The 288,358-nt window shown below is 39.4% G+C and overlaps 2 protein-coding genes, 3 long non-coding RNA genes and 1 pseudogene across 5 annotated transcripts; 3 read left to right on the forward strand and 3 right to left on the reverse strand.

Moving 5' to 3' along the window:
* Positions 1-14,327: 14,327 nt before the first annotated feature.
* On the reverse strand, positions 14,328-24,671 carry LOC147823001 (uncharacterized). Its single transcript, XR_015444840.1, has 2 exons — positions 15,200-24,671; positions 14,328-14,684 (listed from the first exon to the last, which is right to left on the reverse strand). It is a non-coding gene; the product is annotated as an uncharacterized LOC147823001 (long non-coding RNA).
* A 7,019-nt stretch (positions 24,672-31,690) lies between these two features.
* Positions 31,691-203,758, reverse strand: LOC110345035 (uncharacterized). The gene is made up of 3 exons (XR_015444842.1): positions 202,720-203,758; positions 49,696-49,827; positions 31,691-43,479 (listed from the first exon to the last, which is right to left on the reverse strand). It is a non-coding gene; the product is annotated as an uncharacterized LOC110345035 (long non-coding RNA).
* LOC147823002 (cytoplasmic polyadenylated homeobox-like protein) lies at positions 128,167-128,890 on the forward strand (annotated as a pseudogene).
* On the forward strand, positions 179,271-202,725 carry LOC147823003 (uncharacterized). The gene is made up of 3 exons (XR_015444841.1): positions 179,271-179,549; positions 199,229-199,401; positions 201,965-202,725. It is a non-coding gene; the product is annotated as an uncharacterized LOC147823003 (long non-coding RNA).
* Positions 203,759-257,943: 54,185 nt separating the features above from the next.
* On the forward strand, positions 257,944-273,482 carry Nmur2 (neuromedin U receptor 2). Its single transcript, XM_087194921.1, has 4 exons — positions 257,944-258,807; positions 264,865-264,949; positions 268,651-268,776; positions 271,706-273,482. Exons 1-4 carry the CDS (start codon positions 258,091-258,093, stop codon positions 272,077-272,079), a joined length of 1,302 nt encoding a protein of 433 aa, XP_087051047.1. The 5' UTR covers positions 257,944-258,090; the 3' UTR covers positions 272,080-273,482.
* On the reverse strand, positions 265,877-268,525 carry LOC110345405 (coiled-coil domain-containing protein 7-like). The gene is given in 4 exon segments (XM_087195031.1): positions 265,877-266,980; positions 266,982-267,055; positions 267,109-267,437; positions 268,522-268,525. Coding segments are annotated over 4 exon segments (1,053 nt in total). The 3' UTR covers positions 265,877-266,334.
* Positions 273,483-288,358: the final 14,876 nt, after the last annotated feature.

Below are 288,358 nucleotides of genomic sequence, written 5' to 3' on the forward strand. Positions count from 1 at the left end.
TACTGGGAAACTCCTGACTCAGGAAGACTGGCTAATCTGCTCGGTACAGCTCATGGATTTTAGCTGCCTCCATCCAGGTCTGTTCCTTCTCCTCCACATACTGTGGTGATGCTTAATCCTTAGTTGAATGGTGAGGTTCCTGCCACCTTCCAGCAGCTCTGCTGATGAGCTGTCAAACTAAAAAACACCAGGAACAAAACGTTGCCACCAAGGAAAATACAAGAGGCTCCTGGTAATCCAATTGCTTCACAGTATCTCTGTGCTCTCAAGAGTCAGCTTTTGGAGGCAAAGATAGTTGGGCCAGGAATGGAATCTGCATTCTGAAAGCCTCCTTGCCACAAAAGCATTTAGCTAGGAAAGTGCTGGGAAAGATACTCAAGTCTCCAACCTTCTGGAAGTTATCAAGAGACAGCAGTAGACCACGCACTTAACATAAGTGTGGTAGAATGTATAAAAGGCTCAGGAGACCTGAATTAAAATCTGGAATGAAGCAAGGTGTATGGCTCATTAGTTGGCCCAGAGAACCACCAAGTATAATCCCTGGGTCAATCCCTATAGACGGTAATTCAAAATATCTTGACTTAGCCCCAATTTGTATTTTTAAAAAGCACATCTCCAAGTAATTGTAATGCAAGTGGTCCACAGACCACACCTGGAAAGACTGGGCTGTGGACTTGGGCAAGTCAGATACTGTCTGAGCCTTACTTTCTTCAGTTGCAAAACGGAGCTGATAACTCCAGTATGACTTACTTCCCAGGGTGTTTTTGTTTTTTAGGAAATCGTCAATTTTGTGACAACTACAGGATGTGACAAATATGTAGAGATTTTGTCACTAGAATTGTTGATAATACAGTTAAGAAGTATTTTTCAGAAATGTATAAATTGTAGTAGATGCATTCTAACATAACCCAAAGGAATAGTTAAAGATCTACGTCCTTTACGAGGGGTGAAACAGGTATGTCTTATTTTTGTTGTATCCCTGGTGCCAGACATAGTTATGATGCTCAAAACTAATGTTGGATGGAAAAGAAAAATGCTAGCCACTTGATAGGAGATGATTTCCAGCCCCTACATGACTCGTGAAGTTTATTCTGTTCATCTCCCTCCACCAGTATCAGGCATAACTATACCAGAGCATTAGGGCCTCTGGGTGCTAACACTGCTAACTCAGAGCCCCTCTTTCCTAATCTCTCCCCTCCTGCTGAAGCCCTGTGCCTGAAGTGTGCAGTCGCCTCTAGACTTCTCTATGGAAACATTTGGGACAAAGAACCACATATTTGATGCTGAGAAGGGTTTCCTTGGACAGTGGCTCATTGGAAATGTCCACGTAGGAAAGACACAATGAGATCTGTAGCTGAGTAGCAGTGACAGTCTCCCCTGATTCTCTGAGGTAACAGGCTCTGCTCCAGACCATTCTCTCATGCTTCCCTATTCTCTGGCATTTGAGAGCCCAGAGCAGTGACACAGTTTCCAGCCCTGCTTTGGTTTCTGTGTGTGCGAGAGGCCCAGGTAGAAAACAGAGAAAGAATAGGTGGGTGGCTCTAGTCTACAGGCTGAGCTGGGGCCCAGCTGACCGCATCAGGGGTGGCTGCATTTCCATGGCAATGATCAAGATCACATTTTAATTGTCACCCACTCCACAGCCCAACCTTTATGGGGACAAAGGGACAACGTATCCCCCCTAGGTCCTTTGATATTAATGCAAGGACTGCCTTCTCTACAAGGTGCCTACATTTCTGGTCTATTTTAGCTCTATTAGTCTTTTAGGTTTCACTGAAATCTCAAGGAATTGATTACACTGCGGATCACTGTGTTGTTAGAAAAAGCAGTCTTTTCCATTTTACACTCTACAGAACTACTTATATTTCTTTGTAAGTGTAACTAATTTTATAGAGACATAGTATGTCGTCATGTCCTTTCGGTTCAGAAAGAAAGTGGACAGAGCAGAGATTACCACAATTAAAATGCTTTCTGGGAACTCTTTTGTAGACACTTTACATTAGCAGATTTGATATTCATAATTTCAATAATCAAAAAGTGGTCCCTGGCAGGACAGAATCGGGACTACTGTGAGGTAACACTAGTCTGTGGGAATGAATGCCTCACTGCTAAATGAACCAAGCTGCCATCTAGTAGTTCTACCTAAAGATTACTTTGCTTCCTATTCTCTGGCATCAACACACGACTGACAATATGCATATAAATATTGACAAATATTTTAATCTTAGAATACTGACCTCGTGTGGCAATGCTATCATGGTCGCTTCCAAATATTGGGGATTTTAGTGATAAAGGAATTTAGAAATACCAAGAAGGAAAAAGTTCATTTGGTTATGAAGGGGGATGTTTGGAGAGAAACATTCTGATAGGAGTGGGTTAAATTGGCCTTGAAGGATTTAGACATGGCAATGTGTGGACATACAACTATACCTATTGTGAGGAAGGGCATAGAAACTTATACGCGACTGAAACAATGATGAACTACAAATAAACATTACTAGAATGTCTAAAATTGAAAAATAAACAAATAGACGATATTAAATGCCAGCAAGGATGTGGAACTCTTCCTCACTGTTGGTGAGAATAAAAAAAAAATGGTTCTGTGACTGTGGAAAACAGTTTAACCATTTTTCCTGGGATTAAATACACTATTCAATATGTTAGGATTTTTCTAACTGATTAAAAAATGTATGTGCATGATACATAAACACAGATCTTTAAAACATTTTTTTCATAAAAGCCAATCCATAGAAATGAACAAACCGTCCTTCAGTAGCTGAGTGGATAGGCACACAGGATATCCATACAGTACAATATAATTTAATGTTAAAAAAAGAGATGCAGCCCATGAGTCACAAAAGACCAGGAGGATCCGGAAGAACTGCTACAGTGAAAGAAAGCATATGAAATACCTGTATTGTGTACGCTTGCGCTTACACAACATTCTGGAAACAGCAAATCTATAGAGGCGGTGAACAGAGCAGTGGTTCCCAGGGATTGGTAGGGAGGGAAGGAGGGCTGAAGAAGTGAGATACAGGCAGCAGAAAATGTTTGCCCAAACTCGTGTAATACGACTGCATGAAAAAGTAAGCCTTCATGTATGCACATTTTTAAAACATCCTTTAGTAGGTATGGAGCCCGGGAAGAAAGACAAACTGTGTGATAAGAGAATGTGTCTGTATTTCCAACATGTGAAGAACATAACTGGATGAAGGGAGTGGTCCAGAAAAAAATGCCAACCTTAGTAACTTGGGAAATGGACAGAATCTATAGGTCTAAAGACCAAGGCACCACACATAATCACTGCACTTGATGAAGCTGGGCCTCACAGGCATATAGGCTAACGATTCTGTTTCTGTTGTATATGTAAATCCAGTTGAACAATTACGCATATTGTGGCCACTGACAGGACCAGGTCTTTTTCACTGTTAGAGTGAGAATCTATAGGTAAACTATAATGATTCACGTGGTGATCAGAGTTAAAGACATCAGTTTGAACTAATATGTACTTTAATATAGATACACATGGTTACATGTAACAATATTTGTATATTTGTGTATATTCACGGGTTACTCCATACACACATCCATTTCCTTGCTCTGTCTCCTAAGAGTTTCTAGCAGTAATGACACCCCAGTAGCAATGAGCCTATCTATTTGCAAGATCTTGGTTTCTAATACTGTCTTTCAGTAAGTAAGGGTCCTTGAAGAAGTGACTCACTGGAGGATTGGAGCAGGAAATAGGAAGATAAACTTTCGGCATTTTGTAGCGCTCAACAGTGAGAGAGCTCCGAGAATGGAAACTCATGTTGGTGGGGGTAGGTCAGGAGGTCTCAGAATCTAACTGCAAAACCACCAAAGGTTAATGATGCAAAGTATGTGTAAATACTGATGACTCCACACTTATAAAAATAAATGATAGACTGAGTGGAGAAGAGATAAATATTGCTGGTAGAAGAATTACTGTGGATCGTTCACCCTCCTGGCAGGGAAATTGAAGTCTCTTTTCATATATGGGCTGCACATAGTGACTTTCTTCCACAAGAATGCAACAGGAAAAGTTCTTTAAAAAACGAAATATTACAATAACTGTAAAAAAGAGGTAGAAGTGTCGGGGGAAATAGTGAATAGTTGAGTTAAGCTGGAGCAGGAGTGGTGAGAAATTACACTGGGGTCATATCATGGAAAACATTCGGTAGAGACCAAATCTATTCAAAAGCGCTTCTTTGCCATCTTCACCACAGATGCTGTAAAAATGAAAAAAAAATACCCTTTGCCTCAACAGTGGTATGCATTACAGAGTTAAAGTGAAACACATTCTGGGAAAATTCATCCAGAAAAGCTGTTTTCTGAATGAGTTAAATGTTGTTCTTACTACTTTTTCTACTTTTCATTCCTTCAGTATGTATGTACATGCCACCTGATTGTATAGCTATATTCTATGACCATGGGGGTGTAAGTCAACATAATAAGGACAGTGAGTGTAAAGATAGTAAAAGATGTATCAAAGACAGAACTTCTTCCTATGTCCTAGATCAGGACTGCCTCCCTCTACTTCTCTTATTGTATGACTGTCATAGTCAGTCAGCTTTCTTATCACCAGGACACAATACCTGACACACACAAATGAAAGGAAGAAAGGTTTATTTTGACTCATGGTGTCAGGGGATTCAGTCCATGGTTGGCTGGCTCCAAGGCAGAGCCATCAGTTTGGAAAGGCATGGTAGAGCAAGGCTGCCTAGTTTTTGGCATCAACAAGAAGAGCAGGAGAACAGCACCAGAGAGAAGGGGCCCTGGGACCAAATACAGACCCCCAGATCATGCCTCCGTGACCCACACAGAAGTGTACTTCACTAATCCCCCAGGTGGCTCCCAAGCCAGTCAGTTTAACTCTCATGATGACCTAATTGAGTGGTTTTATTGCTTCGATTATTAAGTATTTTAGTAGTAAAATCTGAAAGTATTTCTCATGGAATAACTTGAAGATCAAAATAAAGAGACAGGATTTCATTTACCTGACAATAAGGCGCTCATCTTGGCATTGTGTTCATTCATTTATTCAGTCATTTGTGTTTTGTCATTGTAGCATTTAGCTTTTCTGGTCAGCAGACTTGTCGGCAGTGTACTCTGGGCCCGTCTAAGTGCCAGGGTTCTTAGTTGTATCATTGAGCTATGACACAGGGACCTTGTTTCCATTAAGTTTATGTGGTTTGGGGTAAAGGATAAATCAAATGAGTGCTTTCAAATGGTGCTGAGTGCAATTCTGAAGGGCTGGCCACAAGTCCAACATTTGACAAGAAACCTACGGAAAATAAGGACAACCCCATACTGCCTCGCGAACACCATGCCCAAGGGAAAATCATTCCAGGCAGAGGAAAGAGCAAGAGCAAAAGCCTGAAGATGCATGAGTGATGACTGTGTTCGAAAATCAGCCAAGGGGGTGCAAGGTTAAAGCCAAGTAAGAGGACAAACAGCAGGAAGTAAGGACAAAAAAATTGAGGCCCGGTTAGGGAAAGCCTTACAAGTAAGGGTGAGGATTTTGGTTTTTACTCTGGATGAGAATCAGAACCATTAGGAAATTTATGGAAACAAATTGATATGACCTGAGTGGTATTTTAACAAAAATGGATAGAGGGAAATATAGCAGTGGGACATTCAAAGAATAATTGTAAGGGCCGGGAATCTAGCTCAGTGGCACCAAGCCTGTTTCACAAATGCAAGGTCCTGAGTGCGATCCCTGGTACCAGAAAAAAAAAAAATTGTAATTTCCACAAGAGAAGTATAGTAGATTTTACTAAGATGTTGTTAAATCGGGCATGGCAGTGCACACCTTAATCCCAGCAGTCTGGCAGGCTGAGACAGAAGGACAGCAATTTTGTGCCCCGCATGGGCAATGTGGTGATTGAGCAAGACCCTATCTCAAAGAAAAAAACATTTCAGAAAGGCTTGTGGCAGTATGAAGACTCTGGGTTCACTCATTGGTACAATTTAAAAAAGAATAATTTCAAGGTCAGCAAGAGGAAGGAACATATCTTTAAAGTTCCTTGTCATCTTCCCAAGTCCTGGCACATGAAGTATGTTCACTAAATATAGGCAGAATAAAGGAAATGAAAGCATTTTATCATGGAGAAAATTGGGGAGGAGGAAGAGGAAGTGGAACTTGGACTGAAGGATGGTCAGGATAGCAGATACAGCCCTTCCTAGACCTCACACTTGCTATGAGCCCATCTGGCCAGGCATTCAGAAAGAATCCTGTACTCTGAGGCCAGCTCAATCAGCATGGACCCTGCATGATCTACAAAGCTATGCCTGCAGGGGTGGGTACCAATTCTAAGGCTAAGTGGAAGCAGCTTGGAAAAATCTGGTTTGAGAAGTGTCAGCAGATACAATCTCCCAGCACTTAGTGACTCAAAATTGCTTAAAAATGTGGCTGGGAAAACGTATGATCAATTTCTCCTAAGTGTGATTTGTGAGGGTTATTTGGGGCAATCAGCATGTTATTCTGCAAGGCTTCCTTCTCAGGCACAACTCGAATTTTGTCTGATGAGAGCTTCTCTGAAGGCCCTCAGAACATGATCTCTTATTATGTGGATAATCAGCAAAACCTGCTCATCTCTTAATGCAAGCAACTGAGACCAATAGCTGTAACAGCTGAGATACAATCAAAGCTTTGGTGCAGAGCCCATTAACTGGGTAGAAACTGTTTCCTGGGGTCATAAATAGTTATTAGCCAGTTAATGACAGCTATAGTCAAATCATTACATTTACATCTGATGAATAGGGATGAAGCCTTCTTTGGGATTTTAGCACTCAGGCAATTTATTATAGTATTTGAATATTCTGGAGCAAATTTCCAAAATTAAAAAGCCAAATCCTTGTTTCTACCTTGAAGAATCACAATAAATATAAATAAATAATTATGTACATTTTCCTAGACTATTCCACCTTACATTGGTATCTGTCATCTTTATATTCCTGAAGTGCTTAGGTTCCAGCAGAAGCAGAATTGTGGCTAGAAACAAGTTTCCTGACCAGCCAATGCTGTGTCTCTGACAATATCATTCAAAGCTTCCCAGCCTCACTTTTCTGCCTAGGAACTTTCATGCTCTTCGATGCTATGCACCAAGACATGAGGCTGAATGACAACCACAAATTGAGGTGTAGCCTTTTCATATCCTCTCTTATGCTATTTTTAAAACCAGCATTTTGCATATTATCCTATTCCCTTTAATGGTTCCTACAACTGAGAAATTTAAAACACTTGTTAAATCTAGCAATAACCCTTCGCCAGCGGGAGACACAAATTAATCAACAATATATTGCTTTTGGTTGATTTGTCATCCAAGGATATGTGCTTTCCAGTTTGTTTAACTAAGTGCTTCTGATTTGATTGGAACCATTTGGACTAGGGCATAATATTTGGTCAGGCTCTCTGGTAAGTGTAAAGAACAAGATGTGATCCACAAGTAGCACTGAAAGGTGTAAGTATTCAGAAATCTTAGTGTTGACAAAGAAACTGTTTCTGCAAATGTTAGCTTTGCGAATAGAAGGTTAAACACTATTACTTTATTGATAATGAACTTGCAAATTATTTGGCCTCACTATTAGTTATTAGCCCACATTTGAACCTGAAAGAGATGTACAACTGTAGAATAAGGCTTTACATATATACCACAATTAATAGGTAATTGTTCAAGCCTACTTAGCACTCTTTGTATACACAGGCCTCCAAAAGAAACAAATGCCATAAGATACATTATGACGAGGATGGCAGTGCACTGAAGTCAAGACTATCCTACTAAATAATTAGAAAATTAATGAAAGTACCAACAACCAATCGGTTGAGTTCTGACCATAAATGCTAGTGGGGTCTTACGAATGAGTGAAAGAGTTGAATTTTCTGGTACTGGGAGCCCTTGAGTAATGAATGAATGAGTTCTGCTTGGATAACAAGGAAAGAAAACAAATACAAGAAGAAAAAAAAAAGAAGCACCAGGGAATCTCACCCTCAAATGTATATTTGAATCTCTTTAAAGAATTGTCTCATTACATGCCAAAGAGTTATGAATAATGACAATCAGTCTCCCAGTTTGCTTCTGGCTCTGCCTTCTAGAATAAAAAGAAGCAGGGCTCAGTGGTGCTGCCCAGCCCTGCGGACTTCATGGCCTCCGTTCAGGCCGCCAGGATGGTACAGCGCCTCCCGCTCCAGGTTCCTCTCAGCCCCACCTCACGCACAGTGCCAGGAGAGACGGCAGCAGGGCCGTGACCCAGTCCTTTTCCCCTTCCTATCTCCCTTCTCCTGCCTCTTGGAGAAGGAGTTAACGGTTTAGAACCCAAGGGGCCTTTCAAGTAATAGAAGGGTTCAACTCCGGACCACCAAGTCAGTGAGACACACAAAATACAATCATCTGTGTGTTCCCCCTTTCTTGCTAAGATTGTCACTGCCCCTCAAAGTCTGTAACATTGCCACCTTGGGAGATTAAGGAGACAATGGTAGAGGATGGGCTAGGCGGATAAGAAGAGTAAGAATAGTATTCGCTTTAGTGTAGAAAGATTCCTGCTGTGTTGCTAACTTTTGTTGACTATGCTACTCAAGAGGAACTGTAACTATGTTTCCACCTTACTTCATCATGTTCTCAGCCTTCTAAGGAGGATCTCCTAGGAGCTGCTGATGATGTGGGATATGAGAACATCCCGAAGTTCTGTAATGTTCATAGGGAGAGAAGTGAGAAATTAGACGTGTGGATTAATCCAATTTCTCAGCGATTAAGGAGCTTTAGTTGCAGAGCTGAAGGCCTGCGTGTGAAAGTGCCACCTCCCAGAAGCAGATAACCTTCTGAGGGACAATCTTCCAGAGCTCCGAGGTGCCCCAGGGGGAGATGTCAGGACCATTTCAGGGGCAGGGCGCCTGTGAGGGTGACAGGGAGCAGCGCTGCACAGAAAATCTGGCCCAAGATACTTTGAGCAAATGTCAGCCGCAGCTGTTAGGGATGGCGGTGGGTGTGGAGCCTTGTGCCAGAAAATGCCACCAACATGAGATTTGGAGTTACACAACTCTGCTTTGATTCGCAGCTTTGCCAATCACTGCTCGGAACTGACTAACAACTGTCGATGTGAATGCTTTTTTGGAGAAACGGGAAAATAGATAATAGAATATCTCCTTTCAGTCTTCCCAGAAGTTTTTAAACCCTCAAATGAAACAATGAGCTTAAATGTGCTCTGTAAACTGTGAAATCTTAGAAATTGTGCTTGCTTTGCCCTCCACCACACATCTGGCCCACACTGCCTTGGCTGCTTCTCCAGGAGCAGTTCTGTTGCTTCCTTCCTGGAAGGCTGCCACTGCCCACGGCCCCAGGAATTTCTCCATGAAATGACTGATTAAAAGTGCCCAGTGACTTGCTCAGCAGATTGCATGCAGCATTGCATTTGGAAGGCATGAAAATGAAATCATGTTTTCTGATTCCTGAAAGGGTCTCCCGCTATGATTTGCCTAAGACTCTAGCGCAGCGGATGGGTGTAGACAGGGCCAGCCTAATGTCCAGAGCCAGTGGGCATGGTCACGTGGGTCAGCCATGGAGTAAGCTATGGCCAGCACAGGAAGGGGGCCTCACTGTGACCTGCTGACTGTGTTTATAGTTTCCAAAGGTGTGTGATTCCAGCCTGTGAAATGAGACACATTCTGGAGTAATCACCATAAAGCAAAGAAAGAAATTTAAATTCTCAAAAATACACTATAAAGTTCATCAAATAATTTAATGTATCACACAGTACAGGGTTCCAGCCCCTTTAGTGAGTGGAGAGCTGATAACCTGCTCTGAGAGAAAGGAAAAGGATCGGGAAGTGGAGACAGCTTTGTCTTGTGACTGACACGCAGCTGTTCCCCCAGAGTAAAAGGACATTTCCTTCTGTATAAGATTAGCAGTGGAAGCAAATGTCTCAAGTTTGGCCTAAGCCTCATGGATACTTTCAAATCAGTGGCTGCTGTGATGTTTTCCCTTACAGCATAGAAAGAACATCCCAGGAGATCAAAGCTTTCGACTTCTGACTCTCTAGGTTTCAAGGACGGGAGTGGCCTTTCAAAGACGACAGTGTTCTGTTCAGCAGCTGGAATAAGCAGTCTGCTCTCGGTATAGCTAACCAGCCCACTGACAATGTGGAAAATGGCCATGTGGTTCTCTTGATGAACAAATTCCTCTTTCTTAAATCATGTCAGTCAGAGGCCAAGAGTTCTACTGACGTGTACAAGGATGTCCACCAAGTGAGAGTGGAGAAAGGAAGGCCACAGAGTGCGGAAAGCCTCTAACCCTAACATTCACTCTCAAACTGGGTCCAGGACAGATCAACTGGTTTTTATATTATGAACTTTATTGGCACATTTTAGGTGTACAATATAATGAAATTCATCATTGGGAATTTGCACCTTTACATAGTCTCTCTTGGTTCTTTTCCCCCTTCCTCTGCCCTCCCTTCAACCCCACCATCCCTATTTACAAAAATTTGGTTCATATTTTTCCATTTTCTCATATTAATCCCATTCCCTTCTTTCCTTTCCCCTACCCCCCCACTTCCCCTTCCCCTTTGCCCCCTTTATTCCTATTTCACATTATCTATTATACCTTTTAGTCCTTATTTACACTTTCAGTTTCTCACACCAGAGAAACTATTTGATATTTACAGATGTGTGTCCTATTTATTTTACTTAAGAGTATCACCTCAATGTGCATCCATTTACTTGTAAATATCTCTAATTTCTCATCCTTTATGGCTGAGTAGTACTCCATTTTATAGAAAAACCACATTTTCTTTATCCAGTCTCCAGCTGATGGGCAAATGGGCTGCTTCCAAGTTTTAGCTATCACAAACTGTGCTGCTATAAACATGGGCGCACACATATCACTGTGTATGATTCTTTTAATTCTTTGGCGAAGATCCCCAGCAGGGGAATAGCGGGGTCAAATGGGACTTCCAGTCCTAGTTCTTTGAGGTATCTCCATACTGATTTCCACAGTGGTTGCACCAGTCCGCACTCCCACCAGCAGTGGAGCAGGGTTCCTCTTTCCCCACAGCCCCGCCAGCATTTGTTATTGGTTGATTTCATGATACCAGCCATTCTTTCTGGGGTGAGGTGGAATCTCAGTGATGTTTTCATTAGCATCTCTCAAATGACCAGTGATGCTGAACATTTTTCATATGTTTATTTGCTATTTCTACTTCTTTGTCTGAGATATGTCTGCTCAGCTCAACTTTCATTCCATTGCTAAGTTATGGCTCCAAGCAAAGATTTCTGTAAAAAGGATTCCACTCCAAGCTGGACAAGATGTTTTTTGTGGATGCTAATGATGTCTGACAGTTTTCCAGGAGCATCCATTGTACTTCCTCTTTCCTCTGTGTATAGATCAAGTACAGGAGGGTCTTGGCAGAGCAAAAGAGCAAGGAGGTGGGAGACTGGAGCTTTGTTCCTATCTCTGCTCCCAGCTTTCATGTGGCTGGGAGCGAATCCCTTGCCCCTCTCCAGCCTGGTTCCCACAATGCTCTCTAGTGCCCCTCTTCCCAGATGTGGGACTGCAGCATAGACTAGACTGACTTGGGGTTATATGTCATTCCTAGTACACACCCTCAAACTCTGAGACTCTGAACAGTTATAAACTGCTGGTTGTCCCTCCTGGTACTCAGAATCTGAGATGCTGCACAATAGCAAAGGATTTTAAAGCTCTTTTTTTGTTAGTAGTAAACGTTTTAAATGCCATACTACATGGAAGCCCATTCATCCAGTACAAGAAGGTCAAGCCACTGTATGTGAAGGGAGATTACAGGATTCACAGTTGTTGCTGCTCTCTCTTCCCTCTTGATCCTCTCATTTTTTGTGGGGAAATTGGGTGCCATTGTTTGAGTGTGGCCTGAGGGCCCATAGGAAAAGCTTGATCCTAAGGGTAGTGGTGCTGTGGATGCCTTGGAGGGAGAGCTTAGTGGGAGAGAGTTTCTTAGGTCACTGGGCATTCCCTTCAAGGGCCATCTTCACACTTCCTCTGCTCAGGTTCAAGGTGTAAATCCTTTTACACCGGTACTGTACCTTACTTCACAAACTTAATTCATTCCATGACTCTGGAAAAGATGGCCACATTCCTGTCCGAGCGGGAAAGTTGGCTGTGGTTGTGTTTGTTACCCGATGCAGAGTTCACAAAGAAAAGCAACATTTTGCCCAGTGCTTCTGTTTGCAAACCAAACTGTTCACAACCAAAAACATCTGCGAACAGAGGAACCACTATACTTTTAACATATTTGTGTTTGATGTGAAGTGTGTCTTGTAGATAACATGTAGTGGCGTCATGGTTACTTCTCATCCATTTTCTTTATCTCTACCTCTTAATTTGAGAATTATAGACTTACTGAAAGGCAGCATTTACATCTTTCATTTCGCCATTCATTTTCAAGTTGTCTTTTTTATTCTGTTTTTCCCCATCACCATTTTTTTAAAAGTTCAATGGGTATTTTCTAGTGGACATTTCAATTCCCCTTTTTTACTTTACTATATTTTAATAGCTATTATCTCATTGTTTGCCTGATTACAGCTATCATCTTGTAGTTTAAATTTATTAAATTTAGTTTCAATAGTATATAAATATTGGGTCCTATGTAGTCCATTTCACTCCTCCTCCTCTGGGTTTTTGATTGTCATACAGTGACTACCTATCATGTGGGAATCAACACAGACTTATACCTGCTGTTTTATGCATTTTTCTTCTCAATCCGATAGGTAAAAGACATAATATAGAGACTGTCTTTTATATTTACCTACGTAGTTACTCTTAACAGTTCTCTTTATCTATATGCGGTTTAGAGTTATTTTCTAGAGTCCTTTTCCTTCAGCTTAAAGGAAATCTTTGGTATTTCTTAAAATATAGATCTGCTTAGTGATAACTTCTCTTGGTTTTTGTTCACTGGGAATATTTACGCTCATTTTTGAAGGGTAATTTAGCTAAATACAGAGTTACTATTTGACAGTCCTTTTCTTGCAGCACTTGGAATGTCATCCTCTGTCTTCCTCTGTGTTTGCTGATGACAAATCACCTGTTACTCTTCTTGAACCCCCACCACTTGTACAGGGTCAGTTTTTTCTCTTTGGATCCCTTTGACTTTCAACCACTCATTCATTGTATGTCAGAGCATCTACCTATGAGTCGGTGCTACTTGGTGCTCGTTGAATGTGTCAGCCATTATTCTTGAAATATTCTCTTTCCTATCCTTTCCCTTCTCTTTTCCACTCCCCTGTACCCCTTCCCTCTGCCTGTCTCAGTCTCTCTGATGTGTGTACACGGGTGGGATTTCCATTACATGTATTTTAGTATGCTTGGCAGATCTCTAACATCATTTTTCTCTCCATTCCCTCTCTGTTTCTTAGATAAGTTAACCTTTTGTTTTGAGATCGGGCCTTATGATGTTGCTCAGGCTGCTTCCAGAATTCTGGGCTCCAGTGAGCCCCCTGCCCCACATACCCAGGTAGCTAGGACTACCAGGTACATGCAGCTGTCGGAAGGGATGACTTGATCGATTTATCTTCATATTCACTTAGTCTGTCTTTGCCTGCTCATATCTAAAGTCCCTGTAGTGATTTTTAAAATTTCAGTTAGTTTTTACTTCCAGAATTTCTATTTGTGTGTGTGTGTGTATGTATGTAGGTACTAAGATACTGTTCTACTATTTTCCTTTATGTTCATTAATTTTTAAATGTAAGTAGCAGCTTTAAAGTCTTTGTCTAGTGATCGATCAATATTTGGGGTTCCTCAGGGATGATTTTGTTGAATGCCTTTTCCATGGCTCAAACATTTTTTGTTCAGAACTGGATATTTAAAATCATATGTCACCTCTGGAAATGAGATTCTTTCTCCTTTCTCTGGGTTTAAGTGACTTTTATGAGCTATTTCTCTGTTGTGGAACCACTGAAATCTCTAACAGAGGAATGAAGATATCCTTAAATACCTAGAGCCACCAAGCCTTCTGGGCATTGCCAAGGAGCTTCACGTGTGTATTGGACACACTGTAATTGGCAGCTCCCAACTGACACCACCTCTGCTCCCAGAGAGCCGGAAACAGGGAGGGGTTTCCTGTACCTGAGCCTGCAAGTGGCCCTATGTGCAGCTGGGTTACCTTCTGGAGGCCAATAATATGTCAGTGCTTTTCGAACCCCCCTTATCCCCCTTATAAAATCTCATTTCCAAGATTTCTTTTTTAAAATTTCAGATATTATAATTTTTAATTCCAGAATTTCTATTTTTTATTTGTCTCAATATGCACTGCCTCAGACAGAAAATATAGACAGGAACCACCACACCGGTCAATAATAACTCCCAACAATGAAACTGTGAAGGACTCCAGTCCCATTCTGCTCCCCAGCCTAGTGTTTTTTGCCATGATTGCAGATGGTTGTTTTCCAGTTATTGTGTTGCTAGAGAGAGGAGGGTGTGTGAATCAACAAGGTGAAATGCCATACTGCTTAGTATTCATATCGAGATTCAGCTGCCTTTGTAAATAATCATTCCTAGGATTTCTGTAAGCCTTCAGCTAATTTCCACAGTTCTGAAAATGTTGATTCTGACCATTTATCCCAATATTCTTGTTCTTTTCATGGAGGAGAGGACTTTCAGCCGTCTTTTTGCTGTCCTTTTCGTTGATGACTTCAGCGTGTCCTGTGGTACCAGTGAAGCAAGGTACAATCTTTATTACTAACAGGAAGAATGTCTCATCACCTGGATCTACAGAATGTGGGAGTCAGCTCCGTAAATAGAAGAAGCTGGAGAGATAGGGGATCATGGTTTGGAAATGAAATGCATGACAATGAGCATGCAGGAGTTGTGGTTATTGCATATGATAAGATCTAGGGAATGAGTAGGAGAAAAAAGATTGGAGAAGGATAAGTTTTAGAATTATTAAAAGGTTTATTTAGAATTAAAAGGTCAGCATGGTGGAAAATCTCTTTGCCTAAATTTTGACTTCACTAAAAATTATTCCAGAAGGAAGAGTTTAAAAGGGAAACAGAGTGAACCAAAATCTTTAAGGAATGCGTAGTGATACAGGGGTCATCTGACAGCTGTACTGAGGAGGAAGTAGTATGTCTGTGAGCTCATTAATATGTGATTCAACTGGAGTTTCAGAACATAAAGACAGAAGTCTGGAAGGCACAATGAATAAAAAGGACACTTACCACCTCAAGCCAGATAGGTGCGTGTGGGGGAGGAGGAAGAGCAATATCCTCAGGGGACATCCCAGATTCTGTTACCAGAGGAAGGTGATGAGCACTTCCTGAAGACGCTGAAGGTGTAGAACATTTGTGCACAGTGAGATAGATGCAGGATGCTGCAGAGCAGGTGGAGTCGGCAACAGTGAAACACTGAGTTTTGCTAGGTGTTAGTGTCTGGAAGATGACAGCTTCCCAAGGAATCCCAGTGGGGTTCCTGCCAGTCCTGTATGTATTTCCTAGGGCTGGGAGTGATGGTGCTTTCCCAGAACCATGAAGGGCTCTAGAGCTTGGGCTTGACTCTTACTGAAGGCTGCGATCCAGGGGAGGTAGCTCTGTTACAAATGAGCAGCTCTGACCTAAGATGATAGAGGCACCCAGCCTCCCTTTGCCTGTCAGGTTCTATTCTGGTCACTGGTTTAGTACAAAGCTTATAAACTTTATTAACCACCACCTGGCAACTTTTTCTCTGAAATGGCCGGAGAGTAAATATTTTTATGTTCATTATCTGCATATAAGACCTAATCTCTTCAATTAAATATCAAACTTCTGCAGATCAGAGGGTAGCTTTCTAAGCAATTTCTTACTCATTTACGCCTCACCATTTGCTCCAAGAGGTCCCAATCCCTTCTCTTGTTATAATATATACAGCACATGCTGTTCCAAGGAGGAATAGATCCCCCTCTGTACACCAGACTGTGAGGAAACCTCAAAAACTGCTGCAACTATGATCATGTCCTGTAAGTGTTCCAGTGCTTAGTCATACACCAGTAATTATTCTGTTAAGGATCTTTGTATTTGAAATGCAGTTTATTAGATGTGATTCTTAAATTCCTAGATGTCACTTCAACTTTTTTGTATCCCTGCTTAAAAAGCATATTACTATGGGATGTGTGGCATAATTTCAGTGTTAATCTTGTATCCGCTCTAATACTTAAATAAGTTTCAAATGACAGTACTTTACCAAGAGCGAGGTTGTTAAGACCATCTTAACACTGACAGCATCATTGAGGTAGCCTCACTCTGACAACTGGAAAACTGGGAGCGCACATCCAACTGCCTACAGGTAAGGAGGTCCGGTTAAGACCAGATCTGAGTGTTTTTAGAAAGGTAAATCCTTTAGGCAATGAATTAAATATATTCCTTTTTACTGTAGGAGTCACTAAGAAAAACCCTTTTCTTCTATTACAGTAGCTATGTAAGTTCATCCAGTTTGTATTATGGCTTCATTTAATAGCTTTATGATGTTGGTCAAATTAATTAATTTCTCTGTCCTCAATTGCCAGATCTTTAAATATATGTAAAGCTCTTAAAACAGTGCCTAACACTTGACAAGTGCTTAACAAATATTTGTTCCTGATATAAAATACTATGTTTTGTGATATAGATGCTATCTCCTTTCATGTAATGTCACCAAGATGTATTTCTACAGCATACTAGACATTTAGTCTGCTTTATTTAAAAATGGAATGGATTCACAGTCTTCTACAATGTCTAAGCTCTCCTGTTAAATATAAATGCTATCATTACCTTCTTCATCATTATCATTTTTATTAATGCCATTTATACAATGCTATCCTAAACCCCATGACAGGCACTAAGTCCTGTACTTTATATGTGTTAATTTACTAAATCCTTAACACAACACTCTTAGTTAAGTAATACTATTACTACCATTTTGCAGGTGAGGGGAAAAAAATGAGGTACAAAAAGGTTTAGATTATTATTCAAAGTGCTAGTAAATTCCAGAGATGGAAGCCATATCCAAGTCTTCTGCCTTCAGGAATGTGCACATAATCTATGCACACTACTGCATCTCACAAGTAAATGTAAACATCCTAACTGATGGAGTTACAACTGCAGTCCCTAATACCAATCCAGGGCAGAACATCAACCTACTTGAATATTGAACTTGTGATTATGATGTCATCTCCACAACTCTTTGGGCAATGACTATTAAGATTCACTCATTCATTGGTTTATTCATTCATTTGAGAACCAGTCTCTTTAGCCAAAGTACTCAGCACTACATAAGTCCCATGATGCATCAGTAAAGAAAACAGTCCTCTTTCCAAGGAATATGTATCCTAGTGGAGGGAGCAGATTTTAAACAAAATACACAATAAAATTTTAGAGTATGTTAAAGGACAATATACGATGTGGAGCAAACAGTGTACAGAAGGAGACTGAGTAGCGCATGAATATGTGAGGGATGGTTGAATTGTAAATGAAGTAGTTAGGCAAAGAGACATATGTGGAGAAATCTGGAGGAAATGGGAGTAAACAATATGTGTATGTGGACAATGAGGATTCCAAGCAGAGAGAACAGCCAAAAGGCCTAGCGAGAGGGCTGCTGTGTCCCAAACAGAGTGGGTGAGAGGTAAGTTCAGAGTTGTGGAGGAAAATGGTACACATCATGGAGGGCTTTATCCATCTTCATAAGGAGTTTGTGTTTCTGAGTTAGATGGACAGTCGCTACAGTGTTTTAAACAGAGCTGTTGACATCATTTGATTGGCAAATTTAAAGTATCACTGATATTTTGAACCTAGGATGTAAAAAACGAGCATAGAAGCAGACTGGCCTGTAGGAGGCAACTGTAACAACCCGGGCAAGATATGATGCTGACAGGGATTAGGCCGGGATCAGGAGAGGTGGTGCATAGTAGCAAGTGTCTAGCTATATGCTGAAAATGGAGCCGATATGATTTTTTGGAAGATTAGATGTCAAATATGGGAGAAACAGGAGAACCAAAAATGACTTTATGGATTTGTCTTAACCAAGTGAAAGGACAGAGTTGCCATCAACTGAGATGTGGACAATTATAGACGGGTCAGATATGGCCGAGAAGGGAAGGGTATACTAGATCCGTTTGATGTATGTGTCTGATAAAACTATTGGCAGTCCAAAGAAATACGTTAATGTCATAAAAAATGAGTGCAGATAGAAAAGAGAAATAGAGAAGTAAACTGTGTATTGCTTCATCAGAAAGAAGATGTCAAGAAGACAATAAACCATACAGGGATAATGTGACAAAGTGGACAATGAAGAAGGGTTATTTATATCAGCCAAGGGTAGGCAATATTTCAAGAGAAAGGGAGTATCTATATCATCTGCTATGCTGCACTGCAGAAAGTGATTGTGAGAAGAATAACATTCAAGATGGTGGGTGAGAACCTAATCAGGGTGGGTCCTGCAGAGAATCAGAGGGCAGCAGGGAGAAGGACTGGAGACAGTGAGAGGTTCTTCAAGATGAGTGAAACAGCAGCATTGTCCCTGCTAAGGGAAAATACCTAACAGACAAAAGGAAATGAATGTTTCAGGACAGATGGGAAGAACTACTGGACTTGCATGCTTCTTAGGCAAGAGGGAAGGGTCTCAGGTACTGGAGAAGGGGCAGGTCTTGGATAAAACTGCAGAAGTTTCCTATCAAGAAAGGAGATCTGAGCTAAGACTCAAGGTTGACTCTCAGCCTGCTGCACATCTGTGGGTGAGTTATTCAACCTCTCTAAACTTCCGGGGTCCTTGAAAAGAACTTGCTATAGTACCTAACACAGGATGAAGGCTCAATTAGCTGCTGCTGTTGTTCAAAGACAAAACAGTTTAACAGTTTTGCTAACAACATAAAAGAAACTTTCAGCCCATATCCTGAATTCATTGTCTACAGCATGTTTTTCTAAAATTTGAGTTAATCCCCCATCCTCTGCCGTGTTTTCAAACAGGGCACACAGATCTGTGTATTTTGCACACACTTTGCCTGGAACATGGGATGGGACAGTCATGAAGGTAATTATCCTGGAAAACTAAGATGCATGAAAAGATAAACTGCTTAGTGGATTACAAATGTATATTTCATATAACCCGATGGCATAAACATCATAGTTATGCTCGTTGCGTGTCTCATAACCCTCTCCAAGATATCTACTGCCTTTGCGCTTTTCTGTTGTCATCTTCTTTTCTCCAACGGTGGTGACAGAGACACAAAAATTATGTCCTCTGGCATCACTGTTCCTGGTCTCCAGGAGATGAGCAAAAATGACATCGCCTCTCACTGAGACACAGGGATTGTGACAATTTAATAGACTGGAAAAATAATTGAAAGAGAAAACCAACAATTCTTCCCTCCCTCTAGGGAAGAGGAGGGGCCTTCATCAAGGGCTCAGATGCACGGGAGCAGTTGGCTTGGCTGTGTTACTACAGGGGCTTTCTACTGGCAGCCTTCAGAGACCAGTGCTAACGGAAGAGCTGAGTCGGGGCATGAGTAAGTCACGGCCATTTGTACCATTGCAGCAGGCTCTGGCTCCTCCTGGCAGTGTCACAGTCAGCTTGGGAAACAGTGCGTCAGGCAAGTGGTCTGTCTGATGGGTGGACACAGTAGGAGAATATGGACTTAAGTGAGGCAAGAGACTTCACAGAAAGAGAGACGCATGGACCTGACCAAGAGAGGCACAGCAGATACTGTGTCCCCAGACATCATTAGTAAGACACCATGCATTCCTCATTTCTAAAGCGTGTACTCTTTCACTTTCTTAAAGGCTAAAAGTGGACATGAGATGGGACACAAACTGCCTTTCAGTTCTAGGATTCTACAGTCTCCAGCTTTGACAACTGCATGAAGCCCAGCCCGGCCTTGTCCATCTCTGTCCCCAGCCCAGTGCGACGGTTTGGAACACCTGAAGGCTAGTGCTCAGAATTGCTTATTTTTAACTCTTATTTGAGTTGGTTATATTGCCCTGCCTTCTTGCTTCCTATTTCATTTCAGTTGCTATAGTGATCGATCAGCAGTTAATAAGCTTTGTAGACCGGAAGATTCCATGACTCTGGGCTCCATCAGTGTAGAATGTCTCTGTCCCCTGCATTCCAAAAAGAACCTTGCACGTGTCAGGCACTGAATGACGACTGTCTGAGTTCTATAAATGTTGTAGCGGGAGAAGGATGTATGAATGAGAGGGAGGAATTCAGAGAAGTCTTCTTAGGGAAGAGCATGTCCTCAGCCTGGTTCAACATGCTTGCGTTCCACACGTGTGTTACCCATCGTAAGGCTTTGCTTTCCACCATGTCTCCTCATGATGGCAGTCGTGTTTTCTGAGAACCACTGGTTGGACACTTGCCTGTGATCCTCACTGGGCTCCGTGAAAGGGATATTTACCCCCATGTGGCACAGAGAAGAGAACACCTGAGATCAGTGCCAATCTGAAAGCTGACTGACCAGTGAGGACAAGAGACCTTGGGCTGAGCTGCAGGCAAGCCAACTCCAAGGCAGGCACAGCTGCCATCTGGAAAAGAGAAGTGGAGGGGTTTTTTATTTCTACAAGGAAAAGTTGAAGAGTCTTTAATGTAAAAAGTCTACAGAAACTGAGGGAGACTTTATAACTTAGTGAATTCTTCCAAGAAAATATTTACAGAAGGTCTGAGTAGTTGGTAGTAATATCAGTGAAAGGGTATTTGAGTCAAGGAAGTGATGAGTTAAGATCTTTCAGATACTGCAATGTGAAAAGATCAAGTCTTCAAAACACATGCAAATAAATCTGTAGGATAGTAAATTACCAGGAGAATTATAATCAGAGCTATTATTTATTAATTTCTGAAAACACATGAGGCATAATAGGAAGTCCTGAACATTAACTAACATCATTTTTATAACAACTTTATGAGGGAGGTACTGTCCTTATACTCATTTTAAAGATAAGGAAAATGAGTTCAGGTAGCTCCCTCAAGGCATCTGTCAAGTCCCTCTTGAAGCTGGGATTCAAACCGAGGCACTCTGGCTCCAGGGTCTGCACTATTAATCATGAAACATATTGCCTCCTCCTCTGAAAGAAAATAATTAGTTCCTAAGAGTACCAAAGCTCTTACTTTTAAATTGGAAAGATCAAAAGGCCTCTCTGTGAGGAGGTATTTTGGATAGGACTTGCAGAGTAGGAACTAGAGAGGCCTCTACATCCACTATACAACTACCAGAAAAGGAAACATCTTGGGACACTGAGTGAGTGGTGGTCTCACCAAAAGCCAGAGCAGGTAGCTGTAGTGAGAGGAAACTGAAAGAAAAGGAATGCGATGCACAATCAGGACAGAGCTCTGGGCTGGGGTCAGGTGGAGGAGGGTGATAACCAAAGTGCAGTGAGAAGGTCTATGACAGATGTGTCGCAATTGTGTCCTGCAGGCTTCATGGGGCCCTGGACAGCTGGTGATGTGACCCCCTCTCAATGTAATGTTTTAACACTATGATGTGATTTCCAGGACATTTTTCAGGACTCCCTTGCAGAGGCTGAGAGGGTGGAGCTATAGAGAATGCACTGCAGCGCTGACTCTGCCTCCCAGGCATGCCACCATATGCAGTCAGTTGAAATGAAACCCGCGTGTGTCAGACATCACAGAGGCCTGTGTGAACTGGTGAGGAAAACACAGTGACTACTGCATGTAGTATTTCAACCTACCTATATACTTCTGTACAGTACCTGTAGTACATGTTTTATGTGTGGCACGAGACAATTCCTATTCACTCAGTGCTGCCCAGCAAACCAAAAGATTAGACACCTGTGTTCTACGAGATAGAAAGGATGAATATCATTACCCCATGTTACCAATGAATGAGCGAGCTAGCTGAAGATAATCCATTTCTCCGGGTCTTTTCAGAAGGCTCTTGTGAGAGTTGATGAAAGATGAAGAAAGTAACCTTTACTACCAGCAGCCACTGAAGTTGGAAGTGGGGTGCTACTGTGACATAACCAAGGCAAAGCTGAGTGGTATTACACGTAGGAGTTACAGGAGGACTCTGCAAATGGATTGGAAAGACTGCTGTAGGCTGAAAACGAATGACATTTGCGAAGATGCTGAAGAGGCAAATAGTATGGTAGGTTGGAGACCTCAAAGGCTGATGTGACCAGACCAAGAAGAAAGAATAACCCTAGAGGGAAGTGAAGAAGTAAGATAAGGCCACATCACAGAGGGCCTTGTAGCATTTTAAAATTTTTAGATTTAATCTTCAATGCGTTATGAAAGCCAAGGGTCAATAAGAAACTCTCTGTGAAAGTGATAGTTTTACTTAAAAATCAGTAAAGCAATCACAGATATATTTTTTGTTAAAAACAGAAAATATTTAAAACCTGGAACATTGAAAGTTACAGTCATCCTATCTCTCTACATCTAAGTTCCACATCACATCTTTCTTAAGTAAAAAGCTATTCCCCTAAGTAGTCATAACATTATTATGACAGCTTACAAAATTCTTAAAAAGTGAGATAGTGTTTCAAATTTTAAAATAGTTATATGTGAATACATTTTCTCCAAAAAAGCTATTCTTACAGAAAAGACAGCTGCAAATATAACAAAGATTTATTTAAAACCCTGTGTTTAATAAGCAATAGTTTGATTTAACCCTAGCTTACTGGGACTCTGAGTTTCCACCCAAATCAGGTAATTTTAGGACTCTAATGTTTTTTTTTTTTTTTTTGGTACCTGGGTACCGGGGATCAAAATCGGTTCCTTCAGTTTGCAAAGCAGGCGGTGGAACCACTGAGCTAAATCCCAAGCCCAGGACTCTAATTCTTGCTGGAATGTTTTACTCTAGAGAGAGGGGACTGAAAGTGACATTTTTAGTGTCCATTTTAACTCTGTCCCATTGGGAAAGCTTAAGGATTTGCCCTTGTTTCCAGTGGCAACAAAGGAGTCAAGTTGCCATTTCTCTTGCTCATCCATTTTAATAGACCACAGCAAGTAGCACTCCATCAACCTGTTTTATCTCTGTCAACCTTCCAGAGGTCTTCAGTTGGCATGGTTAATGTCCAGATATCCATCTTACTGATGTAAAAAGTGGCTAAACCTAGACATAATTTAGGGTCCTGGCCCTAGTCATGAGACCCCATTTAAAGCCAGCATTGTATCCATAGGCCCAGTGGGAATACTGCATATGATAGTTTAATACAGCTGCTGTCTTAGAGCAATTTATTTTCAGATATTTGTATCGATGCTTTCCCTTTCTACTCTCTGAAATGCTGTGGTGACATATGTTTACATGAGGCCTGAGAAAGTCCCAGAACACAGGAGAAAGAAGGATAAGAAATCAACCATTATTCTATTACCTACCAGGTTTAATAAATGTCAGTCCAAGATAATAATTCAATAAATGCATATGCATTTAAAATTCACATTTGACTTAGAAGTTCACCTTTTATCCTGCAGTCCAGGGAATATACTCAAAGCAATTTCATCAGGAATTCTAGACCCTCCACTGTCTGTTCTCACCTCCTCTCTGTCATGTAGCTCCTCTGGTATGCAGATGGATATTTCCAATGCCTCGTGGGCCAACACCTGACACTTACATCAGAAACTGTTAATTCGACAATTCCTCTATGCATTCCACTACAGCATCAAACCATGATGTGGTTTTGACTGCTATAATTATCCCTGTCTCTTCCTCGAATTCAGAAATGGGGAAGAACACAGGATCCAAAATACTAGCATTATTTTTGGTGAAGTTTTAGTAGAAGAATGAATCCTGGGACCAATTCCAAATTGAGATTACGAACCGCCTCATACATCCCAAATTCCATCTAACTGCCATTTTCTTTTTCTTGTCTCAAGAAATAAAATTTTTTTTTGAAGTGAGAAAATACTGGCAGGAAAAAAGGATAGAAACAAATCACTTAAGTTCTTGTTTTAAAAGTTAGCAGTCTTGCATGAAAATACAGAAAACTGTCCTGGGAGATAGTTTCATTGAATTTAGAACCTGCTCCAAACTGGACCCAAGTCACCCTCTCTCCCCGTGGCCGGTGCCATCCTTCATGCAGACGTGGGGACTGGGAGCTGAGAGTCAGCTCCACAATCCAGTGAGTTGCTGAACCTTAGAGATTGTTACTTCTGAAATTGTCTTTGTGACCTTTTACTCTTTGTGACCTTTTACTCTTTGTGACCTCCCTTGCTGCAAAAGCACTTGCAGTTCTTATCCCCTCCTATCTGACCAACTGTGAAAAGTAGTTTAAAGCTGAGCCAGGAATCATGAATTCTGACCGGCTCTGTCATTTAGTTGGCTGACTTGATCTTAGGAAACATATACCATCCCAGTCATAGTCTCCTTGCAAAATGGAGATAACAGTAGTACTTTTATAAGTCACCAGTGAACATTAAATGAGATCATGCAAATACAGTCAATACAGTCTCTAGCGGAAATGAACAGACCCTTCTCAGACAGAGAAGTAAAAGCAGCAAATAAATATATGAAAAAATGTTCAACATCACTGGTCATTCAAGAGATGCAGATGAAAACAACACTGAGATTCCACCTCACCCCAGAAAGAATGGCTGCTATCATGAAATCAACCAATAACAAATGCTGGCAGGGCTGTGGAAAAGAGGACACTGCTCCACTGCTGGTGGGAGTGCAGACTGGTGCAACCACTGTGGAAATCAATATGGAGATGCCTCAAACAACTAGAATTAGAAGTTCCATTTGCTGGGTATCTTCCCAAAAGAATGAAAAGAATCATACCACAGTGATATAGCCTCACCCATGGTTACAGCGGCACAGTTTGTAATAGCTAAAACTTGGAAACAGCCCAAATGCCCATCACCTGGAAACTGGATAAAGAAGATATGATTTTTATATAATATGGAGTACTACTCAGCCGTAAAGAATAAGAAACTAGAGACATTTATAGCTAAGTAAATGCCCATTGAGGGCATACTCGTAAGCGAAATAAATAGGACACGTGTAAATATTGAATAGTTTCTCTAGTGTGAAAACTAAGAGAGTAAATAAGGGTCAAAATGTAGAATTGATATTGTGAAATAAGAAAAGGTCTAAAGGAGTAGGGGAAGTGGGAGGGGTAGGGGAAAGAAAAGGAAAAAAATGGAAATAAAGTCTTTGTAAATAGGGAAGGGAGGGCAGGGGAATGGGGAAAAAATAAGAACCAAGATACATCATGTCAAGGTACAAGATCCCAATGATGAATGTAACTGTATTGTATACCTAAAATGTACCAATAAACTTAATGGGGAAAAAAAGGAAAAACATCAGATATTATCAGTATTTAGGGTTATTTTAACTTACAAAGCATGATATTGGACACTGCCCATTGTATGATCCATTTATTCACAGAATAAATTCTATGTGTGTATTTTGATATGTTTTGAGTGTAGATTAAAGGAAACACCCTAGCCTGTTAATGTAGATAATCCAAGTACACAGCTAGATGTGATGGTGAATATCCTTTACTTTTCTTTGCTTGTTAATATCCTTCTTGATTTTTCATCATAAGCATTCATTATTTTTAGCCAATTAGAGTCAAGTAAGGTCTCAGTAGTGATCTGGTGGCATCTACTTAGTTTGCTGTTTTTGTTTATAGAGTTATCGGACTGTGTGGTTTACATATATTAAACCCTCTGCTCAAAAATCATACCTACAGAATGAAGTTGAAAGGGATATCCAAAGCCTTGCTAATTCAGAATTTCCATTTGCTCTTCTAATCTCAGCTACCACTGACTACCATATCCCCCTCCTCCGTCACCATTTTTTTCCCTTCACAAGGTGGAACACTGCCTTTCTCCAGCAATTCGTGCCCCTTCATGCCACAGATGCTGCCTGAGATTATAGGTCTTGTGGTGATTTGTATTTACCCCTGCACTTGAGGAAATGAGATTTCCTGCCCCTCCCTTCGGCTTCCTCCTGCTACCTCTCTTCCCAGTCCCTTACCTTTTTGAATTAATTCATCGCCCTAAGTCTTGGTTTGTGGCTTGCATCCTACCTTATATTCCAGGCCTAAACTGATTCCTATACACTCATTGTACAACTCCTAAGCCCTTACTCACTTACTAGCTTTGAGTTCCTCACTGCTACTGCAACTCAAGCTAGTTGGTTACCTGGAAATGTCTGAGATGGTTGATGAATTGGAGCAAATTGTAATTCAGTTTTCTTTTAATACTTTTACTCTTTAGTAACTTTGGTTAGTAATGTGGGTACACACATGCACACAGTGTGGCCTGATCAAAGCGAAACTCCCTTTACCCACCCTTTCCAAACTCTACTAATCTCTAATTTAAATCCAGGTTGAGTATTTTTAAATCCACATATGAGAAAGAACTGTCTTTCTGCAACCACCTTATTTTGCTTAACATAATGTTCTCCAGTCCCATTCATTTTGCTGTGCCCATGATAGGTATTGATTATTCTTAACAGCTGAATAGTATTCCATTGTGCATGTGTCCCATGTTCTCTTTATCCAGTCATCTAGGATGAGCACTTAGGCTAATTCCATATCCTAGATTTAGGGTCAAGAATGTCACCATAAATGTGGGCTTGCAGATACTTCTTTTGTGTGCTGATTTCATTTCCTTTGGATATATCCCTGGAAGTGAAACAGCTGGATGGCTTCGTGTACAAAATATTCCCAAGCCATATTTAATGAAGGGCCAGTATGATTATGAAATAGACGTTTTTCTGGGCAATCAGGGTGTGTGTGTGTTATACTAAAAACTCACTGCCATTTTTCCAAGGGTTGGTTTCAAATTCCATTTTTTCCTTTATAATAGACAATAGCTGCTCATGAATAAAGTCCCATTTATAATGTTTGAAATACATTTCCATTGCACAATGCCCAAATCAAGCTAATTAACATATAAAATTATTTAAAACATTATTTCTTGTTATGATACCTAAAATCTTTTCTCTTAAGGAAGTACAAAATTACAATACACTGTTACTAACTGCAGTTTGGATGTTTTACTACAACCCTCAAACTTATTCCTGCTAATTAAAATTTTATCTGCTCTGAAAAATCTCTCACCAGCCCCACGTAACTACCATTTTATCCTGTGTTTTCATGAGATTAACTTTTTGGATTACATGTATAAACCATGTGGTCCGTTACTTCTCTTTCCATGCCTGCCTTATTTCACTTAACATAATGCGTGCCAGTTCATCCCTGGGGTCAAAAATATTAAGAGTTCTTTCTTTTTATGTATCTATGTCACATTTTCCCTTTCCTCTCCCTTTTTATTGAGTAATAGTATTTGGACTTCTTTATGGTGTATAATAATCAAATCAGTTTAATAAGCATTTCTATGTCTTCAAACAATAGTAATTTTTATGTGTTGGGAATTTGATAGTCTTCTAGTCACTTTGAAATATTCATAGATTGTTTGCACCTATAGTTATCCTGCCATGCTATAAAAAACCAGAAGAGATCCCTCCTTTCTAGCTGTGCCTTGGTGAACTTTAATGTCTAAATGTGTCCCCTCCCTACCCGCCTCCCTAGTCTCATTCCTAGTCCACCAATGAGTATGAACAGGTAATATATATCTATGTGTGTGTGGCTTATTTTGCCTAACATAGCATCTTTCAATTCCATCTATATTGCAGCTGACAGAATTTCAGTCTTTTTCATGGCTGAATAATAGTCCATTGTTTGTATGGGTATATATGTAGCATTTTCTTTATTCATTCATCTACTGATGGGTCATATGTAGGTTGATTCTATGTTTTAGCCTTTGGGAATAGTGCAGCAATAAACATAAAAATGCAAGTATCTTATTGATATAATGATTTCATCTTTTTTTGGAATAGAACCAGTTACAGAATTGCTGGATCATATAGTACTTTTCAGTTTTTTGAGGAATCGGTATGCTGCTTTCTATAATGGCCATATTAATTCACTTTTCTATCAACAGTGTATAAGAATCCCTTTCTCTAAATCTTTCCCAAATTTTGTTATTTTTCTTTTTAATAACAGCCTTTCTAAATGAATTTGATAACTCCATCTAGTTTGATTTGAATTTCCTTGATGATTAATGAGATTCAGCATTTTTTCACACAATGATGGCCATTTGTATGTATTCTTTTGAAAAATGTCTATTTCCTTAGCTCATTTTAAATTGGACTATTATTTTTATGCTACGACTTTCCAGTGCCATTTAATTTCTAGATATCAATCCTTTCTCAGATGAATAGTATGTAAATTTTCTTTCCCATCCTATAGACTGTCTTTATCTTGTTGATTAGTTCCTTGGATGTGCAGAAGCTTTTTAGCTTGATATAATCCCACTTGCACCATGAAACTTCCCTTTAACATTCCCCTTAAGACAGGTCTGGAGGAGATGAACTCGTAACTTTAGTCTCTGAGAAAGAGTCTCTGAATTACTGAAGAACAGTCTTCCGGGGTAAAGTCTTCCTTGTTGGCAGTATGTTTTTCCTTTATTACTTGGAATACTTCCTTTGAAAATCACTTCAAATTCTTTTTTAAGAACTTTATAAGTCTTCATTTCTTTGGGGTCAGATCCTGGGACATTCTTTTTGTGTTCAAAATGATACATGTATTATGTCCAAGTTTTTAACCTAGTAGTTATGACTTACGTTTCACTATTTGTATGTCTTTTATTTTTAACTGGTATGTAAAAGTTGTGTAATTAGTGGAATACCCTATGTTTTCATACATGTATACCTTGAATAATGCTAACATCAACTTAACCATATATATCTCTTATATTTTCTACCAATGGTTTCATACTTTCTGCCCTCACATTTAAATTTCTAATTCATTTTTAGTTGATTAAAACAAGTGGGAGAGAGAGAAGTCTAGTTTCACTTTTCTGTATGTATCTAATTTTCCCAGAACCACATATTGAAATTATCGTCTTTTCTCCACCATATGTTCTTAGCGCCTAAGATTGCTTTGCAATATTTTTTAAGGTCAAATAGTTCAATGACTCCAGCTTTGTTCTCATTGCTCAAGACTCACTTGGTCATTTGGAGTATTTATAGCTTCATATCAGTTTCAGGAAATTGGAATGGGCAAATGTTATTTTGAAAAGAGTCCAAAAGCACTGGGGAAAAAAGCAAAGTTGAAAATTGGGATTATATCAAATGGAAAAGTTTCTTCACAGCAAAGGAAATAATCAAATGAAATGTATAAAATCAGAAAATAATTTCAAGCTATACTTCTGACAAGCTATTGATATCCAGAATATATAAGGAACTCCAAGACTCAACAGTAGAAAGCAAGCAGCCCAATTAAAATACCAGCAATATATGTAAGTAGACACTTAAAAGAAGACATACGAATGGTCAACAGGTCCATGAAGTGCTCAACATCACTAAAGTGCTAATCAAAGTAATATCTATTCACCCCAGTAGTAATATCTATTAAAATGATTTTAAAAAAAAACACTGAGGACAAGGTCTAGTGGGGATGTGGAGAAAACAGAATCCTTGCACATTGTTAGTAGACATGTAAATTAGTTTAGCCATTATAGAAGTTAGTACAGAGACTTAGAAAACTAAAGAGAGAACTACTATATGATCATACAATCCCACTTCAGAAGGAAACAAAAGCAATGTATCAAAGAAACATCTATACTTCCATGTTCATTACAGTAGTATTCATATTAGCACAAAAATGAAAACCACCACAGAGTTCATCAACTGATAAAGCAAATACGGCACATATGGTGGAACACTATTCAGCCATAAGGAGAATACAGTTCTGTCATTGCTGTTAACGTGTGTAGAACTGGAGGTCATTATCCTAAGTGAAATAACCCAGCATATGTTCTCACATGTGAAATCTCAAAAGCATGATCACTGTAGGACTGAGAATAAAGAGTGACTGCTAGGAACAGAGAAGAGTAGGGTTGAGTGAGGGGCAGTATTAACGGGTACTGAGTTACAATTCAATATGAACAAAGGATGGCAGTGTGCTACCACACAGTAGGGTAGCTAGTGATAACAGATTCTGAAGGGTTTTACCATAAATGAGTGACCAGTACTTGAGGAAGTAGATATGTCTGCTCAGTGTAGACATATATTGAAACATATGGTACCCTACTAATGCTGTATATTTTTATGTATCTGTTAATAATTTTTCTAAATGTAAAGAAGGAAAAATTGAAACTGTCTTTCTCTAAAGACATATGATCCTGTATATAAAAAAGAGGAGTCTACATAAAAAAAGAGGAATCTACAAAAAGTACTAGAACTGAAACAGCTTAAAAGGGTAACAAGACACTACATTAATTTATAAAAATAATTGTATTACTATATTATAAATAACAACAAATTAATCAATTTTATTCCCAATGTATCCCAAAACAATAAAATATTCAAGAATACAATAAAAGTAGAAGATCTATAACAGAAAGTGAAACATTGCCAAGAAAAATTAAATACTTACGTAGAGAAACATGGTAGTTCTTCTCAAATATTCCAGCAGGTTTTTTAAAATAAAAAATGCCCTAACAAGTAGATGAAAAGGCATAAGGCCTAGAAGAGTCCAAACAATTGTGAAAAACAAATTGAAGGGCTATTCTATTGGATTTTAAAGCTTACTGTAAAACTACAGAAATAAGGACAATGTAGTATTGATAGAAAATAAGCAAACAGATAAAATTGACAGTAGGGAAAAGTCAAGTATTTTAAACCCTCCTATTTATGATGATGTCCCTGGAATTCAAAATAGGAAAAAAGCCATTTTAGCAAATGGTGCTGGGACAATTGAATACTCATATACAAATAAAAACAGACCTTGAGTTCGTGGGTTGCATGGCTGTATGTAAGGCCTGTAGACATAAAACTTTTAGAACAAAACAGAAAAATTTTACGACCTGAGACTAGGCAAGGATTTCTCAGATATGACCCTAAAAAGAATGAATTTGTTTTATAAAAATTAAAATATTTTCCACTTCAAAATACATCATTATATAAATGAAAGAAAAGTCAGAGTAGAATACTGCAGACTCTTTGCAAATCATACACATGATACATCACTTTTATCCAAAATCCATACAAAAATACTTATATTTAAATAATAAAAAGTCAAATGTTTCTAAATAAGCAGAAGTTTAGAGTAAATATTTCATTAAAGGAAGCATAAAAATTGCTAATGGGTACAGAAAAATGCTGCAGTAGCATTAGTCATTAGAAAAATACAAAGTAAGCCAAAACAAGATAGCCCTATACATTTACTACTATAGCTATCATCAAAGAGAATGATACCCAAAACCAATTATTGGTAAATATATGGAGAAGCAAGAATACATTCATACATTATTGTAAAAGGACACAATGGCTGTTGTATACAAACCAGTACTTTCTAAAATATTAACTATATACTTACAATATGAATCAATTCTTGAAGTAGGGTTCTTACCCAAGATAAAGGCTTATATTTCCACAAAGACTTGTAAAGGAATATTCATTGCACTATTAAAATGGCCTGAAGTTTTAGTAAAACAAATGTGTGTCCGCTGATGGATAACAATCTACACAATGGAACAATATTCATCCATTAAAAGAAACTACCGATTCATGCCAGACATGGATGAACCTCAGAAATATCACGCTAAGTGAAAGAAGCCAGAGAATAACATATATTGGACACTTGCATTTTATAAAATTTCTGGATAAGGTAAACCTATCTAGACAGAAAACAGAGGAGGGCTTCGCAAGATTAAAGAAGTATTCTGAAACTGGATTAGGGTGATAGTTTCACAAGTTTGTATGTTTAATATAATCCATTCAGTATACAATTATAATGGCTAAGTTTTATGTTAGATCAATTATATCTAAAGAAATCTGTAAACAAAAAAATCAAATGAGACAACCAGTCATATCCATCTACTCAAAATAATAATTCATTTATGAAAACAGAATCAGAATAGAAAAGGTGTTAACTAGGAGCAGAACAGGTTTCTGGGATGCTGATAACACTCCATTTGTTGATCTAAGTGGTGACTGTATGGGTGCAGTTGCATGACAAACATTAAAACAAAGGACTTAAAATGTGTAGACTCCCCCCTAATGGTGCTGTAATTTAATTAATATTTCACATCATTAAAACAAAAAAAAAATACCCTTTTTTGAACCAGGAATCTTACCATGATTTATTAACTCTAATTATTTTAGGATCTCCATTAATGAAGCTGATGATGATGACAAATAAATGTAGACATAGAAAACAAAGAAAAAAAGCTGATCAGCTCGTTCTCCAATGCTATTTTAGAAATCTGTATTCTACATTCGCCTTCACACTGTGAAGTGAACAGTGGGCAAGGTATGGCAGCAGCCACTGGGACAGTGGGGCACCACCACACTAAGGTTCACAAGAACTAGCCTGAGTTTCGAGCTCACACAATGTCCATGCTGCTACCATTTCCCACACACCAAAAGTTGTCCCATCAACTTTACCTACATAACCAAATTGTCGTGAAGGTCGCATGGGATGAAGTTTTCCAGGATGATTTCCCAGCAATTCAGTGTCATCCAAGGCCACTTCCTGGTTTTATTAACAGCAGCAAAATATCCAAGTTAGAAAAATTAACTAGCTCTCAGTGGTATGGCTTTTAAAATTGAGGTTATAATGAGTTTCTTGGAAAATGTCTTATCTGCAAATGCTGTATTTCTCCATTTGGTACAGAAATGGGTTCTCTCCTAATCTGCAAACCAAGTTAGAATTTGATATGACCCCAGTGGTAGTATAATTCTGCAGAGGGAGAGTAGGTATTCTCAACATAAGTTCCAGCCTCAACATACCTGAGATGGATAATCCATATCCTGCCATGGATGATACTCCACAGGGTGAGGGGGCAATAAAGGAAGCATGGCAAAAGCATTTCCCTACTGTGCTTCAGTAGATGATTTGAGAGGTGAGGAATTAGTGGTTGGAAGCCCAGCCCCTTCTCCTGGAAATTTCCGGCATGCCTTCTTAGGGAGTGTGCTCCTTCACTGAGAATAACAATAATGATGGTGGCAGCTGACATTTCTCAAATACTAGGAGCCATGCATTGTACTAAACTTGCACTCATGTTTTCTTGTAATTGATCTTCCACAGTGAAACTGCAAAGATATGATGTTATTTAAACAAGATCAGATCATTCCAATGTTTATGCATCTCATGAGTCTTTGTTGCATTTCAGAGTAAAGCTGTCCTGCTCTTCTGTTTGTCTGCAGGCCCGTACATGTCTGCCTATGTCTGTCTTGAGCTTGGCATGGACCACACTTCCCCTATCTTACCTCACTCCAGCCAGGCTGCCTTTTCTGTTTTTTTACAGGGACACTCTCACTTTTAATTATCATAGAATGGACTCCTTTTGCTTCTAATTTCTTCAGAAAGAAGCATTTCCTGACTGACTTCTCTGAAATGTATTCACAACTATGAAATCACTTGCCCAAGACACTTCCAAACATGACAATACTTTGAAAATAAAGCTTTCCGAAATGGGGGTTGAAAGAAAGTGTCATTGAAGGATCGCGGTATGGCTTTATCTTTATCCTAACAACTGAAATGGAAAAATCTCAGTTTTCAGTTCAAGCTTTCTGACTAAGGTTTCTTTCTTTTTTGAGTCCAGAAAGAACTAAAATTCATATAATTAAATAAGGCTATATTACAAAGTGAGAGAAGAGAGAATGATAAGAGATGAAAGTGAAGAAAATTTTATATCTTGCACCTACTGTCAGGACAGTTTCATTATTTCTTATCATTAAATTAATTGTTGGTCTAATGCCACATCTCTCCATCAAACGGGCCCACTGAGCCATCGGAAACCACATCTGCATAGCCCTTAATAACAAATGATAGAGGCAAAAGTGAAATTTCCACTTAGAAACAGCTCTTCCTTGCCCACATTTTCCAGCAGCCAAGGGTCACCCAGCTGAGATAATTGCTCATTAAGACTGGCGAGTCCAGCAAAGAAGCCTCACCTGTACTCCCATGTTATGGCGGGCCAGCCATTGACTAGATTAGTGAATCTTGATTAAATGTCAGCAAATCATTAACCGATTATTCCTCAGACCTTTCTAGAAGAGATCCCACTTCAGCATACTAAGCTACAGCCCGTGAACTTCATGATTCTTTTTGGCATAAAACCCTCTTGGAGAAAGTTTCCTGACTACTTTTTACTTCTGTTCTAGCAGCCTCCTTCAGCTTCCGGTCAACTAGGTTCTAACGAGTGCTCATGTTCTTGTGCTAAAGACAGAACTTAGTTGATGCAATACCCCCTCGGTCTCCTTAGCTATCTGTAAGAATATTCAAGTAACAGTGCTTTCGACAGATAATGTATACTGCAAATTAAGAGAAATGTGGGAGACAAAAGTCAGGCTGCATGGATCACAGTGCAGCTCTTACAGCAGGGTCACCTGGGGCAAGGACTTAACCGCCCTAACTCTCATATCCCTCATCTATAAATGCAGAACAGTAACAGTATCTGTCTTTAAATGAAATTACAGACATTCCCCCTATCTTAAATAACTATTTCTAAAATGAGCCCAATAAAGAAGATTACAGACAACACCCTCTTCCCACACTTGGCTTCTCCCAGTAAAGTGCCTAGGAATATCTACATTTTCCTCCTAAAGAGAGTTCTGAAAAAGCAGAGATCTTCCTAGCCTGGCGTAAACAATCTCTGGTAGGTCACCCTTTGTTAATCCTGGAAAGTGAGTTTCATCAAATGGAGGCAGAATAGTAGGAACTGCTCATGATTAAGCTTTAACTAACGCACTGGTCTATATCCTCTCTGTAAACTCATTTCATCCCCCTAAGTCCCAATGGAATCACTCCTAAGACTGGCAGGGCAGCAGGCAAACCCAGGCCATGGCAATGTGTCCCCGGAGCGAGTCAATGAGGCCCTCTCCCTGAGTTCTCTATGTTCCCATCCATCCAGTTAACCCCTGTACTTCAGCAATTTTCTAAAAATGTTATTTTCCTCTTCTTCCTGGGTCTCTACCAGCAGGTCATAAACATGACATTATTATTTCCATATTTAAAAAAACAAAAACTAAAGGACAACAATAAAACAACTCACTTTAACCCACTTTCCTCTACCAGCTACCACTTCTGGAAGGATTTTCTACAATGGTTCCTCCTCTCAAACCTCTCCTCCGCTTCTCTCCTCAGCCCACTGTATCAGTCAGCTTTCCTGTAGCTGGGACAAAATACTCCGCACCCCCACGTTAAGGAGGAGAGGTTTAATTTGGCTCGCAGTTTCAGCCCCTAGTTGTCTAGTTTCGAGGCCAAGATAACATGGAAGAAGGGCACAGTGGAACAAAGCTGCCTAGTTCCTGGCAGCTGGGAAGCAGTGCAGGGGAAAAGTGGCACGGCAGATGAGGCCAGTGAGCGAGGACCCCAGCCATACCTCTGCCCTCCATCACCCCTGGAAGTGTGCTCCACCAATCCCCAGTGCCGCTCCCAAAGCCAGTCACGGTGGCTTCACCAGAACTGCCATCTCGTTCCAGTCAGGCCCCTCCAGACCTTGTAACAAAACTACTATGGTTCTGTACAGACTGCTAACCAGCGTTTCATACCCCTCTCTCATCTTGTATCATCAGTAGCCTTTGATACATACAGGGACCCCGTGGTTTTGCTTCTACTCTTCCCAGTGGAATCCCCTGTGCTGCTTCTCCCTCTTCTCCCACCCTCAAAATGTGGGTGTGAGCCAAGCCCCCATTCGTGGTCCTCATTCTTCGGTGCTCTGTACCCATTCTCCTGCAGATTTCATCTATTTTAGTGCATACATGTCACCTCACCTACGTGCTAATAAATGTCTGCCTCTTGCCCAACCTCCTTTCCAACTCTTAGAATGTGTCCTGCTATTTCTTTGTGTCCCAAAACTCTTCCAGTTTTTCCTGAGCACCCCGTGTGGACTGCCCCAGTGGAGCTCCTGCGCAGCTCACCATTTTATTAGGAAAGCTCATACGGCATTTTTCGGGGGTCCTGGGTGTTCACTGAAGACCATTCATGAATTAAGAGATCAGAGTCCCCGGCCTAGAAAAGGGAACTCTTCTACACAGTTGATGAGAATGAAAAGTAGCACAGCCATTACAGAAAACGGTACAGGGGTTACTCAAACAATGAATCGTGGGCTGGGTATTTACCTCAGTGGTTCTACCGCCTGCCTTGCAAATGCAGGGTCCCAAATTCGATCCCTGGTATCAAAAAAAAAAAAAAAACGAATAGAACTGCCATACGCTCCTAGCTATCTCTCTATGCATCCAAAGGAACTAAAATCAGTATATCCATGAAATCTGCACTCCCATGTTTATTGTGGCACTGTCCACAATAGCCAAGACTTCACTGGCAAGTGGATTAAAAAAGGGTAGTACAGTAGAATAATATTCACCCATAAAATTAAGTCCTGTCATTTATGGCAACAGGGAAGGAACTAGAAAACATTATGTTAAGTGAAATAGGGCAGTGCAGAAAGACAAATACCACATATGCTTACTCATACGTGTTGATGTCATAGAAGTGGAGAGCACACATTGCACATATATCTTGCATTATCACAGTATGTGTCATAAATATGTACAACCATCAGGTGTCAATTATAAAGGAGAGATCCTAGCCTCGGGAAAAGAAGGCGAGAACCCAAGACTTCAGCTAAGACAGATGGGTTTGGTCATGATCACATGTAAAAATATCTTTTCTCACTTTTCTTATATAATTGCTCCATAATGTGTATTATTAATGGTGAAGGATCAAAAGAATGGTTAGGAGCAAGGAATCCTCACAAAGCTGACACACAAGCTCTTACATCTCAGGCAACATCGAGAGTATTTGGTTCCAGCAGGCAACCTCCTCACTCGAATTGTGTTGACTATACAGGGCCCTACAGTATGTTCCCCATCTCTTTCTGCTGGAAGTTTATATGCCTTCAAATCGGTGAGGTCAAAGAATGAATATCAAGGCAACTACTAGAGTCGCTTGAACCTCAACGGGATGAAGAAGGGTGAAGTATTGTTAAACTAAGTTTATTTCCAGAGATGGATACACACATGTGTTTTCCTAGGAATGAAACAGGAGGAAATGAGGCTGAATGATTAGATAAAAAGCACTGCCAGGACATGTAGTTTCAGAGAAAAGAAAAATGGTTTACTTGAAGAGGTGTAGATTTTAATTCTCTGAGAGTTACCACGTACTATCATTATTGTACAGTTCTTTAAGTTTCCTCCTTGATCATTATCTAGCTGCTTGCTAGGTCTTAGCATTATGTTTATTTTATATAATAGCTAAGGAAGTTGGTGTACCTTGTCCAACAGAACAGATTCTCAACTTTTTTCACGGTATGAAAATTTTCTTTATCAAGAGGACAAAGTATTTTTCTTGCTGGAAACACATGCACACACACACACATGCATGGTATCTCTGGGGAAAATGCAGATAAATAATGGAAAATATATGTATGATGTAAAATATTAAAATGTGAATAGTGTACTCCGGGGAAGTGGGTGATTTCAGCGATGTGACCGGCCAGGAGGAGCTGTGACAAATGAAGGTTGTAACAATCTGCCTTGCAGTAGAGATTGTGAGAGTATAAAGTGTAGAATTCTGATTACAATTTGTAATCTGTATGTCACTTTCCTGGTGCAATTCCTTCTCAAGGATCCTATACCACCAAGCCAGTATTTTAAGAGAAAAACAAAACAGACTTAAAACTATATTCCATGGTGCACAGGTGAACAATCTCAGGTTATTTAACTAGAAAGAAAAGTTCTAAGGTCTTTGATACCCTTCTTTGAATCAAATGATGGAATAACCTGCTTTACAAAAAGATCTGTTCTGTACCTTCTGCCTAAGTATCGAATTTCTGGAAGTTGCAGGGCATCAGAAATCTTTCTTGTATTGAATTTAAGTAGAACAGTTCAATCCATCCAAATCCAGGTGAAAATAAACAGCCTTAAAAAAAGTAGCAAGAGCTACCTTACCCTCTGAGGACTATAAATAGAAACAGAAAGAAGGTGGGTATAGGGAAAATTCACGCAAGGAGTTTAGATGAGAATAAACTTTTAAAGCTTTTCTAACAGCATGTTCAGGATCTTTGATATAGTTTCTTCTGACTCTGAGATTTTGAGATAAATTTGTGATGACACAGTTTTAAGAATTATCTTGCCTTCAGAGTACAAACAAAAAGCTCAGTAAAGGGCAGAGAAAGGGAGTCCAGGAGAGTCAGTATGAGGGAAGAGTGATCAGGGAAGAGGAAATAAACAGAAGGAAGATATGCCGCGTACAGGAATCTAATGACCTCAATGAATGTAAACATCACATGTCATAAACATGAGAAGCTTAATACCAACAAGAATGAAAATGGGCAAAGGAGATTTAGAGGAGGAGGGAGGGATACTGGATGAAAGGGGAAAGAGATTTAAAAAAATAAACAAGCTGTAATATGTACATGTACCACTCTCCAAGATGATTGCAAACTACAGGTACTTCAAACATGTACTGATTTAAAAAGAATTATCTAGACTTCTAGTTTGCTAACTGCAAAAGTTAAAAAAAAGTAACGGCCCTTGGGGTGTGTATGTTACCCTCATCGTAAGGTCAACAACTTCATTATTTTTCTTGTTTACTATTCCTCGTGGAATGTCACTAACATTGCATCAAGTTCTGAGTTATTTTTCAGAAAGAATTTAATAAGCTTTCCCTTCTCAAATAATATGCCTTCAGGGGTCACAACCAGATTCCATCAGATTTTTCATGAATAGGTTTGAAGTAAATGGACTACAAGTTCAGTATTCAGGGTATGCTTTCCAGGGCTAAGTATTTCATGACTGTGAACCTTTTAACCTCTGGACTTACACAATATTATTTCTATTCTATAGGTCATGAAACTGAGGCATAAAAAATTAAGCATCTTGCTAAATCTCTCACAGCTAGTAAAGTGACACAATTATATGTCAGTCTCAGGTCTAAGTGACTTGGCCTTCCTAAGGAGGGGTAAGAGGAATGAGTAAATCACCCTGGTAACCCACCTGGCTAGTGAGGTGTCAACTACCACCCCGCTGTTAGGAGATATTTAACTCCATTTGCGGTAACTTTTCAAAAAATTAGGAACCAGGAAACAAAGCAACACTGCCTGGTGCCTTGAATCCTAAGCCTCTCTGAAGGAATGCCCAGATGGTCTCATTGCCTTAGAGTCTTGCTTGAAGGAAAGCAGGGTGGGATGGATACTCCCTTGATGGAGAGCTGTGAGCCCACAGCTATCCATCCTTACACTGGCATCCTGCTCTATGAAATTCAGGAAGGGTTTTCACGATGGGGGTTTGGAGTTTCAATGAGGTGATGTAAAACAGAAGCACCCTCTGGGATCTGCCCTGGCTGGGTAAGCCTGCTCCATTTCTGTCAGGGAGCCATTTGGCGGTAATTCTATTGACTTCATGCACAGTGGGAATGAGGATCTTGTCTGCAGCTATTCAGTAAACCATTACCCACTCCTAGTGTCATGTCCTTGCATTTTTTATTCGTTAACTGACTGATTTAATATATTCCTTTACTATCAGAGGAGGTCACATACCATTATCTGGATGATTGCTTACTCTCATTACACCATCTTAATTCTTTCCTTATTATTCTGCTCAAAACTGACTTCACTTTGATCAATACTCCTCTCACCCCTTCTCTTCTCAGCTGTTCTTTTTACAGCACTGGCTTATACTTTCGCTTAGGTTCTTCATAAATTTATAGTTCAATCACAGCCTTTCTTCCCTTTGAAATTTTAGACCTGTGGGTAGAGACTGCTTTCTCACTCCAAACTGGAGGAAATACTTGGCTTTTCAGGACAAATTTCAGCAAGCTGAAGGGTCAAGTAAAAGGAAACTATGATTTGCTTTGAAAAAAGGAGAATAACAATTAATCAATGAACTTTACATTTAGCTTTGACACCCTAGAGTTTAGAGAGAAATATCATGTGAAAAGTGTAGCTGCCTCTTTCTCATACTATTATACAACTGTGCATTCTTCTCATCTGGGGTCCAATGCACATCATCAGGGTCAGAGAACAAACTGTGAGTCTTAAGGGGATGAGATGTGCACAGGAGAATGCTTCTTTTCCTAATTGCCTCCTGGCTTTGCTCCGGGGAACCAATGAAAGGAAAGACAGCAGTTTTTAGAAGACACACTCTGCCTGATCCTCCCTTGGTCATGTTACGAACATCTGAAGACTTGCTTGTATCAGGTGCCTTCGTGTGTTACCTCACTTTGTTCTTAGGACAAGTTAGCTATGGCCACTGTTTTGTATATGAAGAAGCTACAGAGTGAGTCTTTGAAAGGACTTGCTTCAAAGTCGCATCTCTGGAAAGTTGTGGTGAGATAGATGGGTAGATATAGATTATATATATACATATTGTTTGGGTTTTCTGAGACAGGGTCTCACTATAAGCCCAGGCTGGCCTTGAACTCAGGGTAATCTCCCTGCCTTAGCTTCTTGAGCACCTAATCGGATTACAGTCATGCACCACCCTACCTGGCTGCTCCTACTATTTGCTCCGGAATCTACTGGTGCACCAAGTGTGTCTGCTGGACTTATTACACCTCATTTCTAAGTAAGGAAAGTGGAGAGAAATTAAATTTACTTTTTTAGATTATTGCCAGACAATTAATATTTCACACTGAATACACTACTTCCTATTATTCCTCTCCAAAAAAAAAAAAAACCCACACAAATAAAAGACAGTTGAAGCCAGGTGTGGTGGTGCACACCTGTAATCCCAGCACTCGGGAGGCTAAAGCAGGAGGACAGCAGCGAGCTTGAAGCCAGTCTGGGCTACATAGGAGACACTGTATCAAACAAAACAATCCCCAAAAGGAAAAAGACAGTTGTTCAAGTTCTTCAACATTGTGATGCCCGAAACTATTAGTATGTCTGACTGCCAGTTTACAGTCACTGGTAAGCTAATGCAGTAGCAGTCTTTCTGAAAGGTCACAGGAGGAATAGAAAATCTTGAAGGGGAAGAGAAACCCATTGGAACTCCAAACAAGCTCTCCCTGGACCCAGAATCCCTTGGTATCCCTGGATGACTGGGGAGGATGGGATGCTAGTTACTTAGAAATTTAACTGGAAGAGAAGAGGGACAGATTTGAGGTAGAGAGAGGTGCAGTGTAATGAAGAAAGGAATAGAGTTGCACGTGAAGGCCTGGGTTTAAGCAGTAACTCTTCCCAAGCCTCAGTTAATAAGCCTCTGAGTTAAGTTCGCTCCTTCAAATAAGAAAACTGTCAGCTTTCCTGTGCTGTGACAAAATTCCCGGGGATAAACTTAGAAGAGGAAAGGTTGATTCTGGCTTACCGTTTCAGAGATTTCAGGCTAGGTTGGCTGGCTCCATTGCTGTGGACCTGGTAAGGGAGGGCAAAATAGGTAGCACGGTGTGGTGGAGGAAAGCTGCTCATGTCATGGCCGCCAGGGAGCAGAGAAAGTGAGAAGTCAGCAAGGAGGTGGATTAGGGACAAAATATACCCTTCAAAGTCATGGTCCCAGTGCTTGGTGCAACCACATAGGACCCGTTTTTAATAACCCCACTGAGCTATGAATTCAGAGAAATACACTGATGAAGTTACTGCTTCCTGATCAAGTCACCCCTCTCAGCCCCCTCTCTGAACACTGCTGCAGTGGGCATCAAGCACCCCAGAAGGAGTCCTTGGGGCTACTTCGTATCTCGGCCATTACTTGAGCTAAGCATCACCATGCACGCCCCTGGTTAGCACCGGCTCCATCTGTACCAGTTCTGGTACCTATCACTCCCTTTTCAGGCATTTGTATTTGTACTTCTACTAAACTCAAATCATCCTTTATGATCAAAACAGTATAAGTTTTGCAGTGTGACTCAACCTTCCATACGACACTGGCATAGAGAACTGCACTAAGGGGCGAGGAGGTGTGGATTGGAGAAGTCAGACCTCCCAGCCTCACTTTTGACTCAGAAGACAAACAGCAGCACAGCGAAGAGCCTGGCTTCATGAGAATCCACCTAGGCATCCAGAGCTTCAGCCACACTCCTAGCTTGTCAAGTGATGCTCTCAAGATTGCAAAGACTGGGGTCCAGGCTCCTACTATTGACAAATCCCCCTTTTCAAGTATTCCAGCACCCAGGAACTTCTCAAGTAACAGATGCCATACCAGTTAGGATAACAAAAACCAGATGCACAGTGGAGGAAGAAAGATGTGAGAGAAGAAAATGCAACTTGGCATCTAAAAGGACTGATCATTAAACAGCAATAAGAATTTAAAACCGATCTCGGCAAGGCCTCAGGTGCCTCTGGAGTGTTCTGGCAGGCTCATGAAGAGGACAAACACAGCAATCACAATTCACATAGCAACTGGCCATTCATCCTGAAAATAAATTTACTCTGGTCGTTATTTATCCAGCAGTTGTCTTTGATCGCTAAATGAATCCACGGCACTTAATGTATGTTCTCCAATTCTTTGATGTCTAGTGTCAACAAGGCATTTAATAACTGTCAAAAAGATACTGTATTTGAAGAAATAGATTCAGTGAAAGATTAAATTAGGCACCCTGGCCAGCCCACCCACCGTATAGGAAAGCATTATGTGGGAGAAAATAACATTACCATTCTAAAGATGAAAAGAATTTCAGCTGACAGACTTAGGATTTTCTCCTCAAATGCAAAGTCTGAGTTTTCATCCTCAAACTAGGATACAAGAGGTTCAGCCTAGTTAAAAATGCTCTCACTGAGACTCCTGGTTCATCTTTCTTCTGTCTTCTGCCCGGAAGTTTACCCTGACTCTCCTTATCACACTCAGATCGTGTCCCAACCCCTCAGGTCAAAACATTTAGTTAGAATGGTAGAATAGAAATCAAACTGAATGTAGAATCAGAACACAAGAGCCAAGAGCCAAAGAATAATTCTCCTTGTCACCCTCTAGGTGACCTTGTCTCCTGCCACCTCAGATTCCCCCATCAATAAAAGGGGAACTACCCTAGGGATGCTTGGCAGATATGGTGAATGTTTACATTTTTAAAACTTATTGCACTAAAAGGCACATTGTCAAGAAAGATGGGGTGTGTTCTAAGTGAGTATTGTGAAGGGAATTAGTGAAAATATGTCTTTTACAACAGCTTCTTAAAATTTAAACATAATTATATTTTTGATCATATCGCATATAAATTAGGTTGTAGGAGCTATAACACATTATTAGGATTGCCTTCTATGAGTCCTCCTATTGTTTTCCATGTATATAATTTGTTAAAATGTACCCTAACTACACAGGGTGATTGCAAGGAATTGGGTTACAATAAAGGAGCATCAAGCATGTTATATGTGGTCAAGCCCATGTAAGAAGACAGATTCCAGGCACACAAAGAAAATGCACATTTTACAATGAGACTAGTTACAGATTAAATAAGAACAGCTCTGGCTGACAGGACTGAAGTCGGCCCCAGGGCAGAAGCGGTATACAGCTGATGCAGTCTCTGCATGACCAACTGGAGGTTTGTGGTCCACAACCAGAAGTTGTCCACTCCACAAAGTCAGTGAGCTGCAGGTAAATCCACTGTGAGATTTAGTGATCTTATCTCTGAAACCCACAAGACAACTGAAAATGACTGTCACCAAATTTGCCCCAGTGGTAAAACAGAAACATAAGGGCTACTCAACCTAATTGAAAACTGCACTGCATGTTCAGAGAGCTGCACACATGCTAGTACTAATCAGCTTTGAACACAGCTCAATTCTCTACCTACCTAAAGGAAATAGAGCATTCTCAGAAACACTGTTGAGATACAATTAAAACGTAGAAATATTTTTTCTTTGATCTTTTCCCTTTTTGGTCCAGAAATTCTTCGTTGAATATACTAAAGAATAGCTGCTATTAACCAGATATATATATATATATAGACATTGTACAAATAGTTTATGTAACAGTATCTTATTTAAACTTCATACTCAGTTTCTCAAATGAGAAAATGGTAAAAGAGAGGTAAAGCAGCATGTTCAAAGTCCGAGAGTTAGTCATTGAGTCAGGATGCTATCCCAGTTCTGCATGACTTTCTAAAGAATGATTTTATGACCTGAGTTATTCTGTCTTTACCCATGTTCTTCCCTCTTAGAACACAACTCTACCATCTTCTCTCAGCTTCTTTGCTTGGCATCTGGATTACTCAGTAACCACTGTATTCTGGATTATTTATGGGTCCTTCTTTCACCATGGAAACCAGAACAGAAACATCTTGATCCCAATGTGTAGAATAACTTCTGCTCACTTCTTCAGGCTCTTGGCTATTTTATTTGCCCTCTTATGTTTAAACTCACTTTATAGATTTTTCAAAGCCACCAAGTACTATCTCCTCCTCAATAGATGATAGAAGTTGACCTGAATCATCACCACCATGTTCTCTAGCTGCAGAGTTGTCTCCAAGCCTGTGTTCCATAACTATGGAATGAAATGTGGACTTTCTGGCTTGGATAAGTATTTTCTAAAGTATGTAGTCTGGCAAAGTTTTATCTTACATGAGTACTTTTCAGTGCAAATATTTAAAACAGTTTTAATTTAGCTTTAATAATCTAGATATGCAAAAATAGAAGGCCAACCTTTACACTACACACTCAAATTTTCTTACAGGCTGTTAAGACAACCAAGTGTTTTATACATTTTCTTCTTTCCACTGGGAAATTGCTTCTGAAGAACACCGAAAGCATGTTTAGCAAGAGATTTTGTTCATACACTGTAAACTTTCCAAATAAAACTTATAAAAATTGGACGGACATTAATGAAGAAACTATGTTAAATACCTCACTTTAGTTGAAGGTTGGGAATTGTTTTTCCTTTAAGATCCACACCTGCTTACAATCTGACATTTTGCTCTAATTCTGCAGTCCCTAAACTTCTAGAATTGACATCTCAGATTTCTTATTTTGTGAGGAGTCTGAGATCTCCAGTATCCAAATTTGTAGCACATCTCAAATGCTTAGTTTGGCTGTTTCACAGAACCATCTGGAATGACTCAGCTGGGAAGCATCTGGATAGACTGGTTATGGACCAGGCTAAAACAAAATACACTGGATGGAGCTGCCTTTCAAGAATCTACTTATTTCTGCTTTACAAACTTGGCCATGGTATCACAAATTAGGAAATAGTCTCAAACAGTGGAAGCTTCTTAAAGAGTTACCTGCTATAGTCTTGACTTACTACTCTGGAAATTCTTGTTTACATCTAACGGAAACTTTTCTTATTGTTTTTAACATAAAAGTCACATCACTTTAATTTCAGGCAGGCGGCTCTTCCATGTCATCTACAAAGTTGTATTTTATCACAATAAATCCATCTTTAGGTAGGTAATATGAGTTTGTGTGAACTGAAGATTTCAGATGCTGTAATTGAGAGAGGCTAGTAAAACTATCTTGTCATGTGTCAGTGATTATTTACATTGATAATCCTTCTCCAAAGTATCAGAATTCACTGTCTGGCATAGTAACTTCTACACTTCATTTTGTCCTCCCACAGGCTGGTAAGCAGTTGGATTACTTCTCTGTACCATCAAAAGTGTTGGAAAAAGAAAAAAGTGTTGGTACTGCCTTCCTATTAAGAAGGCAACCATTAGGCCGAAGAGTGTCCTATGCCTTATTATTTATGTTCTACCTAGCCTCCCAGGAGAACTGCTCAGGAAATGTCTTTATTTGTCTAGCCTCTGCTTAGCCACACTTTCCTTTTAATGCGCTTCAGAACGTTTGACCTGAATAGAACTCTAAGGGCCAATAGGAACAGTCATGATGAGAAACTTCAAGTGGTACATCCCCCTCTGAGTCACCTGTTCTTAGAGTATGTTTTTACTTCTCATCCCTTCTCTCAGAAAGGCACTCAAGCCACACCTACCTGCTCTTCCTCATCTCAGAATGTCAATTTCCATCTATTTCTCTAGCCTAAAATAAGTCATTTTAATTACTCTTACCTCTTCTACAACAGCTAATTCATCAGTATGTCCCCACCTCTGTATCTCTGTACTTCTAAAATATTCCCTCTATATCTACTCATTGGGACAAGCCCAGTGCAATTAACTTTTGAAGGTGACTATTTTTCTCATCTGTAAGAGCTTCCTACTTGTTCTCCTAATTTTCATTACTGTCTCCTTTCCACACTCATTCTTTTTTTTTTTTTTTTTTTTTTTGGTACCAGGGAATTGAACTCGGGACCTTGCACTTGCGAGGCAGGCAGCAGAACCATTGAGCTAAATCCCTGGCCCAACACGCATTATTTCTAACCAAATGAAAACATCACAATCTAACACTCAGAGATCACCAGTAAGAGTAAGACTTTAACAGGATATCTTTTGCATGCACATACTGTATACATTTATGATTTTTTTAAACAAACGTGAAAGCAAATTATCCTTGCTATTTTGTAACTTTTTTCCCAGTGGGTAATATTACTTCTCCATTTCTGTACGTTTTAAATTCTTTAATTATTCTCAAATGTCTTTGCAGCTATTTTCTTCCACTCTAGGATAACACATTGCATCTGGTTGCTGTCATTTAGCCTTCTCGGTGGAACATGAACCCTTTTTAATTTTTCTGACTAAAGACTGGGCCAGTTTTCTTAACATCCTTCCTTTTTAAGAAGTCTGCCTTTTGTTTTTCTCATATAAACCATATGACTTCCCTCTGTTTCTTAAACATGGTAATTGTGTCACAGTGCCTGTAGAAAAAAAGACTCTAGAAACTTGCTGTATAGCCTACGAGACCATGTACATGATCTGATATCCTCAGCCCATCTTCTAACCAGTGCTGCTCCAAATGCAGTAGCTTGAATACCTTTGACTGTAGCACACAGAGGAAGAGGACTGCTCAGCTGAGTCCAGTCAACCCAGAGAATATGAAAATTAGCAAATCGTCGTTGTAAGGGGGTATACTTTGGGCGGCCGTTATGCTCTAAGGAAACAGTCCCTCTTTGTTTTCATGTACTGCATAGCATTCACGACTGTTGTGGGTTGAATGTGCCCCCAGTCCAGCCGTGGCAGGAGGCGGGCCCCATCACTGCCTGGGCTGGGAGGGCTCTGCCCTGATGAATATATTAACACTGTTACCATGAGAGTGGCTCATTATTACGGGTGAGGGCTCCTGATGACAAGATGAGCAGGGGCTCCTTCGTTCTCTTGTACTTTCCTGCGGCCTTGCCCTCCTGCTCGGCCAGCTTTGATCATCCATTCACCGCAGCATGGCCTAGAAGAAGCCCCTGACCAAGTGCCAGCCCTTCAGACTTGGGTGCCCCAGACTGAAGACCTGAAGTATTGTGTTTCATCACCACAGAGCAGACTCTACAGTCATCATGTGAAATACCCATTCTTCTTTCCCGACTACTGTCCATCTCCTACCATTGCGAGCCTCCTGAGAAGGTTTTGCCACCTTACTTACCAGTGCATGTATCTTCAGTGCCTGTGTCAGGGCCTGCCAGCCTGTTGGCACTCAATAAAATCTGGTGAATGATGGAAAGTTACAACACTTAAGAAATACATCAGAAAATGCATGAAAGACCAGAGCTGGGTAGATTTAGAGATCGTCCAGGACACCCCTTTCTTGTTACTGGTGAGGAAATGGGAGCTCAGAGAGAGAAAGGTCATGCTCTGTTTACAGCAAGGCCTGTGCCATAGCAACAAATCTGCAAATGTGGTCTTGAAGAGAGGGAGGTACTCAGCAAAGAGACATAGACCCAAGAATAAAAAGTCCTAAGGACACTCAGAGAGGTGAGGTGCTGTCTGTTGGTGGAAGCATTCTGGATTTGGAGCTGTCTCACGGACTGCCTGCAGTGTGCACAACTCTTGCTGCCTGGGAGGCAGTCTTTGGCACTCTTTGGGGTCATCTCTCAGCTGTGACCGTGATTCAGAGAATATCCAGTCTCTGGTGACGACCTGGATCTTCGCACAAACTTGGGCTCCCCACATCAGCTACAGCACTCTTCCATGCCAGCATCTTCCCCAGAGCTGGGTTTCTCTGCTGCTTTTATCTTCCTGTGTGCGCGCGCGTTTGTGTGTGTGTGTGTGTATGCAGGTGTACATGTGCATGTGCATGCTTACCATATCACTCAGTTTTATTCAGTGACACTAGCCCACATACCTACACTGATCAGCTCATCAGCAATCATCAATGCTACAAATATGTGAGGCCCGATGCTAGGTAGATCTTCTATATTATTTCATATAGACCTCATGGCAGCTCTTCTATGTAAATGCTATCATGGTTCCCATGTACTTATGAGAACACTGTGTATCAAAAAATTCAGGTAATATTGGCAAGGTTCACAGCTAAAACAAGTGATAAAGTCCTGCGTCAAATTTCTACCTACCGATGTGCAGATCTTATAATTTCTTACCTTTTCTCTGTAATGTCTCAATTCTCACAGGCCTGCAAGTGCCAATCTCACCCCAATATTCAACCCTCCATGTCTGTCTACAGCAAATATCACTGAGAAGTATCTCATTCCTTAGAGTTCAAATTAACGGTCAGACGTAAGCTGAAAATTAGTGAATACTGACTTGGTATATCCATGCTTCCAGTTGCCAGAATAGTACACCTTAATCTCCCAAAAGTATGTCTTTCAGATGTGCTGAGAGGCTAATGGGGAATATATCTGGGGATGGAAAAGTTATAAAAAGCTTTGCTATACAAAGGATAACTTCCTCCATACCTGTATTTTGTATGTTCTTAGTGGTATAAATATTTAAGTGTATTTATGAGTAAAAAATTAAGTTTAAGGAAGCCTCAAAACCATTTACTCCAGAGTTCATAAGACATTCTTTTCTGTTTTTTCATGACAATACAGTATATGAAAAGATCAGACTCGGTGCCTCTCTGATTTAAGGGGACGTGTGTATTTGTGTTGGCTGCACCACATGTACTGGCTCTTCAGTTGCTTGTACTGGTTCTTTGATTTTTGTGACTGTCACAGAACTGAGGCTAGAGAAAATCCCCCACTCAAGGTCATACAATTTTCCAGATGATAGTTCAGTTATCTGTGAGTTCTGGCATCCAGCACCTTGATGCTAAAATGTGCAACTTCATTCCACGTAGGCACTGCTTCTTTACAGTACAATTGCTTTTTTCTCTCCTGCCTCAGCTGATGCTGAAACAGTCTCCTCCTTTCTCAGACACTCCCCCCGCCCCATTCCCTCCTGGTACGTGCACTGCTTGCTGCCTCCAGACTGGGTTGCCTAGCAACCAAGCTCTGCAGGCTCCCTAATAGACAAAGGCTGTTCCTTCCAATCCAACTGCTGTATTAATGCTCGCTGTTGACAAGGGAACAACGCCCTGCTGAGCATATGCTGTAATCTGAAGGTTGGCTTGGGGACTTGGTGCTAAGGGCCATGGACACCTCTCCTGGAACAGTGAGGAGGGACAGAAGCTTGAGGGTTGCCTCATTTCATTGCACAGACTTCTCCTTCACTGACAATGACTATGTATACATTTCTACTTGGTTAGTCGTCAAAAACTGTATAAGAATGTGAATTCAGAGAGTAACTCACATCACCATCTTGTTGCTCCATACAACCCATAAAAACTCACCTAATATTGCAAGACGTAGAAGCACACAACCTGAGACAGAAAATTCCCTGTATATCATCAGCTAAGTGACTCAGATTTAAGCCGTGTCTGACTAGAAACCCTTAAATCCACAGAGAATTGTCACATCCTCCTCACTGGATCCTAGCAAGATAGGCAGAACTTAGAATGGCATTCCCACTTGACAGAAAATTAGGAGGCTCACCCAAATAGTCAGGAAAAGGAGACAGTATTATTCTTCAAAACCAGCTCTTCGGAGGATTCTGATTCCAGATGCTTTTCAACTCTGGGATAGATGCATCTTCACGGGGAACATGACTTTGTATCTGCAGCTTGCCTGCAGAGATGAAAGGGCAGAGGGTCATTTTCTAAATTATTGAATAAGGTAGAAGAAATGTAACAACTTACTCTAGGCCACTTAGTAAAGCTGCAACCCTCTTATCTTTCTGAGTCAAGACAGTCAGCTATTAAACACTGCATTACTGATGTTTCTGTGGCTTTACGGCAAGACGGTATATGAATGTATTTAGAAGTTCATACAAAGCACTAAATTTTCAATAAGGATGAGTGTGAATGCAGTTAACACATTCTACTGACTAGGGCAAGGTTCTGTGATCCTTTTATTCCCTTAGGGAAAAGCAAACTGATAATCTCTATGAGGCTAGATATTGTGCCTATTTTCCTCATCTTTGTGTTGTCATAGATCTGTGTCCAGAGCGTAGCATATAGAAGTCATCCAAACAGAAGAGAAAACAAGGATCCAGGGTTACCCAGTACAACCCTCTTCCTTTCTCCCAGTTAGACTAACATGATACCAATGTACGTTCAAAATCAGGAAAACCTTTGTAGCATTTTGACATTATGAAATTCTTCTAATACTTTCTGGAAGAAAAATAAAAGATATTCCTTATGAAAGCAGACTAGCTATCCGACTGCAAGGTCTCCATCATTCAAATTGAGGGTCGGGGATTTAGCTCAGTGGTTCCGCCACCTGCCTCGCAAGCACAAGGACCCAAGTTCGATCCCTGGTACCAAAAAAAAATTGGGAGGAAATTTCAGTTGAACCAAAAATGTGCTCCTCTTTTACAATATTTTGTTGTTGTTTGTTCTTTTTTTGTGGTTTTATCTGTATTAGTACGTGTTTGAAGTACATAACGAATACTTTCACTGCAGGGAATTGGTACATGTACAGGACACATTTCAATTCCCTTTTTAAATTCCCATGCCAATAAATGTCATTCCATCATTAAAGACAATGATCATCAAATAGTCTTTGCTTATTTAATTCTATGATTTATTGTTTTTGGAGCAAGTTAATCAGTGCATACAAAGTAGTGATGGAGAGCATACAATCTAGAACCACACCTTCCCAAGTTAAAGGCCTATTTTTCTTGTGGTAGGGGACTACCAGTCCCCTTTAAACTAGTTTCCTTATAAGCAAAATGGAGATGATCGGAACAACTATGACACAGTGCAACTGTAAACCCTTCCCGCGATCCTGCTCCTACAGCTTTGAGCTGTGATCTGCAATATGAGGTTCAAGAAATTCAATGTTATTGATACAGAATGGTAGTTTGAATAGTTATTTGGCTTTTTTTCTTTCGTTTGAGGTGTCCACATTCTTTGACCAAACCCCGAAATTTTTCAGTCAACTCATGAAAAGAATTCCTAGTATACCTCCGAGAAACACGTGCTCAGACAGCACTGAGCAAAATGTAGCATTTTTGAGGTCAAGGGAAAAAAATTCCAGAAAAGCATCAGTCTAGACCTGTCCACCAAGGAGTCTGCTGTTGCTACACCACTCTATCTTTTCTCTTTCCACCCTTGTACTTGGAGGAGAAGATATTGAGCACACTGTGTTCCTGCCCCTCCCTAAGCTAGATAGGACCATACCATGTTTTTCTATCACATGCTAGATTTTCCTGACACCATCTGTTCTCCTGGGCCCAAAGCACACAGTCTGCCTTGCTGTCACAACTCTATCTGAAACTGTCGAGAAGAAATGAGATGAATGATTCTGAGGAATGTTGTTTACCTCCTAACCATCTAGCAGTGAGTGGTAGGGAATTTGGGCTTGGTAGTAATACCAGCTCTTCCAATAGAGGGATTCTTTGATGAGCCCCATCTAACATGTCACAAAAGTTTGGATGACAGAGAGAAGGGCTTATTCCAAAGAGTTCTAATCCAGTAAGGATCTGTTGCAACTGATTGCTTCACAGCTTCCATTTAATGAGTTCTTATGAAGGGTGATAAAAAATGTAGTGAATGTTTAAATGTTTTTTTAAATTATTACAATAAAAGACATTGGCTTTAATCATACGGAAAATGCCTTTGCCTCAAACACATTTAATCTATTGTTCTTGACACTTTCTGAAGTATTTCTGTAGTTCTTTCTTGCACGTCCTTAGTTGCACTGTTGGAGCTGCCTCGATGACCTAAATCGATTCAAAATGTTTACTTTTGAGGTCATTTTGACTTGGGTGAAGAGCCAGAAGTCTCACGGTGCCAGATCCAGTGGACAAGTACAGACCGTAATGTTTTTATGAGCCTTCCTTTTTATTGCATGCACTCAGCAGCAGTATTTACCATAATTTTTACCATACCTCAAAGACACAAAGGACACTTCCAGATGCAATGACTGTGTTCCAAGTGAGGAGGACTAATGGCAATGTGTGTTCTATTGTAATATTGTTTTAAAACTTAAACATTCATATATATTTTGATCACACCTTTTAGTTTCCACTAGGGACTATGTTAACCACCTTCTATACAGTGTGAGGATTCATAACAGTGAATCCTCACCAAACCCTAACAAGAAGAAAGATGACTGTTATCATCTACCTGTATAGCAAGAAACCAGTGGCTTCGGAAGATGAGGGAATTTTCTCATAGTCACTGTGCTAGTAAATGGTACTGTTTCCAGAAATTCTCTCCTTGATCAGTGCATACACTGCTTTCAAAAGAATATAAACAGTACCCAGTTGGACTGCATGTCTCTGGTCCCACTATTCAGAAGACTACTTCTGTACTCACAGTTCTAGTTGGCTCTTGTCATAACCCAAAACCGGAAGCTCATGAAGGGCAGACACCATGAAAATTTTGTCTACACGCACACACACACACACACCCCCACCATTCACCTCTGATCATGGACAATAGGTACTCAGTAAATACCACTAATAGAAGATCCATCAAATGGAGACTATTGCCAGCATGATAGAATTCTTTAACTCAAAAATCAGGACAGATCTGAAAGAGAAAACTTTTACTAAAATCTATGCCAGGACAACAACTGTAAGTGTGGTCATCTTGGGCAGCATTGATCTGTGTGCCCTAGTTGTGATTTTGGTCCTGTTCTCTCCATCCAGGGTCAAGAGTTCCCTGTGCAGTAAAGGTAAATCAGAAACCCTAAAAAATAGAGCCCTCTATCTATACTAAATACAAACCCCAAAACACAGACTACCTGAAAGACAAGCTGGGTGTCACCCTGATTCTGTTTTCCCTTTTATAAATTTGGGTGTGATTTTTTTCCCCACTCCTCAGCAGTTGCTACCAGATTTGTGCCCTGGCTAATGTCACTCACATCAAGAACCCGGCCAAATGCAGTGAGGTGTGGCTGACACCAGGAAAGGTGATGAGCAAGGAGAATGGCAGCTGACTGCGTGCCCTTCTTGTCGAATTTTAATGAATCAGGAGCATCCTGATAGAGTACATCTGTATGTGCTGGAAGCCAAGCAGAATGCTGTCATCTCAAATTCTGAGATCTGATGACCTGGAATTGGGGTCTACCCCGTGGTAAGGTGCGTGGGTCCTGCATCTGGGAGGGCTCCAGGAACAGGAGAGGCAGCACGAGAGCTGTGGAAGGAGCTACAGATAAGCAGTTAGGAGCCCTGAGGGTCCTCTCACTCTGTGCTACTCACTGGTTTTGTGACTTAGGGAAAATCTTTGTTTTGAGACTGTTTATTACTAACAGACATGACCTAAATCTACATTGAGCAAAAACGGCTGTTTAAAACCTTATTTCAAAGATCCATAGGCATTTCATAGAAACCAGATACAGCAGTACAACAAGACTAGGTAAGGGATTAAAAAGCCACTGAAGGGGCTCATTCTCCTTTCATTACTGCTTTTTTCTCTCCCAATCACATTTTTTCCTTGTCAGTCTACCTAGTGAAAGACACGATAATTCAAATTTTCCTGGTATAGGTCCAACTGCAAGAAAAGACTGAGCCTCATTCTAATTTCTTAAGTAATTCCAAGCTGAAGGTCTGAAAGCCCTAGCTGGTGTCAGGTGTCTGTCCCCTACCCAGAGAGGACAAACAGAGTAGATCTGAATTTTAGATATCATGCCTAGGGCCTACTTCCATGACTCGATAGATAGGGATCAGTTTGCCTTGCAGAGAATTGTTTGTGAATTGAGATAAATTCTCAGAGTGTCCAGTGGCTGGTCCTACTTTATTCATGGTAAAATCTAACCTCACTGAAAAAGTAGAGTATATATTCATACTCAAGTTATAGGTATCACACTTGAGAGCACTTCTGTGACCTGATAGATCTAGAAGACCTGCCACTACTGGGCCCCTATGAAGTAAAACATCATTTTTCAGAGGTATCCACTTATTTGTGCACTTTATCTCTCAACAGTAAAATCTGACCTCCCGTCGTGTGGTTATGAATCTTAGGTGAGCTAATATACAGATGTGTAAAAGGCAAAGGGTTTTATATGTATCATGTACTAGCTTTCTACTTAGCCTATGACTCAAATGAAAAATAGCTATGTTTAGGCACACATCTAATAGATCCCCAAGGTATAGTCCTCCTACCTCCGATACCTGGTAGGTCAAAGCCTTTGCTCAAAGAAAAGAAAAGTTTCCCCAGTGCTAATGCTGTTGCCTCAGACTTAACTGACAGGCCAGAACCCTCTCCTTCTCCAGGTTTGTAATTAATTTCCTTATTTGTATTATGTAAATGGTACCTTATAAAATTTCATATCCGTAATTGTTATCATTAATAAACTCAGATGTTAATTCTCTAACTGAGCTCTGAGATACTTAATTACTAGAACTGTAAACAGAGCATAAGGGGCACAGAAAGCATGACTGTTTAGTGATACTGACAGATTTTGTTTGTGGCCTGCCATGATTATTAATATTAACATTCATTTTGCCAGGGCACTGGTCAACATGGGTACTAAATATGAAACAAGGGAGAATCCTTTACCAAAAACTTAATTCACTGAGGACCACCACTCCGAAATGAAAGGGTACACATTTCATTCAAACCCTGTACCAAGACTCAATCAGCAGACCTACACCGAGGTCTACAGTGGGTATGGGTACAAGAGTGATGGAGTTGAGGAAAGGGCTAGAAAGTTAAAGAATATTTGAGAAGTATTTTATTGATAGACCTTTCCAGCGTGTCTTACCAAATATTCCCTTTGTTTTTTTCAACAATCACAGAAAAGACTTGATAAAAAGAGCACTAGGATCTAATTTTGACCCTATAATGTATGACAGCCCTTGAATTCCTCACTATTTCAAAGGGTATAACTGTGCTATCTGCCCTGCCTTGCTGGAGTTGGTGGAGCACGACAAAGGAGTAGCAGCAAAGTGTTGAAAGTCAAAGTGTCAAAGTATTATGCAACAAAGCCCTAAGTGATACATGTTCTGGGTAGAGCTGAGCTGCCTTGCATAGAACCACTGAGAAACTAGGTAGAGTCATCATGTGATGCCTTCACCAGATAAAGACAGGGGTCTCTAGCTCTCAGAGAAAGAGGAAAGCTATAGATTTCTGAGCCTTCCTACAATATGAGAGTCAAAATGAGGGAGATAAGGAAAGAAAGGTAATAGAGAAGAACCAGGAGAGGAGTGTGGTATGGTTTGGATCCAAAAAGTTCCCCAGGGGCCATGCATTGACGGCTTGTTGCCCAGCTGGTGACGCTATTGGGAAGTAGTGGAAACTAGCAGATATGGGCCCAGCTGAAGGAAGTAGGTCCCTGGGCGTGGCCTTCAGGGCACATTTTCTCCCTGATTCCTTCCTCCTGCTCTTTGTCTTGGGTATCTGATGTCATGAGTGAGCAGCCTTCTCTGCCGCATGCTCCACACCACGATGTCCTGCCTCACCATAGGTCCAAAGCAGTGGCGTCAGCCAACCATGGACTGAAATCTCGGAAACTCTGAACCAAAATAAACCCTGCTTTTTAGGTTGTTTTTCTCTAGTATTTCATCTATAATAGAAAGCTGACTAACAAAGCAAAAAAGGAAAAAGAAAACTTAGGACTGCCTCTAGCAGGCTGAAATGTAAGGAAAACATCATCTTGAGTAGCTATTCTTTAAACGCTCTAGGCACACGTACACATAAATATAGATGCAAACACACACACACACACACACACACACACGCGCGTTATCCATTTCTCCCCCTTGGAGACTCTACGGACACACAATTCCTCACCCTCCACACATTCTGCGTAACTCAGGTTCCCCCACACAAATGTTTTCTCCCACAAATCACATCATACACACACACACTCTTTCCCCTCTGTACCTGTCCTGTCACTCACAAGAGTAGCAGCAGCAGATCAGCCGAGCTGTCTGAAACCAGGGCACACAAATTCTCTGAAGACAGAGGGACAGAGAGTGCAGGACCAAGAGAGAATGAATCAGAAGGACAGAAAGATCCAACCAAATGCCAACAGAAAGGTCAGCATGACCAGCTCCAGCTTCCTAAAGCAACTGACAATTTTTCTGTCCAGAACTTTTTAAAATAGAACTACGGAAGGAAGAAATTCAGGTTAATGGGTGAATACTATCATTATCCAGATTGGTGACAATTTGGGAAGGATATTTTAGTGACGTGTTTACCAAATGATCCTATTCAAATGCTAACTGAAGTCCAAAGATATAAAAATATAAATAACAACTTTTCTAAATCCATTCCTCCCAAATTCACATACAAATAAAATGAGACACAAACATACAAAGACACAATTGGAACATCTATAACTACCAAGTATATCATTCATAAGACTCATACCCCCATTCTGAGTTATTACTACATAATCTTGTTATTGCATATCTGAAGGTAATATTGCATAATGGCAAGAAAATTGAGATGGCTTAAGAACTACCATTTAGTAAGAACTAATTGTGTATAGAAAATGTTTCTACTTCTTTACATAACCTCATATAGTTGTAACATGCCTGGAGTAGTCGTATTATTACTCTTATTTTATAGATGACATTGAGGCACCGTGTAACTAAATCTTATGCTGAGGAAGTGACATAGCTGCCCTTTGAACTCAGGTGGTCTAGGTCTAGAGTATTATACCAAAATGAGATTTCATTCTTAAGTCACACGTAGACTGGTAGTGATTCTCTCTAGAACACTATGGAGAAATACTTTTCTACTTTATCTGGACTGGACAAGGAGGGCTATAATCAATGGACGACATCAGTAAAGGAGGAGAGTAGAAACTTACATAATGTGTACTGCAGTCCCAACCTGGGTTCTAGGGGATGTACAGTCACTACCCACCCACGTGACCTTGTCCAGATGTGGCAGGCATGAAGCGAAGCACTCCCATTGTCACCAGCATGGCAATGTCTTTACAGGTTTGGGACACGTGTAACTCTTGGCACAACCCTCAGTCACTAGAACCGCTAGATATCTTATAATTTTCTATTTTCTAGGTTAGAATATGATTTCTCAACTGCAGTCTTTATTTCTGCAGTCCACCTATCCCCACTAAAAATAACATAATTCAGTCAACTAAAAATAATATAATTCAATCAACAATAAAGCTCCTCTTCGTGCTTATAATACAGTGGGGATTTAAATGCATTTACAAAAGTTCTGTGACAGTAACGTGATTTTCCATACTCAGAAAAATTCAATACATAAGAACAGGGCAGTTGAAATTCCAACACCTAAACAAAGCTCAATAGTTTTGTCTGCTCTAACCAGATTGACCGTGTCATAACGTACTCACCTTCCTAAAAAAATGATGTGTAATGTCGGACACTGGTATGGGTAGGGGCTCTGCGTTAATTTAACCTTCATAAGAACTTCCAGTAGCTCTGTTACAGAACTTATCCAAGGTCACCCAGCCATTATCAGAAGATCCAGAGCTGTTATCTATTATCCTAAGCTAACACACACTTATTTTTAATAGGACCGCCAATTGCCCTTGGGGGATGGGATGAACAAAACAGTCCTGAGTCTCTCAATGACCAAGGGTCTGTGGGCTGGTGACTGACCATGGAATGTCTTGGCATTCAGCCTGGCTTCATCTGAATCACACACTCAAGTGACAGAATTAACCAGCCATGGAGATTCAGTTCACTGATTGAGAAAAATGGAGCTGCTAAAAAAAAAAAGAAAGAAAGAAAGAAAAGAAAAAAGAAACACTAATGCAGTCTAAGGTTCTGTTAATAAATAGAACAAAGCCATGTATTTATTCCCTGTCCTGCTTCAAGAAGGATTTAAGGGAGTACTAAAGAATGGTGTCCACAAACAAGTAGATAAAAACCTCTACTCTTGACGACCAGACTGCACACTGAAAAAGATTCCTGACCTCCATGAAATATTTCCAGAGAATTTTGGAGAAAGTGAACAAAGCACATTCAGTCAGAATTTTGAGAATATTTATTCCAGCAAAAACATCTTAGACACAGTTATCATGCTTTACCAAATACTTAAGGGGTTTGTCATACTGAAAAAGGATTCAACTTTTTTATGTGGCTTAGAAGGCAAGAATACAACTGATAGTTTAAAATTCTAAAACTGGTCCAAAAATGAAAAGCGATGCTTATGAAGTTGTCCATGCTGCTAATATCAGAGCTGTTCAAGACAAAGCACACTGGATCAATCTCTCCACAGCATGCCTAATGTTAGGTGGAAGGGGCTTTAACAAGTTCATGGTGGGGCCATGATTCATGTGTATCACTCTCGGGTGGCTTCAATTACCAGTGGTGCATGCGTGATTTTTCCATCAGGAGGCTTTTTAAAAATTTTATTAGTAAAAAGAACAATAAAATTGATTAGATCTGATGCACCACCAGGGATAGAAAGTACCAGTTATGCATGTACCACTGGCGGTTCAAGGCAGCAGGAACATGTTAAAACATACATTTAACCAACTCAGCCATGTATTTTTTATCTTTTCATCTTTATTAAGCACTGATAAAAATATTTTGTAGGATTATTTGCTAATGCCCTAATTTGAGTTAGGAAAAGGAGTTGGGTTTTCTCTATAACAAGTCATAAAATTTCTGCTCAACATTAAGGATCAGACTATGCCACATGACTGAACGGGGCCACAGTGGCATGAGACAGCATCAGCATCCATTTCAATCATCATAGGATTGACTCATTTTATTTCTACCCACGTAGGATCAAAAAAAGTCCATCCTTATAGACTTCTAAGATATACATTATACTGTCAGCCATTCACAAGCCTGGACAATAGCAAATTGCTCTTCATTGGTAGGGACCATTACCCAGCCCCTTGCAGCTAAAAGAGGCTTCGGAGCAATCCTACTGTCCCCTCCCTTCCTTTTTATGAATTCTAAGTCATTATCCCTACAAGAATCAACCTACCTGATAAGCGCTGTTTGACCTTAGTACCCTCACCCAGTTGAATGCTTTATTATACATGGAAAGAAAAGAATCAAACTGTTTTTTCATCTCTTCTGCCATTCCCAGATTTAAACAATAAATAAGTCTCTGCATTTCAGAAGGATTTATATCCGACTTCCTTTGCTTTGGTGATACAACAGTAGCTAGAGTAGCCACATGGAATAATTTTCTAGCTAACTCTACAACCAAGCAAAGCTGGACAAAGGATTGTATTTGACAATCAGTTTCACATTTCTGTTTGTCTTTGCAGATGATTAAGATCATAGCTTCCATTTACAGATGAAGACAGTAAAATCACAATGGGTAAAAGAGAGAAAGAGGGGGAAAAAAAGCTTGTCTTTATATGTGCTGCAGTATTGAACACATTTAGAACCAAAGACCACAAGAAACTTAATTCCTTAAAGGCCCAGGCAGATGAGGGAAATAAATGAAAGAGCCAGGAATGAAGCAATAGGAAGTCCAGTGTTGGTATTCAGTTGAAAATTCTGTGTGTTGCCTATGAAAGTGAAATTAAACATTATCGTCAATGCAACAACAGTAACAAAATACGGTTTAACTGAATATATTCTTCTTGTATACTGTTTTTGAGCTGGGAAGGTCTTCAAGGATCAACTGATTCAGTGATTTGCAACTCTAACTCCGTATTCAAATACCTGGGGAGCTCTTTAAAAATATTGCTATCTAGGCATCCTACTAGGGTATTAGTATCTCTCAGGCACAACACAAGCATCGGTGTGGTTTCAAAATCTCACCCGGTGACTCTAATACACAAACAGGCAGGAGAAACAACATGAGGAAACGAAAGCAGAAAGAAATGGAAGGGGTGTGAGATATTATCAGAACTTGGCAGCAGGCATAATCGACTCTCAGGGAGTTATCAGGGATTAACTTCATAGGTTCAAGCATGTCCTAAAGTAGTAAGAGAATGTACAAAACTAGCTACAATTCTTATTTGAATATAGCAAGTATTTGCTGAGTGGGAAAGTTAGTTTCATTAATGATATGACACACTGTCTTAGTGCCTAGAATGTGCCAGAAAGAACCAAACATTTAATGTACATTTCTTTCTTTAAAGCCTGTAACAATCATTAAAGAGATAAAGACACTGAGGCACAGAGAGACTTTATATGGCCAAGTACACAAGCTAATACATTTCCAAGGGTAGATTTAAATTTGTCTCTTTGAGGTAAGATTTAGAAGTTAAGTTCATAGATCTTCCGCTTACAATCATATGACTGGCAAATATATGCAGCCCTATCAGCAGCACTACAGTCAGGATATAGAACACACCCACCACACTACAGTGCCACAGCAGGCTGTTTGTTATCCTTAAAAGCTCTAAAAGGCTTGCCATCACTGCAAAACTTTCCACATTTTCCTTTTCCGTCAATCCACTCATCAAGGACAACTCTATAGCCCTGACTGCTGTCACTACAAATCATATAGTGTCTTCTTATTGTTTATTGCCAGTTTGATTAATATAATTTTTTGAGATTCATCTATATCATTCCATATGATCAGTTATGTGCTACTTTCATGTAGCTGAGGAGTCTTCTATTATATGAATATGCTACAATTTATTTCCCCATGTCCTGTTAATAATCATGTGGCTAACGTTAGTAAGCTTTTGACTCTTAGTAAAGTGCTACTCTATAAATATTCTTGTTCAAATCATTCTATGTATGTTTTCATTTCTCTTGAGTAAATAGGGATAGAACTTCTGTGTCACAAAGTGGGTGTATATCTAGTGATGAGAAACCCCTGCAGTGTCTTCCAACATGGTTATTCCACCGTGTATTTCCCTGAGTATATGTGAGTTCCAGTTACTCCATATACTGGCCAACATATGCTGCTACAATGAAGTGGTATTGCATTTTATTTTAATTTGTATATCTCAGATGACTAATGATATCATCACTTTTCTTGCACATATTCACCATTTATGTGTATGTACCTTCCTTAAGTGACCCTTATTTTTGCCTAGTTATAAAAAAAGTTTGTTATATTTTTATTATTTGTTCTTTATATTTGTCTGGATCCAATTCATCACCAAACATATTTAGCAAATATATTCTTCCACAGTGTAGGCAAATATTTCACTTTTAAATTTTTGGATCAGCAGATGTTGGTTGCTTTGGGGGTTTTGTTTTTTGCTTTTTGGTGAAATCTAATTTATCACTTTTGTGGCTAGGGCTTTATCTTTCATCTCTATGACATATTTGCCCAACATGTAATCATGAAAAAGTGTATGTTTTCTTCAGGTGTTTTAAGGCTTTAACTTTTTATTAGGTCTATAATTTATTTAAGTAAATGTTGATTTTTGAAAAAAATTTCCATACCATTCAATGTGAAGTCATGGTTGAGACTCATATTTTCACAATTTATTTAAAAACTCCTTTTTCCACTGAGTTGCCTATGAGCCTTATTAGTGAAACTGGCTCTATGTATTTTAATCTGTATCTACACTCTACCTTCTCTCAACTTCAATATCGCTTGTTTATGCAACACTGTCTTGATTAATATGGTTCTCCAACAAAGTCTTGATATCAAGCAATATAATTCATCTGACTGCTCTTTTCAAGTTACTTTTGAATCATCTGTATTCCTTGGATCTTAGTGTAAATTTTAGAAAAAGGCTGTCTGTTTCCCTCAAGGGAAAAAATCTGAAATTTTGCTAGTGACTGTGTTTAACCTAACAATATCAAAACTGCAGTTAAGATATTAACTATCTCCTTTGAGTATCTTAGGAATATTAAAACATTTAGTAGAGAATCTTCATATATCCTTTTGTTAAATTTATCCCTAGATATATTTTAGGTATTTTTATGTTATGGGAAATTGTATATTTAAACTTCAATTCTCAAGTGTTTCCAGCTAATATGTAGAAATTCAAATTATTCTTTTATATAGCTGTCATTCAATCACTACCACTGAATATCTGTAATATATACAAAAATATGCTATTTTATTTACTTAAATATGTATAGTAATCTATTTAAGAAGCAGGGAAATTGAGGCAGAGATAATTATTTTGCCAAGGCATAAAACTAATAAAGTCCTGAAATCAAACTCAAACTTAAATTCCATCTTAAAACCTTTCGGTTTTGCCTATGTTATAATATGGAGGAACATGAGTAGTCTATCTTCAAGGGCATGACCCTACCAGGCACTGGGTGTCCATGGTAGAGTTGTGGGAAGAGAAATAATAAAATAAAGATATTTTAAGAAATATACACAAGGAAGTGGAAAGAATGAAATGAAGGAGTGATGAAAGAGAAACCACATAACATTAAATATCCCACATACTGCCCCCTGCAATTTGACTTCATTTCCTAAAGTTCCATTTAACTACTTCAGAAAACAGTCCTACTAGTTCTTCAATAATCAAACATAAAATTACCATGAGCTGGAAATGCCGCTCTTATCCATATAACCAAGGGAAATGAAAATACATGTTCATACAGAAAAGTGCATAGGAATGTTTACAGCCACCTTACTTATGATACCCCAAAATTGAAAACAATCCAAATGAGCAGATAAGCAAAATGTGATAAATCCATGTAAAAGTATTATTTGGCCATAAAAATGAATGAAACATTAAACATGTTATATCATGCATCCACTTTAAAAATATAATGCTAAGTAAAATAAGTTAATCACAAAAGCCCACAGATACGACTTCATTCATCTGAAATGTGCACAATAGAACAGCCTTTATAGATCCAAAGTACATCAGCAGCTGCTTAGGGGTGGAAAAGGAGATGGAGGTAAGGAGTTACAGCTGAATGGTATGGAATTTTTTGACGTGATGAACGTGTTCTAAAATGAACTCTCACAATGGTCAGATATTGGTAAAATTTCTAAAATGTACAGAATTCACAAAATTTAGACATATGAATTATATAGTAAGTTATGCCTTAATAAAGCTATTAAAAGAATTACATGAAGCTACTGGTTTTTTTCACAGCATATTACCTAACACCTAATAGATAACAATTTATTGGTAATATTAAAGAAAAAATAAATTGACTACTAACAGACCCCTATTAGAGCCAATTACTGAGGAAGAAATGTTTTAGAAGAGAAATATAGCAGTAATTCACTCTCCTTTATTACCATGTGCTAAATCACTTGGAACAGCACTTACTGTACTAGGCTTTATTTACCTAAACCTTTATATTGGGGGCATTTTCTGTAGTACTGATACCATCTGTGACACTTAATTAATTGTGTCAGTTTGAGTAAAAAATGCCCAACTAAACTGGCTCAGTGTAGTTGTGACTGTGGAAGACCTTCACCTTGGGCACTATCTCCTGGCCTCTGTCACAGACCCCTCAGCCTCCTGATACAGACTTGCATGGGACACTACACGGAGGTCCAGGCTTTTGACTGCCTTCTCCAGATTTCCAGTATGCACACGGACCTTTTGCCTTTTTCCACAAGTGACTCTGTGGGCCGTTACAAGCCAATCTTGTAAATTCTTATATATTTGTATATGTTGCCTTAAATCTGTTTCTCTAGTAAATACTGACACGCCATCCATTATCATTGGGATTTTCAGCAATTTCATCCTCTTTGGTAGGTCATTTTACTTTTGTATCTTGTTTCTAATAAAATTTCTTGACAATAACTTGTAGATTAATTAATTAACTGTTAATTAATGAGAAGAGTCAGGGAATCAGAAAAGAATACGGCTGAGAACTACATTAAAGGCTGCAAAATCACTAAGTACAATAGACAACTGTATCTTCCATGGTATTTTGCCACCTTGATTTGCAACAAGTAAAAAACAAAATCTTTATCAGTAAAGAACATTACAACCCATATCACAAATATGAGTTGTACTTCTGAAAATTAATAAAATACTATTACTGTTTTGTTTTCTTTCTTATTTTCCTCCTTTAACACATTTTTGTTCTAGAAAGGGAGCTTTGAGATTCTTCAGTCCAGGGCTCTTCAAACTTCAATGTGAACCAACTGAGGGTTTTGTTAAACTTTATTTAATACTCTGCCATCTGACAAGTAGGAACGGAGGGACCCTGAGAGTCTAGCAAGCTTCGGCATGATGTGGACAGTGCTGCTGTTTGATAGCCACATTTTCAGCAGCGAAGTTTAAATTCAATCTCTTTAGAGGAAAGGAAAAATTATGAGAAAATAAAAAAATGGAAACAAAGTCTTTGTAAATAGGGAAGGGTGGAGGGGGTGAAGGGCACAGAGGGAATGGGGAAAAAATAAGAACCAAGATACATCGTGTACAGGTACAAGCACCCAATGATAAATGTAAATGTACTGTACACCTAAAATGTACCAATAAAAGAATTTAAGCAAAAAATAAAAACTTAAATTCTCTCTCTTCGAATTATAAATGGATAAATGGAGAATGGAAGAAAGAGACACACCCATGGTCACAAAAATCATGAAACTTTCCAGTAAGATGACTCAGGCCAGACAAAGTCTCTAACATCCTAACTTGGGGTCTTGCCTACTATGTAGCATAAATCAGAAACTCAAAACACATCTCCCCTTCATCCTCTAGTTATTAAATGTTGGGGTTTCCTCAGATTATTTTTTTTTTACCAAGCAACTATCCCAATGTTAATTTTTTTCTCTGCCCTACCAAATTCTCAAGGATATCAAATATGAGAAAATAAAACAAAACCTACTCTTAGCCATCAGAGCCATCGAGGGCCAATAGTTCTCCTCTTACATGGCCACTCTACCATCTCAGCACAAAGTCAGGCTTTGCTTTGCCTCCTGTGGTCATCAGTATGCAAGTAGAAATACAGACACATTTTGGCTTAAGTTAAACACACTTAGAATGAATGAGTGGAGGGAAAAGAGACCCATAAACCTTTCAGGAAAAAAGCTCTATAAAGTTTGAGTACCCTATGATTTCTAACCTTAGCAGTACGGATAAATGAAAAAGGCTTTTAGAACTTAAATACATAGAGACTCAGTAGAATATGATACCATTATACGCCAGTGTTGATAAATGCATAGAACATTTTTGAAAGATGACACAATAAAATGGATAATGGTGAAATGTAGTCCCCATTTAATAAAGAGTAGTGAATACTTATGATTAGAAATAAGCTGAAGGGCTTTAATTTCTACACAATCTTTTAGTCTCACTTTCATTTTTTCAATATGCATGAATCACTTTACTCTTTCACAATCAAGAAGGTTTAAAGAATTTTAATAGAAGGCACAGTAGCAGATTGTTATTTCAAAAAATGGCCACAATGTCTTTTTTTTTCAGCTCCATTATATATACCAAACCCTGAACGTCCCCATCAATAATTGTGGTACATTTCCTTGTCCCTTGTACCTGGGAAGAGTGTGACTTTTCAACCCTAATAAGAACCTAGAATGAAGTGGTAGTGTGTGAATTCTGAGGATGGGTTTTAAAAAGAAGGTGACTTCTTTGTTCTGGGACACCAACCACCATGCCCTGAGGAGACTCACGGTGATGGTTAATATAGATTGTCAACTTGATTAGATTAAGAATGCCTAGAGATTTGGATAGTGAGAGCACTAACCTCATCAGAGGACTAATTCATTGATGAATTCATAGCTGAAAGGGCCCTGAGGAGGTGGGGTGCAGTTGGAAGAATTAGCATTCCGGGGACATGCCTTCCAGGGTGAGTCTTTTCTTGGGCTCTTTCCTTTTATTTTCTGCTTCCTACTTACCACAAGATGAGTAGCTTGCCCCTGCCATGATGTTTATTTTCTTCCTCACTACAGGGCTAAAACTAATGGAGCCAGCTGATGGTACACTGAAACTTCTGAAAAGTGAGCCAATATAGCTCACGAGGTTGAGCTAACACACCCAGCATGAAAGGACTGTACGGTGAGACTCACATGGACAGCAACTGAGGTCCCAGCCAACAGCCTCCATCCACCATTGTAGAAGAGAGACAAGATTTCAGATGATTCCAGCCCTCAGAATTCGTCCTCTAGCTAGGACCCAGGCCTCATAGAGGTGAGACAAGCACCCCCTTTATGCCCTCTCTCAATTCCTGACTCAGAATCGTGGAGCACAATGAATAGTGTTTTTACATCCTGAATTGGAGGGAAACTGGCCATGCAATATTAAATAACTAGAAAAGATTTCATACCTGGGAGTAGGGTGCTGCTGTAACCACACTTCCTAAAACCAGAAGGAACACATCTGTGACTTGAAGGTGAGCAGGGTCCAGGCACAAGGGGAAGAAAGTGATAGCGAAAACCCAAAGGGATTTATGCAGCTTTAGTGGAACTGTGATGGCTCTTAAGGCAATTTTAAGGAAGGGCTTAAAGAGAAGGGAAAAAAGCATTACTAGAGACTGAAAAAAAGAAAGCAGAACATTTAGAAACACTACCTTTGAGAACAATGGAAATGAGAAAATACATGGAGTGGTCCAGTTAATGGAGTCATGGAGATTTTCAGGCAGAGTCCTGAAGAGGCTGCTGGGTTCTACAGTCTGCTGGAGTAGTCCCCTGTGAATGCAGGAAAATAGAAAAATGCTAAAGGAAGGGCTACTAGATAAAAACGAGCAAGGGCTTTCTGGGATGGAAAACAACACTGTTCTTCATGCCCAGCCTCTCCAGATGGAGTTGGTGCAGACAGCAAATGTTGAGTACTGTCAGGAAAACATGACCTATGGATGAAATGAAGGCTCTGACCATAAAACCTCCCTGTTAAGATCTCAAAAAATGAGTAAAGCAGTATCTCATGCGGACAGAAACCCACGTGAGTATTCTAAGGGTATGTTGCATCCATCTTCTCTGGCTACATATGAAATTTCTAAGGATCTCAAGAGCATTGTTGCCTTGTAGCCTTACAAACAATCTAAAGTACATAAGGAATTATCTCTACTATAGTTTTGGTTAGAGCTCGTGACTGACTGCAACATTTACAAGAGAATAGCCATATTCTGTTACATATTCTCTTTTACAGAAGAAAAAACTGCCCACTATTTCTTTTGGAAATGTAATGATAACTTAGGAGGACAAAGCTAAGGGCCACAGTGAATCATTCCCAGGTACCAGTCTTGGGAACCAATCAAAGAACTGGCAACACATGTTTGAATTTCAGAATTCCTCGGTGTACCCTGTGTCCTGTAATCTTTTAAATGAGAATGTCTTTAACAGTTATTCTATCCTTGTTCCATCATGGTGTGTTGCGTATAGGTGGGGAAGATAATTATATTTTGTAGCCTATAGTTCCACATCAAGAGAAAGTGAACTTAATAAGCAATATTGAGAAACTATGCCCCAAGAGCCTCATGTACCCTTGTATCTGCTTCACACAAGATCTTCACCCTCAAACTGAGCCCAATACTGTAGGTGGGTGCCACTTTGGTAGGACAATGCTGATGGAAAGGTTAGCATATTTTGCCTCATGTTGGAGAGATGTGAATCATTATGACCAAAGGGTTGACTGTGGCAGATTGCATTTTTCAAGAACAGTCATAGCCATATTTCAAGTCCCACATGTACTTCTGCAACCTTATCTTTCCCTATCAAATTATAAGGTCCAAAACTTCGACTCTCCTGACTCTTCTGAACAATAAATATTAGGTAGTAACAGTGATGTTTTGTGATTCTGAGGCTAAATACATCTTCCTCCTGCTGTCTCTATTTGGAATATATGTTCTAGAGAAGGCAGCATCCATTCACAAAGAAGCATAAACTAGCTCAAACAAAGAGACCTAGACAGAGAACAACTCCAACTGACAGTCAGCACCAACCACTGGACATGGAGTGAACAAACAACTCAGTACTTTTAGCTTCCAGCCTTTAAGTCCTCCATCTGAGTGCCCAGACATCAAGGGAGCAGACACAATTTCTGAAGTGCCATGCCTGAATCCCTCATCCACAGAATTTATGAGCATAACAAATGGTCGTTTTACCACACTAAGTTATAAAGCAATCAATTACACAGTATTAAATAACCTTATATAAAATGGCATAGTCATTGTAAACTATGCACATCATCCTATATACTTTAAATCTTCTCTATACTAATTATAATACATAATACAATGTAAATTTTACACAAATAGTTGCTTATTCCATTTTAAAAGAATAATGACAAGAAAAAGTCAAGACAGACAAAATCACAGCCACACTAAATACAAGTTCACATTAGCAACAACAACATCATACCCTTTTTTACAAATATTTTTGATCCCATACTTGGTTAAAACCATGGAGACAGACATGACAGATACAAAGGGCTGACTGTGTTTAATTTTCACAAAACAGCATGGAAGGCATTTTCACGTCTACCTGTTTTATCAGTCTCATAGTAAGGGTCAGTGATCTAAAACCAGAACGGCAAGAAGTTAAAGTGAGTTGACCAGGGTTATGCACTACTAAACAAAGTCATGACTCTGATCCAAGTTTGCTGGCTCTAAGTGCAATGCTCACATGAAACACTGATACTGTAGTTATGAATGTTCGTGAAACCCAGGATTGAATTAGGGGGTGGCCACTTCAAAGGAAGAATAAACAACCAGTGCTAGAAATTAAAATTCGTGTTACTCAAGAAAATGTGAAGAAACACCTGGCTTACCACCATGCTTTCTAGAAAGTCATCATTCCCTTTCCTATGGATGATATCAGGGGTGTTATAGAGAAGATGAATGTATCGCTTACATTCAATCTGATGAGGATGTCAGCTCCAGGAGGGCAAGCGGTTTTGCTTGTTTTATTTAGTATTATATTCCCAGGACCTAGAACAGTGTGGCATTTGGTAAATGCTTGTAACTTTTTGTAACACAAGGAAACTCAATAATACTTAAAAAGCAATTTTTCCCATATTCATTGTAAAGCTCCATCCAGGTAAATTCAGAATAAGTGCAAGAAATTGAATTTATAACCCTATATTCAAACCTTCCAGGAATCTTTCAATTAATCCAATCAAAGTCCCTTGTTTTATTCATGGAGAAAAGGAACGGGTAAGATCTTATACTCTCTGTCCCCAAGTCACATGACTGCTTGGGACAATAGGATCACAAAAGCACTTCCTATTTAGACCCCTTTTTCTGTTTATTAAATTTCTCATTCCCAAAGAGGTATGTAGAGTGAAACACATATTTAGAAAAACTAACGTATCATCAAAGAAGGACAGCATGTCTTCAGAATCCCTAAACTCCAGATCCCTAAACTTTGAAAAAAGGGTCCTTCCCTTCCTGTCCTCTGGGTTGTTGCATGAAGCCATTGAGGCTACTGTGGATTTGTGTCTGGGTTTCTTGTTGTGTACTGAGAAGCAGGAAAGATAAAAGGTCTCTCTGATCCTTGAAGACATAAAGACACGGGATATCCCTACAAACTTAACTGTTATCACCAGTTAACATTTACTGAGTGATTCCCAAGCGTCCTACATATGGATAAATATCCTTATCTTATTTAAATTTCACATCAACAAGAAGATAGAAGCAACCAGTAGCATCCCCATTTACAGATGAACAAAGTAACCCCTGGAGAATGCAAATCACTGTCCTCATGTGCTAATAAATTAGTGGCAGAGCTAGGATTTGAACTCAGATATGTCTGACGTCAAAGTCTACTGCACAGCGTAGAAAGGGAGGAGCTCTGCCTCACCACTGAAGTGCAAGTTCTCTGCCCCAGTCAGACCCCCTAAACTCTCCTTCCTGAGACAGTGCTCTGTGAGCAGGCCCACATCGAATCTGAGGTCTCTTTTAGCTACTGGGAAGCACATTTGCAAAGACATTCATCATTATTGCCCATCATTTCCTGTTCTCCTCTATGCACTCTATGCACTCTATGTCTACCAATGGTACATTTGCTTATTGACTACTGGGTCCCAGGCTTTGTCACACCTGCTCCAGAACACCCTCCTGCCCAATCCCTCCATGTGCTATTGTGAGGACCAGGGTGGGAAGGAAGAGGTCAGCTGGACCTCATTAGACCGGCAGGCCTGCGGAAATCAGAGCATCAGAGCCAAGATGCAGGTCCTAAGGAAAGAGGCCAGAAGCCTTCCCCATTCCATAGCTCTAGCCAGATGTCTAATGGGCCATATCTGAGGATATTCACTCCATACCTACCCACAGATGGTTTTAACAAGTTCCACAGAAAAAGTTAAATTGGTCCAAAGCTTCAACTTATAACTAGAGGATGATAGAAATTATAGCTGAGTAGTTGTTATTTTATTATTAAATACTTGTATCAGATAATATTCACACGCTAGGCAATGTGAAATAATTCCTTAGTAATAATACCTGATCATATCAGCTTTATAAAGTGGTCATTGGTACAACTCTCATTCTATGAATAAGTTAGGCTCAGAAGAACCAGATAACTTGTCCTTACCCAGTAAGCAATGGGGTTGGTTGTTAAATCCAGGTAGTCTGATGCCATAGCCTATATTTTTTCTCATTGTGCTATAAAACCTAAATAGATTGATAATGATGATTATTTTGGTGACAAAGATGGTAGTGATGGATATTATTGTTATTAGGGAGAATTTAAAAAAGCAGCCATGATCCTCACGTTACTGCTAAGTGATTTACACATTATCTCATTTAACCCTAATAATTGTTCATGGACCTATCAATCCTGTCATCTTACCTGAAGAACCTGAGCTTTGTTTTATAGTTAAATAACTTACTCAGAGTTACATGCCCGGTGACAGCACCAGGATGGGACAGTTCTGTCTAGCCCTAGGACTCAAACGCTTGTCACTTGCCACTACTTCCACCTTATTTTATAGCTAGGGAAATTGAGGCTCAGAAGGGGAACTCGCCACACAATAATTCCAGAGCAAACTAGTCTAACAATCTAGTGATGAAGCCCTCAGCCTAGATTACCAGCTCCTGGAAAAGTATTCTCTTCCCATCATTCCCTATGAGGAAGCTGAACCACAATTTGTCTGAGGGAGGTGAGGAGTGTTCTGAGAAATATGGGGGGTAAAAGTAGCCTTGGAGCCAGAAACTAAGAACTGAACCATTTATTAGCTGCTTCTCTTTGACCAAGACACTTCATTTATCTCAAGCCTCTCCTTTTGCACTAGGGAGCTTATTACATGATTGGGAAGTTTTGCCATTGGGGACTATTACAAGACAGTGTATGGGCAAGAGCTAAATTAGGCTATAAAATATTAAATGCTATCATCTGAGACTGAAGAGATCACTATGGGTCAAAGTAATAAAAACTGCTTTAATTGAGAGGGTGGCACCTAAGATTGGCTCTGAAATATATAAGAATAACATCTTTATTTTTTACTAGGTTCTTAACTATGCATTGGATCCTGAGACAATTTAAATGTATTATTTCACTTTAGCCTCAGGAAAACTTATGATCATTATTGTACGTCCTGTTTTAGAAGTTTACAAACTGAGGGCCAGAGAAATGTAGTAACCGTTTGAAGATTAAAGAGCGGGCGAGTGACACAATCCAGGCTCAAACTGAGGGACACTCGATCTCTATATCCTGCTGCCTCTCTGCGTACAGCACAGATAGTAAAATGGAGGCTTCACGTTGCTCCCCTCCACCCACCGACCTGACGAAAGCCACTGGGCCAAGCCCCAACCCTTGTCTTTACTACATAGAGGGAGAGATGAGAAAAGCAGAGACTTTCAAGTCTGTCCTGGAAAATTCCAAAATTCCAAACCACAACACACATGCACTAGATCTGCCTGCATGACCTGTGGTAATCTTTCTTCACCTGAAAGTTCACTGAAGGTTCACGTATAGGGACGGCATCTCATACATCCAATTATAACACAGTGAATCATGGGAAAGGAAGGACAAGAGCAACAGATGCAGCTGACATGACTCAGCACCCTGTCAATAATGTTGTCAGTCATGCTCCACAAGGCCCCAAAGGAAGGCACAACATTTATAACCCCTACACATTACGCCCCAGCCTTTTTCCTTTCATAAGCATGAGTCTGCTCCTTCTGAGCGTACTATCAGCTTAATAAACTTTGCTGACTTTTCCTTACAGTCATGTGCCACATCCGGTTCTTTGCTCACTGCACACAAGAAGCCAGGAACCTATTCCAGATCGTATCAGCTTACTGGACTCCATTGTCTACAGTAATGGGTAGGATAATGGCTTCAATGAAAGCAAGAAGAATCTAGACTTTAATTCTCCACACAAACTAACAAAACATGCATTTCACCATACAGAATTCAGGGTTTTGGGGTCGAAAATGATACCCTGGTTATGTGCTATGTTCTAGACGGCAGACAGACTACCAAAACTTTGTAAATCAGAGGAGTTGAAGCCAAACATTATCTGACTCATCATGTTCTCCTAAGGCAAAGCTTCTTCCCCAGCCTCTTGCCTTGAACCTCTGTTTATACTCCCAGACCCCCAGGTTTCAGGTAATAACTATGCTGCTTACCTTAAATATACCTATTTTTTATACCACAAATCATAACTGTAAGTAGTGAGATTCACTAAAGTTCTTCCCTGAAAATGTCATGGAAATTCAAGGCATATGCAAACCTAGAATCAACAAATTGAACAACACCAGAAACACACAGCCAGATTGGAACTCTGGGCTTTTCTGCTCAACTGAAAGACTTGGAGATCCACTAATCCAAACCTCCTAGCTTACAGACAAGGAGACCAAGGAGGAAAGATAAAGCTAATTTGCACATGGCTGTTGGCTCTCAGTTTTCAGATTTGCAGTTGGCTGCTCTCTCTGATTCACTTTCCTGTCCTTTCCCTCCCTCTGCTATCACACCCAGGACTACATCTCCTCCCTGTTTCTCTGAAGCCATGGCCCTAGCACCCATGGCTTGTTAACTACGGAGCCTTCAATAAAACATGCTCATTGTTGACATTTCCACTCCCTGCTCCTCAAGTGCATGCACACAGAGGTCCAGAACACTTTCCCTAGCTATGAAGAGACCACTTCGACTGGGGATGTGCCTATCTCCCGAGATAGCCCTGAATGCACTGTGCACAACAGTCCCCCTTTGGACAGAGTCTGAGGAGACTCTGAAGCAGGACAGCTGTCCGTGTTTGGACAGAGAAAAGCCCACTGTGAGCTGAAGAGCTTCTCAATCTCACAACCCATCTGATTCCACATAATGGAGTTTGGGAGCACCCAGAGTCAATAGTGGTAGAAGTTTGTTTACATATTAAATAAGCACAGTGTGTGTGTAGGGGCAATGCTTCATCTCAGTAATGTAAAACACACCATGTCTTGGTCTTTTGTTTTTAAGAAAAAATGTAAAAAATTTTCCCTTAAAAATCAAAGAAAAATGAATTTCTGCTGCCCAAAGCTGTTAACTATCTGTGTACCTTTTAAACATAAATTTTAGATGATCTTCAGTGAAAGGCTGATCTAAACCATAGATTCTGGCCCCGAGTTACCAGATTGTGTGACTCCTGGGATTCTCTTTATTTAAAAGGCAAAGAATTCTCACTGGGGACAGATCCCCCAGCCAAACCTTCAGCTTCCCTCTCCCTTTCAGGAAAAGAAACATTGCTTGGCAAGAATGGCTTCACAGATGCTTCAGTGATTCCCAAGGTAATTCCACAGTGAGAAAAAAATCTATTCCCCCTTCAGGCATCCAGGGCCTCATGAACCTAACCCCTGCTCGACTCCAAAGAACACTTGTCATTCGACAAAATTACACTTCTCAAACAGCAACAGATGAATACACATCAAGAGTCATAAAAGAGAACCTTTCTGGGGAGAAGTGACAGATTTGATATGGGATCTTCTCCAACAGTCTTTAGAAGCTCTTGGTATAACTGAGTTTGCCAGGGTCCTTGAGTAGAAAAAGCCCAAAAGAGTCATCAGTTATGATCCCTCCGTAACCATAGCAAGACACATCCACTTCCATTCCACTCCCAAGCAAAAGAGAATTCCCAATTATATTCCTTCGTTAATCAGCTCGAGCAGATCTTTCTTCATCTCAGAATCTCTGCTACCTATCTGTAAAAGGGAGAGAGGACCAGGCTGATTTTCTGTCTCTTCCTTCTGAATCAGGAACTTCTTTCTCCACTACCTTCACTGGACTGGGGGGCAGGAATGCAAATTAGCAGGAGGGTGATCAGCCTGCTATCTAGACCAGCAATTCCAAAACTTGATTTTGCACTGCTGTCAGTAAAATATTTTGTTCTTGCATCCTCTATTTGCTTATGCATATTCCACACATGTATTTTAAATACTCCCCAAACTGTAAAATGGAAATGAATTAAAATACATGTAATTTTAGGATCAATTTTTTCTCCCTACTGACCCCTATTGTTGCCAGCTAGTACACAAGCCATCCCCTTGTGATCCAGTCAGATCAGTAACTTAATTCCACACCTTACCTTTCTCTCCCCCAGCCTGGAAAACAATCAGTGCTAGTGCAATCTTATCATCCTTACCATGGGAGTGTTAAGAAACAGGTAGGGTGGGGGTTATCACAAAGCTACAGAGATTAAATGACAGGGGTTTGTGAATAACCAAAATGTTCCACTATTGCTCAAGAATTACCCAAGCTCTACCATCTTCATACCACTTTTCTGGCTATTCAGACATGACATTCTCCCCTTCCCCAAATTCCTGTCATCACTTAACATTTGTCTGGTATCACGCATTTTCCTAGGTGCTTTTAAATGTTTCCATTTCTATCACTCCAGAGAGGACCAGCTTAATTTCCTTTTCCCCAGATGTGTAAAAACATAAACTGACAGAAAAAGAGATTGGTTGAGGGTTCACAGTAAGTGGTAGACCTAGAGCACTCGACTCTGGTGTCACACTAACCTTCAACAACAACAGTGCCTTTACAGTGACACGTTTCACCTGTCCCATGCATCGGATATTTTAATATACTGACCTCTACAATAACAATGATAGTAATAATTATTATTATTACATAGCTCTTAGAACCCCTCAGCAAACCATTTCCGAGAGTGCCTACTCTGAACTTGCCTCTCAGCACTAAATTTCCTAGGTGAACTTGCACTGAGGATCTATCACGAATCACGTGACTGTTATCTCCCTCAATTCCCCTGGTCATTTTCCAACACTGTGTAATTACACACATCCCAAAACTTTTCAATATGAAAAATACATATTTTTTTTCAGAGTTTAAAACCTAACTGAGCTTACTGGTTTCGTAAAAGCTCAAGTCGAGATTTGAATTATGATCAACTCCAAGCCCTTATACAATTAACTCTTATTATTTTCCTTACTAGTAAATCCCTCACCATGAACTTCATTAATAGACTGCTACCCATGCTTTTCATGTGTTTGTAATTGACAACATGAGAGGTGTCAGTCATGTGGTAACAGTAGGTATATAACAGGGCTTTCCTTCTCTGATGAGCATCTTTCAAACAAGAATACTTGCTGACTGGTGATTTAAAATATACCAAACTTTAGTTTATTGAAATGGAATCATGTGTGTAGCCTTTGTGTCTGGTTTCTTTTACCTAGCATAATGTTCTCAAAATTTATTCAGTTCACAGAATGTATATCAGCACTTCATTCTTCCCTATAGCAAAAATCTATATGGATATGCATCATTTCATTTACATATTTATCAGTTGATTAGAGATATGCATGTCATTTACCTTTTTGGTTATGAATATAACATATAATAAATATTTGGATGAACATTTCTGTGTGGATATGTGTTTTCATTTCTCTTTGGCATGTACCTAAGGAAAAAGAGGCAAGAAGAATATTTTAGGGGAAAATGATCAAAAACTTCCCAGATTTGATGAAAAACAATCTACACATCCAAGAAAATATATAAATTCAAAGATTTCTACATCTAGGCACATCTAGGTGTATGTAAGTATCTATCATCCATCCATCTATCTATCTCTGTCATCTAACTATCTGAAAGTCAAAGAAAAAAAGAGAAACTAGAGAGATGAAAAGAGAAAACACTTTTCCCCTGCACAGAGTCATCAGTAAGACTAAGAATGTATATCTCATCAGAAATCAAGGAGGGCAAAAGGCAGTGGTGTGACATTTTCAAACAGCTAAAAAAGAAAAAGTATCAATCAAGAATTCTATATCCAGCAAAATCAAGGCAAATTTGTAGACAGAAAAGGACTGAGGGGTAGGAGAGGGAACTGCTAATGACTGAGGATTTATGAGTGAATGAATGTGTTCTAAAATTAGATAGTGGTGCTGGTTGCATAGCTCTGTAAATAAATTAAAATCCACTGAATTGTACACTTTAAAAGAATCCATTTTATGATATGTAAACTGCATTTCAATGAAATGTTAAAGAAACAGAGCCTAGCACAGAGTTAATGCTATGTATGGAACAACCATTATTATCCTTGTTTTGCTGTGTTTTACATGGATCACCCTGGCCGCAGAGATGAGAATGAGCCAGAAGAGGTGACTGATGACAGAAGTGGGTGGGTTCAGGAGAGTACTGTGGTATAATGCCCACACCCTGCAGGCCCACACTGTTCTTGCAAGGATGTCTACGGGGCTGGATGGTGAAATAATCCTTATTGACAAATAGCCACCGGCTCCCCACCAAATAAAACTGCTCTTCAATGAACCCCTTGAGTACAGACATTATTTTCTCTTCTTTTCCTGTCCAGCTGCTGAGTCAAGAGCTATTTCAATCAGACGCCTCTGGTTCTTGAAAAAGAAGATAAAAGGCAATGTTTTTCCAAGCTGATAACTCCAGACTTTGGTGTGGTAGATCTCAGACACTTCCACACTGTGGAAACCCAACTGAAAAGAAAGGAACTAATTTAGCCCCGCATTCCCAGGCACAGGGGACAGGCTCCCTGTTTCACCAAAGATTAATTGATTAGAAGTAGAAATTAAAGAATCAGGGGAATGGAGAAAAACTAGGAACCAAGATATATCATGTAAAAGATCCCAACGATAAATGTAACTGTATTTTATACCTAAAATGTACCAATAAACTTAATAAAAAAAGAAAGAAATTAAAGAATCAGTGAGCTTTTCATCATCCTGCAATAAAATGAACACTCCGTCCTCAACTGCCCAAGACATGGAATTCCTGGCTACTTCCCATGAGTTGTCGATATCAGGCCCGGCATTGAGAGCTGCTATAATTTCATAGCAATGCCTGCATTTAGCTCAGTGGGCCCCCCAGATTACAATCACAGCCATGGAGGTGGTGTCCTCCATTCCAGTGCTCCTCGGGGAGAAGATGCTTGCATTGGTCCGTTTCGGATTGCTGATTTCTTCTGACAACAACGGCAAAGGAAAAAGAAAAATTCCACCAATTAGGTACAAAAAATAAAGCCACTTTACATATGAGATTCTTAATATGAGACTTAGCAGCTAATGAATGTTAGTATTCTGAAACTATGCAAATTATATACACTGATTCATTTAGTTACCACAGTTCCATGAGGTGTCACCCTTATTGTCCATATCAGAAACCACAGCTACACAGGAGAAGCAAGATTTTAAACCAGATGCTCTTCTTTCACAGCAGGTAGAAGGCACTTTCCCAAAGACAGACGCCATTTTCCCTTGGCCAGGTGTGAAAACATCCACAATCGGGGCCATTCTAAACCCCATTCCTGACCCACCTCAATGATTCCTTCAACTTATAGTTACTTAGTGTTTGTCAGGTATTCCACAATTGAACATATGGTCCATCAAAATGTCAAGCAATGAAAAATTTTTTAAAATGTATGTCTAGCTCTCTGTCAGATATTTGAGTCATGAAAAGGGACATATGAGTTAGATCTTTGAACCTAATAAATAGGCAAACAATATTTCATAGAATGCAGGACAAGGCAGTGCAAAATTACATGCCCTACTGTATGTTCCAGGAAAAAAAAGAGACATCAATATTTTTAAAAAGAGACATATAAATGAGAGACATAAGGAAATGATAGTACTTAAGAATGGATTTTGACACCTTCACAGACATGTATGATTATAAACCTCCATTTTTACTAACCACCAAACTTGTGCCTCGACTGGCAGAGAAGAAATTTTGTGGCCAGGAAAGAGGAACATTTTCACTTTAGGAACAATTACATTGTCTCTAGAATTCATAAAAGAACCTCAAAAACTGTTTCCACCTACTTTTAGAACTGCAGAATTATGCAAAGCTAAGGTAACTCATAAGCTAGCAAACAAATCTGAAGTATGAGAGGGGACAGAAACACAGAATCTATCCTCAAACATGAGCACAACAGTCCTCAAACTACCCTGGGTGTTTCTTTCTTATGGCTTTGAAGTAATAGTGGGATGTCAAAAGCAAGAATATTCTCACGCGCATTTACTAACAGGGTCATTAGAGTACTGTAACAGTTTTGTTTTTTTGTTTGTTTGCTTTTTTGGTACTCAGGATTGAATTCAGGACCTTGCGCTTTCGAGGCAGATGTGGGTGTCACTGAGCTAAATCCCCAGCCCCTACTGTGACAGCTTGTAACGACCAATAATCGGAAGATGAACATTTGTTGTTTCAGATATCCAGGGAAAATATCAGCAAGGAGGAACCCAGATATATTAGCCCCAGAGTGGTTTGCCCAGATTTTGAGATCACTCCTCCTACACACATAAAGGACAGTCCAGGAGACGGCACCCTTATGCCTGCATGCATCACAGTCCATGGCTCTTCCTGGAACACCCCAAGTAAGTCATTCTTTCCTCTGGGTAAACCCACAAAATTCAGCCAACTCTCTGAAGAATGCCTAGTATGCCCACCATCACTGATGGATCCACTGTGTCTGTGAACTCATTTTGCATGTATTGTTTGCATGCACTGCCACAATGCCTCGTCTCTACTATCCTCCTGGTCTAATCTGATTTCCCGCGCAGACAAAGTAGGTCTATATCTTCTGCTTCTTTTCTATTTCCAGTAAAGGCCAGCACAAGTATGGTGCCGGGTGGATGATCAACAATAAATAGCATAGGCAATTTATATTTATTTCCTATAATGAGTTACCAGGTACTCCCACAAAACTCATTTAGTTGAATTCTCAAAACAACCCACTAATACAATTGTTGGAAAGAATTAAAGTTGCATCATTGAAGTGACACATTTTCCTCCTCAGAGCTAATGAGCATCCTGAATGCCGCTCCTCGGAAGCTGACTTGATATGATGAGTTTCTCCTGTTACACAGCCTCACAGTGTTCTGGACTTCTACTTCTATCCCACCGTAATAAATAAATCAGGAATTTTATGGTTTTGACTTTTTTCCTCCTCTAAGTCTATGAAGTCTACACAGAGGGGACTCTGAGTCACTCTAGTATTTTTTGTAGTTTTCGGCAGGGGCAAACTAAACAAGTGTGGAAGAAACAGGAGCGAGGGAAAGGGGGACAGAGGTGGGCAATGGCAGGCTGAAACCAAAGTCAAAGCCTTGAGCTTCAAGTTTTTCTGCGACTTCAAATCTCACACGCCTTTCGGCCAATTGGGTTAGACCCAGTGGGGACTGGGTGTTGGGAGAAAGGACAGAGAAGAGAGAGTAGGAGAGTGAGGATGATTTGCACACTGATAGGGACCCAGACGCACTTCCCTCACTGAGCACAGTGTCTCTCTCTCTTGGGGCGAGTGTGACCCAGGAGCCCTCTGGGGACTGTCGCTTCTGAAGCTCTCCTTTCTCAGGTGTCACAGAGTGAAGCCCTTGCCAGCCTGGGTGTGATCTACGTTTAAAGACACACTGTGCTTTTTTTCCTCCAGAACTTCCCTGAAAATGCCTTGTCTGTATTTATCCAAAGAAACTGCTCTCTGCTGTTGCTGGAGGAAAATCTGGCCCTGTTGAGCTTCTGAGGCATTATGTCACCTGCCCGGGGTATTTTCAAGGATAGTTTTCACTAAACTTGGCATTGGCCTCATGTGCTGACTTTCATCCACTTTTCCTACCTGAGGCTTGACTGTCTTGCTAGTCTTCACTGATCTCCCAAGTCACTAAACTTTCTATTCGTATAACATCACAAAATTATTTAATTTTAGAGTAGATTTTTCTTTGTCTTTTTCCTCGAGTCTAAACAGAATGCACGCTTTCCTTTAGAACACCTGCAAAATAGTATTGGTTAGCATTTTTTCCTTTAAAAATGGAAACAAAGTCTTTGTAAATAGGGCAGGGTGGAGGGGGTGAAGGGAGCACAGGTAGTGGGGAAAAAATAAGAACCAAGATACATCATGTACAGGTACAAGCACCCAATAATAAATGTAAACGTATTGTATATCTAAAATGTACCAATAAAAGAATGTAAGGGAAAAAAATAGTATTAGTTAGGCACTTCAAAACAAAGGAATGGAAACCTTTCCATCCCCTGCACAATTGCAAAACAAAGGTGTTCTACAAAATCCATGTCAACTGGCCTTGGAAAGGAATCCTCATCAAAGAAAGCAGAGATTTTCTCTGATTGCAGCTTTGAATTTAATTAAATGGCTCTAGAAGAAAAAGTTTGCTTTCCAGAGAATAGGAAACTTGGTTTTCAAGCCCAGCCCTTCTACTGATTTATGATGTGCAATTTATGTCCCACGTTGGAACTGTGTCCTCATCGATTTAAACAAAGATCAGAGAAAGTGCTATCTATGATTTCTCCCCAATATGGCCAAGGTATCTTTTCACAGCAGTCAGCCCAAGTGTATAAGTTAACACAATGTATCCACTTCAAGAAAAAGTTTCTAGCTCATCTAAGTAAAAAGCTCCAACTGAAAAATTCTAGAGTTACTGCTATCTGTAACTAGGATCCTGCTTTGAAAAGATGGAGGGTGAAACTGAAGAGGAATCGCCACATTTATTTGTCATGTATTTCGAGTTTAGCTAAGATTACCAGAATAACTTATGGAGCTAAACTTAATAAGATAGTAAGAAACATAGTCTTATGCAAGGATTTAGTGTATGTCCAGGTCAACTACCAATGTATTTTGCAATCCTAGACACCCTTTAGGACTTTTGCCAGTTGAGACTTATTCTTGTGAGTTCCTGAGTTTTCCCTCTCTGTGTTGGAAGGCAAATCCCATGGGTGGGCATCCCTTTAGGTTTAGATTCATTGTAAGTTGCTGGGAAGATACAGGTGCTAACCTACAGGGCTGGGGCGTGAAAATACCAAGATGCCAGGTTCTATCTCATTACTCTGCAATGCGTCAAGGCCGACTCTCACACTCAAGCCTCAGCATGCAATAACTGAGTGTTTCGGATGGCTCTGCCAAATCTCTCATCTGAGCCCTCAGTGAGGACAAAGTCTCTCCTTCTATCTCCTGAGCACCACTGCCCTCCTAGACACTTAGGAAGTGTAGGACTTGAGAAGAGGACCCTAGGTGAGAGACACAGCTGAAAGAGAAGCAAGAGAAACATTACTAGTTTTGCCTTCAAAGATATAAGCAAAAATACAAGCAGGCACAAGCATAGCTTTTGTTAAGAGTCCATGAAAAGACACCCCACAGAATGGGAAAATTTTCTTGCCAGCTATGCCTGTATAGAAGACTAATATCTAGAATATATAAAGAACTCAAAATAGACAGACACCCCAAAATAAAAGACCCAATCAAAAAATTGGCAAGTGAAATGAATAGATATTTCTCAGAAGAAAAAGTACCAATGGACAGGGCCGGGGATTTAGCCCAGTGGTTCCATCGCCTGCCTCGCAAGCGCAAGGACCTGAGTTTGATCCCCAGTACCAAAAAAAAAAAAAAAAAAAGTACCAATGGACAATAAAGACATGAAAATACGTTCAATATCTCTAACCATTAGAGAAATGCAAATTAAAACAATACTGAGATGCTACCTTGAGAAATAATGGCTATCATCAAGAAATCAAATAATAACAAATGCTGGTGAGGCTGCAGGAGAAAAAGAACCCTTCTGCATCGTTGGTAGGAATGTAAACTCATACAATCACACTATTAAAATCAGTACGCAGATTCTTCAAAAAAACTGAAAATAGAAATTCCCTTTGATCCAGCTATTTCCCTTCTAGGTAGCTTCCTGAAAGATTTAAAAACTATAAAAAAATTTAAGGGAAAAAAATCATAGTACAGTGACACATGCATACCATGTTTAGAGCAGCACAGTTCACCATAGCTAAATACTGGAAGTAGCATATATGTCCGTCAACAGATGAATCGATAAAGAAAACATGCATATTTACACAGAATGGAGTACTACCCTGCCATAAAGAAAGATAAACTGAGTCATTTGTAGGAAAACGGATGCACCTTGAGACCATAATGTTAAGTGAAATAAATAAGACAAGCTTTAATATCACATGGTTTCTCTTACATGAGAAGTTCAAAGTAAAGAGCAAGATAAAAAGACAGAAAATAGGAAAAAGAGAGATCTTTTACAAAAAGAATGGGGACTTAGAGATGGAGGGAGGAGGAGAGGGCAAAGGGAGGATGAAAAGAATTAAGATGTGTTTTTATATGTGCCAACACCCGGCGAGGAAAGTACTCATCATGTTCTACAAATGTGTACTAATAACAAACTAAAAACTAAAGCGCCCTTGAGATCAGAGCGTGGGGAGAGGGACTAGCTGTTTGTAAGAATGCCCCCAACAATCGAAAGCTCAGATGTAGCTCAGGCCCTAGCCCCTCCCTATCACCCCCATGACAGACCCAGCTACGGCTTTGCCACGAAATCACCTGTTCTCTCATTTCAACTAGGTGTGACTGAGCCACAGCCTCGGGAGAAAGCAATTTGCTCATGGCCACGTAAGTTTTAGTGCTAAAATATGAACTTAAATTCTGTCTTTCCTCTCAACAACTTTGCTGGTAGCTGCCTTAAATTATACTTATTTTCCCAAGAATAATGTTGTGTCTTGTTTTCCAGACACACAGACTAGCAATGGCAAAATTCATAGGAGCAAGCCCTTTGATTCCCAAAGCAAAGAAGGAATGAGGCACTGAAAGGAAAGAAAAAAGGGAAAAAGTAAGCCTTGGCTTCTCTAGTCCTTTCTGCCAAGCACAGTTTCACACTGATTCACGTCAGTTCTCTCCCCACCGTCACATCTCCCATTTATAATCGCTATATTTACCAGGTTCACAGCATTTTCCCATTTGGGTGCCCTATTTGAATTTGTGTATAAATATACACTCCTCCAAATGTTCTATTTGATACACAAAATATCCATCTCAGCCCAGAGTGCATACATTCAGGGCTGGAGGCGTGTGGTGTTCTGCAAAATAGCACTGACGAGGGGGTCCAGGTGTGGAAGTGTAGAGGGTGTAGCACAATCGTCTGCTGGCCACGGGCCTCAGTTTCCTTCTTTGAATGGGTTTCCTGACACTGAAGTTAGGACAGACAAAATATGTCACGTTCCTTTCACTTGACAAGTTGAAAGGAATTACATCAGGTGCATTTTTTTTGCCTTTCATGATCCTTGCTTTGGGATAAAGGAAAGAAATATAACAAGAGGCAGATGGTTAAAGAAACTGCAAGGAAATGCCGAGTCAAGTGGTATGGACTCAAATCCAGTCCTTCCACCAACTCGCTCATGTTTCTTCTCTGGACTGTGATACTATATCCATCAACAAAATGAGAACTTGAGGCTGAGTGATCATTTATGTCTTCCCCCAGTTCCGCTTCTAGCTGATTCAGTCTTTGCATCATCATTTAACAGCTCTGGCATTGTGACCTGAGTTAAGGAGAGTTACACCGTTTCCTAAATTCACTCTTTGACGGCCCTCACAGACAGGATGCAGGCACCGTTGTGGGGGACAGGGCACTATTACACAGATCAGCAAAATCTAGGGACCAATGTGAGTTTTGGGGCTTAGCTATTTAACATTTAGTGAAGTTATGAGGTGTTCCCAGGGACTCTGAATTATCTTTGTAACTCCTTGTAAACCTAAGATTATTTCAAAATAAAACAGTAAAATGCACATTAGTTTTCACAGAACCACCTGTAGTGTGGGGTAAAATGCAATTTTCTCCCATCCCGTGGACACAGAAATGGTATTCCTGGAGCAAAGTCCGGGAAACCTGCATTTCAATGCTATGCCCGCGGTCTGAGGCAGGTGCTTTAGGGGTCATACTTGGAAAATCTCTCATCCAAAAGACGTACTGATTTGTAATAAAATAAGTGATTATATATGAGTATAAAGAAAAACCACTACCTAAGGCTACAAAAAGGCTTTGAAGATGAGATGTAGGTTTTGATTTCATTTTCTCTGGTTTCTGTATAGACAACTAATCTTGTGGGCCTCAGACTCTCATTTATAACAGAAAAAAAAAAAGAACTACAGATCCCTACTGGTCATTCCCATAGGCTACATAAAGATGATTCCAGAACTGTGACCAGTAGTCGTCTGCAAACCCTCCTGTTAATACCCACCATCCTCTGCAGACTCCTTTCCTCTCCCGTCATTCAGCCTGCCCAGGACTCAGCACTCTTCCCATGTAGGCATCGGGTCCACAGCCACAAAGTTGAACACAGCCACAAAGGGCACAGGAGCAGGTGGAAGAAACACAGCTACTACAACAGGGTCAGCAGCAGGGGACATTAGATTTTGAATTTGCTTTACTGAGTGGGGAAGCGGAGACTGTAGTTTGCATCAGAGGCCCTTTTGCTTTGTCAAATAGAAAGCCTAGCTTCCATCTGTGAAGACTCTGGAGAAAGTAAATGAGGTCTCCAGCTCTAGGCCTTTCATTACAGAGCACTTTGGTGCCAGATGATGCCACAGACTCACAGCCACTCTGTCTATTCTGAGACTTGTTTGGAAGAAGACAGATGAATTTCAATCCGTTCTGAGCAACTGAATTCAGAAGTGGTAGTGGCCAGAACCTGAGGATGCCCCCTGGCTTCTGACTTGATTAGCCACCTCTGCCAAATGTGTTTGCACACACACACACTCACACTAGCATGTGTATTTATTTCCTGAATCAGAAGGGAACAGGACACACACACACACACCACTTAAAATGTTTATAGTGCAGGCATATGCCAAGCTTATCCCATTCCAATTCTGTTACCTTGTTTCAAGAACTTAAATATTACAGTATTTTCAACTATCTATGAATCAACTCTTGAATTTTTCCCTTACAGAGAATTTTTCACCAGGAAAAATGACGCTGAAATTTTCTGCATGCAAGAATGTCTATTATTACAGACAATTATTATGCAGCACATTTAACTTCACAAAAAAGCTAAAAACACTGACATCATTTACTTTTACTCTTAACAATAATCCTGAGTTTTATTTTATGTGGAATTTTTCACACACAGAGAAGGTGAGTTTAAACATCTGAACTAAAATTTTGGTACTTAAGGGTAGGATGTTAGAATTTGAAAACAGATCCAACACCTCTAAGTCCTCATATGTTTTAGAATCACGTTGGGCAAATAATCATTGATTCACGTGCTTTTCTTGAATGCCAAAGAGAATTTATAGCTCTAAAGCATATAGGGAAGATAAATTAGTGGGAGAAAATGGTAGGTTTGATGTGTTAATGTAACAGTGTGTGAGGAGACATGGTTTCTTCAGAATGAAATATATTAGCTATGTAGAAGCACTTGCTGAAACATGTGGAGCCAAGATTTACACTCAGGTGAAGCACAATGGACAGAAAATAATCCATCCATGCATTCTACATATACTGGTCTTCTGGACAAAGAATTACACATGTGGGAAGAGCTATCAGTCAGTAAGCAGCAAGACAGCTGGCCGAACCATACTTCTGTCTTCCCTTACGGCGTGTCATGTTTACTGGGGGAAGACAATATTATTTGTTTTGCCAGAAACCCTGCTTATTGTTGTACAGATTTTCTGCTTCCCAGTTCTAGAGGGTCCCATTCACTTTCATAATTTCTGTTTATTTGTTGAGATGTCGAGGTAATTTTCAGGTAGATGTGACAATAAAGATATAAAGAATGATATAAACAAGTTATAAAGAACCCTAAATTGGAAAAAATATTATCAGGTGATAGTAGAGCTGTGTTGTGCCTCAAAAAGACAAAGCAAGCAAGCAAGAAAGCGTGCAAGGAAGGAAGGAAAGAAGACAGAGGGAGGGAAGGAGGGAAAGAGGGAAGGAGAGAGAGAGAGAGATCAATCGAGACATTGTCTTAACTGGCAGGATAAAAATCCCTCATCACTGCAGACAGGAAATCCAATCAAGGGAAAAAATCTAGAAATCAACAGAAAAAAGGATGAACTGCTCGGGAACTGTGGCCCATTCTGTCTTGATTTTGCCTCACCTGAGTTCCGTATCTGTTTAGGAAGTTCATGATCTCGGCCCAATTCTTCAATCTCTCTGCTCCTGTGTCCAAGTGACACTGGAAAAATTCATTTCAATAGGAAAACTAAAGTCTCTCCAGTCCAGTCTTCAACCCTTACCTCCTTTTTGCATATGGCCCTGTATATCCTTTCATCAGGAACTCCGGGCTACTAAATATGATTTTCATCAACTTTCTTTCCTGGGCCCAACCATGGACCTACCCTAGATGTATCAGGCATAACCTTCATTCCTTCTGTCGTGGAAAGTGTCGGTGTGGAATTTGTTCCCCAAACCACTTCCTCTTATGTATGTTCATGCTCTCTTTGCAACACTTTGGATACAACTGTAGGCTGAGCAACAGCATGTCGCTCTTCCGGAGCTGCTGGAAATGCAACTTGCCTAAACTCATATCCTCTACTCTACATTGCTTTCTCCTATGGATATTTTCAATGTCATTTGACCAGTCTACAAAGCTCTAGACCTCGGAGTAAGGCTTGATTTTTTAACTTTCCCTCACTTTATGTATAACACATCAATCCATGTAATCAACCACTATGTCCCACAGATTTTGCCTTTTAAATGATTCTTAAATCTGACCCTTGATGCCTTCCACTGCCAAGCAGTTTCTGGATGTCACGCTTCTGGACAGCCTCCTAATGATGCCATGGCCCCTGGTATTGTCTTCTTCGACTCCTTCTCCATAACCGAAAAGGCTATTTATATAAAATACAACCCCGAATGTACAGATCCTCTGCCTAAGACCTTACTGACCTACTGTTGCAACCTCAGCTCTCACTTGAGCAGTACACTATCTTAGAGAAGAACTCTCTCATTTTAACCTGCAGAAATCCACATTCATCTGTAATTCTCTGTGCATATCTCCTCGGCTCGGCTCTGCTCAGTGTACCTTCTTCGGGAAATGCCATGTTAGCTTCAGCCTCACCTGTGTCATAACCCTTCACCCGGCTTCACTCTCATTTCAGAGCTCTGGCACCCCCTCCTCCGGGGAGACTTTCTCACGCAGCATTGTTGCCAGACCTGGTGAGACAACTCATCTTCTCTATTCCCACAGTAGCCACTAATAAGATCATCGCTGTTCTTAGATAGTGTATTACAATTTGGTATTTTGTGTTCTTTTATGCTTCACTACAATCCAGCTTTTGGAGAAGGGATGGGAAAACCATAGCTAAGAAACCACATTCATTCCACCACCTCTTTTAGTAAATTTATTGGCAGGTGGCCATGCCTCTTAGCAGTCATACTGTTTGTGTTTTCATACCATGACACCAAAGTGGAGTGGCTGTAATGGAGGCCAGATAGTCAATATTTAGCCCTTTGGAGAAAACATTTGTGGACTCTCTTAAAGGAAAGTAGCTGGTTCAATCGCTTTAGCATCCTTACCCCTTTTCGGGAGCTTTCCGTAGTGTGGGAGTTTGACAAATATTTTAAATCACATTACTAAATTACTAAAGTAGTTCTGAAGTTTCACAGCCTACTTCATTGAATATTGAGCAGAAATAGGAATTGTTCATGATTAAGTCCTTAGAGTGAATCATTCAACTCAACTCTCAGAACAAAAGTGCCCCATGTGGGCATTTTAGCGGTTTCTTCTAAGGAAATCAATTATGATCATTATTTTTAGTGACATTAAAAACCATCTAACAAGGAGTTTCTCTCTCTACTAGAACCAGAACTCACTAGATATGGATCTTTTCTGTGATTTCATGGTAAAAAGATAAATACATAATGATTGTTTAATTTTAGTCTTAACTATATTTAAAACATCTAGCTTTCCCCAAAGCTGTTTAAGGTGAATGGTCCAGAGGTGAAATCAATTTTATAAGTAACAACAAACGACGTACACAGCATTCTCCTAAGCACTGCAGGTCATATGAAGCTGGGAAAAGCACTGTATCATCCTCTCAAATGATTTTCAATCAGTGATGAAACTGACTCATACATAAATGGTCATGAGCATTGAAAACATATTGCTTATGCCTCAAGAAAGCAAAGGTCATATTGTGACTGGGAGATTTGGGTTGTGAGTCAGAGAAAGTAATCACATGCTATTCTGTCTCTCTTCTAAATGCAGCAGCCGTTGAAGACTTTGAAATAAACAGCAGGCAGACCGGAGAAGACTTCAAAGACCACTCAGAAGGCAGTGGCACTAACACGCTCATGCTTCCCCTGCAACATCTCCATGCCTAAATTCCACCCAGCCTAAAATGTGGATGTGCATACAGACAGGGACAGGGGGACCCAAGAGCCCTCTAGATACAACTCAAGGAGTGAGAAAGAGGAATAGAACAATCAGCTGCTTTTCTCTCTTTGCACCCTCAGTCTTTTCTGTTATGTTACGCCTTTGTCCCCAAGCACTGTCATGGCAGGGGGAGTCCTAGGAGGCACAGGATCCAAAGCTCTGAGGAAAAAGACTTCCTCTAAGATCAGAAGAACTACACACTGGAGGTGGATTGACTGATTTTGTTTTTCTTTTGCTTTTTTCTCTTGCTGTTTCACCTTGGATTTTGGAAAGTTTTTAGGAAATGCATGGCAAAGCAGGGTAACTATCAGATTTTTTGGCTAGATGATTGAAAAAGAAGCTAAGCCTCTCAAAAACAGGAAATGTCAGGGAAATTAAAGATGATAGAGATGAGGGAGAGACCTTGTAAAGTTGTTTATGAACTCTGGAGTTCGACTCCATGCTGTGTGGATCTGACTGTAAACCAGATCCACAGACACAGAGAGCTGAACTATGAGACAGACCTTGCGCAAGCCTCCCACTAGGTGCATATGTATAAAGGACGGATGCAAACAGCTCCACAAAGGCCTTGTGAACAGAACCGATGGGGGGGCGGGGGGGCAACTCATGTAAACTGAGAACTCATGGCCGAAGTCCAACCAGCTTGAACACAAGTTAAAACAGAAACACTGAAATTCTCCGTGAAATTCAAACAAGAATGAGACTTATAAAATACACTCAAAAAAGCCTAAAACAATTCAAAATTGTACAGTATTTGAAGAACTGGGAAAATCTTGTCATATATGAGACAGCAATGCCAAGATGACACAGATATTGAAATTATCTAATAAAGACTTTAAAGGAGCTATTATAAAGTTCCAAGTAATTGTGAATACTCTTGAAATTAAGTCTCAGAATAAAAAGACATAAGGAAAAACTAAATGAAAATTTTAAACTGCAAAACACAAACAGAAGTATTTCTTCATTAATTTATTTTTCTCTTTTATTAGTATATGATTGTGATATATAATAAATCTATTGTGGGGAAGAGGTACTTATGTAAGTAACAGAGATATTTAATAACTCATTACAAACACAGGCAATAGCAGAATGCAGATGACCAAAGAAACATTTAGCAAATGTAAAGACAGCTGAATAGAAATGATTAATCGGAAAAATAAAATCACTGGAAAAATATAAACAGAGCTTCTGGTAGAATGATACAAAATGTCAAATATTTGCCTTATGAAAGGTGGCAAAAAGAGAAGGAAAAGTGCAATGTATGGAAAAATATTTTGAGAAATAATGTCAGCAAACTTCCCCAATTTAAGAGAAAATATACTTCTACAGTTTGAGTGATCTCAGAAAATCCAAGTCAGGATAAACTCAATGAAATCCATGTCAAAACACATCACAATGAAACTATTGAAAACTATTCCCAAAGACAAATACAGAAATCAACCTAAGTAAAGTGATACATTACTTACATGTTTGCAAAATTCAAGTGTCATTCTGTTTCTCATCAGAATGCACACAGCTGGGAAGGAAATAGAATAGCATTTTTATAGTACTAAAAGAAAATATTTGTGCAACTAGAATTTTGTATCCATAAAAATTTCATTTAGAGGGGCCGGGGATTTAGCTCAGTGGTTTCGCTGCCTGATGCGCAAGCTCATGGACCCGAGTTCGATCCCCGATACCTTAAAAAAAAATTTTTTTTCATTTAGAAATAAAAATAAAGCAAAGACATTCTCATCTGAAAGACAACTAAGAAATTTGTGCCTCAGAAAAAAATGTAAAGATCTTCAGGGGAAATAAAAGGAAAGTCATTAAGAAATCTAAGAATATCAAGAAAGAATAAAGATAAGAGAAATGGTATCTGGATACAAATATGATATTTCTCAGCTACTGACTTTTAAAACATACTTCACTATTGAATGTAAAATTATAACATTGTTTAATGCTCTTTTCAATTGATATGTATGTAATAATATATTTTAAAACAATATAAATAAAAATTTTAACGACAGGTTTGAACACTGTACTTAGAGTGGTAAAATATTCATTCTAAATGACAGAAAAGGTAAATATTTACATTGCCCTCTCTAGAAAAATCACTACCAAAATTATAGGGCAATATATTAATTGGCCTAATTTCAATATATTTGCATCTCAGGGAATAGAAAGACCCCAAAATTGAGAGAAGTGCAGAAATTGCTGCTTGGTAATCAGCACACACACAGCATTTATGAATTATATTTTCCATATATACGGCCACAATTTGTGGCATACAAGAACAATTACAATACTGACAACAAAGATCACTGGCCAAAGGTCAGCATAAAAAATGCACTACTAATAAAAAAGATTATAATAGTGTAAGAATTAACCAAAAGCAATAGAGACATAAGTGAGTACATGCTCCTGGGAAAACAGCTCCCATGCACCTGCTCAAAGCAGAGTGGCCACAAACTTCAATTTGCAAAATATAGCATCTGCAGAGCACAATCATGTGAAGCACAGTAAAAACAAAGTACATCTGCATACTATAAAAACATTTTAAAAAAGCTTACTAAGACAACTATATTAATACTAGGGACATTTTTAAAATTCACGAAGAAGAGGGGCATTAAGTAATGTTGGCAGAGTAAGCTCATCAAGAAGAAATGATCCTAATTACATATACTCGTTGAAATAGAACTTTAAAAAAATACAAAGCAAAAACTGACAAACATGGAAAAACAGAGAAATAAATTCACAATTATAGCTGGAGACATCAATGTTCACCTCTCAGTAAAAAGAGACATTATGGCATTAATAAACAATAAATCATTACAATTTGGAACTCAACAACACTATTAACCAGTTAGAACAATCAATAATTTTAGAATACTTCATCCAACAACAGCAAAAGATGTTCTTTTTAAGTACACATAGACCACGCATCACAAAAGACCATATCTCAGGTTACAAACACAAGCTTTAACAAATTTAAGATAATTTAAATCACTCAAAGCATTTTCAAAGATCATAACGGAAGAAAAGTAGAATGAAATTAAAGAAAGATAGTATGAAAATATCCAAACACTTGGAAATCAAATAGTGTACTTGGAGATAATCCATATACCAAACAAAATGTCCTGAAGGAAATTAGAAAATATTGTGAAGTTTAAAAAAAAAAAAAAAGAGATACAGAAGGCAAAAGTTGTAGAATTCGTTAAGGAAGTGTCAACGGTTAAATGCATCACATTAAGGGCTTCCACATGTCATAGTTTAGATCTAGAGCAGCCCCATGAGTCTCCTGTGTTCAGAGGTGGGGCTTTTGGAAGGTGCTGTTAAGACTGGCCCTTGGTTGTGATCCAGAAGGGAGTATCTCCCAACTTGGCCACTCCCTGCTCTCTGGGCTTCTTAGCTGCCACAAGGTGAGAAGCTTTTCTCCACCAGGCCTTTCCACCATGCTGTATCTGCCTTGGAGCCAGCCATGAACTAAAAATAGGAGCCAAAATAAATCTTGCCTCTTCTAAGTCATCAGCCTTGGGTTTGGGTATTGTATTCCAGCGATGAGAAAAGTGACTAAAATAGATTTTAGGGGTTTTTTTTTCTTATTTTCCCCCAGTACTCAGGATTGAACTAAGGACCTTAGTGCTTGCCAGGCAGGCATAGCACCGCTGAGCTATATCCCTGGCCCAAGATAGACTTTGATACTTGAGAAGTGGGGGTCATTTCAATGACTACACCTGACAGTGTGTGTGGTTCAGAAGCCTTTGTAACTGGCTTGCAGGAGAACTTTGAAAAGGTTTGGAGATGCCAGCTAGAGAAGCCTTAGGATGCTGTAAGCCGAGCTTGATGCATGATACTAGTCAGAGCTGAGATGATCAGAATACTGATAAAAATGGAGATAGTAAAAGCCAACCTCAGGAAGTTTCAGTTGGAAACAAGTATTCCATTGGCAGTTGAGCAAGAGGCCATGTATTTTACGCTTTGGCAGGAAATTTGTCTACATTTTGAACATGTTCTGAGACTTTGCAAGAGATTAACATGAAGAGAGGTAAACTAATTCATCTGGTGGATGAAATTTCAATGGAGCTCAACATTCAAGCTTCAGCAAGGGTAATGTTGGCTGCTTTTAGCCATATCTACCATAAGAATTAGGACCAAAGAACATAGCTGAAAAACTTGAAGAATTCTGCATGTGGCCCAAAATGAAGTGCTGTAAAGTTGGGGCCAAGCACAGCTTGGTTGCTGAAGAGATTAGCACTTAAAGACAAATCAAGTTCTTTGCATCCAGACAAAAGGAAATGTATCTTGAAGGCATCTCAGGAATCAGCAAGAACCCGACCCTTCACTGGCTCACAGGTGTAAATGAGTAAAGGTAAACTTCTTTAAAAGACTCTGCTTTCTGAGAATGAAGCCCAAGGATGCCCTGCATGAGAGGAGCTGCCTAAGGAATTGGTTCCCCAGGATTTGATGCTCAGTCCTTAGCTATCCAGGCATTAAAAGGCATCTGTATCCATTATCCAAGGTTACCTAGCTACTGCATGAGCTGGCAGCCAACCTTGGCATCATTCACATGGTGCAAGTTTTATAGCCATACAAAATGCAAGAGTTCTGAGGTCATGGAGATTTCCACCCAGATTTCAAAGGAAGGCCTAGGAGGCCAGGGAGTGTGCCCTCAAGAGGCAGTGTGTGAATCTGTGAGAGTGAAGCTGAAAGAACAGCACAGACAGAGGAGGTTGGAGATGCTAGGAGCTTGGATCATCTGCTAAGAAAAGCTGTAGGCAGTGAGCAAAGCCATACTAAGAGAGAGGCTATGCAACTAACAATGCCAGAGCTACTCGCCAGCCAAGCTCATTGAAATTGACATCACTACAACTTGTCCAGGATGCTAGACATGGATATACAGGATTTAATTTTTGCCCTGTGAGGTTTCTGTCTTGCTTTATTCCCACCATCATCTCCCTTTTGTAATGGGAATGTTCATACGGTACCATTTTAGGTCAGTAGTATAAAATTTTTTTTTATTTTTACAGGGATTCATAGCTAATAGTTTGCCTTGAGTTTCAGGGTAGGCTTTGAAGTTGGAATTCTCAGCAATGTAGGAACTGTAAAAACTTTGGACTAAATGCATTTTTCACAATGGGATGGATATGAGCCTTTTGCAGATCAGAGATAGAATGTTAAGATTTAGAACTAGACTGTTGTCCAAAAGTCTCATGTTTTTCAGAGGTATGGCTTTTGCAAGGTGATTAGATAATGGGAATGACATAGCTGATCTCCTGTTGGTAAGGTCACCTGGTTAGACACGGCTTAATGAGGGCACAACCTAGAAGGACATACCTTATTTCCTGCCCTTTTCTTATCTTTCTGCTTCCTAACCATGAGCAACTTTCTTCTGCAAGGCCCCTCCATCATATTTCTGCCTTGAAGCCAGCTTGCCATGGACTGAAAAGGTGAGCCAAAATAAAACATCTCCTCCTTTAAGTTAGAGTGTTAGATATTGTATTCCAGCCACAAGGGTATTGGGGAATGATCTCATTAATAATATAAGCTTCCATTTTAAGGAACTAAAAAAATAGTAAAAGAGTAAGAACAGTCATAAGGAAAGAAATAAAAGAATGAAGAGTAGAAGTTAATGAAATATAAAATATAACAATGATAAAGAAAATCAGTGTCATTAAATGCTCGTTCACAAATTATTATATCAGGAAAGAAAGAGGTTATAGCAGCACAGACTTGCAGACTTTAAAATAATTAAAAGTATATTGCAAAGAGTTCTATGCATATGAATGCAATAACTTGAATAAAATTAATGAGTTCCTCAAAAATCATGAACCATCAAACAAATTAGATAACATGAAGAGTTCTATGACTATTAAAGAAATTAAATTCTGATTAGAATCAACAGAAAAAAATTTCCAAGCTCTAATGGTTTTTCTCATGAATTTTACCAAATATTATAAAAACAAACAATATTAATCCTAAGAATGTTTCTGAAAAAGTGAAGATAAAGCAATAATTCTGTATTTATGGTATAAGATCTGCATTGCCTTAATATGTAATGCAACAAATGATGATTCGAGGAAAGACAACTAATAACCAATATTACTCAAAGACAAAAAATATCCTGTAACAAATGTTAGCAAACCCATTTCAACAATTAACTCTACAACTAAGTGAGGCTTATCCCAAGAAGGTACTCTTTGTTCATCATCCAAAATCAATGAATCTATCATATGAATATTCCAAACAATGAAACCTACAGGATTACATAAATTGGCATAGAAAAAGAACTTTAAAAATTAACATCCATTCATAATAACACTCTAATGTATGAATAGAAAACAACTTCCTAAACCTAATATAAGATAAGTTTTTCATGATTCCACAGCTAACATCATATTTGATGGTAAAACACAGAATGTATGCCCCTAAGGGGAAAACTTATTCTTGATCTTCCTCTATTCTTGATCTGAAGAATATGACAAGGATATACACTCACCATTTTACTCAGTGTTATACTAGAAGTTTTACCTAGTGAAACAGCTAAGAACAAGAAACAAGTTATTTAGATTGATAAGAAAGATGAATGAGAAAATTTCAAGAATCCACCTAAACTTGGTTTTCATCAGGATACAAGGTCAACAAACAAAACTCAATTGTATTTCTACACAAAAACAATGAACAATTACAAACAGAATTTTAAAAATACTTAGAAATTCCAAAATAATGAAACACAAGTATAAATATAATAAAAATTGCACAGTATCTGTATATAAAAACTATAAAATGTTGATGAAATAAAAGAAAATCTAAATGGTAGGATGCAGCATGTTTATGGACTGAAAAATTTATCCTATAAAGATGTTCATATTCTTCTATTTGATCTATAGGTTTAACATAATTCAAAACAAAAATCTAGCAGGATTTTCCAAAGATATAGACAAGTTTATTTTAGTGTATGGGACAAGGTAGAGGGAAAATATGGCCTAAAGAAATCTGAATAAGAAAAATTTGGAGAAACCACAATTCCAAATTATAAACTTAGTATGGAGCTATAGTAATTAAGACAACATCACTTGGAAAAAGTGGTGGCAAACCTATGGCATACATTCTGCAGTCAGCTGTCTGTTATCACTGAAAGCTCTAAAAGATTCACCATCACAGCATAGGCCAATAAAGGATCCACAAATACACCAGCATAAACATGGCTATTTGATTCTTGATAAAGGTACAGAGGTAAATCAATGAACAGATAGTCTTTTCAACAAATGGTGCTAGAATAACTGGGCAGCCATGTCAAAAAGGTAAAAGAAAGATATTAATTTTCACATCACTTAGAAAAATTAACCCATAATCGATTATAAATCTAAATGAATAAACTATGTATCTTTCAGAAGAAAAGGAAATCTTCATGACCCTGAGTTAGGCAAATAATTCTTTTAAAAGCAGTATTATTTATTCAAATGAATAAACTTTTTAACATACAAGATTAGTGATGTGTTAATCAGTGACGAATTTAAATAGCTTTATGAAGATATAAGACATATATTTATGAGATATAATTTGCATAGAATAAAATTCAACCAAATTATACTATTCAGTGGCTTCTATTATATGAAATGAATTGTGAAACTATCACCATAATCTAATTTTAGGACATTGTTATTGCCCTGAAAAGAAATATTGTACTTGTCTGCAGTCCTTTTCACTCTCTCCCCAGCCCTTACTCCTAGGCATCCACTATTCTGCTTTGTTAGATACTTACTACATGACTAAAAGCTTGATTCATAAAATCCAACATGGAAAAAGTACGCTTCATTAAAATATAAAAACTTATACTCTATACAAGATACTATAAGGAGAATGAAAAAAATGAAAGGACACAGCAGCAAATTACAATTATAAAAATTAATCTGAATACAAGGTACACAAAAAACACTCCAAACTCAATGATGAAAACCACACCACCAGGCTGGGATTTAGCTCAGCGGTTCCATGGCCTGCCTCGCAAGTGCAAGGACCCTAGTTCGATCCCCTGGTAACAAAAAAAATTGAAAAAAAAATTCAAAGGGCCGGGGATTTAGCTCAGTGGTTTCACCACCTGCTGCACAAGCACAAGGACCTGAGTTCGATCCCCAGTACCAAAAAAAAAAAAAAAAAAAAAAAACCCACACAACCACAAAAGTAGAAAATTAGAAATAAATAATAGGCTGAATCATGGAAAATTAACAAATATGTAGAAATTAAACATATGCTGCTGAACAACTACTGAGTGAAAGAATAAATTACAAGAGAAATTTAAAAACATCTTAGGACATCCTCAAAATGAAACACAACCTACCAAAATTCATGGGATGCAGTAAAAATAGTTCTCCAAGGAAAGTCATTCATCTATAGCAAGCTGTACCAGTGAAATGGAGCCGGTTACCCAGGGGCCAAAGAATACCTGGATTGGGCATGTGAGAGCTAAGGTTAATTAAGGTTCACCAAGAGGTGAGCAGGAAAAGGTAGGCCTGAGACTGACAGGAAACAATAGGTTTGGGGGGGGTTTTTTGGTACCAGGGATCGAACTCGGGACCTTGTGCTTGCAAGGCAGGCGCCGGAACCACTGAGCTAAATCCCCGGCCCCAACAATAGCTTTTAGTAGCAGTAGGTTATACAATGACCCATGAGGACTGGCATCAGTGTGGCACACAGGGGAATTGCCAGAAGCTCAGTGGTGGTGGTCCAGATAAAGAAACTGCCAGAAGGTACTTCAAGTGTCCAGTGGCAGGCAGCTGGAAGTTGGCACTCCATAGTGATGTTTCTGTGTCCAGTTACCAAAGGGAAAGGGGGTTTATAAATTACCCTACATGTGAAGGGCACATAAGTAATGGGAAAAAAAAAAGAACTAAGATACATCATGTTCAGGTACAAACACCCACTGGTAAATGTAAATGTATTCTATACCTAAAATGTACCAATTAATATATAAATAAAAAAATAAAAAAATAAAAAATAAAACGTGTGACCAACAAAAGACAAAAAAATAAATAAATACATAACTAACTCTACTTGAGTAATGCCATCGTTAGCTTGCTTTGCTCCATTATAGATATGATTGGCATTTTGAGGAATATCTGAATCTGCATACGTACAGGAGAATGACTTTATAGATATGAGCAGGTACAGAGTTCTCACTTTCTTTTAGAGAGCACTCATCCAAATACTGTAGTCCCTGTCCACCTACAGTGTCCCCCGGTCTTGGCAAACATCGTGATAATGCAAAAGAGCAACTCAAGAGACAAGTTATTCTCTTTTTTCAGGAAGGACACAGAAGTTTATAGCAATAAACACATCAAACAAAAAGAAAACTCTCAAGTGAACAATCTAAAATTACTCTTCAAGGAGCTAGAAAAAGAAGAATAGTTAAGCCCAATGGAGGCAGAAGGATAAAATAATGAGGACTGAGCAGAAAGGGATGAAGAAGAGACTAGAAACACAATAGAAAATATCAATAAAACAAAGCGATCATTCTTGGGAATTAAACAAAACTGGTAAACCTTTAGCTAGACAAACAGAAAAAAGAGAGAAGAATTGAATAAATGAGAGTTTAAAAAGATGACATTAAAAATAACACATGAGTACAAAGCATCACACATGCCTATTATGAAAAACTATTTGCCAACAAATTGCACAATCTAGAAGAAATAGATATATTTCCTTAACCATGTAACATTGAATCATGGAGAGATTTGAAATTTGAAGAGAAATAATATGTATGGAGATGAATCAGTAATTAAAATCTCTCACCAATGAAAAGCTAGGGATAAAATACTGAACACTAAAAGAACTAATACCAATCTTTTTCAGACTCTTGCAAATTAAATAAATAAAAAGAAAGATGAGAAGAGAGGGAAAGAGGAAGGGGAAATCAGTAGAAGATACGCCATGTGCAAAAACCTAATAGCCTCAAAAAATGTAAACATTTTATGTCATAAACATGACATAAGATGAATAATATCAACAAAATTGAAATTATGGCAATGTACCACCACTCCCAGCACAGAGCAGGAGTCTTCTGGGTCAACGATCCATCACTTACAGCACAGAGGAGGAGGCTTCTGGTTCAATGTGCCACCACTCCCAGCGCACAGGAGGAGTCTTCTGGGTCAATGTACCACCACTCCCAGCACAGAGGAGGTGAGCACTCCCCTGCCCGCATCAAAATGAGAAGACGTGTAAACAAGCCTCAAAACCAAACTTGCAGATCACCTACAGCAAACCCAAAGGGAAATGAGATGGAACACTCTGATACTCAACCACCTGGACTCCCTGAACTGGCAACAAAAGAGGATCTGGAAAAAATGAAATCAGAAATACTTTCTCAGATAACAGCAGAGATTGTGCCCATAGTGGAAGACATGATTAATAAATCTAGAGAGGAGCTGAGGAACATGATGGAATCTCAACATAGGAAACAAATGGAATCCATAAAACACATGCTAACAGATTTCCAGGAGATTAAGAAAAAAAAAAATGGAAAGGAAATCTCTGTAAATAGGGAAGGGTGGAGGGAGTGAAGGGCACACAGGTAATGGGGGAAAAGATAAGAACTAAGATACATGATGTATGGGTACAAGTACCCAATGATAAATGTAAACATACTGTATACCTAAAATATATCAATAAAAGAATTTTTTTAAAACTCCATTAAAAGTCTATGGCTTCCGGGCCACAATTCCACCACTCCCAGCCCAGAGGAAGGGGCTTCCAGGCCGCTGATCCACCACTCCTAGCACAGAGGAAGGTGCTTCCAGGCCACTGTTCCACTCCTCCCAACCCAGAGGAGGTGAGCCCCCTGGGTGCCAATAGCAGCCCCCAGCAGCCGAAATGAAAAGACATGTAAAGAAGCCTCAAAACCAGACTTCCAGATCACCTACAGCAATCCCAAAGGGAAATGAGATGGAACCCTCTGATACTCAACCACCTGCACTCCCTGAACTGGCAACAAAAGAGGATCTGGAAAAAATGAAATCAGAAATATTTTCTCAGATAACAGCAGAGATTGTGCCCATAGTGCAAGACATGATGAATAAATCTAGAGAGGAGCTGAGGAACATGATGGAATCCCAACATAGGAAACAAATGGAATCCAGAAAACAGGTGCAAACCGATTTCCAGATCAAAATGTCCACTGAATGTCTACACAGCAGCATGAACCAATGTGAGGACAGAATTTCAGATATAGAAGATAAGATTGCAATTAGTGACCACGAAAAGAAAAATTGCTTCAAAATTGTAAGGGACTAAGAGAAATCAATCCAGCACCTGCTAGATGATGCAAAGAAGAATAACATAAGACTGATTGGAGTCAATGAAGAAACAGGAGAGAGTGCAGATGACTTAAAAAAACTGTTCACAGAAGTGATGGCAGAAAACTTCCCAAGCAGGGGAAAAGAACTTGACATACAGATAACTGAGGCATATAGGACTCCAACTAGCCTTGATTAAAAAAAAAAAACCTACACATAGGCATATAATTGTTAAGATTCCAGAAACACAACAGAAGAAGAAAGTTCTACAAGCAGTTAGAGAAAAGAAACAAATCACATACAAAGGAAAGCCCATCAGATTCACAGCAGACTTCTCAACACAAACCCTCAAGGCAAGAACAGCTTGGAGTGATGTATTCCAAGCCCTAAAGGAAAACAGCCTCCAACCCAGACTGATGTACCCTGCAAAACTATCTTTCAAAATGGATGGAGAAATAAGATACTTTCATGACAAAGAGCACCTTAGGAACTTCGTGAATACCAAACCAGCACTCCAAAGAATTTTAGACAATATCCTAGGAACAGACAAAGGGAACACAACCCCAGAAAGCACAGCAGAATGAACCCATTGGATGTGACAAGAAATTAAATGTAAAGGGGGTGAATCCAACAAAAAGAAAAAGTCATGATAATTATAACTCAATATGTATCATTTATAACCATCAATGTTAATGATCTCAATTCACCAATCAAAAGAAATAGACTGGCAGAATGGGTCAGGAAGCAAAATCCAACAGGATGCTGCATACGAGAAACACACTTAATTCAAAAAGAAACTCATAGACTGAAAGTTAAAGGGTGAAAAACAATACTCCATGTGACGGGAACCCGAAGAAAGCAGGAGTAGCTATCCTCTTTGCAGATCAAGTAGATTTCAAACCAACACTGATCAAGAGAGACAAAGAAGGACACTACATCCTTGTAAAGGGAACAATTCAACAGGAAGAGAAGACTAGTGCACCCAACTATATAAAACAAATACTAATGGACATGAAAAGTCATATATGCACTAACACAATTGTAGTGGGGGACCTCAACACCCCTCTGTCACAAATAGATAGATCAACTAGACAAAAAATAAGTAATGAAATACTAGAACTCAATCAAACTCTTGAACAAATGAACTTAACAGATGTTTACAGAGTGTTCCACCTCACAAAATCAGAATACACATTCTTCTCAGCTGCACATGGGTCATTCTCCAAAATAGACCACATACTCACACATAGAACATCTTTAAGTGACTGCAAAGGAATTGAAGTTATCCCCTGTATATTATCAGACCATAGTGTGATGATATTGGAGATCAAAGCAAAAGAAACTGGAAAAATTTCATAAACAAGTGGAAATTGAGCAACACACTTCTGAATAACCAATGGGTCACAGAGGAAATTAAAGAAGAAATCAGACAGTTCCTTCAATTAAATGACAATGACAATACAACATATCGGAATCTGTGGGACACAATGAAAGCAGTCTTATGAGGGAAATTCATAGCAGTGAATGCACATATTAGGAAAACAGAGTGAGCCCAATTAAACAACCTGATGCTGAACCTCAAGCTTCTAGAAAAAGAAGAGCAGGACAAACCCAAAGCTCATACAAGGGAGGACAATATAAAGATCAGAGCACAAATCAATACAATGGAGACTAAGAGAATGATACAAAAAAATTAATGAAGCCAAAAGTTTGTTCTTCAAAAGAATAAACAAAATTGACAGACCCTTAGCCAACCTTATCAGAAAAAGGAAAGAAAAGGCCCAAATCCATGCAATTAGGAATGAAAAGGGTGAAATTATAACACACCCAGCTAAAATCCAGAGGATCATCAACACCTACTTCGAGAACCTATATGCCAATAAGATGGAAAACACAGAAGAAATGGACAGATTCCTAGATACCTATGAATTATCAAAGTTGAACGAAGAAGACCTAAATATTCTAAACAACCCAATATAAATGACTGAAATTCAAACTGTAATTAAAAACTTACTAAGAAAAGCCAAGGTCCTGATGGCTTCACTGCTGAATTCTACAAGACATTTAGAGAGGAACTACTGCCACTACTGTATAAACTCTTCAATGGAATTGAAAGAGAAGCAATATTCCTGAATTCACTCCTGGAATCAAGCATCACCTTGATCCCCAAAGCAGAGAAAGACCCAATCAAAAAAGACAACTATAGGCCAATCTCACTAGTGAACATAGATGCAAAAATCCTTAATAACATACTGGCAAATAGAATGCAGAAGATCATCAGGAAGATCATATGCCCTGATCAAATGGGATTCATCCCAGGGAGGCAAGGATGGCTCAACATATGCAAATCAATAAATGTAATACACTATGTCAATAGAGTCAAGGACAAAAACCATATGATCATCTCAAAAGATGCACAAAAAGCATTTGACAAAATCCAACACTCATTTATGATAAAAACCCTACAAAAAATTGGAGTAGATGGTCTCTACCTCAATCTGATAAAAGCCATTTATGAAAAAGCAACAACCAATAGCATGCTAAATGGTCAAGAACTGAAATCCCTCACACTAAAATCAGGAACCAGACAAAGATGTCCACTATCACCACTCTTGTTCAACGTAGTCTTGGAAATATTAGCCACAGCAATTAGACAAGAGAAAGAAATAAAAGGAATAAAGATAAGAAATGAAGAAGTCAAATTATCATTATTTGCAGATGACAGGATACTCTATATAGAAGACCCCAAGAACTCCACCAAAAGTCTTCTAGACTTAATCACCAAATTCAGTAGAGTAGCTGGATACAAGGTCAACATACAAAAATCAATAGGTTTCCTCTACACAAACAACAGACTCACTGAGAGAGAAATAGGGCAAATAATTCCTTTCACAATAATACCCAAAAAACTGAAATACCTAGGAATCAAACTAACAAAAGAAATCAAAGACCTCTTCTCTGAAAACTATAGCACTCTGAAGAGAGACTGATGATGATATCAGTGGAATATGGAAAGGCATCCCCTGCTCCTTGGGTAGGAAGGATCAACATAGTGAAAATGGCCATACTTCCAAAGCTGCTATATAGATTCAATGCAATCCCAATTGAAATCCCAGCAGCATACTTCACATACCTTGAGAAAACAATCCAAACATTCATTTGGTACAAGAAGAGATCCAGAATAGCAAAAACAATTCTAGGTAACAGAGACATGGCAGGTGGTATTACAACCTCCACCTTGAAACTATACCACAAAGTTACTGTGATAAAAACAGTATGATACTGGCAAAAAAAAAAACAGAGCTGAGGACCAGTGGAATAGATTAGAAGATGCAGAAACAACTCCAGACACATTCAGCCACCTCATCTTTGCCAAAGGAGCGAAACACCTTCATTGGAGGAAAGATGGCCTCTTTAATAAATGGTGCTGGAAAACTAGGTTTCAACCTGCCAAAGATTAAAACGAGACCTATATCTCTCACCATGCACTAAACTAAAATCAAAATGGATTAAAGATCTAAATATTAAAACAGAAACGCTGAACCGGCTGGAACAGAGGTTAGGTAGAGCTCTTGAAGACGTCGGTGTAGGAAAAGATTTTATGAACAAAACCTCAGTTGCCCGTGAACTAGCACACACAAGCAACAAGTGAGATCTCTTCTTACTAAAAAGCTTCTGCACAGCAAGAGAAACCACCAGCAGTGTGAAGAGACAACCCACGATGGGGGAAAAAAATTTCACCTGCTGTTCCTCAGTCAAAAGTCTACTATCTAGAATCTATAAAGAACTTTAAAAAGTCAGACCTCCCAAATTTAAAGACCCAATCCAAAAATGGGCATCTGAAATGAACAGACATTTCTCAGACAAAGAAGTAGAAATGGCAAATAAACATATGCAAAAGTGTTCAGTATCACTGGTCATTCGAGAGATGCAAATGAAAACAACACTGAGATCCCACCTCACCTCAAAAAGAATGGCTGCTATCAAGAAATCAACCAATAACAAACGGGGGCGGGGCTTTGGGGAAAGAGGAACCCTGCTCCACTGCTGGTGGGAGTGTAGGCTGGTACAACCACTGTGGAAATAGTATGGAGAGACCTCACAGAACAAGGACTGGAAGTCCCATTTGACCCAGCTATTCCCCTGCTGGGGATCTTCCCCAAAGAATTAAAGGAATCCTACCACAGTGATGTATGTGCAGCCATGTTCATAGCAGCACAGTTTGTAATAGCTAAAACTTAGAAACAGCCCAAATGTCTATCAACTGGAGACTGGATAAAGAAAATGTGTTTTTTTAATAAAATGAAGTACTACTCAGCCATAAAAAATGAGAAATTAGAGACATTTATACCTAAGTGGGTGCACATTGAGGCCATACTCTTAAGTGAAATAAATAGGACACACGTGTGTAAATCCTGAATAGTTTCTCTAGTGTGAGAAACTGAAAGTGTAAATAAGGACTAAAAGGTATAATAGATAATGTGAAATAGGAAGAAAAAGGGCAAAGGGGAAGGGGAAGTGGGAGGGGCGGGGGAAAGGAAAGAAGGGAATGGAATTAATATGAGAAAATGAAAAAATGGAAACAAAGTCTTTTTAAATAGGGAGGAATGGAGGGGTTGAAGGGAAGGCAGGGGAAGGGGGAAAAATAAAAACCAAGAGAGATTACGTAAAGTTGCAAATTTCCAATGATGAATGTCATTTTATCATACACATAAAATGTACCAATAAAATAAAATTTTAAAAAATGAAAATAGGGAAAGGGTATTTAGAGGAGGAATGAGGAAGGTAAGAAAGGAGAAGGGGATTAACAACAAAAAAGAACCAAGCTGTATTATGTACATGTACCCACTCCCCAAAATGACTGTAAACGGCATGTACTGCAAACATGTGCTAATAAAGAAAAACCTTCAACAAAAGTACCAGTAAACTGTATTTACTAGTACATTAAAAGGATCATTCATCATGATCAAGTGGGATTTGTTCCTTCAAGGTTGGCTCAACATATGCAAATTCTACAACATGTGTCAGTATCAGAACTTCACATTGTACCCTCTAAATTTATGTAATTATTTGCCAACTAAAAATGGAAGAAAACTTGAAAAATTAAAGCAAACCTTTTTGTAAGAGTAAAAGGACAAGCAAATGGATAGATAGCAAATACAAAATCTATGCTTAGCTTTGGCCGCTACCTGTGTACCTCCCCCAGGACAAGTTAAAACCTACCCACTCTACCCTCTACAGTCTTGAGCTTTTATTTGCTTATTTAATAAACATTTCTATAGCACCTGCTACATGAAAGAAGGAACAATCATTTCTGACCTAGGTAAAGCTCAGGAACATGGAAAGTTCTTGAGATGAGGTAACATATAAACCAAATATTGAGAAACATAATTTTACTGAGAAAAATGGAAAAAATATATTGAGCATCTTCCTGTTTGAAGGTATAAAATTATCCACTACTTTTGAAAAAGGTCCAATACTGTTGGAGATTAGAATAGAGATAATTTGTATACAGGAGGAAAACGCTAGGCCAGGAACAGGTCACAGAAAGCTGCAAGTGCCAGGTAAAGAAATTTACACATAATTTATGTCTTATCTCCTTGCCAGCAAAGACTGCCTCATGTCTTGTTTCCTGGCCTTATCAAATGGACCTTATTTAAAAGAGATTTTGCACCACTGAAGCCAAAATTTAAGCACTAAAAGATGAATTTCAGCATGTACTTCAACACTGATTTATCATGTGAACTTTGGCTATTTAACTTCAGCATTTTCTTTTACCATGTGTAACATATAAGAATCTTTTCCAGACTTTCCTACTTTATGAAGCTTATCTGACAAATAAACCTCATTTTTAATGTGAAAGAAATTTTTTTAAAGTATAGCGTAAAACATTCTTTCAAAGTATGTTCCTGGCTTAGCACTTAGTGCAACCAAAGCACTTACTAAAAATGCAAATTCTCATGTCCCACCCAAGACCTATTGAGTTATAGATGCTGAGGTGGTGGGTAGCAATATGCTTTAACAAGTTTTCATCATTATTTTGACGTATGCTAATGTTCAAGAACCACTGACATGAAATATTACACAAATGTCCTCAAGCACTATGATTATGCCTTCCTTTGTCCATTCTGATTATTGCAGTCTCCCAAAGAAAGAAGGTCTTATTTGTAGACAAAAAATCAGATATTTTTCATTGGCATTTTTCTTTTCACAACTTATGAAACTATTCAAAGTTTATTCTCCTAGAGGAATAATTACATTCAGAAATATTCAGCAATCTATATCAGAAGGTCCAGGACTGATTTCTTTGAGGGAAAAAATAGATAGGGAATTTTTCTTTACTGCTTTGTATTGTGATAAAGCAATTTGCTTGAGAGAATTGATGTCAGCACACTGACCCGCAGTCACAATAAATTTGTGTCAGTTTACTCAATGAATTATATCTAATGTCAACATTCTCCCCTATACCCAACTGCTCTTAAAGCATTACAAATTCCTGCTGAAAGGATAAGCAATAAAGACAGCGTTCATCTGAGGACAGAGCGCAAATGATAGGGAAGTAGTGAGGATACTTTTCTTTCTCCATTAGAACAATGTAATATGCAAAAATCTGTTTCTGAGTAATATGTTTCAACATGAAATATCATCACAACGAATAATGAAATAGATTGCCTATTGCCCGGCTCAACTAAACAACCTGGGAACGATGACCTTGTTAATTCTTTTTAAATCTATATTCTCTCTCACTGACTGAGGTTTTATTTTCCTATGGCTCACTTGGCTGAAGTTGTCACTATCATCATTGGTGTCAATATCATTTTGTCCTTTGAAATGAAACTTCCCTACAGATCAATTCTATAAGAATATGCTGTAAGTGAGGATTAAATTGAGAAAGCATTTGTCTCTCAAGCCAGCTCCTATCAGGGGAGAGGGAGAGGGAACAAGTGTACTTATTGTGCTCCAAGTATACACACTGGCTGAGCATGTGCTTCTAATTACATTCCTGGGCTTCAGTTTCCTCATCTAAGAAAGAACAATGAATGCCTTCTATAGAAATGGGTCCCATGGCTTCCTTTCTGTAACCCCTCATTTTCTTTCAATACCCTTTCACTGTTTTCCACAAAAATGTTTCCTCCTTTCTGCTCTCATTAGCCCTCTCTCCAGGAGAAAAGAAAATATGATAAATTCATTACTATGAAGTCAAAAATTTAAATACCTAAGGGTTAATAAAGCTACCCCAAAGCTTGCTGGGTAAACAAAAAATGTGTACCAACTGTTCATCTTGTCATGAAGCAAAACACTATCTGGTTAGAATTTAAAAGTCTATAAATGTATTAAAATGTACAGGTAAATCTATAAAAATGTGTAAATCCACAAAAATCAAATAAAACACCATCAGGAGTTGTGAAACCCTGAAGCCACCAGTTTGCCTACCACAGTCCCTGTGAAGAATTCTACACACAGCCCACTCCCTCTTCCTGCCCCCCTCCCTCTTTCTTTCTTACCTACATTCTTGTTTTACCTGTATGTTCTGGTAAAAACAGGAGCTTATTTCACCTTGCAGTGAGATGTATTATGTACAAGGTCACTTGTTGTACCTTATGTTACATTGTAATCTTTTTTCTGTTTATTTTTTGTTTCTTGGGGATGGAGTATCACAGTGTTGCCAGGCTGGTCTGGGGCTTCCCCTCAAGTGATCCTTTAGCTTCAGCTTCAGGCTCCCTAGTAGCTGGAACTTACGTGACCCACTACATCTGGTTTATTTCATAATCTAACATCAGGGATTGTACCTTATAGCTCTTTAGCTCCACCATAATTTAGGACTGAGTCCAGAATATTTCTAAATCAACCTCAAAGAAAACACTACTAGAAATGTACTTTTATTCACTGAATTAAAGAACTATGCATCAGCAAGTGCCTATTCTTTTTTTTCTTTTTTTTTTTTTTTTTTTTTTTGGTACCGGGGATCAAACTCAGGACCTTGGACTTGCAAGGCAGGCGCCGGAACCACTGAGCTAAATCCCCGGCCCTAGCAAGTGCCTATTCTTGACAACATGTAAGCACTACTCATAGTTATCTCTACTATGACAGATTCCCATTCATAGTTCCATGAAGTCAATATCCCTGTGTGCTATTGATACAAGCATCCAGTAAGGCAGGATTTAAAAATGGAACCCAGTAAGATAGAACTTTCCAATGAACAAAGAAAATCAGGCAATGGATAGAGGGGGAAAGGCTGCCTGCATTGGGAAATTACGGAAGTGGAAGTAAGCCACAAAACTTTTCAAATACAGATTTGTGTCTAAAATGTTTTTCCTTTCCTAAGTCCTTATTTACTAGAAGTTGTTGTCAGGCTATGATTAAACACGCTGATGGCTAACTTTTCCCTGTTAACAAGACTAGCAATCAGTCCTCCTAGAGAAGTCTGATTGCCCCCATTGTGAAGCCCTAAATACTGCAGATGGCTCTGCACAGATACTTGGGTTTTGTCCAGTTCCGTGGACAGCTCCACTTATTCATCCACAATAGCTTGTGTACAAGTCCTTCCTGGAAGTATTATTATGCATCCTTTGTCTAGCAGTAGATATGATCCTTGATATATATTTTCCTCTTCTACTAAGGGATGCACCAGCATTTTAAATGAGGCATCCATGCTTCACACACATGAGCCCTTTCTGAGCCATCACCAAGCTATACAACAAGCTCATGATGGAACAAATAAAGTCAAAGACAAATAAATAGTTTCTGTTAGCTCTTAAGAGAGCCTCAAACTTGGCATCTTTTTTTCTAGCCTAGTGACTGAAAGCTTTTTGTGAGTCATTATTACTGTTGCTTTTTCAAGTTATTATCATCATTATTAGGGTGTCACAGCAGAGAGAAAGAAGATAAAAAACAGATCTAAAAGCCATCATTGGCAAGGGATACATTTTCAGAGGAGGGAAGAACTGTTGTGAGAATATTGTTGAAAATAAATGTTCTTCTGATGACTTATGTGCTTCAACAGAGAAAAAATAATATTAGAACCCACAGACTCCTACAGAGGAACTCTTACATCCCTTGTCAGGCCACTAAGGCATGCTCCCACCCTCCCAGTCACCCCCAAGAACCTCAGAGCCAAACAAGCCAGTGGCACTCTATCCCTCTCTAGCGTCTCTGGCTTTCCAAAGGGAATCAGTTTCCTCACCAGCTTCTATAAATCATCTCTCTCAAGGATCCTTGGTGAAAGGGTCCACTTGCATTTTACTTCTCATTCAAGGTGCTAATAAGGTACTTCATAACTCCTCAGATATCTTTCTTTAAGTCCAACCTAAAGTAATGTCCACAAAGAAAATGACAGCATGAGTTCACTCCTGTAACTGACCTACACCATATTTGCAGACAGTCTCAGCGTTAAAGTAGATTAACCAGTCCAAAATCGTGCAGCTTATGTAGTTATTGTTATCTGACATGAAACTATCAAAAATGCTTCCATGTCTAGTCAATTTGTTCATGAATACAGCCAAAGATAATATGCTATTACTAGCTCACCATGTAACATTGAATAAATGATGCCTTCTCCCTCAAAAAGATCCTGTATCAAATGACAGGTCTGAACAAAATAAGCTCCAAGAATTCTACAATTCTAGGAATACCACAATTCTTTATCATGTCATTTTTAGGCCTCTCGCCCCAGTTTTCTCATTTACGAAGATAACAAAATCTCTAATTCACTAATGAAAGAGCAGATTATTCATATGAAATTCCAGAACTATTTCAGTTAGACAACTCCATTATATTTTCTTTTGGCAATGGTACCTGTTGGCATCCACTGCCAATATTTCATGGCTAAGAAGTTAGAAGTTTCGTGGCTCTACAGTTGGACTATCTGGGTTCAAATCTCAGGTCTACTACTTATCAACTATGTTACTTTAACCCAGCTGCTTATAACTTTTCAGAATAAATTCTTTTAAAACAAAAAGATGATGAGGAAGGGGGAAGGTGGAAATCTGTCAAAAGGATTAAATTTTAACAATTACTCAGAGCACTTATTGTAGTCTCTAACATTCAGCAAACATGTAAAAATGACAATAACTAACTTTATAAATGACATCATCAACATGGTGGTGATAGAGTTAAGAAACTAGATTACAGCTATAAGAATAATAGGAACAATTACCTCAATTCTGTTGAGTGTCTGTCACGTGTGGGGATTGTGGATGTATTGCATCCTTTGTCTTTCCCTGAATCCTCATATCCACTTTACAAATTACCATCTTGCAATGAAAAATAATTTCAGATTATGTGGTGAATAAAATCATAATTAGAAAATTCTTTCATATGCCCTTTCTCATTGGATTGTAGGAACAACTGACAGGTATTTATTGAAGTCATTTTTATTCCCATTTTGCAGAAGCAAAAGCAAGACAGCATGTTATTAAATATTCTAGCAAATCTTCTGATTCCAAGCCTGGTATTTTTGTTATCCTGCCCTGCTGTCTACTGTTGCAGACTTGCCAGGTGAGCAAATGGCATAGGGCTAATTACTGATGGGCACTGAGATGGAACGGTGCCCCACTGAGGAAATCTGAGTACACAGACAGCTGGATGTCTTTTGAACCCTCCTCCAGTGCAAACAAATTCTGGCCAAGGACTTTGTTATTCATCAGATGCCAGAGGGTTGAAATTTTATGTAAGCTCGATGCTGGGCTGGCTGGCCAAAAGAAGGCAAATAAAAATTGCATGAAGTTTGGAGTAGGCTGGGGGTTGGTGGCAGAAGTGTCCCTGCTGACTTGGCCTTTGCAGCATGAAAGAGAAGGCTGAGCCACAGCAAGCCTTGTGTACATCCTAGAGAAACTCACTCGACAAAATATAAACCCTCTGTATACAGGGCAACTCACAAGGTTACAAAGGCTGGAGAAGCTGATCATCCATCTATTTTTCTTTAAAGGAAATGTGAGAAATTGAAACTCTTTACCCTTTGTTCATTCAAAATATATTCAATACCCAATTCATATTCAGCTGTATGGCTGGCGGTGGATAGCACTAGATAAAACATCCCAAAGAATGTATGCTCAAAGAATTAAAATGTATTAAATATCAATACTGGGCTAAGAAAAATATGAAGAGATAGTCCCAGTCATGTGGAACTTAAACCTCACAGGAGAGTATATACTAATGACAAACTATACTGCTACAGTACTAGAAATACCACAGCCTGGCTCTGAGAAGTATAACACAAATGCTGAAGTACCATGAGAGGAAGGAGGAGGAAGAAAATGTGACAGGAATGGTCATGGAAGACTTTTGAAAGAAGGTGATGTTGTACAGATACTTAGACCTAGTTAGAGTATGTGAGTATTGTAGTGTTATGGCTTGTATCTTAACATCCCCACAAAAGCCTCATGTAGTCATTCAAGGGCCTTTTGCAGAGGTGGCTGGATCATGGGTGATGCTTGATTAAGGTATGTAATACTGGAATTGAGTGTGTGTGATGACTAAATGGGTTTACCATAGTTCTGGGTGTGAATAGTGGAAGTCTCACCCTGGGTATGGGTGGCACCAATCAATCGGTTTGCAGACCGGATGGAATATAAAGGTAGGCTTGCTGCTTCCTGCCTGCCCTGCCATAGACTGTTTCTCCTCTGCCATGCTGCCCTGCCTTGGAGGCAGCTGACTATGGACTAAAACCTCTATAAACTAAGGGATTACAGAAGATTTTTGTTAATTTTATAATTCTTTCACTGGTATTAAGATATATAGATAGATAGATATAGATATATAGATAGATAGATAGATAGTATGTATTAAGGACACAATTTGAAGTATTCATAGCATATCAGATCAGCACATCCAATACATTACATTATTCTCCATGTATTCAGATTATCTCCAGTTTTATTGTGATATATGATACGGCATCATCTTTAATAAAACAATTTAATTTCATGGACTGAGTGAAGAAGAAATCCTGCCTCCCCTGCCATGGACTGTTTCTCCTCTGTCATGTCCCTCTCCAATGTTGCCCTGCCATGGAGCCAGAGACAATGGACTGAAATCTCTATGAATTGTGAACTAAAATAAACCTTTCCTTCTTTAACTCAGAGTGTCAGGAATTTTGTCCTAGCAACAAGAAAAGTAATTAAGACATGTAATATTTCAGGAAGAGACCAGACTCAGAGAAAGAAATGTGAAACATTTCAAGGAATGCCTCATAGTGGAAGCAAGACCCCCACTCCAGAAACAATGCACTTCCTTTGCAATAACTTCCCAGTGGAAGCCAGGGGGAGGCAAATGGGAGAGCAGAACAGGAGGAAAGCAATTACTGACAATGTGAGAGAGCAAAAGCAGAAGAGTGAAGCAGGAGAGGGCAGCGCTTAAGAACTGGCACTGGGAATCACACACTCCCAACTTCAGATCCCAGCATCACCATTTCGTAGGTTTGTGAGCTTAATGGATTGATTAATTAATTGAATCGATTAATTCAAGTCAAGTCTCTGAATCGTCATATCCTCAACTGTGAAAGAAGCTAATACAATTAACTTAAGGTTGATGGGAACATATCAGTAAGCTCATTCATAATCTTTAAAGTGTAAAGGAAGCATAATGTTCAGAAGAATAAAAACAGGAGAGAAACTCTTTACAGAGATCCAGGAAATATTGGAAGTTTAACTTTAAATGGATAAAAAACAAACAAGAAAGAGAGAAATAACTCAATTTGAGTTGAATTATTTTATCTGATATTAAATATTTTGGGGAAAGGCTCCTTTTGGAAGTTGTATACCATTATGGCTTAGGACCAGCAGGGAGGGAAAAAAGTGTCAAAAAGCAAGCCTAGGGGCCAGGGATGTAGCCCAGTGATACCGAGTCTGCCTGGCAAGTGCGAGGTTCTGAGTTCAATTCCAAGTACCAGAAAGAAAAAAAAAAAAGCAAGGCTATCCCCTGTTTTGAGCTCTTTACTTGATAGTTATTGCCAGTGTGGTCACTGGCCAAAAAAGCATGTGAGTTTGCACAGGAGGCATGAATTTTAACTGGCCTGGGCCAACTAGGAAAGTGACTTACATTAGGGTGCTCTGCACAGAGAAAAAGCACAAAAGATGAACATCTTAGGTGATCAAAACCATTCTTAATGCTCTCCCTTGTCCACGCAAACCTTGAAATCATCCTTGACTCTGTCTTACCCTACATCCAACCTACCAGAAAATACCACTTCCTCTACTTTTAAAATGTGTCCAGAATCTGCCCACATCTGTCCACCTGTGACACTCACTTAATCCAGGGCTCTATCTCTCACTGCAGCAAGCAATGGCTCTGAACTGGGCTCCCTTTTACACTTATTCTTGTGAATTCTGTCTTCCACTGCGATTAACCACATGGTTCCAAACCATACTAGACTGGGTTGCTTCTTTCCTCAGATCCCACATAGGCTTCCTGCTCACACCTATGTGTTGGGACCCCATCCCCAGGGCCAGCCTGCTCCTTTTTCCATTTTCTCTGGTTATCCTGGCTTCTTTGCAGTTTCACAAACACCTCCAGCCCTTCCCCATGGGCTTTGTACTTAATCTTTCTTCTGCTGGACTGCTCTTCTTTTAGGCAACATTGTGGCTCACTCTCCCACCTCATTCAGGTTCTAATGAAAAGAGTGACTTAGTGAGAATCTCTCCCAGATTAGCACCTCTGAAAAGGTGACCAATCCCCGCCATCACTTGTCTTTGTCCACCTGATTCTGTCATATCGCATCTATCACCACCTGAAACAGTACATGTATTTTCATTTACCTATTTCCTCCTACCAGACTAAAGCTCCATAAGGACTAACACCTTGCTTTATTCTCTGCTGTGTTTCCAAAGCCCAGTATATATGCTCACTGTTTTGGTTGAATAAATAACCAGAGTCAACTTTAGGAATGGAATGTGGTAGCTAATCCCTCAAACCATCTAATTCCAGCCTCAGAATATTGAAGACCCACCAACGTTATAATACAAAAATCTATTTTAAGATATTGCTATTCGTTGACAATGCTAAAATGAAATGCCAAGAAACTGCTAGTTTATTAATTTACAAATCAATATTGAATGCAAACTATGACAGTAAAAACATCCTTGGTTATTGGGTTTTACAAATCCTATGCTGCTTTTATTCCAGGAGGTAGAAAAAGAATTTCAAACTCAAAATTAAAGATTTTAAAAAGTGAAACTAAGACCACTGCACTTAAATAACCACTTTATAAATACATAATCTATTTTCATCTTATGAAAAGTAATGGTCAACACTTATTATAGAGTCACTACTGAAGGTATTATATGCACTGATCTATTATCTTACTTTATTTTATCTTACAAGTCTGACAATCTCGTGAAACCACTGAAAATCGGGGACAGACAAATTCGCATATGCCCAAAGTATTCTGAAATTGTTTTATATTTAATTTATCATATGATGGGGAAAAACAAAGAGGTAGTGTGAAATCATCTTTCTACAGATATTCTTTAAGAACAGTGCAGACTTTTCATATTCTAAAAAGAGTATAAAGAAAAATGTTAAGTGAATAATAGTAAAGGTGTTACGTGGCTGTGAGAAAAGTTGTGAAGATTATTTGTGAATTACTGAAGTGTGGAAAACCCGGACAAATAGTACTTCATTTCCGCCTTGCAGTCATCCTATGACGAAGGCACTATTAACTCCTTTTTTGTTCTTAGATTAAACATTGATATTCAGAGAGGCGAGATCAAGTGGGCATGATCTCACAGCTGGTGTACTGTATAACTCTGACTAAAATCAAGCTTTATGTTCACATATTTTGTATTCATTCTTTTAATCTACCATGATTGAAGGTCTTTTCTATCTCAAAACCAACAATAGCCACGAAGGACCTGAGCACAATTACAAATCAGCAATACATAGTTTGGGCCTAGTCGGTGCTGTGTTTTTTTTACATAAATTTATACTTGTCACCAATATTTTATACCAACCAAGAAATACCATATAAAATGCATTTTTTGGCTTCACTTGAAAAATCCAGAAAGTCAAGCAACAAATGGAAACAAAATTGAAACCCACAGATGTATATATACTCTCTAGACACTGGCAGAATCTCCGGCCAGCCAAGTCTCTGTTTGTTACCTGACAGTGATTACAGGCATCCTAAACCTTGAGACCTCTGGGAGAGGTCTTATGGGAGAGTCAATTTATACTCAATGGGGTTTTGGTTCTTCTCTTAAAAACTGAACAGAGACAAACACCTCCAGCCCACAATAGATGAAATTCAATCAAGTTAAATTAACAAGTCTATACCTGGCCAACTCAGTGTCTGAGACCACTAGTGCACTCGGTTTACTCTGATGCCTATGTGTATTCCCCTGTCTGGGTTAAAGAGATGTGCTTGAAAAGAAAGTATTTCCCAAATAGTGACCCACCAATCCCCTGCACCACAATCATCTACAAAGCTTGTTACATTGAACATATTTTAAACCTCAGCTTGAGATGAATCAGGCTAGCTCTGTCAAAACCTCTGCGTCCGTGTCTCTCCCTCATACCGCTTCTGAACCATTCCCTCCTACTGGACTGTGTTCTTAGAGGCGGCATCCACATCGAAAGCATTAAGAAAGGTGTCTTGGAATTGCACAAGATAGCAGCCCTGACTGAGTCCCACAAGTGAGTTTGCAGGAGGCCAGAGAATGGGTCAAATATAAAAGTAAAAAGGAAAACTAAGCAAGGCACAGAGACCTCTGTGGAGAGGTGGACAAGAAATCGAACTGAATGGGCTAAGCAGCCATAGCCAGCAATTTCTCAAATGTCCTATGAATTCTGAGATTTTGATCCACTGGGCCTAATGATCTCATTGCACAGCTAATACTTAGCATTGTTTCAAAACAAAGATTGTCAAAGTAAATCCCAATGTGCCTTAGCCACATGGGTGAAGTTATTCTTTCTTTGTTTCAGAAGGAAAGAAAATAATTACATGGGGACTAAACATTAATTCTAAAGCAGATAACAGACAATTAAGCCTTCATCAACAAGGGGAAGGGTCCTCACCTAGCATGCCCTTAAAGACCACAAAATGGGGCATGGCAGAGCATAGAAACTCAGACAAACATTCTGACATCCGCTCCAGGAAGAGCTGTCACAGATTCAAGGGGCAAGATCTACCTAAGAGTCTTTTCGTACTCCTAAGATTCTAGCCTTCTATTATCTATTTGAAAAGCAATGGAAATCACAACTCCTAAAATCGGTGGCTGCTTGTATGCTAGCCGTGAAATAAAGACTGAGCTTGCCTTTCATGCACGGATGGTTTTCACCCTAGTAAAACTTAAAGGAAATTTGTAAAACAAGTAAGGAAAGTCCGTAACTGCCTTCCTACCACATGGTGTTATGTCACTGTCAGCCCTAGGAAAGCACTGAACCTGATTCTTACCCTCACTGCTTAAATATTCAACAAGAACAAGAACACAATCTGTTTGCCACGCAGAGAGTTAGAAAGCAATCTCTTTCCACACTCATAAGCACCTGAAGACATCTCCAAGGAGTGAGGCTGCACAAAGGCTATCAGAAAGGCATTGTTCACAACAAATTCAGCTCCCAACTTGAGCAAACGTGCACTGCCCCCTGGCGGTCAGAGAAAGGCCACAGGAGCGTGTCCAAGACAGGAACTCCTCCAAAGGGACCAACACAGGGCCACAGGCATGATGGATGGTGTTGATTTGTGAAATTGTGTGCGTGTGTGTGTGTGTTTTCTCTGCTCACCCGGCAACTGCAGCCACTTCCACTAGTAAGCTTCTTTGACAAAGTTAGAGTCTCAAAATGCACACTCCTCCTTTTAGACACAATTTCTCATGGTACCACTTTCATTTATTTATCATAGGAAAATTTCTTCAACAAATATTTACTGAGTGCCTTCTAAGTGTGAAGAATTCTTCCTAGCATGGGGACATCTAGGGGAAAAGTGGATATAATCTTTGCTCTCACAGTGTTGCTAGTTCTGTGAGTGCTGAGGGTATATTTACAGTGATGGTAATGGTCTAAATTTCCTGACTGCAAAAAAGAATACCAGGTTGATATTTAATTCTCCATACAGGTGTAGAAAAATAAGGTGAAAGAAACATGGTATCATTACCGCAGGCCATTCTGCCACGCTGAATCACAGACTGCTGTGCTGCAAGGGCTCCCAAAGACTCTAAATCAACCCCTTCATTTGGAATAGGAAGAAGATAATGTTGGGGACCAGAGATGAACTTTGGGCTGCAATTCAGGATGATCTACATTCTACCTCAAGGACCTGTGCTAGCGTTAATCTTCAGGTGCTCCTCCTAATTGATATAAAACTAATTTGAGGATTTGCGGTATGATTAGAAGGATCAAAATGCAGAGTGCCCAGCCAAGCAACCCTTAGGAGAGTTTCAAGTAGGCAAAGACAGACAGACTTTCAGAAGTGGCCATGGAGACTTATTCCATAAACCACTGCTTCTTGTACCTCTGCTTTTCATTTTCATCTAGAAGGAAAAATGTGATTTTCACACAGTTGCAGAACAAACAGAACTGTGACTTTCATTTCACATTGTAGTTTTGTGTCCCTCTGGAAGGTGTGGCACATTTCAAATCACCACATTTCTTCCCCTTCTTTAGCACATTATGGGAACAAGCTGAGATGTTATACTAAGCTAGGTGACAGCAGCACACCAGACACTGGTCCTCCAAACCCTCATGCTATAGTTACGGTGACAGACTCAAAGTTGGGGTCAATGCATGTTAGTAGTTAGTAAGGAAAAATATAATTCATCCTTAGCAATCGTATAGGCAATAATTATTTCGTTACTATTAATCAACATCAAAGTGAATACTAGTACTATTACTACTACTTAGAGTACAGTTGCTCACACAATAGTCCTCGGGCAACAAATGGTAGCACAGAAAGTCTGAGAACTTGATTCAAAATAAGCAATAGCCAGATCATTTGGACACTGCCCTGATGGTCTTGATTCTATATGGAATCAGATGCATAGTAAATGCAAAACCCCCAGTGGCTGCATCAGAGTCATCACAGATTCAGTTAGCCTGATGGTGCTTCTTAGACCACAAAAAAAGGAGACTTTATGGTGTTAGAGAGATAAGGCATCAAGTTGTGGGAGAAATGGAGGAAAGAGAGACAGGACCATTTATTCCGGGACACACTCAATCATGAGCCAGGCAGATGATACATACAGGTGAGCTGGTTTGGTGGTAGGGATTGTAATAAACCAAGAAATAAGCAAGGTCTTGTCTGGAAATGACATCCCCAAATCCAAAACAGCCAACTATTTGCATGCAAGAATATACATGAGCTCTTGCCAAATCCATGGAGCTTCTAGCAAAAGCCAAAATTCTGGAATTTATGCAACATTTCCCATTTTTCAAAATATACTTTCTTTGTACGCAGGCCAAACAAAGCAGGTAGAATAGGAATGTTCAGCTATGGACTCTGCACTTACTACTCTGATCTAGTCAGACCCCCACACTGGAAGGAAGGAAAGCAAAGTTTACAGAGAGAAAGAACTGACACAGGATCAGTCAAGGGTGAACAGAGCCCTGAGACTGCACAGGTAATGACTAATTCATCCTCATATAGAATCGTTTTCTCTTCACACATCTTGCTCTGACATTTGTGAAAAATCGCAACCGAAAGGATACAGAATGTCTCATCTGTGATTGAATTCTATAGTTTTCAAGCAAACAGGAGACAATTTCAGAAACAAACAACAAGAACAACAAAACCTGAGCATGCAGATGTGAATAAGAAGTTACCCTAGATGGATCAAAGGCACTTGGAGAAAAGATAGATGTCCTCAAACTGCATTAGTGTATATTTTATTAGCTCTCCTACAAGTAGTTTACACATGGAAAGAGTTACTCAGTTAACATAATGAGATTTGGGGCCATAACCATCTTCAAATAGGAGAAAGGAATTATAGAGGAACTGAATTAACAATCTAAAATTCCGACTAGGATTTAGCAAACTTTGCATTATTATCCCTATTTTCAAAACTAAATAGGCAGTGACTTAGAAAAGTCACTTCCCCTACAGTTCTTCTAGCTTGATTAATCCTTTCTACTTTGAACTCCAAAATCATTCCTTTTTGTGTGTGTGAGGATGAAAACAAATGTCTAGCTATATCTGGCACCTAGGATAAACACAACAAAAAGCTCCATGTAGGGGCCGGGGCTTTAGCTCAGTGGTTCCAGCGCCTGCCTCACAAGCACAAGGTCCTGAGTTCGATCCTAGGTACAAAAAAAAAAAAATGCTCCATGTAACATTCAAAAGAGCCGGGAAGGAATTCACCCTGGTCCCTTGGTCCTTATTCTTGGGTACCAGAGCCTATTTCTCTTCACTGTTTTCCAGAAGTCGGCCCCTGCCGGTGCTAAGCCCCTGCTTTCTGTGGAGGACATGCAGTGGAGCAAAGGGGACAATTTGTTAAGAAGAAGAGACTAGGAAACAACCCAGCACCACACTTACACGTCTTTTTAAGACGTCCTCTAACTTTTTAAGACCTCCTCTAACTTTTTCAATCTCCAAGCTAGTTAATGGCTGTTGTGGAAAAGAGTCATTTTGGGAGTCTTTATCTTCTACACCAAAAAGATGCTTTTAGTACTTTAAGCAAAGTAACTTTTTTTTTACCCCCTTATATGGCTAGACAGTAGAGAAATGGACAGTCCTTGATTCCCAGCTGTGGAAACATGACAGAGAGACGAAGCCATTTGCCCCAGTCATGGCGCAGGTGGGTGGCAGCCACGGTCAGGCCCGGGGCCAGCTCCACACCTGGGGCTTCCTGCCTGAACAGCAGATGCTCTTGTGTTGGTGATCAGCGTCCTCCCATTGCAAGCTTGGTGTGCTATCAAAGGGGCTCCGGTGACACTGTTCCAGCTTCACACTGGTCACCTTTCACCCTACAGCATGTTTCTAATTAATACAAGAGGGAGGGAAAGAAAGAAGTGACACTTTAAAGCGGGGGCAGAGGAAGGAGGAGTGAGAGAGGGATTAATTGCCTCCCAGCTGTCAGAACAGTAATTAAATTGAGGTTGTTCACTCCAGCCTTGGTTCGATTATGTGAAATGTATCTCCAAATACAGCCACATTTCTGCTGCATTTTGCTTTTGTACTAAAAACAGGATTACGCCTAAAATACATGGAAACACAGAGAGGCACATCCTTGGCCGGAATCCAACCCTCGGCAGCCTCTCCCTGCTGAGCAGGGTTAGGGACTCTCTAGTTCTCAGAGCTGGGAGTGTAGCTCAGCTGCACAGTATTCTGAGTTCGATTCCTGGGGACCGCCCCCCAAAAAAAGAAGACTCTAACTCTCAGACAAAAACAAAGGACTTGTGTGCATGTAGGACCACCTTTGAGGGGAATGTGACTAAATCTTTCGAGAAACATGTTTTAAAAGAAGAGTCAAGCACATTGCCCACAGGCTCAGTGAGGTTACTCATTCCAAAGAGAAGATGGAAATTTCATCAGTGTCATTTTATTGCAGATTTGGAATCCTTAGGTTCTGAGTTAGAATCCCTGGATTCTACCATAAATTCTGACATTCATTCTTGCTGACTCAAGGTCCAATCTCCCTCTAATCCTTAGGGTAAACTCCCACTTTATCCCTTAAAGGAGAATAAGATTAGACTGCAGTGATTGCTTCTTAGCCCTCATACCCCTTGGATCTAGGACCTACCCACTTTTCATGAAAGTCCATTCTTATCTAAATATCCAGGACCCTGCCCCAATAACACTGTAACTGCTAAGTGACCTGAATTATCCTCCTGCCTCCAGATACCTAGGAAAAGAGATGCCATTCTGTGTAGGCAGAAAATAATAGTCACTTGTATATCATGGCCTTTAATGATCCTAAATTCCACTCATCCTCTCTCCTTGATGCCTGGAATTCATTTTCATGGAAAAACTCCTAACACTTTCAGAGTCATATTTAAAGTCTAAAATATCCAACAGAAGGAAAGCAAAGGCCATCCTCCAAAGGCACAGTTGGCTGATCTGAGAGTCTTCAGTTTAGCAAGTGGACATGCTGGGAAATATGTAATTCCTCAATAATGAGGAGAGGAGGTGCCCTGAATAAGGGTCAGGGGACCTGAGAAAAACTGACACGCACCAGCTTTGTCTAGCGAGTCTTGTTGACAGAATAAAATTTCATTTCTTGCCTGCAAGAGAAGGTACACAGCAACCAGCAGAGAGCTCGGGTCTTTGTCTTCTCATCAGAAGAGTAAGAACAAAGATGACGCCTACACAGAACAATTGCAAGTATCCAAGGAGATAAGGACACAAAATACTTCAAGTATGCTATTTCACTGGAAAGATAATGTTGAGCAATTGTAGGATTGAACTAAAAATTAATAATAACTTCTACAGAGAAACGAAGATAGGCCAGGCACTCTAATAAGTGCTATACTTGCATTAACTTATTTAATCCTTTATCAGCCTTGTGATATAAATACTATCCCTCCTCTCTCTCTTCCATTCTGCTATTTTGCAGGGTAAAGTTTAGAGAGGATGTCATTTACTCAAGGGAAAGCACTTTATCAATTATAAATCATACTTTCAGGTAAGTTTTTAATTTAAGAACCTGCATTTTTCACTAACCAAAATCCTATAATGTCAATGAGCTCCCTATTACTGTACATGTCCGAGCAAAGTATAGAGAATCAAGCATGATGAAGGTTGAGTGTAAAATTTTTGTATGAGGTGGGGGTCCTATTAGGGAGATTTTGGAGGCTTAAGAGAATTCATATGCGATACTCATGGAAGAGTGGTTTAATGCCAGCTGAATCTGAGGGGTTCCTTCATGGCTGAGCCATGTGGCTGCCGGAGGCTGAGTCACATTCTCCAACATGAAAAGTGTCATGAGAATTTATCATTTTTTTCTTTTTTAAACCACTTTACTGAAGTATGACGGACACACACAGAGCTGTATGTCCATTGCCTATTTAAGGCTCACAGCTCTGTGAGTTCTGGCTAAGCATGTCCTGTGAAACCCTCACCATAATCGATGGCATTAACTTAGCCATTGTCTCCAGAAGTTTCCTAATGTTGTATTATTTTTTTTCTTGGTACATTTTAGGTATACAATATAATGATATTCATGGTTGGAAATTGGCACCTTTACATACTCTCTCTTGGTTCTTATTTTTCCCCCTTCCGCTGCCCTCCCTTCAACCCGTCCAGTCCTCCCTATTTACAGAGACTTTGTTTCCTTTTTTTCATTTTCTCATATTAATTCCATTCCCTTCTTTCCTTTCCTCTACCCCTTCCCCTTTGCCCCTTTTCTTCCTATTTCACATTATCTATTATACCTTTTAGTCCTTATTTACACTTTCAGTTTCTCACACTAGAAAAATTATTTGGTATTTACACATGTGTGTTCTATTTATTTCACTTAAGAGCATTGCCTCAATATGCATCCACTTAGCTATAAATGTCTCTGATTTCTCATTTTTTATGGCTGAGTAGTACTCCATTTTAGAAAAAAACACATTTTATTTATCTAGTCTCCAGTTGATGGGCAATTGGGCTATTTCCAAGTTTCAGCTATTACAAACTGTGCTGCTATAAACATGGGTACACATATATCACTATGGTATGATTCTTTTAATTCTTTGGGGAAGATCCCCAGCAGGGGAATAGCTGGGTCAAATGGGACTTCCAGTCCTAGTTCTTTGAGGTATCTCCATACTAATTCGCATACTGGTTGCACCAGTCTACACTCCCACCGGCAGTGGAGCAGGGTTCCTCTTTCCCCACAGCCCTGCCAGCATTTGCTATTGGTTGATTTCTTGATAACAGACATTCCTTCTGAGATGAGGTGGACTCTCAGTGTGTTTTCATCTGCATCTCTCCAATGACCAGTGATGTTGAACACTTTTTCATATGTTTATTTGCCATTTCTACTTCTTTGTGTGAGAAATGTCTGCTGATTTCAGATGCCCATTTTTGGACTGGGACTTCAAATTTGGGAGGTCTGACTTTTTTAAGTTCTTTATAGATTCTAGATTCTTCCTTTGTTTGAGGAACAGCAGGGGAAAATTTTTTCCCCCATTGTGGGTTGTCTCTTCACACTGTTGGTGGTTTCTCTTGCTGTGCAGAAGCTTTTTAGTAAGAAGAGATCCCACTTGTTGATTGTGCTAGTTCACGGGCAACTGAGGTTTTGTTCATAAAATCTTTTCCTACACCAATGTCTTCAAGAGTTCTACCTAGCCTCTGTTTCAGCTGGTTCAGCGTTTCTGTTTTAATGTTTAGATCTTTCATCCATTTTGATTTTAGTTTACAGCATGGTAAGAGATATAGGTCTAGTTTTAATCTCTGCCAAGTTGAAACCTAGGTTTCCAGCACCATTTATTAAAGAGGCAATCTTTCCTCCAGTGAGGGTGTTTGGCTCCTTTGTCGAAGATGAGGTGGCTGAGTGTGTCTGGAGTTGTTTCTGCATCTTCTAATCTGTTCCACTGGTCCTCAGGTTTGTTTCTTTGCCAATACCATTGCGTTTTTATCACAGCTCCCAGCACAGAGGCAAATTCCGGGTCAACGTGCCACAGCTCCCAGTGCAGAGTAGGAGGCTTCCAGGCCAACCTACCACTGCTCCCAGCACAGAGGTGGTGAGTCACGCGGGCACCAGCAGCAACCCCCCCACCCCACACCCACCCCTACCCACTCGCCCCATCAAAATGAGAAGACACATAAACAAGTCTCAGAACCAGACTTCCACATCACCTACGGCAACCCCAAAGGGAAATGAGAGGGAACTCTCTGATACTCAGCCACCTGGACTCCCTGAACTAGCAATGAAAGAGGATCTGGAAAAAATGAAATCAGAAATAATTTCTCACATAACAGCAGAGATTGTGCCCATAGTGCAAGACATAAATCTAGAGAGGACACAGATAAAACAATAGAGGATCTGAGGAACATGATGGAATCCCAATACAGGAAACAAATGGAATCCATAAAACAGATGCAAACAGATTTCCAGGAGATTAAAAACTCCAGTGAAAGTCTATGAAGCAGAATGAGCCAATGTGAGAACAGAATTTCAGATATAGAAGATAAGATTGCAATTAGTGTCCTATTATTTTTGTGCTTGATAAGAATGTGCCCCATAAGATGTATCCTCTTAGCAAGATTTTATGTTACACAGCATAGTATTGCTATTAGCAAATGATATAAGGTAAATGTTTAAAATGTACTAATCTTGCAAAACTGGAACTTTTACCCTTTGATTTATGCTGTCTTGTTCCCCTTACAACTCTAGCCCCTACAACTATCATTCTACTGTTGTTTTATGTATGGCTATTTATGATTCCTCAAATAAATGATATCACTTAATATTTGTCCAGAGTCTGGTTTATGTCTCTTAGCATAACATCCCCCAGCTTCATCAGTGTTGTTTCAAATAACAGGACTTACTTCTCTTTAAAGACTAATATTCCACTGTGTGTGTACGCCGCATTTTCCTAATTCATTCATCTTTTAACAGAAATTCAGGTTGCTCCCATGTCTTCATTGCTGTGAGTAATGCCACAATGAACACAGGAGCACAAATCATCTGTTCAAGATTCTGATTTCAACTCCTCTGACTATATATCCAGAAATGGGGTTGCTGAATCACTTATGGCAGGTATGCTGTTTTTGGTATTTAAGGAAACTTCACACTGGTTTTCAAAGTGGCTGCACCAATTTACATTCAACAATGTAGAGAATTTTCTCTGCATCCTTAACACTTGCTATCTTTTGTTGTTATTGATATGATGTGATATCTCACTGTTTTCATTTCCTGATTCTTAATGATACCTTTGCATATACTTCTTGGCCATTTGTATACCTTCTTTGCAGAAACATTTAGTTCTTTGTCTCATTTCCTAATTGGGTTATTTGGAGGGTTTTTGTTGTTGTTGCTTTTGCTTTTTTTTTTTTTTTTTTTTTTTACTACTGAGCTATCTGAGTTTCTGATAAGTTTTGGATATTAACCCTTTATCAGGTAAATGTTTGTAAACATTTGCTCCTATATTGTAGGTGGCCTTTTCATTTTGTTGACTATTTCCCTATGCAGAAGCTTTTTAACTTTACCGTCCATGTCTCAAAAAATTGCTCAATTACCTCTCAATTTTTCAGAGTGTGCATGCCCCCTCCCTAGTCTATTACTCAGAAGCTAATCCTTTTTATGTAGCATACTCCACCACGGTTTAAGGTGCTTGTCCCCCCCGCCCTCTCATTAGGCCCATTTTCTTTCCTATTACCTGCAACAAAACCGTGACTAATATAATTCCTTGAATCTGTGCTGTGGGCCTTGTATATATGCCATCGGTTAACATGAACAAAAGCATAATTAATCCACTCAAGTGTCATTAGTGCTATGAAAAGGAAAAGTCTATTGTTCATATTTTTAGTAGCCGTAAGATGAACTTTTGTGAAAAAAAATTTTCCTTCGGATGTGAAGATAACATCCACCCTCACTTTTAACTCATGACCTGATTTTAATCAGCAAGCATTTCCCAAGAACCTAGTAAGTGTGCAGGACTGTGCTTGAAAATAATAAACTGTGAAAATAATTACCAAGGAGACTCATTTTCTGTGACATGCATGGTTGGGAAACAAATTATTATTAGTATGTGAATTTCATACAAGTAGTTTGATAGCTAATTGATTATGTCAACCTGAATAAGAAGCACCCAACTAAATTGGATCAGCATAGTTACGGGTGTGGCTGAAGGGATTTACTGAAAGGATTTACGGAAGACTCACCCTGAGCATGAGTGACAGCAACCAATAGGCTTGTTGCCTGAATGGAATAAAAGGGAAAGGAAGGAGAAGGCTCACTTCTGTTTCTTTGGAAGAGCTCCAGTCTTCACCTTCACCTTGGATGCCTCCTGGCTTCCATCGCAGACTTTTCAGCCTCCTGATGTGGACTCTCACAGGACACTACACTGAGCTCCAGGCCTTAGACCAGATCCTACAGATCCCCAGTGTGCAGGCAGACCTTCTGCACTCTTCCACACCTGCCTCTGTGGGTGACCACTATGAGGCATTCTTATAAACTCTTCTATATTTGTATATCATGCCCTGAATCTGCTTCTCTAGTAAGCACTGACTGATACAAATGCTTTTGATCTCAAAATTTAAAAAAATTAAATGGTCTTTATTATGCAAAATTTCTGTAATGCATTAACTATTTTCCTATCTATTAAAACAGAGAATACATTTCATTAGATTAGCCTTTTTCTTGATAACTTAGATCTTTCTTAACTTATGCATGTTAATTACAATGTGATGTCATGGCACTTTAATTCTCTTGGGAACTATGGGGCTTTTGCCTTCACACTATGTACCTGATAAGATTCTAATACTTCTAGAAATTTTGAGCCTTTTATACATCTACGTATCCTTCACTACCATGCAGCCACCCACACGTACAACTCACTCTGACATATTATTTAATTAAAGTCCCTGTAACTGTTCAGTTCTACTTTTACCTTCATATTCTGAATTGCTGCGCATTATTTTCTAAGTTCTGAGAAAAAGGTAAGGTAATTTATCTGTGAACATGATTGCCAACAATTCATGCCATCAGTGGGAGTCAGTATTTCAGGCTGAGTCAGCCTCCTTGCTTGCTGTGACCAACACCTTGCTCCAGAAGTGATGCTATGCAGTTCTTGCTCCTCTTTCACTCTAGGAAGCTGGCTTCTGAGTTGTAAGGAAACTCAGAGCAGACGGCCAAGTAATCGGAAATCAGGAGGAGAAACAAGCCCAGGAACCTGAGAGATTTCTTGGAACTGGAAGCCTCAATCCAGACCCGAGGTGACCAAAGCCACTCAGATGGCCTTAGCCTATGCCACAAGAGGCAGGGCCAGCTGAGTCCCGTTAACCTACAGATTTGTGAAAAATAAGTGTCACTGATTAGAGCCACTAAGCTTTGAAGTGTTTACACAGTGACCAGTCACTCCTATGAATTAAATATGTCATATTTGGCAATAGACTCTGATATCTATTTAGAACTATCCAATAACTGATTTTTCTCATCTGCCTCATTATGAAGTGTGATCACAACTAGAATGAATTCTGCTGCTGAGTGACAACTGATGGAAAAGCAAGGATCTTTCATACAAGAAGTGGCACGTTGAACCCTAGTGACAATGTGTGTTATTTACCATCAGTCAGTTTTGAGCTATGGTTGACAGAAGGTAGGCTTTGACATGTGCTATAAATCACTGATCACAAACACCGCATTAAAATATTTGTCAATTTCATTCGAGTTTCGAGAATATGCCACTTCAGATTCCAGCTTAAGAAATGTCATCAGGAAAGATCAACCGTGGATCTACGGTCTTCTCCTGTGAGGTAGTTCTTCAATCAAGATCCAACACCAAGGTGATGTTGATTGTGTTTTATGATCTTTCTAGAATTGTGCAAGTTTAGTTTGTATTCAGAAACTGTACAATGAACTCTGTATATTAAAAAGGATTATTAGAGCACATAAGAGATTATATGTTTAGTAAACAGCTTGACAAATGGGCAAATGGCTTCATCCTCCCTCATGACAATGTTTTCTATTACACATTACTTCTGGTGCAGCAATTTCTGACAAATAAAAACATTACAAGGTGTCCTCATCCTCTTTATTTACAAGATCTGGCACCATGAGACTTCTGCTCTTTCCCAAAGTCAAAATGATCATAAAAGGTAAACATTTTGAATGAATTCAAGTCATGGAAGCAGCCAGACAATGCAAATTCAAGACACTCATGAAAGAGGACTTCCACAACTTCTTCAGAAAATAACAAGAATGGTGAGTTGAGTGTGTCTGAAGTGAGGGGGAGTACTTGACAGGGATTAATGGCAGTATGTTTAAAAATTTAAACATTCACCACACTTTTTGATCATGCTGAGACGGGCCATGATCTATCTTTTTGTCCATTACCTACAGTTCCCATTCTGCATCACAGAACAGTGATCTTACTTTAGGTCTGTGAAGTGTCAAACACCCTCTTGTTTCAGCTCAAGCCTTTTGCATTTAGTATTGCCCTTACTTGGAATACTATACTCTTTCTCATAACACTCCCTTTAGTTGGAGAATGTCTATTTACCTTCTAAGATCTCAGCTTAGAGATGCCTTATTCTGGCAAATCTTTTTTCAGTCTTCACATTTTTCAAGCTGATTTAGGTTTGTTCCACACTGCTGTTTGCCCCATAGTGTCTTGTGCTACTCTATTCCTACTCACTACCCTGTTTTTCAGCCTCTGCACACATCCACAGACCACTTTATATGCACATGTTGTGCACACACACAGACATGAATATTTTCTGGATTTTGCCGCCTTTACAACAGACACAAAAGTCACAGAGGAGCATGAAAACAAAATGGGAAGCTATTCCTCTCACAGGCCTTCCTCACTTGTTCAAATTGCTGCTGACCAAAATGAAGAGCCTTGTCCTTCAAAACCCTGAAGTCAACTTCCACACTCACCTCACCTGGGACAGCAGTTCTCAGAGCGACCTTGGAGAGAAGTGTTACTTGGAGAGGGTGCACTGGATATTTGACACGGCTTCCAAAGGATCTTCAGGTAAAAAAGATGATCATAACGAAGCACAAAAAAGAAAATGTGCAAGACGGAAAACAAGACCTCCACACAGATTTACAGAGGACGAATTAGATTCTGGAACAATCATTTGAACAGAATCCTTACTCTACTTTCACAACCAAGGAAGAACTTGCCTATCCACTTCACTGTGATCTGCATGTCATTAAGAAGTGGTTCAAAGGTAGAAGATGCAGACTACCACCTACAGAGAGAAAGAGAATCTTTGCAATCTGGAAATTAAATAGGTTCTATGTCAAAAGGTCTCAGTCCATGGTGTCTCCAAATAACCAGGCACAATCTGACAATGCTTCCATGAATCAGACTTCTTTGCATGACCAGGAGACCCTACTACATAGAGCTGGCTACCCTTCCATGGAAACCCAGATGATTCTCAGTGGACACATTGGCTCAGGTGACTCTTTGGTCACAGGCATTAACAGGAAGTCACGATGTCCCCTAGAGGGTCAAGGTGCCCCAGCAAATGGACCTTTTTCCAACTCCACACCAGACTCATTTACTTATCCTAATACAACTATGCAGTGTTTTGAAAATGTCGGATAGGAGGCAGGCCAAAGCCAGAATGCTCTGACCTTCCTTTCCCATTATGTTTTCAGTGGTCAAGGGCCGGGAATTTAGCTCAGTGGTTCCACCGCCTGCCTTGGAAGTGCAAGGTCACAAGTTCGATCCCCAGTACCAAAAAAAAAAAAAAAAATTCAGTGGTTGGGAAAGAAACCAGCAGCAAGAGGAGTATGGTGCTCCTTATCAATATTCGATATTTCAAGGACAGGTGCCAAACCACCGGGGATACCATCTGCAACAGATGTGACCAACTCAGTATTACCAAGAGAATTACCAGTTGCCATTCCAGGGCCAATGTTTGCCATACCAGAATCCAAGTGATTTAGAGCAACAGGAGCCCAATCTTTCATCAGAGCAGCAAAGTAATGGAGGTGCCCTGAGCTCACTGCTGCAGCAGGCACCTGTACAAAGAGAAAAAGGGTCTCCACAACCTCTTGGGCAAGGGAAGCAGCAAGTTCATGCAGAGCATTCCAGGTTGAAATCCAGCAGCTTCAGAATGGGGTTTTTCCAGATGTCAACTGCTGAACCCATGAGTGTGGCTTCAGGAAATGGAATCCCTGAGAAACAGTTGTAGATCATCCTGTCTCCACACAGGGAAGGGGAGAGAAAGGTCTTCTCCTTTGGCCTTTTTTTTGGGGGGGGGGGGATCAAATTCAGGTCCTTGTGCTTGTGCAGCAGGTGGCAAAACTGCTGAGCTAAATCCCTAGCCAAGGTCTTCTCCTTTGGAGACACCCTCGTTGTTCTTTACATGAACACTTCCAGGCTAATACAAAGAGCCTATAAATGTATATGAAATGTATATGTTTATAGTTTTATTAGACATTTTTGCTCCTTGTGCTGAGGAACAAAGGTTTCTAATTTTTTCTTCAGCTGGAGTTAACATAGAAGGACCTGAGGGTATAACTTGAGGGGGAGGTAAAGGAGCCAAAGGACAAGGAAACCCTTCATCAGATTTATCATCCTTATCCTGAGGTATAATTTGAATTAAATCATTTATCACATTTTTCTCATCTTCCTCAATTAAACCTTGTTCTTTAAGAGCTAATTTAGCCTGATCTGATAACTCTGTTTGTGCAGTTAAACCTTCAGCACAGGAAGAACAAGCTGTATTGCAATAGCAGTTCCCCAAAACCTGACATCAATCGTTAACTCCTTCTCTATAAGCCTTTCGAATACAAGCAAGCACTTCGCTCCATTTATCCTCGGACCAGCCCTCCTTGAACTCAGCCAAATTATAAAATCCGTTTGCCATATGCAAACATTGTTTAAGATCCTCCTTATGGATCTGAAATCCAAACTTTTTTAATAAAAGTTTAAGGTCTGAAACGGCTTCACCAAACTGTGAAGACCCCTGTCCCATTGTTACCCAGAATTTCCTGAGTCTTCCCTGACTCACAGAATGCCGATCACTCCCTTATTTTCACCTTACCTCCGCTGTTCGGGTGCCACTTGTCAGTGGTCTCTCTAGAGGGAGACCAGAGACCCCAGAAAGCATTGACCTTTAAAGAAAGAAAAGGAGACAGCCTGGGGGACGAACAGCAGTTAAGTCTCCTGACACTATTCGACAATCACAAAGGAAAGAGGTAAGGGTTTTATACATATAAGAATTCAGCTTAGTCATTCTGACTATTGTCTTTTTGGTTTTAACCTCTGGTGATAACAAGTGACTCTAAGTGACTCATAAAAGCTACAGGTGAATTTACATGTCCCTTGTTTCCATTCACCGATCCATACATCTAAGAATACACCACAGCCTTCTTATCAGATGGTACCAAGAAAGCGGGTGACCTCAGCAGAAGTCAAGCCCACCGGCCCACTGCAAACATCACAGATGTGCATAGTGAACCGTATCTCTCTCACCATCTGTAGAGTCATTGGGTCGCAGTCCTCTGACCCCGGACAATGGTTACTAAGAAAGCTAGGAAAACCTGTTTTTCTCCCGTAAAACTTTTACAACATCTCTTAAAGTTTCCTGGAATTCTTTTAACAAACAGACTAGTGGAAATTCCCAGAAATGACTTCTTAATTTTCTCAGTTAACAAACTTCTTGTGACCATATTCTTACAATTAGATAACTAAATTCTACAATTTCCCACGAGTATCACAATGAATTACAAGAAGCAAACCACCAACATAGAATAATTGTACATGTTTGGTGCTGGACTTGGCAAAATTAAAATTTTCAACAGTCATTCAAGGCAGCATTCGTCATCAGAGACCAATAATTAGTACATCTGTAGTGCATATTACTGCTTCACTGAAAGGTTCTTCAGAAAAAAGCAGGTGGAATTTTACATTTTTCTCCTTTTCATTTAAAGGGGATGCCCTTGGCCTTGTACTCAAACTAATGTACCATGATTCTACAGACTAAAACAAGTATACAAGGAGTGAGATCCACATGCTAGGTACAAGTTCTTGACAATTTTTAAAACTGATGAAGATGACAAAAGTGACAGCTGAGAAACTCCCAACCATGGGCATTTCATCTGCATAATGACTTGTATCTCCCCACATAAATCATGACTCTCCACAGTTTAAATGCTTATACATTTAGAGAAGAAACTCCATAGTGAAGATTGACAGCTACAAAGATAGTCAAGTTATTTTAAGTCAATTTCCTATTCAGTTCTTTCCCTCCCTCATGTTTTCTCTCAAACGCTTTCAAGAAATAAGTGTTTCCTGATCCCATAGGCTAGCTTCCTTCTACTGACATATATATGTAGGAAAAGATGGAGAGATGGAGAGAAGTAAAAAGAGGACATCATTAATTTATCTCATTAATAATCATTTGTAATTAATTACTATGATAAAAATCTTCTTAACTGTTGCTCGGTTTTTAAAACTTCTTGTAAGTTGTAGATCTCTGCTAGTTTAACTTTTAGTTTCACAATAGGTAGTGATATTTTCATATGGAATCACACTGAGTTGACAGATGATTAAATATGATGAGTGGACGCTGTGATCTGATCTGTTGGTGTCACTCTATGGAAAAAGATTAATGAAGCAATGACCAGTGTAGTGGAAAACAGGGCCTGGGGCTGCCTCGGGTTACAGCATGGTGCTGTTCCAAAATATAAGATTTTAAAGGACAGGGTTTACCGCCTGTCTAATTCACTGTTGTACTCAGGTGTCTATCACTGCATCTGGAACATAGCAAGTGCTCAAATATTTCATCCACAGATACACAAAATGAACGAATGAAAGAAGTAAATGAAAACAGAATAGTTACTAGTAAGTAAAATTTTAAACTAAGACTAACAGAGACAATTGGTGGTTGGGGTGATTTATTTGGGAGGATTCATAATACTCACTATAGGTGTTGGCTGACTTTCCATTCTAGTCTAAAAGTTCACTTTTTCATGTTCTATTCCCAACACCAAGAACAGAGCTTACCTATGGTAAGAAATACGAGCCCACTCAGCCCTCTTCATTAACCTATTTTCTAGAGAAGACCACAGCCAGTTTCTGTATACCCTGCCAGTATCTTTGCCTTTCCCATTGCCTCTCCCCCTCCCCATTTGACAATGGGCATTTCTTTAAATGCACAAACCTCCCTTGGTCTTGAGCAGCTGTGTACCCTACCTGGAAAGCAGAGGAGAGATGGCTGCCACACCCGTCTTTCCCCAACTCCCAGCATCACCTACCTCTCAGGCAGTGAGCTTCATCTAGATCTCCTCTCTCTCCTCTCAACACTGGGGTGCCTATTCCTAACTCTCACACAAAGTTGTCCTTTCCAAATTGAGCACCACCCTGTGTGACTGTAAATATTCTAAAGGGTTCCCTATCCCAAGGAGAAACAAACGCTGAACAGGATTCCTTGAAGTTCTCTTAATTCTAAATCTTACGTCTCAATGTTTAGCTTAAATTCCTTCTTCAGAAAACTTCCCTTGCTCCTAGAATTAAATGCAAGCATACTACTTCCTTTAGCCTAACCATGTTTAAAGTCAGTCATTGCCCTGTACTCAAAAGATGCCAAAGAACAGCACTTTTAATCCCTCTAAAATTCATTTTTTATCCTCTCACTTCTTATAGCAGTTTCTCTATTCCTTTCCCATGACATATGTTACTATCAACTTTGTATTGCAATGATTTATACCCAGGCCTTATCTATATGAAAGTGGCTCATCTTTATATATCATCCAAACTTACAAAGAATAAGCACTCAATAAATGATTTTCACATGAATAAGATGGAGAACCTTGTGCTGGTTGTAGTTCCCATTCTTAGCTAGTGACTTCTAGGTGAAACCTTTATCAGAAGTGGAAAAGGGTAGGAATCCTTCAGCCCTAGGCGAATAAATAATAATGACAAATGAAATGTATACAAAATATACAGGAACTTGAGCTAGTGAGATATGAAAAGTATCGAAAGCTTCAGTAAAAGCTAAATTTGTACTCTTACTGACTTATTATAAGAGTCATAGCTAAAGACATGAGACCCCAGGTTCCAATGTACTTTATCTTTGCTCTATGATTCTTCTCCTCAGTGCTTTGAGACACCTGACCCTTTATGGTAATAGTACTCCAAATGCAGCATTTGATATGCTCAGTCTTGAATTGATACTTTTATTTCCAAAGAAATGTTCATAAATTCTAAAATACTCTTAAAGTATTAACACCCTAAGTCTAAGACATGACTATGTTGGCCCGGGGATTTAGCGCAGTGGTTCCGGTGCCTGCCTCACAAGCACCAGGTCCCAAATTCGATCCCCGGTACCAAAAAAAAAAAAAGAAAAAAGAAAAGACATGACTATGTGAACATGATCTAGCGTGTGTGTGTGTGCACACAGGAGTGTGCGTGTGTAGAGGTGATAATTCTCCACTAGAAAATATAGATACAGAACTGATCTTGTCTCCGTTTGTCAGTGACCCTTGGTGACATCTCTGTGTCTCAGCTTCCTTATGTGAAAACTAAGCAGCGTGTACAGATACACACAACTATTTGTGCACAAACATCTATTTGTTTACAATAACACATAATAGGTACTACAAAAGTCTACCGGGCACTGTTTCTTTTCATAAAAAAAAATTAGAATGGATAATTAAGAACATCTGAGCAAATAACTGATATTTTCTATTTAACATAGGAAGAAACCATGACTCATGAGTGATGACATCATTTCCTAGAAAATGGATATTCAATTCCCTTTCTTCTGGTGTAATTTTCCTGTGAGGATCCTATCACTTTCTCAGCCCAAAATCATGAGGTCCAGAAGGGGATTGTCTTCATTCTAAACTCTAAAGGTTTCTTTGAAAACTGTTGTCATGTAAGATAAAATGTAAATTGCTGCCAACTGTAGTAATGAAGCTTTTAATAAAAGTGAGCCATGATATGCAAAAATAAATTAAATAAACAATAAACTCTAAGGTTGACTCTGTAACCCAGGGACAGGGGCATACACAAACTATTGAACAGCTGGATCAATATAAAAGAAATGACAGCCAGATACTCATAATAACTATAGAGATAAGTATAAGAGATCCCTTCCCTGCCCAGGAGTAAGGCTATTAGGTGGGTTATTCCATTCCCACTGCCCTAATGATTAGTTCAGGGATTGTAAGAATAGATAAGTCAAGCCAATGAATAGAGATAAGACTTTTAGGGAACTTATTGGAAAAAGAAAGTTTTTCCATCTTCGGAAGTCTGTTGAACTAGGAGAAAGAGGAATCCTAAACTGTGTGGAGGAAGGAGGGGGCTAGGAGGCAGTCACTACGTAGAATCTGAGAATAACATCAATACAAAGCAAAGGAAAGGAAAGAAAAGGAAAAACAGAAGTTCCCTTACAACATTGCTTGGGCTCCTGATCCACCTATACATGAAGCCAGCCAGAACTACTCCTGGACATGTAAACCCTAAAATTCCCCTTCGTGGCTAAAGCTAACTTGACTTGGATTTCTGTCGCTTGCAACCTAACACAGTAGTTTACTTAGGAAATGTGCCAGGCCAACCCTCGAATCCAACAGTGTCTTCTCACTTGAAGTTTAACACTTTCCACTGCATTACAGTTCTCATGTTAAGGATGGAGAGACCTACATAATGGAATACTTTGGAAGACCTTTTTAAAATATACATTTATCCAAGTCACCTGTCCCCAGGGCAACAAGAACAAAGTAAAGGCAGGGGTTGGAGGTAAGAAGGAACAGAGATGAGAAGACAATGTAAGTAAATTTATCATGAGAAACTGCCCCTAGGTGACTGGTACATCCATGGCTCTAAAACAAATATAGTCATATGCTTCTTTGTTACACTCAATGCCAAGGGCTCACTTAGTGTATAGAAACAAGGCTCTGATTTAAACCACTACCTTCCACTTTATGAAACAAATAGCTGTTTTCTGTGCTAGTACCGCTGAACAATGCACTGCAGGATTTTCCTCCTTTAAGAAAATAATTAACTTCTCTGGGTCCCTGGAATAAAATTAATTTTTAGGATTGCATGAAGTACACAAAAATCAGGCTTCTGAAGAGAGAAATTCACCAATGGCTTCTGGGGGTCCACTTTGTCTTCTTACAAGCAGAAATGATAATATCCTCAAAGATGTAGAACAAACAAAATACTGGGTCTATCAGCTCTGTACAAATTTCATGTTCTCTGGAATGTTTACATAATTTTGCATGAATTACAATAACATGAGCTATCTTGACTGTAGGCTTCAGAGACAGTAAAGGACATTAAGAATAGTACTGAATATTACCCAGACAACAAAATGTGGTTTCAAATAGGGTTTTAGATCAAAAGCCACGGCAAACCTCTGTGCAAGTCTGTGCTGAAGCAGGATGACACACAGGCCAGTTGTGAATACTGAATTTAGTAGTGCCTGACAGGAAGACCAAGTTGAAACTATGAAGCCCCATCTGGATGGTGGGAAAGGGTATTGTGGTTGATTATTGATATCCACCAAGGTCACGGTAATGGAAAATGGTAGTTTGCATGCTACTTCCTTATCTTCTGTGACCTGGACCGTTTACAACTAACCCAAGCCTGCAGTTCCATTTCTCCACTTGTGTAAGCTCTAATAATTACTCCCAAATAAATAATTATATTGCTATCTCACTACCTATTTGGAGCAATTAGTTGGCTTATTTTGATAAATAATGCTCTATCTGTCAACAATTACACTTTTACTGATCTTTCCAGGTAAATTTCTCTCACTCTATTTTCTTTCACCTAATATAAGTGAATGGAATTGATAGTAACTTACGACTTCCCCACTCAAGGAAAGACATTAAAGTATTCGATTCCAGGGAAAGCTAAGCTGTATAAACTTAAATTTTTTGGTACCAATTCTGCTTCTTCTCAGTATCAGTTGTGTATCCTTGGGCTTATCACTTGACTCTTCGAGTTTCAAGTTCTTCATCTGTATCCCGGGGTAATCCACTAGCTGTGTGGATGCTTCACTGAGACAATGTATGGGAAAGTGCTTTGCAAATTAAACAGCACTATAAAAATCTGAGTGCCATGGGTGAAAAAATTCCAGTGAGCTTGTTATATAATAAAGAGAGGATTTCCAGTTAGGGAGCCCTAAAGCTCTATCTATTTCACTTACAATTAATTGAATTCAATTGTACCACAAAGGGTGATATCGGCTCATGTCAGTGTTGTACACGGACTCACATGCTGCCTTCAGCTTGCCACCCTGTTCAGCGTCACTCCAGTCCATCTCACAGGTCTGTCTTGAAGAATGTGATTGTTGTATTTGGGAGTCAACTAAGCTAACGTTTCCTACAACACTCTATGACACAATTCTCTTAGAAAATGTTAGGTAATAGGTGTTTCACATGTTGCTTAAGTTTGAAAAAGACCACTCAAACTTTTTTAATACGCAATTATTTCTCGGGGGTTTTCCTATGTTTGTGTGCTCCATGGTACTCAGAATAGAACAGATTATGTAATACACTTCAAACTCCACTTCACACACACACACTCGGTGTTAACTTATCAAAGTCATCCAAGCCACACAGTTTGGGAAATTGAGTCCTATACAATAGGACAGTCTGCAAGCAAAGATATTTATGTAGGACTCTAGGGGTATAACATTACATAGTATGGTGCTACATTTTTTAAATTGTCAGCCCAACTTCCAAAATCTAAAGTCTTTTGAATCTGTATTGGGATTACTTGGAATAAAAATCCCAGGAGGTACATTCAACACTCATACTGATTTTTAAAAATTTTTTCCTCACCTTCCTATTCCTGCTAAATCTTTTTCATCACGGAAGAGCATCTGGGCACAATCCAAAACTGCTAAACTCTCTTCAACCCACCCCAAGCTGGCTCTTTTTTCACCCCACCCACCTTCCTTTGTTCCTCTTTAAGAGAACCCTCTGCGTTTTCTAAACCAAATCTGTCCATTCCATCTCTGCTCGCTTCCATTAGCTCTGACCCACTACCCCACTTTCCTAGTGAAACCCGAGAAGAGCAGAGCAGGAAGAATTCCCCTAAGCATGCAGTGAAGGCAACAAAGCTGGAAACATTTGCACACTACTGATGGTTTTCTGCAAAATACATTTTTCATTAATCTTGCACAAATTTAATCAAGTCCACCTTTCATATTTAAAATCCACACACTAATTCTCAATCTGGTGTCATGGACGATATTCCAAGGGCAATCGCAGAAAGGTCACCTGAACGAGTATTACTAGCTCAGATAAGCAACCTACTAAATTCAAATCACATGCCCCAGAGATGGACATGGATTCCTAAGAATGACTATAGGCCCCAGACCCACCCCATCACAGAATTCTCTGGGCACCAGGAGTGGGTTTCACCGGGTCTGAGGTTCACCACCTAAATTGCACGTAGGTAAATGTTTCCGTATTACCCCTTAGGCTTTTCATCTTACAGAAAGGGCCTAAACATCAAGGACTTCTATTCACACAAGTGCAGCCCCTAGATAAAAATGTCAACAACAAACAAAAACAAGCACCAGCAGCTCTGGGAAAACATTTTTCTCCCTTTATTCCACATCAGATTGCTTCTTGTTGAGAAAATTGAGTGTCAGAGATAGGATGGATACTTTGGTAGAGAACACAGACAAACCAAAGCGTACTGTCACCTGCCGCCAAGGGCTATCAAAGGTAACTACGCAATCTCTATACCGGGGCACTTGAAGTGATGACTAGGTGAATGGGGACTACAGGCAGTCAAGCGATTTATTTTGAATTCTAGTCGGCATAAGAAAGCCAGTGTTAGCTTACATAATTTCTTTAAGGGCAAAAGTTGGTGTAGTTGAGAAAAATTGTGGAAAAGTGATATCCTCTGAACCCCTATTCAGTTCTTTTGTTAAAAACAGGCCTTCTCACAGGGAGACAGGTGATGAAATAGATTATACTAGAAAGAGAAATTCTAAAAACAAGGAACAGCACATTGTGTTGAGGGAAACCAGAAAAGAGGAATAATTACAGGAGTCCCTTAGTCAATATCCATAACAGACCTAATACTTTAAATTGCTGTAAGACCTATCTATTATAAAAAGAGAACACAGTATCTCCCTCGTGCACTACGAAGGAAACACTTTATATAACACAGGTTAACACACTCTTTTAATAATAATAACAATAATAATAATAATAATAAAATACCAGAATAGGTAGATCCTGGTAACTTCCAAAACTTTATCATAATTGAACCGGGAATGAAAACTATAGGTTCTTATACTCCCACTCCTCAACCAATGACCTTCAACAAATCTCTTCATAGCTGTGATTTCCAATTTATTTATCTATATAAATGGAAGAGTAGGTCAAACTAAAGCAGAGCCAGGCACTGCATGACTGTTTTGGCCAGGGAAGATCAGCTCATCAGCTGGGAGGCTCATAGCACTTTACCTGCTGATACTGGGGCCATCTCAGAGTAAGTAAGACATTCCACACTGTTTGCACGAAGATGAAATCATCTAATGATGCATCTCTCAGATCATATCCCTGTTAAGCGACACATCACTGCCTTACAAACGTCCCTGGTGGCTGTAAAATAACATGATTTCATGGTTTGCTTCAACACCCTCAGGAATGTGAGTAGTGATGAAACCAGGAGGCTCGGGCTCAGCATCTCACCTTTGCCATTACCGCTGTTATAATCTTCAACAAACTGATTGCTCTGAGTTTCACTTCCTTAATCTATAAAATGAAAACAATAATAACCCACTCCACAAAGTGGAGTAATGTATTTAGTGGAGTAGTGTATTTAAAGTACGCGACTTAGATCTGCTCACTTTATGAGAATAAAGTGAGGAAACTGAAGCCCTCCACAGATGAGAAACATGCCCCAGAGAATGCTCCAACCACAAGTGTGCACCAGACCTCGGAGGCAGAGCCAGCCGCTGGGGACGGAACTTGTGTTCTTCCTGTTCATCACACTCCCACCTCCTCTGACCTACCGGAAGTGGTTCATGCTTTCGCCACTGTCCCTGAAACAGGTGGAGTCCATTCGCTTCAGTGCCGACAACCCTGCCCCTCCCTGCCACTACTTCCTAGCCAATCACATGGCCTCTCCCAAGGCCTACACTGACTTGAATCTAAGCTATCTACCCACTTATCCATTTTTCATCCCGATGATGTTATTATATTTTCCTTCCAGGGACCACTCTGATTTCTCCTTCCCTAGTCTCTTTAACTTGAAAACAAAGGGGACCAAGACCTTACGTCTCCCTTGTACAACCCCACCTACCCCACTATCTATAACTACCAGGAAGGCAGGACCTATAGTTTCCTATTGTGTTTTGTCCTCACAGGCACCTGTTTTGAGACAGTCCTATAAATTTCTGAACAGTTGAAGCAATAGGATGCATGTTACTACTTCCATCCCCTCCCCCAAGCAAATCCGGAACAGACCCAGCAGTCTCATTTTGTATAAGCTAGTCTAGAGCGACATCTGGTGGTTACTTTCTTGAAAGGTTCACAAGTTCTGTGAAGGAGAAACGGTTCTTGGGAAAAGGTACATTATCTATTTCAGCATAAGTCAGAAGGGAGTTACCCACCAAGATATCAGTTGGGATTAGATGAGAAGAAGCCTTTCAAAACTCAGGAAATAACAAAATTATGGTGCACCTGCCTAGGAAGAAAAAGTCACGCATACCAAGGACAACACGCAGAGCCCGACATTGAAGTACTGCGTTCCACCCTGACTGTGTGCTCTGGGAGAATATACAAGTCTCTTTCTCTCTTAGAGGGCTTCATTTACCTAATTTTTTTTTACATGAGGTTTTTCTACAGAGTTCAGGCTGGCCTTGAACTGGAAGCAATTCTTCTGCCTCAGTCTCCCAAATGCTGAGATTACAGGTGTGCAGCACCACATGTAGGGAGCAGGGGAAGGGGACGTTACCAGAACCGCTGCAGTAAGTCCTAGTCTCCTGTGAGCCACGGCAGCACACGGCGAATTACAGGAAAGGTAGACAAATGAGACTGAGAAGAAGCTGAGCTTTGGGTCTGATCACTGCTGCTCTGGGCGGCAAAGACGAAAGCCCCCAGCTTACTGCACGTTTTATTCAGTGCTCAGTACATCTGGAGAAGCAGATGTAACAAATGACTCGCAGAGAGTTCGGTACATCCTGCGTAAATAAGATGTAACAGTCCAGGAACAAGGAGGAACTGAGTAGATGTTCGTTCCTCCCAGGATGTCTTCAACTGGTGTAATCTTGTCCTGGAGAATCACAGAATCATCACCGGATCATTGAGGTCTCAGTTGTGACCGGAGGTCAAAATGCAATTATGTTTCGGAATTCCATAGCTGGGCTGTAGGCAGGAGAGCTAGGCTAACCAAATGATTTTTCCCTAAAATTATGTAGCATTGCTCCTGACAACCACACCCTGCTTATACCTAATTTTTTTTTAACAATGGGAAAAAACTTGACTTCTAAATTGTTTCCTCTCCTGTGGACTGCAATCTACAAAAAATACATAAAATTAACCCCAAATTTCCAGTGCCAAGTTGTGAATCGTGACCTCTCACTTCAACGTCATCTCTCTCACAAATAAAGTGAAACAAAATAAAAGAAGCTGAAAGTAATGACAAGAGCACCACATCTAAGAGGAGTACTAATGACTGACACAGGTAATGTGAAGCCTTTTTCTAAGCACCCCAGAGAGTGGGATGCAGAAGCTGAGCAGCAGCAGCAGCACATGGTCACAGGCTGTGTCTTTCAACCCAGGACGCCTCTGAGGAAGTGGTGATTACACAGCACCCCCATGGAGACCGCCAACCTAGCTGGAGGGAATCAGTATGGGGTCACAGCCCTCCTGTCCTGTAAGAGCTCAACATCTTTCTCTTTCCTCACTGTCCTACCTGAAGAAGCAATGCTGTGAAAGGGGGAGTCCAAGGCCCCGCTACATCTGACCTGAATCAGGCGCAAACCCTAGGAAGGGTAAAACCTAACACTTTCAGTAATACGCAAGCGTTGGCATTTCGATGGATGGATGTGCTTCATTTCTGGAAAGTGATATTGTTTATTGCTACTAAAAGGACATCAAAAGCAATGGGACACAGGTGCGGTACCGTCAGGAATTCAGAAAGGAGGTTTGTCATAGTATAGAGGGAGGGGGATGATGAAAAGGCAATAGCTGTTTCCTGTTTAAAGCTATCCAAGCCAGTTCTCTCAATAAACCAAGCGGACAGTTTTCTAGCAAACAAAAAGCCCATTCTGAATGATGAGTAAACAAAGAAAATAACCTGGCACAAAACCCCAGAAAGAGGAACAGACGTGGAATACAAGAGATAGCACAGAACATCACACACTACCACTCTTTCCCCTGTCAAGGAAATTACAGAAAATATGAATGCACCCACAAAGGAAATAAACTACAACACATAGTGGAAAGGAAACTAACAGTAAAAAGTACTGGCATAACACAAGCCCTACAGAAGGATGAGGAGTTACACAGAGCAGAACTGACATTCGTGAAAAATAAATAGTAAGTCACCATCATAGAGGGTAGATTTGAAAAATATCGCATATAATGCAGAAATTTCAAAAAGACAAAAATAAAGGTCAATAGACAGAACAAAAATAGGCAGAAAGGAACAGACAGCAGAAGACTATTATAATTACTCATCTGGAAGAACACAAAAATACTACAACAGAAAAAATATTCAAATGTGTGTTGAAAGAGAATCATTCAGAAATTAAAGTAAGAGACTATCGGAAAGCCCAAAAGGTATTTTCAGGCATAGTTTAATAAAGATTGTCACATTCTGGCTAATTTGCTATACTCCAGCATCAAAAGCATCTTACAATCATAAGGTATAGAAGAAATGATTACTGAAACAAAAGAGAAAAATATATTTGTCCCTGACTTCTCCGTTTGGATACACAGTAAACATAACTACACCTATTTCATCTGGAAAAGCCTATGTGGTGATGAAACCCTGCACCCAAGGGTGGCGAAATAGTTCGCTGACTTGTCCAGCAGGTGTAAGGTTCTGGGTTCCATCAAAAAACAAACTGCACCCAAGAAATGGAAAACACGCATTTATGTATTTGCTCAGGACTTCTCCCTAAACTTTCAACTCATTGCAGTGCAATTAATGTTTGGCTTCCTGGACTGAGGTCCGAGGTAACATTCTGAATTCCTCCAAGTCCACTTAGGGACACTGGCTTCCTGGCTATTCACAGAACCCAAGCAGATTCCTTTGCTGGATAGGGCACTGCAGGTGGTGGGTAAAGTTTCTATTTTATATACATCTGCCCATAATCCACTGACATACTCTCTCTTTCACATACCTGGCAGAAAATATTACTTGATTTACGTGTGTTCAGTGAATGAATATCATTCCATTTCTATAAAATTCCAAAATTTGTAAAAATAAAGTATATATTATTTAAAATTGGAAAATACATGATGGAAATTGAGAAAAACAAGGATTGCAAAATATAAAATTTAATAAAATGAAGTAAATCTGAAATAAAAAGAATAACCTAGAATATAACAAAATTTGATAATAGTCAACATGTTATTTATATCATACAAGTATTGATGAAAGGATCTCTTTATCTTAATGATAAACTTTAAAATCTACAACACAGATACAATTGCCACCAATCAATCTTTTGGTACCAAGTGATATAATGCTGACACCCACAAAGTAATATGAACACAGAAAAGATACAAAAAGAGCACAAAAGCTAACTTATCTTTCATAAAACCTAACCTCTGAAATTAGCAAATATAAATTATGATGAAGGAAACCTTAAAAATACACTAAATATACTACAAAGAGAACGACTGCTTTTTAAACACCAATGTAGTATTTATTTCAAAATAAATATAAAGGCCGGGGATTTAGCTCAGTGGTCCTGCCGCCTGCCTCACAAGCGCAAGGTCTTGCGTTCAATCCCCGGTACTAAAATAAACCAAAAATAAAAATAAATATAGCACCCAGAAAAACATTTTTTAAAAACAAAGGTATAAAGTAGAGGAAATTCTGACAAATGGTGATCTCCACAACCCAACTAGAGATACATAATAAAGGCAAAACCCAAGTGGGAAACAGCAACAGCGATTATAACAGCAACTCGGAGTCTAGTAGAGCAAAACCGAGAAATGTAAACCTTCCTCCTAGCAGTCTTTATGTCACAATGGAAATCAAAATCTCAACTACAGACTTTGCTTCTAGCAATATGATGGGCAGGATTCTTTAATAAGGCCTGGATAAATTGTAACAAACATGTTTATTAGTACATTGCTAAATACCCAAGGAAACAAGGACATACAAACAGCAGCAATGAGCTGAAACCACAGCATGAAGGGAGTGTTGAATCCCTTCATTAGGGCTGCCCTCGGGGCACACACTGACTGAGGAAGGTGAAGGGAACCCTCGAGACTCAGGTAAAGGACTGGCCTGAACGTGGACTCTGCACGGACCCAGCAACCTCCAAGGGGGACCACACTGGCATAGGGTCTGCTAACAAGCAAAGGGAGCCTTTTGCTCCTCCTGGCTCTGAATGTCTCCATACACAACTCCCTCAAGCATTACAGTTTAGTCTGCTATCACTTGCATGTGCAGTTGAGATAGATTATATTCAATTGAAAAGCTTCTCCAGAGCAAATGAAATGAGCAACAGAGTGAAGAGATGATCTACAAAATGGGAAAAATATTTTTGGCAGCTGTTCCTCAGACAGAGGACTAACATCAAGAATATACTGAACAAAGAACTAAAAACCTTTAGACTTCATAAAATATAATTTTGAACCCCCCAAAATGGGCAAAAAGAACAGATACTTCTCGGAAGAAGTATAAATGGCCAATATATACATGAAAAAATGTTCAACATCACTAGCCATTTGAGAAATGCAAGTTAAAAGTACAATGAGATATTGTCTTACCACAGGGAGAATGGCTATCATCAAAAAATCTAATAATAACAAATGCTGACAAGAATGTGAGTAAAAAGGAATGCTTCTACATTCTTAGCGGGAATGTAAACCACTATAACCACTATGGAGATCAGTGTACAGATTCCCCCAAAAGCTAAAAAATAGAAATTCCACTTTACCCTTCTGGGTATGTTCCCAAAAAGTTAAAATTATCATGTTACAGGGATACATACATACCTATGTTTATAGCAGCATAATTTATAATAGCTAGATCTTTAAAACAGTGTATATGTGTCTATCAACAGATAAATGGATAAGGAAAATGTACTTGTACACTATGGAGTACTACTCTGCCATAAAGATAAACTTGAGGCATTCATAGCTAAATGGAGGCAACTTGAGAACATGTTAAGTGAAATAAGTCAGACACACTGCTTAAATATCACATGGTTTCTCTTATATGAGAAACTGGATAGATAGGTAGATAGAAGAAATAAGGAGAAGTTAAAATAACCCCCCCAAATTACTTGTTCTTTTATTCCAAAAATATTTTAATATATATGCTAATTTGTTTCATTTATACTAGTAGTTTCTCTTAGTTCATTGAAAAGAAAGTTTTGTGCTAGTATCTGTTTCTTCTTTGTAAGTGATAATCTTTTTGTTCTGATTTGCACTCTGAATAACTGCTTTGAAGATAATGATACACAGTGTATGTATTAACGATTCTTATTCTCTTAGTATTTTGTTATGACATTTCATTTCATTTTTCCATAAAATAAAAAAACACTATGCCTGACAAGTAGCAGAAACTGTGAGAAACATACAGCTATGGCATATTAGAGTTTATATCGATTAACTCTGGACTTTTACTCATGTATACCATGGTGCTATATATATCTACTTCTGTTTCATATTCTTTACTTCTGTTTCCTATTTGTCTCTTCCATTCTGCCTAAAGGATGTTGCATTTTCTCTGTTCCTGAATGAAACTTCTATGCTCTCCAGGACTTGTCTTATTACTTTTTGCTAGGCAGTCTTTGAGACTCAGTCTCAAGTTAGTAATAATCAGTTTCCAGTGCAATGCATTCATTAACACTTCCATCTTCACCGCAAGTTGACTTTTCTTTCCCATGACACAGATGGTGTTGTGGGCAGCCTGACTTCTGGCTATGAATGAAGGGGTATCGGGTTCTTTTTCTTTCTTTCCTTTTCTGGCATTTCTTATTTTCTACACTATCAATAGTGACTGTGGATTATTGAGTCCTAAAACCTTGGTTCCATCTTGGATTTCAGGAAACCAGTAGCAAGCCCTTCTGGAAGGACATTAGAAGAATCTTCTCGGTTGGGTATAAGAGAAAAGACCTAAAGACATCAACCTTTAGGGGGGACCCCATCCAAGAAAATGCCCAGTAAACACCCAGATCAACCTAAGTAAAGTCCAGTCCTGACTGGCCTCAGACTCTGTCTTAGAACTTGCACTAGATTTCAAGGGTTCCTCTCTCCAATAAAAAACAACCAAGGAACCTACACATCAGAGAAAATCTGTTTAGAAAGATCAAGCCACAAATTTAAAATGCAACTGACAGAGCATTTTAAGACGAGGTAGTACTAAGAAGCTTCAAAAAAATCCCACTGATATTTTCAAATACCTTCAAATTTAAAACAGCTTTTTTTTCATGTAAGTAAATGATGCCAAGAGGGGTACTTTTCTGAAAATCATACATATAAAAAATATGAACAGCAGCTTAAGTCTTGTAAAAGGATCACAAAACAAAACACAGAAAAACTAAAAGAAAACAAAATAGAAAATGGGAAAATATTTTTAAAATATAAATCAGTTCGAGTATTAAAAACTAAAATGGCAATTAAAGAAAGAAAAATTAATTTAGAGAAGGAAATCACTAAAATTATTTTTAAATATCCTATACTCAGTGGGCATGGAGCTGCAGAAAAGTCCATGAAATCCTCAGAACAAGCAATGAAAACAGACTCATTCCAAGGTTCCCATGTGTAACAGAATTTTAGGATACCGCTTCCAGGGATGAAGAGGGAAGTCACTACTAGGTTTTCAACTTTAATACATCAAAACTGAAAAAAGTAAAACTAAATTTATACAAAAACATTAAAGAATTACAATGGCTAATGTTCTGTGCATCATGATCTTAAAAGAATGGCCAAAATAATACTCAGAGTACAAATTAGATTCTCTCATATGAAGAAGAAACAAACAAAAAGACAAAATCTTCTTTTTAATGAATAAAAAATTAATAGTATGAATGAAATAGGTTAGTATTTATTTTAAAATATTGTTGAAACAACAGAATAGATAATTTGGGGAGTTATTTGAATCTTTCCCTATTTATTATCTATCTTCTACTTTGATATATATTCTCATATGGTTTTATTTTTTCATGGAAATACATGTTTTTATATTTTCTTTATTAATATCTATTTGTACTACATTAAAATAAAAACACATCAAAACTGAATGTTTAATTCACTCTCACTGCAACCTGAAAACCTGTTCCGCTTTATCATGTACATCTTTGCAAATAAGCCTAACATGAACATGCTCAGATATTGGTATGGCTCAGTGGCTCTTCATTTTCCCATCTCCACCTCACTGAGAAGTCCTATCGACTCTACCACCCAATTTTCTTCTTTCCTCCATTCTCTTCCATCTTCACACTGCCCTCATCTGAGCCCCAACTTTTCTTAGCTAGATTACAACAGCAGCTTCCTAAATAGTTTCTCTTGGTCCTCTCTACCTGGGGATCTTCTTGAGTACCTGTAAGATAATGTCATTCCTCTGATTACAACCCCTCAATTACAGCACTTCTCATTATTCTTAAGATAAAACCTAACCTCACTATAAAGGCCATGAGGAATTCAAGACACTCTGTGGCTAATCGAGGAAAACTAACCATGGTCAACAAGGTTGGTTTGTGCAGCTTCTTCAACAGGTTTGTTGACAGGGCAAGGGAGAGGGGATGAGCTCCTCACAGCATGAGACTTTCCACCTTCAAGCCACCTTGAAGAGGGAAAGAGAGAGCAGGAAACTCCCAGAGGCAGGGTGGTCAGAAGGGGGGCTCACGTGTCCAGGTGATGTCCTCAGTGATAGGATGAGGACTCTCTGAGACAGAGAGCTCCACAAAGCAAAGATTTGGAATCTTTTATAGCTCTGGGGTTGATCTTATCTAAGTATGGCCGATGTTAGATGCATTTCTACAGGGTACATAAAGCAGGCAGACTCTAAATAGGAATTAGGCTGGTGATCTTGAGGCCCTTTTTAATCCTAGCCTTCTATAAATATAGATATTTAAGTGTTACTTTTTGTTTTAATAGAATTGGAAATTCAAGTGTGAACAGGCCAGGCACATGGTTTTATCCAGTGGGCAGTAATGGTCACCGCATCATATTGTGGTGGGCACTACGATTTGTGTCCTACAGAATTTCATGGTGACAGAGGCAGAAGGGTTACCCACTGGCAGGAGGAAAGTGAGGGGCACATTTCAGTGACAGTGACGTTGGGGCCGAACCCTAGTGACTGCTGTACAGGTCGGGAAGGGTGGAGCTGAGGAAGAGTTCGTGCAAGGCCATGTTGCAGAGAGCATGCAAAGGGAAATAGTTGAAAGAGTCTAGGTAGGGATCAGACAGGAAGCAGTGGGCTGGAGATAAATACCTCCAAAGCATGTTATAAAGGTGTCTAGTCGGGCATGGCGCCACAGACATGGAATCCTAGCTACTCAGGAGAATGAGGCAGGAGGATCACAAGTTCAAAGCCAGCCTGGGAAAATTAGGGAGACTTTCTCAAAACAAAGTAATAGAAAAGGGCTGAAGATGTCAATCAGTGCCTCCCGAGTTCCACCTCTAGTACCACCAAAATATAGAAATGGGATTTCTGGTAACTCATTCCAAGGGCACTGAGGTACCACTGGAGGAGTTTGAGCAGAAGAAAAACTACATAATGTGACTGCAGCTGAGGATTACGTGGCTCAAAGTGTGAAAAGTGGATTGGAGGAAGGCTCTTCTCTTAGCAAGACCTGTGAGGAAACCATTGCAGTCATCTGAAAAATGATGGTACTGCTCTGAATGAGGTGAAAAGTGGTGAGAATACATTTTTGGGCTAAGTTCAAGAGAACTTTGTGCAAATCAATCCAGCTTCAGGTATCTCCAAGTGCTTTATAAATTAGACCAAGAGGACTTGACAGATACAAATGGAAAGATGGAAATCAGTCACTGATCATGTACCTCTCCTTCATGCTTCCTGGTCACTATGCCCACTTTCCTGTGCTTTTTCCACCTGGAATAGATTTTTCCCAACCTCGGCCCAGGTAGCAACAGAGTCATCCGCATAGGACCATCTTAATATGTAACTTATAGGCAGGCAGTGAAAATAGCAAAGAGGTGTGAATAACAGAAGACGTTACATTATCTCTACATGTCAATATAAATTCTAAAGTAAGGGGATTCTGTAACTTCGGATATTCTAGTGGTAATCAACGATCAGAACCAAACCCTGAAAATTCTAAATATAAGCAACTCATTTTTATCTGAGAGATTCCTCAGAGATTATTACACAGTTTCATATAACCCATGAGCAGACAAGGACACTGATACAAGGGAAAAGATGAGCTTTGCCCCAGACACACGAACGACAGATCAACATCCGTCATTCAGGTTTCTAAACCTATTCATCCCAGTGCTGGAAGAAATCAAAAAGCAACAGGTTCTAAAATCCCATATCTGGATTAGAAGCCAGGCTTTTCCACTTACTTGCTTTGAGATTTGGAGACAATTATTTTTTTTTAATTGAAATTCTCAGTTTCTTCAAATTAAAATGATAAAAATTATAACACCTGGCTGATGGGATTGTTGTGAGGTTTAAACAAGGTAACACTGAGGCAAATAAATGCAGGGTTAGGATGTGAACTTGCTGCCTAGGTTTTGTTCATTTCTCCTTTCCAGCATGTGCCTCCAAGTTTTGGCCTCGACTGTAATGTATGAATTGAGCAGAGAGATAAAAAGGTTTTTCTTATGTAGCATGATAGAAAAGGATTTCTTTCTCTCTATCCATCTATCCATTTATTTATGGCCAGGCCATCCTTGCAATGTTAATTATTTCTCTGATCTTCTGTAATTTACAAAGAAATCATTTACCTGAGACTGGACATGCAGTCAGTCCTAGATGCAGCTGCATAAATAACTTATAGAGAAGATGTAGATGGACAGAGTTCCAGGACTGGCTTTCTACCAGCTGTGCCCTGTGAGGCCAGAGGAGTCGTGTGAACATCTTTAATTTTCTGCTTCTGAGACTCCTTCTGATTCCGGGAGAGCAAAGTTAATACTCTCTGGGTGACCAGGATGGGTCTCCGCCAATTCTCAGAATCTGTTTCCCCAGGTAGGAGAGATAGTAACAGCCCTGCAAGTCCAAGAGAAGAGCAGTGAGACCAGCTTCTGATAAGGCTCTTGGGGCAGAGCATCCTGGGAGGGAAGACAAGTCTGTCGGGCAGGGTTGGGTGGGAGACATCGCAATGCAGAGGGGAACACAGGAGCTATTTACTTACTTTTTGGAAAGCATTTTGTTGTTGCTGTCATCTTATTTTCTCAATATGACAATATATTGTGCTTAGGAATTCAATATTCTCCCTAGTTGTTTCCAAATTAAATTTAGGGTTATGACTAAAAAAAGAGGCAGAAAGAAAATCAAACTGCATCTATAGGCACCAATGTGCTAGGCCTCCCTTCCTGGTATGAATTGTGCCCCCCAGGGTAATCCAGGCAGAGAGTGCGAATTAGCTGCTCATGTGTTCCACAACACAGGCTTTACTACTGATCAGGTCTGGCAAGGCAGGCAGGTCAGGAGATCATTGCTACTGCGACATGGTATGTTATTCTCAGGTCTCAAGAGGAGGAGCACACCACATCACAGGAGGCCGCATGGGGGAGCTCCAGCACTGGTCCAGAGGCAGGAGAGAGGATGGCTCAGGCAAGTGCCTTTACTGTGGTTTCCATAGGAAGGGAATGGGTGAGGTGGGTGAGAAGGGCTGCACGTCTTTAGGACTGGCCCCTTTCAATAATTTCCATGGACTCTGGAGCCCCTGGGCTGTCCCTACTGCCTGGCACCTGACCCTGGAGTGATTCGGGCAGGAAGACAACATCCTAGAGTGTGAAATGCCACAAAAAGCGCTGCTCTCTGAAAACACACTTTTTTCTTACTTCCACTAGAGGATGTCCACATCACTATGCTAGTTTTAGGAAAAGCTTGTTAAAACAATTGTAAGGCCTTGATAGAGAAGCGGCAGTAACACACAACCTACCGGCTATGATGGAGTAAATAAAATATACATGGTACGATCAAATATATATGATGAAAGCTATGCCGAATGCCATCCAAGGGAAGCCAGGGATGATTAATATGAGAAGCGGTGTGTCAAACCTCACTAACTTGGTGACAAGTTTCAACTTGTTCTGTGCAGTCAGCTGTTACCTACAGTTGAGAGAAAGTGTTTTAAAGAGTGCCATAAATCATGGCTTAAGAACAACACCTTTCATTGGAATTGAACAATTGGTCACTTCAGATTCTAGCTTTTAAGAAATGTTCTCATGCAGGATGAAGCCTGGGTTTCTGGTCATGATCCGGACACCAAGTTTCAGAGTTCTCAATGGAAATCCCCCAGTTCTCCTGAGAAACAAAGTATGTCAATCAAGATCCACCATCAAGGTAATGTCCAATGTCTTTTGACCTTGATGGAATTGTGTCAGCTGTTTGCATCAAGAAGTACTATGATGAACTCTGAATATTATAAAGAATTATATTTAAGAAATAATACGTGAAGAAAATGCCCCCGAGAAATGGGCAAACGATTTCACCCTCCATCAATATAATCCTCTATATCACATGCGGTTTATTGGCAATTTCTGTCAAATAAAGCATCATAGTATGTCCTCATCCACCATATTTAACAGACATAGGAACTGTGCAAATTCTGCCTCTTCCTCAAAGTCAAAATGACCATGACCACAAACGGTAAATGTTTTGAATCAATTTAGGACATTCAGGCAGCCATGACAGTACAACTAAAAACACTCCCAAGAAAGTACTCCAGAAGTGCTTCAGAAAGTGGCAATAATGATAGCAAAAGAGTGTTGGAAGTGAGGGGGAACTTTTGAGGGGGATTAATGGCAATGTGTCTTTTAGTGTAACAGTTTTCAAAATTTAAACATTCACCACATTGATTACACCTCCTATAAAGGTGATTATATAGACGTACAGTATATAGAAAATTTAACACAATAAAAATGTTCCCAATTTCTTAGAAAAATAAACTCTTACAAAATAATCCAGCAATCATTCAGTTTGACATTTACTCAAATTATTTGAAAATGTATGTCTACACCAAAGCTATATATGAATGTTCACACCGGATTATTCGTAACTGCCAAAAGTTGGAAGAAACCAAGATGTCCTTCAGTAAATGAGTGGATAAAGTAACTATAATCCATCCATACAATGAAAGCTAAAAAGAAATGACTTCCCTAACCATTAAAAGACATGGAGGGGATCACCACCAAAATGTCTCACTAGAGGTACCTGGTATGCTTTCTTCCACACACAAAAAAGACCAAAACAGAAAAGAAAACCAAACCCTGCCATTCTCCTGGAATGTTTGAGTTAGAACACCAGAGTATAGCAGAAATGTGACAAAGATGTGACAGAGACACACTATGGCCTTATGAAGAAAGGAACTAAGCACACAACTATCCTGCCTCTCCAGCTCATAGCTACTTTGAACCAAGAGAGACTTTGTATGGATGGGAATGGACAAGTGGACAACCCCAAGCAGTGGCCACTAATGCCACAGACATCTGAAGCATTTGGCAGCAGAGAAGCCTGCAGCCCTCATAGACCCAAGCCCAGTTTGGGGAGCTTCCAGGGAATTCAGGAGGCTGCGTTGCCTTGGAGAAAGTGCCCAACCCATGTTGTGCCCTCTGCCATCTAAGCTCTTGATGCAGGGTCATCTTGAAATTCTACATGCAGGATCTTGTGAACCACCTGGGAAGCTGTTCCCGGCAGTTCGATCAACCCACATTAACCTGCCACCCCCTCCTATGGACCCCTAAAGCAGCAAGGCAGCTCGATCCACTGAGAAGTAGCTGGTCAATTACTATGAGCAGCTTGGTCCACTGAAGCTTCTAGAGATCATCAAGGTCACCCTGCCTACCTTCCTGTAGTACCAGAAAAATGACAGGTATCCCTCTTCCCTTCTTGTAGCACTAGAAAAAAGCCAGTTCTGTGTTTCTTGTCTCCCCATAAGCACCGTGAAGGCCACCAGACAGCATTTGGATATAAATATGTACCCCTGCCAAACCCACCAGTGCAGTCCAATCCCCAAACACACCTCAGACACTGACAGGCACCTTGTTGATGGACCAGGCATGCTGTACTGTGTCCATTCAGGCTCAGAGGGATGGTTCCACCACTAGGTGACTTTCAGAAACTGATGAGTGGCTTGGATCTGTAGCCAGAAGCATGAAACTCAGAACCACTAGCAAACTTGTCACACCTAAGTTATATCCATCACAACTGGAAGGACAATCCCACAAACCCCATAGACTAGGCTGCTGAGATACCTATAGGAATCAACAGAACTGATTACAGGTAAAGAAGCTAAATGGAGAATACACTATGACCACCTAGAACTGGACTCAAGGTAGTCTATAAAACCGACATCCTAGGCCACATCTCCAGGAGGAAGTCTATTATGAAAGTTATTGTATCAAATTGGTAGTAGCAACCGATCTGCCAGATGAAAAAATACCAAGATATGGACATAAGAGGCATGGAAAACCAAAGTAACATGCCTTCAAAGAACACAATATCTAGCAAGACTTTAAAATGAGTAAGTAAATAAACTGAAAAATAATGCAAAATAATGATTTTAAAGAAACTTGAGATGAGAGAATACATGATTACAATTACATGATATTATGAAAAAAAATAATGATACAAAAAATAAATTCATCAAAGAAATTGATACCATTAAACAACCAAACATGAAACTTGGAGCTGAAAAATTCAATAAAGAAAATAAAAAATAAGTGTTTAGAGCCTCAACAGTAGACCAGATCAAGCAAATGAAAGAATATTTATTACTTGGAAAGAGCTAAAAAAAAAATGCACACTCAAACAAAAAAGAAATATAAAAGTAACATAAAGAATGAATAAAGCCTTTGAGATTTATGGAATGAAACTGTGTGAAAAATATTTACATTATTAATATTCTAGAAGAAGAAAAGAAAGGAGGCATAGAAAAACTATTCAATAAAGTATATAGCTGAAAACATTCCAAATCACGGAAAAGATACAACATTCAAGTTGAGTAAGCTTAACAGACCAAAAATAAATTTGACCAAAAAAAGATCCTCCCCTAGGCCTAGCATAGTAAACTGTCAAAACTGCAAGTCAAAGAGAAAATTCTAAAAATAGCATCTTAGTTACCTTTCTCTCATTGCTAGTCAAATTACTGGACACCTGAAGTTAAAGAGGAAAGGGCTTATTTAGCTCAGAGGTTTCAGTCCGTAATCAGCTGGCTCCAAGGCAGGGAGGCATAAGGCAGAGGGGTGCCACAGAGGAGATACAGTTCAGGGAGGCCACAAGGTAGCAAAAGCAGGTTTAAGAGCCTCTTTCTGCCCCTTAATCTTATTCAGACTACTTATTCAGACTACTCACACCCTTAATCCTAGTGCCCTTGGGTCTAGCCCCAGGATCAATCAATCACATGCTCTCAGTTTGGCTGCCTCCAAAATAATCCCACCATGCTCACATATGGCTTACAGCAAGAGCCATAACAAATAGTAGGAGAAAAGTGTCAAGTCACATACCACAGAATCTCCAGTAGACTAACTGCAGATTCATCAGCAGAAACCTTATAAAGAATGAGATGATAAATTAAAATTCCTAAAGGTAAAAAAAAAAAAAATCTGTCAACCAAGAATACTATACCCAGCAAAGCTATCCTTCAGAAATTAAAGAGATATAGTCTTTCCAAGAGAAGAGAAAATTCAAGGGATTCATCAACAGCAAGCCAGCTTTCTAAGAAATGTTTAAGGGAGTCCTATAACTAGAGTGAAAAGATAATAATTACTATCACCAAAACATGCAGAAACTTACTAGCAGATACAAAGAAAAGAATCTTACCATGTCAGTTCAGCAAAACAGCAAACCAGAAACATGAAAAACAAGAGAAGAGCAAAAATATGCAAAACAAAAAAGAAATAGTCAACACAATGACAGGAGTAGGTTTTTGCTCATTAATAGTAACACTATACATACATTAAATTATTCAATTAAGAGTTAGACTGCCTGAATGGTTTGACAAACAAGATCCAGTGGCATGTTGCTGATCCAATGATATGCTGCTGATGTGCTACTGGCATTTTTACCAGTGAAACTTAGTTACCAGTGAAACAAATATTAAAGGGATGGAAAAATAGATTTCATTAAAATAGAAAGTGAAAGTGATCAAGAATAGTTATACTCAACTGAGATGAAATAGACTAGGTCAAAACTGTAAAAAGAGACAAGATCATTATACAATGAAAAAGAGTTCAATCAACCAGAGTACTATTCACAGCTGTAAATAATAATTCACTAAATGCTGGTGCATCCAGTTATATAAAGCAAACACTATTAGATCTAAAGGGAGACAAGATCTGAAAACAATAAAAGTTGAGGATTCAAAACCCAACTTCATTCTGCATAAAGACAAAATAATAAAGAAACATCATCGTGCTCTGTATAGGAGATTCAGTAATCCTAATAGGTACATACAGAATATTTCATTCAACAGATGCATAATACACATTCTTTCATCAGGACACAGAAAATTAAACAGCATAAATCATGTTATAGACCACAAATAAGTCTCACCAAATTAGTCAAAATTAAAATCATGTGATGTATGTGCTCCGATAGCAGTGGACTAAAACTAAGTCAACTACAAGAAGAACTTTAGAAATTGTCAAAATACATATAAATTAAACAATGCAATCTTAAACAGTCAGTACACAAACAAAGAGATCAAAACAGGGACTACTAATCTTCTTGAAACAAGTAAAAATGAAAAAACAATATCCCAAAACCTACAGGATATAGCAAAAGAAGCACTAAGAGGGAAGTTTATAGCAATCATCACCTACATAAAAGAAAAACCAAATAAACAACCTCACTGCTACTTAAGGACTTGGAAAAAGCAAGAACCAAACTCAAAAAATAATAGAAAGAGAAAAAGATTAAAGCATGAAACATATCAAATACTTTCTTAAATGTCAATGAAACAAAGATTTGGTTTTCATTTTTTGAAAATTAAAAACCAAAATCAGCAAACCTTTAGCTAGACTAAAATATGAAAGGCACAAATAAATATAGAAATAAAAAAGGAGACATTGCAATTAATACTACAGACAAACAAAGGATCATTACAGAATACTATGAATAACCATATCCCAAGAAATCGGGAAACCTAAAAAAATGGATAAATTTCTGGACACATGTAACTCATCAAAATTAAACTATGAAGACATAGGAAATCTCAACAGAACAATGCCAAATGATGAGACTGAATCAATAGAAAGAAAACCCCAGGACTAGATGACTTCACTACTGAATTCCACAAGACTGCTTAAAAAGCAGTACTGTAATAGGAATTATTCTCTGTTCAAAGAAAAACTGAAAGGAAGGGAACCACAACTCATCTGTGAGTTCAGCATTACCCTAATACCAAACCAAACAAGGGCACATTAAGAAAACTACAGACCAATATTCCTAACAATTATAGATGCAAAAATAACAACTCCATTAGCAGATCAAAATATTATATACCGTAATCAAGTGGGATTTATCCCAGAAATGTAAAGCTGGTTCAACATATGCTTATGTAACCCAAAAGACATAATACACAATAACAAAATGAAAAATAAAAATCATATGATCATCTCAATAGATACAGAAAAGGAATTTGATAAAATTCAATATCCCTTCACGATAAAAAGAAATCCTTAAAAAATTAAGTGTAATAAGGCATGAAACTATGAAACTACTATAAGAAATCAAGAAACACTTCACCACAGTACAGTGGGAAAGGATGTTTATGAGAAAGACTCCAAATACACAAAAGTGAAGACAGACAAATGGGATTACATCCAATTAAAAAGCTTCTGCACAGAAAGGGAAATGATGAACAGCATGAAGAAACATCACATACATTAAGAGAAAATATTTCCAAATAATATATGTGGTGAGAGATTAATCCAGAACATATAAAGAACTCCAAAAACTCAATAGCAAAATTTTTTAAACTGTGCAAAAGACTTTTCTTAAAAGAAGATATAAATGTGGCTAATAGGTGTAAAAATGCAAAAATCTCATTACTAATAATCAATAATCATCAGGAAAATACAAACCAAAACCACAATGAGATATCATCTCATCCCAGTAAGAATGGCTACTACCAAAGAAGACTAAAGATAACAAGTGCTGGCGAGGATGCACAGAAAGTAGAACACTTTGCCACTGTTTGTGGGAAGGTAAATTACAGAAACTCTATGAACGTTCCTCAAACGAATGAAAAATAGAATTACCACATGATCCAGCAATCCCACTCCTGGGTATATATCCAAAGGAAAGAAAATCAGCCTGTCAAAGAGGTGTCTGCACTCCCATGTCCCAGCACTATTTTACAATAGCCAAGAAATGGAAATAACCTAAACGTTCACAAACTGATGAACGGATAAAGAAAAGATGGTACATCTACACAGAGGACTATTATTCCACTATTTAAAAATTCCTGTCATTTGTAGCAACACAGATGGAGCTGGAGGACATTTGGCTCAACAAAATAAGCCAGACACAGAAAGACAATTACTGCATATGTGGATGCTAAAAAAGTTGATTTCATACAAGCAGAGAGAGCAGAGCTTCCTGGAGCGTAGGAAGTAGGGATAGAGAAAGATAGAGGGAGGGTGGATGGAGATACCTAAATACAATCACATAGAATGAATCTGTTCTAATGGTCTACAGCACAGTAGGGCAACTTTAGTTCACAATTTATGCATGTTAAAGAGAACTACAAGAGAGGAGTTTGAAGCTTCCCAAAACAAAGCAGTGATAAATGTTCAAGGAGAGGGAAATGCTAATTACCCTGACTTGATCATCCTTCATTGCAGTATATATGTATCAAATTATCCTATCTTAACTCATGAATATATACAATTACTCTGAGTCAATTTTTTAAAAAGACATGGGGGAAATGCATATTACAAAGAGAACTGAACTTTAAAAGGCTACATGCTGAATGATTCCAAGACATGATGTTCTGGAAAAAGAAGGAACTCGAAGACCCTTGAAAGGGCAGTGGTCACCACGAGTTAGGGGAGAAGCAAAGATGAGCAGATGGCGCGCAGAGGGTCCCTACAGCAGTGAAATTACTGTGTGGCATGGTAACGGTGGATCCGCTTACCAAAACTCAGTGTGTACAACCACCGTGGGCCAACCTAGAGAACTGGGGACTGTGAAGAATACAGCAGTGCAGTCTCATCAAGTACAATCAAGCTACCTCTGTGACAGGATGACGACAGCAGAGGAGGCCATGCAGCTAGGAGGAAGGAGAGAGGGAGAAGGGGTAGGTGAGAACTCTGGACTTTCTACTCAGTTCCTCTAGGAACCTAAAACTCCTCTGAAAATAAAGTCTATTTGAAAGGGCTCCAGGATCTCAATCCTTGGTATCCACCCCTACCCACTCAGGACCAATGGATCTCACACTTCTTGATGCTGTCAGTCGTATTCCACCCATTAGGAAATCCCCCTGGCCCTGACGCATACTCTGAATCTGACTGACTGCTTTGCACCCCATCCGAGGCTAGCACCCTGGCCCACCCACTCTCATCTCCCCACGGGGTTGTCACGGCACCCTCCAGACTGGTCACCTTTCCTCCACTCTGCCCCTGCAGCCCACTGACACAACAGACGTGATAATGAATCCCATTACAGCAGGAATTAGACCGTATCACTGCCCATATCAACCCCCCTCCATGGACTTCAAGTCGTAATTACAATAAAGTCAAAAGTCTTCATCATATTGTAAATCCAAAGTGGTCACCATCTACCTCTCCAAGCTCACAGAGTCTCCGCCGGCTTACTGGCCTTCAACCATTGCCCAAATACAGTCCCTGACTCACTCTCCTTCTGCACATTGCAGGTGTTCAGGTAATTAGCTCTTCTCCAGTATTTAGGTCTCGGCCTATTTTACCTTCCCACAATGATCTCACCTTATCCACCACCCAAGTGTCCTTTCCACAGGCCCTCAATCATATCACTCCTTTTACTGTTTTCTTAGACTTCTTACATCCGATACCGTGTCTTATACAGTATGTGCATCATCTGACTCCCCACACTAGAACGTCAATTCCATGAGTTTGCTGAGTAATTCCGTAAGGATGCTGCCATAACTCCCCTTTCTCATATTCACATCCTTGCGTAATCCCCGCCCCCCAACCCTTGAATGTGGGCTGGACCTACGACTTGCTCCTAAAAGAATGCAATGCTCCTTTTGCTAGAGCTCTGTCCCTTTGTGGCCTTGAAGAAGCAAGCTGCCATGTTAGAAAAGGCCCTGTGCAGAATGGCATATGGCATGGAACTGGGGAAGCCTGGGGCCAACAGCCAGTGAGAATGGAGGCCTCTGCCTGGCAGTCCACAGAACTGAGAGCAGTCAACAATAGGAGCTTGGAAGCAGACTCTTCCCACACTGAACTTTCCAATGAGCAGACTCTGAACAGTTAGAAATGTGATGAGTACAGAGAAGAAATTCAAGGTCTCATGGGCATGTATGAGGTTTTCTAGTATTTTCTGAGGAAGTAACAGTTAAACTGAGTTGAATGATGGTTTCCCAGACGGACTGGTCATTTTGGTGAAAGATACAAAGTTGCCTAGGTTTTTCTCTATATTTCATTTTACATTAATACCAGAGTTTCAAAACATTTGGACAGTGCTTCATCCAGTATTAAGCTCTCAGTTTGTAAATACAATTCTGCATTTCTTCTGGTGCTAATTCCAGCTGGGGTTGGACAAGTGCAAGATGAATCCAGCACAGCTTGCTCCAGAGAGCAAGGGAGCACTCGCTTGAACATGTGTGAGCAGAGGGTCCAGCTGACAGGGCCCCCTGGACTGCACTGGGGGCGGCATCAGGAGCAGCAAAAGGGCAGGGATGGAACAGAGGAAATTGCTTTGGGTAAAATGGGGAGCTCCATAGTGAAAGCCAAGACAAAGTAGATTTTAAACAGTTCTTTTTATAAGGCTGCCGGTTAATCAATGCAGAAAAAACCCAAATTACCTCTTTTTAACCACTACAGTAACAACCCATTCAGCCAACTTACACATTGATGTATGTGGATCGCTATTTGGTCTGAATACAGTATGCAGTACTTTGGAAATAAAGCGTTCATAGTCTCAAAATATCACTCACAAGTTACTCAGCAAGTATAATTAGGAAATACGTATTTGTGATCAAGAGACCTAGCAGTCATCATGTGCTAATCAGTGATAAACTACACATCCTTACTAACTATAATAATGTAGGCCTTCCTGTACAATGTAGTAAGAAGTACATGACATTGTCTCTTTAGTATATTAATCAAAAATATTTGACTTGAATCTAATCATGACCAAAAACACAGACAAATTCAGAATATAGTATATTCTACAAGACAATGTGCTGACTCTTCAAAAAGTCAACATCATAAAAAACTTTTGGTTTTAGGAGTAACAGTCTAGATTATAAAAACCCAAAGATGCCTAACAATGAAACATAATACACTAACCTTAGTCGGATCGTGAGTTTAAAAATAGTAATGTTTAGGGAAGGATGGAGGGGTTGAAGGGAGGATGGGGGAATGGGGAAAACATAAGAAACAAGAGAAATTATGTAAAGGTGCAAATTTCCAATGATGAATGTCATTATATTGAATACCTAAAATGTACCAATAAAATTCATTTTTAAAAAATTAAAAATCAATAAAAATAAAAATACTGTGAAATTATCCATGATTTTAAAAAATGAATATACATGGAATTAGAAAACATTACAGAATTATCATTAATTCTTAGTGGTATTCAGAATATTGTCATTAACTAGGGAAAAGCCCTTAATTTTAAAGGATGCATGCAGAAGTGTTTAATACCAGGGGTTATGATGTATATGATTTTCAAACATTAACAATCCGATAATCTAGGAGGAAGAATTTGGGTATGCAGTGATCTATTCTTTCAACCTTTCTGCTGGTTTGAAATTTAAGGATAAAAGGCAAGAAAAACTGAATTTTAAAAAACAAAAGCTTTCTTCCCACAGAGACAGGGAAGGAGAGAAGTGAGAGAGGATTGAGGAGGAAAGAGGTTTTCCCCCACAGCCTCTCGCTGTGGTTCAGGTTCCTTAGGCTTCCCAAGGCCCTTGGGGCGAGGAGCACCACATCTCCATCTCTGTTCTAGAAATTCAAAAGGAAAGAAACAAACTTCATGCTTCAGAATAGAGGTCGCACTATTCCTGCCTCCTTAGACGTCTAACCTGACATCTACATTAACTTCCATTTATGGGAAACATAGAGACAAAAGGCAGAAGGTAATTGCTGAATAGGAGAAGAATAAAGGTCAATAAAATCACAACAGGCCCCCATAACATTCCTTTTAGAGGTGTGTATTTCACCAAGCCCTAAGCAGCAGATCCACAGATGCTTCTGAGCCCTGAGTAAGATACTGGCGTGTCAAATGCCATGAGTATGTGGGGTTTTCATTGAGTGTAATTGTAGTCTCAGAGATGTTTCAGTGGAAATTTGAAAAAATGTATTGCTTATGACATCTATCTCTTTTCTAACTATCAATTTCAGTGGCTAAATTTCGGAAATTATACAATTTGGAAGGGATTCAGTGAGTGTGTGTGTGTGTGTGTGTGTGTGTGTGTGTGTTATGAGAGACAGCGCCCTGCCTTCCTACATGACAGAGAATCTTGAGCATGGAGTGTGGACATAGACTGGACATAGATATCAGTCTTCACATTTACATTACCCTATAAAGGCATTGCTATACTTTCCTGGGCTGCAAAAAATTAGATGTTGAAGATTTAAATCTAATATTCTCCTTATTGCTACCATCCTATGCATTTAAACTTCCAAGATATTCCTTGCTTCTCACTGTGATGTTTGCAAACTCAGAATTCAAATGGACTATTGTTCTCACCTGCTTTAGATTTCTCTGGCCTGTGTTTAAATCAATTACCCATTTTAGAGTGTTGAAGTTGATTCAAATACCACTAGATGGCAACATTTCTCATTTTTTCTAAGATCTGAGACTTCAAATCTTTCCAACATTTCCAGTACCTCAACTACGTGACCAACACACAGGGCCTCAGTGCCTGGCTCTGTGGGCTTCACAATGCAATAATTGCTCTGAAAACGCGATACCATACACCCAATCTTTTTAAAATCATTAACCAATATTTACACAAATTTCCTCCATAGTCAGGAGTGTAACACTACTATAATTACAATAAACATTCGAATGAAATTTCCTACTGTGGAAAAAAATCAGCAGGGAAAGTTAAGTATTTCTAGTACTTCTTACCCTGTCTACAATTCTCTAATCTCCCTTTTTAATGACTCACTGGTTAATTCTAAAGAGAACTACAGTTTTCTATTCCTAAAGGCCTAACGCAGCTAGAGGACAGAGATGAACACTTCCAAGAGACAGGTGAAGAGGATTCCCTTAGGTCAGGAGGAGAAGTTAGGATATAAAAATGTGACACTAAAATCAAGGGAGAGCACATGTTAGCTCTACTACTGTGTCATCAGTCAGCTTTGTGTGACTACAGCAAATTACCCGAGGCAAACAACTTGTAAGAGAAAAGGTTCATTTAGCTCACAGTTTGGAAGCTCATGATCTGGCAGCCCTGCTGCTCTGGGTCTCTGAGATGAGAGGGGGCATCAGACAAGAGCAAGTGTCAGACCAAATGCTGAGCTCCAAGGAGGCCTCTAAAAGAGGGCAGAGCGTGAGATGGGTTCCACAAATGCCTTCAAGGGCAGGCCTCCGACGACCTGACCTTCACAGTCCACAGCATCTCTGTGCAGCACCACCTGGCCCAACCTTTAACACGTGGGCCTTTAGGGGACACGTACCATCCAGACTCCAACGGGCACCTACTGCTGAGAGCCTGAGCAAGCCCCAGCTCTGTGAGCTACAACACCCTTCCAGATAAAGTGGTGACAAGAGGCTCTCACTTACTAGGAATGAGAATTAAGTAAAATAGTGAAAGCAAATCTCTTAAAATCATGTCTGGAAAATTAGTGCTCAATAAATAGCTGTTGCTGGTGTTACTACTATTACCAGTGTAATATTACTATAATCATGTAAAGTAATATTACTATAATCATTCTTTCTGTTGATAAAACTATTGCTCTTAATGACGAATGGCCTAATAACTACAGAATGACTACTATGACAACTATTTTATATAAAAATCCAATCTAAGCCTAACAACCTTCAAGCTAGATATAATATTAGTATGCCTACGAATAAACCAAAATGTGGATGAGTTAAATAATTTGACAAAGTTACGTAGCTTTAAGTGGTAGAAAAGGAATTCCTATAAGGCTCTCTGAGTATAGAGCCAGGAATTCAATATATGGACTCTACAGACTACAAATAAACTATAAATGACAGCCTTGTCATGTAGAGAGGACAAATACTGTCACCTCTTTTATATTCTCAGAGCATTTTAATGGATCACCAAGGTAACAGAGAATGTTAAATGCATGTGTAATACCAGAAATTAAATCCCTCTACTCTTAGCCCAGTGCCTTGGGTCATATACTAGCATTGCTCACAACATGCAGCAAACTGTTGGCCAATGAACCCATCTGCCAGCTGGGGTCTCACAGGCTCGGGGTCACACAGCACACACTTGTGAAAAATTATGTACACTGATACTTTAGAACTGATACCTTTTCCTACTAATACTTTGTTTAAAATAGTAACTGGTCACTATAACTGGTATACTAAGTAGTTACAGGGCTCTGAGGTGTTATCGCTGGCGTTGTAAAGCCATGGCTGGCATTAACATAAATAGAAACAGAATGATGATTTCACTTTGCCCACCTTCTTTGAAAGTAGGTTAGGAAATAAGACAGTACAATGTCAAGAATATTGATGGAAAATAAACCACAGAAGAACAAAGCCAGTGAAAGTTGTACTGGATGAGGCTGGAGAATCAGTATTGACTATTCTTAAAATTTGATTCAAAGGTATAGAATCGTTGAATCACAAATAGTAAGACCGGGAAATCTGCTCAAATTTTTCTTCTCTTAAGAAAAGCTGTTCTTACAGAAGGCCAGAAGGAAACCATATCGATATTGTCTTAAAAACGTCAGGATTGTCAAGCCAGCTGAATACTAAAAACATTCACAGTACAACCTCTACAACCGGAAACCATGTTTAGATCTAATTTCATTCTCAGATTGTCTTTGCTAAAACAATAAATGTTTCATGCTTCCTTTAGTCTTACTTCTCTATACATGTTCTCATTTACCCCTCTTGACTCTCCCACTGCTTTAAATCCTTTGTGTAATCTTCAGAGAAACTAGGGCTTTGCTGTGTCATATTCAGCAAACAACAATCAAAAGCAAATATAAGCGGACACAATCGTTACAGGTGCCTCAGTACTATCATACAAGGACGACTGATTCACAGTCCATGGAAACATCCCTTAGAATTTATCTTTCCCCTGACTTTAAATTCACAACTTTTCTCATAAGCCACGTCTGCTCCAAAGCCTCTTTCTCCCTCATTCATTCTCAACCTCACTAAATCTCTTGTCAGAATTAAGCTCCCTCACCTCCATTTCTTTGCCCCCAGGCATTCCCAGAGTACTGGTTTTCTGTTGTCCCTGGTGGGGGTCTTCTTCTCCAATTCAGCTTTATCCTCTCCTCCTTCTAATCTTTATCTACTTCCTTCCCTAAAGCGGATAACGGATATCTGAGGGAAAGCTTAGTCACCGAGCTACTAGGAGCAAAAGTCTCTTATAAGTAGATTCACTTTTTATGTCATTTCTTCTATTGTTAACATACTAGATAACAAAAGAGACCTCAGTGGACTTGCTCAGGACCCCTTATGTCTCCTCAAAGGATAAGTTATCAACTGACAATGTATTCTCTTTGTAAGTTGATTATATTTCTCCATCAATATTTCTCTTGTCCTTTTTTCATTCTTATCCCTTATCCCACCTTCATTCTTCCACAACTCTTTAACCCTCATTCTCTCTCCAAGGTCCCTGCTGTTTTTCCTTTGTTCTGTCCATTTCTTAGGCTTGCCAACAATTCCCAAAGGTACAGCTTGGAAATGCTCAGGGCCCGGAGAAAGAGAGATTAATGGTCTGTTTGCAGAATGAAAATCAAAGAAAGGAGAAAGGAAAGAAGGAAGAAGGATCTTTGGGGAAATAAACTTAATGCAGCCTCTGACGCAGAATCATGGCTCCTGTTTTCATTGTTTTCAGTTTCTTTTGAACAAGAGTACTTTCTCAATACTCCATCCCTTTTGCCAAGAAACGTAACCCCTGAGATTTAAAGCAAATAAGCTTGCAAGGCTGGATTGGGTGTCAATATTTCTTCCACCCCACTCTGGACAGTTGCCTAGTAACATCTAAGTGAGTATATCAGCTCTACTCCAAATCAAATCACCCACCATCACAGTGTTACAACTCTCCTGGGAGAGCCAGACCCAGGGTCAGCTGTAAGTCTGCTCTAGTTATTAATTGTCTTCTTTGCAAGTGAAAATGTTAAAAAATGTTCTCAGAGTATGAAAGAGCAAGTCAAGATCAGCTGAGGGAGATAAAAGGTCGATTGAAACTGTACTACAACGCTATCACTCAAAAGTGAGGTAGCAACTTCATCCCAAACAACTAACACTTTGAGGATATATAGAAACACAGCTTCACATAAACAAATGTGATAAAGAAAGAGAATCAATAACCAATTATTCTAACCTCTTATTTTACTAATGAGTACACAAGTTCTAACGGGGAAAGTGCTGTGTCCAATACTGCACAAAACGCAGGCAGTGGTGACAGAGTATAACAGTTTTCTTTCCATCGTATCCATTTGTTCAAAAACAGGGTTTCTTGGTCAAATTGTTTTAGAAAGTTCTGGATAAGACAAACTTAAATGGCTTTCTTTACTGATGGTCTTCTCAAGACTATCAATATGCTACTGTGTACTGAGAGTCTCTAAATGGGCATCCATTGAGTCTTTCCCCATACTTATGTGGCAGTAGAATCCCTTTCCCTGTGCATTTTTAAATGATATCTTTTAGAATGGTAATCCATGAAAAAGCTACCTTTGACCTTGATGTACAGTGACATGTCCCATGTTGATGGAATTAACCTAATCGACTAGCCATTTTACCTTTGTCATATCACAAGGAGGTTATATGAATCCAGTCAAACAGATCATAAGATCTATTTCTTGAACCAGTGGTCGATGTGGATCTACAGATATGTGATGTGATCTAGCTCAGAATTACCTCCTTTATCCAAGCCACCTTCTTCTCTTGGTTTTCTTTTCTATAGTCTCTTTCTCTTGAATGTTTTCAGTCCTCTAAATTATGGACTCTAGTCATTAACCATCATGTACTTCAAAAGATGTAAAACGTAGCAGTTCACTCCCCTTTAAACCGTTATACAAGATCTTCAGTATGATTATGACCAAGTGATCAAGCCCATGCCCAACTTTCCCACATCTTTCATTAACCTTCTCTTTACTGCAATGCTACAGTCAGTGTGTCATTTTTTCTTAACCCTTCACCACAATTAGCCTATTTTGCCACAAGAAATTCTGTTCTTGACATTTCTGCCTATTTCACCCTTTTTCTGCAACATAGCTGATTTGCTTTTCCCTTCAGGTTCTCCATTCAGATGTCATCTTGGAATCTTGTCTTGATCCAGTCCCTATTGTGTGTCCCAAAACACAATATGTGTGTGTGTTTGTGTGTGTGTGTGTGTGTGTGTGTTCTCAGGGGGATCCAGGCTAGGGGCAGCTGAATTAGAAAGTGACTAGGATCAATCATTTGGGAAGGGTATGATGGAACACTGACCAAAATGATTGCCAGAGAAAAGATGGAAAATCTTTTCCATCCCAAATTCCAGACACACTTTCAAGATAGAAATGTCAGATGTTGAGAGGTCTGATCTGGGGTGGGAAGAGTTTAAAAGGGTATCTTAATGACCCTTCACTCATTCTCAATTGGCTAGTGTGAGGTTAATATTTAACCAATGTTAGGATTCCCTCCACTGTAAGTAGTCTCATTCCTTAATCAACTTTGTCAGATAAGGAAGCTAGAAAGAACTATAAAAATATGACCTGGACTCATTAGTCAATATTTTATGATGATCACTCATTTCCTGGAAACCCCAGTGAATTCTAATCTATGCCGTGAACCTCTGGGTAGCATCATCTTCACTGCGCATTCTTACCTGTCTTTTATTTGTGACCATTTGTTCAACAAACTGCAGTGTTACAGGCGTAGCTCCTGGAGGGCAAAGTCAATACTTTGCTGCTTCAGAAAGCAGATATACACCAGAGTATAAAATAACCAATGTGTTGTATTTTGTTTTGCATCCAAAAATCACACATAAAAAATTATTTCTAACCCTTTTGATCCAGGGCTTCCTACAAAAATTCATACAGAAAACAAACTCACAAAAAACTCAAAATAACTGGGTTTCCTTGTGGATTATGAGGATCAACAAGGGATACGTTTTAAAGAAAATGTGTCTCTATACCTGAACCTGGTGAATTAGAATCTCTGATAATCAGGGTCTGAGAAAATTCAAGATGCATTTCCCAAGTGATTACAATGTTCCCCACCCCCCAGGTTTAGGGGCCCCTAGTTGAGCAAATTTATCTTTGTGGCCCTCTGATCACCACTGGTTCAATGAGAGCAATGACCTGCATTATTCCTACATTCCTCATCAGCTGGTATTTTGGTCGAGGAGGTATCCTAAGACTGGTCATAACCAGAGAGCTCTCTGCCATCCAACACACACACACTGTATTGGGTCTGGAATCATCTCAAGTAGAGAAGAGATTTGCTCTCCAAATGCACAAAACAGTAGGGCATGGCAGGCTCATCACAGTTTCAAAGCATCCTGTTTCTGGTTAACAGCTAATGGACACATGGAACCTCAGTGGGGTGACAGGTATGTTCTTACTGGGGTGACAGCTATGTTCTAAAACTGACATACACTGATGTAAATGTGCAACTTGGTAAATTTACTGAAAAGTAAATCCCTAAATTATATGCATGTTATAAACAGTAAGAAATAAACTGAAGACCTTGTATGATACATAAACTATGGCTCAGCACTCAAAATGATAGGCAGAGCTGAAAATTTGGCACAGGGATTATTTATAAAGTAGTAGAAATTTAGAATTCCTAATATAGACAGGCCTATCATGCCAAAGTTAGAGCCCTGGTAAGAAAAGATGCCTCCAGCTTAGGATAGGGCTGGCTGCATGTCTGTTTTTGAACACCTTGTACCTCAAGAACACCAACATAACCTTAAATCTGGGTTTACAGAAGTGCTACTTTTCTCCTTGCTTGGTAACTCTAAAATAACCCTAAATGAGGTGAGAAACTTGTAGGACAACGCTGGCCCCGTTCTGATCTATGCTGGTGTCCTTCCTGGGCGACAGACCAATCACCTAAAGTCACATCCAGTCTGAACTGGACAAGCTATGGGTGTGCTACAAGAGAAGAGGAATGCTGACCCAACGGAGTGGCCGGCACAGTCTACACATCCTGATGGGAACCTACAGAATATCTGGTGAGTGATTCCTACTCCTGGACCAGGTGTAGGGGTAGACTTTAAAGTTAGATAGGGGAGGACTTGTTGGTAGGAGTCATTATTCTTAGACAAAATTTAAGTCCTTGAAATGTCCTACTATGTGGCTGAATTAATGCTCAGAAGTTTGGAAAAATAGCATTAAATGCAGCAAAGGTATCAGAATTGCTCCGGCAGGCTGTGGACAATAGAATCAAAAGATTCTGAAAAGCAGTTATGCTAGAAAGTTTCCACTACCTAAACTGAAAAAAACCACTGCAAATTATGTTCCTCAGGTGGGAAGAGAGGATGTTGCTTTCATCTACAAATTAAGAAATACACAGATGCTGGCTTACTAGCATCACCCAGAGCTCATCGGGGTGGTCTCTCCAGTGAACACTGAGTAGGAAATGTTGTTGCATAACTGGGTTTTCTCGTAGCAGTGGAGATGATGAGTGATCAAGGAGCTGTAGCCAGGCAGCAGCACTCAAACACTGGAAGCAGATAGAGTAGGCAGGATTACCAGCAACAGCAGCAGCAAGAGAAGACTGGAAGCTTCAAGAGTGAATGTCATTGATATGAATCTTAGCTCATGTTATAGCATATAATATTACTGAGGTTATTAGGTTCCTAACAATGGCATATCTTTATTTATTTCCCCTTCCCGTCCTCCTTACCCCTGGCACATTTTCCTTTGGATCATTTCCCTATCACAAGAGATTTATCTCCTCATCCCCTTCTATCCATCCTTTATTATGGTCTTTGTTCTTTACCTCATTCTGTACATATAACCACTCCCAAAGAAGATTGTAAACTCCAACCATGCATAAAATATTAAAAATAAATAAATAAAATTCCTTACTGAGATTTTTTTTTTTTAAAGGAGTGAATCTCTAGTCTGACCGTAGGACTCTATGGAAATGGTACACACCTAGTGTTCCTAATAGCAACATAATTGGCATCCTAGTGGAAACATCACATTCCCCATCAGTTTCCAAACCTGAGTCTTCTCAGAGCCAGAAGACATTGATTCAAGAAGAGGCCATGTCTCTGTAAGAAAAACACCATTCAATACCGTAGCAAGTGTATATAGGAGGCATTTCAAATAGTCCTTCTCCAGAAATCCCTATAATGTTTTTCTTGAATAACAAACACAAGACAAGAAACTATTCAGTTCTTTCTAGAGCTGTTGGATACATGGTCCCAGTTTACTGATGCTGATATCCAGATACCTGAAGTCACAATAGCTTACCTGTTTAGAGTTAGTGGTTAGGTAATAATAAGTAGAGTGCATCTCAGTTTTATATTTTTGCTTTTCTCTTGTCTACAGACCAACTGGTGGTCATGTCCCAGATTCCAAATGTATTACAAATGGCATAATCAGCAAGTGGCAGAACATTTACATAAATTCTTCTGACTACACCATAAAAAATATCCTATTAAGAAAGACCACATGGCAGCCAGAAAAAGAACTCCTATGTATAACTCAGATGCTAGGTCAAAATAAATATTTCACCAAAGTATAATGACAGAAATTAATGTAACCCTCTGTCTTAGTCAGCTTTTCCACACCTCACACTTGTAACTTAAACGAGAGGAGGTTTAAATTGGCTTATGTTTCAGAGGACTCAGCCCATGGTTGGTGGTTTAAAGGCAGAACAGACATGGCAGAGGAGCCTGGTGGAGGAGAGGTGCTCAACTGATGACAGCCAGGAAGCAGAGTGAGAAGAGGAGTTAGAGAGAAGAATACACTCCTGCAGGTTACATTCCCAGTGACCCAGCTCCAGCCAGGCCCCACCTACCCATAGCACATGCACTACTGAACTCCACAATGATATAGACCCTTCATGATCCCAACATGAGCAGCATTTTCAATGTAAACCATAACACTCTCAAGACAAAGAATGTGGGAATGACAGTTTGCATTATATTATTATATAATTAATCAGTCTTGTCCCTGCCAAAATAAAAGTCAGGCGTGATGCTTATCTTAGTCACTTTTCTTTCCCCTTACTCACAGTATCTATCACTAACAAAGTAATGGAGAAGTTTACTGTGGCTCACAGTTTGTAGAAGTTTCAGCCCACAGTTATATGATCCCAACACAGAATGGCATGGCGAAGAAATATGGCTATGGGGAACAGCAGAGGAAAGCACTTGCGGCTTGCTGACAGGGAGGCAGAGAGAGTGAAGGGAGGAGCACAGAAGAGGCAAACCCTTTCAAGCCACACCTCCAGTGACGCCCTCTTCCAACCACACCCCACCTCCTAGCAGCAAGTCAGCTGTAAACTAATCAGTGCACTGATCCCCTGGTGACCATCACAAGCCCACCATCCAGTCGCCACTGAGAAGCCCCCACCCAAGAGTGCCTAAGGCTTTGGGGCAACATCCAGCATGAACCATAACAGTGGCACACACCTGTGCATTAGTCCATGCTCAAAAGAGCCTGCAGGGCTGAGGCAGGGCTCCTCAAAAGACTGCATGTTCTCTGAATCTGATTTAATGCAGGACAGAAATCTATAGGACTGGCCTGCCCTGGCCACCCACAGAGTTAAATGTGGAAGCGTGCAAAAGATCTGTCCATGCACTAGAGATCTGAAGGATCCAGCCGAAGGCCTGGAGCCCACAACAATGTTCTTAGGAGTCTGCATCAGGAGGCTGAAGGATCCAGGACGCAAGACTAAGAGGTCTCCACGGGGAGGTCAAAGGGCCGGCGCTAGAAGCTAAAGAGTCTGCACCAGCAGGCCAAAAGGCCAGTGCTGGAAACTGAACAATCTGCACCGAAAGCCACGACATGATGCCCAAGGTGAAGGTGAAGACTGGAGCTCCTTCAAAGAGAATGGGCAAGGCTCCTCCAAGGAAAATCAGCCACAACAAAGCTCTTCCAAGGAAAATCAGCTGAACTTCATCCCTCCCATTCTCTTTTTAAACCATTCCAACAACACTCCTACTTCAGGTGGGGCTTCCACACCCAGAACCAGGCTGACTCAATTCAGCTGGGTGTTCCCCACTCAAGTTGACAGTTAATCAATTGACCACCACAACCTGTAATCCCAGCATCCTGGAAAATTGAGGCAGGAGCATCACAAGTTTGAGCCCAGCTTGGACAGCTTGGCAACTTAGAGAGATCCTTTCTCGAAACAAAAATAGAAAAGGGGTGAGTGCTAGCAACTCAGCTTCTCGAGGGCTACGCTTCTAGAGCCTGGAAAACAACAGCTTGGAGAGGAACTGGAGTAAGTGGAGGACTCACAGGAACCATGGGGGAGCTGACAGAGGATGAGAAAATAGCACCAAGTGCTAGGGTTAAGTGCATGTTTGAGTTATTCAGTATTTTCTTTTATTGTCTCACATGTATTTTAGGTTGCTTTTTGTATGACTGTGCTCCCATTGGCTCAGATTTAAGACTTCTAAGCTCTCTCCTTTACCTAGAGAACAGACAAAGCTTGGGGGAGGACTATCATATAAAAATGGTATAAGATGGAAACTGTGGATACTATTTTGTGTGTCTGTGTGGATACTGTTTTAAAGTGAAGTGTTCTGGCAAGACATAGGGACAAAGATAAAAGCGCTTAAACAACTGAAATAGCAAATGCTAGAACTGGATATACAAAGCTAAACATTATTCATGAGGAGGCAACATCCTACTAAAAATCTTTATATACCCATATTCTCTTCTCAGTTCTCTAGTTCAACTGGCAGTAACCTCCTCTCAAAAAAAGGAAGGAGAAAAAAGAGGGAGACTCATAATTGAAAAAAAGAAGATATATAAATATAAACAAACACAGCTTCAAGTAGGAGAATGGGGAAGCAAGGAAATAGAAGAGCTCTGAACCCCATCCCCAACTGCCCAAGGCAGACCAAGGGGGTATAAAGGGAGAAGACAATAAATACCAGATAGCAGAAATCTGTAAAAAGCTCTTAGAAGGGATGAAGAAAATAGGGTTGAAAGAGGAAATGAAGCAAAAGTTTACAGCAATAACACTCAATATGCCCATGGTGAATTTCAGGGAAATAGGTAAAAAACTGGACAAGCTAACCAAGATAGTTCAAAACTTGAATGACAGATTCCACAAAGATATGGAATTCTCAAAAAGATGTCAGACAGCAATACCTGAAATAAAAAGCAGTATAGAATTCATACATTGCAGAAATGACCAGTGTGAAGAGAGAGTGTCTGATATCGAGGAGAAAATAGTGGATTATGACAAAGAGCTCAGAGAAGCCCAAAAGAAAATAAGAGAACAAGAGAAGACTATTCAGCAGCTACTAGATGACAACAAGGAGACTGATCTAAGGATAATCAAAGTTACAGAAACGCTTGAAACTACAAAGATGGATTCACCAACATGCTTACAGAAATTATTGAAGAAAATTTCCCAAATGTAAGAAAAGATTTTAAAGTACAAGTAAGTGATGCTTATAGAACACCAAACAATTGCAACGAAAGTTCATCAAAGCATATCCTCATTAAATTTGCAGATTCCCAGCAAAAAACCCCAGAATTTTAAAGGTAGCCAGAGAAAAACAAAAAATTGCATATAAAGGTAAAACAAAATCACAGCAGACTTCTCAGCACAAACCCTGAAGGCCAGAAAAGCTCAGAATGAAGTATTTCAAGCCCTAAGACCAAATAATCTCTTAGGGTTGTAGCCCTAAGAGGAAATAACACTTTGAAAGCAGTTTTTAATTTACCCAGTAAAGCTTGAGAATAGAGAAATAAGGTGTTTCCATGAAAAAAGTCAGCCTAGAAGGTATGCGTGCTGAATCAGCTGTAGAGAAAATACTGAAGAATAGTCTCAACAGAAACACAGGATTAGACACACCTAAAACACGGGAAACTAGTGAGGTCAGTGGATATACAACAACAAAAAAGTCAGAAAAAGTAAAAACAAATTATAAATCAACAGATAGAGAAGACAATAATAAGAAATAACCAACACATCTCAGTAATATCTATCAATGTTAATGGCCTCAAATTTCCAATTAAAAGACACAGACTGGCAAACTGGACCAAAAAACAGAATCCAACAATCTGTTGCATTCAAGAAACCCATTTATAAAAAAAAAAGAAACCCATTTAATCCAAAAAGACAGTCATAGACTTAAAATTAAAAGATAGAAAACAACATTTTTTCAGGGACCAGGATCCAAAAAACAAGTAGGGGTAGCAATTCTGACATCAGACATGATTAACTTCAAGTTAAAATGGATTAGAAGACACAGAGAGGGTCACTCAGTACATACTAGTTAAAGGAACAATCCAAGAAGAAGAGATAAGATTGATAAACATATATGAGCCAAACACTAGAGCACCTATTTTCATAAAACAAAAACAAATAAACATTAACACAATCATAGTAGAGGATTTTAACACCTCACTTTCACAGACAGATGAACTAAACAAAAAGCCAATAAAGAAATTTCAGAGCTGAACCACACCGTTGAACATATGGACTTAATATATATGTACAGAAAATTCCACCCCTCTGCAACAGAGTATACATTCTTTTCAGCAGTACATGGTACTTTTTCCAAAACAGATCGCATGCTAGTCCACAAAGCCTGCTTAAGTAAATGCAAAAGAACTGAAATTACCCTATGCATACTATCCAACCACTGTGCAATGAAAATAGAAATCAATGACAGAAGAAAATTCAGCAAAGGCAGAAGCTCCTGGAAAATTAACAACATAGTCCCAAACAACCAATGGGCCACAGAAGAAATTAAAAATTTCTGGAAGTTAATGACCGTATGACTCAATAAAACCTTGGTGACACTTCGAAAGCAGTTCCAGGAGGAAAATTCATTGCAATCAATGCTCACATTAGGAAAACAGGAAACTCAAATAAATAATCTTATGAGAAATCTTAAGATACTTGAGAGACAACAACATAACAGTCCCAAACTGAAACTAAGGAGGGAAATTATAAAGATGGGAACAGAAATTAATGAAATTGAGACTTTAAAAAATGGTAAAACAAATCAATCAAGCAAAGAACTGGTTCTTCAAAAGAATAAATAAAGGAGACAAGCCCTTAGCCAGACTCACTAAGAGAGAAAAGACTCACATCAATGCAATGAAAAATGACAAAGCTGAAATCAAAACACTGCCAAACTTCAGAAGAGAGCAACTATTTTGAAAATTTATATTCCAACATATTAGTAAATATTGAAGAAATAGATTTCTAGACACATACAAACTACTAAAACTAACCCCTAAAGACATAATTACACTTAACACAATCACAAGCAAGAAAATTGCATCAGTAATAAAAGGTCTACCAACTAAAAAAATGGATTTGTGGTTGAATACTACAAAAATTTTCAGGATGTTTTATCACCAAGACTCCTCAAGCTGTTTGAAGAAACTGAAAGGGATGCAGCGCTTCCAAATTCATTTATGGAAGTCAGTATTACTGTGATTCCCAAACCAGATAAAGACCCAACTGAAATAGAGAACTACAGGCCAATCTCTGTAATGAACATAGATGCAAAAATCCTCAATAAGGTATTAGCAGCTGAAATGCAGCATGTTATCAAAAAGCGAACATACCGTGATCAAGTAGGCTTCATCCCAGAGATGCAAGGATGGTTCAACATACGTAAGACTATAAATGTTAATACATCACATAAACAGGAGCAAGGTCAAAAACCACATGATCATATCAATAGATGCAGAAAAGGTTTTTGACAAAATTCAACATTCTTTCATAATAAAATCCCTGAAGAAACAGCTACAGAAGGACCACACTTGAATACGATAAAGGCCATTTATGACAAACCATGGACCAGTATCAGACTAAGTGGGGAAAAACTTTAGGATTCATTTAAAGTGAGATGAATTCACAGAGGGACTGGAAGGGAAGGTGGCTAAAAATTAACTCCCAGAAGAGACCATTTGAAAGCAAATGGAAATACACAACTTAAGGGGAAAAAAGAGACGCTAGGGGAGTTCTCTTAATATTCTTCAAGGATCATGATATGTGAGAAGAACCACATTTGTATCCACGTCTAACAAGGGAATAACGTGGGCTTCATTTGCACAAGCCCAATAGGAACAAAGTTTGGCTCCATTAAAGGAAGAGATTTCTCATCACATAAAAACCCAGGTTCGGGAGTGCTCCCAGTTTCTCACCACTAGAGGGAAACAGTGGGTTCCCTGACACTGGAGGTGTGCGAGCAAAATTTTATGTGTGTACGACTCCACAGGATTTGGACAGGATTGGTCCTAAAACTCGCTCTGTTAATTGTCTGTGGTTATAAACTACAAACAACAAAATACATACGCAAGACAAGAGATACTAAATTACCCTAACTGGTAGGGGTATTGAAGTGGGGTTTCATTATTTTCTTTTTTGGTACCAGGGATCGAACTCGGGTCCTTGCGCTTGCACAGCAGGTGGCGAAACCAATGAGCTAAATCCCCCGCCCCCGGTTTCATTATTTTTTAAGAAAAGAGAGGAAGACTGATAAATGATCCTGCAGTTCTGATTCTGAAACACTGTATTCGTTTTTCATTCAGCAATGTATAAGCATGATACTTAACGAGAAAGGCTAAGTAGCAAAGAAAGTAAGCAAACATCCCTTCCTCTGAGCACACTGAATGCTCCAGTGATAATTAAACTGAGCTGTCCTCTATTAACTCCCCATCTGCCACCCTACACCTCTGAGGAAGTTCACAACACTTTGGCATCCTGGTTGGACAGTGCCTTAGTCACTTTCCATCACTGAGGCACAATAAGTAACACCCACAATTTTAAAAAGGAGAGATTTATTTTTGACTCTTGGTTCTTAGAGGATTCAGTCCATAGTGAGCTGGCTTTAAAGCAGGAAGGAGATAGCACAAGGGTCTGGGAGAGAAAAGCTGCTCATGTCATAGTGGCCAAAAAGCAGAGAGAAAAGGGAGGTGCAGGGGAGAGACAAACTCTTCCCCGTCATGGCCACAGTGACATCCCTTTCTGATCAGGCCCCTCCTCCTAACAGCATATTCAGCTAAGGTACTCATCAGAGGTTAGCACTCTCAGGATCTAATCACCTTCCAAAAGCCCCAACTCTGAACACAGGAGGCGGTGGGGCCACCCCAGATCTACGGAGTCACAGATGGGAAGCTGTTAACATTCTGCCAAGCCCGTTTTCCTATTTAGACTCATGTCTGGTCCAAACTTTGTAGAGAGCGAGGGGTTCTAAAAGTCTAAAGGTATCTGATGCACAGGAAATAACACACACATAAAAGTTGAGAGAGGCAACATCCTGGTGTAACAAATAATACTTCCTGGTACCCAGATCTGTAATAATTTTTACCTCTGAGACTGATATCCAACTCGAAAATATAATGGGATTAGAAAGATAATGTCATCTCCCAGTCCGTCCACGCCAAGATTCTATTACTTAAAATTTTAGAAAGATAACCTACTCCTTGGAAAACTGAATCACTCCTCCCAGTCTAAAAGCTACTGACATCTCACATCATAGGACCCAGGACAATATACAGGGAATGTAGAATACATAAATTGCCATTTCAGAGATAGTAAAAGTGGGGTTTTCTTTGTTTTGTTTTTAGTACTAGGGATAAAACCCACTGCTTTGTACACCCTACACGCTATGCAAGTGTTCTACTGAGCTACTTCCTCAGTCCCAGAAAATAAAGTTTTATAAGCAGATAGCTATAATCATTTTTTCATTAAAGCAACAGAGTCCATGCATAAGAATATCAGGCCTTCAAATTTCAAGAGTTATATTCAGGATGTGCACAGGAGGTTTTTCATACAGGACCAGAAGACGACGCTAACTGTGTACTATGAACAATGATTAAGACTATGACATCTAACCCTGGGGAGGTGGAGGATGCCTATAATCCCAGCACCCTGGGAGGGTGAGGTAGGAGGATCACAAATTCAAACTCAGCCTGGAAAACTGAGCGATTTAGGGAGATCCTGTCTCCAAAGCTAAGAAAACAAGGGTTGGGAACAAAGCTCAATCCAAAGGCCCAGAGTTCAATGCCCAGTACAAAACAACCAACCAATCAACCACAAAAACCTATGACACCTGGAGGGCATCAAACCTCAGTGTAAATCCAAGCCCTCCCATGTACATTTTCCAGGTCTCCTATGTCTTCTCTGAGAAATGGCCACCCTATTGTTTCTGTTGTTGTAATGAATATAAAACTCTCAGCACTTTGCCTGACAACTCAACCACTGGACTCACACATATTTGAGTATAGGCATTATGATTATCTCAGAACATAGTTCTTTGGTGGTACATACTAACTGACCATAAAGCTTTCAAATAAACAATGCTATATACACAAAAGTCTGAGTTGCTCTCCGTGACTAAAAATTATGACCATCTTCCTTTATTAATCTAGCAATCTTTTGACCAACAGATTGAGACACTATCACAATTCTTATGTTCCTTCTATGTTTGGCTTATGTAATTTAATTTACTGTATGTACATGGCACTATATCCTATATAGATGAATAAAGTAAACTGGCATTTATATATAGTAAATTGACATTGCCACACTTGGTCATATGCAATTTTCCTGCCTTAACATCTTGGAATTTTAGGACTTTGATTTTTATGACTTAAATAAATCCTTTATTTTGTCTGGACATTGGTGGAATTCAACACAAATAGGAACAATCAGATGCAATAGTAAATTTTGTAAGCAATTTGATGAGTCATTAGAATCATAACATAGGCTTTCAGGGTACTGCCACCCCCAAAGATAGTGGTAAAGAAACTCTGAATTTATGGATATACTTTATGCCAAGTCAATCATCACTTAAGAGAATTGTGATATTTCACAGGGCTGGGATTTTTCAGAAGCCAATAAAGACATTATTTTGTCTTCGGAGTCAATACAATTATAACCACAATACCGAAAGACCAATTTTTAAACAATCAACATCATCATTGTAAGTAGTCAACAAAAAGAAATGCTTTCAAAGGCATGCGCTTTTATATGCAAGATATTATTAAATACAAAGCCCAAAAGGAGAAATTCATAGAATAATGAATGAGATATTTTATTAAAAATAACAATGTTTACAAATTTTGCACATAAGTGATGCTGGTTATATAAACCAATTCAACGTTCCTGATGGCAAAATCCTTTTGTAAAAAGTTTGGAAATGTTTTTCATAATTTCATAAATATTAAAAGGAGTCTATTTCTTTTTATTTTAAAGGCGATTATGTGCAAATTACCTTTACCTATAAAATTGTACTTAAGGCTCATAACCAACCTACTTCTCTCAGTAAAAGTACGGAAATCCTTTTCTATTATCTAAGCTCATGACTGTCTGATACAGTAGGGCTTAGCCACATACAGCTGTGGACAGCGGAAATGTGGGATTGAACTGAAGAACTGAATTTATTCTTGGATCATTTGTAGACTGCAAAAAGTGAAGCAACATAAGTTTCTTATTAAACATAACTGGTTTCAGTCGTACTGTATTTCTCTTTAACCATTGAAAATTTTGTAGCTGAGCTAGGTATATAATATGTACATCATTGATTTCAAAAATTTCATGTAAAAATAATAGAAAAGATCTTAATTTTATAGTGCTTGTTGAAAGTGGTAATGTTTAAGACAAATTATATAAAACATATTATTAAAATCATTTCCCCTGTTTCTTTTACTTTTTTAAATTGTGGCAACTAGAAAGTTTTAATTATGTGTGTGGCTTGTTTTGGGGGGTTTTTTCGGTACCGGGGATCAAACTTGGGTCCTTGCGCTTGCAAGCCGGGTGGCAGAACCACTGAGCTAAAACCCCAGCCCCTTGTATTTCTATTTATCAGCACTTATTTTGCAATCTAGAAATATCTACTTACTCAACTTCTACTTCGTAGAGGGGCAGCAAAGCTTATATCAGATATACCTTCCCACAGAACATTTAAACACTTGAGGAAAAAACTCTGAGGTAAAAGAACTTTTAAAGGCCTGAAAAGCAAGCAAAAGAAAAAACAGGAAAGAAGTTGAACCTTGAAAAAAAGGAATAATGCTGGATATAGTCACATATATTAAGCTTTATACCTGCAGGCATTCTTTTACCTGAAAGCAACTGGGTAAATAAAACTCAACTGCAAAACCACGAGCAACTCAAAGGTCAGGTTGGAGCTCAATATTGTGTGAGGTCTGGAAAATGAAGGAGGAAATCTAGGAAACAAGGCAGCCCTTAAATTTGCATATGAACAGCACTCAACTTCTTGGTTTCCTCTTGAACGTTATTCAGAGTAAAGCAACACTTCCCAGGCTGAGGAAAGTGAATAGAGACCTCCACTTCTACCCACTGCGAGACAGATGGAGTCTTGTGACAGTGGACTGCCCACCAGAATGAAAACGAACGCTGTGAGAAGGAAACAGAGTCCATGTCTCCACAGTGTCTCAACCAGAATTTGTAGGATATAACGGTAAGTGTCTTAATTTTTTCATTGCTGAGACAAAATACTCAACACCTAAAGTTAAAGGAAGCAAGGTTTATTTAGCTCGGAGTTTGCAGGGTTTCAACCCGTCATCAGCTGGCTCCAAGGCAGGGTGGCACATGGCAGAGGGGCAACAGTTCACGGCAGCAGAAGGCAGAAAAAGCAACAAGGGAACCTTAACAGCATCTTTCTTTCCCTTTTATCTTATCCAGACTAGGAGTATTAGGGCAGAGCCAAACCCATCAGTGTACTGGTTTAGTAATCACACGCCCTTAATCCCAGCATCACACACTAAATCACCTATGGCTGCGCCAGGCTTTGGGGGTAAGGGGGTCATCTAGACATAAAGCATAACAATAAGTTAGAACACTCACAAAGAAATGGGGAAATATTATCTATAGTCAAGTGAAACTGCAGTCAGTAGTTACTGGACCTGAAATGTTCAAAGTATTAGAATTTGCAGACAAGAGCTTGAACTGGTACATTAAATATCTCTTTGCAAATGTAAACTCAGTTATTATGAATAGAGTTAAGAAAACTAATGTAAGCTGAAGAAAAGAATAAAAGGAAAACTCTACAATTGAAAGTATCTTTGAAGAGGCTATAAAAGCAAACTGAAGACAGGACAAGGATCAGTCAACTTCAAGATAATCTTCTGACAATTACTATATAAAGATAGTATACCAATAGCAAGTGTACAATCTACATAGCAGAGAGAATAAAGATAGAACATAAATCAACAAAATCTCAGAGACAAATGGGACAATATCAAGTGGTATAAAATGTGGGTAATAGCTTCTAAGCTATAGCAATCTAACATGCTGAACATACCTAAGACCTGCCAGATATCTGTAAAAAGTGGGTTAACACCAGCCCTAAAAATGACATACAGGAGCTAGAAAAAAGATAAATGATCTGTTATTAGACATATGAACAATGATTGACACCTTATCAACGACAAGAGACAAGAAGACAAAGGAACAATGTTTAAATTGTTGAAAGAAAAAAAAAAATGTAACCAGAATTCTTTTTTTTTTGGTACCTGGGATTGAATTTAGGATGTTGCATTTGGAAGGCAGGCGCAGTGCCACTGAGCTAAATCCCAGACCCAGAATTCTATGTCACGTAAAAGTCACTTTTAAGTTGAAAATATCTTTTCAGATAAGTAGAAACTGCCAAGAATTTATTGTATGCAGATTGCATTTTAAAAAACAAGAAAGCACGATGTTCAAATTGAGAAAGATGGTAATGGATTGAAAGTCAGGACTTTGAAAACTAACAGAGAGCATAAAAATTCATCAAGATATGGTGAATAGGGCCGGGGATTTGGCTCAGTGGTTTCACTGCCTGCTGCGCAAGCGGAAGGATCTGAGTTCGATCCCTGGCACCAAAAAAAAAAAAAAAAAAAAAAGATATGGTGAATAAAAGGTCCATATAAATTTCTCTTTTTTAAAAAAGATATATGACTTCTTAAAATAAATATTGAAACATTTTAACTATATTTAGGGTGCCATCTAGCCTAGTTGTAATGTCAGTAGTCTCAACGATGAGTAGTTAAATGGAATATGATGTTATACATTATAATACTTAATATAGCTTGATGACACACTAACTAACAAGATTGTGGTAGGTTTAAAATGTGCATTACAATCTCTAGGGCAGCCATCAAAACCATAAAAAGGTAAAATTTAAAAGCTAATAAAATTGACTACTGAAAATATTTGATCATTCTATAGGAAGGGAGGAAAGAAAGAATGGGGAAACCACATTTCAACTAACGTGACAGCAAGCCTGAACAAATGGAAGCAAACAGCAAAACAATAGAACTAAACCTAGCATATCGGTAGTTACATAAAACAAAAATAGATCATGTACTCCAATTCCAAGTTGAAGATTACTGGGCCAGGGATTTAGCTCAGTTGTTCCTCCACCTGCCTCAAAAGTGCAAGGTTTGATCCCCAGTACCAAAAAAACCCCAAAACAAACAAAGTTGCAAATTACTGAATTGAATATAAAAACCAAGAACTAATTATATGCTGTCTACCTACCATGACACTTTAAAACAAAGATAACCTTAAAGAATTAACAGTGAGAACCCTGATTAGTACACTATGCAAAAATAAACATCATAAAATAGGGTTTACTATACTAATACCAGGAAAAGAGAATTTAATCCAAGGAATACTACAAGAGCTGATGAGAACTATTTCACAACAACAAAGCTGTTAGTTTTTATGAGAAGATAACTGTGAGTTTATGTGCAATGTATTGAGATGTCTTCAAAAGACATCAAGCAAAATTGAAAGACTTAAAGGGAGAAACAGAAAAATCCACAATACTCATTAGCAACTTTAATTTTCCTCTCTATGCAATTTACTGGGCAACTGAACCAAAAAAGTCAGTAAGAACATAGAAAATATGAACATTATTAATTATCTTGACTTAGATAACATTGATAGAGTACTAGATCCAGCAGCTTCAGAAGAAAATTCAAGTACAAATGTAATGTTCAAAAACACTGATCACACACTAGGCTATACAATTTTTTCAATCTTCAGAAAGTTTCACAGGATTGCTCTGCTAGAGAATGCACTGGCAGGCCACACAGAATTACATAAGAGACCAGGGTGGGGCCCACACCATGCACACAGCTGGGAATGAATACCAGAAGGACCATACAAGCACACACTAGAGGTACTGGCTTCTGCTCCGGGGTCTCCTTAGAACAGGACAACAGAGGTGACAACCAACTGACCCACCTGACTGGAGAAAAGACTGACACCAGAGAAGTGAGTTGCTCTTCAGTGCTGAAAGTGTTACCCTGCCATAGGGGCTGGGTGAGAGAAACCTTGAGAAATAGGCTCGGAGAGGGGCATGCAATTAGGGATCTCCAGGGATCTTTTGGGAGACACTGTACTGTGTTCAAGGAATCCAGGAGGGTGAAATATTAAGAGGAAGTGAACCTGAAGGAGAACATAGTCTAGTGGAATCTTTCACCTCTGGCACTGCTATCTATGTTAATCAGAAACCAATGCTCTGAATTATTATAGGCTAATATGTGTGTGCTTTATCTGCACGAAAATCATAGTTTTCTTGATTCTGGTTAAGTAATGTCCATGAGTAGCTAGCTCCTAGGGTTTCGCAGTACCAAGTTGTCATTTGATCCCATCGATGTCACTGAATTTAATACTGTAGCTAATAAAATATAGTAGTGGATAACAACTGCCTTTGTCTTTATGCCAAAATCTGGAGATCCAGGGGATTATAAACAATAAAAATCAAATATACACACACAAGGATCATAAGGAAACAAGGCAGCAGGAGACACCCAAGGTCTCCCAGCCCTCCTAACACGCAGCGAGAGGAATAAGCACAGGAAGAGCAAATACCAAGTGGCAGAACTCTAGGAAAAGTTTGTATAAGGGACAAAGAAACTTGATGAGCTCAAAAAGGAAATAAATTTTAAAAATTCATGGCATTATTACTCAATATGCCCTAAGTGAATTCGGAGGAAATAAGTAAAATATTTGACAATCTGACCAAAATGGTTCAAAACATGAGTGACATTCAACAAGGACATGGACTCCCCAAAAAGATGTCAGGCAGAAGTACCTGAAATAAAAACTATAGAATTCCTAAGTTATAGAAATGATCAATCCAAAGATAGAGTGTATGAATTTGAGGACATGATAAATTATAAAGAAGTATTAGAGGGGCCGGGGATTTAGCTCAGTGGTTCTGCCACCTGCCCTGCAAGCCCTAGGTCCCGAGTTCGATCCCCAGTATCAAAAACAAAAAGAAATATTAGAAGAAAACATTAAAAAAAAATAAGAGAACAAGAAAAGACAATTCAGCAACTACTAGACAACACTAAGAAGACTAAGCTAAATCTAACTGGAGTGAGAAAAGAGGTACAAGAGGACACAGGTGGAAGTATTAATATGTTTACCAAAATCATAACAGATTTTTCCCAAATATAAGAAAAGAGTTCAACATACAAGGAAACAAGGCTGCCGGAACACCAAATAATTACATGAGAAAAGCAGCTCACCAAGACACGTCCTTATTAAATTGCCAGATTGAAAAAAAAAGCCTACTGCTGGTTTTGTAACAGATTTATTGACCCACACCCACGCCCTTGTTTACTGTTGTACTTTTACCACACCTGTAACAGAGACTGCGGCCTGCAGAGTCTCAGATAGCTACTGTTCTTTTCCAGAACACTGGCCAGCCACTACTCTAGAGCAGAGGAAACTATACAAAAGTTTCTCATTTTATGGAGGTAATACAACTCTTACATCAAACTCAAGAACACAGACTAAAAGTAATGAGTGACAAATGAAATTACTGAAGTGTCAAAAATATGTCAATAAAAGAAGAAATAATTTTTAGACTAGGTTCTCAGTATTAAAATGTTTGTAAGTTGATTGGAAAATAGGGTATGTTCACTTTGTTGTTTTTTTCTGAAAAGGCAAGAAGAACAAGAATATTTTTGAAAAAAAAATGTTTTGCACATGAGGTTTGTGATGCCTTGCTGGTATTTCAATATTGGAGCAGTGATGTTTTGATAAGTGACTGTCCACATCTCCAAAACGGAAGAAACACATTTATGCCTTACAGATAACTATAAGACAATTTTATTTAACATCTCCAATTATAAAGTAAGAAGTACAGGCAAACATAGGAAAGAGGATGCCTTTAAAAGTAGGACATGTGGTTCTAGAAGCTGCAAAGGCAGAAAATGAGTTGCCCTACACAACAATTTAAAATCAGTCACCAAAAACATGTAAAAGTCAACTGAATGAAAATGTACGCAGCCTATAAAATATGCCAGTTAGTAAGAGTGCTATTCCACCTACAAAGCAGTGTAGGAAAACTGACAAAGCTGACAGGGTGAGAAGTCACATGGCTGCAACATTCAAGTGCATGAACTGTGTGAATTTCTGAGCCTCATGTAGCAGGACAAAAAAAAAATACAAATGAAAATGAATTTTCTTGGCCCTTAGATAGATTAAAGTCTAAAATTTGTATAATATCCAGTACTGTTATCTGTGAAAGAGAACAAGTCTGTCGCCATGAGCAGAGTACATTTGTCTCTTTCCTGCCTTTGAAGATGCTGACCTGGCATGACCTGTCAACATTCCGATTGTGTGAACCTTTAAGACAGTAATTCCAGATCTAGGAATTTATCCCACTGGAATAATGAGATGTATATGAAAAAAACACTTAGAACTTTGAAAGTAGTCAGAGAAAAAAAAAAAAAAATCACAAATAAAGGCAAACCCATTAGAATTGCAGCAGACCTCTCAATACAAACCATAAACACCAGAAAGCTTGGGGTCATGTATTTCAAGCTCTAACAGTAAATAACTTCCAACTTAGATTAACACACCCAGCAATACTTTCTTACAAAACAGATAGGGAAATAAGGGCATTCTAGGAAGTAAAACAGCACAATAGACTTATGACTATGAAAACAGCACTGCAGAAAATACTGAATAATATTGTAGATGGATACAATGAAACTAATACAGAAAAAAAAAAAAACAGATGAAACAAAAACACCAAGTGAAGTCAAAGGATAAACAACAACAACAAAAATGACAGAAAAAGAAAAAAGAGTCAACAACAGGGAAAGAACGCAATAATAGTAAATAATCAACATCTCTCATAACATTTCTCAATATTAATGGCTCTATTTCCCAATTAAAAGACACAGATTAGCAAACTGGATGGGAAAAATACAGAACTCAATAGTTTGTTGGGTTCAAGAAATGCAACTAATCCAATAAGATGTCAATAGACTAAAGTTACAAGATAGAAAACAATATTTCATATACCATGACCCAGAAAACAAGCAAGGGTAAAAATGTTAATCTCACACACGGCAAATTTCAAGCTAAAAATGATTAGAAGAGACAAAGAAGTTCAGTACATACGAGGTAAGGAACTGATTCAAAAAGAGATAACATTTATAAATTTGTATGTGTCAAATACAGGGACACCTATCTTCATAAAACAAATATTGCTAAACATAAAAGATCAAATAACTACTAACAAACATAGTGGGTAATCTTAATATCCTACTCCTGAAAACAGATACATCAACTCAACAAAAAATAAATCAATAAAGAAATATCAGAGTTGAACCACACCTTTGAACATTTGGATTTAGTAGATATCTACAGAGTACTGCACTCCATTATAAGAGAGTATGCATTCTTTTCTGCAGCACACTGCTTTTTTGAAAATAGATCACATACTAGTCCACAAAGTCTGCTTAAATAAATACAAAAGAGTAGAAAATACCTCATGTGCACGATCAGACCACTGTGCAATGAAAATAAAAATCAATGACAGGAGAAATCACAAAAAAGCTAGAAGCACCTGGAAAATTACTTCTAAAGAACTAATGGGTCACAGAAGAAATCAAAGAAGACACTTAAAAATTTATGAAAGTTAACGGCAATGCCTGTCCAACTCATCAAAAGCTCTGGGACATTATGTAAGCTGTCCTAATAGGAAAGTTCAGTGCAATTAATGTTCACATTGGGAAAACAGAGCAAGCTCAAATAAATAATCTTATGAGGAATCTTGAGATACTTGAGAAACAATAACAAGGCAGGACCAAACTGAAATTAAAAAGGTAAATTATAAAGTTTAGGCCAGAAATCAATGAAATTGACACTTTAAAAAGTACAAAAGATAAACAAATTGAAGTGACATTCTTTCAAAGAAGAAGCAATAAAGAGAGAAAAGACATCAATGCAATTAGAAATGAAAAAGGTAAAATCACAATAGATACTGTCAAAATTCAGATGACAGTAACTATTTTGAAAAATTGTTTTCTAACAAATTTGGAAAATTCTGAAGAAATAGATTCTTAAATTACAAAAGCTAACACAGGAAGACACAAAAATACTGAAACAATCCAATAACAATAAAATAGAGACAGGAATAAACAATCTACCAACTAAGAAATGTCCAGGACCTGATGGGTTCACTGCTAACTTCCACAAATCTTTTAGGGATGTTGTATCACCAATTTGCCTCAAGATCTTCAAAGAAATTGAAAGGAACAAAGTACTCCCAAATTCATATATGGAAGCCATGATCACCTTGATTACAAAAATGGGTAAAGACACAACTGAAAAAAAAAAACTATAGACCAATTTCCTTAATGAACATAGATGCAAGACACAGTATTAGCTAATAGATACAGTATTAGCTAATAGAATAAATCACATCATCAAAAAGATCATACATTATGAGCAAGCACATTTCAGCTCAGAGATGCAAGGACAGTTCAACACACATAAATTTTAAAATGTAATACATTGCATAAACATAAGGAAGGTAAAAAAAATCACATGACCATTATCAGTAGATGCAGCAAAAGGCTTTTGACAAAATCCAACAGCCCTTCAGGACAAGAGCCTTGAAGAAAATGGACATGAGTCCAGAAAGATGGTGGAGCAGTAACCAACAACAGACAAGCCTCTCCAAGAGGAAGAATATAATGGGACAACTGGAGCCTACAGAAAAATTGGAAATGGTACACAGTGCAGAAAAATGAAGGGGCAATCTGGACTTTTCCATGATCCTTGGCTCATGGCTCACAAGAAAGGAAGACCAAATCTACAGAGACACAATGAAAGTGGGGGACTCCAGAGGCCTTAATGGAGAAACATAGCAGGGAAACAGACTGGCTGACACTGTGTGCTGCAACAGCTCATGAGTGACTCCACTCTAAGTGTCGACCATAAACCCTGGAGAAGGGGCTTGGTCAGAGCGGCCCACTGAATCTTGGATGCAGAGCTGCCATGGATTGGCTTCATCTCAGGGGTTCCAGTGTTATACTCACAGGGGCTGGGTGAGGAGCAGTTGTGGGAGACTTCGTGATCAGGACCTGGGGTCAGGCCAGCAAGAGACACTCAGTATTTTAAACTAAATAACCCAGGTCCCACCCCGCACAACCAGAGTCCAGGTTCAGCCTAAATCTCTATGGATTTGAAAGCTCCAGATTTGGTACTCCACCTTAATCCTACTGCCAGCTTGCTGATGACGACATGCATCATGGATCTGGTTCTCACTGCCTTGTCTGCCAGGGGGAGCAGGGACATGTGTTGAACTGGGCACTGTTCCAAAACTATAGAGCTCCAAAGGCAACCACAGGCTCAAATCACAGAAATTTCTATTTTTTTGTTTTTTCTATTTTTTGCTTTTGTTTTTGTTTGGTTGTTCGTGTGTGTGTGTGTGTGTGTGCGCGCGCGCACATATGCATGAATGTGAGAATAATTTTTAATTTTTTGTTTTGTTTTTGTTTTTTTCTTTGTCGCTTCCTTTCTTCCCTCCTGTCTTCTTCACCAGTTTTCTGGGAATTGGGTAATCTTCCTTTATGCTTTTGCCTTGCTTACAGTCTTTTTTCTCTTTTATTTCTCTATTTTCTTCTCTTCTCCCTTTTAAATTGTCTCCCCTTTATTATTTCTCTTATATTTACTCTCCACATAATTTTTTTCCATATTATTTTTCTATCTTCTATTTCTTCTGAGTTTTTTGTCTTGCCTTTACCTAATTCTATAGACATCCTTCTACTGCCCAGTAAGATCCTTTGCACCATTTCTCTCTTCTTTAAGGTTTCAAAGTTTTTCTTTTGCCCATTCAAAACCCCTAAATTTTCAAAAGTATAACTACAAAGCTTTGTTTTGATAGTTAACTCTATAAAATTACTGATGAATTCTTTTCTACCATTGGCAAAGATAGAGCCAAAAAAACCAAAAACCAAAACAAAACTACAGGCTAATCTCATTAATTAACATAGATACAAAAGTTCTCATTCAGATACTGGCAAACAGAATGCAGTAAATCAAAAAGATCACACATCATGACCAAGTAGTATTCATTCCAAGAATCCAGGGTTGACTGAACATACACAAATCAAAAAATGTACTAAATCACGTAAACAGAAGCAAAGACAAAAATGACAAGATTATCTCAATAGACACAAAAACCATTTGACAAAATCCAATATCCATTTATGACAAAAATCCCTGAGGAAAATAGGAAGAGAAGGCTTTTTATCTTACTCTGAACATAACCATCTATGATGATTCAATGGCCAATGTCCTACTAGCTGTACAGAAGCTGAAAGTTTTCCCTCCCAAATCAGGAACAAGACAAGGATCTGCATGATCACTACATTTGTTCAGTATAGCAATCTAGCATGGATAATGTATCTAAAAGTGTAGCCTCAGTACAATTTTCTTACATATTTTATATGTGATTTGGTCTATTAATCTGGTTTTTAATCTGTATACAGTCATACTTGGATTGCAAGTAACTTGGTCTATGAGTGTTCCACAAGAGGAGCAAACACTTCTAAGAAATTTTAACTTGGTAAATGAGTGATATCTTGGAATACGAGTAGGTACAGCACACCAAGCACCACACGATCACAACTGGTCAGTCGGCCTCTGTCGGTCTCTGTCTCTGTCTCTGTCTCTCTCTCTGTTTTGATGTACATTTAATTTATTCCCATAAAGTTTTTCTGTATATAATTAACTTTATAAAGCCTTATAAATCAATGAATCTGATGCTGGCAAAATAAAAGCAGAATGGAGGGAAGGGGAAGAAAAAGAATTGAAATGTGTCATGCACACATACCAAAACTCAAACTATTTGCAAATTATTGAAACCAGATCCATCTCTCTCAACATGTACTAAGTTAAAATTATAACGGTTCAAAGAACTAAACATTACAACAGAAACGCTGAACCTACTGGAAGATAAAATAGGCAAAACACTTAAAGTCAAAGGTGTAGGAAAAGGTTTTCTAAACAGAACTTCAATTGCATAAGACATCACAACAAGAATCAATAAATGGGATTACATCAAATTAAAAAGCTCCTATCGAGCAAAAGAATCAATTGGTAGTGTGAAAAGCCATTCTATAGAATGAAGGAAACATTTGACACAATTCCTCTAACAGAGGGCTAATATGTAGAATATATAAAGGATTCAAAAGATAATTAGACCACCTAAAATAACAGACCAAGAAATGGACAAGTGAAATGAACAGGCACTTCACAGAGGAAGAGGTACAAATGGCCAACAAATATATGAAAAAATGTCCAACATCTCTGGCCATTAGACAAATACAAATTAAAACACTGCTAAGATTTCACCTTAAGGGCCGGGGATTTAGATCAATGGTTTCGCTGCCTGCTGTACAAACACAAGGACCCGAATTCGATCCCCAGTACCAAAAAAAAAAATTATATTTGGGCCAGGGATTTAGCTCAGTGGTTTCACTGCCTGCTGCGCAAGTGCAAGAACCCGAGTTCGATCCCCAGTACCAAAAAAAAAAAAGATTCCACCTTAAACCAGAAAGAGTGGCAATCATCAAGAAAGCAAAAAATAACAAATGTTAGCAAGGATGTGGTGAAAAAGGAACCCTCCTACATTGTGGGAATGTAAACTAGTGCAACCATTAGAAAATCAGCATGGAGATTTTTCAAAGAAGTAAAATTAGAAATTCTAAGGCCTGGGATGTAGTTCAGTGGTGCTGCCACCTGCCTCACAAGCGCAAGGTCCTGAGTTCAATCACCGGTACCAAAAAAAAAAAAAACATTACAAATTCTATATGACCCAAGTATCCTCCTTCTTGTGATCGTCTCCAAAGAGATTAAGACATCATACTACAGGGGAACATGCATATCAATATTTACAACAGCAGCACAGTTCCTAACAGCTAAATCCTGGAAGTGCTCTTAGTAAACTCATTGACAGACGATTAGATAAATAAAATGTGGTATCTATACATAATGGAATACTACTCCGCTGTACAGAAGGACAAATTTGAGACATTTGTAGGAAAATGGATCACCTGGAAAATATCCTCTTAAGGGAAATAAACCAGGCACACAAACAAATACCATATGGTATCCCTCATTTGAGTAAGGCAAAGTATAAAGAGAATAATAAAGGATGGACAGAAAGAGACAAGGGAAAGGGGATGGATCTCTTTCCGACAATGTCTTAAGATGCTGTTCTCTCATTGCTGAGACAAAATACGTGACACCCAAGATGAAAGGGGAAGGAGTTTATTTAGCTCACAGTTTGTAGAGGTTTCAGTCCATAATCGCCTGGCTCCAAGGCATAGTGGCACATGACAGAGGGGCGACACAGATGGTGCCATAAGGTAGCAAAAGAAACAAGGGAACCTTAACAGTGTCTTTCTGCCCCCTTTTATCCTATTGAGACTACTTATGGCTGGTAGCACTCGCAGCCTTAATCCTAGTGCCCTTGAGCCTAGCATTGCACCATGAATCAATCACACACTCTAAATTCAGCCACCTCTAAAACAGTCCCATCTAAGACTTCATGAGGTCCCTTGAACCCTTCTCCATTGCTCATGAGAGTGTAGACTGGTGCAACCACTGTGGACATCAGTATGGAGATTCCTCAAAGAACTAGGACTAGAAGTCCCCTTTGACCCCGCTATTTCCCTGCTGGGGATCTTCCCCAAAGAATTAAGAGAATCATACCACAGTGATATATGTGCACCCATGTTCATAGTTGCACAGTTTGTAATAGGTAAAGCTTGGAAGCAGCCCAAGTGCCCATCAACTGGAAACTGGATAAAGAAGATGTAGTTTTGTTATAAAATGGAGTACTACTCAGCCATAAAGAACAAAAAACTAGAGTCATTTATAGCTAAATGGATGCATATCAAGGCCATACTGTTAAGTGAAATAAATAGGACACACGTGTAAACACCGAATAGTTTCTCCAGTGTGAGAAACTGAGAGTGTAAACAAGGGTTAAAATGATTAAAATGAATAATTGATCATTTGAAATAGGAAAAAAGGTCCAAAGACAAAGGGGTGAAGGGAGGGGAAGGGGAAAAGAAAAGGGGGAAAGGAAAAGCTATGAGAAAAGGAAAAAAAATGGAAATGATGTCCATGTAAATAGGGAAGGGTGGAGGGGGTGAAGGGCACACAGGTAATGGGGAAAAAATAAGAACCAAGATCCATCCTGTACAGGTGCAAGCACCCAATGATGAATGTAAACGTACTGTACACCTAACATGTACCAATAGAAGAACTTAGAAAAAAAAAAGACTTCATGAGGTTTTGGGGGACATCCAGACAAAAACCATAACAGATGCAAAGCGGTCCACGAAACCAAGGGTGAGGGAGAATTTAAGTGGAAATAAGTAGAATAAATATATGCCATGTACAAGACCCTAATAACCTCAATAAATGTACACATCATATGTCATAAACACATGCGACAATTAATAGTATCAACAAGAATGAAAATGGGGAAAAGGGAATGAAAGAAGGTAGAAGGGAGGATGCAAATAAAAGGGATTAAAAAAAAGAAAACAAGCTGTATGACGTTCAAGTACCCATTCCCCAAAATCATTGTGAACTACATGCACTACAAAGATATACTTGTTAGGTATTTCAGAGACCCCACAAAGCAAGCCCTCTCCTCCCCTTTCCCCCGTCCCACCCTGGCTACAGAGAATAGGGAAGTTCCGCAGAACTAAGGCCTGACCTCTCTCTGTCAGGGACTCTCTGCCTAGTTAGGGACTTGCTGCCCCACCTGTTTTGTGGTCAGATGTTCTGCTTAGACAGGGGCTTCCAGAAAACGATTACTCCATCCCCCCCAACAGAAACTTGTTGCTACATACCCCAGCTGCAATCACCCGCCCCCACCAATGAACTCTCCCACCTGCAAAACCCCATATAAGCCTCCAGCTCAGCTCATGCTGCTGCTGGTCTCCCGTCTGTGAGTCAGCCCGGCAGGCTGCAGACTGCCGACCCAATAAAGGCTTGCTGCTTGAACATTCATGTGTGCCCCTTCTTTGGCGACCCTTTCAATACTAATAAAAATTTTTTTTAAATAAATCAATAAAAGCAAGATATCTATAAAAGCCCTATATGTTGGAATTAAATAGACTACATAGAAATATATCACGAGTCAAAGAAGTTATAGGAAAATTAAAAATGTTTTAAATTGCACAACAGTAAAATTTGAAATTTGAATGTAGCTAAAACAGTGGTTAGTGAGAAATGTATAATCTTAAATGAATATGAGAAAAGGAAAAAAGGGAAGCAAAGTCTTTGTAAGTAGGGAGAGGTGGAGGGGTTGAAGAGAGGTCAGGGGAATGGGGAAAAAAATAAGAACCAAGATATATCATGTAAAGGTACAAATTCCCAATGATGAACGCCATCATACTGTATACCTAAATTGTACCAAGAAACTTAATGAATGAAAATAAAAAGGCAGATATGTTTCTAATCAGTGATACATTACTATCCTAAGAAGCTAGCAAAGTATAAATGAAAACCAACATAAGTAGACAAATGGAAATACTAAACATAGAAGCAGATATAAGCACAGTAGAAAACAAATAGTAGAAAAATTAAAGCCCAAAGCATATTTTTAAAAGATTAATAACATGCATCAGCCCCTCATTAGAGGGGCCATGGGAAGAAAAGGGGAAAGCAAACCTATCAACAATCAGAATGAAAGAGGGAACATCACCACCAACTCTACACTATTACAAAAGACAACATACTGTGAAGTGAGAGAAAGTACACCATCAAAATAAGACAGGGAAGTTGTAGGAGGCTACCTCTGTGCAAGAAAGAAAAGCCTAATTTAATACATCTCTGCTTATTTTCTTAAGAAAGAAATACAGAAGGATAAATGAAATAAATAAAACTGGACACCTACCGTGTAGGCACAGAATAGAAAGAACGGGGTGTGAAAGGGAAAAAAGAGAAAAAAGCACATTTCTTTTATTTATTTTTAATAGTACAGTAATACCTAAGTTTGATACAGTTTTCAAACAAAAGTGTTTCACAAAATTTTGCTTCCATTCTTAGGCTCCACACCGGGTAACAAACATGATCACAGCCATCTTCCCCCAAATCGTTACACAAATGAGCTTTATAAAACGAGGTACCACTGCACTGGGGACGGAACCCAGCACCTTCACACTGAGCTACAATCCCAGCCAGTTTATTTTTTTCCCTTTTTCTTTTTCTTTTGAGAGTAGGTCTTGACAGGTTGCTAAATTAACCGGCTGAGCTCAAACTTGGAATCCTCTCACCTCAGCCTCCCAGAGTGCTGGGATCACGGGTGTGCACCACGACACCTGGAAAGGCATGATGCTTCTGAGTACAGGTCTTGGTCGAGTCTTGATTGAAAAAACACATTAATGCATCCCAATATACTTAAAATGCAAATGAAATCATATGATATTTAAACTTGTGTCTATTTCACCTAATATTGGGATCTGAAAGGGTAACCACTTACCTACAAATACCTTAAATTTATCCTTCATTATGGCAGAGTGGTACTCCATTGGGTACAAATACCACATTTTCTTTATCCATTCATCTGTTGACGGGCACATAGTCTACTTCCAAGATTGAGCTATTATAAGTTGTGCTGCTAATCATGAAAATGATGTTAAATAAAGAGCAAAATAAAGGATAGATAATAGGACGTGGGGAGATCTTTCTTAAATAGGAAGGGAAAGAAGACATGGAGGGAGGGGGAAGGAAGAAAGGGAAATGGATTAAAAATGAGAATGGAAGAAAACATGGAAAGAGATGTTTTTCAAATGGCAAGGAAACAAGGGTTGGAGGGAGCAAGGAAAGATGGGAAAGAGAGGGGCAGAAAACAAAATTAAGATGTGTTATGTACATGTACAAACGCTCCACAATGAATGTTATCATTACATACTGCTAACACGTACTATGAAATTAAAAAATAAAACAAAACGAAATCAATAAACATAAGCGATAAAAAATAAAATGGGGTAGAAACAAATACATGAACACAATTCAAATAAATAACAATCACACTAAAGAAGAGAAACAAGTAACTTTTGAGTATATTACTTACATGCAAGAAACTTTTATTACTTTTACTATATACCTTCAAGCTAAAAACAACAACAGTAAACAAATTTTAAATTCCAGATTTTTTTGGGTACCAGGGATTGAACTTGGGACCTTTTGCTTACAAGGCAGGCAGCAGAAGCACTGATGAATGGAGTACTACTCAGTCATAGAGAATGAGCCAGAGTCATTTATAGCTAAATGGGTACATATTAAGGACATACTCAAGTGAAATAAATAGGACACACATGTATATACCAAATTGTTTCTCTAGTGTGAGAAACTGAAAGTGTAAATAAGGATTAAAATTATTAAAATGAATAATTGATAACTTGAAATAGGAAGAAAAGGTGCAAAGGGATAAGGGAAGTGGGAGGGGAAGGGGAAAGGAAAGAAGGGAAAGGAAAAAATATGAGAAAAGAAAAATGGAAACAAAATCTATGTAAATAGGGAAGGGTGGAGGGGGTGAAAGGTGCACAGGTAATGGGGAAAAAAAATAAGAACCAAGATACAATAAATGTAAATGTACTGTATACCTAAAATGTACCAATAAAAGAATTTAAGGAAAAGAAAATAAATAACTTCCTGGTAACAGGTATGTTTTCACAGTTTTACATATTACTGACACTAAAATAATATATATGACATAGCTTCAATGTTGGAGGAGAGAATTACAAACATGGAAAGGAAAAAGGCTAGAATGAACTCTGGGAAGATTGCCTGGTGTTGGAAGCATCAGCATGAACTCATAGTTCTGGCTACAGATCTGTATATGTATGTATGTATGTATGTATGTATGTATGTATGTATGTATGTGTGTGTGTGTGTGTGTGTGTATGCACACATCCTTACCTGTCTTAGCTCAGCCTTCTTGGAATCAATGATGCCTAACAGCACACAGAACACCTCATTCTCCAGTCATTATTTCTAAATCAACCTCAACCAAAGGACCTAAGTCTCCTCGTAGGAAAAGCTGTCCTCTGTCTACTCTAGCACCAGAGTTAATGTGAATCTGAACAATGGACGAGGTGAGGGAGCGTTCAAAGAATGATTTGGACAACCCAGAGGAGCAGGAGTATACACACATACATACATTCCTTCATTTTCTCTCTGTCTCTGTCTCTCTCTGTCCCCCCCCCCTCAGTTAAAAAGGGCTCTCCCTGGCCAAAATTTGTGCAAAAACAAATAATTCTATTAAGATTTTCTTGACTAAAGAATCCACTAAACCAAATTCACCTAAATACATCAATGAGGAACATAATGGAGAGATATAACACCTCTTATACTACAATGTCAACTAAAAGGTTGAGGAAGTTATGAGATTAAAACTGATCTTTGAGGCCTGGGGATTTAGCTCAGTGATGTCACCACCTGCCTCACAAGCACAAGGTCCCGAGTTTGATCCCCAGTACAAAAAAAAAAATCTGACCTTTTAATAATCATCATAGCAACAATTATTTCAGGCTAAAATCATTGATGGATGCTAAAACTCTTGGGTGAATGTTTGATAAGAAACAATGGTTCATAGATTCAAAATATTATTACTTATTAATTACAAAGGGAAAAGTAACTTTGTTTCCAACAAGAACTGATTAACATTACAAAGGGGTCCAATGAATGTCCTGTGCCTATTGATTTGATTTATGGGAAAAGATACATCATTTCTGTGATATTCCTGACAAGAATGCATAACCCAAATCTAGTAGGGAATAAACAACCTAAACCTGGTAAGAAATATATAAAATTAAAAATGCTTTTTAAAAGGAGTGAATTGAGGGAAATCCTCCAAGATTGTCAAGATCATGAAAGACAGTATTATAGACTTGGGAACTGCTGCAGATTATAGGATATGAGATATTTAACACCAAAGTGAGATATAAGACATTGGATTGGAACTTGTATCAGAATTCTTTGTTTTACTTTTGTTATGAAGGTTATTTAGTGAAGGAATTGGTGAAAATTGAGTAAGGTCTGTATATTAGATATCAGTGATTTGATGTTAATTTCCTAATTTTGAAAATTAAGACTGGGATTATGAAAAAGTACATTCTGAGTGTTAGGAACTACGCATCCATGTGTTTAGAAATAAAGGGCTCTTTATCTGTAAATTATTCAGGACAGTATAGAGTTCAGAAAGATACCTATACATCACGTTATAATTTTCAGATACTTTACAAATATATATCTAACAGGAGGGAAATGAAAACATGTACTAGAAAGTTAACATTTGGGGAATATGAGTCAAGATATTAAGGGGCGATGGGGAAGAGGAAGGGGTAGGGGAAAGGAAAGAAGGGAATGGAATTAATATGAGAAAATGAAAAAAGGGAAACACAGTCTTTGTAAATAGGGAGGGATGGCGGGGTTGAAGGGAGGGCAGGGGAAGGGGGAAAAAATAAGAACCAAGAGAGACTATGTAAAGGTGCATATCTCCAATGATGAATGTCATTATATTGTACACCTAAAATGTACCAAAAAAAGGTATACCAAAAAAAGATATTATTTGTGTTATTTTTGCAACTTTCATATACCTGAAATTAAATCAAAATTAGAAAGTAAATTAATAAGTAAACAATGAAAAAATATATCCAAAACTAACAACGAAAACACAATGGAAAAGTTCTTTGAAAATAACAACTGATAAAACACAAAGAAACTAAATCTGAATAGCTTTTTGTCTGGCAGAGCAATCCAATTCATTATGAAAGTTTTCTCCCTGAGAAAATTCTTAAGTCGAAGAGTATAATATTACAAATATTTAAGGAAGGAATCCTAATTTACATAAATTTGTTTTTAAAATACAGAGAGAACCCTTCCCAGCTTATTCTGTGTTTCTTGCTTATTAGGATGTGTTTGCAGCACATAATGATTCCATTCCTTGTGTGCAGTTGGTCCACAAACATAATATCTTAATTCCTTTTTTCATCTCCTTCTGCTCACCTTCCTCCTCTTTCCCTCCATCTCTTCTCATTCTGTGATGACTAATTTAGAGCTGGCTATTCCCTCGTCTTTGGTGCAATGTTAAGATACTTTCCTATCTCCTGTTATAGTTACTGGCTTAAACTTGTGTCTTTTCTATGATACTCGTCTCTCTGGTGGCACAAATAGGGTCTCATCTCGGTACTTTCCCAGTAATTGGCTCATAGGAGATTGGCCATGCCTCTTCCTTGGAATTGCTTTAACTGATAAGTGTGGTGGGGGAAGGGTTCTATATTTTTAAACATATTCTTTTTGAAACTTTTTCCTAAAGAAATTAACAGATTGTTAAAAAAAATCTTCTACATCCCAGGAAAGTACACTAAAGACCATGCATAAATTCACATAGAAGTTTCTAAATCCAACAGAATAAATAACCCTAATTCCAGGCCTACAGCTACAAATGCCACTACATTTCTGTAGCATTCAATTTTCCTCAAGACAGAATAATGATGAAGGCTGCCAGAAAACTCACTAATTGCAGGATAAGAAGAGAGATGGTGTCTGGCTGCTGACATTTCACAAAAGCCTTATTAGTGGATGAGGATCCGAGCAACGCAACAAAATATGCAAGCGACACACCAGAGGATCAAGAATCCAGCACAATTAAAGCGCAAAGATCCTCAGAAGAAGGAGGACGGACTGGCTAAGCGTTATCTGGAACAACACCTTCTGAGCCTCTGAATGTCTCAGCTCCCAGCCATGCCGCTCTCCCTGCTGTGCAGGCCAATGCTTCCCTCTCCCTCTGGGTCAGTGACAGTGAACCTCTTAGCCCAGCGCCCAAGCTGAAACCTAAAACCCACTTATTTACCACAAAGTGCCGACCCTGCAATTAAACTTGAATATTGAGGTTTTAGGTTAGGAAAATACAACTCATACATTAACATCTTTTGCCTTAAAGGAAAAAGAAACACCAGGTATGGCATGGGTTCCCTGCCACTGCCCAGTAGGACACACTGGCAGGCAGGACTCGAGTAAATGTCACAGTTATGGCCTCCTTATGTGAATACTTGGAAAAGAAGCAGTACAGTTTTAGATTACATAAAGGAATCACAATGCTTAGCCTGTTTTCAAGAAGAGCACCTGCTTCTCATCAGTGGGGTAATAAACTGGAATGACACTTTGCAGGGGGCATGTGGCAGTATTAAACTGCACTGAAAACTCCTATTACTCAGCAGTTTCACTTCTAGGAATCCACTCTATAGAGATGCTAAGAAATCTCAAAATGACCTTTTTCCGTAAGTTGCATCAGTGCACCAGCTTCTGTACAACCTCAGGATAATGCAGTTACACACCAAGCGCTTGATCCAGCAGTTCCATTTCTTCAAAAAAATGCTCCTCATTACTCTAATTTCATGAAATAATACAAAACTAAATCAGTGTGATTCCTATTGCTCTGAATAGCATCATTCCTATTACCTTTACTGGCATCATAATTTTTAATCATAATCTCAGGACCAAATAGACTTGTACTTTTCATGAAAGCTGTATTTATTATAATTATTTTCTTCTCCCATTAAGTGTGTGTAACTTGCTAATACTGTGTCACTAGGTGTCAGTGCTAGGAGCTGCTAGCCACTTTTTTTGTAGTTCAACATATAGAGTATGTTTCTTCTTCCAATCAATTAAAGTGATTACAACGAAGATGTAAGGAAAATTTCCAATTAGCCAATTACTCCAGAAATAGCAAAAAGACAGTTCCCAATTGCTGCAAGCCTCATTCTCTCAGCTATATAATGTGCATAAAATTTCTCTCAACCCTGACAGGCTGTTTTGAGAACTACATAAGTTTCCACAAGTCAATCACTCAGTGACTGGCTTACAGTAAAGACTCAAAATTTGTGGTTGCCAGCAACAACATCGGTGGATGAAAACAGCCTGGCAGAAGAGTGAAAGCACACTTGTTGTCCCTTAGGAACATCATCAACCCTCCATGCTGGGTAAGGCTTCCTCCTCCCCTGGACTTCAGTTTCTTCCTCTATACATGCGAGTTAATAGACTAACTTTTCCATAAATTGTTTTTCAATGCTGAAAAGTTCCTCGCTTTAATTTACTAACTGTCAATTCAGGGAAAGAAATATGGTAAACATGGGTGGGGGTACCTTCATGGTGTCAAAACACTTATTGTAACACATAAAGTGTAGAGACTGGGAATGCCATACTGCAAAGGTTGTCATGAACGTGCCTGTAAATGACTAGGAGCAACTGCAGGAACCAGGCAATGACAATACCATGTAATCAAAGCTGTAACAAGAAACTTCAAGGTCAGGGGAGAGGAGGGGAGGGGAAAGTCTGATTCCTAACAGCAGCAGGAGGTTTTCGCAGCTGGAGACAGGTGGAGAGTCCCCACAGTCCAGGGCCTGACTCTCCTGATGACGCAGAAGGTTGTGGAAGCATCAGATAGAGATGGAAAGCGTAGAAGCAAAGTTGTACTTTTATCCACCAAGCATGCAAGAGTACAGCTGCCTTCTCTCAGAAAGACAGGCAGGGGTGCCTGAAACGGAGCCACGTTTGCAGGGGGGCTCAAGATGCTGGTTTTATTGTTCAGCCAGCTACCTGAACTCCTTCAGCTGGGTGTGCGGGGTCCCTCATCTCTCCCTGCCTACTGGTCTGTATCCCTACAAGGTCAAATGGGAACTGAATGACATGCAGGAGTCACTCAAAACCCAAGGCCGCAGTGAGTGGACAACTGTTCACTCGTATCCTCATCACAAGTGAGCCAAGCTATCATTCTTGTGTCTGCACTCCCATTTTCCCTTGCTTTTTACTTGCCAGCCCTCTCTGAATTTGACTTTGATTGATGATTACACAATTGTGTTGCATTTCTTTTGTCATGGGCAATGAAATTGAATATCCGATGTTCTTTAAAATGCGTATCTTTTTAAAAAGGGGTTCTTAGGACAAAGCATTTCTTGGCTGTTTTACTATTTTAAAATATTTGATTTGTTACTGAACTTCAGATACTGAGATTTGTTTTTTTTATATGACAGCCACATGAGTAAGGGTTTACATTACCTTTTTTTTTTCCTTATTCAGAAGCACAGCACCAGAGAAAAACAAACATGGTTACTGAATGGAGCTTTATGTTAAAATAAAGAGAGAGAGAAAAGAAATTTTTGTCACATTTTTCTGGGAAAATGTCCCTTACACATAGTGCCTAGTATAACGTCCGATAACCATGCCAAGTGGAAGTATTATGAACTTATTTCATATCTAAATAAATACTAATAAGGAAAACAGCCCCATAAGAATTCTGTTACTGAAGGTGGAATATTTCTTCTGTTTGGTACCAGGGATCAGACTCGGGACTTCATGCTTGTGAGGCAGGTGGTGGAACCACGGAGCTAAACCCCTGGCCCTAGAATTTTTCTTTTACAGGAAATGGTTGAGAAACATCTGGGCAGCCTGTTATAGTAGAAAGTTTCACCAAGGAAGAGTGCAAAAATAGCAAAAAAGAATCATTACAAACAAGACAAAGTCTTTCTTGACTACAAATTACATCCTACATTTGGGTTTGAGAAACTAGTCTCATTGTTTTACTACTGGTTTTAGTTTCAATTTAGTTAGTAACTGTATTTCTGGAATCTTCCACTAAATAAATGACAGTCTATCATTTTTTAAATAATTGTCCTTCCTTCTTCAGTACCTGAAAACAAACATGTGGTGTTCTTGGAGCATGATAAAATTCATAATAAAATAACAAGCATTTTGACTATATCTTTATAGTTCTATATGGAAAACACACAGTGTAAAAGGCATAAAATTATAAAAGAGTACAAATTAAGTCTATTGAAGTTTTGCATAAATTTAGCTTTATAATTTTTTTGATAATGCTGTGGATCAAACCCCAACTTCATGCATACTATGTGTGCACTCTACTACTGAGCAAAATCCCCGGCCCTGTAGTACGATTTTAAATAGAATAGATTTGAGGATGTGTTATTTATTTTGTATAAACATCAAAAGTCTTCTAAGGCCGCATCTCAGGATGACTTTGGAGAGTTCAAGGTAAACAGTACATGCTCAAGTGAGCATCATGCCTTGTATTTCTACAACTTACATCAGCTTCTGCATCAAAGCTTTACAATTTGTCACAAGTATGTTAATTTGTCAATCCTTGCTCTTAAAGTATGTGTATAAGATTATTTGCAACAAGTTTGCCTCAGAGAAATAACAAGTTCCCAGGGAAAAAATTAAATGGCATATGAGCACATGGTAATCTCACCACTACAAAGAATGAGAGATTCGAAAGCCTCCTTCTACCTCTTTTCTAGCTATCTTTCCCAGCCAGAGCATTAAATCCCAGAGTCGCAGGTTCCCTCAGTTCAGAGCTGGAAGGACTTTTGTTTTTAAAATCTAGCATTTAGCAGTACTTATTTTATGCAAGGCAGAATGGGCCTAGAGGAAAGAAGAATCCAAGACCTTAATAAATAGAGACTTTAAGTTGGGCACATGAAAGGCTAGATAACTCTGGTTCTTTTTTTTTTTTTCTTTTGGTTCCAGGGATCGAACTCAGGACCTTGTGCTTGCGAAGCAGGCGGCGGAACCACTGAGCTAAATCCCCCGACCAAGGCTAGATAACTCTGAACCAGGCTCACTAGAAGAATCAAGAAATGCTACATAAAATAAAACGAAATCTCCTTTCATATGCACTCCACAGGGCCTGAGCCTGAGGAAACTGAGAATTGTGTGTGCTGAAGTTCTGGATGTCAACGGGAAGGTAGCAGACTGTAGGTCCTGGTCAGCGGAGGCTTGTGGTTTAATGCCCACAGATAAAAGATCGGGCCCAGAGCCTGAACAAGGCAGAAAGTTGGAGCTGAGGTTACTGCATAAAAAAGCTAGGGTGCTTATGACGCCTCCTCTGCAAAACTGGATACAAGAAAACAAAAAATCCGAAGATTAGCACCAGGAAACTGTAAGAAGTTTGTATCTTGACATAGGCTATGGATTTAGGCAATGAAGATTCCTCCCTGAGAAAGCGTAATCAAACTTGTGCTTGAGGAGGACATTAAAGAACCCATGTGAAATACATAAAACACGGTCAATAAACAGCTAGGTGAAGCAGAGGCCTTTTTCATTAAACCTCAGTCACAGTCTCGATCCCAAGACCCTCACCTTAGATTTACCAGCAGTTACTAGGAAAGAAGACTTACAAATGCAGTGCTTTACTTGAAACTGCTACAAATGTTTTCTGTAAGAAATTGGGTATTTGCTTATTTGAATGGTAAAATGTGACACAGGAAACAGAATTTACTCACCCTGGCTTCCGATGAACCCAACAGGTTTGTCCTTGCGAAGCTACTTTTCTTTCAACGTGCCACCCTTGTGCCCCTGTGCGTGTTCCCTCGCTCCACGTGCACCACTCCAACTGGATTTCCTTTACAGCCGCGGGAATGTCCTTAAGCTACTATGGCAGACACCTGACCCCATACTATGCCTCCTTCTTCCCAAATTCACTGTCTTCCCTTCTGTTCAACTTGTAGGCGGCACCACGTTTTGATTCCCTCAAACGCTGAGCACCTCCTGGCACACTGTAGGTGCAGTCCTTGCCCTTCAGTGGAAGACGGACGCTTGGGCCCGAAACCCAGGGGCTCCGGCAGAAGCTCGCCCCGAGCTCCTGTTCTAAGGGCAGGGAGAATGATGCTGGCGGGGTAAACACCATATTCTCTCCCCTGATAATCAACCGGACCAGCAACAGGTGAGGCAAATTTGCTGAAACTCTGAGCAAAAAGCCTGCCTTGTCCTGCTGGAGAGAGCCTCGTAAAGAGATCCGCACTCTCTCTACGTACATTAGGAGCGTTCCACCCCAGGAATTGTTAGCAGCCCTATTTTGAGTGCAGAAAAAGCTGATGCCACACAGGGGTATAGGGAAGCGTGGAGTGAGTAGACAAGCTCTTGACAATATTAATGAAATGCACCTCGAACTAGTCTTAAAATTCACTTTTCAATTACATGAGCCAATAAATCTTCTCTACTGTTTAAGTCAATTTGAACTAATTTCTTTCTTATCTTATTTGTGGCCCTAATGCAAAAACTTCAAAAATGTATGCACCTGGGCCGGGGATTTGGCTCAGTGGTTTCGCCACCTGCTGCGCAAGCGCAAGGACACGAGTTTGATCCCTGGTACCAAAAAAAAAAAAAAAAAAAATGTATGCACCTTCCGAGCTAGCAGTTCGTCTTCTAAGAGTTCATCTTAGGAAAATGTTGAAGGGCTATAAACATATTTGAGTTAAGTTCATTTCTTTATAACGAATATGAATTTTATTCCATATACTTATGTGTAAGAAATATGGCAGTTTGTTTCTGTATATAAAATTGATTCAACTCTGAATCTTAATTTTCCAACTACCATTTTTGGGTACCCTGTGCCTCCGTTCTCGAAGATCGGGGTACCCTGTGTTGCTCTGGGGGCATGCCTGAAAAACATCCACAGGGCCACTACTTGCCAGGTTCACTGCTTGAGCTTAACAGCAGTGGGTGAGTTTGTTACTGAGTGTGGGCCTAGCCACCCTTACGACAGCCGCTGAGCCACAAGGGAAGATTTCCTAAAATGCTAACAAACGAGCAGGTTTTGTTCTTTACGTCTAAGTCTCAATTTAAGACACAGAAGTTGAGCCTGTGCTGACAGCCAGATACTGGAGCACAGTGACAGTGAAAGTGTTGTCAGAAGAAGGCTATGAGAAAGTAGTCACAGCGAGTAAAGACTTAAGAGTCTTTATTCCTCCCCCAGATCTTCTGGATGTTGCTCACATGCTCGGTTGTTCAAGCCTCGCTGCACTGCCTCCCATCTCTTTCTTTTCCCCACTCTACCTGTACCTACTTGTCACAGAGGGACAGCACTCCATTTACAGAGCCGTAACCCTCAGAGGAGCATTGCAAAGCGTTTCCTCCATTGGAAAAGCTCACTTGAGGAGCTGATTCCGTAGAAAATAGAGATACCATTTGACTCTGCTGTACCTGCTCTAGATGCTTTCCTGAAAGAATTAGAGACTTCATACTAGAATGATAATTGCATATCCATGATTATAGTGGCACTGTTCATGATAGGCAACTCTCTGGAAACAGCCTAGATGCCTGTCAACTGATGAATGGGTAAAGAAAATGTGGTGTATATGCAGAATGGAGTCATAAAGAAGATTGAGATTATTGTTACTTATAGTCACTCTACTGTATAACAGCACACCAGAATTTATTTGTCCTAATGCTAGCTCAGTTCCCATAGAATGTCCTCCTTCTCTCCCTGCTACTCTCTGCAATTTCTGATAACCACTGTTCTCTCGACTTCCATGAAATGAGCATTTTAGATTCCGTGTAAGAAAAGATATTCTTGATTCTCTGGATCCATCCACTGTTCTAGGCAGGTCTATGTATTGAACCTCAGGGTGGACCGATGTTAGTGTTCTCCTTCCTCCCCAGAGGAGCCAGATTCTGCAACGTGCAGTTAACCATCTCATGTGATGGCCGATTTCACATAGACGTTTGCCTAGGCTGTTTGATGTAACACTAGTTTAGATGTTACTGTGGCATTTTTTTTCACAGATAGGATTAGCATGTACAGTTAGTTGGCTTTAAAAAACTACATTGTATAAAGTAGATGAACCTCATCCAATCAGTTGAAACCTCAGGAGAGAAAATTGAGGATTCCTGTGGAAGAAGGTATTCTGCTTCCAGATTGCAATGCAAAAGTCTTGCTTCAGCTGGGCATAGTGGCTCACATCTATAATCCCAGGACTCTGGGAAGCCCAGGCAGGAGGATCCCAAGTTTAAAGCTAACCTGAGAAACTAGCCATTTTAGTGAGACTCTGTTACAAAAAACATGTGTGTTTGTTGGGGCAAGGAAGGTATTGGGGGTATAGCTTAGAGCAAAGGCCTTGGGTTCAATCCCTAGGTAGATAATTAGATTGATAGAAATAGTAAGCTGTCTTCATATGTGAGATGCAATACTAGAAGGATAAACTAGAAACTATCCAACGTAATTACACGGGGAATTGGAATACACAGAGGAAAAATGAAAATGAGACTTAAGTACATAGTTATAGAATAAATTTTTTCTTATGGAAAAAGGTTTTTTTTGGTTTACTCTTTTTTTTTCTTTCAATTTTTTGATACTGGGATCAAACTCAGGACCTCATGCTTGCCAGGCTGGCCCTGTGCCGCTGAGCTGCATCCCAGGGGTTCACAGAAGCTAGGAGTGTAGTCTACCACTAAGTTACACTCCAAGGCCACCAGAATTGAAAAATTTCCCCATTGATTACGTTTCAATAAAAATTCTTACACAGCTTTCTTATTGCGCAAGGGCCAGAAACTCTAGGTTATTTGCATAAGAGCCGTATAGAACAAAATTATTGGATAATGTCAATTTGGTTTTCCAGATGGTTGTATCAGTTTGCGGTCTATTTTTTTTCACTTTCTCATGCTTCACCTCCACTGGACCTGCTCTACATGTGCGTGCACACACACACACACACACACACACACACACTAAGCTAGGCATGATAGAATATTCATATATAGTAAACAATGATCCTTATTTTCCAAAAAAGCTAATTGTATATGGGCACATGGGCAGTAGGCAGTATGTGCAAAGAATCTTTATAGGGTACAAATGAGGAGGGAGGAAGAAATAAATATCCAGATATTTCATAACAGTATACCTAAGCACCAAGACTTTGCTCCGTTTACTGTTGTATTCCTATGGTCTATAATCATGCCTGGTGCATCGTCAGCATTTTATCAATTTTTGCAGAATGCATAAATGAATTAACTGAACTGTCCATTTCTATTAGATTTTCCCCAACTTCTCCTTGTATTTGGATGCCTTTTAGACAAAAGTTCTAGAACTAACAAAACTCAGTTATAAGAGATGAGTTTAAACTTAACTTTTATTTTCCATTTTGTTGATGATATTTCTCCATCTTTGCTCTGAAGGAAATAGAGCACTGAGAAAAAGTCTTGAGATCCTTGGAGTGTTTTTACTGACAGGAATAAAATTTCCTTCTTGAGAGTCCTAGAGATACTCTTAAGAAATGGGTTAAAAAGTCTGTGTCCTTAAGAAACTAAAATTCTTACCAAAGGAAAGTACCCCTCATCAAAGTAATCCAATGAAAAAGCCATCAGCACGCACTGTGACTAAGGCCTGTGCTGTGAGCAGCGAGTGGTCATCAGAGGAAGGAGATGAGGCTCAGGTCACTGCTGACTCTGGTGTGGGTGGACATGAGGACCCTGGAGCCCACCGAGTGAACCTCACGGGCACTCAAAGTCCTAGCCATCTTTGAAGATGCAAAGCATACACCAAGTACATACAAGTATACACAAAGTCTGTCCTGTGGACATTTGCCCCCAACTTCAACACTAATATATTTCTCCTGTTTCTCTTTAGACTCTGCTCTATTTACACACTGTCTATCTTGATGGACAGCTAATTGGTCACATATGTATCTATATAACCCAACCAGTCATGTAAATTCATCTTTGAGTATATTCCATGTGCTAGGTATAGAAGTTACACTTCATGATTCTACAGCACTTAATCCTTTAAAAAAATTACTTCCAATCTCAGATTTCATTTTTGTCTCAGTTTTGACAAAACTCTCTGAAGTAAGAAAAACACATACATTGGACAACCCATTTACAAATGAGGGTGTGGAAACTGGAAAAGATTGGATTTGGACAGCCCTGTATTTGAATTCTAGCCCTTCCATTTACTACCTGGGTGAATATTTATTCTACTACTCCAAGCCTCAGTTTCCTGCAAAAATGTGGATTAATGCTAAGTACGATGTCATATAGTTATGAAAATCAAGTGTAGTTAGGCAAATGTTCCATTACAGGGTACCTTATAGATTATAATTATTTAATAAGTAGCAGCTCTAAATGCATACATAGAGGTATATTACATCGTAAATAAAAGGCATATGTTGATCCCAGATTTCAACTTCAAAAGCAAGGTTCTCTTGAATATGTATTGGTTTGCCTTGATTATATCGTGAGCTTCTTTATGACACAGAATCCTTTTAGGCCATTTTTGTAGCCATAGAAAGTTTGTCACGCTATTTTTCAATTAGTACGGACTCAAACATTGTTCATTTAAAAAAGAGCAGTTTTTCCCTGAATTCCTTGAATTATCAGTCATCATCAGTCACTTCTCTAATATCCCAGATATTACCGTAAATATTATATAATATTATTGTACTGTGTTTCAGTTAGGGTTGTATTTCGCACTGAGAAGCAGGAAACATGATGAGTAGCTTACATGCTTAGGAGAGTATCTCATGCAAATCAGTATCAGTTGTCCAGGATTTATGCAAGAGCAGGACAAACAAAGCCATGAGAGAACCAGGATCCTGCTATCTTTTTATCTTCATTGTCTCAAAAGAGATGTTGAAACCTGAGGCAGCATGAACATTAGCACATCCGTACTCCCAGGCAAGGAAAACCCAGAAAAGGGCAGGAGCTGTACTACTGGCCACTCCTGGACGCAAAGGACAGTGTGGGTTCTAAACATAAATATATCCAGCCTCCATTATTATAAAGAAGACAAAGAAAAGGACAGAGATAGGGAAAGACCTGTTAAGTCTGGAGTCAGCCAGTATCTGCCTCAGGAGCTGAAAATTTTGCTCTACATTAAATTGTGCAACACATTAAATTATTTTTTATTATTTAACGAAGATCATTTTAAATATAGCTTAGAGCTTTCACTTTCCAGAATGGTAAAAAAAATTTTTTAAATGAGTCTCATTTTGGAGCACTGCACTAAAGTCACGCATTTATTAAAGTCCTTGGTAGGTGAAGGAGTAAATTTACTTGATACCAGAAAAAAACTTTGCAAGGTACCAGGAAAGATCTCAAGTCCTCCATCCTCTATGGTTATTATTACATCACTCATTGATTCATTCAAGGACATGGATGTTCTTAAAGGTGATTTGCTAAGTAAAAGAACCCAAATTCAAATGGCTACGTACTGTATAAACCCCTTCACATGTCAGTCTGCAAAAGGCAAAGCTATAGGAGTAGAAAACCGATTAGTGGCTCCCAGACAATGGTGGATGTAGGAATAGTTAGGTACAGAATTGGAGTGAAATAAAGAGGAACCGGAGAGGCGTACTGTTAGCATATGTATTGCATCTGCTTGGGAAGATGTGACAAATTGTTCTAAGTTACATAAATTATTAATTGTTTTAATGTTCAGCATTCTGAAGAGGAAATTTCAGAGTTATGGGACTGTTTGATATGATATTAGAGTAGTGGACACCTGGTCCCAAGCATCTGTTGAGATCCACAGAACCTCGCATTACAAAGAAGGAATTATTAATATACATAAGCTATAAAATTAAAAAATGTTGGGGGTTTCCAAGATATAATGCAGACTGTAAAAATGAACCTGGCTGTGTTGCAAATGTATGGCATCACTACACTGTAGAAAGTAGAGGGGAAAAAAGATGATCTAAGAAATTTGAGAAAATATTTAGACTGAAAATTTTAAACAAAAAGAAAAAAGAACTGTACACGAACACTACACTTTAGTTGGCAAAGCTGTTTATCATGACTGTATAGATCAATCATTTTGAAACTGCTATAGGTGTACTTGGATTGGATAGATAGATTAATAGATAGATAAATTCTTTATAGATGCCAGATTCCTCATAACTGTGAAGGAAAGTTACAGAGGAGAAGAATAGAAGGTCACAATAAAAGTGTGCTACTGGATTAGAGACATCAGTGTTAATCCATGTTTAGTGTAAAATGCATGTAAGGATGGACAGACACAGAAAGACTTGTGACTGTGAATGCATGGGCTATTGTATGTGCATATGTTACCTCTGTCTGCTGAAAGAGCCTAGAAGCAAGAATATTGCAGTAGCAAGGATCACTCCCAGTGTCCAGACCTTGGTATCAGAATATCATCACCCAATAAAGGGAATCTGGTCTTTTTAGAAAAATGGCTGATTTTAGGGACACGGCAAGGAAAACACAAATCCTGGAGCATTTGGTATTAGCAGGAAATGAGGAAGCACTGTACTAATAAAATAAATGGACGGAGGGAAGTTAAAGGGACACAAGAGCTAAATTAATGGAACTCCCAATGACCTAAACAGAAACACTTTAGGCAACAAAACAAGTAATAGCATTTGGGATAAAATACAAAATATAAGCTAAATATAAATAGTATCTATTGACATAAAAATGACTAACCAAATGTTGAAGAATAGACAAATTTTCCATTCAAAAAATTCCAAATATGTGCAGACTTTCCTGCAACCCATAAAGAAAATAGAGCTTAATTTCTTCTACCTTTTGAGTATGATCTATATTTATTGAACTGATAAACAGATAGGATATAATAAGGGATACAGACTTTACAGTGGAAAAACCTGTCCAACACATTCTCAGACAACAATCAAGGTTAATATTAGTGATGCAGTGTACACCTAATACGATGTGTTAAGAGGAACAATTCATCCTCATGTTATTTCCAAAAGCCTATAACTCAATCTAATCAAGGAAAAGATCAGACAAGATCAGCCCAGTTTTGACAAATATTCTATAAAACCTGACCGAGACTTCCAGAACTGTCAGCTTTATGAAAACTAAAGAAAGACACAGACCGGGAGAAAGTGAGATTTGATAACTTAAAGGTAGTGGCTGCATTTGTTCAAGGATCATAAAAAGACATGAATGAGGAAATTGGTGTAATCCATAGAAAACCTAGAGTTTAGTTAATAGTAATGTGCTGGGGGTAGTTTCTTAGTTTGACAAATACACCACAATAATAAAGGTAACAACATTAGGACAGACTGATGAAAACTTAGGTGAGGGGTGATGGGAAGACTCTAAACTAATGTTGTAACTTTCCAGAAAACTAAAATTATTCCATAGCGAAAGTTTATGTTTTTATGTTTTTATGTTTTGGGTTCTTTCTTATTTTTCAGACAGTGTCTCATTGTTGCCCAGGCTGTCCTCCAACTCCTAGGCTCAACTGAGTCTCCTGCTCAGCCTCTCCAGTAGCTGGGGCACCACCACATGGAGCAATATTTTTAAATGTCACATTCTAATTTTCTCAATACTCATTTAAATTACATTCAATTTTAACTTAAGTTACACACTTAATTTCAGGCGTTCAAATGTCAGGAGGCCAAAAACTATTAAAAACTGTCACGGTTTCGGAGTACCTCCCTGGCGATGTACATTTACTGAAATGCAGGTAGGGGACAAGAGGAACTTACCTGCTGCCAACAAAACACAGGAGAGATCTCAAATTTCAGTCCATTTTGGCTGGCATGGCATTGCTCACTGTCCACGCCTACCTGAACTGTCTGAAGTTCAGCTTGTAGTCGTCACCGGACACCCGTACCTTGGCCGAGCCTGCCCCAGCACAGATGCTGTCACCTCTCAGGGCGCTGTGACACAAGACACAGAGACACACATTAGACCAGTTTGCTTCATTGCCCATCATCTCACCCTTGGGGAAGCTAAGTTTCCCAGCTTTGGCACAGGTTGCCTCCACTTTTCATCTGGCAACAACAAGGTACCATCGTGGAAAACGTGACAGCTTTTACCAAATCCTTGACGACAGGAAGAGTAAACTATAAAGCCTTCTATCCTGTCCTCACTGCTTTATGACACATGTGCTCACATTCAGCATTTTTAGTGTGCCGTACCTTGGCGATCATTGTGAAGAATGTTTCACTACACCGATTTGACGTTCCTTTGCAAACTCATCATATGGCTCTGTACATCATCATAAACACACCCACTGCAATTCCACACTATGATTTCCTTGACTTTAAGACACGATCTTATTTCTACTCATGAATCTAGAACCTAGTACATGATCTGGTATCTGGTGTGTCATCAGTGAACAATTTCCAGATATAAAAATGTGACCTTAATAGCCCCAAGACCTCTGTCTCTCCAATTTGAATTTATCAACATAGCCACTTGTGAGAAACACCCAACAAAATCTAGGGTTCACCCATCACCAATGAATCAAAAGCCATCCGAGTTTGTGCAGAGGGTGGCACACCAAAGTGCTGAGGGGCCCTCCTTCTGTCTTCCTGACCAATACTTCCTCTGGAATGCCAGTGAGGCTAACGAGGTCAGGACCCCCACGGGTTTCTTTCCTTTTAAAACAAAGAGCCACCATCTTGTTTTTCAGCTCTCTGCCTGGAACCATGCATACATTCTTCCTGAGATGTGTGCATTGCTTACTACATAATGTTTACTCCACTAACTCCTGCGAAGAGCTCTCTCCGGAAACCTCACATAGCAACTTAAAATTGCCTGTAGAAAGTTTTGTTGCATTTGAAAAAGTCAATCAGTCCTGTGGCTAAGCATTCTCATTGAGGTGGGCCAGAGTATGAGCTGGGAAAAAAAAATGTATTACAGTCTGCCAATTGCTCTGCAGCCAGCAGCTAAGCTTTTCAAATGAACACTAAGTTTGATGTAATTTAGTATATTTGCTCAGTGTGACATTTTACCCCTGGGTTAACATGGGAAAACGAGGAAAGAGACTAATTACTCTATTATCACTTCAACATAATGGACCAGGGCCCCAGAGCAGCTGCTGTTCTCATTAGATGGTGACACAGGGGGGAAAACTATTTCCTCTTTCCTTAGGTTCAGCTTCTCTGTTCAGAACTCGGTCGGCAACACACTTGTCCAGCCTGCCCTGACACGTGGTGCTGCAGCTACATCCTCACGCTGGCTGTACCCCCACATCCTCAACACCAAGCTCGCATCTCCAGGAAGCTCTTCCTGCTTCCAAACGTAATGCATCTCTGGAAGCAGTACAGCGGTGGAAAAAATGAAATTTCAATAGACCCTAAGCTCAGTTCCTACATCTCACTAGCTACAGGTCTCTGGGCAAGTTACATAATTTTTCCTGAATTTTAGTGTGTTTTTTTAATCTGTAAAATGTGGATAATAGCAGAAGCTAGCTCTGAGGGCTGCTGTGAGGGGTAAACGCAGTTGGGCTAATGAAAGGATCAGTCCTGTGCCTAGAACATGGGGAATACTCAGCTGCTACCTATTATCACGACTACTAATTTTAAGCACGTTTAATGTATCATCCAAAATAATGGAAAGAAAAGGCAAAAGTAATTATAAAATATGAAGAAGAGGTGCCTCAGCAGAACATAGTAAGTAAAGCAACCCAATGAGAAAGTAACAAAGAGTAGAGGGAACTTCTTTATTTGATCTTTCATTGCTCTTGCATCGTATTATGCTTTTATTGTCTCGGCTTTCTGGAGATAAATACGGTAACAGAAACAATCGAGAAAAACAAGAAACTCTAGCTTAGTAAAATCACTATGATCTGGAAGTATATCAGAATTTTTATTATTGTTCTCAAGCAATGTATTGAGATCCAGAATAAGTACAAAAGAAATGTGAAAGAGGGAATTAGAAGATGCACTTACAAGTTTCAGCTCTGTGCTACCCCAGTGGCAAACTCTTTGCTTTAGGGTTCTGTGATATGCAACATGGGTGCGATTCTACTTCCTTAACCTTCAAAGGTTCTGAAAGTCAAGTTGAAAACAAAGTAATTTCAAAAATGCTTCAAAAACTAAAGTGCTATACAAAACTTGCATAGGAATATTTATATTAGTTTTATGTCTCCCCAAACTGAAAGCAACCATTGTGTACTTTAATAAAGAAATGCACAGAACGTTGTTACATTCATATAAAGGAATATTATTACATAATAAAAACAAATGAACTATCAAGCCACAAAAACACATGGGTGAATCTTGAATGCATATTGCTGAGTTAAAGAAGCCTAACTGAAAGGCAATACACTGTCTGATTCTTTTCATATGGCATTCAGGTAAAAGAAAAACTATGGAGGTAATAAAGAAAGATCTGTGATTAAAAGAGGTTCAGAGACAGAGCACTTAAATATTCAGGGCAAGTGAAACTATTCTGAGTGATACCATGACCACAGACACCTGACAATATGTAACTGTCAGATCCTGTTGAACAAAGAATGAACCGTAATGAGTACATATTAAAAGTCATTTAAGAAACTGGTGAAAAACAGAATTTGACAAAACTGTGTAACAAAATATGAAGAAACTCACTGAAGAGAGCACAGAGAAAATGTCCTTACTTCAGTAACCACAAAGGGAGGCAAGAATGGAGAGCAGGAAGGGTGTAGGAAAGAAGAAGGAAACAAACTCTCATGATAAGTAAAGTATGCCAGAGGCACACATCAGCCAACCAGGGAAAAAAGCCAAAAGAAATGAGCAACAAAGTAAAGTAATATTGTATTTTAATCAAAGGTAAAAAACAAATCTCCATGAGTCTATGCTAATGTAAATAAATGATGAAATTAAAAAATGACAGAGAAGAGACAATTTCCCATGCAAAGTAATTCCAGATAATTTAGGTAGCAGTGTTGTCCCCAAGAACTGGAGCATCCGTTCCCACCCTTACCTGCAGGCTGCTTACAGTGACTTTCTTCCATGCAGCTCAGTGGAGACCAGTGGGCAGCGAAAGAGAACAGAGAACTTCACAGAGCAGAGACCTGACAAGCTCTACCTCACTCAGGAAACTAGGAAACACCAATAATCATATGTCATGTTGACCACATCCAGCCAGAATAAAATGTGATAAAAAGGCACTGTACATCTAGGACCTCCCTCCAAATATCCCATACTCCCAGGATAATCTCAGAACATACCAGACAGATTCCAGGAGGGCAGCATTCCCTTGGTCCATACTGGGCAAATTCTCAACATTATTTAAAAAACAGAAAGTGTTTTCATTTGCATCTCTCGAATGACCAGTGATGTTGAACATTTTTTCATGTATTTATTTGCTATTTCTACTTCTTTGTCTGAGAAATATCTGTTCATTTCAGATGCCCATTTTCGGATTGGGTCTTTAAATTTGGGAGGTCTGATCTTTTTAAGTTCTTTATAGGTTCGAGATAGTAGACCTTTGTCTGAGGAAAAGCAGGTGAAGATTTTTTCCCACATTGTGGGTTGTCTCTTCACACTGCTGGTGGTTTCTCCACTTCACTCCAGAAAGAATGGCTGCTATCATGAAATCAACCAATAACAAATGCTGGCAGCCCTGTGGGGAAAGAGGAACCCTGCTCCACTGCTGGTGGGAGTGTAGACTGGTGCAACCACTGTGGAAATCAGTATGGAGGTACCTCAAAGAATTAGGACTGGAAGTCCCACTTGACCCAGCTATTCCCCTGCTGGGGATCTTCCCCAAAGAATTAAAAGAATCCTACCACATTGATATATGTGCACCCATGTGCATAGTAGCACAGTTTGTGATAGCTAAAACTTGGAAACAGCCCAAATGCCCATCAACTGGAGACTGGATAAAGAAAATGTGGGTTTTTAATAAAATGGAGTACTACTGAGCCATAAAAAATGAGAAATTAGAGACATTTATAGCTCAGTGGATGCACATTGAGGCGATACTCCTAAGTGAAATAAATAGGACACACATGTGTAAATACCGAATAGTTTCTGTGGTGTGAGAAACGGAAAGTGTAAATAAGGACTAAATGTATAACAGGTAATGTGAAATAGGAAGAAAAGGGGCAAAGGGGAAGGAAGTGGGAGGGCTAAGGGAAAGGATAGAAGGGAATTGGATTAATATGAGAAAATGGAAAAATAGGAGCAAAATCTTTGTAAATAGGGAGGGATGGAGGGGTTGAAGGGAGCGCTGGGCAAGGGTGAAAAATAAGATCCAAGAGAGACTATGTAAAGGTGCAAATTTCCAATGATGAATGTCATTATATTGTATACCTACAATGGACCAATGATTAGAATGAATAATCGATAATGCAAAATAGGAAGAAAAGGTCCAAAGGGGTAGGGGTAGTGGGAGGGGCAGGGGAAAGGAAAGAAGGGAAAGGAAAAATGATGAGAAATGGAAAAAATGGAAATAAAGTCTTTGTAAATAGGGAAGGGTGGAGCGGGTGAAGGGAGGGCTAGGAATGGGGAAAACATACGAACCAAGATGCATCATGTAAAGGAACAAGTTCCCAATGAGAAATGTAATTGTATTGTATACCTACCATGTACCAATAAAAGAATTTAACAACAACAACAACAACAACAAAAACCCCAGAAAGTGTGAGAAAGGACCAAAAGGAGCCCCTGGAAACATAAGAATGAAATACAGTGCCGCATCCTGAATGAACAGTAAAAGGACATTAGGTAAAAACAGAACAACAAGGAAGTAAGGACTTTACTCAATAATAATGTATCAACGCTGTTTCATTAATTATAACAGATCTAGGATACTCATACGGGGTGCTAGTGATAGGGAACTATGTGCAGTGGTATGTCAGAACTCTGTACTAGTTTGTTTGTTTTTCTGTAAATCTAAAACTGCTCCTAAACATTGAGTTCATTTAAAAATAAACAAAAGAAGAAAATCTGTAAGTGCTACATGGAGATCGCTTCTTATTACTCTGTAGGACTTTACAGTTCCTCTGAGTGGAAGTCAGAGGAGTTGATATCCCTGCTCTAAAAACAGAAAACATCACAATGAAGGAGATGCCTACAGCTAGGAAATACTGGATTCAGACCTCAATCCTAGACTACTTTACCCCTTCCCTAATTCCACACTGTCTCCTTCAACCAGACACTAAGATCCATGAACAGGAATTGGGCATATGCACCTCATCACCACTACATATCTGTCATGTAAATATTCCATCACCATTTTCAGAGGTTGTTCAGTGACAGCTACTTCTTTCCAGACTGGTTGATCATTCCCCTGAAATATGAGAAAATAGCTCAAAAAGAGCTTAGCTCTAGATATTCCCTGTAATCATACTATTGGTGTCCTTCATGCACATCGGTGTCATTGTAATTCCAAGAGTTTTTTACATGTGAGGATATTCTGAAGTGCGGGAGAACAGTATCAGTCAGTATTTGGTGACTTACGCTCAGCTGCATTCACGGAACATCAGAATGCCTGTGTCAGGAAGAGAGGGACAGACAACCCATGATTCTTCTGCTAGGCAAGTGTGATGGGGATCAAAAAGTACTATGTGCAGACAATGACTGTAAGAGAACAATAAAGGTCTAAACTCCCATGCCAGCCAACTGCAGTAAAAAGAGAAACTCAGTAATCATTCAATGAAATCCAGATTCAACATGAAATTATAAGAATGTAGTTAAGGACTTCTAAATATTTGATAGACTGACCAGATGGAAATCCTTCCCCCATATTTGATTTGAAGAGGAGGAATAACAAAGATATAAAGTGTTTTGGTAAAGGCTCTCTGGTTGGGATTTTTCAAGACTCTCAGTCATCCAGGTCAAACTCTATTACTAGTATTTATGTCTCCTCCCAGACGGAACAAGAAAGGAGAAAAGTGGGGGTAAAGCCTCAGGCACATGTAGGATATGCCTGGAAAGTCTCAGTTCAGGAACCCATTCTTCCCTACCAAAAGCACTAGAGAGTTGGAAGCGTAGCTGTGGAAAGTACCTCCTTTCTGTGATCCGGCTACTCACCTGCCAAACATGTCCCAGTGCCTGTCAGTCAGTACCACTCAGCATCAGTCTCAACTTTGTCCCCACAGTCTGTAGGATTCTACATGACTAGCCCCTTCTTCCCCTCTGAACCTCCATCCTAAAACTGCTCCACTTGCAAATGACTTTCTAGCTCATTGTCCTCCGTGTTTCTAAAACCAAGAACATTCCTCCCTTAGCCTCTCTGCACATGTTTCTGTGTCTGCCTGAAATGTCCTTTCTCCAGGCTCAGCTCAACCATCTCTTCCTCCAACAGCCACGGTCTGGTACACATGGAAATTCCCAAGTTAGCCCAAGTCCTGCAGGAAGAGGATGCCAAGAAACACTTGATATGTAAGACATAGTTTGGAAGCAAATGCCCGTGTGGGGGCTGGAGGAAGCAGCACAGGGTGAAGTAGCTCTGAGCTGAAAGAACACAGGCAAAAGCACTGAGACTCTAGGACAGTTTAGATGCAGTTCTGGCAAGGATGGTGCAGAGTCACCACTAGTAATGTCCTGTGGCTCACAGCAATGGGCCAGGACTGGTGCCCCTGCTGTCCTCATTTCACCTGGGAGCAGTTCCGGGCAGCGCAATCTCAGCATGAACTTTGCTGATGAGTTCCATTCAGGTCACCATTCAGGTCCATCCTTCCATGGAGCTCCCACGGTAAACACGAGGGACATATTATTGTGACTGGCATCCCCCCCCCCCCGCTGCCACCCCAGTGTGCATCCTTTGTTTCTTTTCAGTACTAAGCAATATTTGGTTGTCATCTTCTTAATCTGGTCATTATCTTCCCCACCCCAACACTGGAAAGAATTTGAGTCTTAGCTGTCCTGTTCACCACCATATCCTAGTGCCCAGAATACATGTAGCACATAGTAGTTCCTTAAGAATTCATCTGTAGGTAGGTCTTTGCCAAGGGGGCCCAAAGTGAGGGCTGATTATGTTCCTTCTCTTTGTGGTTCATTGTAATAGGTGGGCCTCTGCTATCAAAATGAATCAACTAGAGCTTCATTTCCAATTGTTCTGTAAACTAATAATAAATATATTTAATGATTTCATTGTCAATTATTATAAAATAGTCATATTTGAACATTGACCTGAACATAAATATAAATGAATATGTAATACTTTTAGCACAAAAAATATGAAGTGTGTAAAAATTAGAATAGTGCAGTAATTACACAGCGTTTTATATTCATAGTTTATCAAGCCGATGCACATGCGTGATCACACCGACATCTCTAAACACTGCTACATAATGCTCATGATCATCTTCATATTCTAAATGAGGAAAATTGAACACAAGCACAAAGGAAAACAAGAAGAAGCACAGTGGGCAGATGAGGACCTCCACACTGTTCCACTCAGTACGTGGGTAGAGACAGCACATTGGGTCCGAGTGGAATTCTGTGATTACTCCCCTGGAGCCCTGGACGGAGTCACTGCAGCAATTCTTTGTAAGATCAGAAAATGCATTTGAAAACAAAATTTGTTTTCTGATCCATTTCTATTTTGAAGTGTTTCTGACTATCTTTACTCCACTTTGCTCACACAAGACTGACTGCACAGTTCTAGTTTTCTGAGCATCTTGCCTTTCTGCTGAGGCTCTTGCCTTGATCTTTAAATGCCCTGTTAGCTCACTAGAAAATTCTAAATGACAGCACTTCCTGAGGAGATTCAAAGGTTGACTGCAAAAAAAGCAGCTATGAGGAGACAAATTTTAGTTCCGATTCAGTTATTTTTCATTTCATTCACAATCCAATCATAACATTTTGGGCCTCAGCTTTCTCATCAGTAAAAGAGGAGGGGGTTGACCTACATAAGCATTTCTAAAACACTGATTTATAGAACACAAGTAATTTACCCAAACTAATTACATGCAGAAATCAACAAATTAACATACCTTTAATATGTTGTATATCCCCCAATCTGATTCCAGGATTAAATATTTCATGGCTTGGGTCTAGATATCCCCAAACCTCATGAAGTCATAGGTGGAGCTTTACGGAGGTGGCTGGATCTAGGGTGTGTGATGCTGGGATTAAGGATGTGACGCTGGGATTGATTCATGGTGCAATGCTGATGTTAGGATCAAGGCTGCAGTCAACCTTTGAAACTCCTGAAAGTACCCAAGAAAGTAGCATTTAGGTCTATTAAGTGGGACCAGAGGAGCACACATGAACAAAGAGTTAATAATGCAGCCCTTGGAAAAAGTGGTCAGAAAACTGGAATCTCAATTTTAAGTTTGACTTTGTAGCAAATATGTATGGATTTGTTTATTAGCATGGTACATTCTCGATTTCCAGCCTGTTCTTCAGAAACTGCAGTATCATTCTGCATCCTATTTTTACAGGTACACAGTCTAAATTGAATATAAATTCCAAAGGAGCTCTGAGCAGAAGACTGCAGTAATTCCAGCCTAGATGAGTTGAAAAAAATCACCTCTGAGATGGGCCATAAATCGCAGCTATATTATAGCTTTTTCTGTTCTATTCCTGTGCTCGTTCAAAAGAAAAATCTAATTTCTTTAGCGGAAAGTGCAGAATGCAAGACAGACTTTAAAGACAGAGCTCCATCAGGACAACGCTGTTTATGGGCTGCTGAATCCCATGTACCTGTCTGTCCTGGGCTTTCTGAGCCTGTCAGCCTGAGAGGTCACCAGGTTCTCATGCAGCAGAAGCTCAGGTAAATCTTGAGGTCACATCTTCTCTAAACAGGACATGGTGGGGTGAGCCTAGGCCCTTGCTTACTGTCAGCCAAGCCAGCAGCCTCTGCGCAGGGGAGCAAAGTGATTTATATCTGGTCCTCCTCCTCCGTTTTGAGGTACAAGTGACACAGAGGAGATCATCCAGACAGGCGATGGTTGACAGATGACAGAAACATCATCCAGAGAGTATGAAGTTACAGATTTCACAGGGACTTTCTTGGTGTAAGCAAACCAAACACTTTAAACACAGAGCTCAATTTCACTTTGCTTATTTCTAGCTGCAAGGATTATGTCTGCTTTTTTCTTCTTGTTTTTCTATTTTTTAGCAATATACCTCTATCTTCCTATCTGAATCCCCAGCCAGTTGTTACACACACTCAACAGTATTATGAAATTTTCTTAAAGGCTGGTGAGTCAAGCAGAAAGCAAACTACAGAATTTTCAGTCAGATGGCTGTCTGCCTTCAGCCATGTGTCCTCAGATGAGTTCACCGCTGTCATGGACCACTAAAGAGGTAGGTTTTTAGAGAGGTTTTGACCAAGAAGAGGTAAAGACCAGGACAGTGTACAGGGAAAATAAATTCTCTGAAAATTGCATTTATATAATATCTTACATTGGATAAAATCTTTTTCCTAGTTATTAAGTGGTTCTTAAATACACATCAGAATCACATCCAAAAATGTCACCTCTGAGATTCCACTGCCAGTGATTCTGAATTAAAAGGTGTAGCAAACTGCATCTCTAACAAGTCCCTGCAGAAGTCTGATGCCCTGGGTCTACAAACGAAGCATACAAGCCCCTGGCTGATAGCACAGAAACCTAACAATGGCTGTGTCACCGAAGTCACACTCTTCAGATAATTAGGAATTCCATAAATGAGTAAGCTAATCCTCGGGGACATTTAGATATCTGCCCAAGATCTTACAGCTCATGAAGAGATAGGTCTTACATGAAATGTTTGATGTAAAATCCAAGGACGTACACATTATAAAGTCTGGATGATTTGGAATGAATTAAAAATAATAGCACAAAGGAAATGGTTGCTAAATTAAAGAAACCATGTATATTAATGGATTTGTTGCAATAAAGAGAAAATCTTCATTAGAACTGAGAAAAGGAAGTTTCCTTACTGCCATTAGGTCTGGTGGGCCCTCCCCAGACTTGCCCTAAGTGCCCCACAATGTCTGCTCCTGCACCTCCTCCCAGTCCACACTATCAGCTTGCTGCTCTAGAAATGCTGGCTGTCCTCACTGTTGTCATATAAAGGGCAGGTGAGGATGTTTATTTCATTTTTTAACTTTGTACCTTTCCTTTCTATAGTTTTCTTCTTAAACCACTGGGTCTTCTCCTCTTTCACTGTAGAACTCCAATTGTAAACAAAAAGGGGCAAGTCTTTATCCTGTGCTTCTTTGAAGCATTCATGGAGTACAGTTGGACTCAGAAAGCTAATATCAAACTTAATTTCTATCACTGATTTAATGCCTGACCTTGGGAAAATCGCTTGGTCTTCCTAAGCTCTGCTGAATGAAGTGATTATACAAGATTTCCTCAATGGTTCCTTTCAACGTGGAAATTCTAAGAATTGGATGTTTTAGTCCACACTAAATATGTGTAAAGCTCTATGTTGGGCATGGCTGATAATAATGACAAGCGGAACCTCAGTAAGGGCCCTTCCAGTTAACCAAGTAGGACACAAGAGGTACTGTGTTTGCTGGACTACAGAAAGAAATTTTAAGATGCCAGGGGAGTTTATGAGAGAAAAAGAAAATAAGAAACTGAAGGACAAGACATTTCTCTCATCTCTTGCCCATTGTTACATTAGCGCATATATATATATATATATATATATATATATATATATGTGCCACATTGCAACCAAAGTGATCTCACAATGCAAATCTGACCACAATCCTCGCAATCCTTTCAGAGTCCTCCCCTTGAACCTACAATCCAAATCCCCATGTGACCAAAAGAGCAGAGATCATGTTTGTATTGTTGTCTTTCATCTACTTCTGGTGTCCAACATATCATGGGAACTTCCATGAACATATTTTGAATAAAGAAGTGAATGAGTAAATTTATGAATGAATGAATGAATGAATGAGTGAAAACATGAGTTGGTACCTGGGCTGTCCCTTAATGGAAAAGAAAAGGGTTAGAACAAAGGTTGGTAAAACAGGGGTGGAAACTCAAGGAAACAGGAAAAAGAGCTACCCCTCCACAACACAGAGAATCAGCACATTTTCTTAGAAAACAAAAGGTCTTCCACCCTCCAGTCTTAAGAAGCAACTGAGATGCAGAATGGGACCGTCTACGCTTCTCTCAGGAAAGCTTGAAATCTCAGAGGTCTTGAAGTGATGGACAATAAGAGGGCACTGCACATTGCAGTAAGTGACACTGATGAACAACTCGGCTGCTTTCAGGGCCAAAACATATTGTGAAAGACCAGGAAAGTGCTCTAGTATCTTGCAGACAGTTTTCACATCAGAAGCTCATTTCCCTTCATTGAATTCCCATCTATCCTTTACCTGGCCTCTCCTTTGAGTTTGTCAATCTGACCACTTACAACAGGGGTCCTGGGGTTAGGGCTCATCTGAGCAAGAGAATGGATAAGTACTGCTTTCTAATTCTCTTATCTGAAGAAATCCCCTCAGAAAAGTGGGAAAACCAATTCAGACTTGTCACAAACCTGTACTGGGTTGATAAAGACACGTTTTAGAGCCCCTGGTGAGTGCTCTGTGTGCATTATGAAGAGGCAGGTGCGGCCAGATGGCTGAGAGCAGGGAATGCAGATTGACACACTGAGGTTTCACTCCTGGGTCAGTACTTACCAGCTAGGGGATAAACGACTTCTTCATTCACCTCTATGTTTCTCCCTTATCTCATTTTAAAAATAGGGATAATACAAGTAGCTCTTTAATAGAAGGAATTAAAAGAGTTAATATAAAGTCCACAGAACAGTTCTCGATTCATAATAATTGACACATTACTGCTAGATGGTGCTGCTGGCAGTGGTAATGGTATTACTACAATCACTACTACTGTAACAATTATTACCACTACTCCTCATTTAACCTTCTTTCCAAAACAAACCTGTGATATAAGAATTCATGCTTTTCTAAAAACGAACAAGTACGGAAGCTCAACTAATCAGTCCAAGATCACATAGCCAGTAGGTGGCGTGAGTACTACAGATTTTAAGGCACTCTGACCTCAAATTCCAGGTGTACACTTTGGGCCAAAGTGTCATTATCCAAAGTGCTAAGATTAGTGGAACTAGAACTTAAAGGGAATGAGGAGCTGAAAAGATGAATGAATGAATGAATGAATACATGCATGATTTCAAATCCACCCGATGCTGTCAATGATACAGTAGACCATTTGTACAATTTACAGTCCAACCATCCACCCTCAGTTTTTTAAATCCTTACTGAGGACTAGTACAGTTCATAAAATAAATCAAGGCAATGAGCACATGTATTACTGCTGCTTGGAATCAATTTATACTTAAAAGAGTACCATTCAGAGGAATCGAGGAATCATGCAACAAAGCTCTTTTATTTACAATTGAAATAAAGAGATAGAAACTGAAAAAAAGCATAAAAATTCCACTAAACTACACGATGACATTCACAAGGTGAGGCACGGAATATACCTTGCTCACAAGCACGGGGCCGTAAGTGGAATGCTGGCATGCAGATGTGAGCTACTCAAACAAGTTCCTGACCTTAGTAGAGCTCCTACCTTGTGTGAAATGTGATTTATCATCTCGCTGGATCATTGTTGAGGTAGAAAATGCTGTGAAAGATAACCCGAGCTGCTGTGGGTCCATAAAACAATGGGTCATCTGAGTCACAAGGACAAGTCTCTTAAGGAAAGTCAGGTTAGGCTTAAAATCTGAAGAACAAGTGAAGGAAGCAGGTTAACAGATGGCAGCCAGAATGGAAGATGGGGCACATGATTCGTAATTGATGCCTCCAAAAAGATATAAAATCATGATATGGAGCAGGGAGCAAATTTATTCTTTGTCTATCAAGAGGGAAAAACAAAGCAACGAAGAATAGGGCTTGAGAGAAAGAAAGAGGCCAGAAATACCCTGTTGCCTGCTGTCTAAAGAGACCACCTAAATGGTGTAGTGATTTCGTGGTCAAGGGGCCATTACAACTAAGATGAAGGCAAAACAGCAGAGCTGTTGCTGTTATTAAGAGAATGCCTTCGTCAGGCAAGGCATGAAGGCTCCCCCCTACAAGTGTTTTTCCAGCCTTGAGCCTCTATAATTTTAACTGTAATCAGGGCTCCCCTGCCTCCCAGCAGCAACCCTAGCAGGAACTGTCAATCACACAAAGGAAGAAGAGAAAATCCCCCAAAGCAGCCAGGGAAGCTGGTTTTCAGCGACTTCACTCTTTCGTTAATTGACCACGTCTCCATATGCCATATTCTTCATGCTGTTTTGATTCCTCTTCTTGTGGGCAAATGACAGGAGAAAGAAATGAATTCACACGCATATAATACGCCTATCCTAACTTTCCCTGACGTATCTATTGATGACAGAGGATCAGAATGGTCAGGAGTTCTACAATCACAAGGACCTGCATCGATTCATAGTCCCACCAGTTACAAATTGTGAAATCTTGACCATGTCTCAGAGCCTCACTTTCCCATCAGTAAAATGGAAATAATTATTGTACATATGTTGTATATATATTGTATGTACAGTCCTCAGAAGTTGATTGTCGGTAATTACTGAAATTATGAGCATTAAGGTTTTTTTTTTAACTTGCCTAGCATACAATACTCCCTCAGTCTTCACCAATATTTTCATTTTTAATAAGAAGGGCTTAGTAGAAGGATAATACTTTGAAGAAATGACGTTATAAGAGTGATGTTTCAGGCACTATGGCACAGACTAGGGAAGGCAGCAATATGCTGGGCATCAGAGAATCAATGGCTACAAGCTGAAAACCAAAGCTTAGGGTGGCAATGATTTTCTAGATCAAAATGTGCTGTTAATCCCTTAGTAGTCTGATATCAAGTCAAAGAAGGGTTAAGCAATTTGTGCAAAACTGCCATTTAGAGAGAGGTGAAACTGTAATTTGTTTGTAGACAATTTTGGCCCATGCAGAGCCCATGCACCTATGCCATTTCTTCCACTGCAAACCATACCTGCAAGTAAAATAAATGCACTGGCTTAAAAAGGAGGCAATATTATATATTGGCTCTGATATGCAGTCAGACTACGTGGGTTCAAATTCTGATTCTTCCACCTAATAGCTGTCTGAGATGCTTTCTGCAGTTTATTTAGCCTCAAGCCTTAGTTCTTCCTTCTGAAAGATGGAGATCATAATTAAAGCTGCCTGTTTCATTTTGAGGAGAATCAGGTCGTGTTCTTGTCGGAACATCATGCCTAACTCATACTAAGTGTTAGTATTTCAAGGTTAGTAAACGTTAGAACTAGAAAAACTTTAAAAACCATCTCAAGTTCCTAGGTTTTTAATGAGAACAAGCTCGAGGGTCAAGAAGTAGCGAGATTTGTTCACAATCATCCAGATCACTAGACATTGCTATTCTAAGTCCTGGTGCCATACTGCTCAGAGGCACGTACTGAGTCTTATTCACCTTGTGATCTCTCAAGAATCTAATGATCTAGAGGAGCCTGGGAAACACAACAGAGGGAAAGTAGGAGAGGATGAATGGAGGGAGAAGAAAAGGAAACAGAAGGCAGGATGGGAGGCTAATTAGGTAGCCCAGGGAACCCTACTTGGAGCAACTCCAGGGGAACTGAACGTGCAGATCTGGTTTTAACCTGAGCATAAATTGTCTGGTACCACTCTCCTCCAGGCTTTGGCCAGTTTCCCACCTACTCATATATTTGTTGCTATCCAATCTCCCAGCAGAAGCTTGGACATAAGCAGAGTCTGCTGCAGGGGCACTAGCACGTATCTGGCAAACAGTGAGGTCTCTCACTGCCATCACTCCCAGTGCACAAAGACTCCCCTTGCTTTGCTTCACCTCCCCTTTGCTTTTGCCTCCCCTTTCAATACCAAAAGGGCTCTGCACTTGGATACCCAGTGTACCGTTGGACATACTGAGCTGCCACTCAGACCTTGTGCCAGGGAAATAATTACCATGATGACTCAGGCTTTTTTCTAGCTCTCTGCTCATTAAAAGGAACCATGACTTTCCATTATTCTTAAATTTCTTAAGCATTGAATGTTTTATGTGATGGCTTTAAATGTGACAGCATGGCACTATGGGTAATACCTCGGTTTCATTTTCTGGGTTTCATTTTCTTTAAATGATTAACCAAGTTGCTACATTTTCAGAAAACAGGTACCACTGTTTCAGTTACATTTTGCTCAGTCCAATTTTCCATGACAAGTTGTAAGAGAAAAATCAAGTTATCAAAAATAGACTCAAAAAGATGAATTTGCAAAGTTAAACTTTGAATCTATTTTGATCAGCTACCACAACCCTTATGCCTTTCTTAGACGTGGGAGTCATTTCCCCACTACCTCTGTGGATCTCAATATTTACTTCTACCCAGTGATGAAGTATATTTGGTGGACAATATTTATCTGTGAATGAAATTGCCATTTACATGTGCAGGCTGATATTCCTTGAGTATAGGTCTCCTAACTACATAGTCACAGTACAAAGAAGCACGGCCTATGACCCTGAAACAGAGGAGTTTGTAGATGTGCTTTACATACCTACGCCTTGAATAATTTTGGCAGCCTCTGTTCCTGACTGGCCTCTTCTGTATTTCTAAAGGTTGTGAATTTTAGTCTTATCTATTTAGTCCGCTGAATTTCTGTCTCCTTTTGTTCTGGGATACAGTAATCCACACAAGGGCACTCACTCTGCGGTGATTTAATCACCCTGTAAGGCTCTAGGTCAGCACTGCTTTCTAACAGACTTCAGTCAACCACCTTTGCCTGCAGTGTTCTCTCTCTGTGTATCTAGCTACTTTAACAAAGTAGCATTAGCAGAAAAGTTCGTGTATTTTGAACATCCCCACAAGCCAAGCACGCTGCAGAGCATTTTGGGGATTATTTTACGAACCCTCAGGACTATATGAAATGGGCACTCTCACGCTCAGGAAGTCGAAAGAAAGAGAAGTAGACTAGGAAGTAACAAGGGGTGGGACCCAAGCCCATGCAGTCTAACCTCAGGGTGCAGGCACTTCATCTTCAGGCTGTCCTGGCTATTGAACACAGCAAAGGACTGAGGCTGAACCCTTGGAACCATTGAAGACTAATGAGAAATGACATCCAAGGATGGGAGGCAATCAGTACCTACACGGGAAGTTCACCGAATTTAAATGAAACAGACCCAAATAACGTCAGTTGATCTTGAATTTCTGAACTACTCAATTCACAAAACAAGTCAGAAATGTATCTGCACGTTTTTTATATCCACTGTCTGAAAACAAATCCCTTCCCTGAACTCCTGCTATCAGCCCTCTACCAAGTTAACCTTTGCTTAAACAAATCCCTTTGTGTCTTTCGTATACTTCCTTTTCCTCTAAGAAATCTCTCATTTGCCAAGTTAGAGTTAAGTGCCCTTCAGTTTATTTCCAAGTGTATTACATTTTATAATGGAAATATGTGGAGACTAGTACACTATTATTTTGTGCCTCAGACCACACCCATACCTATGGGTGATTCCCCGAGCTACACCTAGAAAATGATCTATATGTGTAAGCATACACACAAAGAAGGTGACAGAAGGACAAGAAAATCAAAACAAAAGTGGCCCGCTGTTATTGGTTGGAGCTTCAGCACCAAACTCATTGATTCGAGGAAGATGATTTTTACCACAAATGTTGGTTTTTTCTTGGCCATTTGGTCCTACAAATTCTCAGAATAAAAACTCTCCCGTGTCTCTTTTCTTACCTCCCTTGCCTGTGTCACAATATAGTCATCATCTCAACCATTACTACCGTGATTCAAGGAAAGATGGGTCTGGGGATATTTGCCAACCTACAATATGTTTACTCCAGGATGTAAACGGAGAATAGTAAAGGCAACCAGAAAGAGATAGTTTCTGTTTAAGGATGTGCCTTTTCTCTCAATTTTATTCAGAAGCTTATTAAAAGAGCATACACTTACATGTCAGATATTAAAACATTTAAACATTCTTCACCTAGTTTAAAAAATAGTAACATAGAAAAATGATTAGGAAATTAGACAAAGCTGGCCATTTCCACCAGAGGTTGCTGATTTTCCAATCATACTCCTACACCACAGGGAGAGCCAGGGCTCTTGGTGCATAAAACAGAAGGACACCGGCTAAAATAAACAGGAAATCAAAGGACTGTATGAAGCTGTTGGGGGTCACTCTAGAGAATGGAGAACGTGGGTTTGAAATGGGCCAGAACCACACATCCCCATGGGCATGGCCCCTTCAGAACAATAACACAGCAAAGCCTCCTTGTGCACTTGCTCTGCAGCTGCTAACAGCCAGCACTGCTGCCGCCGCCACCACACATGCCCCCTAAATGCATGTTTCATGGACAAGTAAATAAATGCTCTGGGTGTTCCTAGAAAGCTGCAGGATAAAAACAGGCTAGGCTATGTACACGAGACAGGAAGGCAGGCAGGAACCATCTTTCCTTATGAGAGAGGGAATAAAGAAAAGAGTTTCCAGGAAGTCGAAAGATCAGTAGCAGACAGACGATCAATAAACAAAGAGAGCGCAAATTATAGGCAGCCTTCCAGATCTATAAGAATAGAGAAGGGGAAGGGAGAACCACCGTATTTTTAAATTTTCTTTTCTTATTGTAATACTGGGGATTGAACATGGGGCCTTTACAATATCTCTATAGGGCTAATTTCTTTAGCGCTTTTTAATTTTTTTTAGACAGGGTCTTGCCGAGTCCCTAAATTGTCCAGGCTGGGCTCCAACTTGCCACCCTGTGGCCTCACAATGCTGGGATTCCAGGTCTACAGCACTGCACCTGGCTCCTTTACTTTTTACTGGCTTTATTGAAGGATAGTTGATATGCAATACGTTTCACATGTGCACTGTACACTTGATAAGCTTTGCCAAAAGGGCGTTCCTGTGAAACCATCACTGTAGTCAACACAACCTAGATAAGAAGCATAACTTCCTCATGTCTCTCCTCGTGTCTCTGGGTAACCCTCCCTTCCTCCCTTTCTATACCTCCTTCAGACACTATCCCCAGGAGGTGACTGATCTGTTTTCTATCACTGTAGTTTGAATTTTCTACAATTATACATAAATGGAACCATACAATAAGTACTCTGTTCCTGCCTGGCTTCTTTCACTTAACGCGATTTTACTGAGATGCTTCCATATTGGTGCGTGTGGCACATCACTTTGTTTTGATTGCTAAGTAGTATTTACTATGCAGATGCATCACAATTTGTTTATCCATTCCATGTCCATGGAAATTTGGATTGGTTCCCACATGGGGCCACTGAAAATGAAGGTTTGGGCGCCTGTATATAAAGCATGGTATGGCTAGATACTTTATTTCTTCTGAATAGATACTCAGGAGAGGGTTGGTTGGGTCACATGGAAGTGGTTTGTTTAGCTTTCTAAGAAAATGACAAAGTAAAGTTGTTTCACAATTTTGCATCCCTACCAGAAGTGTATGAGAGCTAAAGCCCCCCACATCCTCACCGGTAGTTCGTGTGGGTGTGGTATTAGGATTTTAATCCTTCCAATCAGCCTGGAGTAGTATCTCACTGTGGCTGAGTAAAGTGATATTGAATATCTTTTTACATACTTATTTTCCATCTATATATTTTACTTTATGTGATACCTGCTCGAATCCTTTGCTCATTTTTAATTGTCTTTTTTTACTGTTGAATTTGGAGACTGGCTTATAAATTTTGGATTAAAGTCAGCTCTCCAAGTTCTTATATCGTCATAATAATAAGAACTAAGCGGTTATGGGCTAACATATGCTATTTGCTTTGTGTACATTGTTTCATTGCTACAAAAATCCTACGAGGATAGGCCTATAATTACCTCAATCCCGGAGACGAGAAACCTGAGGTTTACGGAAATTAAGTAACTTTGTTTAACATTTCACAGCTAATAAGAGGTGAACTCCCAAAACTATGTTTTTCAGTCTCTGTTCAGGAGCCCAGGAAAACCAAATCCTTATTAATGCAAAGCTTTCCAAAATGAAAGAACTACTTTTAACTGCAAGAGTACCGACAGTGTTCACAAATATATTTTCTCATCTAATAACCTAGCTAGAAGTCTCTGATGCAGCTTTGGCCTGAGTCCCTGTAACAGATGCTGAAACAGAGAGTTCTGCCCCAGAACCACAGAGATGGGTGAGGTCCTCACAGCTCCGTGACTCACACTCCACCCTGGCCTAAGGGCACTTGTGTGAATCAGCCGCCCATGAACCGCAATGGGAAAGGTACCATCTCAAGAGGGCGCAAACACACAAGTGAAAGCGAGGTCACTGTAAAATTTGCTGGGTGAGCAAGAATTGGCACCTTAAGCATTTTGGTAAAACTGACATCAGCAGGAACTCATTCACAGAGCTCTGAAATTACTTTCACTTTTGCTGTGTGCCTTGGCACAGCTGTTCATACATCCTGCTCACCTTGTTATGGAGACTCTTTAACTGGGCGTTTATTTCATGCCAATTCTCTGCTACCATGTTATATACATAGAAAAAAATAACAGTAACTATGAGACCTAACTAACTCCACTTTAAAGTTTGACTCCATCTTAAAATAAGACAGTGAAGTGGCCTTGACATAAATTCCACTTCACTGAAGCCAACTATTCCCCTAGTCGCCTTTGTGCCCATAAAATAATAATAAAATGTCCTTGCTGTGGGACAACAGATAAAAAAAGAGACACAGCTCCTAACTCAATCCTCTGTCTGCCCAGAAAACAGATGCTCCCGGGCCCATTATCTATAGAACATTCTGTCAATGTGCTGATTGTTCCTTTTTCCCATAAACTCTACATGTAGCCACCCCTCAACCCCCCATGCTTGCTAAATATCAACCAATCATGTAGCTGCTAAATGGAACATCCCCAAACCTTGCGGTAGCCACAATAAAAACCCTGCTGATTTGGAATTCGGGGCTCTCAATCCTGATCTGCTGCTTCGGTGACGGTTGAGTGCCCCTGCTCGAGCTTGAATAAACAACCCTCGTGTGTTTACATCGGAATCCCCTCCTTGGTGGTCTTTGGGGACTTCGCGACCCGGGCACAACAGTAACACTTATGAACCCTAATGTACAGGGCTTCTTTTGTTGTTTTTGTAGTACTGGGAACTGAACCCAGGGCCTTGATGGAAAGCTATGGTCCTAGCCATTTATTATCTTTTATTTTAAAACAGCATCTCACTAGGCCCCCTCAGCCCCGCAGTATATGGTTCTAAGAAGCAAACAAGCCTGTTGGAATAATGTATGCACACCTATGAAACAAAGATACCTTCAGCATAGCAAGTGTATATCAAATGCATGTGCTTTAGATTAAGCGAAGTAAAGAGGAAGAAAAAGGTGTAAAACGTAGTCTTCCAAAAAAGTTTGGCAACTATTATCCCTCACATTAAAGAGGGTCCAGAGAGCTAAGTGTTCCTTTCAATGCCCAGTGATCCCTTTTGAGGATCAATGCCCATAACAATGGAACATAGTGAAATATTCTCTCTTCCAATTCTTATTCCTTGAATTTTTCTAGGTAACACATACGAATTTCATGAAAAAAACCTAAAAAAATTTCAATTTCCTGCATAGATGTGTCTTTGGCTTTGCATCCCCAGGTTTCAACCTTGACATGGCTGACTCTACTCCTGTTCTACACCTCCTCCTCAGAGTGTGCTCGCCTGCCAGCAGTGTCAGGGTGACTTTGGAGCTTGCTAGAATGTAGAGTCTTACTTTTCCCAATCCCATCTAAAAGACCTGTTGAATCTGAATGTTCACAAGATCTCAAAGAGATTTGCAAACATGAATTTAGAAGCACTGCTCTGGGTCACCTATCACTACCTAAATTCTAATGTGATTGCATGGCTATTATGAAGCACCATCCAACTGAACTCTTCCACTGTGAGCTCTAGGGGTTATAGATGGTCTTTGAAAAATCCCCTATATCTTCCAACTTTTTTTTAACCTTCTCCACGCATCCATTTGTGTTTATTATGAAAGCCGGCTTCCTCCTGTGGAAATTGCTTCTTCGCAGGCTCATCTCAGAGCCTGGAGGTGGAGCTCAGTCCTTCATGCTCCACACAATCACTTGTAGTCCTTATTTTCTCCCTCTTTCTTCAAAAATTTTACCCTTCTTTGAAGCATGTGCTGTCAACTGTACCACTCATAGTCCCACTTGGTGGAGTCATCTGCCACCCACATTCACTTCCTTGGTCACTCAACTATTCAGTCTCAAGTTCACTGGCTCCTTCCTCCTTCCTCACTACTACTCACCTCCTTGCCAGTACTACAGTTCCCGATGTCCTCTGCTTTGTGTTGTCACTGTTCATGACCAGTTCTACCCCATGTATCCTTCACTCCCTAAGGAGCTCACCTCTGCTCCTCTCCTCTGATCACCCCACACTGGAGCCATCCATGCTGCACCTTGTATTAGCAATGACTGAAACTTTTTCCTAACATCTGTTTTTATTTTCACAATTCTATTCACTTTACAATCTCCATACCCTGCTGGACAAATTCATCAGATTTTCCTCCCACCCACAGGTCCTATCCCTTTTTATGCTCATTACCTGTCTAGTGTCCTCAGTTCTTTTTAGATTCCATGATGGATCTTTCTAACCACTCCTTTCATATGCTTCCAGTTCCTTGCTCCTTTCTCCTCCTTTATATGCCAAATACTGAACCTCAGTTTACCTAAATTTTTCATTCATTTTGCAGCTAGGCTCAAGAAACAAAAGAAACTTGGAGAAAAAAAATCATTGCCCATCTAAGTTGTCTCTTTAAAATTTTGACTATACAACTTGAGTGGACCATTAGTTTTGTGGAACAAGTTTACTATAAGTAAGTTTGCTCTAAGTAACTCATTTCCTATTCTCTGAGATGAATGCTCACATTTTCTCATCACCTCTGCAATCTCCAACTTTTGTTCCCCTTTTTATTCTCGGCTCCTAATTCACTTTTTATTTCATTAGGAAAAATCACAACCACCAAAAGAGAAATGGCAGATCTTTCCACCATTGAAACTGTCACACTGCCTGCCCATAACCTCTGCTTTTGCACCTAGAGGGCAAACCTTCTATTTGTATCTTAGGTTATATCATGGATTAACTGATCCAAGACTGTATTCCTATGAACACACTTTTTTGCTCCTCATCATTGATTTCCCTCTAAACATTGCATCATTCCCAAAAGCATGCAAATATGTTACAATTTCACCAGTGTTTAAAAAATCCTGCCATTGGCCTCCAGTGTCTATCCAGTCATTTCATTTTTCCTTCTAAGATAAAAATGAAACATCAGTATATTTTCATATCTTCATATTCTATTCACTTCTCTTTTTTTTTTTTTTTTTTTTTTTTGGTACCGGGAATCAAACTCGGGTCCTTGCGCTTGCACAGCAGGCAGCGAAACCGCTGAGCTAAATCCCCGGCAATATTCTATTCACTTCTAGCCCACCTTGTGCAAGCTTTCACCCTCACCACTACAATGAAGCCACTTCTACCAGGGTCAACAGCAAATCCCTTTGTGGCCAATCCAGTGTTATTTCTCTGCTCTAATTTGTATTTTCCACTTCCCTTTTCCTTCTGGCCCTTCTTATTCCCCAGGAATTTAAATGGGTCTTGTTCTGACTCACCAGTGACTGATTCACAACTAAACTGAATAAAGTATTAATTACTCTCAATTTAGCATGTTCCTAATCCTAGAGAAAAAGAATTTAAAAACAAGCTCTTATTAAAAACAACAAAAGCAAATAATTAAAAAACAGTGAGACACCAAGGGATGTATCATGCAGTAATATTTCACACATTAGTACAGAAAGTTTAGTCATTTATTGGTTGTCAGGATATAAAGCAAGTGGTATAACCTCACAGGCCTCCATTCCACCACCAGTAAAATGAAGTTAGAGCTGGGAAATTCAGATCTTTCATTCCAGAGTCTAAGAGAGGACTTTAAGAATCACTGAGGTAGATTATTAGTCAGTTGCTGAAGGACCAGAAATGTATGAAGGTGAAAGAACTGGCCAAATCACTGGTGTGAAAGAGGGAAATAATTTTTTTATCTGCTAAATATGAAAGATAATAGTAGCCACCAAGATGCATCATATCAGGACCCTAGAAATCATGGCATAATCACAGAGTTTAGTTAAAATACGTCTCTCTCTTGAGTACTCTCAGACCATGAAATTTATTTAATAGGAAACAAGAGCTTTCATTTTGTAGTTAGAGGTAGGCTTATAATTCAAAGATTTGGATAAGAAAGAGGACAATAGAAAGCCCAAGAGGAAACTGTCCGGATGTTTAGGAGATGTCTCAAGAGAGGGGAACCCTCGGAAAACTGGAGTTCCTAAAAACACCACCTGCTTCAGACTTTTGCTACACATTCACCTTCTGGCTTCTGTAAGATAACAGAGAAAATTATGAAGATTTTATTAAGTATGATATTATCATGCTTGGAGATTTCAGACAACTTAGAAAAACAAAGATTTCTGTGATTTACCCTCTTGTAATGCCAAATATTCCTTTGCTTATTAACTTTAAGATTTCAGAGGAGGAAGGAATCTTGAAGATCACAATTCAAATATCAACTTTGCAGATAATGACACCAAAGGCAAGTGAGTACATTGGTCAGGAAAATGCAAAAGAAACCTCTCAGTCTACATCGGATTCTCCAGTTATTACCCAAACTATACAAGAAATGCAAACAGAAGCTACTGTGTAATGAATGATGATAATAGGGCAGGGTAGTGAGGATGAACCTTCTAGGGCTTTCAATGATACAATGAAATGGGCATGGCAAATTGTGTGAGGCCTTGCAGAATGTGCTGAAGATGGTGGCATTTATTCTTACAGCCAAGAGAAGCTAATGAAAGATTTCAAACTGGAGAACAACATGACTGTTTTGCATCTTGGGAGAATCACTTCTTCAAAATCAGATGGTGCTAGATTACAACTCATGTGGAAGTAAAAGTCAGGAATCGAAAATCTGAGCAAGTCCCTCTCTTCTTCCATGTTCACCTGACTGTATCAGTGGAAATCTCAAGTGAGCTGACAAATATCAAACCTCTCTGAAGAAGCAACCAGGGCTGAAGGAGTCGTCTCCAAGGGTAAGGAGGAAGTGTCCTGTATCTTTCTTCACATTGCCCTAACTCACAGGGGGACTGTGGCTGGGGAGATGGCAGCCCTGACCCAGTTCCCTTGCATCACCTCATGTTTTCCCCACAACAATATATGGGATATTGAACCTGATTTATACATTAGGAAAGTGAAGCAGAGAGGGGTTAAAAGGACTTCACCATCCACAGAGAGCCAACATTTTTGTTCTGACACTCACTCAGACTTGAATTGAATAATTTTAAGTCTCTTCCCAAGCAGGAAGCACTTAAGATCTTCCCTCCTTGATTGTGGGTAAAAAAGCAGTATAAAGACTCAAAAGACCTTTCTATGAAGGAAACAGATTGGTATTTCTGTCCATATTCATAAATGTCTTCAGTTGGACCGATACAACTCTAATTGTAACTAATGCAACATCACAACAACTCTCTGACATCCTATGGACGAAGTCACCAAGACTCATTGTAAACAGCACTTCTGCTGTAGAAGGAAAGATACCAAGTGGTGTCTTGAGCTACCGGGTGTGGGAGGCTACTAAACAGAGGAAGGGGTCAGAAGTTCTGTGGTTGGCATAACTGTTACACTGCTGGCGAGCCAGCGCTGTGCATGGCCCTGGGACTGTTCAGCTCCCCAAGGCTTCAGGTCCACTAATAGTACCTTCTAGAGTGATCCAGGATTCATTTGGAGCCCAGGCTTCTGACTTTAAATCATTAAAACAAGTCTGATGCTTCGAGTGGGAAGCCTGTAGATTCATCTGCATCTCCATCAATTTCCTTCTCACTGAAGGAGACAGGACTGGTTCTCTGAAGGCTTCTGACCAATGAAGCAGAATGTAGTGGAAGAGCTTGTCAAACAAAGTTACATGAAGTCATGGCTTCTCATGGCAGCTCAACCAACCTGCCTCTTACCTTCTGAGGCCAATAATGAGGCTCTTCCCATCTTCAGGCCTTGTTTCCTCATCTCAAAGAAAAGAAATAAGCTGAGATCCTTCTTAAGGTTTCTTCTGCTATGTTCATTGTTTTACACACAAACACTCAAATTAACCACACTTGGGTGGTCATGAATCTAAGCCTTTTCAAAAGTCACAAAAAGATTAAAGGAAGCCACACACGCACTTCTGATTCTTTGTCCAGGGTGCACATTTGTGTGCAAGAGAAAAGAGCAAAAAGACTGTTAGCTCTTCAAGAAACTAGCCTACAGATATGGTAGCCTGGATCTTCATTAATATGTTCACGAAAAAACAGACTAATTACAATAAATGATATAATGATGTGAGGAACTGCATAATGATGTGAGGAACTTCTCATTTGCAGCTAAGCATTCATCTCTGTTATTAACTCCACTAAAAGCTTCCATTGAAGAAAATAACCATGGAGAACATAGGCCTAGGACTTCTGACTCCTTGCACACTCTTTTTTGTTCCACGGCCAATAACTTGGGACAAATTCCTGTTGATCTGCATTCACAATACAATTCAGCATCACCATAGCAACGTTTTCTCATTAGTAAAGAACGAGGTGGTAATGAAGACAACTGCTGCACAATGGGCTGTGTGTAAACAAAGCCAGAGTCTGCAAAGGGGAAAGGAGAAGCACTTGTATCCTGCCTTTATCAGAAGTCTCCCTCAAAGAGATAGATACACTGCATGAATTCTTCAATGTGGCATCAAAACGTTAACAGATATTCTCGGGTCAAGATGTCAAGTCAAATGGTAAAGATAGGTTTGTTGCTAATTCATAGCACTCTCATCAAACCTGGCCCCTGAGGAGCAGATCATGGCATCCTGATGATCTACACATGGGTTTCACACACATATTTTAAACATGCCTCTGTAGAAACTCATTTGCTTGTCTATGGATCGCTGACTGTGAGGTTTTAATTTTCTACAAGATTCAAATCTAACCTTTTTCCAATTGCAGAAAATAAATGAGAAACAATGAAAGAGCTAAAACTATTCTGAGGATGGAAGAACAGTAGTGACTGGGAAGAGCTCATGGTCTCACTTCACCATCGTGCAGCAGTCTTGTGCTTGGGAGGCACTGGTCACTGTTTGTCAGACAGATGGATGGATAGATGGACACATGGGCAGACAGATTTTTTAGTGGACAACAATCATAAGGCCCTCTTGCTTCCATTCCTACTGTTGCTTTAGGCCAAGTCCAAATAAAGAAGTTGGATCTGTTTGCTCTGTGCCGGACTCCTCTGAGCAGGGAATTGGCTGGTGCTGCAGCACTCAAAAACTGGGACGGAGCCAGGCCATTCGATGTCACTGGAGTCTTTTCTCACTGCAACTCTGCTGACTCACTTCCTTACCATGGTCTTTCTGCCTGAACTACAAGACTCACTGCTCCTGGATCTCCCTAGCTGAGTACAGCTTACTCTCCTTCCTGGAATGGTACCATCACCTGTTAATGGCTCTTGACCTTGCTGTCATCATTTTCCACCACTGTGTGCCACATGCTGGACTATAACTTTTCAAAATATCCTTGGAGTCTGGGTTTCCAAGAGACACGCTCCCATGCAGTCCTCTTAGAAGCTGCACATTGAAAACTGTGAGGTAAGAGACTTGAGGCAGAAGGGAAGAGCTTCCGTTTCTCTTGATCTTGTTTGCCTGGCATGCCTTCTGTACGAACTGACTTGGAATGTTCATTTTGGGTGATCCTTCCCTAAACAGCCAGAGCTGTATGAGACCATTCAAAAAGTACTACTTCCTAAAGTGACAATGATGTATAAATTGAATTTGATTAAATTAACAGAAGACAAACCTGTATCCCCATCCCAACTCAGCCAATTGCTAGTAGACTTAGGTAACAACAACTTCATCGCCTAAAAAAGTATGGCGGTGACAATGGGGATAACCTGAAGAAAGAAATAATATGTACAGTGCTTAGAAGTGACAGACACCCTAAGAAAAGAAACAAAGAAACGTAGCTAATGACCAAGCAACCACCTGCATCACCCGCAGGGCTCTTATGAAAGCATCTCAAAGTCAGCATGTCCAACATGAAACTCTAGTCTTTCCCAGCAGCTCCGACCTATCCCGTGTTCTCTATCACTGTGAGGACCCACCGTGCATCCAGGCAGACCCCCCCAAACCCAGAAGCCATAGCTGATGCCCTCCTCGCCTACCTTCTCCGTGTCTATGCCGCCACCAAATTCTTCTGCTTCACTTCCTTAAGTATTTCCCAAATCTGTCCACTTCTCTTTACCAATTCAACAGCCTTCGTGGAAGGCTCCCTCGTGTGTCTCATGGATCCCTGTGATTGTCTCCTGATTCACCCCACATCCACTCCGGACCCTTCAGGTGTGTTCATACCACAGTGCAGCTGGAGTGGAATGCTCCACATGCGGCACTCAAATTTTTCGGGTAGTTGATCTCTGCCATTACTGCCTGTCTGGTCCCTTCCTCCCCTCCAGTGGGGAACGGGTCCTCCTCGCCTCGCCGATCACAGAACTGAGCAAGAATGCTAAGCCACGTCCATCTCATTCTTTCCTTGAGGAACTTAACGCCTAAGCAGAAATCCCTTTGGTAAGAATAGTGAGTGAGAGTTGAGCCTCGGAGAACTGAGCTGCTCCCTGTGTCTGCTGGTTTCTGTCACAGCCTCCCTGGGCCCTTTCCCAACTAAAGCCAGGCAGCTCATGTCATCCTCCATCTCTGTGAGTCACCCAGGATGCTACTCCTAAGGAAGCTGTGTGTTTATTTGCTTGCTTCTGAGGCACTGCCAATGTTTCCTATATAAAAAACCCTGATATCACCTCTAAAATGAAATGAACAGATATGAGATTTTTTTATATCATCATATATCTTATCTCCAAGTTTTCACACATTTAGAAATATTGGTCATAGATCATAAAGATAAGAAATTATCCATAGTTTGAAGAGCAGGAATTGTGTAATCCACATGTTCAAATAAATAATTTTTAAAGCCCTAAAATCTAATTGTGCCAACAAATAATGACAGACTTTTACATTGCTTTGCACTAAATCATGCCTGTAGACAAAGTCAGTAGACCTATACGCCTTCCTTTTCACCTCGTCTGCTGCATGCCTGCCAGATACCAGTGTTTGGAGCACTCATCAGACCATTTCATTAGTAGATCAAGTTCCTAAACCTCTCAGAATAGAACAACTGGATATACTGAATGCTTATTGTATGCCAAACACTGTCGTAAACAATTTGCTTTCATTTTAATCATTACAGCAATCTCAATGGGTTAGGAATGCCCAACCCTATCTTTCTGCCAGGGAAATCGATGCTGAGAATATCAAGTTAGAGTAACTTGCCCAAGGTCATGTAGCTTCAGCCAGAAAATTGAATCCTGAATTTACCTGACCCCAGAAGGGATGGTTTTCTCACTGTATTGTTAACGAGCTTAAAGTCATTACCAAAACACAAAAGCTATGAAAAAAACCTTGGACCAGGAGACCAGAAAGAGATTTAGAAAACCTGATTGCCACAAATAAGACCCCAGTGCCAACAGACAGCCAGCCTGCTGATTTTCCCTCTTTCTTCTCCCTTTTTCACATCCTAGTCTTTCACATATCCAAAAGTGACTTAGTGCTCTTCGTGTCTGTATGCAGTAAAACAGTGCTAGGCGCGGAAGCAGAGCGAGTTGGGCGAGCCTCTCTGCCTTTGTAAATGTGTCTTTTCTAGGAGGCCTGTGGTTTAAACAAGAAACTGCAAAATCTCTGGGAGACTACAAAGTGTTTTCCCCAAGTCATACTGGAACTCACAGCACCCCTGCGAGCAGGTGCAATGGGAGGTGTCCGTACATTTTCACCCACGATGGCACAGACATACAGAGATGCAGCATACCTTGCACGAGCGCACCACAGGCCACACAGCCCTCTTCGATAGTCCAGCTGGGTTTATATACATACTGTCTGGCTGCTGTGATCAGGACTTCCACCCACTGCTACTCCCCATTTCTCCCCTACCCCAATCATGACCCTGGGTTCTTTACTGAAATAAGCAACAAGAGGTTTCAAGTGTAAAGGAGGGCTAATGAAGAGTGTACACCCCTCTGGAAACTGGTATTCTTAGTTTGTACTTCTTTTAGCTTCAACTCCTGCTCATCTGGCTCCACATAGCCTGCTCACTAAGCCTGAGAAAGATTCCTTCTCCTGTATTATATTTGCCCCTCTCCTGCTTTTGGCTCTCTGCCCCTAGCATAGATGCCGGATCAATTTAAAGTCAGGTTGTTTAAATGAAAGTGTGTACATGTGCATGTCCATGTATAGGTGACACAGAGAGACAGAGACAGGCTGAGAGAGACACAGACAGGGAGCAAATGAGGGAAAGGAAAATCCTGGGTAGAAATTACTGTGCCAAGGAGTTATGCGTAGTTTTTATACCAACCTGGGATGAGTCACTGCCCTTCAGTTAGTTCCTCTTCCATGAAACAAGTAAGTAAACCAGAAGATCCTCAAATTTCGTACAGATTTGAGAGCCAAAGGCTCAAAACTTAATTCTGTAGGAAACAACACCCATTTCTTTCAGTATCACCTTCGGTGCCATTGAGAAATTGACATGGGAATGACTGGGGATCTTGCCTACCTTCACAGGAAAGAGGAATTCAGAGAGGATTATGGGAGTCACGCATGTGCAGTCTTTTGAGACCGTAGAAAGGCACAGGAGGTCAGGCTGGGCCCCAAGGGCTGCATTTCCATCAGGCTGCCGTGTGCTGCCAGTGTGGGTCTGCACAGGCACTGTAAGGACTGAGCCACTTGCTAGGTCACCCTGGCCTGACTCAAGATCCCGTCCAGCAGCCCTGACTGGTCCCCTCTCTCCCTGAAGACTCTCCCTGCTAGGGAAGCCCCTGCCTCTCAATGAGCATCCCTTATGTTTAACCTGTGGCCTCAGAGTCATTAGACCTCTCTTCTTGCTTTAACTCAATATTCACCTTTTTATGGCATTTTTTGTACCAAGAAGTAACAGAAAAGGTCTGATCGTCTTCGACAGGACAATCTTTCAGAAATGCAGAAGTCAGCCTCCAAGTTGCACTCTACCCAAGTGCTGCTTCCTGTGGGCTAAATCCTCCCAAATTAAAATAACAATATTATGTGGCCAAAAATAAACATGTATATTGCCCAATGCTGGCAGTGCTTTGGGGACAGGTGCACTCTAAGACACCTAGTAAAACTGCAAACGCAAACCGCCTCTGAGGAAGACCAGAATGTGAAATGTAATTTCAAACTTCCTTTTTTTTTTAATTTCAAAATTTCTTTTTTTTCTTTTTAATTCTTTTATTGGTACATTTTAGATATACAATATGTTTACATTTATCATTGGGTGTTTGTACCTGCACATCATGTATCTTGGTTCTTATTTTTTCCCCATCACCTGTGTGCCCTTTACCCCCTCCACCCTTCCCTATTTATATAGACTTCATTTCCACTTTTTTCTTTTCTCATCATTTTTCCTTTCCCTCCTTTCCTTTCCCCTTCCCCTCCCACTTCCCCTACCCCTTTAGACCTTTTATTCCTATTTCAAATTATCAATTATTCATTTTAATCATTTTAATCCTCATTTACACTCTCAGTTTCTCACACTAGAGAAACTATTTGATCTTTACACATGTGTGTCCTGTTTATTTCACTTAAGAGTATCGCCTCAATGTGCATCCATTTAGCTATAAATGTCTCTAATTTCTCATTTTTTATGGCTGAGTAGTACTTCCTTTTATAAAAAAAAAAACAACACATTTTCTTTCTCCAGTCTCCAGTTGATGGTCATTTGGGCTGCTTCCAAGTTTTAGCTATTACAAATTGTGCTGCTATGAACATGGGTGCACATATGTCACTGTGGTATGATTCTTTTCATTCAGCAGGGGAATAGCTGGGTCAAATGGGACCTCTACTCCTAGTTCTTTGAGGTCGCTCCATACTGATTTCCACAGTGGTTGCACCAGTCTACACTCCCAACAGCAGTGGAGCAGGGTTCCTCTTTCCCCACAGCCCTGCCAGCATTTGCTATTGGTTAATTTTTTGATAGCAGCCATTCTTTCTCGGGTGAAGTGGAATCTCAGTGTTATTTTCTTCTGCATCTCTCAAATGACCAGTGATATTCAACATTTTTTCATATATTTATTTGCTATGTTTACTTCTTTGTCTGAGAAATGTCTATTCATTTCAGATGCCCAGTTTTGAATTGGTCTTTGAATTTGGGGGGGTTGATTTTTTCAATTCTTTATATATTCTAAATAATAGTGCTTTGTCTAAGGTACAGCTGCTAAAAATTTTTCCCATATTGTAGGTTGTCTCTTAGCTCTGTTGGTGGTTTCTCTTGCAGTGCAGAAGCTTTTTAATAAGATGAGATCCCAGTTGTTGATTCTTTGTGCTAGTTCCCATGCTACTGAGGTTTTGTTCATAAAGTCTTTTCCTAGGCCAATGTCTTCAAGAGTTCTACCTAACTTACCTTCCAGCAAGTTTAGTGTTTCTGTCTTAATATTCAGATCTTTAATCCACTTTGATCTTGGTTTAGTGCATGGTAATAGGTATGGGTCTAGTTTTAATCTTTTGCAGATTGAAATCCAGTTTTTGCAACACCATTTATTAAAAAGACTTTCTTCCACTGAGGGTGGTTGGCTCCTTTGTCTAAGATGAGGTTACTGAATATGTCTGGAGTTGTTTCTGCATCTTCTAATCTATTCCACTGATCGTCGGGTCTGTTTCTTTCCCAGTACCATGCTATTTTTATCACAATAGCTTTGTAGTCTAGTTTCAAGTTGGGGATTGTGATACCCCCACCCACGTCTCTGTTGCCTAGAATTGCTTTTGCTATTCTAGGTCTCTTCTGGTTCCAAATGAATTTTTGGATTGTTTTCTCTAGTTCTGCAAAGTATATTGTTGGAATTTCAATTGGCATTGCATTAAATCTATATAGTAGTTTTGGTAGTATGGCCATTTCCACTATACTGGTTCTTCCTACCCAGGAGCAAGGGATGTCTTCTCATCTTCTTATATCCTACTCAGTCTTCTTTTTCAGAGTGATGTAGTTTTCAGTGTACAGGTCTTTTGCTTTCGTTGTTAGACTGATTCCTAGATATTTCATTTCTTTGGATGCTATTGTAAAAGGAATTATTTCCCTAATTTCTCTCTGTGAGTCTGTTCTTTGTGTATAAGCAGGCTATTGTTTTTTGAGTGTTGACCTTATATCCAGCTACTCTACTGAATCTGTCAATTAAGTGTAGAAGTCTTTTGGCTGAGTTTTTTGGGTCTTCTATGTAAAGTATCATATCATCAGCAAATAATGACAGTTTCACTTCTTCCTTTCCTATCTTTATTCCTTTTATTTCTTTCTCTCTTCTAATTACTATGCCTAATGTTTCCAGAACTATATTGAACAGGAGTGGTGATACTGGACATCCTTGTCTTGTTTCTGATTTTAGCATAAAAGTTTTCAGTTTTTGACCATTTCTTATAATGTTGGCTGTTGGTTTTTCATAGACAGCCTTAATCAGGTTGAGATAAATACCTTCTATTCCAGTTTTCTGTAGGGTTTTTATCTTGAATGGGTGTTGGATTTTGTCAAATGCCTTTTCTGCATCTATTGAGATGATCATATGGTTTTTGTCCTTGACTCTGTTAATATAGTGTATTGCATTTATTGATTTACAAATGTTGAACCATCCTTGCATCCCTGGGATAAAACCGACTTGGTCAGGGTGTATGATCTTCTTCTTCTTCTTTTTTTTTTTTTTTTTTTTTTGGTACCGGGGCTCGCACTTGGGTCCTTAGCTTGCGAGGCAGGCAGTGGAACCACTGAGCTAAATCCCCGGCCCTATATGATCTTCTTGATGACCCTCTTTATTTTCTTTGCCAGTATCTTGTTGAGGATTTTTACATCTATGCTCATTATGGAGATTGGTCTGTTCTCTTTTGGGGTTGGGTCTTTCCCTGGTTTTAGAATCAAAGTAACACTTGCTTTCAGGAATGAATCTGGAAGCCTTGCTTCCCTCTCAATTCCTTGGTGAGTTTAAAGAGTAATGGCAATAGTTCTTCTTTAAATGTCTTGTAGAATTCAGCAGTGACGCCATCAGGACCTGGGCTTTTCTTTGCTCCTAAATTTTTTATTACATTTTCAATTTACTCATTGTAATTGAGGTGTTTAGAATTTCTATATCTTCTTCATTTAACTTTGGCAAGTCATATGTATCTAAGAATCTGTCCATTTCTTCTGTATTTTCCCTTTTATTAGAGTACAAGTTCTGGAAGTAGGTATTGATGATCCTCTAGATTTCTACTGGATCTGTTGTGACTTCACCTTTTTTTATCTTAATTGCATGGATTTGAGCCTTTTCTTTCCTATTTCTGTTAAGGTTCTCTAAAGGTTTATCGATTTTCTTTATTCTTTCAAAAAACCAATTCTTTGATTCATTGATTTTTTTGTATCATTCTTAGTCTCCATTGCATTAATTTCTGCTCTGATCTTTATAATTTCCTTTCTTGTACAAGCTTTGGGTTTGTTATGCTCTTCTTTCTCTAGGAGCTTGAGGTTCTGCATTAGGTTATTTATTTAAGTTCTCTCTGTTTTCCTAAATATGCACATTCACTGCTATGAATTTCTTGCATAGAACTGCTTTCATTGTGTCCCATAGAGTCCTGTATGTTGAACTGGTATTATCATTTACTTGTTGAAACTGTCTAATTTCTTCTTTAATTTCCTCTGTGACTCATTGGTTGTTCAGGAGGGTATTATTCAATTTCCATATGTTTATGGCAGTTTTGCGCTTTATTTTATTGATCTCCAATTTTATTGCACTATGGTCTGATAATATACAGAGGGTAACTTCAATTCTTTTACATTTACTTAGACATGTCCTATGAGCTAGCATGTGGTCTATTCTGGAGAATGACCAGTGTGCAGCCAAAAAGAATGTGTATTCCGGTTTTGTGGGGTGGAACACTCTGTAAACATCTATTAAGTCCATTTGTTCAAAAGCTTGGTTCAGTTCTAGAATTTCCTTGTTAACTTTTTGTTTAGATGATCTGTCTATTTGTGATAGTGGGGTATTGAGGTCCCCCACTACAATTGTATTAGTGCTTATTTGTTTTATCATGTCCATTAATATTTGTTTTGTATAGTTGAGGGCATTTGTATTTGGTGCATATATATTTAGGATTGTTATCTCTTCTTCTTGGTTTGTTCCCTTCACAAAGATGTAGTGACCATCTTTCTGTCTCTTAATTAATTTTGGTTTGAAATCTACTTTGTCTGCAAATAAGATTGCTACCCCTGCTTTTTTATGGGTTCCTGTGGCAGGGAGAACTATTTTCCATCCTTTTACTTTCAGTCTATGAATTTCTTTTTGAGTTTAGCGGGTTTCTTGTATACAGCATATTGCTGGATTTTGCTTCTTAATTCTTTCTGTCAGTCTATTTCTTTTGATTGGTGAATTGAGGCCATTAACATTGAGAGTTATAATTGACAGATATTGACTCATCTTTGTCATGATGTTTTGCTGTTGTTGGCTCTTTTATTTCTTATTTTTTTCCCCCTTTCTCTTTAGTTTCTTACCTTGCCTGGTGGCTTCCCTCTGTTGGGCTTCATGGAGTTGTGACTTTCATTGTCTTTTTCTAGGATATTGCTTAGAATTGTTTGGAGTGCTGTTTTAGTGTTCATGAAATTTCTCAGTGTTCTTTGTCATGGAAGTATCTAATTTCCCCATTGATTTTGAAAGATAATTTTGCTGGATACAACAGTCTAGGTTGGAAGTTATTTTCTTTTAGGGCTTGAAATACTTCACCCCAGCCTCTCCTTGATTTGAGGGTTTGTGTTGAGAAGTCTGCCATGATTCTGATGGGCTTTCTTTGTAGATGATTTGTTTCTTTTCTCTAACTGCCTGTAGGATTTTGTTCTTCTGTTGGGTTTCTGGGATCTTGACTATTATATGTCTAGGTGTAGATTTTTTTTGATCAAGGCTAGTCAGAGTTCTATATCCCTCACTTATCTGTAGTCCAATTCTCCACCTGTCTGGGAAGTTTTCTATTATTACTTCTGAAAACAGTTTTTTTATGTCAATTGTACTTTCACCTGTTTTTTCATGCACTCCTATCAGTCTTATCTTATTCTTCTTTGCATCATCTAGCAGCTGCTGTATTGATTTCTCATGGCCCCTTACTATTTTGAAGAGATTTTTCTTATCATGGTCCTTAACTGCAATCCTTTCTTCTATATCTGATATTCTATCTTCAGATTCCCTTAGTTTGCTCTGCATGCTTTCAGTGGAGTTTTTAATCTCCTGAATATCTGTTTGAATCTGTTTCATGGATTCCATTGCTTTCTTATGTTGGGCGATCATGGTTTCCATTTCTTTCTTATGCTGGGGATTCATGGCTTCCAGCATGTTTCTGAGCTCATCTATTTTTTTTTATCCATTTCTGTTCTAGAGCCTCTAATCATGTCTTTCACTCTGCTCACCATCTCTGCAGTTATCTGGCAAATTATTTCTGTTTTGAATTTTTCTAGAGCCTCATTCATCTGTTTTGTTACTTCCTGTGCTATCGGTTCAGGGTGTCCAGGTGGTTGATTATCAGACTTTTCCACCTCATTTCCCCCAGAATTTGCCTTTTGTGGGGTGGAAGTCTGAGTTTGTGCCTTACTTAAATGTCTTCTCATTTTTGTTTTTGGTACTGTCCTTGGTTTAATTCCTGGGTTCATACTTTGAAGTTGCTTATTGTAAATATATTTGTTGATGTATTTAGAACACTTATGGAATGATTGCTTCTCAGAGGTATTTTCCAGATATAGCTGGTCTTTTAGGTTTTAAGTTTCTAATGGCTGTGAGCCTGTCTCATTTTCATTATAACAGGAAGGACAACTGATTAGATCAATCACAACACCTTAGCCCAAGTGATACAATCAGCAACACAATAGCATCGAGTACCTCTTAGAAAATGACAATTTGTGGTAGTTATTAATCTATCACCTTTAACTGTGTGAATTAAAGCAAAATCAAGGACCAACCCAATATATATTTATAGTGAATAAACTCTTCAACATAGCAACTTTACCCTTTGGGATGGGGAATTAGAAGGAGTTGGGGACGGAGGAATAGGTAAGTAGAAGGATAGGGGAAGGTTAGCAGTGAGGCCACAGGACACAGGTGAGAGAAGGAAACAGAAGAAAAGAAAATTAAAGAAGAAATATGAATTAGGGGCAGAACAGGAACACAAAGGGAGATGAAGAACAATGTGGGACAGCAAGGGAGAGAGGGAGAGAGGGAGAGAGAGAGAGGAGAAAAGAAAGAAAAAAGAGAAAAATAAAAATTTTAAAAGAATAGAAAAAGAAGAAAAAAATTAAAAATAAGAGCAAAAAATATAGTGGTAATTTTGAAAATAACAAATAAAAAATAAAAATGAAGGGCCTTCTTCAGGCTATGTCTCTCCTGTCACAATAGACAATGTGGGCAGCAGTTTGCAGATATAAGTCAATGAGTCTCAGCAAGCCAGTCACAGACCTGTGAGATTCAGGCAGATTTCTTGCTGTAAGTCCCAAGTTGAGCTCCCTGTCTTCCTGCAGGGTTGAACTCTACAAGGTTCTATTGCAGGTTCCAGCTGCCCTTCCCCTGAAGATAGTCCAGGTTCCGATGGGAGGTGATGATCCCTCCAACTTACCAAGTACGGTGGTCTGGTGTGCCTTTATTGCAGAGATTCTCTTCACTTTTCCAGTGGGCTTCAGTTTTCACCAGGGAGCCTAAGAGAGGCCCTCTCTCTGTTGTTCACTTCTGCAGCTCAGGACAATGGCCTGTATGTCCCCCTGTGAATCTTCTCCTGGTCGCAGGTGGGTGTGGCGAGCCAGATGGAGCGGGGCTCCAGTCAGCCCGGGACTGCTCAGCCCATGCTGGTACACTGGCAGCTGGTCCATTCAATCTTTCTTAAACCTAGCTGTATCTGTCAGTGCTCACTAGAGAAACACATTTAATGCAAGATGTACAAATACATAAGAATTCACAAGATTGGCTTACAGTGGCTGCCCACAGAGTCAGAGCCAGAAGAATGCAAAGGTCCATCTCTACTGGAGATATAAAGGACCCAGTTGAAGGCCAGCAGCTCAGTGTAGTGTCATGTGTCTGCCCTTATCAAGAGGCCCAAGAGTCTGCATTGGAAGGCTGAAGAGTCTGGAAGCCAGGAGATGACATCCAAGGTGCAGGTGAAGACGTGCTCCTCCAAAGACATGGAAGCAGCCTTCCTTCTTCCTTTTTCTCTTTATTATTATTATTATTTTTTTTTTGGTACCAGGGATCAAACTCAGGACCTTGCACTTGCAAGGCAGGCAGCAGGACCACTGAGCTAAATCCCTGGCCTCTTCCTTTATCTTTTATACCATTCTGGTGACAATCCTCCAGAGGGTGGGTCTTCCACACCCAGAACTGCGCTGAGCCAATTTAGCTGGGCATTTCTTACCACGTTGACACAGTCAATTAAGTATGACACTAGCTCTTCTCACTTGTAAAATGGGGGTAATAAAAATACTTTCTCTTTCGATTGTTACAAGAACTAAAAGACAATTCTCAAATACAGTACTTAGCGAAGCACCCGGCACATGGGATGCACATAGTATTGCTGGTATTGATGCTGCTGCTGCTGATGGCCATTTGCCCTCAGAGACATGAGGTGCATAAAGGAATGGAAGATTTTAAGCACTGTTAGGGCAAGAAATTTAGAAAGAGGGGCTTTTATCTCCTTTTAAATAACACCAAACAGTCAGGTGCTCGGTCACATTATGACTCAGTCACATTACTGAGTCCCATTCTGATTTGCAATGAAAACTGAATATTCTAGGTGCATCTCAGATATTCACCTCTACAGATATGACAAATGCCTCCATCTATGGTGCTTAAAAGTAACCTTAGTTATTCTCTGTTCCCAACTAATAAAAAGTCAGTGGTGCCAGAGATGAAACTTGCCTTATTTCCATGATAGAGATCAAAATGAAATCAACAGCTACCCATGATTCTCATTGTAGACATGGGGCATCTCTGCCGTATAAACTGCCACTGACTTCCATAAATCCAGAGATTTGTCTGTAAAAATTATTCCAAAGCAAAGTCTTTCTACTTTCTTTTTTTATATATTTTCCACAATGCAAAGTCGCCATCAACAGGCATATGAAAGGGTGGTTAATGTCACTAATCATTAGGGAATGCAAATAGTAATAACAGCAATATGATATCTCATACCTTTAGCAAAATACAAGAAATAACAAGCATTGGTGAAGATGTGGGTAAAAGAGAAACATAAAGGCAAAAGGAAACCCTGGTAAACTGTTGGTAGATAGATAAATTATGTAGCTGTTATGGAAAATAGTAGGAAGATTTCCTCCAAAATTAAAAATAGAACTATGATACAGCAATCCCACTTCAAATATATGCACAAAAATACTGAAATTTGGATCTCAAGGTGGTATATGCACACCCACATTCACTGCAGACCTATTCATCACTGCCAATTCCTAAGAAAATCCCAAGTGTCTACTGACACATGAATGGATAAAGACAATGTGTTATACACATCAAATGGCAAGTCATTTAGCCTTTAAAAAGAAGTTCTTGTTGATATTATTTCTACAATAAGCGTCCTCACTTAAAGGGGAAATTTGAAGACAGACACACAAAGAGTAAAAACACGACGAGAACATGAAGGCAGACATGCATCAGCAAGCCAAGGAATGACAGAGAATCCAGCAATGCTCCTGTAGTGGACACTGACATGGGACAGATTCTTCCCCATACACTTCTGAAGGAACCAACCCTGCTGATGCCTTGAATTTGGACTTCTAGCTTTCAGAACAGAACTGTGAAACCATGCATTTCTGTTGTTGAGGCCACTCAATCTGAGGTACTTAATACAGCAGCCACAGTAAACTACAACAGAGTACCACGTAAACACACTAGGCCTTTATGGCCTGCAGTCACTGTCACAATGACCCACCTCTGGCACTGTGTCATCAACAGAGCCACAGACAAAACATAAGTGAGTGTGTCTGTATTCTAATAGCACTGTACTAACCAGAATATGTGCCGGCCCATATTTGGCTCCTGATCTATATTTTGCCAACTCTTGCTATAAAACGTGAAGGTGGAGGCAAGAAAAAAGGATGAGAGTTACACAAAGGAGGGGCACTAGAGATGCAGGAGATGTGTTCTCAAAAGTTATGTTCAGCAACTGGAATTCTGAAAAACACACACTAACGAAGTGAGGGGAGAGGACAGGGAGGGAAAGACTACCACACCAGAAGGGAAAACATACACAGAGACCTGAAGATCTTGGGGGAGATTCGCAGCAATGCAGTGTACATCAGTCCAAAGCAGTGTTGAGAACCCAGGTTAGAGAAACTCAGGACACAGACCATGAATGACATTGTAAGTCATATGAAGGCAAGTGGTACTTGAGGACTTGACCCGGAAGGGATACATTATATTAGCATTCCAAAAACACTCTCCAGTTACGGGACACTATGTATGGGGTTGGAGAGGAAGTAAAGAGTGGAGGTCCACTCTTTATTGGAGGTCCAGTGGAGAGATGAGGTGGCCTGGAAGGAGAGAGTGGTAGCAGGGATAGAGAAATAATGGATAATTATTAAAAACATATTTTTGAGATACAATGGACAGATTTAGATATTAATCAGGGCCTTGGTCCATTTGGGCTGCTGTAATAAAATGCCATCATCTGGGTGGTTTATAAGCAACAGATAGTGTTTCTCACAGTTCTAGAGCTGGAAAGTCCAAGATCAAGGTAGGGAAAATTCAGTGTCTAGTGAGGGCTTGCTTACTGATTCATAGATAGGCAGAGGTTTTCTGCTGCATTCTTTTGAGGCAGAAAGGGAAAGGATCTCTTTCCAGGCCTCATGTATAAAGGCACCAATTCACTCTCAAGGCCTCTGACCAACAGGACATAATCACTTGCCTCAGCCCCGCCTTCTAATACCATCACACTGTAGGTAAGGATTTCAGCATAGGGGTTCTGAGAAGATGCATACGTTCAGATCACAGCATTCAAATGATGTGGGACAAGGATAAGCAAAGTCAAAAAGAAAGAGGTTTTGACTGATTGATTGATTGATTGATTGGGTTTTTTTTGAGACAGAGTCTCACTCTGTAGTTCAGGCTGGCCTTGCACTCACTATGTAGCCCAGGCTGGCCTCACACTCATAACAATCCTCCTGCCTCAGCCTCTCGAGGGCTTGGATTATGGCTGCATGCCACCATACCTTGTTCAAGAAATGGGTGTTTAGGAGAGATATGTAAGAAGACAGCACTGCCACTCACTGAACTGGGAACACAGGAGAACGGGTTTAGGGGAAAGATAATGCATACTCAGTCACAGGCATGTAAAATCTGAGATGCTTATGGGACCCCCAAAAGAAGATTATGTACATACAACAAAAATAATACTGGCAGCAGGAACCTCAAAGTTCAGCTAATCCAACACCATAACCTCAAGAGATACCACTGATAGATGGCCACTCAGCCTGGTCTAAACGCCTCCAGTGACACAGGTGACCCGTTTCTGAACCATCTGCTCTAAGCGTTGAGAATTTTCCTCTTTATATCCACCAGCCTTCTTCCTTCTACCTATCTGCCCAGAGGTGTTCCTCATTCTGCTCCAGAAGAGCATCAGAATAGGTGATTTTCTGCCATTAAAAATGTATCCTTTAGGGCCGGGGATTTAGCTCAGTGGTTCCGCTGCTTGCCTCACAGGTGCAAGGACCCAAGTTTAATCCCCAGTACCAAAAAAAAAAAGTATCCTTTAATTATGCTACACATTTCGGGATACAGAAACTATCTCCCAATCCATCTATAGAGTGTTAAGCTTTTGTGCAAGACAGTCCAGGGCTACTGTAGTTAAATATCCCACTGTTTTCTGGTTGTTACACCCCAATACAGAAACTAATTTTATATCTTTTAAAAGCTATGGTTTTAAAAATAATGTCAGAGTGTATGACTTTCAACTTAAAAATGTTTCTAGAGCTACTATAAAACAAAGCATAGTAATTGGCAATTTAGAGTCACAGTTGCGAATTTAAGATGTATTGAGTATTTTAAATTACTTGTATTCCCAAGATGCTTTTAGTAGAATTACTTCCTAAAGAAAACCACTTCTTGGTCACTGCCCTGTCAGAATTGTGTGTACACTTCAGTCACGGTGATACAGTTTTCCTAATAATTTTATTAATGTGCTGTGACAGATTGAAAATTTGAGCGCAGAGTGTATATGAGATTAAATCATAAATTGATAGAACTTATGCGCCAGTTTATCAACATTTGAAGACACTGGGTACTTTATATTCTCTTAAGGAAAATTTGTCTCTAGACTTGAAGCGGGAAAATCACTAGAAAATCTGTTTAGAAAATAATCACAATAGGTGGCGTTTTAGATGTTGGATACATATGTTAAGATTGTAATAATAAAAAGCTAAATATTCTGCACCCAGAGAGGTAGCATGTACAGCCATTAATTCCACTTACCAAATATTTTGAGTTTTTCCTACAGGCACGTGGTGAGACTGTTGTTCTGACCATCTCTGAGTTAAGGAGTGGCCATGAGATGTGATATAAAATGTGACTGACAGTAATGTTTATTATTTCTCAGTAGAGCATTGAAGAGTCAGGGTCCCCTTTGGGAATTCTGCCTTAGGGATTATGGAACTATGAGCTTGAGTTTGCATTCCAGTGTGTGAACAATATAGAATAGAAGCTGAAGGGCCTGAAGAATAAGTCAGAAACAAATCTTTGTTTACTTTAATACACAAATTTGGGCATTGTTGTTACTGAAAAGCAACCTGACCCAAAAGACTGATGTACTCTGTGAGCATCATCAAGACATATAGGTTTGGTAGCTGAATTTTCCTCACTACTAATGGAAGAGATAAACAGAGAACCTACCTCATAGGTATTCCTACAGAGATCGCAGGTGCTAGCACATGGGATAAGCTTACAATAAGACCTAACAAGTGTTCAACAAGTCAAGCTTTTGTAATTTTTATAGATTTAACAGATGCTACCACAACTCCTACATCATATTTGTATCCCTGTGATTTCAGCCACAGCTACAAAGGGTAGCCCTGTGGAAGCTCAGATTTAAATATTGCTGATGAGCTTCTACCATAAATGCAGGTTTCACTTCTTTTTTTTTTTTAACTCATAACTTTCTCTGAATGATCACAGAGAGTTTAGAGATGTTGCAGAGTCATTGATCTCAGGACCAATCCTCAAACAAGAGGGGATAGAAGTTGACAGGCAAATACTCCAGCTTCGTGTCTCAGGTGAACAACTCTGAGAATCTCTGTTCAATTACCAGAAAATGCTATCAAATTAACTCCCTGTTACTTCTCCTTAAGGATCTCTACACATTAGGTTCCCTCCATCCTTTAGAGTCACCCAAGTGTATTGCCAGACATTGGAAAGGGCCTCAAATTCCTCTGAGTCTTCTTCAGGCAGATCTTTTCCATGAGCATCAAGTGTTCCCTACAGGACACAGAGCTCTTTGTTACTGTCATTCCCACCACCCTTTCTTGGCCAGGAAGTACAGGGCCACACTCAGGCAACTGGGGCATAGACGTCCATGTGCTTTATTAGGAGCCACTCTGATTTGCTTTCTTGCACAAAATGTTAATTAAAACCGAGAAGTTCTTTTCATATTGACTATCCCAATACACTTTGAAGTTTTAAATCTTGTAAGCCTTGTAAGTCTTTTATTACTTCAATACAAGTATAGACATTCTATTATTGGATTATCATTATTATCATCCTATTACATCTCATTATTAAATACTTAGTTAAAATATCGCATTAGTTTAAATAATTCATATTGAGCATTCTGCCAGGAACTATTTAACCCTCCTGGCCATCCTAGCAGGTAACAGTGCCATTTTAATCTTTTTGCCAGTTGAGTAACTGACACTCATGGCTACCAAATAGAATTTAGGAAGCAGAACTAGGATTTGAAGCTCAAACCTACGTCCGAGTCCATGTTTTTACCTCTCCCATAGCCCTCTTTGCCTACTGACTGCTTTTAGTCCTTGTATTTTTTCTGAATTTTTTAAAATTTTATTGGTACACAGCAATATATGCACAACCGTGTTTGTAGCAGCATGATTTATATCAGCTAAATCTAACTCCGTGTATTTAACATCTTTCTACTTGATTAGACCTACCCCATCATAATGTGGAAATATCTTCTGGTCTTTTCCTTGTTGCTCTGTGTATTAAGAAGTACCTTCCTTTGGCTGGGGATTTAGCTCAATGATTACAGCGCCTGCCTCACAACTACAAAGTCCCAAGTTCAGTCCCTGGTACCAAAAAAAGAAGAAGAAGTACCTTTCCTAGTTCCAAGCTTAAAATCTGCTTTATTTTAATCCTTATATTTCAATGATAATTTTTAACTCAAATTTAAACTTTTCTTCTATTTTGTCAGAAATACACATCAAAGCATATTAATAGTGATTTCAGTGTCAAAGCTTATCACTTATGAGAGAGCTGCAGTTGTGGCTTGGTAATTTTGTTTTACTGTGGTCACTTGGTGCTGCTCACCAAATTTCCCTAATTCTCCATCTTCTGTAAGCATGGTGGCACACACAGCACCACATCCTCTGGTCCACTGCATGTTGGCCAGGAAGAAGTGTCGGGGTGGGAGGGCAAGGGGAAGGAGCAGAAGGAGATGGCGAAGGAATAAGATGGAGATGCAGAAGGAGGAGAAGAAAACAGAAGAACAAGGAGGAGGAGGAGCCAGGATGAGAACCCACCCTTCCAGGTCACACCCACAGTGAGCTGCCTCTTCCAAACAGGCCCCACCTCTGAACACATGGGATTTTTGAGGACATTTTAGATCTAAACTATATTGTTCTTGCCCAGCCCCCAAAAGGTTCATGACCATTTCGCGCCGAATGCATTCAGTCCATTAGTAAGAGTTACCAAAGTCCTAACAGTTTCAGCACTGCTGAAAAGTCCACGTCCAATGTCTCCCTAAGACTCCAGGCAAGCTCTTGGTTGTCAGCTGCTGTAGAATTCAAAAAGAATTTTAAATATTTACAACCTACAATGTTACAAGGTGAACATCCCCATTTCAAAAGGGGCAAACAGAGGGATAAAAAGCAATCAGACCAAAGGGAGACAGAAACCCAGCAGGGCCAACATTAAATCCTGCAGCCCCATGTTATGATGGCTTATAAACTCCAAAAGGCTCGTGCAGCCCTGCCTCTATGGTATTGCCAGTTGCACCTCTCAAGGCCTCTCTCCTGGGTGGGTTCTTCCTGCTCCCTGTGGTTTTCCTCTTAGATACTCCACGTACCTGGCATCTCCAACTTCCTGGAGTCTCCACTGAACATTTGGGTTCACTTTGAGAGCTTCACACAGTGGCCTCTTAGGGGAACATCACCTGGCTTTCTAGGCCTTCTTCTGAAATCTATCTAGGAGGTGTCATGACTCCATAACTCTTGCATTCTACATGTCATCAGAACCAGAATTATGTGGATGATGCCAAGGTCTGCTGCCAACTTGAGCAGTAGCTGAGCCCTGTGTACCATGGCTACATTAGTCTTTAAATACTTGGTTGGCTGACCTCAAGAATGTACTTTTCTAGAAGGCTCTGAGTAAGCAGAAGTTCCTGGAGTACTGTTCATAAAGGAAGGTCTTTCAAATAAGTTTACACTATTATACCTTTGCTCTTGCCATTAATAGGGTCTGGCCATTTCCTGAGATACCCTCAAGGCATCTTTTCTATTGTCATGTTGCAAAGTACGTGGCTTCTTTTTAATCTAATTTTTTCAGCAACCACATTTTTCTTGACCCCAACTTTACAAGTACTTCCATTCTGGCCACCAGGAAAATATTTCAAATTATTCAGCTCTCCTTTTTGGTTCTGATTGTTACAGTAAATCTGGGTGAAAGCAGATGAATCCATGCCACAGCTTGAATATTGGGCTGCTTTGAAATTTCCTCCATCAGATTAATTAGTCCACCACCCTTAATCTCAGCCCCCTGCAGTCTCAGAACCTGGCAAAAATGAAGACAAATCTTCTGCCTTGGTGTAACACACATGACCTCTAGGCCACTTGCCTTGCTCCCAAATGAAATCTCCTGAGCCTGGACTTTACTGTCCACATTCCTATCAGCATTCTGATTTTCTGAGCCCTGATCAGTACTGTACACTAATAAGCTCGGCTTATATCATTCTGGCCCTTCTCTGTGTGGCATTTCCAAACCGTCCCAACTCTTCCCATATTCCAGTTGTAAAACCTTTTGAACCACACAGTCATGGTTCACAGCAATGACCCTACTCTTGAGGTCTATTTTCTGTATTGGTCAGCTTTCCTATCACTGGGACAAAATACCCAAGACTTGAAACTTAGAGGAGAGGTTTGTTGTGGCCCACATTTTCAGTGGTTCATCCGTGGTTGGATGGTGCTAAGGCACAAAAGGTGGGGTGGAGTGCATGGTGGAGAAAGGCTGTTCACCATGGAGTGGCCAGGAAACAGACAGAAAGGGGAAAAGGCAGCAAGAAAAATACATGCTTCTGGGTCATACCCCCAGTGACCTGCCTCTTCTGACCAGTTCCTACTTCTGAATAGGCCCCATCTCCTAACACATGAGACCTTTTAAGGACATTTTAGAGCTAAACCATAATGTAATGCATATTGACAGATTATTTTTCATCAAATCACTTTACCTCTTTATTTAGTCTAAAATTTTTACCATTCAATGTAAAAAATGAAAGTGAAAGAATAATTAATGTGTATTGAGTACCTCTTAAATGTAAAATGCTTTTATTTCTTCAATCTCATTTATATCTTAAGAACCATACAAGTTATCATCCCTTACAAATATAGGCATAAATCCAAAAGTATTACTCGATTTCACTGCTATCATAGTAATTTATGACCATCTAAATAGCATCACTCTCCTTAATTCTCCTGTTCTAGACAGTTCTCCCTGTGCTTTGAATCAGATCCAAAATCCCTCCATATTCTTCATCATATTCATGAGAATTTACACGATCTGCTCAGTGCCAGCCATCTGAAACTAATCATTCATACTCTTCTAATGATTCTTAATATTTCTAATTATACTGGTCATCCCAATATTTCTGAAACATAGGTTGTTTCTACTTCAGGGATTTCATACTTCATAGTCATTTTACTGGGAACACCTTTTATAACTACATTTCCATCATTCAGACCTCAACTCAAATGACATATCCTGAGATAAAATTCCTTTGACCATTCTTGATAAGTAACTATTTAACAATTTTTACCTGAAATCATGGTATTTTTAGGATGCCATACTGTAGGAAACGCTCAGTGAGGGCAGCAACCTTCTATAGTTTGTGGACTGATGTTTCCATGAAGAATAACCTGGTACATAGTGAAATCCCCTGAAATATTTGTGAACAAAATAAAACAAATGCTGCAGATAAGGAAATAAGGTTCTGGGAGTTTGAGTAAATTTCCCCAATTCCCTAAATTTCTATGGGTGTGCTTGATTCTGAAACCCACTTTCTTTTGGAGCTGCCAAAAGACAGAAAAAACAGATAGTAGTTGGAACTAGGTAACGTGCAAGGCCTTTCAGGCCTTGGATTCTATTGAGGATACAATCAAAACAAAAAAATCGTCTCAATCATGCTTTTCTCCAGAGAGCCCTGCATTTCCAATGCAGCAAGGAACACGGGAAATCTATTAATTTCCCATTTTTGTTGTGTTGTACAGATGGCAGGATTCAGTGGAGATTTGTGGCCATGCAACTTTCATTTTTATTTCCACTCACATTCGTACAACTTTGCAATAAGCATTGTTGGGGCTGCCTGCTCCTTATTTGTTCGAGGGTCAGAGTCTGTGAGCTGCTTACCCTGCCTCTTCCGATGCACAGAAGGTCGCTCCCTCCTCCCCTGCTCCTGGCACACAGCTGCCACCGCTGCCCAGCAGTCTGGCTCAGAGCACAGCCTGCTTGCAGCACTCTCATTGGCCCACAGCTGCCCAGGGGCGGAGCTTCTGTCTCAGGGGCTCTTCAAAAGGGATCCGTGAGGGAGCAGCCAGCTCAACCTTGAGGCTCAGGCACTCTTTCTGCCAGCCTCCTTCACTGAGCAGCGCTTTCCAGTCTTCTTTCTCTGTCCAGTCTGGCTCAGCTTGGGTCACAGCCTCTAATCAGGGATGCCATGCCTGGATTTTGGTGTCAGTGATGGAAAACCCTGTAAATGCTTCCTGGCTGCCCCAGCAGGAGCTGGAAGGCGCGTGGAGGAAGGACCTGAACAGCACCGAGGACTACCTGACCTACCTGTGTGGACCGAGGCGCAGCCACCTATTCCTGCCCATGACTGCGGTGTATGTGCTGATTTTTGTGGTGGGAATTGCGGGCAATCTCCTAGTGTGCCTGGTGATTCTTCGGGACCAGATGATGAAGACACCAACCAACTACTACCTGTTTAGCCTGGCTGTCTCAGACCTCCTGCTCCTGCTCCTGGGAATGCCCCTGGAAGTCTATGAGATGTGGCACAACTACCCCTTCCTCTTTGGACCTGTGGGCTGCTACTTCAAGACTGCCCTCTTCGAGACTGTGTGCTTCGCCTCCATCCTCAGCGTCACCACCGTCAGCGTGGAGCGCTATGTGGCCATCCTCTACCCCTTCCGTGCCAAGCTGGAGAGCACCAAGAAGCGGGCCCTCTGGATCCTGGCAAGTGTCTGGGGGTTCTCCATTGTCTTCTCTCTGCCCAACACGAGCGTCCATGGTATCAAGCTCCACTACTTCCCCAATGGGTCCTTGGTCCCTGGCTCTGACACCTGTACGGTCATCAAGCCCATGTGGATCTACAACTTCATCATCCAGGTCACCTCCTTGCTCTTCTACATCCTCCCTATGACCCTCATCAGTGTCCTCTACTACCTCATGGGGCTCCGAGTGAGTATCCACACTCACTGCCTGGGGGTTGCGTCCTTTTTCTTGACCCCGGCTCGGAGTTCAGTGAAACTTTAGAATTGGTGAAATTTGGAGTCCAAAGGGAGCTCAGAGAAAAAGACAATGAATTTAGATAGGCAATTAAGGAGTTAGAGGACTTGCTTCTAATTAAGCAAATAGTAAAACTACAGCTGTATATCATTTACTTCTTCCACTGTTAGTCCCTCTGTACTGGTTCTCGTATGTAAGTGTTTCTAAGACTCGGCTAGCAAATTGACTGTGGGTACCAGGGTACATCCCTCACCCGCAGGAAATCTCGTTCAGGTCATCTGAGGTAGGACCTCACTTTAAATAAGCACACCAGCCCATGTGTGGTTAGGTGTTCTCACCCTGAGGGACTTTTTTATGCCTTGCTGTCATTTTCTTCTCCACTTCCCATTTATTCCCTGTGTTGAAATTTCCTTATGCACTAACTAGGTCTGGCTTTAACCAAAAATTTTCCCTACCTGTTTAATAGCCCAAGACAGATATATAATTTTCAAGTCAACACTTCCTTATGTTGCTTGACCCTCCAGATGAAATAGTAAATGAAAATTTTACATATATATATACATCTACATATATATATATATGGTGTGTGTGTTTGTGTGTGTGTGTGTGTTTGTGATCAGCTTGGTCTCCTCTTGAGCAGGTGGAGACTGAGAGATGGGGAGGTAAACAGATCATACAAGGTAGAGTTAAGAATATGAGTAACAGGCATCTGAGATGAAGAGGAAAGTATTTAGTTTGCAACATATAATTAGAAGTTCTTATCTTATGCTCATGGAGGTAAACTATTTCTTTTTCTTTTTTCTGGAATTCAACTCGCTGAGACAAACTATGTTTTTATTAGGGCAGGAGTCTATATAATTCTTACTATATCCTGCACCCAAATTCATAGAGATGCAATTCTTGACTATCATAGTCTTATACTCATTTAAGGAGGTAGCTTATGTAGTAAAGAGGAGCCATCCACACTTACCTACATTATGCCTTTGGGCTGGCCACTTCATTCTCCTGGCCTTACTTTCCATATGTATAAGTTGAAAAGGTTTACATCAGGTCTTGTCTAAGGCTCCTTCTAGTTCTTTTGGTCTGTGATTCTTAAAAAGAAAAAAGCTTAGGAGGAGCAATGTGAGTTATAAATAAATGAACAAAATAAGCATCCTCACATGATACCCTTCAAGATGACTCTGTCACTACCTATTATGTGATCATTTATCTACCACCATCCAGCTGCCTCTGAGATAGGTGATTGTTAAGAATGAGGGCCCCACAGGTGGACCTTTTAACTACCTCTTGATCCTAAGATGCATAGCAAAGTTTCAGTGAAAAGAATAAATTTTAAATCCCACAGACTTCCGGGCACAGGAGTGAATCTGGTCAGGCAGAGGGCAGTGCCAGATTGCTGGTAGGGGGTCTGGCCCCTGCATTCTCAGAGACTTTTGTCACTCCAAACCTGCTCATAGCTATGCCTTTCACTTCCCTGTACATCTCACAAAGAGCAAAGCCTTCTACACCTTCCCAAACTTCACAAGTCCTATTTAAAAGAAAAAAACACCAAGAACTTCTTAATATCATTTCCTCCAACACCAATCATTGATCTTGGGTCAAACTGGGAGAAATACTTAAATTTGAATAAGAAACATATTCCCACAACCTATTACTTTGAGTTTCACGGTGATAAATCCACAGCTAATTTGTATCAGAAGCTGAGTCATAAATCAGATACTGCCCAGAGTTGCTTTGTGTTCTCAGAAAGGATGAGTTTTTACCAGGTTACCAGGATACCAGGAGAGAAACTGTCTGCTTTGAAATTCTCTCCTAGAAGAATTTAAATATCCCTAGGAGGGAAGTCTAGAGAGGTAGGCCCTATTCTGTAACACTGGCCTCAGGGCCTTAGTACCTTTTACCTGAAATGGTCCTGCTGTTTGCCTTTTCCACCCTCCTTCATCCTCTAAACCAAACCTCAGTCGCACTTCTTCAGGGAAGCTCCCCAGATCCCTACCTCTCCCTGGGCCCTGCTATAGGTGCTCAGGCCTCCCAGTGATTTTCCCTCATAATTTATAATTCGATGCTTGCGGATTCCTTAATTTATTTCTCTTCAACTAGACCCTAAGCTCAGTGAGTGCAAGAGGCTAAATTGCCTCCCTCATTACTGGGTTCCTGCTTCTCTATCTTTAAAGCAAATGACTAGGAAACATCGTCTCAAAGGGCCTTTCTGATCTCTGAGATTTTTAAGAGATCCAGGGATCCTAATGATATTTAAATGATTAACTCTCTTTGCAAGTCTAAAGGTGCCATTGGGCCTGACACTTGGATGAAATCATAGGAGGGAAGCCACATGCATACCCAAACTAAATACTTAGCGATGTGTCAACATTCTAGGAGAGAGGTGGCAAACGTATGGCACATGTGCCACAGCAGGCTGCTTGTATTATTGAAAGCTGTAAAAGGTTCACCATCGCTCTTCTAGGACATTAACCTCCACAGAGCTGTTCTCCAGGGTTAGACAGTTATAAAGGTGGAAAAGAGATCATCCAGACAAGTTCCCTCCCAATCAAGAGGAAGCCCTGATGAAACGCTCACCTAGTGTTTGTCTTTCCTATAGCCACTTTAAAGCTTGAGCTGATGCGGATGCATGTAAGAACTGCAGCAGAATTCAACCAGACCAAGCAGATGCACTAATATAGACAAACGTATAAATACAGGTGTAGACATTGTCATATGCATAAAGATACACACATGTAGATGGCAAATAGATTATATTAAGATTGTAAAGATAGTTACACAAATACATTATTGTATCTTGTTGTGAAACCAAATCTTCAGGAACCATACAAATGAACAGCTAGTGGAATTATTTCATTTACCATAAACAACTGATCTGAGTAATATACAAACTTGAATCAGCCCCAGGAACCTTCCCTTCACTTTGATGCCATATGGCTAGACAGGGTAGTTGGACTGTGGTAGCAAGAAGGCTTCTGAACTTCCTATACCGGGGTCACAATTTTGCATTCCTCTTTTTTGCTACCTGACTTTTAAAATAAAAGCCAGGGGGATGGAAGGAATAATTTAATGACCTAACATCTACTTCTCTAAACATCTGAAGGGAAATGAAATTAGTCAATAATAAAGCAGCATTTAATATTGGCTAGAAAAATTGCTTGGGTTATACTATGCTGGCCACTTTAAATTCTGCTAGAAAAATGTACGACACATATAAATATTACATCTTTCACTCTTCCTTCTCTAGCTCATTGTGTCATTACACCTTAAGGAAGCTCAAAAAATAAATAATTACTAATTGGCGCACGACTTTGCCTCAGTGCAAACTATATGAGCATAGGAAGCTAATTTGTAAAAGAAGTGTGCAAATTCCTCCCTTCATGTTTAAAGAAATTATGCTTTGAGATGGAGATACTACCACTGAGAACTATTAAACCTAACCAATCAAAAAGTCACTGAGAGATCTCAATATTCTTTCTCTCTTCTTAATTATGGATTGATACCAAAAAGTGAAATAATTGTATTATATAATACTATAATTTTTAATGCAGGAAATATTTTAAACTGTTAGTAGATTTACTTGAAAATTCATTGCTCAAGTTTGTAGTGTGATGCACTGATCTACCTTCATGGTTTCCTTCTCTGTGGAACTGGCTATTTCTTTGTATCAGCCAGCTTTGCCTTTCAGTGAGCAATAGCAAAAGAAAGAGAATTTCTAGAAGGGACTCAAGAATCAAGCTGAGTGGGCCCACAGTTACAAATAAATAATTCTATTTCAAAAAATTAAGTTTTTATCATGTCTTTTGAGTAGACATGTGACAATAACCAGAATGGCAATAATATATCACTTGTATCATGTGCCAGCCACTGAGCTAAGTAAATTGCAGCATTCTTTTATTTTACTGTTGTATTTATAACATCTGATAAACTTCAGTTTCCTTCCATCTATTCCTAAATCACTGCATAATGATTCCCTTCTTTCTTTTCAACATCTCGGTGGCTTTAAAGGGGCAAAGGGGCAAATTTCTTTTTTTTTCCTTTTTCTTTTTTTTTTTTTTTTTTTGGTACCAGGGATTGAACTGGGGACCTTTCACTTGCAAGGCAGGCAGTGGCACCACTGAGCTAAATCCCCAGCCCACAGGGCAAATTTCTTGACTTTATTCCCTCAGTTGATGAAAACACGGTATACGTAAAGAGCTGCAGTACCCCCAAGAAACAAAAGGCCCAGCTGACTGACCATCCCAGGGGATGCACAGCCTCATGTGACCCTGAGCGCTCCCTGACTTCCAGGAGATCATTTCTTTGTTAAACAGGCAAAGATGGACGCCTTGAGCTTTACCGACAACTTTTAATGACCACTTTTCCAGGTCTTATCTAATTTTAAATACTTGTTTCCTGAAAGATTTCTTCCAAATGCCTCTGGCCCAGGAAGAACACTTTTCTTTAGAGTAGTCTGTTCTGTTGCTGCTCATTATCACGCCTAATTCTTAGTCACCTTGAATTTGAATGCATCTTTTTACAACACAGTACACTGATCCCAGTCAAGCCAAGGACTACATAGAACAATCTGAAGTTTCCTTCCATTTGATGGCCTCCATCAATTAATGGGGATTTTTGCCACTGGGAATGAGGGAACCCCAACACCATAAAGCAAAATATAAAGGAAGGCATCAGTCTGAGAACATCATAAACAGAGCTGTTTTTTCCTGAAGATTAATCCAATAAAACACACAAAGCCAGCCATGATCTAATTTGTTTTCTAGTTGTTTCTTTCCTGTTGTTCCCCCCTGTGGTGTTTTAGCTTGAAACTCCACAAAGCAGCAAATTGACAGCTTTGTTCTCATGGTGGAACAAAACAAAAAATAGCTGCCATAATTCTAGACCTCAGATGCAGAGAAAGGACTCCTCTGGGCAATCCCCCCAAAAAGAAAATGAAATTTCAATTCCTAGAAGTACAAGCAAATATCTGAAATCCCACTGGTCCAAATGATCCAATCAATATGGTAGAATTTATTATGATTTGATTGGTTATCTAGGGACACTATAAGGAGCTGAAGTTGGAGTCATTCCCCACCAAACTAATGACTAACTATAGGGAAAGAATAAATTACCTAAGAGAAACTGTTGTTAAGCAAAGAAGGGAATGAATGCGAGGGACTCTTAACAGAAGATATCTATTATACTAATTTTCACATGTTTGACCGTAGTTTATTACGAATCCTTAAAAGTTTCCTTTATCTGGTTCAACATCCTGACAAACTGATAATAATAATAATAATGAATTAATTGAAAAGAAAAAGTCACTACTAGATAAACAATAAAGATCTCCAGTTTAGGTGAAATCAGAGGAAAAGAGGGCAGTGGGACAAAGTTACCACCAAAGTCTTCCAGAACAGAAGGGGCCTCAAAGACTGTATCACAGGTACTGCTGATAAGTGAAATATTCAGACGTTATGTTAGGCATCACTCCACAGTTCAAGTACGATGGGTGTATTATTTTAATATGTAAACTCAGCAAAGCATATATTTTTATCAATATGACTAAAAGGACTGCTCAGACTTCCCACCGTGGGGTGCTGCTTGTACTTCGGATCCACCTCTCCGACTTAGGACCTGTGTTCAGACTTTCAATCAGGAATGTGAGCAGCAGTGCAGCTGTATGGTGGGTTCTTCCACAGGAGAGCGCTGTAACTTTTGCTGACTGTACCGTACAATGCAATACTGTAGTGTTATGTTCTGTTGTACACAACAGTGCTGCACATAAGAGCTGTGCAAATAAAAGTCATCAAGTTGGAGTTTCCTTGGACCATTTCTTTGTTCTGAAAATTGTAATATCCATACTATTTGGAATTCCTCTCTTAGTGGCCAATTCATTTAATGACCAACTCATAGGAATGTGACTCATTCATTAAACAAAGAATGTCTGTATTAGCACTACCCTTCTCAAATCTTAACAAGAGAGAAAAAAAGGCTTCGCTTTCCTACTGCTCCTTTCCATTTATTTTTCAGCTGAAGAAAGATGAGTCCCTTGAGATAGACGAAGTGACTGCAAATATTCAGAGACCCTCCAGAAAATCGGTAAACAAGATGCTGTGTAAGTCCACCGCTGTATTTCGGGCTTGTTTTCTTTTGTTTCTAGGAGCAGAGGAGATATATTTGATATTGACAAAGTGCTGTGGAAAACAGGCCCCAAATTACCCTGAAACACAGTATCACAATCTGTCTTTCTTGGCTTTCTCCAGTTTAGACACACACACACACACACACAGACACACACACACACACAACTGTGTTTCACTTTGCATTTTCAAGCCTCAAAATAACACGATAACTTACATTCACTGCAATATACGGCACATGGTATGTAGTAAATCACATCTACTGTCCAACCTTTGAGTGTTGCTTCCCCTCAGTAAATTCAGGAGGGAGGTGATGGTCAAACTACTGTGTTATGGGTTTCTTTACAACTATGATAGATGTCATAGGCTCTCTACCCAGAAAGTTTATAAATACACATACAAAAAATGTTTTGTAATCCTTTTCCGGGCATCATAACCTCCTGAGGCCCAGCCATGGACCTCATGAGACATTTTATTTCCAGACTGAGACTACATGGCCAAGAGTACCTCTAAACTGTCACTCTCCCTATGACACCATGTAACGTTGTATTAAAACAGTATTTTTTGTATAGATAACAGATTTTTTAGAAAAAAATCTAGGAGGTGGTCTGTATGCTCCCTAAAGCGTGTCATAAAAATAGGTGATCTGCTCAACAGAAAACTAGGAAAAATTTATGATCCAGCATTAATCCATGAGAGTTAGTGATAAGGGAAAGAAGATTTATCATTTATTTTTCAAAGGAAAATTTAAGATTTGAAAGCAATAAATTTTCAGAGGCAATGTGCATGTGAAACACTCACCTATAACTATGCCTCATCTATGAACAAAAAAGCTATGAAGTGACTGAAGGTGATATTTTGACTCTAATACTCATTTTCTTGAAAATTTTCTAGCTCCCAGTGATACGTGACTTGATACTTGACTGTTGTTAAAAAAAACCTGAAATCTTCATTATCTCCCTGCTTTTCGCTTTCTTTTCTTTTGCACAAAATGTACTCTATTGTAAGCAATACCATGTGTCTGCTCAGGTAGGGTCTCCTTACTTCGCTCCCATCCACTGTCTGAAGGTTGGGATACTTTCCCAAAGTACTTCAGAAATTCTATTAGGATCTTTCTTCAATTGGTCTTTGACTTTAAACAACTGAGATCTGTGGATATTCTTGCATTTTATCATTGGTCTTTTGTTCACCTGTAACTTTTATTTTATCAATACCAATTTCCATTACTCTCTTGTTCTCATCACTTTTAAGTAACTCCATCCCTTGATTTAGGACATGGTTAAGCTGATGCTTACTTCTTTCAGCTTCCAGTAATGCCTGTTTCAGTTGATCCTTAAGGGCTTTGTTCTCATTTTTCAGATCATCTGCTACTTTCTGGACTTGAAGCAAAATCTTTCACTTTAAGCTCTTGGCCTATAGGCATTTTCTGTTCTGAATCCTCAGATTTTTCTTTGCCTTTTTTCTTCTCAGGTTTAACAGTTTTCTTTGTTTGATCATGTGTAGGCTTTGTTTTCTGTGGGCTTTTCTCTGTATCCTTCAACTTTTGTGATTCATTTTCCATCACTGAGTTCTCCTCTAACAACAATTCAAAATCACTTTGCATCTGTTTGCATTTAGCCTCTAACAAAATTTGATCATTCTTAGCTCTCTCCAATTCACTTTCCTCCTTTTCAAACATTTTCAACATTGCATTCAACTGATTAGTCACTGAATAAGAAGTTTGTGGTTCTGTTGCAGAAAGATCCACAGATTCTTCAGTAGAGTGAGTTTTTAGGAATTCTTGAATTTGCCGCTCCACAGTTTCACAGCTATCCACTTTTGTCGATAGTTTTTCTTCACCCCTCATTGATTTAGACATCATGGATTTCAAGGAGTATTTAGACCCAACTTTGAAGACATTTCTCAGTTTCTGTAGTTTTTGCATTAAGGTTATTATTTGTGTAATGTTTACCATGACAGTTTTATCAGGTGCTGGAAGATCTTTTTCTAAAAGACTATGTCTTCCACTTATTGAACTGTCGCTGAAACCACTTAAACAGAGATTCCAAAATATGGTGCTCTTCCTTGACTGCTTCTCCTAGCTGAACTCAAATAGGGAGCAAAACACCAAGAACGAATTCATATCATTTCCAACAGGTAAAGATAAGTCTTCCTGCTCAGGCCTCACTACTCGTTCTTCATTTTCAAAGCCAAATCCATAGACTTTTTCCAAAGTAGGAACAACCAACTTCAGATGCTTGATAGTCCTGTTCTCTTCACCTTCTCCTACTAATTCATTTGTCTTACTCGATGGAATAGGCAAAGAATACCGTGCCACAGATTCCGCTATTGGTGGAGACTGTAAGACCACTGGTTCAATTTTATTTTGTACTAATTTTGCGCCATGTTTTTCTTTTGTTTTGGGCAATGATGGTGAATTAAGCTGGCCTTTTTTTAATAAGTGAATTCTTGAATACTTGGCGACTTGTTACTAGTGCCTGGCAAGTGCTTTGCTGGCCTCATTATGTTATTCCCTGCTTTTTTCTTTGATGATGGTCTACTCACAATAAAACTTCTCACATTAAAATCACAATAAAAAATCTACAGTATTTGCCTTTAGAAGGGGTTGAATTTTAGCGTAAATTAAATTTTAACTAAAGGAATTATTTAAAAAGTGCACAAATATTCCTAAGGGTCTAAGATTAGAAGAAGCTTCTAAGTATTCCCGATGCCACATCACAGGCACACAATATAAACGCTAAGTTTACTGCAAGCAGGACGAACAAGCACTTCTTACACGGAAACTTCCAAGTACAGAGAACTACAAAATGCATGACACAGACCCCTCACCCCACTTCAAAAATCATCAACTCATAAGAAGCCTTTTTCTCCCTATACCCTTGGTTCTCCCTCAGCCCCTAAAAGATTATTTAGAGGCAATTCCCTACCATCACGTCACAGCAAAGGAAAGTATTCTACAACTTCAACAGATAAAAACATACATATTTATCTTTAAATGCCCCAAAGAGAAACTATAGTGGCACCAAACTCTGTCTTGAGAGCTGAAAATTAGAAATCAGAAGGAATTCTGTGTTCTAGCAATTCAGACTATAATAAACACATCCCCCTCAATCAAAAGATACTTGTAAAGCAATATTATGATTGTAGTTGTCCAATCTTCCTCTCTCCTTCCCCACCCATTGCAGAATTTTAAATGGCCAAATTCAGACAAACTTCTAATTATTTCTGTAGTAAAAAGATTAATTCATACATACGAATAGCAGTATATTATTAATCTATGACTTTAAAGAACATTCACTTTTTGGTCCCAAATATATATTTAGATAGCCTATTTATGTGGCTCCAACAGTCTAATTATAGCATAATTTACTTTCTACAGTAAACTGTTTCCAGAATTTTAAAATGAATTCAGTACTATTATAATTGTTCTAAAGGAAACATATTAGGAATCTTGTACAATATCAAATAGAAAAATAGTCCCAGATCCTATTACAATTAATTCCTAGGTTTGAATATTCTACATTGAGGCTCTTGGGATCTTGTTTACCCATAACAGTTATAGCTTAACTAATGGGGAGGGAAAAACTCCTAGAAGGAACAGAAGGCTCAGGATGAGCATTACATTCTTACCCTTGCCAACACTGCCTATTCTCTCCTGTTTTCCATCCTTTGCCAGTTGTCCTGGTCTTAGTGTTTGCCGTTTGTTGGATGCCATTCCACATTGATCGACTCTTCTTCAGCTTTGTGGAGGAGTGGACTGAACCCTTGGCAGCTGTGTTTAACCTCATCCACGTGGTATCAGGTAAAAGCTTGGCCAGTTTGGTTATGACAAGTGTCCAGGTAATTACGTCTTTATCGTCACCTTACTTAGATGCTTCAGAATACCAATATATCATGGGGATCTGTCCTAATATGATGACAATGAAGATACTTGTCATTTTATTCAGAGGTTAATTAGGCACTGGTCAAAATAACAGTAGCTATTTTATTTTTTTCTTACATGTAATACAAGTAGGTATTAATAAATAAAATATAAAAATTTTCCTGTGAAAAATTACACAAATTTTCATAACAAAATTCAGAATACCAATAATTAATAAACTGTGTATCATGGTCTTAAAAGAATGGCCAAAATGACACTCAGAATATAAGGTATAGCTATTTTAGAGGCTGCTTGATGGAAAAATCTCAATTATGAAGTGTAATAAATACAATGGAAAAATAATCAAAGAGTTACTTCTTTGTTTTCCGTTCCAGTGACCAAGTGAATGAATTTGCTATTATTTAGTTAAATATCATGTCCCTGAAATCTCATATTGTCTCACGGAAGACAACCAAAGAATATTCATGGACATCCAGGTCTGCTTTAGGCTACTTTACTTTTTTTGTCAAGGATAGGCATAGAAGGTGAGGGAAATCTTGATGAAAAAGTCCTAAGGCCTAGGACCTAGATTTGCAGCCCAAATCCACCATTATTTGGAGAGAACCAGAGCACCTGGCTTCCTTCCTGCCAAAGTTTCTCCGTCTACAAATGGACACAATGCCTGCTCTGGACAAACCATGGGCTGATGGAAACACACAAATGAAACAGTAGGTATTATATGGCTTTAAAGCTATGAAATGCTGCATGTCGTCCTACAATTATCACACGTTGTTAAGTGGATCATATAGCTCAACCATTTTGTAGTCAAAGAAACCGTTCCACGGGAGGAAATGACTTGCCCAAAGGCACAGGCTCAGGTCCAAGCTATGGAGTCTCAAGCCCAGAATTCTTTCCACTAAAGCAAAGCAGAGAATGGCCACCAAGAACCTTCACTCCAGTCAGTGTGCCCACTGCTCTTGGACACTCATCGCTTCCATGCCCTCCTCTCTGCTAGTCATTGGCTCATTCTATGGGCTTCTCAAATTATCTAGGACATGAGGTGAGATGAGAGGAGAGGAGATGAATGTGTGTGAGTTAAACTTCAGATGTGCGCAGAACAAAAGCAATAGCATGCATAAGCATACCGAATACCATGTCTACTATTCTGTCATCCTGCTGTACTCAGCAGGCTGTGGTCAATATGAGAAAAATGGAAGTGCCTAAATAAATTGGGAATCACTGCAAGTTCACATGGGACTTGAACAGTGGACTATACCACTTCACAGGCAGCTATATTTAAGAGTTGCAAATTATGTCATCAGTAAAGACATTAAATGCTTTAGAAAATACCCTTAACTTGATTTTATATCCTCCAAACCACTGCAGTTTCATTGATGACTCTACAGTTATCAAACTAGCTAATAGACTTCTGCACATCATTCCTATGCAATATAAATTTTCCTTACCTTGCATATGCTATGTCTTCTAGACACAATGCCCTCTACTCTCTTTCAAAACTGTCTCCTACTCATTTTAAGGTCTAACTGGTCTCCAGTAACCCCCAAGGGCTCATTCTGACAATTACAGCCCTTACATTTATGCTACTATATGAATAATTATAGGACTTTTGTTGGTATGTCATATTTTGCTGTTTAAAGATACTGTTTGGTATTGTTATTATGTCAGTTAGTGAGCTTTGCTGTAGCTCTTGCCTTTACAACACTATGTTAAGTCCTTGAAGAACAAAGTTTAAATTCACTGCCTTCCAATGTGCCTTAACATTCTTGGCATATAATTAGAGTTCAATCAGTATTTATTTCTTGAATGAACTAACAGTGATTAGTAATTTTCTCCTTTATATTCCTCCCTGCCTATTCTGTACACAGGGCCTATGGCAGTCTGACAGTCTCAAATTATGTAAATGAAGGCAACGAGAAATAAGTTGTCCACACAAGTTGCCAATGTGTACTGATTATAGAAAAATATAAGACCATGAATTGTTTTATTTTCTTATCCAGTCCTATCCCCTTTGTGGACAGTATTTCAATTGTATCCTCTCAACAATCCAGGGAAATGGGTTAAGCTAGAATCTTCATTTGCCATTTTACAGAAGAAGAAATTGAAATGTCAGTGTTTCTCTAAAGTCAGAGAACAAGACAAGGCCAGGTTAAAAAATGATTAGATCCTCTAATTCCCAACCTTAGGCTCCTCTTGGGTTTTGGAGCAATAAATAAGGCATGATAATATATGAAGAACGTATAACAAACAGGAAAGTGACAATTGCAAGGCATCTACTGGAAAAAGTGTATGGCAAAATGAAGTTATTCAATCAGATAGAAGATCCAGTAAGGGAAAAGGACTGGTACGGAAAGGACACAGGAGAATATATCTTTGTTGAGATTTTAAACTTTATAAAGAACAGTATTTCAGTAGGGAATAGGCCTGGCTGATTTACTGTTTCTGCATTACTTGAAGTTTCAAATTATAGATTTAAGCAAAATTCCAGTGAGGAAAAAAAAATCTCTCTTTCCTCTAATACTTAAGCATCTCTTGATAATGCTATGAGAACATGCTCTTGAATTAAACAAGTAAGGATCAAAGGAAGTTACCGAACATCTCAGAGAGATCCCATGCCAGCCTGAAGTTTTGTTTTCCTAGACTCTTTAATCTTTTTGTGTTTGATTCCTAAATGCACAGGAAGTAGATGTGCTCAGAACATTTTGTACTCTCAATTAGAGTTTTGTACCCATCATCACTTCCCAAAAGAGGTGCTCACAGAGATCCCAGCCTTTGCTAACTATTTATGCTTCTCCCTCTCGTGCCTCTCAGTTTCTTCTCAGCATGTCCTGTCTAATCCCCTGTGTTCCAGGTGTATTCTTCTACCTGAGCTCTGCTGTCAACCCTATCATCTATAACCTACTGTCTCGCCGCTTCCGGGCAGCGTTCCGGAATGTGATCTCTCCTCCCTGCAGAAGCTGCGGCTCCCAGGACCACTCACGAGGGCCCCCTGCCCAGCGGACCATCTTCCTCACCGAACGCCACCTGGTGGAGCTCACTGAAGAGCCAGGTCCCCAGCTTCCCTGCCAGTCATCCGTCTGCAACTCTCCCCTGTCCACAGCCCTCTGCACGGAGCAGACCCCGTGGAAGAGGCCATCGTCTTTCCTAGGACTAAATTCCTCACTGCCTCCTGCTTCCTCTCTAGCTCATGAAGCCAATGTGCCTGGCAAGGCACTGGGCCTATAGGGAGGGCAGTTTCCCCTCTAAGAAGATTTGGGCTGGGTCACCTGCACTCTGAGTCAGGCTGTCACTCTGACAACCGGTGGCCACTGTGAGCCCCAGGAGGAAGACACATCGGTGCTGGTCTGCTCTTTATGATTTGAGAAGTCCATGTCAGCACTCCTCTGTAGCCATCTATTTGCCCTACTGGCCCATATAACACAGCATGACTTCGTACAGTGTCCTGAAGCCTTTTATCTTAAGAGCTCCCCTGATAACATGGAAATGCTCCTTAGAATTATTGTCCTCACAACTCCAGTCTCCATTGTTAGTAGCAGTCACTATTCATCAGAAACCAGATCAGATATAAATTAAACTTAGAGAAGAAAAGAGAGAGGAAGTTGAGATGGTAAGTTGAATGAGATATAAATTACACCAAACAAACACTTGGCCATTTTCATAGTTAGATCCAGACCTGGTTTTCTAACACCTTATTTCCTATGTGGACAGAAGAGTGGTCTGTTGTCTTGGACGAAAGACAACTGAAATGGCAACTACTGGTCTGAAACTGCTGACTTTGCCTACCCAGTCCTTTATCTATCACCTATATAATGTTCTGCATGTATATAATATGAGCAAAATCTACTTCTCAGATTCATCTGCCATTATATCATCCCAAGTAAGGTGTATTCTATTCAACTACATCTACTTGTTCCTCTTACAAAGATACAGTCCATAGCTCTCCCTACCTGTATACCTCAGCACACAGAATGCCTTGTTTACGTCCAATTCCCATCTGTTTGTATCCAACCAATCTTGCAGTGTTCTTCTCCACGTGGTATCTCCTCCATTCAGACAGGCCTGGTTTATTCCAATAATTATCTTGACAATTTTTTTCTCTTAAGCTTTCCTCCGCTTCCCTTTCTGTTTCAGTGATTTATATTCTTGCTTTTCCAGAATGTAAATTTTTTGCAAAGGCAGGAGGAAGATCATGTTTATTCATTTGTTTGCTTATTTGTTACTGGAACCTTGGCATGCATTGATCACAGTTTGAAAAGTTCAATAAATAAGTGGGGAAGCAAGTTAGTGTCACATTCCAATGAATAAAGTAAACAACAGTTCTGGATAGAACCATCTCTAGAGCCAAAAGACGAACAATATGTTTCCATTAGGGATATCTGATTTACAGTAGGTCATTTAGTCATGTGATTATAATGGCATGCCTACTCTTTCTGGGAAGCAATGATAAAGCTACTGATGCTGAAACTTGCAAGCTCTATCCTTTAATTTCTAAATTTCTAAATTTTCTCTAAACTGAATGAAGAAAACCATTGATAAATAAGATTATTGGTATCTCCCAGCGTCATTTACTAATTTATTAGTCATAATCAAAATGACTCAATATCAAAAACAAAGCCTCTTTGTTAATTACAAACCAAATCTAATGAATTAGAATTCTCCTGTGATGGTTTACATCAGTGAAAATAATTCTCTAGTCATTTGAAAATTAAGTTGAAAAGCTTTCAGTTTTTCCATATTTAGTATGGTGTCGGCAGTAGGTTAATCACAAATGGCTTTTATCAGATTGAGATTAGGACCTTCTATGCCTGTTCTCTTCAGTGTTTTTATCATGAAAGGCTGTTGCAATTTTCAAAATGTAGTTGAGGGTTTATTTTGTTTATTCTTCCAAAGACCCAACTCTTCAACATGGATTCTTTGTATTGTTTTTTTTTTTAACCTCAAATTCACAGATTTCTGCTCTGATCTTTATAATTTCCTTCCTTGTACTAGCTTCAAGTTTGGATTGTTCTTGTTTTTCTAAGACCTTGAGATGCATCATTAGGTTATTGATTTGGGCTTTCTCTGTTTTGTGATGGGGACCCTCACAGCTACAAACTTCCCTCTTAGGAATGCTTTCCTCGTGTTATGTTATACTGGCATTGCTGTTTAGTTCTAGAAACTGTCTTCTTTCTTCTTTGTCTTATTTCTTCTGTAACCCACTGTTTATTTAGTAGGGCATTGCTTAGTTTCCATGTATTTGCATAATTTCTGTAAACATATTTTATTGGCTACTATGTGGTCTATTTTGGAGAAAGTTCCACGTGCTGCTGCAAAGAACGGGTATTCTGTTGTTGGGAAGGACACTCTGTACATGCATATTAAGTCCATTTTTCAAAGGTTTTGTCAACTCTTGTATGTCTTGGTTGATTTTTTGGTCTATTTATCTACTTGTGATAGTGGGATACTGGAGGTTCCCTGGTGTAATTGTGTTTATGTTTATCTGGTTTTTGTGTCCAATAGCACTTATTTTATGAAGTTGGACATGCCATAGTTTCACATATATATGTCAATAATTGTTATCGCTTTCTGTTGGATTGTTCCCTTAACCAATATGTAGTTTGTTAACAGCCTTCTCTTATTCAGTTTTGGCTTAAAGTCTACTTTGTCTGAATATAGGATAGGTACACCTAGGTTTTTTGGGTTCCCATTGCAGGGAATATTGCTTTCTGTCCCTTGACTTTTAATCTATGGGTTGAGTTTTGGATTAAATGTGTCCCTTGTAAACAGGATACTGTTAGACTTTGTTTCTTCATCCATTCTGCCAATCTATGTTTTTTCATTGGAGAATTGAGACTATTCACATTCAGAGTTATTACTGAGAGGTACTGACTTGAATTCCTGTCATTGCCTTATTTTCCTGTTGCTGAGACCCTTTCTTTACCTTCTACTTAACTGCTCTCCCTACTTGGGACATTCATTTGCATGGACATTTTGTCATTGTTAGCTTCGTGGTTTTTTCCTTGGGCATCATTCAGACATTTTTGGAGTGTTGGTTTGGTGGTCATGAATTCTCTAAGTGGTCTTTATCAGAAAAGTATCTTATTTTTCCATCAGTTTTGAAAGATAGTTTTCAGGTTATTATCATCCTGGGTTGGAAATTATTTCTTTTCAGGGTTTGAAACACTTCACTCCAAGTTCTCCTGGCCTTTAAGGTTTGTGTTGAGAAGTCTGTGGTAATTCAAAAAGGTTTTCCTTTAAAAGTGATTTGTTGATTTTCTCTAACCATTTTTAATATTCTGTTCTTTTATTGCACCTATGGCAGTTTTACTCTGATGTCATGCAAAAGTCCTTTTCTGATTGTGGTTATTTGGGGCTCCATATGCCTCAGTGATCTGAATGTTGAATTCTTTTACCTTATTGGGAAAATTTTCTGCTATTATTTCAGCATACGGGGGTTTTCTTTATGCAACTTGTGTTATCTTCTGATTTTTCACTAATTCCAATTAATCTTAGTTTCTTTACATCTTTTAGGAGTTGTATTTATTTTTCATATTTTCTTATTTTTAAGGTGTCTCTCTTTAAATGATCAGTGACAAGAGCCCTGTCTTCTGCTTCTGACACTGTCTTCACACGTGTCATTTCTACTGTCCATACTTTAGATAGAATTCTTAATGTCCTCAACTTCTATTTGGAGCCCTTTTATGTACTCTACTTCTTTTCTGTGTTTGTTTTTCATGTTTTGCATCTTTTTTTTTTTAGCTCTTCTAGCTTTTTATTAGTGTGTTCTACAGACCTCTTGTCTGCTTTGCTTATTTGACCCGATATCTTTTTATTCAAATCATCTGTGAGCTTGACTAATTCCTTATTGATCTGTTGTTTTTTTAACTTGCATGAGCTCATTTTGAATAATTTGAATGTGTGACTTTTGGCTTCCTTCCCTTCAACGTCCCAAGGATCAGTGTTGGAAGAGTTGGAAGTTTTGGAGGTATTTTGTCAACTTGTCTTCTTATGTTTCTATTTTTGTTTATGTTGAGACTGGCAGGTTAATTATCGTGAAAAGCTTTGTTTCTAGTATGGAGACCTCTTTAGTTAATGTCTACTTTTCAGTGGTGTCCTCTGGGTATGGCTATTGGCCTTCATCTCTGTCCCAGGACCCAACCACCTCCATCTACATGAAATGGGAGGCTGCATCACATATGGCCCAGTACCAAGCTTTCCAGGAATGGACCACATAATTTTTAATGACCCTAAGGCAATCCAGATATTAACATCCCACAGAAAACAGTCAAGACCAAGGGCCATGTCACGTTGGCTATAGCAATAAAACCAACACCAATTATAGCATCAAATACAAACTAAATACTGACAAACACTAAGCACCAATAAAGAACCATCCTTAACCATATGAGATGTGTAATTATATTACAGACATATGACATGCTGAATATCGAGCAGCAAAATACTTACTAAATAGAACAACTTTGCTTCTGCTAACAATAGAATGGAATTCAACAGCAGTACTATAAAGTTAACTGTCTAGAGATACATGAAGCTTAGTAGTTATACTACAAAACAAGATATACTAGTAAAAGTAGAGGGGTATAGAACCAGGTCATGAAAAAAGCAAAATTGGGAAAATTAATGCGATATGAGAACAGGAAACTGAGATAGACAGCTCTATTGAGATGTAAAAGGAAATCAACAGTGATAGAAGCACAGGGAAGATCGATCAAGAAAAATACTTATCAAGGGCCAGGGATGTAGCTCAGTGGTTTCAGTGCCTGCCTCGCAAGCGCAAGGTCCTGAGTTCGATCCCCAGTACTAAAAAAAAAAAAGAATACTAATGGAAGAGGAAAAATAAAAAGATAAGAAAATATTTCTTTATTGATATTTTGTTCCATTGATTTATCTTGTGCCAAAAGTAGAGTACTGAGATCACCCACTAAGGTTGTGTTGGAATTTATTTGATCCCTTAAGTTTAACAGAGGTTTGTTTTTTTTTTATGAAGATAGGTACTCCGGAATTAGTTATATAAAAATTTACAAGTGGTATCCCCTTTGTGGGAGCAGGGAGATCAAAGATATTTTATTTGGAATTTTGGCTTCTACAGTTAGTAGTTTATCTTTTATATCATTGAGTTCATTGGTATAATTTAAATATACATCATGATCATATTCATCATATGAAATCTGTACCTGTACATGACATATCTTGATTCTTATTTTTTCCTCATTCCCCTTTCCTCCCTTATACCCTTCTTCCCCTTCTAATTTATGAGCTTTGTTTCCATGTTATCTTTCTTTTCTCATTTTGTTTTTTTCCCCTTCCTTCCTTTCCCACTCCACCCTCCCTTGTGCCTCTTCATATTGGAACATTCTCTATTTCACAAGATCTATTATACATTTTAGACATTATTTACATTTTCAGTTTCTCACACCAGAGAAACGATGCAATATTTACACATGGGTGTCAAATTTATTTCACTTAAGATTATAGCATCCTCTAGTCTGTTCCTTTGATCCTCAGGTCTGTTCTTTTGCCAGTACCATACTGTTTTTATCACTGTAGCTTTGTAATATTATTTATTCATTCATTCATTTATTTTGAGTACCAGGGATCAAACTTAGGACCTTGTGCTTGCAAGGTGTGGTGCCACTGAACTAAATCTCCAGCCCTGTAGTATAATTTAAAGTCAGGGATTGTGATACTCCCTGCCTTGCCTTTGTTGCCCAGAATTGTCTTTGCTATTCTAGGTCTCTTCTGGTTCCAAATGAATTTTAGGATTGTTTGTTTTAATTCTGTGAGATATTCTGTTGGTATTTTGGGGGGGGGGGCGGGTTGGGTACTGGGGATCAAACTCATGTCCTGGCACTTGGAAGACAGGCAGGGGGACTACTGAGCTAAAGCCCCAGCCCCTGTCGGGATTTTGATTGTGATTGCATTAAATCTGTATAACAATTTTAGAAGTATGTCATTTTCATTATATTGGTTCTTCCTATCCAAGAACAAGGGATATCATTCCATTTTCTGATATCTTCTTTGAACTCCTTTTTCAGAGTACCATGGTTTTCAATGTATAGGTCTTTTACTTCCTTTGTTACATTGATTCTTACGTCTTTTTTTTTTTTTTGGATGCTATTGTGAAATGGATTGTTTTTCTAATTTCTCTCTCTGTGAGTTTGTTGTTTGTGTACAGGAATGCTATTGACTTTTCAGTGTTGAGTTTGTATCTAGCTACACCACTGAATTTGGTTATCAAATTTGAAAGTCTTTTGGTGGAGATTTTGGGGTCTTCTCTATAGAGTATCATGTCATCCTCAAATAATGATAATTTAACTTCTTCCTTTCCTATTCTTATTTCTTTTATTTCTTTCTTTTGACTAATTGTTCTGGCTAATGTTTCCAAAACTACATGGTACAAGAGTGGTGATAGAAACAACTCCAGACATACTCAACCACCTTGTCTTTGACAGTGGAGACAAATACTTTCACTGGAAGAAAGATATTCTCTTTAATAAATGGTGCTGGAAAAACTGGCTTTCCACGTGCTGAAGATTGAAATTAGACCCATATCTTTCACCATGCACTAACTTAAAATCAAAATGGATCAAAGATCTAAATATTAAAACAGAAACACTAAATCTGCTGGAAAAGAGGATAGAACACTTGAGGACATAGGAGTAGGGAAAGACTTCATGAACAAAACACAGACCGTGTGGGAAATATTACAAAGAATCAATAACTAGGACCTCCTCTTATTAAAAAGCTTTTGCACAGCAACAGAAACCACCAACAGAGTGAAGAGACAACACACAAAGTGGGAAAAAATTTTTACCAGCAATTCTGACCAAGGACTATTATCTAGAATACATAAAGAACTCAAAAAAATCAGAACCCCCAAATTTAAAGATCCAATGCAAAAATGGCCATCTGAAATCAAAAGACACTTCTCAGATAAAGAATTAGAAATGGCAAATGAGCATATGAAAAAAATATTCAACATCACCGGTCATTCGAGAGATGCAAATGAAAACACCACTGAGATTCCATCTCGCTCCAGAAAGAATGGCTGCTATCAAGAAATCAACCAATAACAAATGCTGGCGGGGCTGTGGGGAAAAAGAAACACTTCTCCACTGCTGGTGGGAGTGTAAACTGGTGCAACCACTGTGGAAATCAGTGTCGAGATTTCTCAAAAAACTAAAGCTAGAGGTTTCATTTGACCTAGGTACACCTCCTCTTGATATCTTCTGAAAGACATAGGTGTAGGCAAAGTGTTTATGAGACCCTTAATTGCACAGAAAATACTACAAAAAATCAAAAAATAGGATCTCATCAAATTAATATTAAGACACCTATGTCTTCAAGAGTTCCACCTAATCTCTCTTTCAGCAGATTTGGTGTTTCTGTTTTAATATTTAGATCTTTGATCCATTGTGATTTTAGTTTAGTGCATGGTCAGAGACATGAGTATAGCTTTAATCTTTGGCATGTGGAAAGCCAGTTTTTCCAGTACCATTTATGAAAGAGTCTATCTTTCTTGCAGTGAAGGTGATTGGCCACTTAGTCTAAGATAGTGTGGCTGAGTGTGTCTGGAGTTGTCTCTGCATCTTCTATTCTGTTCCATAGATCCTTGGGTGTTTTTTTTGCCAGTACCATGCTGTTTGATCACAGTAGCTCTGTAATGTAATTTCAAGTCAGGGATGGTGATGCTCCCTGCCTTGTCTTTGTTTCCCAGAATTGTTTTTGCTATTCTCAGTCTCTTCTGGTTCCAAATAAATTTTAGGAATGTTTTCTGTAGTTCTGTGAGGTATGTTATTGGTATTTCGATTGGGATTGCATTAAGTCTGCACAACAATTTTGGGAGTATGACCATTTTTACTATACTGGTTCTTCCTACTCACAAGCAAGGGATATCTTTGCATTTTCTGGTACCCTCTTTGATCTCTATTTTTAAGCATACTGTAGTTTTCAATGTAGAATTATTTTACTTCCTTTGTTAGATTGATTCCTAAGTATTTCATTTTTTTCACTGACATTGTGAAAGGTGTGGTTTCCCTAATTTCTCTCTCAGTAAGTTTGTTATTTCTGTACAGAACTGCTACTGATTTTTGAGGGCTGACTTTGTATCCAGTTATTCGACTGAAATTGGTTATTAAGTCTAGAAGACTTTCGGTGGAGTTTTGGGGGTCTTCTATGTAGAGCATCATGTCATCTGCAAATAATAATAGTTTAACTTCTTCCTTTCCTATCTTTATTCCTTTTATCTCTTCTGTTTCCCTTTCTTTCTTAATTGCTCTAGCTCATGTTTCCAGAACAATATTGAACAAGAGTGGTGACAGTGGACATCCTTGTCTTGTTCCTGATATTAGAATGAAATCTTTCAGTTTTTGACTATTTAGTATGTTGCTGGCTCTTGGTTTGTCATAGATGGCTTTTATCAGATTGAGATAAGACCATCTATTCCAATTTTCTGTAGGATTTTTATCATGAATGGGTGTTGGACTTTGTCAAGTGCTTTTTCTGCATCTACTGAGATAATTATGTGATTTTTGTCTTAGGCTCTGTTAATATGCTGTATTACACTTATTGATTTGTGTGTGTTTAACCACCCCTGCATCCCTGGGATAAATCCTATTTGGTTGTGGTCTATAATCTTCTTGATGATTTGCTGCATTCTGTTTGTCAGTATCTTATTGAGGATTTTTACGTCTGTATTTTTCATTAGGGAGATTGTCCTATAATTCTCTTTTTCAGTTGGATTCTTCTCTGGATTTGATTTCAGGGTAATACTTGCTTCCACGAATGACTTAGAGAGTACTGCTTCCCTTTCAATTTCATTAAAGACTTTGAGGAGTAGTGACATTAAATCTCGTATCAGCTTTGGACTTGTTCTCCTTTTCCTAGAAGTCTGAGGTTCAATATTAGGTCATGTATTTGAGCTCTCTCTGTTTAGCGGTGAATGTTCACCACTAAAAATTTCTCATAGGACTGCTTTCATTGCACCTCATAAGTTCTGGTATGTTGTTTCAGCATTATTATCTAATTGTAGAAGCTATCTAATTTTTCCTTTAATTTCATCTGTGACCCATTGGTTGTTCAGGACAGTGTTATTTAATTTCCATGTGTTTACGAAGTTTTCATGATTTCTTTCTCCATTGATTTCCAATTTCATTGCACTATGGTCTGATAATATACATGGGATAATTTCAATTCCTTTGCATTTACTTAAGCATGTTCTATGAGGTAGTTTGTGGTCTATTTTGGAGAAGATCCTATGTGCAGTTAAGAAGAATGTGTATTCTGATGTTGTGGGGTAGAACACTCTGTAGACATTTACTAAGTCCATTTGTTCCAGGTTTGGTTCCATTCTGATATTTCTTTGTTGATTTTTTTGTCTAGCTGGTCTGTCTATTCATGACAGTGTGGTATTGAGGTCACCCATTACAATTTTGTTAGTGTTTGATTTTTTCATACCTGTTAACATTTGTTTTATAAAGTTGGGTGTACTGGTATCTGGTGCATAAATATTTATGATTTTGTCTCTTCTTCTTGGAGTTTTCCCTTAACAAGTATGTAGTGAGCTTCTCTTTCCCTTTTGGTCAGTTTTGGCTTGAAGTTTGCTTTGTCAGCAAATAGAGTAGATCCCCCTACTTTTTTCTGGGTTTCTCTCACATAAAGTATTGTTTTACATCCTTTCACTTTCATTTTATGAATTTATTTTTTAATTAAATATATTTCCTGTATGCAGAAAATTGTTGGATCTTCTTTCTTGATCCATTCAGCCGGTCTGTTTCCTTTGATTGGTGAATTGAAACCATTTACATCGATGGATATTACTGATACGTATTGGCTTACCCTTGTCATATTATTTCCCTGTTGTTAGGTCCCCATCTTTCTTCTCTATTTAACTGCTTGCCTTGCTTAGTGGCTTCTTTCTGTTGGTGTTCTTGCAATTATGGTCTTCATTCTCTCTTTCTAAAATATCATATTCAGAACAATAAAATATTCAGAACAATAAAATATTCAGAACATTTTGTAGAGCTGGTGTGGTGGTCATGAATTTCTTCAGTTTTTCTGTCATGGAAGTATCTTATTTCTCCCTTGATTCTGAAAGATATTTTTGCAGAATACATCAGTCTGGGTTGGAGGTTAGTTTCTTTCAGGACTTGATCTACTTCACTCCAATCTCTCCTTGGCTTAAGGGTTTGTGTTGAGAAGTATGCTATGATTCTGATGGGCTTTCTTTTATAGGTGGTTTGTTTCTTTTCTCTAACAGCTTTTACTATTCTGTTCTTTCATTTAATTTCTAGAATCATGATTATTATATGCCCTGGTGTAGATTTATTTTGATAATGGCTGATTGGAGTTCTATATGCCTCACTTATTTGTATGTCAAATTCTTTTTCCATGCTTGGGAAGTTTTCTCCCATTACTTCTGCAAATAGATTTTTTTATGTCATTTGCACTGACTCCTGCTTTTTAATTGACTACAATCTATCTTACGTTGTTCTTCTTTGCACCATCTTGGAGGTGCTGGATTGATTTTTCATGGTCCCTTCTATTTTTAAGAGATCTTCTTTTTTCATGATTACTAACCACAACCCTGTTTTCTAGGTCTGATATTCTGTCTTCAATTTATTTCATTTGGCTTTGCAAATTTTTCAGTGGAATTTTTCATTTCCTGGATATTTGTTTGAATCTGTTTCATGGCTTCTATTTTCTTCCTATGTTGGGCATTCATGGTTTTCATCATTTTCCTAAGCTCCTCTATTTTTTATATCTACTGTAGATTCACTGAGTGCATCCTTCATTATAATTGTCATCTCTTTTTTATTTGAGATTATTTCTGATTTGATTTTCTCTACAGCCGCACTCACCTATTTATGTACTTCTGCTGCTATCATTTCAGAAAAGTGAGGTGGGCAGCTTCTGATTTCCTCTATCCTGTTGTCTCCTGGATTTGTCCTAGGTGGGCTGGAGTTCTGGAGTTGCATTTTCATTCTGTGTCTTGCCATTTTATATTTTTTACTTTAATTTGTTTTCTGTGTTGATCCTTATAAGTTTCTTATGGTAGGTAGCTTTATCACTAGTAGCAAGGCTTCCCTAGGGAATATCTATTCAGAGATGTCTTCTATGTGTAGCTGGCTCTTGATCTTTGTGTTTGTCCCAAGATCCTACCTTCCCAATTTATTAGGGATGAGAAGTTTCTGTCTGTTTGGCTCAGTTCCCAGGCCTTTGGTACTGGACTATTGTGATGATTATGACCCCAGACAATCACAGTGTTGTCTTACAAGAGTGAACAACTGATTACAACTGGTATGGCATCCTGCCTAAAGTAGTACAATTAGCTATAACAATAGCATCAAGCACAGCCTAGAAACTGAAAAACTGTGGTAACTGCTAATTTGATACCTTTTACCAGAGCAGCAAGATCTACAGTTACATAACATCCACCATAAACCAGCAACACATGCAGTGACTTTCCCTTGGTAGAGTGATTTTACCCTGAGTAAAAGAATAAGAGGGATAAGTGACAAAACTGAGAGCTAACTGAGGAGAAATGTAGTAGAACCAAGGCTGAAGGACATGGGATGATGACTCAAGCTTTGGAAACCTGGAGAAGAGGACAAGAGAGGAAAAATGAAGGAGAAAGAAAAACACTATTGAAGTGAACCAGAAATACTTGCAGTGATGCTCATGCTCATGAGAATGTCAGAAATCAAGAAAGTTAGAAAAGAGAGAAAAGGCACAGGCAAAATAAAACAAACAATAAAAGTCAAAACCTAAACATCCAAGTAAAAAGGAAAATGAAACAAACTAATAAATGGAGGAGGAGGAGGAGGAGGAGGAGGAGGAGGAGGAGGAGGAGGAGGAGGAGGAGGAGGAGGAGGAAATTCCTCTGGTGCCCACAGCTCTGTGGTAGCATTCAAGTGGGAGCCCAAATCTCTGCTGGAAAAGCCCGGCAAGTCTTCAGCAGGATTAGTGGTGGGTGTGGGGCTGATCTGGACCTCTGGATGAGGGAGCTAGGCCATCTTCAGCCAGCAGCTTTCTGGACAGCCTGCCCACGTCTGCTGACCCTGTCTGTCTCTGAGTTGCTCTCCCTGGTGCTGTGGCATCCTCAGACAGAGGCAGACAAGGCTGTTCCCAGTCCCGTGTACAGAGGGCCCCTCCTGGACCCTGAAAAGCCTCCTCTGTCTCACAGTGCTGGCTCCTCTCACTGGTGGGTCTCCTTGTCCTGCCACCTCAGCCCGAGGCTGGTTGCACCACTGGTCCCAAGTTGGGGTGGGGGAGTGCTGACTTCCTGGCCCAAGGGTACTTGTACCACTGCTCGCAGGGTGGGGCAGTGCTAATTTCCCACTCCTTGTCATCACTGGTCACAGCTCCATTTGCTACTGCTGGTCCCTAACCTTGTTGTCATTAGAGGTTCCAGTTAGCCATTATGGTGCTTGACACAAGAAAAAAAGAAAAGAAAAAGAACACTGGTAGCCTGTCAGGGAGGGAGGGGAGCAGCTTCCTGGGCACTCACTCCTGTGGGCGCCAGGGAAATTAGTTGCCTGGCTGCAGTGTCCTTTATAGGAAAGCAAAAGAGGTGAGGGGCCTTAACTCCCAGATCTCTCCTGTGTGGATGGAGCTTGCCACGCATTTGCAGGCCTTCCGTTTTGGGGGGAACTTCCTGGTTATGGCGGTTCTTGCTCCATGCACAAGCGGTAGACCCACAGCCAGCTGTGTGGGCTGGATAATCATTTTATAAAGTCCTATGCCTATGTCTTGTTTGTTCTATAAGTCTCTCATTTCAGATTGATTTTGGCATCATGAGGTATGTCCATCCTTTTCTTCCAATTACCTGTGATTTCAGTTGATTTTCTATGAGTAGCTCCATTGTGTCTCCTCCTCTATTCAGCCATCTGGAATCCTCCTATGTTATCAATTCTTGTTGGACTGTTCCCCTAACTGGCATGCAGTGACCTCATCTCCTCTGATCAATTTTAGCTTGACGTTTACATAGTCTGAGATTAAAATTGCCCCCTTACTTGTTTTTGGTGGCTGCATGCATGAAATATTGTTTTCCATTCTTTGATTGTTACTCTATAGACATCTTTCTGGTTTAGATGCATGTCTAGAATACAGCAGACTTTTGGATTCTGTTTTTTGACCTAGTCTACAAATATGTTTCTTTTAATTCAAGAGTTTAGGCCATTAATATTGAGAGATATTAGGTAGGGGTTTTGACTGATTAGTATCATTGTGCTCTTTTTCTGTTTGAGACTCCTTTGTTTCTCTTTCACTATTATTTGTTGTTGTTGTTATTTATTCAGGGAACTTGCTTGGTGTTTTAATTCCATCTGGATTTGGGCCTTTTGGTCATTTTGATCTCAGATATTTTTTTAGTTGGAGCACTAGTGTATTACTCATAAATCTCTTCGTTTGTTCTTTTTCATGAAATGTCCTTATTTCTCCATCTATTTTGAAGGAAAGTTTTACTAGAAATGTTAATCTGGGTTGGAGGTTGTTTGATTTTAGAGCTTAAAATACTTCACTCCAAGCTCTTCTGGCCTTCACAATATGAGTTGAGAAGTCTGCTGCAATTCTAATGGGTTCACTTTATATAAAAGCGATTGTTTTGGTTTTTTTCTGCTGAGATTTTTTTTTTTAACATCTGGTGTTTTAATTATTATATGTATAGGTGATCTTTTTGTCATAATTTGTGTTCTGGAAGACTTACTTTGTATATTGAGCTATTTTCCATCATTTGGGAAATAGTCTATGATAGTTTTTTTAATTAATTACTCCATCTGTGTTATCTCTTAGTTTTTCTCTAACTCCAATTAGCCTTTGGTTGGTCTTCTTAGTGTTGCCTAGTAGCAGGTGGATTATTTTCACTGTTCTTTTATCTTTTTTGAGGCTTTTCTGAGTACTTCAGCATAATTTACCATTTTGTCCTCTATTTCAGACACTGTTTTCACATTGGTCATTTCTGTACATTATAAATTCTATATGTTTCTGGTATTTTTGTCCGATACTTTTTTGTGGACTCCGAATTTTGGCAAATGTCATTCATGCATTGAATCATTTTGCTTACCTCTTCCAATTTATTTTTTTAGTTTTTTCCCCAAAATATACACTGGGCATTTTGAGAATAATTCCATAAACTTTTGGGTCATGTCCTCTTTGAACTCATCAGGTTAACTTATCTCTTCTTTAAACAATTCATAGAGTTCAGTTACCTGGTATTTGCTTTCTTCCCAATTTTTACTCCCCTGATTTGCCTGAGAGTTAAGAGATCTTTGGTGTTTTTTATTGCCTTGTTTTCCCATGATCCTCTGTGTGTGTACATTTCTTTCTTAATTTTGTTTTTTTTATTTTTTTTTCTTTTATTGGTACTGAGAGTTGAGGTTTAGTAGGATGGAGATATCTTATAATTGATATGAAGGGTTTTTTATTAATAGACTGATTACCAATGATGTGTTCTTCGTGTTATACATCCAGAGATATTATTTACCTCTTCATCTATTTAATTTAAGTGGTTTGGACTCTGTCCCTGTGTTTCGAAGGAAGAATTACTTCTGATTATAACAGCATCAGCAGATCTGATCCTACATCACTTGTATGTCATAGACCAGTGGTGGCAAACCTATGGGACATGCGCCACAACGGGGTGTTAAAGTTCACTATCACTGTGATAGACTTTGCATTTACATTTTCACCCTTTCCCAATACTCGGTGCGACCTATCTTCAATTATTATTAGCTGCTGTTCTACAACATGGCAGGAGAAGTGGAGGGAAAAGACTGAGGGATGTGTGAAAGAGGGGTGTAAGTCCATCAGGGAGGAGCTGGGTAGGGGTAATTCTGAGCGGTGAAAAAAGGCAAATGTGGTATGGGGCCAGATTCTGCCATAGCCCTTGTAGTTGGATTGAAGGGTTAATCTTGAGGGGTTTAAGAAGATATCTGTGGGGGTAAGGACAAGATATAAGAGGAAGGAAGTGTCCTTGGGATTGCAGAATGCTATACTGCTGTCAGAACTTGTTGATAAATTTGTGTACCTGTAATGTGTAAATGAGGCAAAGGAAGACACATGTTGAGGTAAGATACCAAGAGCAAGAGGAACCGAATAAGGACAGAGGTTGATACATGAGCAGATAGGAGTAACAGAGAGAGAGCAGAACATGGCCAGCTAAACACCTGAGAAAGAATTTTAAAAGTGGGGAAAACAGATAAAAAATAAAATACTGTTATGGGAGCATGAGATTAGGAAACTACATAGGGAGATGAGAGGAGGGAGAGAACACAGACTCCAACTAATCGAAGTAAATTTTTAAAAAATGAACAATCAACAAAAACAAAACAAGCACAAAACACAGAAAATATCTGACAGAACTCACTTCTAACACCGGAACCGGAGAATGTGCATATGATTTTCATGTGACCGCTTTGCAAGAAAGTCTGGGTGTTCGCACCCCTCCGTGCACTGATTGTGGTGAGATTACATCCAGCCACACCAGGATCATCTCTGTCATTTCTACAGCAAAACTGAAGCTAACTTAGCCACAGGACTTCATTCTACTGGCTCATAGGCAAGGTCCGATGCCGTCCCTATGCTTGGCTGAGGAGCTCTTCCTCTCCTAGGCATGAGGCAGAATTTGCAGGCCATGGAGTCACGGAGGTGCATGTGCTTCTGCACTGGCCTCGGGGATCTGTGACTGCTTATACACACTGGCCAGTGAGTCTGCAGGAGACAGCAGTGGCTGGCACAGAACTGCCCAGTGATTCTCTTTCAGGTGGGAATCCAGAGATTCCTTGGGGGGTAAGTGCACACTCAACTGGAATATGCATTCCCTGCCACTCTGCAAGGCTGTGCTGGGAGCTCCATTACCCTCGGTGAGTGCTGGTGGGGACGGAGATTGCTGTGGCTGGCATGAAGCCAAGAGAATCAATCATTCCCTTTCCAGGGGAGTCTGCAGATTGCTCAGGGTATCAGCGTGTACTTACAAGAATCCACAGACACTGCCATGTAGGGAATGGGAAGGGGATGTTACTAGAGCCTCTGCCATGGGTCCTGGCCTGTGAGCCACCACAGCACAAGGCGAATTAAAGAACAGACAGAAAAGAGACTTAGAGTGGAGGAGCTGGGTCTTGGGTCTTGGTCAGTCCTGCTGATGGCAGCAAAGACAAAGGCCCCCAAGAGCATCCAGGGTTTATCGAGTACAGCCATCAGAAGGAATAGGGAGCAGGGTGTGCTTAGAAGGCATCTAGTGAGAGACTGCCAAACACCTGGCATGATGGCACCGGGCAGGGCTGTCAGGGAGTCAGAGCTGCTTATCTTGCTTGGATGGAACAAACCGGTACTGGGGCCAGGTACAATTAGGAAGCAACTCATCGGGTCAGTGAGAAGCCATAACTCAGGGGAAAGGGTTCTAATTGGGATCACGCTGACCTCAGCTGCATGTAACTCAGCAGGGCCCTGCCATTCACAGACCAGGACTTAGGCCTCGGTGACAGCCATTATCAAAGGAGCAATGCTA

This window comes from Heterocephalus glaber, unplaced genomic scaffold (assembly GCF_053883595.1).
Source record: "Heterocephalus glaber isolate CG9 unplaced genomic scaffold, H.glaber_assembly_v1.0 deba00001606, whole genome shotgun sequence".
Lineage (NCBI taxonomy): Eukaryota > Metazoa > Chordata > Mammalia > Rodentia > Bathyergidae > Heterocephalus > Heterocephalus glaber.

What these genes read in the sequence shown, in the direction of transcription:
- Nmur2 (XM_087194921.1), top strand. Translation starts at nt 258,091, where the DNA reads ATGGAAAACCCTGTAAATGCTTCCTGGCTGCCCCAGCAGGAGCTGGAA. An exon ending in ACTACCTCATGGGGCTCCGA is followed by an intron (nt 258,808 to 264,864) that starts GTGAGTATCCAC and finishes TTTATTTTTCAG; the next exon opens with CTGAAGAAAGATGAGTCCCT. An exon ending in CCTCATCCACGTGGTATCAG is followed by an intron (nt 268,777 to 271,705) that starts GTAAAAGCTTGG and finishes CCTGTGTTCCAG; the next exon opens with GTGTATTCTTCTACCTGAGC.